The sequence below is a fragment of the Melopsittacus undulatus genome, chromosome 2 (genome assembly GCF_012275295.1).
Source record: "Melopsittacus undulatus isolate bMelUnd1 chromosome 2, bMelUnd1.mat.Z, whole genome shotgun sequence".
Lineage (NCBI taxonomy): Eukaryota > Metazoa > Chordata > Aves > Psittaciformes > Psittaculidae > Melopsittacus > Melopsittacus undulatus.
The window spans coordinates 60678811-60904282 of NC_047528.1; the positions used below are offsets into that span (position 1 = coordinate 60678811).

General features: G+C 41.3%; 1 protein-coding gene across 1 annotated transcript; it reads right to left on the minus strand.

Moving 5' to 3' along the window:
- Nucleotides 1-50859: 50859 nt before the first annotated feature.
- On the minus strand, nt 50860-182794 carry RASA3 (RAS p21 protein activator 3). The gene is made up of 24 exons (XM_034074338.1): nt 182558-182794; nt 141917-142034; nt 129961-130064; nt 120228-120322; nt 107449-107525; nt 84690-84770; nt 81810-81882; nt 77430-77509; nt 73302-73406; nt 72641-72797; nt 71660-71808; nt 69654-69768; nt 68704-68778; nt 68093-68216; nt 66888-66994; nt 66172-66249; nt 65172-65249; nt 64579-64652; nt 60695-60801; nt 59673-59755; nt 56027-56238; nt 55182-55285; nt 52983-53166; nt 50860-52713 (listed from the first exon to the last, which is right to left on the minus strand). The coding sequence occupies exons 1-24, from the start codon at nt 182610-182612 to the stop codon at nt 52638-52640; spliced, it is 2511 nt and encodes an 836-aa protein (XP_033930229.1). The 5' UTR covers nt 182613-182794; the 3' UTR covers nt 50860-52637.
- Nucleotides 182795-225472: the final 42678 nt, after the last annotated feature.

Sequence of the window (225472 nt, forward strand, 5' to 3'; positions counted from 1 at the left end):
GGTCAGGCTGAGAGAGCTGGGGTTTTTCATCCTGGAGACGAGAAGGCTCCGGGGAGACCTTAGAGCAGCCTTCCAGTACCTAAAGGGGACCTACAAGAAATCTGGAGAGGGACTTTTTACAAGGGCATGTAGTGACAGCACAAGGAGGAATGGATTTAAACTGACAGAGGGGAGATTTAGATTAGACATTAGGAAGAAATTCTTTGTTATGAGACTGGTGAAACACCGGCACAGGCTGCCCAGAGAAGTTATGGCTGCCCTATCCCTGGAAAGCCCCCCAGGATGGGGCTTTGAGCAACCTGATCTAGTGGAAAGGTGTCTCTCCTCGTGGCGGGGAGGTGAAACTAGATGATCATTAAGGTCCCTTCCAGCCCAAACCACTCAGTGATGGTCCACACATCCCGATACATATATTTTTCACAACTAAATTTTCAGTTTATTCTAGTATTTTAGGGTAAAATCCTCTAGAAATATATAGATGCAGTTTACACTAATATGTTGCAAGTCATCCTTTACCATTCCCTGTCCATGTGGACACGCAGGACACGTCCAATGTGGAAATCCTGTTAGCTGTTACCCAGCGCTGTATGATCAGAGCTGCATGTAGGCTGCCCATTTCTACTGTCCCTGTTATCTGTGGTGGGTGTGACAGGTAACTCCAGTAACACCAACTCTATACATTTGTCAAGAAAGCTTTAATGGCATAAGAAAGTTGATGTGACCTCTCATCAAGTCAGTTTAGCTCACTAAGCCAACAGAAGAGTATTTATTTTTCCCAGAAGTCTTCTGAAATGCTCAATCGCCAGTTTAGGATTTGGCTGTTCATACAGGTTTTGTATTATTTTCCAACTGTCCTCATGGTATTCAGTTTCTCCTTAAAATTTCTGAAGATGTTGAACAGCAGAAATTTTTGTGGGTTCTGGGAACAGCTTTATTGTGTGATCTAGTGATGAGTTTACTTTCTTTTAGACATTTGTTTTATTCACAGAATCACAGAATCCCAAGGGTTGGAAGGGACCTCAAAATATCTAGTCCAACCCCTTTCATTCTCCATGAATACACTTTGAGAGCCTATGGTGAAAGACCAAGTCAGAAGCTTTCTGAAATCCAGGTATGTCATATTATCAGAACCATCTTATCTATATTAAAAAACCAGGAAAAAGATTACTTCTTGAAACTCTAATGGGCTTGCAAAACATGGCACCCTGCTTGATACGTAATGCTGATTCTTCTCCAGTATGTATTCAGTTTACTAATTCTATTCTTTATTATAGTTTCCAGTAAGTTGCCTGGCATAGACATCAAACACTGATTTGAGTGAACCCAGAAATCCTTTTAACAGTCACATTTTCCACCTTCCCTTCTTCTGGCACTGCATGTAGCATTTAAGGCAGATTTAAGTGATGAGTTGCATAAAGCAAGTTTCATTTCCTTCAGAATTCATGGCTTTATACCATCTGATCTTAGCTATTACAGTGAGGTCTTACAGAACATAACAAAAGAAAAGACAGGAAAAATAATTCAGGAAACATTAAAACAACGTTATATGAACTACTTGTACTCTCAGCATGTCCCACTCTAGGCTCCCTTTTGACTTTAAAATAATCCAGGTACAGAGATTTCCACATGTAAATCTGAACCTATAGGATTAGATCCCATTGGTTTATAGACACGAATTAGAAATATGCACCAAATTTAGCAAATTTTGGAAGAAGTGATAAAAAATACCAAAGGTAGCCTTTCAGTGTAAAGCAGTGCATAGTATGTAGCTGAGCTGCGGAAGTGTAGTGGAAGAAGATGTAACTGAGCAAAGTTCATTTAGGTTCCTGCAACTAATAACATTTGTAGGTACAAAACTGTAGAATGAAACTAAGATGTACAAAAAAAAGTAAATAGGCCTCACAACTTCATAGTTGAAGGTACTGAGTAACGGAGAAGAGGAAGGGATTCCAAATTGTGCCTTTCCTTCCTTCCATCCACCATTCGTTTGGCAAGGGGCAGTACTGGGGGGTTGTTCTTGCTGACTTTTGAAGGACCAGCTTTTCCATGTACTTGTTTGATGGCAAGGAAAAATTGATTAGACTTATGTCCTACAGTTTGTCCCACAGTGCCGAAAGTATCTCAGTTTTTAGGGACAAGTGGCTGTTTCACATACTCATTCCATGACTATCTCTTGTCATTTTTCCTTCAAAAGTGCTTCAAAGACTCCTTTTTTTTCTTTTATTTACAAGGAGGGAGGAGTAAAAGGATGTGAGATTACATCAGGATGTTTAAAATATTAAATGATTGTGGAGGGCAGCATGCTTAACCAGCAAATCCCAGTGAGAGTGAGCAAGCTAATTCTACGATCCTTGACCTGAATGCACCAGAGGCTGGGCGCATGCCAAATATGTGCAGCGCAATAAGATCTGGAACTTGCTGCTTAGTTGTGTGAAGTACAATTCACAGCCTGATGCCAGAAGATAAACTGGAGGCTTCAAGGACAGGAAGCTGGGAAGAGTTGTAGTCCCCTCTGTGCCTGTCTTGGTTCCAGGTCAATGAGATTTCAATGGCTTTCACACCAGCAAAAACAAATTGTTCATCTGAGGAGTGGCACTCCCTCTGAAGCAAGTGAGACAATGTACAAACTCCTGGTCAGAACATGCCAATGTCCTGCTTGTCTGAGAGACTTGTTCCACAGGTGACCTCTTGGACTAATTGGAACTGAGCAACAGCACCAGAACTCCTGCTCCAGCCTACACAACATCTGGGCTCCCTGTTCATTAAACACCATTGCAGGTCAAAGAAGGGATGAAGTGGGGATGGGGGACCAGAAGGTCTGTTTTCTGTGCAATCTGAGTCACCACGATGCAGGTAACACCGAGGACCTGGGAGGTATGAAGCCTAACAGGGCTGTTGTCTTCAACATTACAAGAAGAGGTTGCAGAGAGGAAGAAGAAACTGGAAGAGGTCTTTACATAGCTGACTCTGCCTTCTACTTCCTATTCCCTTTGGAATGAATGGCTTTCAAAAGAATAGCTTTGCTTCCTCCATTTTGGAAAAGACATCCGGATCTCTGTGATCCAAACATGAGACTGTGGAGCTAACCGCTTTGTCAGAGAAGCCCTGTTCCTTTGCTATGCACAGTTAAGAATATTACATTTAAGGCGTAATAGTTTTCTTGCGTGAGGATAAAGCACCCATCACTAAATGCTTCTATCTCCTTATGTTGCTATTTGGCATTAAAACTCTGTAGAGGTTGATTTTAAATCAAACATCATGATTTTTACCCACATGTGAACAGGCAGAGTAGGGAACTCACAAACTGGAAGCGTTGTGAGCAGACAGATTATAAATAACTCTAGGACATCACTGACAGGTAATTTACATCGAAAAAGCAGCACCCCAAATATCTTACTGTATCCACACATACACACATGCAAAATCCTTACTAAAACAGTGTATTTTTTAAAAAGAGATGAGGATTTGCATTTCTGCTTCATGCAAAGATGAAAGAGCTCCTGTAGCAGTGTGTGGAGCTTCCCCACATGGGCCTAAGTTAATGAGAAAAGGTACAGGTTCCCAGGCTAAAAAAAATAAGATTTCTTCTTGTCATCAGCAGGAATTGAACCCAGAGTGCAAGACAGGAACCTTTCATGGTACCAGTGCAAACCCTCCTGCTTGGGAAACCCATGTGGCGGATCAGGGTGGATCTTCTCCTGGAATGCCACTGACACAGATGAGCTCGGGCTTTTTGCACAGCCAGCACTTTCTCTTTTTAAATACGATTGATATTGAAGCACATTGGCTTCACTTAATGTCTGGTTGTAAAATGAATCAAAATAAATCAAAATTATGAAGTGCTTGTGTTAATGAAAAGAGAATGCTGAAAGGATAGAAAGAAAATAGGCCATAAGTCTTCAAAGAAGATTTCAAGGCACTCAGCATAATGATGATGGTCATGCGGTTCTGTTGAAGGATGTTACTAATGTATGCATGAAACCTCATTCAGAGATACAGATTGATGTAGAATAAGAATGGTGATGAAAAAGAATCTGTCAGAAAGATGGAAAACTGTCACTAAAAACAACTAGGAGCCATGCTTTAATTCAGGCTATTTTCAGATTCCTAGATAAACAGGAAAAATTACTCTCCCCTCCACTCTTCCAAATATAAATCCTTCCTGGAGCCACACAAACATGTGTCTGTGTTTAGATCAGGTCAATGCTTTTGTTGGAGGATGTGATATTTCATCAAGAGGTCTCCAATAATGCTAATGGCATAAGTTTCCTCTTATCCAGTATGTTTTGTTTGAACATTTTCTAATAAAAACAAACACAGAAAAGGTCTCATTATACAGCTTAACTCTTTTTAACAATTAACATATATTGACTCAAACAGAAAAGAGTTAACCTTGAAAATATGGTTAATTTTGATGGAGAAAGAAATGGATGAGAAGAATAAGCAAATGTCGATTAGAGAGAGAAAAAAAGACTTAGATAAAGAAACAGAACTGGATACATGGAGAGAGATGTAGAAGAAAAGTACTCCCTAACTAGTAGGATCCAAACCCCACTTTCTGACACAGATACATTATGCTGGAGGAAGAAAAAGAGAAAGGCTCCTTGTCCTGCAGGTGCTAGCCATTGCCATGTCCATACGCTGGATGGAATGACCATAGGAATTACCTTTGCAAGAACCATTTTTTCCTCAGCACTGTTAGTTTGCCTACCGAATGCTTCTCTGCAGCCAATAAAATCTTGAGTTGAAGCAAGTATGCACCAACGTGTAAGCATCTGTTCCTTCTCTCTTCTCTGCTGCCCTCATCCCCCTGGAAGTGTGCTGAATTAAAATATGGAATATCTTGTGATGAAGAAACTATGTCGACCTGTCCAATTGCTGGGAAAGAGTCAAGAGAAAAGGTGGCATCAACATACTGAGCCCATTTCTGACTTACACAAAGGGGCTTTGAGCAACCTGGTCTTTAGATTGGGTATAAAGTGGAAGTTGTTACTGTTAGGGTGGTGAGGCACTGGAATGGGTTGCCCAAGGATGTTGTGAATGCTCTATCCCTTGCGGTGTTCAAGGCCAGGTTGGATAAAGCCTTGGATGACATGGTTTAGTGTGAGGTGTCCCTGCCCATGGCGGGGGGTTGGAACTGAATGATCTTTAAGGTTCCTTCCAACCCAAACCATTCTATTACTCTATGATTTTACGACAAGAGTTCAACAAGACTGAATCCCAAACCAGGCTCTTGGGATATGAATGAACTTTGGAGTGAGGTAAGGTATTTCATAAATGTTGCTAGTGGATGTGATTTGTGTTGTATTAAGCCAGCTAATATACTATGCATGAGGTCATCGTGGTTTCTATTCCTATGCATTCCACATGTGCTTGTTTTCTAGGGTACTTTTAGGTACTTGAATAAGGCTAAAATAAATTTAAATATATTGAAGGGTGGGATGAGGAGTAAAAGAACATCGCAGCAAAACAGTAATAACAAATATAAGCCCATACAGTTGAGCTTACAAAGCTGCACAAGGGATAACATAAACACCAAGTTGGCAGGTGAGCTTGCTGAGAAATTACATTAGTGTGAGCTGTGTGTTGGAGGCAGGAGGGAATGTACTGATACCCATTACGGGCTTTGAAATGGGCTTCTTAGTGGAAGAACACGATGTATTCTTTATTGTGTTCATTAACTCAAAGCAATAAACATGTAACTTAAAAATTGCATATAAATAGACAAATGTTGGCTTGTTGGAAGTCAGTGGCTAAACTCTCAGCTATATAACACAATATAATGGGATGGTGAGAGTGGAAACCATAGTTTTCATGAGATACAGCTCTTGCAGATGCTCTGAGCTCTTAGGGGGAGCTCACACTGCAGCAGCCTCTGTGCATCAGGCCGCGTGTGGAGGAAGGGAGAAGAGCAGTCATTGCAGAGCAGCTCCCAAACCCTGGCCCCTGGGGCAACTGCTGGTGGTTGGAAAGAGTTGCCTGGTAACAAGGACCTGCCTTCTTCTCATTTCCAGCTGTTAAATTGCATTGAAAGGAGCTGAATAATACCAGAATAGAAACCTAGATTATTGTCAGGTTTAATATAACAGAACAAGAGCCATTTAGTGACATCTCTAAATGGTTCATCAGGATAACATAGTTCCTTACTGGCAAAGCAAGCAAAATGTTTTTGACCTTTTGCCACAAGGACCATTTCTCCTGTGGATGTGTTTGATTTTAAGCAGCTGGAAAAGCTGGTAAACATGCTGATCAGTGCTGCAACGCTTTGGTTTTGTCACCCACCTTTTTCTTATTAGCAGCAGGAAACACTGCACTCCTTGCTGAAGCCAACTGAATCCATTCTTTTATTGTCCCTAATTAAACAAAAAGGAGTAATATAAGTAAGAATTTCACAACTGTGAAGAGCCTTAAACGGAAGTCAGTCATTATTCCATAATATGTGCACACGCACCCCTGGCCTCCTGTTTGTGTGTATAAAGGAATATATAGACTCAGTGGCTGAAAATGTGTTTGCTAAATGTGTTGAGGGTGACATTTTGCCCTCTGGACTACATCTTTATTATTTTGTATTCTGTATTGCAGCAGAGTTCTAGCAGGTCCATGTTAGAAAATGAAAACAGGGGTTTCTGTAATCCTTTATCGATTAGCTCCTTGTTCTGACAAGGTTTGTCAGTGCAATGCTATAACCTCCATCAAGCATGAAGGATGGAGAAAAGGTAATAGTACAGGGGATTGTACCAGAGCAGGACAAGAAACAGACATAACTAAGACCATGAAAAGTCATTTTTGGAAAGTGCACACAAAGATACATGTTAAAACATAAAAGTTTAGATTTTCTTTTTGAATGGAAAATAGAAATATGTGATGTGCTGGTTTCTCCATCCAAACTGGAATATGCGTATTTGTATTTTGTTAACAATAATATTAAAAGCAAAAGTTCTGAGTTGGATTCTAAAACAGGTGTTCTCTTCTGGTTTTGCTCCTTGCACGGGGGTAAAGGGAGAAAAAGGGAAATTCTAGCTGTCCAGTTTGGAAGGGAATGAGAAGCAAATGAGGGCTGTTAAGACCTTTGTGGGAGACAAAGAAAAATGGAAATGGTGGTCAGGCCAAGCAGATGGTTATCGCACTGTAAGCCTGCCATCATTTAGGGAAGGAGTTTCCAGATGTCATGGTGTTGAACAGCCTGTGATTGACTGCCATGAAATTTCCATCTCCCAAAGCTGGAGGAAAGAGGAAAGCCTGCAAAAACCCAAAGCAGCAAACTAAAAGGCGTTGTGAAGAACAGGGGATGGCTCACATGTCCTGGGAACAAAAGGTAGTATTGATGTGGTCTTGGGTGTGGGAGGCAGCCCAACAAAGGGCTGCTCATGGAGCCTGTGTCTGCTCTTTCAGGGGATGCTGGCAACAGAAAGAAAACAAGATCTGGTTTGGTTTAAATTCAGAAAAGTCAGTTTAGTGTGCTGGATTTGTCTGGGATAGAGTTAATTTTCATCGTAACAGCTAGTATGGAGCTATGCTTTGGATTTGTGCCGGAAACTGCTGGTTACTGCTGAGCAGTGCTTACACAGAGTCAAGGCCTTCTCTGCTTCTCACCCCACCACCGAGCGGGCTGGGGATGGCACAAGAGGTCAGGAGGTGACACAGCCGGGACAGCTGACCCCAGCTGACCAGAGGGATATTCCAGATCATGTGGTGTCATGCTCAGCATCTATAGCTGGGGGGGGGGAAGAAGAAGGAAAGGGGGGGATGTTTGGAGTGATGGTGTTCGCAAGTCACTGTTATGTGTGATGGAGACCTGCTGTCTGCTGAACCTGCCTGTCAACAGGAAGTGGTGAATGAATTCCTTGTTTTGCTTTTCTCATGTGCATGACTTTTGCTTTACCTATTAAGCTGTCTCTATCCCAACACACGAGTTTTCTCATTTTCGCTCTTCCAATTCTCTCTCTCTCCCATTCCACCATGGAAGAGTGAGAGGCTGTGTGGGACTGAGCTGCCAGCTGGGGTTAAACCATGACATTCAGTAACATGTTATATTAACCCGGAAAATTAGGGAAAGAGAGGGATGTCCTAGGTGAAGCATCGCTGCCCTTTTCAGTTATAGATTGCTTTAAAAGGTATGGCAGTGTGAGAGTACATTGCTAGTGAAAGCTGGTTTTGAGCCTGTTTTGGGCTATGTTCATCCAATACCAAAATTTTCTAACACTGGTACTTAAAATGGGCAAAAAGTACATTGTCAAGAAAACACATTTCCTGCATGTGCAAGGTCGTCTTCAGGCAAATGTATCACTGCTCTCTTCCCTGTAAGAAATCTTTGTGCTTTAGGAAAACAGTGATATTGAGAAAAGAAAAAACAGGAGGCAGACACCAAAATAAGGAGTCTGCACCTCCACCCATAGATGCATACAGCTATGCACAATTATATATCTCCATATCCATAAATATTTTGCCACAGAGTCATAGAACAGTTGGAGTTGGAAGTGACCCCTGCAATGAAATAGGGTATCTCCAACTAGATAGGTCCTTCAGAACCACATTGCACCTGACCTTGAATGTTGCCAAAGATGGGCCATGTCCCAACATTCTACAAACATGAATCAGTTAATCTTCTCTGAGACAGGAAGGTATTATTCCTGTTTACAGACTAGAAAGCTGAAGCCTCAAGGTGAGGAAGTTCAAAAGTAAAACCCGGGAAGAGGTGGAATTTGCTTTATTTAAGGCTGAGGTGGGTTTTTTATGTGCAAGATTTACAATACCATCTTTTCTTCCTAGCGTTTGACTTGATTTCAACATTTCTATGGCAAAGAGAGAAAAATAATGGGGTAGAATAGTGTCCAAGTAAAAGGGGAGAATCATTGTTTGCTTTTAAGCTGAGAAAGAGAATTCCCCGCCCCCCCATCTTAGCTTGTATCAGAGCAATAATTTAAAAATGAAGGTCAGATTCTTCACAAAGCAGTGTATTTTTGCTTTCTGACTGCCAGCTGGGTCTGCAAGCTGTACCACAGGAAGAGGTGAATAAGCATTCGAGAAAACCTCTGAATGAATTGCACTCAGATCACAATAATTAAGTCCCTTCTTTGATCTTAAGGGCTGCAACCAGAAAAACAGTGTTCTGGAAGACCCAGTTCAGCACCACTACATTTTGGTATCAGCAGATCAGGGTGCCACATAAATCACAGCAGCAACACCCCTTTAAAAGTAATAAAGAGGGCAAAGATGGTCTGGAGGGGCAGTAACTCCTTTTGGAGTGGTGCAAGGGGCAGATTTAACCATCCCACCTCAGGACATGGGCTGGGGCATTCTTCAGCCTGTGCTGCTGACCCCTTGCCCCTATAAGCACTTCCTATAAGCTACCCTAGGAAGCAGTAGAGGTGATGGAGGAGGGAACTGTGATACTGTGGCATACAGAGAGGACGCTCAGCAGGAAATAGGGTATCTCCCATATTAGCCTCTTCCAGTATTTTATCCAGTGACTGTATTTTGTATGCAGGACCCAGCCTAATACTGCATACTGGGCTCTGCTGCAGATTCTTGGCTAGATTTACTCATAAATGACTTGCATGGACTCCAAAGGAAACCCGGTCACCCTGTGGTTGCCCTTTGTCTATAATCACTTTGCTTTCATCTATGTTTTGGCACCAGCTGCACCAGGAAGAGGCACATAATTATTGTTTGCTTCGAAGTTATTCAACCAGAAATTCAAATTTTAAGTCCCCAAAATTACACATTGGTTATAACTAAGAAAAAAAAATAAATCACATATGCTTTTGAGCAGCCAGGGCTAAGCAGAGTACTCCTGAGAAATTCAAACCTGTCACAAGAAAAACACCTCAATATCTGAAAAGGAAAAAAACAACTTAAAGAACTTCAGTTGGGTTTTTTTTTGCCTGGAAAATTGAGTTCTGCACTTTTCTCACTAAATTTTTCCTGTTCTTGTTTTTGTTGTGTGCATTGTTTATACATTGTGATCTACAAATATTTTATTGCATAAATGTTTCTATTGAGGGAGGGAGGAAAGGGTGGGAAAAAACCCAACTAATAAATCCAGCCTATTTGAGTCTTTTGGTCTGTACGTATACTCCAGAGAAGATCCTCATGGTGTGGCTTTCTATATGCCATATGTATTTGCTGCCCAGAAATGTAGCTCATCTTCCATACTACCATCAACTGTGTCAAAACTAGAGATCTTTGATATGTCCATTGCTTGTGCAGACACTAGTTCTCAGGGTAGGTGCAGTAAATGCACTGGCAATGCACATTTTTTGGGTGAAGCCTGCTAAGTCCTACATGCACTATCTTGAAAGTGAGGGACTCACTGTCTGTGGGCTGTACGATGGAGCTACACACCATCAGCAGAGAAGCTCCCCTCACTGTGCAGTGTGGTGGGGTTATAGCAAGCCCAGCCAGAGCTTTTCAAGGTGCTTGGTGGGAGATGAAGGGGAATACACTGTACTGCTGCTACCCTGTGTCTCCCACAGGCAGTGCCACACTCCAGCCTTTAGGCAGAAAAGGGCTCATGAGCTCAAAGCTTTGAGTTAGATGCAAAAAGTAAAGTTATGAGGCTGTGGCAACGTCATTGGAGTGACTTCTGCATGCTGGTTAACCCGTTAACACATGTGAGTTCATGTGTGGTCCCATGTGCATATGTCCTGCATAGCTATACATATTCATTGCACATGGTGAAAATAACTGCCCTCTGTGGTGCTTAGGGTTTCTTGGTTCAAGGTTCTTGGCTGTGTTGTATGCAGGGCACTGAGCAGGGAGTGATAAAACCTGGCCCCAGAACCACTGCAAGCAGAAGCACCCACTTACCCAGGGGAGCAGAGGCATCCATCCTCAGCAGTCCTCTCCTTCCCTCTCTCCCTGTGTGCTGAGGTATCTCCCGAGTGACCCCTACAGCCTGATACTCACCAATGGGAGCCACAGAGAAGCTGCCACACAAGCCGTTCCCATGGAAGGATCCTTCACTCCAATCCTCTCTCCTCATCCCTTGCCAAGCCAAGGGATCAATGCCCCTGTCCCACTCCCTGAGAGGGGTATGGAAGCTCCTCTGACCCCTGCCAGTTGCAAGGGGGATGCTCAGCTCCTCCTTCTGTGCGTGGGAATGCTGTCTCCAACCCAAAAGGGCACCCTCCAGGCATGCTCCCTTTTTCCTCCCCTCTGCTCAACTTTATACATTGTTATAGCATTGTACAGCTTCCAATAGGGGCAGATAAGCAGATTGCACAGGCTCACTTTTTTTTTTCCTGGAAAGGTAGAAAGCAAATGCAAATGAAATTTATTGTGGATTTTCATATGTGCAGTTTGGTGCTTATCAGCCCAATTGTACACAAGGGAAAAAAATAGCAGGATTGTTCTCTTTGCCCTACATGGAGTTTACCAAGACAAGCTATGAAACCGTGTTAGAGTCATATGTAACTGGGGCCTTTGCATTTCCAGAAGTAAATTGAGCTTTCTGGCCAAATTAAAGAAAGTGGAGAATTGCCAAAGAAAACATTTTTGTCCAGCTTAGCTTATCTGATGTTACCAGCATCTAGTGATACTTTATTGTAGCAAGTTATTTCCTTTTAAACATGGAAGCAGGAGAAAGTATGGATAAACAATGCATGCAACCAAACCCCAAGCATTTAACCATTTTAGCTTACCATGGTGGGAAGCAGGGGCGGAGGGGGAAAGAGATAAAATTAGGCATTCCTCAAAGAGCCCAACTACTGCTTTCTCTGCTGGAATTGCCTCAATGAGAGAAGAAAGCCTGAAGCACAGAGCAAGTGGCTGTTCTAGAGCCCAGGTCTGTTGCAAAGGATAGGCACCATGTGGGGCTGGGATGGTGACTGGAGAAGGCAAACCTCATACCTCATGGCTTGAAAAATGCACAGGAGGAAGCAAACATCTCATCTAACTTTATATGTGTCTGGAGCAGATGTTTGTGTCTGATCCACTCATCCCAGGCTTTCCCGAGGGCAAGCAGAGGTACGTAGATGCCTTTAGGGGCATGGTTCATCTGAGCTATTTCAGGTGTCTGCTTTGTGTTTAAATGATTCACACCCTGAATACATACTCATCAGTTTAAAAAAGATTACTCCATAGTGAATGTCTGCATCATAAACATTGATATTTCACCAAAAGAGCCCATAGGTCAGCACAAGACTTCCTCTTGGCACTTGCTATCAGCCATCATCTTTGGCCACTGGAAGCTTCATGGCTCTGGTAGCCCCAGTGGCAGAGGGAGGAACTGGAAACCAGAAATCTTCCTTCCTGCGAATGAGATACTAACCCTTCAAAGCAAACATGTAAACCTGCATTGTGGCAAACAGGAGTGGCAGGAACGATCTCCATAGATAATGCAGTTTCACAGTTACTTATCCCTCCATCCTTGAATCCTACAGTTGAAGTATTTAGAAAATTCCAGTGCATTCCAGGCCAGGAGCCTCTGAGCAAAACAGCACCTACAGAAAAATGTAGAAGATAAATTATATGGTACAGTATTACTCACTGCTCCTATAAAACAGTGTTTAGCCCAACAGTTCTGCTGCAGAGCTGTTTTTTAGGAGCTAAGTGCCCTTAACACTTGAGGACACTGGGAGGTGACAAGCACTCCAGCATGAGGAGGGAGGGCAGATGCTGATCTTGGTGGGGAGCCCACCAAGGATGCCATGGACAGTCTAATTTGATTTACAATTGCTTGAAAGTCTTGTTGGTTAATCATGATTTAGTGTGGTGCGTGCACGGTGAATTATGTGGGGTTAGGAAAGGAAAGCTTTGGCTGAATGTCTGGAACAAGGTCTGGGTTATGAAATCTGTGTGGTGGAGCAATGATGGCTCAGCCAGCCTTCAGGGCTGGCTTAGGTAAGGCTGTGTCAGCACCCTGCTACTCATCCCATTGCCTGGAGAGTGACCCTAAATGCCATTTCCTCACTGATAATCCCTATTCCAGTGGGCCTTCTTTGAATGTAAAAACGTACTTTAACATGTTAAGTTCCAACTCCTGCATATACTTTTTCAGTTGAGTCGGGCAGGGTGAAGCACAGCCTTTTCTGATAGCATATATTGATTCATAAGCTAGGCGCTCATTGCCACAGCAGCAAAAAAATGTGCTTGCTAACTCTTATGCACGTCAAATAGGTGCTAATGGCACCTATTCTGCAGAAGGCTCCAAGGAACGTAAAGGCTGAACAGAGTGCTGTAGAATCATCGCATTCCCTGCCAGCAATCCTTGGACATCATCCAAAATTACCTGTGGCTTCTTGGGTGTAGTAGAGTTGGAATTAAGAACTAGCAAGAGAAGCATGTGTAAACATCTATGTATATGTAGAGATCGAAAAGCAACATAGAGAAGACTGTATTTTGGTAGCCTACAAGTGTAAGGGAACATTACCTTGACATGCTTGTATAGTAGGCTGATGCCAAGGACAAGGGGTAATGGGTTAAAACTTAAAACAGGTGAAGTTTAGATTGGATATAAGGAAGAAATTCTTTACTGTGAGGGTGGTGAGGCACTGGAATGAGTTGCCCAGGGAAGTTGTGAATGCTCCATCCCTGGTGGTGTTCAAGTCCAGGTTGGACAGAGCCTTGGGTGACATGGTTTAGTGTGAGATGTCCCTGCCCATGGCAGGGGGGTTGGAACTAGGTGATCTTAAGGTCCTTTCCAATCCTAACTATTCTATGATTATAAAGAATATATGTATTTAAGCAGTTATATGTTTTGTAGTAGACACTTAAGAGCTACAGTTTAAATTCATGATGCTGAAAGTCTTGATTCAGAATGAGATCAATCACCACTGAATCTCTGGCAGGAGCTGGTGCTTTGCATTTCCTTACATTGTCACACAGTGGATTGAGCTATATCTTATCAGGCTTCCTGAACTAGGCCTAGTCCAGAAAAGCTCTCAAGTGTGTGTTATGTCAGGCATGCAAAAAGGCCTTTGTATGTCTGTGATTTGAGCTGGGCTACTTTATGCTCTTCCTTGGTATAGAGCTGTACATCCAGATTCATGAGTAGGAGTCAGATCCTAATCAAGATTAAGGACATCATTACCTTTGTGTCATTAAATCTCTGTCAAGTCCTGGGTATTTTCTTCTAGACAATGCTCAAAATTGGAAGAAAAGAAACCAAACAAATCATAAATCTAGATGCAATCTCATGAGATTTGAGTCTACAACAAATACTCTTCTTTCATCAAGAAATGGAGGGTAGGGTGACATCTGCAGAAGTTACCTATAATCCTAAATTTCTTAAAATTCATTCAAAAATAAACCCAGCAACATAAAAGTCTAGTCCAAGAAATCTCTGGTTCTCTTTTGGGGCATTTCTTTAAGTAATTTATAGAAGTTAAGTTAGAATAAGTTCCTTCAGTATAGAAGATTCCAAATCTCATAGGAATTTGTGAGTAGGCTCTGACTGGACTCATTCTGTATAGAGCAACGTAGGATAAACAGTACATAGATATCCAACTGCATAATACTTTTCCTAGTGTGCTTGCTGGCATGTCCATTTAACATCTAAAACTGAGTCTAGTAAACACCAATACTTTTGTGGGTGTGAGCAGACAGAGAAATAAAACTAAATTAAACAAGCCAACACAGGTTGCACTGTACAGGAGGAGCTATTTGTCATTTCTGTGGGGAGACAGTAGCTGCATTCACACTGGAACAGCTCATCCCCACCTACCATGCTCCACCTGTCAGATACAGTGTCCTGAGTGGCAGAATATCAGTTCAGAGCTCATAGGGAGCTAGGAGAGGCGCATGGGGAATCTTCTGCTTTAAGTGTATTTTGACATTGGCACAGTCAACATCAATAGGTTGTTTTATGGTTCCAGTGGTAATATCTGCAGGAGATCCCAAGACCAGGGCACCTGGGCTTGGTCAGGCAGCAATGCTGTGCCCAGCAGCTTGACTGCTCTCCTCCATTGGCCTAACAGTGACACAGGCAGCCACACCAGAACCCCCAAATTGGGGTAGTCTGCTTTTGTTTCTTTGTGGGAAATGTACAGTGAACTGCGATTGGAATCAAAGGATTTACACTGAGGAAAATATAAATGCCCAAGGGATGCTGACTGGTTTGGAAGATTTCAAGTTTGTTTACATCCACTCCTTTTTCCTTTTGCCTCATTATCTGGGACTTTGGATGTAGCACGGAAACATCTTAAAATGGAAAAGTTAGGACACTCATGGAAGGTTACACACTGAAGGAGGTTCCAGCACCAAATGAAGATTTTCTTACAACTAGCAACAGTAGCGTGCTCAGGGTTGCTTCATGTGTGGGCTCCAGACTTACGCAGCCTATCTTGCTCCAAAGACCTTATAGCTCCCTGCAATTACAAATGGCACTGACTGAACTTTTCAGCAGCCCTGTTTATATTTACACATTCTTGTCTGGTTAAAAATATTTTTCTTGTTTGTTTTTGTGGATCCTTTGTGTGACTGCAGCATATTTGAAAAAAAGAAAAAGCTGAAACGTCAGCTGTATCAAGAGGGGACAACAGTGACTGTCTGGGATTACTCTATGGACTTTCTTTCCTCCAAAAGAAGAATCATAAACTTATATCCGCTTTTATATACACAGGAACTTCTGAAGACTTCCAGGAATTCTGTACTGTTTGTTTGTAATGTTTTTATTTCTTGTTTTAGCATTTATTTTCTTTCCAAAACCACCAATGTGACAGAAATGTGTACTTCTCCCATTATAAAAATGTGTTCTCCCATAATTAAAATAGTCTTAAAGATGTTTGAATGACTGCGTCCTGCTAAATCTATGTTAATCAGTGACACCAGCAAAATTGGGATAACTTCTTCAGATACTGGGGTTTCCTCTCTCTGACTGTCCTTCCATTGTTATTCCACCAAAGTCAATAGAAATAATCTGGCTCAGAGCAAACTTACTGAGACTTTTCTGACATCTCTACAATGCCAGTGAAGAAACATTTTTCATCCCTTTGCTGAAAAATGCATATATTACCACAAATCTTTTTGCTTCTGCCTTTTTTACAAGGAATACTGTTTCCATCCTTGCTTACTTCTTTCTTGAAATTTATTTTACTATGTTCTCTTCCCTCTTCCCCTTATCCATATGCAATACACATAAAGCACTTTTCTTTCTCCTTCTGCCTCTATTTTACTTTCTCTGCTCTCAAAATGGGTCTCTGGTGACTCAGAAGAAGTCTGTCATCCGTTGTACAGAAGACATGCACAGCCCAGCATACTCTTTCCCATTTTTCATAGCAGCTTGACAGTATTGAGTCATGCCATTCTATAAGCCACTGAAAGTTGCAAACCTGTGAAACTTCACATTCTTACTGAATTACTTTTTTGAACTATTACGCTCATTTATCAAGATGTTTCTGAACTCCAGTCCTAGTCACCAAAGTGCTTGCTACCCTTCCCAGTATAATGATCTACAAAATGAGAAACATTCAGTACTGAACATACTCTTTATTTCATTATTGAAGTTATTAATGAAAATATTGAACAGTAAAGGACTTAAGCCCTTGTACATTTCACACATCCCTCTATTCTGATCACAGATCACTCATAACAACTTTACGAATAGAGTTTTCCAAACAGTTTTTTATTTCCCTTGCTTTACTGTACATATGTAATGTGCATGAAGATACTATGTGAGCTGGTTGTAAGACCTTGCAAAATTGAAGAGATATTGCACCTCCCTATTTACAAATAGTATGGTCTCAATGCACTTTCCAGTAGTCAGGTGTACAATGATTTACAATGGGGATGAAGAAGCAGAACAAGTGCCGATGCCAATAGGCATCCCTTCATCTGTACCTCCTCACAGCACACTGTGTATAAACATTTAGTATTTACCAAAATACCTAAATTCCTAGTGGCTAGATGTTATTTGATTATATTTGGCTTTCAAATTGCAACCTGTGGTAGGAAGATTTAGAGGGTACATCATGAGGGAAGAATTTCAGTGTCCTTCAGTATCTGCATCCCTCTGCTCCAGTAAAATCAGTGCAAAATTCTTGCTGACTTTGGTGAAAGCAAAGTTGATGTGGATGTGAGTGATGCAGGTTGACAAGAAACTCAACATGAGCTGGCTTTAGTGTGTGCTTGCAGCCCAGAAAGCCAACTGTATCTTGGGCTGCATCAAAAGGAGCGTGACCAGCAGGTTGAAGGAGGTGATCCTGCCCCTCTACTCTGCTCTCATGAGACCCCAACTGCATTGCTGCTTTCAGCTCTGGGGCCCAAAACACAAGAGGCACGTGGACCTATATGAGTGAGTCAAGAGGCCACAAAGATGATCAGGGACTGGAGCACCTCTCCTATGAAGACAGGCTGAGAGAGTTGTGCTTGTTCAGCCTGAAGAAGAGAAGGCTCTGGGAGACATTATGACAGCCTTCCAGTACCTAAAGAAATCTGGAGAGGGACTTTTAACAAGAGTGTGTAGTGATAGGCTAAAGGTGTATGGTTTTAAACTGAAAGAGGGTAGATTTAGATTAGACATTAGGAAGAAATTCTCCAGTATGAGGAAGTAAAGACACTGGAATGGGTTGCCCAGAGAAGCTGTGGATGTCCCATCGCTGGAAGTATTCAAGACCACATGGATGGGGATTTGAGTGAGCCGGTTTAATGGAAGGTGTCCCTGCAGGGGGTTGGAACTGGATGATCTTTAAGGCCCCTTCCAACCCAAATCATGATGTGATTCTATGATTCTGTGTCTCAGTGTGTTCGAAAGCTGTTTTGTATTTGTTCCGCTCACTTAATTGGCTTAACAATATATACATTAAATAAGAACCTATTGGACAGCTTTTTCATCTCATGCTGGTCGGCTGGTCTGCTGGTAGATGTGAATTCCTGCACCCTCCTCACAAGCGGTTGCAGCAGATGTGGGAAACGCTGAGATGCCTGAAGGCAACCCCTGCCCCAGACCCAGCCCACCCCATCCATTCTGCCCACTGGCTGCTCCCACTGGGGCTCCTAGGGTTGCAGGGCTGATCCTGGAAGGAGCACTGGAAGATACAGAGGTTTCTCTTCCCAAGTCAAGGTTAGCTTGAGCTTAGAAAGGTTTAAAAATGCAAAGAGTGTGTGTGCTTGTCCTTAAACCACCCTTCCCAACCACAACTTCGTGATTTACTGTCCCCTCCAAACCAGGCTTGTCATGGCTAAGGTCTCAGCAGGAAATACCCAGGGGCACTGCGGCAAGTCAGAGGCAGTGTACTATGTATTTTGTACCCCTGAGAAAGGATGTAGCCTGCTCATGTGCATCGAAGCTGGCAGAATTACAGTGTTTCCACAGGTCACTTCAAGCCTATTTCTGATTTTCATGGCACTAATGGTGGTGCTGAAACTCCCTTTGGTAGCAAGTGAGCATAGCCCATTCATTTGACTTAACGAAAGTAAAATAAACATAACATTTTCCTTCTGAAAATAAATGGAAACAATATCTTTTCAAAATGAACCTAAAATAGATATTTAAGTAATGAAAAAGACTTTTCCTTTTTGTTATTTCAAACCATAATAATTTGTATTCATTTTGGCTCCTTCAACAGCAGCTAGTGGTGATGAAGTAACTGAGGAAGAACATAAAACACTGAATCAGAGCTTAGTAAGACATGAAATATCATGACCTATATATTCCTATTAGCTGACTTGCCACACTTGCATGGTTCCAAGTTGAGAAGAATGTGTGTTTCTTTAGGAACACGTAGCTGGGTGGTTGGAAGAAAAGCATATAGGGGATAACGAAAAAAAAGCATACGAATGAACATGGAAAGACCAGGTTGTGTGTTACTGCTGTTGTACGTTTTCCTCAAAATCCATCTGTTTATCATCAATTCACATGTCTATGCAAGTATATTAAGAGATACTCAGTGATGTGGTAGTTACTAGAATCACTGCAAAAACAACGAACCTGAGGAGAAGGACAGTTTTTCAGCATTTTATTTACTACATAGGACAAGCAATAAAACACGCTTGCAAAATGTTGAAACTTCACAGTAACACTGAGCAAGCACTCAGTGAGAAAAGCCCAGTTTTGCAGCAGGTTTCAATTATATCTGCAGTGGATTTCAAGGCAGTTACATCAGCCCCTGTATGCTGGGCAAATCAAGAGGCTGATTAGTGCAGATAAATTGTGCAAATAGGCAGCCTGTGGCTTTTCTCTCAGTTATTTCACCTCTATTTTCTTCTGCTACCACACAGCTTTCTGTTTTCAAAATAGCCCTATAATGAACTGTAGGAAAGATTTTGCCTGTTCAGAGATCAGGCTGATGGTGAAATGGCCTTTTCTGAGAACCCAGGAGTCTATGAACATGTTGGCTGTATACTTGGGTTGTCTATTCAGATTTACTTTGAATTCTTACTTTATGCAGGTAAGAATTCCTTATTCCATTATCCAGCACTAAAAACAAACAAACAAACAAACAAAAAAAGAACCCTGGAGCAATACATTTTCCTAGTCTGACCATTAAGAAGCAGACTGTGATGTTTTAAATACATTTTAAATGGGAGGAGGGGGACAATTCCCAAAAGATTTAATGATTTGTTATTTGGTGATGTTTTAAAAGTGAAGTGAGTGTTGAAAAAACCAGGCTAACTATGGCCTCCATATGCTTTTTTAAAAAAGCCAGTACAGAGTCCTGCCAGGCCTTTAGGAATACCATTTCTACATCAACAAGCCAAACACCATAATCAGTTGCTTGTCTAGACATAGTTCTCCCACCTCCTTTCCAGCCTTCATCTCCATGGCCATTCCTGAAATACCTTGGCAGCAGCATCCTGCACATCCTTTCAGACAAGTGAGGAATCCCTCTGTAATGGTTCAAACATCCCAGTGATTTATTTCTTTCTGCCATTTGAATCACGGAAAAGGTTTCCTCAGAGGCAAGAGGAAAGTGAGGAAGAAGCATAGGACCAAAATGATGTGCTGCTGGCAGGAAAACATGAATGCAGCGCAGAAGATGTTTTACATAGATCAAGGGGGCTGGTGTGCCTGTGGCTGTGGTGACACTTGTGAAGAAAGTGAGCTTGCCAAGCTGTCCAAAGAGGAAATCATTGTTGCTTCCATCAGTGCTCCCACATGCAGTAACAGGGCCTCATGTGGGTGCAGAAATCACAAACTGCCTGCTAGAAGGTACAAGCAGCCACAGGAGGACTCTGTCTGTACCCCCTTCCCCTGGCCTTTCTCCTTTACTCTCAGCAAACTTGGAGGTGAGAAGACTGCTGGAGCTGCAGTCCAGTGATGAGGCTGAGATGGAGGCAGGTGGGGTGCCTGCTCCTGACCATAGGAATGTCTGGCTATGGCCATAGGCCATATGGGCTCTGGGGTTCACAGTAGCAGATCCCAGATGTAGGGAAGGGGTGGGTGGGAGGAAGGCTGGTTCCCCAATGAGTCCCAGAGCTGGTGGACAGCATGGTCTCTGCACAGGCATTGGCAGGGGAGGGGGCTGGTGGAGGTATAGGGCTCTCAGTGGTGAAGGAGGCTGTGGAAAGACATTTGCTGGAAGCTGGAGTGGAGGGCTGGCATTACTGCAGAAGAGGGATAGGGATCCCTAAACCCACAAGCCATCAAAGGGGAGCACATTAGAAAGGCTTCAATTGAGGCTGAGGACTGCAAAGACATGGTGAAAAGCAGGACAAACTCCTATCCTGTCATTGCATGGTTGGCCAATGGCTTAAGAAGAAATTCAGTGCAATTTCCTTCCCAAAAGAAGACGTTGTTTTGAAGTAGGCCCGTACATTTCACAGATGTGCCAATATACTGGCTAACACAGCTCCTACTCCAGAAGAAGAATATATTATTTCTCCTTGATAGGAGGTCAAATAAAAAAAAAGAATGGACTGAAACCACATTCCAGTATATTTGTTATTTCCAAGCTCCTAGTTGAGAAAAACAGAGTTGCACAACGTTTTTTAGCGGTTTCATCCATGATTGTTCTCTGAGGGATCAAACATTACAAGAGACACTCATGTGGACAGACTAGGCAAATATCTCCTTAGAAATTCCAGCAGAATGAAGAACAAGATTTTCTGGATATCACTCAGTACAAAACACTGTCCAAATTCTAATTGAACAAAAAGGCACATCCACAAATGAAACACGTGGACAGCTTTCAGGCTTCAATGGCGAGTCTTGTTTAGCTCCTCTGCTGTCAGATGGGAAGATTTCCTATTCTTAGAAATGCTATGAGCACCAATACCTCTTTCCCCACACACCCCCACCTCCAGTACCACCCCAGCAGGATCTGGTGTTTTCAGCTTCTTACTCCTGAAGTCTTCAGAGTGAGATGTTAAGGGAATAACATCTATTCTGCTCAAGAGAAAAGGGCTGGGGGTCAGAACTCTGGGCATCTGATTGCCTGAACAGTCCACATTTAGGGGTTTTGGACTCTTCTGCACAGCTCTTTGCGGCAGGAGCGTGACCTCGAAGAGCCTTAAGCAGCACAAATGCGACATGAGCCTTTCAGTGTTGCTTGGACTTGGTCCATGGCCCTTGCTAGTTTAGCTGTGAAGAACTATCCTCCAAGTCCTGCTTCTCTGGAAGAGTTGAGCATTCACAGTCTCCACAGCAATCGTTTTTGTGGCATATTCATGGCAGAAACCCCTTAAATTCAAGATTGTTGAATGCTTTCATCTGGCTTAAAGAAATCAGTGAGCTCTGTCATGTGCTCTGGGGATGTTGTGCTGATTGACATATTTTTTCTTTTTCCTGCAGTTTGGCACCCTGTTGAAATAAAGTATTCGAGTTTTGGAAATCCAAGATAGTTCACTGCTCTATATTGTAATATTGGCAAGACAGTGCTTTGCCTGTGATGTCTGTGCACCATGCATGTGTCTGAAGGAATGGATGGCTGATTTCATGATTGTTTGCTGCACAAGACGCAGGAAGAGAGGCGCATGCTGGGGTATGTCAGCAGAAACCACCTTCAGTCCTAGCGACAATGCTGCAATGGCAGAGGAATTTGTAAACTGAGGTTGTTTCATGACTCCAGAAAAGTGGGACCTGCAACGCATATTTTGGCTGAAACTAGCACCATAAAATTTGACATTGTGGGACTATCCTCCACATAAAGTTAGAGCAATAATTACAGATTAGGAAGACCAGTCAGGCTCTCCTTCTGCCTGTCTTCCAGGCTAACACAGGATATTGTTCTGCTTTCAAGTTTCTTCAGCTGTGGGATTGCTGGGACAGCATCCCACCACCTGAAGGACTATGTGAGGAGTTTCACCCAACCCCTCTGGCTCTAAACGTCAGACTCCATTTCAGAGGTGCAGTTGTATCTCATTATCAGACAGGAAACATAAAAAGCCATTGCTTTTCTTCATGAGGATTTCTAGTGTCTAAACAGCACCAGCTCCTCCCACAGATAGTGACTCTTCATAGCCACCCCCTCAGTCAGCCCAGTCTAACCATGAAATGCCTCCATTGGACCTGTTGTTGCAGAATCAGTTCATAAAGGAGGAGGGAAGCTATACCCCGATACTCAGACAAGCATGTTAGAGGGACACCAGTGCCTGGCTTGTGTTTCTGATACTGCAGCACGTCAAAATCTTGTATCTGAGTCACTTGTTTCTGCTCCATGTCTAGATGCCCCAAGGCTTTGCTGCCTTCCAAGACCTCATTGTTCTCCACAATTCCTTAAGAGAGGAAGTGGTGAGAGAGGTGCTGATCAATTCTCCTTGGTGACAGGTTCCAAGCTGTGTCAGAGGAGGTTCAGACTGAACATTAGAAAGCATTTCTTTACTGAGAGTGGCCAAAAACCTGAACAGACTTCCTAGGGAGGCGGTTGATGTCCCGAGCCTGTCACTGTTTAAGACAATGCCCTTAATGTTGTACTTTAACTTGGTCAGCCCTGAAGTGGCCAGGCAGTTGGACTAGATGATTGTCATAGGTCCCTTCCAAATAAAATTATTCTATTCTACTCTGATTTTTTTCGGGGCTCATGACTCTGGGGTTTTGCCTTGTGTTAACTTTCAGGTGATAAGGCTGAATGCAGTGGTTGATCTCACAATCTGATCCTATTCCACAAATTTCATGGCAGTTAAAGGGGAGATCGTCTCTTTCAGTCTGCATCTGTCTTGGTGGTGCATCTGCAGCACAGAGTGTGACATTTACACTCTTTATCACTTTGTGAAGGAAATAAATAGGTGGCCTCTCAACAGTCACTATTCTGCAGCTCAGACTGGAACACAATCACTGTGCAGGGACCGCACGATTTAAGTGGAAGTAGACATGGTTTGAATTCTCTTGTTGCACTTTCTGCTTGTGGTTTCAGATGTATACATAGCCCTGTACCAAAGAGTGCTAAAGAGAAATCTGCCTGAGTAAACCTGCAGCAGCCCAACTCTGCACGTATCCAACAGTTTGGCTCTTAATGGTGAGACACACTTACAAATGAAGTAGAACTGCTCAATCAGTAGACAGTCATTGTGCAGCTAGCAAACACACTCCTGCATGCTTGAGGAAATCCAGCAGAGTACAGTAAGTGAAGGAGTCAAACAAGGGGAAGAAAAAGCTGAAACACTATAATTAAAGCAGCCAAAGAAAACAGAGTTCTGGAACAGCAGTTATTTAAAGACAAAAGCTCTTATACACACACAAGTTATAGTACATATTAGCCTGGTTTCCAAATGCAATGTGACCTGTGCAGCCATAGTACCTGTCTCCATCTTTAACCTCCTTTCAAATTTTGGCACACACTCCCCGCTGCCAATTTTGGGTAATCAAGATTGCAGATATCACAGGCTTATGAAATCAGCAGCTATGGAGGGGAGAAGCGTTCAAATAATAGCTATGGTGAAAAGGAACCAGAGAGAGCTCCATCCTTACCAGCCCCATACTGTAGCAGCCAGGATGTGCATGGTCTCAGGCAGCACAGCTGGCAGGGTGACCCAAGAGGGCACAGGTGGCATAGGAAGGAACTGGGAAGAGGTTGGGAGTCTTGGGAAAGACATAGTATTATTCCTTTGGCTGTTTTAATTTTGGATTTGTAGTTCTCTTTGCTCTTCTTGGGCTTTGTGTTTTTCTTTCTTGGAAATAATGCCATGTGAATTCAATTGCATATGGGATAGGTAATAACAGATAAATATAGATAATACAGCCATAAAAATAAAACCAAATCGAAGAAAAGCAAGTGCAGAGACTGGGTTTAGTGCAGTGGGATTCTAAAGTCACCAAACAAGGTAAAAAAAAGAAACCCAACACAGTAGGCCAGTTTCTGTTTGCTCTCCTTCTCCCAGAACCAGCTTGGGCTCTTTCTGGGACATTTTTCCTCCCATATTACTTTCCAGGTGGCTAAATTTCTCAGTAACTCCTCAAATTCAAAACCAAACTGTGGCTACAGGAGCACGTCTGTCTCAGCAATCACAGAATTGCACATTCTTACTTTCCCTTCCACCACCACCAACCAGTTCTAAATCACAAAATTTAGCTCACTGCTTGAATATTTGCACAGCTCAGCCTATGCAAGCCTGGGGCTTTGTGACATGAGGGCACCAGCTGCAAAAAAACACCCAAACCACAATGCCTTGAAGCATCATTATCCTGCATTGCGGGCAGTCATGTGCATTCCGCAGACTGAGAGTAAAAATGTTATCAAACCAGGACATCACCCCTATGCCACAGGTGACAGGGAAGTTGGTAGCCTCACAAGAGCCTCACAAGCAGCCTCCAGAGATGTGGAGGCAGGACCTACACCTCTCCTGGGTAGCAGGATTCTACTGTTGCCACAAGCTCTCCTGAACTTACCTACATTAAAACCTAACATAAAAATTATCCTTAAATGACAGCTTTTACAAGGTGGTGTTTGCAGGAAACATCCACAAAAATGTTAGAGAAGCAATGCATAAAGGAAGAATTAGGTTTGCTCTTCCTCCCATGTGGCAGCTTCCAGCTATGCACAGTTTAACCTGCAATGGTTCAGCTCCACTCTGCTTTCTCCTGAGGTTCCTAGCGCTTATCTTTTAGCAACCCATTAAAAAGCATGTTCAGCTTTACCTCAGGCTACCTCACTGAGTCATCTCAAGCATCTTTATTCCCTCAGGCACAGACCATCACAGCAGATGCAGTGTGCAGGAACTAACATCTCATGTTCTGGAGACATCAGGTTGGCTGTCTGGTCCCCACATTTCTGCCCCTGCTAATGCCACTGATATTTCTGCTTGTGTAGTACCACTGGTGGGGGGAAAGCCTACAATAGTTGTGCACCTGTACTTACAGCAGCTGGGCTCCCACTATCCATTTCTCTGTGTCACACAGTTTGTCTCATCCTAACAAGTAGAAGGAAGTTATTTCTCTCCAGGACACACACTGATTCCTAATTCAGTTTGCCTCAATAAAGGGAAAAGACTGAAAAAGACAATATTATGTATTTTGTTTCAGGGCAACTTCATCTTTGCAAGCTTCTCCTGGGAGAGGGCAGGTCTGTCTGGGAAGCACACCACATCCCTGAAGAGCAGCAGAGGAGGTGGGGGCTCATCCTGAGCCATTGCAGCTTCAGTAGCTGGCTCTTACTGTAGATGTAGATGTGGCCTCATTTACTGGAACAAGGACTGACACTGTAAATGTTTACTATGCAATAAAGCCTAAGGAGCCATTTTCTCAGCATTGTCACCTTTTCAAGGTGATCAGTAGGCAAAAGACACTGCCGCCCAGCCATTCCTATGTCAGATGCCTCTCAGATAATGCAAAAGTCAGTGATTTCTGCTTCTTTGCAGTGAAAAGAATGATTATTGTTTCTGACTCAGCTCAGAAGATTTTGTCATGTCTGATTCTGCTTAAGGCTCCAACCGTCCACGCCAAGTTATGGTATCACACTGCAAGAACAGCTAAGCAGCCCCAGATGGCCTGGTTGGTTTGTGTTAACCTCCTAGGTTTTTAGCAGCACTGTCATATACCCTGTTAGTCTTGGACAGTGTAGAGGCTGCTTGTCTGAGCCAGGTTTGTCAACAGTCTAGGTGGATTCTCCAGGGCTCTGTTCTGCGATCTGGTGCGCTTTGGCTTGGCACATGCTTAAAGTACACTTTGGGTTTGAATAAATCATATCACCATGCACTACCATAAAGGAATGTGGATGATACTTCTGTGGTTATCCACAACATCTTTGTGGAGATTTTGGGAAGAGAAACAAATAGCAACCTTCCAGATATTTTGAAATGCTACCTCCTACTGAGAGGGAGAAAAAGTTTAAAGAGAAATAAAACTGTCAGGAGTTGTTTGGACTAATAACCACTGGTAAAAGAATAAGCTAGCTTCTAAAAATATTGTTCAGCTGAAACCTTTTTTTACTGATCCATGCAGTAATGAACACACTATAAATACAGGTTAAATATTCAGTGACTTGAATATTCAGCTGTTGAATATTCAATAATAAATAGAATAAAATACAGTTTCGTCACACATATATTGGCCTGCACAAACAGAAAGACACGGCAAAGCTGGTGCTGAGTGCTGTGGAGATGCACCCATCACCATCCATCATCTTTTAAGGTGGCTCATTCTCCTGGTATCAACTCCAGGTGTGGTCTCAGTCAGCATACTCTACCTGCAAAGGCTAAACTAACAGGATCTGCAGATTCTTCTAAGTGTGGTGCAGTATAACAAATTTGCCTAATTCATTGAAGTGTTAGGCTTGGAATTTGCTATTCAAGCCTTCCTTCATAGGGATGCAACAGATATTTGGATGGGATGCTGGTGAGGGACTATTCATTAGGGACTGTAGTGATAGGACAAGGGGTAATGGGTTGAAACTTAAACAGGAGAGGTTTAGATTGGATATAAGGAAGAAGTTCTTTACTGTTAGGGTGGTGAGGTACTGGAATGGGTTGCCCAGGGAGGTAGTGAATGCTCCATCCCTGGCAATGTTCAAGACCAGGTTGGATGAAGCCTTGGGTGACATGGTTTAGTGTGAGGTGTCCCTGCTCATGGCAGGGGGGGTTAGAACTAGATGATTTTAAGGTCCTTTCCAACCCTAACTATTCTATGACTCTATGATTCTATAACTTGTTCAAATGAAAAACCTGGTATCCATCATGTGCAAGTGCTGTGTTGTATTAAGCTGAAATAGGAAGACACTGTTCCTTTAGCTCAGTTTGGGTCATTATGACTGTATCCTGCCATTGATCTATATCTGGGTCTCCAAGCTATGCCCATTAAGAGCCCTGAAAAAGTATCAATGGCAGGATATAGCGCTTTGTTCTTTCACATTACAATCACAAGGAATTCGAGTAGGGTCTGGCTCCCAGGTCTCTGGGCTGGCCTGCAGGGGTTAGCTTTATGAGAATGGCATGCATCCCTCCATGAGAAAAAATTTTGGGAAAACAGGCCATCATCCGATAGCTTCCAAGCTCTGACATTGCCAAGTAGCAACTACTTTGTTGTCGTATGAGCATATCAGCCATTGCAGAGCTTTAGTGGTGGTTTGTATTTAATGACACTATGTTCTTGGGTCCTTCTGGCAACACTTCTTGACCTACCTCCATTTATTATGTTTTGATTCTTCATCAAACAGGCATTTCACTGTTTCATTCCCACAGATGCTCTTGCACACTGCATTAGCCCTGTCATGCATGCTTGGCCTCGAGAGCTGAAGAGAGAAGGGAGGGGAGAGCTAAGAGCATGTCCCTCTTTGAGCGTCCGAAGCTGCCTCGCTGCTAAGGGCTCTCCAGGGTCCTTAAATCCACGATATCCTTGCCACAGACCCCATAACCTTGCATCTTCCATGGTTATGCACTTTGCAAAGGAGAGTTATGGACTGCTCCACCCCTGGCTGTGCTCAAGGCCAGTTTGGGCAGGGGCTTGAGCAGCCTGGTCTAGCGGAAGATGTCCCTGCTCACGCCAGGGGGCTTAGAACTAGATGGTCTTTAAGGTCCGTTCCAACCCAAACCATTCTATGACTCTACAACACACTCCTGGCCGTCCCACGGGAAGCCCTTTCTCTCTAGTGTCAGGTCCAGTGTCTTCCAAAGCCAGGACAGAGTAAGGCTAGAAACATTTCAAACCCCAAACATGTGAAAGACATTTGCTACAGCTAGATGACATAGTATCAGCTCAATAAAGCAAGATTTGATCTGCTGTCATAAATATCTCTGTAGAAACAAATCTTGCCAATAATGATCCAGAGAAAGGTAGCAGCCTTGCAGTCAGTGCTCAGAACTGGTTCCACCCACTTCCATTCACAACCCATCTGAAGTTTTGCATTTAATGCCAACCAGAAACCCATCAAAGCTCTTAAAGTACTTGAGTAGGAATACTGTTCTGGAATTTAAACCAAGTAACTCAGACCAATTCTTTTGTCTAAATTTTCCTTGCAGAAATTTATTTCCATCCAGAGCACTCTTGTGAAAATTACTCAGGCATTGTATCTCTTCTCAAAAAAACCCCAAACATCTCCTCTATAATTTTGCAGTCTTTGAGGGTAATTTAATATCGAATACTATTAATAGAGCAGGTTAAAAAAAATGCCCATTTTAAAACTAGCTCTTGCCACTAATGGAAGGAATTTAAATGAAGTCTTTTATTCATACAGAACACATGCAGGAACCCAAGACCCTATGCTTCTGCATATTATCTTATTAAAAGCTTCACAATATCCTTCTGAGCTTTTCCAGAAGTCAGTTTTACAATGAGATACTTGTTACTGAAAGGAGGGTGATTTGGTGACAATTTTATGAACAAATATTTTCTAATTACAGAAAATTTGCAAGTTATTTCTGAAACGTCTTTTTTCTTTATATGTAAAACATTAACAGATGTGAAGAACAATGCAGAAAAGAAGCATCCAGAGAAAATGATCTTTAAGCATAACATTGTGTGATGCTCCAATTGAATTATAGAAGACTATTATTGTAGTGCTCTGTGAATTTCTCACATGGACTTCTATTCCAGAGGATATGTGACTGACCAGCTTACCAACTCTCAGTTAGCCAATGCTAAGGTCCTGCTCATGTCCAACTGTTAATGTAGCTGTTTTTAAACATTTTGTGGTTCAAACCAACATTAAAAGGAAAAGATCTTGTAACCTACTAGAAATAAAGTCTGTTTCACTGTCAGTCACCACACTTGCATATTACTTCACTGTCAGGCTGACAGCAGTATCGTGCTGTCCATAACATGTAGGAAGCTGTTTCAAAGCTGTTTGCTTTGCTAAGTGCAAGGTCCAAAATCACTGGAAAGGGCAACAAGAGTGACACACCTGGAGCTCAGGTGCATTGATCAGTTGCCCTGTCTCTTGACTCTTGCACATCATCTCTGCCAGCCCTAGATCTATGGTTATTGTACGTATAGTACATATATGTACTATATGTACACATATGTATATATGTGCATACATATATATACATATATGTATATTTCCTTTTGCTCTTTCTTTCCATCAGTTTGGAAGGAAGAACATCCTGTTCCCAAGAGCTGAAGAAAGTGAGTCCTGAGAAACACAGGCACAGGGATGCAGGTGGGCTGGGAGCTTTGCATCTGTAAGACTCAGAGAGAGAGCCTTTGGCACATCCTTCCCCTCCCACCCCTTTCAAGCCTTTTCCTTTTGGCTCATTGAAGAAACCTCTGAGGAGAATGGCAGCACTTTGAAACTCAAGCACAAAGAAGCACTTCAAGGGTTTGGGAAAGGACACGAGCGTGGTCAGTAGGACACCATCACACTGAGCTTCTTTCCCCTGCAAACCTTCTCAAGTAAGTGAAGACGCAATATGATGTCTTCTGCTGGCTCCAGCCATCCCTGCGTAGGAGCAGAGCTCTGAATTCAGTTTACACAAGGGAGATTTCTTTTTCTTTTACTTGGATAGTGGTTAAACACAGTATTTGGGGTTTATGTTTCTGTCCTGCCTGAAGCAACGCCTCCTCTCCATGTCCCACACTGCTGCTGCTGTATGCCAGAAAGGAAAAACACAGGCTTTTGGTTTGGACTACTCATTGGTCTGGAGGCATTTCATGCCTCAATGTAGCTGATGCTGGGACTCAAAGCTCTCCTCTGTTGTGTATGCTATTAACCAGCCAGCAATTTTAAGTGTATTTTTATTGCTGCTAATTACCCCTCAGGGAGACTGTAAAACAACCTTTTATAGGAATCTCTGGGATGCCTGTGCCTGGAGGGAAAAATATGAGGGTGATTAGCCATGTCTGCTAAGCAGAGCATCACAGTGATTGCTTCCATGTCCCTGTGCCCAGCTTGTGCCAGGCTGCTTGGGGGGTGTTTATAGCTTGTCTTCTCACAGCTATTCCAAACACTGATACTTGCCTGGAAGGGAAAAGAGTCATAATTCATTAAATACCTTCCTGTTTCAGAAATCGGCACTTCATCCAACGTTTTGCCAGTGCAGACATCTTGGTTTAAAGTGGCTATGCTGCAATGGCTCGGTCTAAGGCAGCCGAGGATGGTGGCGGGGTGCCGTGGGGACAGGCTGTCCATACAGCACTGAGGCTACAGACAAGTTTACTCCTACTGCCCATCTCCACCATGTTACTCATGGCATCCATGGGAGTGGGGTGCCAGGGAAAAAAACCCTGTGGGTATTTGGGCACTGCAGAGTTACTGTCCTGACTTGGGCTGCCCTGCAAGGGCCGCCTCAAGCAAGCCTAAGTCTACGTGCAGCCAAAAGACATCCCCCAGCCTGCTGCTGTACCTCTGGCTATGTAGGGTTTTCCCCTTTCTTTAATGCCTGCACTAATGCTTCTAACACAACAGCTGGCATGTGGCAGAAGATGAGTGAAAGAAGGGTGTTCAAATGGCTGGGGACTAGACAGTGCATTAAGGTGGCTCCTTTGGTCATCATATAGATTCTATACACAGAGAGAAAGAGATTATAGCTCAAGTGCATCATGAAGCTGCACCACGGTGTCTTTGAGCTACACACCTGGCCCTAGATCTGCAGAGTAGGTGCTGTCATGCTGCCTGTCCCTTGGGGTTTCTGTGACACTACACTGAAGTGCAGCAAAGAGCCAGCACTGAGTACTACTGCAGCAAAGAGAGAGTTTGTTTGTGTTCAAGAAGAGAAGAAAGAAGGAGAAAGGATAGGAATTACATAAAAAAAAAGAAAAAGATGTAAATAAAGACACTATCACAATTCCTTGTAAGGTACTGAGGAAAGGAACCTGGTTCCAACAGCTGTGCAAATCCATGGAGAGCATGGCAGGGCTGCCCAGCATTGCTGAAAAGAAGCTGGTGGGCATTACAGTGCTGGGGAATATGCCACGATGCCATCCCTGTCCCTCTGGGTAGGTTGCCCGCCTTCTGACTGCCCTCGCAAAAGGAGATGCAACCACAGATTTTTCCCTCCATGCTTCCCCTTGGACTCTGCACAGACAATGAAGACACAAATTGCTGGTCCCTGCCTCCACCCATGGAAAGCTGGACCTGCTTCTGGCCCCGGCCCAGAAGAGTCATGCTGGGCTGGTGGTGTGAATAGCACCTCATTTTGTGGATTTGAACATTGCAGGGCAAATTTAGGATAAAACATTTTTTTTAAGCTTCAAGTGACATGCTGCTGCTGAATTTGAGTCACTCTGGAGCTGTTTTAGAACTCTCTTAGAATGTTTTATCTTATTTTTCAACAGTAGTACATGTAGCTGAGCCAGATTAAAGGTTGTGGCCCAAACAGTGTTGAGCTTGGGGCAGGGGGGGTGTCAATACAAGATGACATCACAATTTTCCAGTTTGGCTCATCCTCTTGTAGGAGACTTTTGGAAACCGTCTTATACTCGAATGCTCTTCGTGCTCGAGGTTTTCCTTCCACAACTTCACTTCTTTTGCAGCTCATCAAAGTCCAGCTTGAATACTTGCTTGACTGCGATGAGCTTGATTTTTAAAGCAGCAAGACTCCAAAGGCCGAAGAACTGGTAGAACCCTGCCAGACTGAACTGTGAAGTGAAGCAGAAAGCAGCAATTTCGATTTGAAGTACTATATACAAAATCCTTCCTAACCCGGGGGAGCTTGAACACAACCATCTTTCTCTTTGAAGGAGCAAAAAATTGCAGCATGAAACCCTTCCTGGAAAGAGTTGAGTGCTTGATCTGATGTGATCATTTGAAGAGACTTTGTCCATAATCACAGAAACTGAAAATCAGAATACATTTGCTGAGCCTGAGCCTTATTTCTGTCAAGAAACATCTTTTGCTAGGTCTGGATGCCTGCTCCTTCTCCACCTGTGTCCTGCTTGGTGCTGCAAGCACTGAGCCACCAGGAAAGAGGTATCCTGCATTTGGTGTCATCCATACCAATTAGGGACTGATACCCACCTGCTTCTTATGTTACTCACTCCTTTTGATGCCTGGTACTTCTTGAGATTGGGGGAAAGCAACTTCTGAGGTCCCAAGTGGTGAGCAGCAGTGTTTCCAAGTCACAAAGCTGAACTACTAGCATCCCTAAAGTGCTCTTGGACATGCAGGTGAGCATCAAGGCCCCCCATGAGTCCTGGCATTACTGCCAGCTAGAAGTGTGTGGGGCTATTGGGTTGGTGGCATGCCTCCACTGAAGCCAGATACCAGGAGCCAGGGCAGCAGCGCAAGAGGCAGACAAAATGAGTGCAAACCGAAGGTCTTGCTGAGGTTGGAAGGACACATGCACACACATATCCCTGCTGCCCACACCACACCAAAAGGCACTGGACCTTCAGCGGTGCAGGGGCTCCAAGGGATTTGTGGGGCAGAGAGAGAAAGAGCTGTCAGTTGAGGAAAACACAGCATGATGCCCTTGGCATAGTCACTTCAACCCATGTTCCTCCATGCCCTTCTCCCAGACTAATACCTTATAAATAACCCACTCAGAGGGTTATCTTTCTCTTGAAAGCCTTCCAGGCCTTAGCTTCGTGACAAGATCTCCCAACACACAAAGGTAACGTTGGGTGCAAAGCTGCTGAAGGCGTCACCTTCTTCTGTTTGTGTGCATTTTTCTGGACTTTGTAAAGAGCAATGACAGAAGTGTTAAAAGAGATTCCTTTCAGTGGTTGCCAGGAGGCAACTGCAGACAAGCCTCGCTCATGACAAATCTCAGCTTACTGATTTATTGCTCGAGTGGCACGCACCTTCACATTTCAAAGGCCAGGGAAGTTTTGTCAGCAGTGCCAAAATATGAGCAAGTAACACAAAAACTAAATATCCACAAGCAGAGGCACTGTATGGGAGATTCACAGTCTCAGGAGCTGCTCTGGTTTTGGGTCCTGCCCAGCATGGGCCACAATCCCAGAGTACCCTGTGGGATAACCTCATTCAGATAAAATGATAGATTGCTACACAGCCTTTCCAAGGAGGCTACACACTTGCTAGGAGCCTTTTTCAAAGTGAAATCCCCCGGAATTGTCTCACTGAGGGTTTTGGATCGGGCTTTTCAATGTCAGAGGTTAAAGGAGCATGGATGAGATAATTTTCAGGAAGAGCACAGTAAAGGAGTAGATGCCTGCAGCTCATTTTTCTATTGCATTTCTCTGGATAGGAATTGGAAGTCCTGGACATGAGCCCTCCCAGATCATTACGCTTCATTTCTGGAAAATGGTGAGGACAAGAAAAAAGCCAGACTCCAAAGTCTGGTCACAAACTGGTCAGGTACCTTCCCCTTGAGTGGAATCTTTCCCATGTGGTTCCCACCTTGATACCAGCCATTGGGATGAGCCAGTTTATACAAATCTCTGCTTTCCATCCTAAGACAACGTCCAGGCTGGTAGTGTCATATCCAGTAAGACTTGAGCTGCAATTTGTGATCATTCTTCCCATCCTCAGAGCTAAAAACATGGCTGGAATCCTGATTTTATGGTAATGAATGGTAAGATGTCCCTGTACACAAGGGATCTCAGCTTGTTACAAGTCTACCAGTGCAATAATACACAATATAGAAAATACGATTGCTGTCAGTCCAGCACAAACTAATAAATTCTTTATAGACATGGTAAATTCAATCCCAGAGCAATGCAATAATTTAGATAATAACTCACAACAGCCAGCAAAATCAGACAAAATTCCCATTGACTTCAGCGAGGGCAGGATCAGTCCCAGAGGACATTCCGGTTTGCTTTGGCCAAGAGCTGACAGTATTTAACCTCACGTTTTCCAGTGAACACAGCCGTGCAAGCTATCTCTTACCTCATTGTGCCTCAGTGCTCTGAGGCTGCTGTAAGAAAACATCTGCGGAAGAAAGCACAGGAGGAAAAGATGGGACCCTGTGGGCCTGATTTAGGTCCTGAGCTCACCCATGTGTTTCAGGTGCCAGCTAAAGCTGTTCCCCAGCAGTAAGTGTCAGTGTGGCCTGTACGGTTAAAGGTGGTTTTGCAGGTGTGCTCACACACAGCACCTGCCAGCCATGAATCATGTGTGTGTGAAGGGTCTTGGCCCTAGCCTGCAGCTGTGGTGATGGTTGGGCATCACCTTGTCCTGGGCATGGACAGTTCCCAGTTCCTAAAGAATCTCTTCTGTGATGAAAGCCCAAGCTGTTTACTGCAGGTGTAGTTTTCTGGTTGCTTTAAACTGATCTAAGTGAGGGCTGGTGCTGACGGGAGCCATCTCATACTTCTCTTTGCCTCTGGGCTGGTTCCTGCCCTCCCCTGTGCTGCGGGAACTACTCGTCTCATTGTGGGTGTGGTAGACTTTGCCTGACTTCAACATTCAGCCTCACAAGCCCCAGGTCCAGGAGAGGAAAACGTGTTATGGGGGGGGACAGACCTTTCAGTGGCATTGCAAAAGGACAGCCTGTTCATGAGCAATCCTCCTCTTCATCAGTGTCACAAGGAAAGGTGAAATCCCGATTTTTGCGGCAGACGGGATGCCTGGAGCAGCACAATGCAAGGATAAACAGAGAGAAAATATAACGGCTGTCATTTAAAGGTAGGGTGATAAGCTTTATGAGTGAGGTGGATGCAATCCCTGTGTACCACAGCAATTTAATCACATACACCTTCGGCAGACATGCAGACTTGCTTGAGCTGATCACAAAACCGTACCCTACAAGAGGATGAACAGCTATAATCTTACCAAAGGTGCTAAAATAGCTGGCTAGAGAGGGTGTCAGCTCTCCCACACTGTCCTTTGATCTGTGTTCTCACAAGCTGTCCCAGGTGAAGGACTGGGATGCTGAAGACCTGCGTATTACCTACCACACTGAGAGGTGTACCCAGCATCTCAGGCCGAAACCTGACCTGCTGCAGAGCTGAGATGGATCTCTTGCATGTAGCCCAGCTCCTGGGGATGCACAGGGGTCGGGATTACTGGCAGCAGCCTGACACCGTCCCCAAGTATAACAGGCTTAGTTAAACCAGAGTCCCAGACACAAGAAGGACAAAAGGTTTTGGCAGACAGGGGCATCTTCAGAAAACATAAGCTACAAAAAACAATTGAGGGATCAAATCTCCGCAGATGCACCCTCCTGACCACACGTTCAGCACAGCTGACTGAAACCATGAGCAGGCTGGTTCTGCAGGCTTGGCTCCATGCCTGTACCCAGCATCTCCACACCGGCACAGCAGCCAGCAGGTCCTGAGGATGCTGCAGCCCCTCTGCACCAAGCCCAGCAGTGCTGGTATAACAAATCAGGGGACAATGAGAAACAAAAGCAATAGCTGAGGGTTTAAACAGGGGAGCAGTCAGGCTCCAGAGAGGCCACCAGATCTTTTTCCTTTCTTTTGGGGCTGTACAGAGGCAGCAGCTGAGAGACATTTTTGTGGGCTCCTGATTCAGGGTCAAGGCAGACAGCTACAGGAGACAGGATGATGAGGATATTTAGCTCCCCAGGCACTCACGGGGTGAAACTCTGGCCATAGCAAAGCCAGTGGGAATTCTGCCATTGCCTTCCACTGAGCCATGATTTCACCCCGTAGGTATTAGTTTTCTCTCCCCTCCCAAGACCAGTGTAGATATCAGAAAACCACAGTTATCAGGGTGCTACAAATAAATATTCCATGCCACAAACCTGGTTTCTTTGTCAAGAGGGATAAAAGGAACCTAAGAATGCAGGCCAGAGAGCAGCAGGGATGCAACACGACAAAGCGCGATTAATACAACGTGGAAGAGACAAAAGAAAAAGGAGATTCTGTCCTTAGTAAGAAATTATATTGTGCTCTGCAAAAACAATCAGCTGACACATAGGGCTTACAGTACGCTATGAACTTTGTTTTCCTACGGTTATAAACTCTGTCTTTCACCAGTACAAGGCACAGAGCCTTCGACTGCCTTTCTGCCCCAGAAGCATACAAATCTGATGAGATGATTTAGGACCAGCATGACAGACAAAGGCCTTTCCTGGTAAAAGTTCATTTTCTTGCTGAACTAAGTCTAAACTCAAGCCAACTGCTCCTTTTATCACCACAGCATTACAAAAAGAGTGAGATGGTGGTGTGGGGCGTGGGACTGGGGAGTTGGAGGTGCTCCACTTACTTCTGGTTTTTCTCCAGCCTAGGCCAGATGACACACCAGGTTCAGTTTTCATGCAGGGAGGAGGTGAACAGTTATATTGACTAAAACCTCTTATTCCTCTTTCTTACATCCATGTGGTATCACTTCACCTAGTTACTAAGAGTGACCAAGTGATGGTGCCATGTCCATGGCACACAGAGTCATGAAGGCTCTTTCCATGGATGACCCTCATAGGCTACTTCCTTGGGATTTACCTGAGAATTGACTGTTTTAAGGCAGGCTAGTTAGGAATGTCTGGTGCTGAGGAAGTGCTTTATAGTTAGCATGGCTGCTCCCTGAAAGCATCTCATCATAACCTGGACCGCTGCCTGTTTCTGTTGAACATGACAAGGAGAAAAGCTGCTATAGTGGGTATAAGTGAAGCTAAACAGGAAAACAAAACTGATGGTGACATCAAAAACATGGATTTGGAAGGGTGGTTTTTGTAAGACACTTGCCTTGGTGTAGCCCAGAGGAAATCAGGTGTGTTGCATATGTATTTTAAAAAGGGTTCAGACTTGAAGCCTGCCATGTGGCCCAAAAGCCACGCTGATGGAGGGGACACAGTGCTCTGTGGCTGCCAGCCCACAGATACGGAGAGAATTTTGCTCAGTATTGCATCTGGGGAAAGAAAAGCAATTCTTTTCCACAGAAGACAGCTTGGTCCTGATAAAATCTGCTGCATATTGATGACCTGTATCAGTACAAAGATACATACACATTTACACACTGCAGTCAAATGTGGCCTTCTTACTTTCAGTGTTTCTTTCATATTTGATGTGCATATGAAGATATACGGTTAGGCTGAGGGCTCCTGCCCTACCAGCCTTCAGGACCTTGCACAGGCAAAAGCCCAGCACTGAGCCCATAGCAGAGCTGCAGCCTCTGCACTGATGCTGAAGAAGCCAGCTGAGCCAGTCAATGGATTGTGGGCAATGTGGAGTCCCGGCCACTAATCCAGAGGGGAGTTTCTCTACATAGAAACTATTAGGATCTTTGAACTGGTTTGAATCTGCGTTTTCCACCCAGGTATTATCTGCTGGGAACAAGGTGATCTCATGGAAAGCCTCAGTGAGCCTTGCTTCTCTCCCTCAGCAGAACAGGGAGTTTTAAAAGGAAGAAAAACAGTCTCAGCTTTGATTGAGTGGCTTAAACATCACTGGCCACCAGCAATGAAGAGGGCAGCTGCCTGCTTCTAATGTAGGGAAACAGTTGTCCCAGTTGCTTTCACAAAGCGGCTGAAGTTGAGCAACCAGCTCTGCCAAGGGGATGTCCAAAGCTGCCATGAAGACCCTCCAGAAGAGGAGACAAGAATAAGACCAGAAGCATTTCTAGACTCAGACCTCCTCAAGTCTGGGAGGAAATCCCACACCAGGAACCAGGGGACTGAGTAGAAAGAGCAGAGCCAGATGTGCCCAGATGTGTATTAGACAACAGCAGCACTTACAGCAGTGAGGATCCTGGCACAGGGAGGAGGGAGAGAGGTTTGCATGGAGCGTTTTTTCCCCTTGGACCTTCAGATTTTGTGAGTTTTGCCTGTGACTGGTTCATAAATTCCTTTGCATGATCTGCATCCCCTTAACCATCACAGTATTTAGTATACTGAGTGGAGCAATAGGTTTCAAACTATCGTAGTTTGGAAGTATGCCAATGAAAACCACCCAGAGAAGTAGTCTGAAACTTCAGAGAGATCAGTAGGCTGAGGAACAGGCAGCCTACAAGAGGGTTTCTCATGTACAAACTGACAAAAAGTCCCTGTCAATGGCTCCTCCTCTCCTCAGGAGAGGGAAGCTGAAGGAATTACAGAACCAGGAGAAACCTTGTACTGTGTCTCTGGGAAAGCCATACTGGAGGTAGCATGAAGACAAAGCTAACGTTGAACCCATCCTCTCAGAAGACTGAAACTTTCCACACCACATGCCAGCCGACAGCTCCCACATGAGCAATACCATCGGGCTTCCCGGTGACTTAGACTTGTCAGTTTAAATTTATACTTAAACTGAATGTGTTTTCAAAGGAAAACATGCCAAAAAAAAGTACTTTGGCCGGGCTCCTCATCCCAGTGGCTGCAGGGATGCACAGAGCCAGCGCCTCTCCTGCCAGGATTCTTGGAAACCCTGTGTCCCCAAGGCCAGGAAGCAAGCAGCGCTGGGACATTGTGTAAACCTTCCTGTAAGTCACCAAACACTTCTTCGAGGTCCCAAAACAGGGAAGGGGGGAGCCTTCCTCAGCTGAATAAGCTTTCATTCATGTTCAGCTGAGAGACAACCCTTCCTCAGCCTTCACAGATCCTCCCTTCCACTGATGCTGCTCCAGCAGCCCCCAGGGCTGTCTGCTGCATTTGGGTTACACCACGAAGCTCTTATCAAACAGAAGCCCTTGTTTACCAACTGCCAAAAGCAACAGATTTCAGTTTCAGTTCGATGCCTTGTCCCCAGCCCTGTTTCCATTCATAACACCTCCTGCCTCATGCCTCTGCTGGGAGCGATGCTCAGGAAGGCAGAGTGATGTTAGTGCCAGTGACAGGTCTGAACAACCATGTACTTTTAACTCAAGGCAGAAGACTGATCAATAGAAAACTCAGAGTCCATCGGACAAGGAGAGTTCTCCACGGATGGTGGCAGTGCCAACAAGCACTGTGGCTCCTCATCTAGCTCCTCCTGCGTCCTGGTAGACAAACCGTTAGGGCAAACAGTTTCAAATAGATTCTTATAGATATCCCTCTCTGGTTATCAGTAGGTTTGCACCCTAGGTCATTTCAGCTAGCCATATGTGTGCGCCACATCTCCACAGAGAGCAGCAGGAAGACACCAGTTGCAGAAGACTGGTGGCAGCACATCCTTCCCCCAAAGGGTGTCTATTTTTCTCTCATGGGTCTCTGTCACTGGGACCCCAAAATCTTGCACCTTACCAGGTACGATATGGTGTGTATGGGGCTCGTTTTGCAATATGCTGCTCTGCTCTTCTACAGAGCCACTGGGGTTGCTTCTGGCAAGCAGAGCTAACTTCTTGTGCATGAAATGGACAACTATTACCCTGTCTGCTGCCCTCCAGAGAAACGTTCCTGACGGGGTCTCACAATGGCTAATTTGATGAAGGGCAGATGACTGCTGCTTCCTGAGCAGCTGCAGCCAGCCTCAGTTGGTGGGGAACCACATCAGGCTCCCCTCTGTACAGCTCCCTGGCTGCCACAGGCTTTTCATCTCTTTCTTTGCAGCAGCAGCAGCAGTCCGTTCACAAAAGCATTGAACAGGGGGATATAGTCCCACCTTCCGTGTCTGGCTGCACAAGCACATGGCTGGGGCTGCATTGTGGGACCTTGGGTTACTTCTGAGCCTTTGCACAGAAAGGAGACAGCAAAACTAAAGCATATCTTTGGGTCAAAGAGGTGCCACCCCAGGGCGGGTGTGATACAGAGTGAAAGAAGCCAGCGTGGCTTAAATCTGCCGAACATGAGGCAGGGAAAAGGCAGTGGCCTCATGATGGGTCCCCAAAACTCTTTCATTTAGCAGCATAGAAACACTCTGCAGTGGGGCTGGGAAGAAGCTGGTGAATGGGAATCAGAAGTTTCCAGACCAGATCAGTTTTCCAAATCATGAGTCTTTTATAGTATGTTTTGATGCTTGATCTTTCTCCAGGTAGCACTGAAGGGAAAAAAAGACAGGTGGCATCCAATGGGGGAAAGAACAAAAATAATCAGGCCTCCACCAGCCACTGACTGAGAGGTCTTGAGCGGTTTCTTTATGGCTTGCTCTTTAACTCCATTTTCCCTGAGATAAGGCACTGTGTTTGCAAGGGCAATTGCAGCGGCAGGCAGCTGGGTACATTGGATGTACTTGGAATATTTGTCTAGCAGTAAGACTCCTGTACCAGGAGTCTCTCCTACCAGCGGCAGGAGAAATCCTGTCTGGCTCTTGCAGGAGAAATAAAGAATTAAAGAAACAGGAGGACAAAGCAGTTTTTTGTCTGGCCATGAGGTAGCACCGCTGAGCTATTCACAACAAAACTACAGCCAGCCTACCTCCAGTTTACAAGCAGTGCTGGAGGCACAAGCCGCACATCAGTTTACAGTGGCCAGCTCAAGACATTAGGTTAACCGTTGTGCTAATTCAGTTTTGGTAACGAGCGTGGCCATGCCTCTCTCGGCCATTTCCCCCCGCCCCCATGATCTTTCCTATTTCTTACATGAGAATCAGCATTTTGCTGACTGTGCTCATATCACATCCCTTACCAGGGTGTCTCTGGGCGCCTGGTGAGTGCTGGTGAATGCTGGTTCTACCAGGCTCTGAGCAAAGCAGTGCTGTCTGCAGCCAGGCTCACCACACAGCTCCCCAAGGCACAGAGGATGGGCAGAGAAAGCTGGACAGGCTCAGAGGGTGACAAAGTGGAAAGCAGGGGCTCTAAAACAAGAAAGACTTTACAGGCTTGAGTGAGGAAATGCATTTGAGATCCTAGTTTCAGGCTGTAGCAAGAGGGTTAATGTGGGGTTTTGTTTCACTAAGCCCATGAAGAAATAAATACAGAGAAGAACTGGCAAATATGTTCTTGGACAATCAGGTTTGCTTATATTAGCCACCTCTCAAAGAGGTTGAAGAACTGGAGAAGAGTGCAGGTTGCTGCCAGATGGAGGCATTGTCTGGAAAACATCAGACCAGGGCATACAGGATGTCCGCTTTCCTCCAAGGCAGCTCCCTGCATGCTTTTGTATGTGGTTGCCAAGCAAACCAGTTGGTCAGAATGGGTGAAGAAATCCAGCTTGCAGAGACACCCTGCTGGCTGCCTGCAAGCCCATTGCTGTAAATAATGTATTTCCTCCAGTAAAAATGATCTCAGAGAAAAGAATACAAGAAGAAAGGCTGTCTGATGAATAGCTGTTTCCATCTGTAGCTGCAAGGTTGGTGAGACCTATTCAAAGGATATTAAAGTGGAATTTTAGTAGTGACTAAAGTATAATTAAAGTAGTGACATTACCTTTGGCATTTCAAGGAGGATGCATGAACATCAGGTGAAGTTCTTCAGCCCTGGGAGATATTTACTATTGGAGAAGTAAGCGATGCTCTCCAAAGCTTCTGGGAGACAGGCTGTGCTGATGAGATTTACTTCCCTGTGCAGCAGTGCTTATGCAGCAGCAAAAGCATTACCCAATATTTGCTGATGATTTGCCTGATATACAATTGTTTTTTTGCAGTGGCTGGTTTGCTTGCAGCAAGAGACAGTGTTGTGCTTTTGAGGAATACAGCAGGACTTGCATGGGAAGCTGGTGGCAACGGGATGCTGGTAACTTGGAAGAAAACATGTCAGTCCCATTGGTAGAGGCAGGGCAGAGAGGGGAAAATATTACTAGAGAACCATGGGGGAAATGGGATTTTATGCAGCCTACTGACTATTCAGCAAGCATAGGATGAAAAATGACCTTTAATTCCAACAAACACCTTAGGGCTGCTGACATGAAGGCAAGCCCTATTGAAAGGAAACCCATGGTGGAATTAGAACATTTGTTGGATGCCACAGCCTGAGCTGGAGCAGCTGCATTTCAGACAGCCCTACCTGACTTAGTGGCAGCACTCAGGGATCAGCTCTGCTCAGGCTTTTCAGCCCACTGGCTTCCTGTCTGCATGGAGGTTTCCTGGGAGGCTTTGGAGGAAAGCAGCTTTCTCCTTTCTTTTGTGATTCTTACACTCGACAGACATGGCATTTTCAGCCCCCCTCACTGAAGGGCAGACAAACCCCTCACACTCTAGTTCCTTCTAATCCTCTTCAGTGAAAAACAGCACACAAAGTCCCCACATATCGCAGTGAAAACAGTCCTCTAATTAAAATACAACAACAGCTCCATTTGGTGCTGTCATAGGTATCAAGCGCAGACAGCGGTGGCACTGAACAAGCACTGCTGAACACACACATGTGATAAGGGTACATACATATCCCCCCCATGCCATTCTGCTGCATCTGTCTCTACTGAATTTAGGCTAACAGTGGCAGCGATGGAGCTTGTGGCTGGTTATGCACCTTCTAAATCAGAGCTTCACAGACACAAGCTCACATTGCCCAGAGGGTTTGTAGGACCAGTGGCTCTCAATAGGAAATGGAGCAGGCAACAGAGAAGTTTAGGAACTGCTGTCCTGTGCAGCCTTCAGGGATGGTGTGAGATGGGATCCTTCATACCCAGTGATATGTACACTCACTCCCCTTGTGCTCCCCAAAACCTTGAGGCAGGGGAGTGGTTTAGGGGACAGGAGGAGACAGGATGCTGGAGGGATTACTTGGGCAAAGCGTAATCCACCAAGCCTGCACAAGTGAATCCAAGTCTCATTTTGTTTGCTGATAGTTCAAAATGCAGAGGGTAAAGCTTTTAAAACCCATTTGACAAGAGAAAGTGTATATGACCACTGGGCTGATGTAGGTGACTTTTACACTCACTGTACCAAAAATGTCTCTCATAGACACCTTCCAGATCCCTGCTCCTGAGTGAGGGGGAAGAAATCCCCTGTAGGTGAGTCCTAGAACACTGGACAGCCTAGGTATCATAGGGTGGTCTAAGGTGTATCTTAGAAATAAGCACTACAGATCCCAGCCTCCCCCTGCACCAACAGCAGCATCATCTAATGGATGTTAGTCCTCTGTGTAAGGCAACCTGCACATATGAACAAACCAGGCTGAAGCTCTGCTTTTCTGCCTTAATTAGCATCTGCTCCTCAGCTGGTCCTTGCCAACTCTCATAGCCAAGGATGAGATGCTCCAGCATGTGGAGACAGACACCTCAGCCAGCCAGTGCATGAAACATCAGTCTGTGCCAATGCAGCTGAAAGCAGGCTGTGCCACAAGCATGCTGCTCCTGCCAGTCCATCTCCAGCCAGCCCTGTCCCTGTGTCCGCCCAGGGGAACGGCACAAAGTGCTGACATTCAGTGGGGTTGCAGAGAAGGGACTGGCTCAGAAGTGCCCTACTCCCAGGTCCCATTGCTGGCTTGAAACTCAGGGAAGCATTTCTCAAGAAATAAAGAGGTCTCTGCAGATCAAGCATTATGCATCCTACATGAAAAAAACCAGTGCAAACAAAACTAAATCAGCTGATCTGCACAAAGCCACACAGAGCTGGTGATCTATGCTGCCTCTTCCAGGATGTGCCTTGGAAAGGTGTTTCACAGCCATGTGTTAGGGCCTCACCAGCACCCAGCAGGGCACACCTCTCTTTTGCAGACTCTCTGGGCTCACACAATGGTGGCTATAAGTTTGTGGGAAGAAGGATCTCATCCCACAAGGAGAGGAGCCAGTAGCTGCCCCCAGTGGCACTGGAGGATGGTGACAGCAGAAATAAATGGGAGAGGTCAGGTTTGGGTTAAGGTGTGCCAGGGAAGAGGTCTGAATATGTGGTGCCAGGGAGCGAAAATGAAAGGAGGCTGGTGGAGAAAGTTTCTCCCGTGCCCAGATCCCTCTCCAGCCAGGTCTGAGCAGTTCCTGAGATGTGGTTGCCTGTTTAACACTGTTCTTTCTGCTTCTCCTGCCCCATCCAGCCTGGGCAGCAGCCCAGCTCCTCAGGGGCCTGGATACCAGTGAAGAGGTGGAGAAGGTTTGCCAGCAGCTCTCTGCCAAGGACTCTGCACCTCTGTTAACCCCATCTGACTCCTGCAAATGAAGTAGTAGTGCACAAAGAACACTTACTCCATGTTAAGGAAGTGCTTGAGAGTTGTTGTTGGTCAGACAGCTGAGGGGCACTAAAGGAGTCTTCACCTGACTCTGTTTCACAGGACTGATCAAATATAGTAGTATTCTTGTTTAGCTAGTGCTCACAGAAACAATAGGAGGATATCCCTGCTCCCAAATTCAAGAATGCCAGCATCCTTCATGGTTTTTAGAAATCCTCTTGTTTTTTCAGACCTATTTTCAGAACAAAAATTCTTTGGGCCATCTAAAATGTGGATGTGACAGTTACTGTATTAATGCTGTAAAGCCCTGTGCCTGGGTCCATCGTGTGGCACCGGCTGGTCAGCAAAGCAGGGAGCCAGCGAGGGAGCCCACAGAAAAGTGCTTACAAACTGCTTCTCCTGGTTGGGATTCCTGCAAAACAGGGCTTTGAGCAGGACAGTGGGGTTGTGGGACGGATCCTGCATGAGAGCACCCCCATCTAGTGGCCTGAGCCGTGCCTGTGACACCAAAGGCAGGAGGGAAAACCCTGAGGAGAACCAGGGCCAGCAAGAGAATCACTGCTGCGCAATGAGACTCAGGAGAGTGACTATGCACACCATAGCAGCTAGGCTTCTCTCCCATCACTCTGGGTGGGAGTCATCCCACTAGCTTTAGATGTCTTCCCTGTAAGCGACCATGCTGGGCTCCTTGCTGTCAGCAGAAGGGAACTGGAAATTGTTATGGTTTGATTAATTTCATCCTAAGGTAGACATCTGTGAGTCACATTCTAGAGGGGCCTCTCTCTTCCCACCAACTATTAGAGGTTGAGTGATTAACTAAATATCAGCATGTACGTGCTGGACATCTACATTTGGAGAGACAGATCCCATCTTCTTTGTCTAATAGCTGTTATTGAATTAATTTGGAATGCAGATCTTGTTTCCCATGGGTGTCAACAAGCCATCAGAAATTGTCTGGTTAAGTAACACTCTAACATTGCTGTCAGAGCTGTGTATGAACATTAATAAATATGTATAATAATAACATATTAAAAAATATCAGAACATCATTCCCTACCCCCTACAAAAGAAAACCCACTTCCGATTAAATCAGTTTCAAAGCCTAATCTCTGTTTTTGCACTCTCAGCCCCTGGTACATATAGAGATGAGGGAGATTTTAGGGACAAAGATGGTGACATAGTTGCCTATGACATAGAAAAGCTTCTCTGTGCACCCCATTAACTCCAAGCAGTGCCGAGGTTATTGCATTTGCAAGGGAAGAAAAAATAGACACTCCACTGAGAGCTCACCAGCTTCCTTCCTCCTCCACTGCAATGTTGTTATCACTGCCTAAGACACCTCCTTGACTGAGTGAAGGCACTGCTGCTGCCTCACAGACACAGCAGTCAAAAGAACTGTCTGATCTGAGAGGGAGGTGGGATGAGGTGGACCCCAGAGGCCCCTTCCACGGTGAGTCTTTTGGCTCTCTAGTGATGGCAACCAGTATGAGGGCAGTGGGGAACAAAAGGCCTGAGACATGGGAAGGGGCAGCAGGATGGGCCTGACACCTGGAACAAGAGGAAGGCACTTGGAAGCAGGGGCTGTCCTCATGTCTTCTCCCCATGCACCAGTTGGGGAGAAGAGACTGGGACAGTTTTAGAAGAGCAGGGACAACCTGGTACATTTAGAGGAAGGCAGACAGGCAGGACTGGCAGAAGCAGCTTTGCCAGGCAGACAGCACCATTTCCTGCAGAGCTTGGAGGGACTCCCAGCATCCCCATCCTGCTGCACCCACCTGCAGGGAGCAGGGGGAGAAGGCCCCCACTCTCCTCCTTGCCAGCAGCCACTGCAGGTGGTCCATGCACAGGTGGCTGTGGTGGTTCTCAGGGTTTTCACCCAGGTGTTGCTTTGAGGAACACAACAGAAACCAACAGCTCTCCATCACAGCAGGAAATAGGCAGGAAAAACCAGAAAACGAATTACTGAACAGTTTGGTTAAAGGAACATTGTTCAGTTTCAGCTTTGAGAGCCTGCTGGGCAAAATCAACTCTGATTCTTCTGCTTGAGCCTGCCCAAGGCCTCTTGGCTTTTGCATTACAGTGACTGTGTCATGTTGCACCCCAAGAGCCAAAAGGGTTCTCAAGGACCAGGGCACTTGACCCGTTCCAGCCCAGGAAGATAGGTCCTGCCTTCCTTCAGCTCCATGAGGATTTCCACGCCTTCCTCCTCTGGAGGATACTGGTTGATACCAACTACTGCCCAGGCCTGCCAGTTTCTTCATCCCCTCCATTCTGCACTCACAACTTCTAAATAAAGCAAGAACATTGGCCATCTCTTTCTGATACCAAAATAACCTGGGCATCAGCCACACTCTATTGAGAATCAGTGCCAAGTCCCCTCAGAGGAGTCTCCAAACTGCTCTCTGGCTTTTCACTTACTGTTCCCCCTTTGGGGTTCCCGGCACCTTTGGTAGAAATTATGCCAAAGGGACTTCTCTGGGGTGAAAAAGGATGATATTTTACAGGAAAAAAAGGTTCAGACCCAGCTCTCCAGTGGAAAACCTGCCTTTGAGTCCATGGAATTCTTCATCAGGGGAATTCAAGACAGCAAAGGTCTGGTGGGGAGGGTGCTGAAGCAATTATAACAGATCCAGCTCATTGGTAAACCCTAAGCAAACATGGTACTGTGCTAGCAGGAAGAGACGAGTCTCAGAGGTGAATTCCCCTTTGGTTTTTCCTAGTTCTCATGCTAAAAAAAACATCAGGACACTTGGCAGCTGCCAAAAAAAGATGCAAAAGTTGAAGATGAGGATGGGGGTCACCTAAACAACAGTGCATTTTGCAAGGGAGGAGATGTATACACAGGCAATACTGGCTTCAGAAAAAGGTTGTATTATGTCTGGTGCCACGCATTGGTGATTCTAACAGGGAGCATGAGGTGGGATGGCTGTGGAAGCAAAGGGATTTGGAGCATAGCTGGGAGATGCAATAAATTACCCTGGTAGCAAAGCCATCAATGCTTGTCCTTGCTCATCAGGTGTTCTGATGAAAGTGTTTGTGAGACTGCCGTAAACCTGCCAGATAGATGGTCCCGGTTCTTCCAACATCTCCACCTCTTTTAACAAATCACAGTAATTCCACTGATTCAATTGCACCAGTGCTACTAATAGGATGCTGAACCACAGCCAGGGTTGGAGGAGCAGTAATGTCTTTAAGGGGGCTCTGCCACAGGAGGAATCATACCATGGGGTTGTCCTCAGAACACCATGGCTCAGCAGGAGGCGAAGCATTTGCATCTCCAGACATCACAGATGAGCCTGTCTATTTTTAAGGTTGCTTTTCTCAGCTGTGAGCCTCTCCTGTCATTGCCATCCCAGGCGTAGGATATCATGGTTGCCAGAGGGTGGCTTCTGGAAAGGATGAGAAGTGGGAATTATAGCTGAGCTAGAACACATTAAAACTTGCTAAAGAAAACAAATCAAGGTGCCTTAGGGTGTCCTTTGTGCAGTTTCTCTTTTCACAAAGAATTTCCTTTTTTCTTCCCCTGTGATTCATAAAATTCAGTTCCTTTATTGCTGTCAGCAGGTTTCTCTACACAAACATGACTACAGTTTTAGCTTCCCTCCCTCCAAAAAATGACTACATTTACCCAAAATGTCTTTCTTAATCAAATACATTTATTTATTCATACCTCTGGTACCTGATGGCAACCCTGTGCACCACTGTCTCCTCTATCAAGACTTACTTGTTTTCACATTAGAGTCCATATCCAAGCAGCTGTGCACTCAAGTAAATAAAGACGTATTTTCTTTTGACAGCTTTTGGGCAAAACAGTGCAACTGCAACTGAGGTTAAAGATGTTGAGTGAATTTAGTAGAATTAGTCAGACACCATACAGGCCCCACACTTGTGGGGAGAACTTTCCTTCAACTTTAATCCTAACTGTACCCATCTGGGGTATGATTTTGCCAAGATACCGCATAGCAACGGTTTCAAACTAGTAAATAACCCATTTCCCTCTTTATCATTGAAACATTCTTTACATTTAGCCCACTTAGGCTGCTGGTGAGCCTTTTCTTTAATCAACACACCCACATTAACTTTGGAAGCAATTTTGCTAACACTAGGCAACTTTGTGGTGAACAGTAATAGCTCTGCACAAACATGATATACTTAAGGATTTGAACTTTTTGGCGTAAATCAGAGTAGCTCAGATGGAGCAGAAGATGAAAGATGGGAATTGAAATAGAAAGGCATGCATGATTTGTTCAGAAGTCAGGAGGGCTGGTTTCTATCCTCAGGATGAATCTCCTAGGATCCTGTTGTATTTTAAGTTATTTTAGGAACTTAGAACAATTATTTGCTCCATGATGGCTCCTTCCAGTCTTTTCTTACACAACCCAGATCCAGAAGCTTGCACACATAGGAACATAGCATTTCTGTCCTAAAACCTTGTCTTTTCCTTGGTACCCACTTGAGCTTAGAAAAAAAAATTATTTACTCTTTAATGACAGTACATCAAGGCCAGGGAGAAATGACCTCTCCAGTCAGCCTGTTAGCTGTTTGTTGCTCTTTGGCTGTACTGAGTAGAGGTGGCTTGTGAGGAGATGCTGTTCTTTATCTCCAAGTACCATGCAGCATCAGTCCCAGCCTTAGGACTGCTCTATGCCATAGTCCTCCTGCAGCGTCCGTCTCCTGGATGTAATGATGGAGGCTGACAGGGTTCACACATTCATTCTCCTGCTATTCATCCAGGCCAGCTTTTCACACAACCCTATGTAAGCATGCTTTACAGGATTACAAGCTGAAATTACCTCCTTGGAACAGCATGGAGTACCACAGAGAAGGGATGGAGACAGGAAGCACATCAACTTTCAAGGGCTTCAAACAGCTGTCACGCAGCCAGCTGCCTTAGCACCAAAATCAGCTTCTTATGTAGACAGAAGTGCTCACTGGTTCCTCACAGCTTCTCACATAGCAGTCACTGTCTCCTATGAGCCCCTTAAGGATGTTGGTAGGTCCTGGGTGTTACTTGCATTAACTGCCTGCCATACCCATGGCATATCATGCTTTTTCTTCCATTTGGCCGTTTTTACATGCAAACATTTCCAGACAAGAGCCACGTTTTTCAACCCTCTCATCCATACACAGACCTCATTAAAATTTTACTGGGTGAAGAACCAAGTGCTACCTACTGGTGCCAACAGAGCTTTGAGATATCACTGGCACATGCAAGGCTTGTCACTCCTGCTGCCAACTGATTGCAACCCAGCGCAGCTTTAGACACAACATCCACAGCATGTGGAGGCCCTAATAGCAACTTGTCAGCACTGCAGCAGCTGCTTTCCATCTCTACTGCATCCACCTATAACATATACAAATGACAAGATTTCATCTGTCAACTAAACCCCCTTCCACTGCCTTAAAAAGCCGTTAAAGAGGAATCTCACCCCCTTGGGTGTGCAGTTTCACAGCCGAATCTCCCACTCTGAACTCTACTTCTGAAATGCACAAAGACATTTGCCTGGCCAGAGACACCACCTCCTTCAAGCTGGAATGGACACAGACCGGGGTCACTTTGGTACTGCTGCCAGGTCACCCCTGCCTTAGTGCACTGTTTCAGCAAGGGATGAAACAGACATGAGGATCATCTTTGGCATCAGGAGTCCCAGGAAAGAACAGCCCAGTTTCTAAATTTCGTCAAAAGGTTTGTTTTTTTTTTGCCTTCCAGGCTGGGACAGAGGAGAAAAGGAAAGAAAACCAACCTGACATGCTTACTTATGGCTGTGCCTTTTTATTTTTAATGTAATTTTCTTCATTCCAGGTATGACATGCTGTCCCAAGTGTCCCTACCAAGTCATCTGTGTTGTGGGCTGGATTTGCTGAGTATATCTGAATATAACATCATAAACATATGCTGCAGGCAGACAGGCAGAAGCTAAGTAAGTAGTGGAAGCCCAGTTTTAACTCAGCCCCCTCACCAACCCTGTTAATTAAGCTATGCCATAATAAAAGCAGCTTTCAGAGATCTCCTTCTGACTTAAGCTAAGGCACATTAGGAAGGAAACAAAATGATTGTATACACTGGATGAGACTGAGTGGAAAACAGCCAGACCTGGGAATGGTGTTACAGTACTTCTGCATTTAAGTCTGCTAATTTCTTACAAACCCTGTGTCAACTAAAGCCTTGTTTTTGAAACAAGGTTTACAGTTCCTCAGCGAAAACTCAACTCACATTATTGTGGTCAAGTTCACCTTCACTATGACACTGCTGATGTCTCCCACTGTCAGTCTGATTTCCTTTCCTGGCTGTGGTCTACCTGCTAAACCACTGCTGCCAACCAGCTAGAGTGTGCCTGCAGAAGCTCTTCTCCAGAAGCTTCTCAGAAATGCACGCCTGCGTTCTGGTCACAGAGACACCCGATACAGCAGTGTGGGTTACCTTGAACACAAGCTAGTCTAACATCCACTGAATGAGCCTGTCAACAGCTTTCTATCTTGGAAGGGCTGTTGCATAGCCTTCTTGCAAACACTCCCTGAGAGAACCAGGGGGTGCAGCTTGTCACACAGTGCTCCAGAGCCAAAGCTTTATCCACATGAGCATCCAGAGAGGACTGGTAAGCTATAGAAGACCAACAGAGCTCAGCATGCTCCAGGTTTTGCCACCAAATAGGTCGCATTAAAAAGGGTGATGATTCCATAGGTTCATGAGCTCATATACACGCATAGTGCTGTCCTCTCAACTCTTTCCTCTTGTCCTTTCAACACGGTATCACCCCTACCTCGCAGCAGCAACAGCTGCTCACAAGGATCTCCATCTCTGTCCAGCTCTGAACAGTGGATGATGTGCCAACACCAGTGGCCACTGTGAATCTAAACAGACTCCAAATGTGCACAGTTTTCAGAAATAAAACATTTCTTTAATTGGCAAGTAGAACACACATTACAGGTCATTAGTATTTTATAAACAATATTAAGTTACAAATACATGTTAAAAATTGCAGTTCATGGCAGCTAAAAGCTTGGAGTCCAAAATGCATCTCTGCAATGCTTCATTACTTCCCTTTCCCAGTCTGCTGGGTGAAGATGAATAAAAGATCATTATCATCTACTTAGGAGGTGGTCTACTATATACTCAAACAAAAAGAAAACCTCATTCCTAAGAGCATCACTAACAGAGGCATTCAAAGTACTTTAGCCATCTTAAATCATGTCAGATGCAATGAGGACACAGTTGAGAATTATTCTGTAACACTTTAAGCAAAGACACAGATATCTTCACATTAAACTGGTAGTTCAATGCTTTCTGTTCCAATTCAGCTTAAAACCAACACTAGCTTCTTTCCTACAGAAGCTTAAAGTCCATCATGCAAGGCTTCTGTGCCATCAAAGCTAGATGTTTGCAAATCAGACCCTTATACAGAGGAAAGTTATGGTGTACAACTAAACAGAATACATAAATATGTATCTTACATTTAGCAGATCTTTATTCCCCTCCTTAATGACTTTTGTTGGTATTAGTGAGATACGCAGCTCATCCCGTTTTCACTACAGTCAGAATATTAACAAGTTACCATAACATGTGTTAATATACTAAATACCCTTTAATAAGTCTCTTTTAAAAAGTACTTAAAAACATTTTTGGAAAAGTAGAAACCTATTTTCCAGAAAAGCAAGTGGTACTAGGATAGCATGGACTCCAGTGCTTAAACATTCTCTCAGAAAAACCCATCTTGAAGGCTTTCGTGCTGGGACTCAGTGTGTCTCAGCTGCCAGTCTCGTATTCTATTTATTTGTCCTTCTCGCTGTGGTGGCAAAAGGTCATCAAATCAGCTTACCTTGCCTTTCAGTTGTCTGACTTTCAAAGATTCCCATTCACCGGACTGCATAAGAGAGACATGTAGCTTTGACGTAAGTTCATTTCTTTCTTACTCATTATTCATGAGAGTCAGTTTTATTATACTGCTGAGATTGCATCTTCAAAACCGAAGTCTGCTGAATGTATCTGGAGAAATGACTTTGTATCTCAAAAATATCAAGAGTACCATTCAGATCTGAATTTCTATTAAAAATTGTGCACATTTAGCAAAATTATGCTGCTATAAAAGAAAAAGGCCTACTCCTTGACCTGCTCAGAATACAAGCTACAACGCAAGAGATTACAACAGAGGGTTTTTTTCTCTGCTTCTTTTCTAAATGCAGGCATTAAAAGTGTTACTAAGCTTTTCCTAAGAGAGCACACACAGGTGTGGCATAATATACATTAACCAGGAACAAAAAACAGTAACAAACAACCATTCTAGAAAATGCTGCATATTAGCAGCATGCTTGGTTTCCGAAACATAAGGAATTGCTTGGAAGTTGTCCAGATGAAGTCCACACACCTTGATCATTGAACTGATCACTAGATTCCAAGAAACCAAAGCAAATTTAAAAATACACATGACAACAACTGCCTAGAAGGCAGAGTTTTATCATCTGTCAATAACCAGATGAATAAAGTGCATAGCAACTATTATAACAGTTTCTTGAAAAGAGAATACGTTTAGCAAGTCTCAAAGTTTGTAAGCTTGACACTTATCCATACATTTTGCTACATGTGTGGCTTCCCTTTTGTTCTGCTGTTTAGCTTTACTGATCAACCTTTCAGCACTGTCCTGTGATTTCCTTTGCACTTCATATGGAATGTGCCGAGATCTCTGACTGCTGCCTGATGTATGTCTGGAAGCTCTTGTCACCAATGGGATGTTCTCTAAAAAATTAGAAAGAAAGGAAAAAATATTATATATATATATATATATAAAATTCTCTGTCAGGACAACAGAATGTCAGAACAGAACATTTTAAAATTCCTTATAGACCTTTCAAATATTGTGATAGCAATCCTAAGTCACAATCCTACTTTCTATGTGTTTGATGGGTTTTTTTTTGGCCATGAATATGGTGAAGGCCAGAACACGGGCAAGGAAAATATCATTTTCCCAGGACCGTTCTGCTGTTTGTACAACCCATTATACTTACTGGCTTCCGTATTTTGTCTTCTTAAATTTATCTCTCTTATATTGAGCATGCTCCTGCTCTAAAGTTCCAACACCTTCAATAATCAGCTTTAGTGTTTTATACGTCTCTTTAGGGTCATCAATGATGAATGTAGAATATTCTTCCTCTTCAGGTCCATCATACACAGATTTGCTGCCACAGGCCTCTGGAAAACCCAGAAATTACGGGAACAGGTATCAAATAGACAAGAGAAAAAAAAAACGAGACAAGAAGACTGAAAATACTCAGTCTAGGGCTCATACATTTCCTTGGTTTGCTTTTGCATGACAAGCATAGAACTGTGTCTGACAGCAACAGCAGAAGGAGCAGTTTGCTGTCCTTTGCTGGGCTGCTGGTAGGCACAAAGTCTGTCCCATGCCCATTCCCTCCTCCTTGTCTCATAAGGCAAGGGCAGTAAAGACATGCCTTGGTCCTTTGCTGAACAGGTAATGCTTTCATCTCAATTACCACTAGCAGAACCCCATGCACACACTTTGGGAACTCTGCCACAGGCCTAACTCTGCCACTGTGTTGCTGGTTTGGCCTGCAACAAGGTCAAATAATCACTTGTCAGGACAGGTTGCATCCCTGAGCAGCACATACAGCACTGTGCAACAGACTGAATTCAAAACAATCACAGGCTGAAGCAGTCACACAAGATGTTTTGCCACATCACCTCTATAAAAGATTAGAATCATAGAATAGTTAGGATTGGAAAGGACCCCGAGATCATCTAGTTCCAACCCCCCTGTTATGGGCAGGGACGCCTCATACTAAAGCATGCCACACAAGGCTTTGTCCAACCTGGCCTTGAACGCTGCCAGGGATGAAGCATTCACAGCCTCCCTAGGCAACCCATTCCAGTACCTCACCACCCTAAGAGTAAAGAATTTCTTCCTTATATCCAGTCTAAACCTCCCCTGTTTAAGTTTTAACCCGTTACCCCTTGTCCTGTCATAAAATAAGCATAATCAAAGTATGTCATGACTACTGCCTGGCTGCCTGCTTCAGGATAATATCCTAAAAGGCACAACTCATACTACCTTTTTATCCTACCAGGGAGCCTTCCTGGCTATGAGATGTGGACACTGATTACACGTGAACATTTGCAACACATTCATTATGTGATCTACTTCTGCATTGTAGCTGACAGTATTAGAAGAGGAGAGAGAATACTTTGCCTCTATTTTTCCCTAGCTTTCCAGCTTTACTACTGGCTCAGCCTCAGCTTTCAAGTTACCTTCTCTTGCTGCACTGTCTGTGTCAGACCTGTGTCCTTTTCCCGGACATTGAAACTCGATGCTGGCTCTGGCAGTGAGGATTCGGAACAGGGGAAAGCCAGGCATTTGTTCAGACAGCTCGGAAGTGGTGGGGATGTGAAGTTTGCAGCTGCATGGCAGCCAGGAATGGATTAAAGCGCTTTCCAACCCGTGTGTTTGACACCACTGGCTTATCTCATATTATAAAATAAAGTCCTATCTAAAGATCAGTGCCACAGTGAAGGCTTCCCTGCCGCTCCCTGTGCTAAATTGGTATTTCAAGTCTGGCAGCATGTACACCGGATACTTTTCTTGGCATGTCTACTAGTACTAACTTCCTCTGCTGCCTCTTCTTTCTTTTAGACTTTACATCAAATCTCTGCTCCCCTCAGCTCCCGAGAGTTTCCCAGCCAAAACTTTTCCACATTTCACAGACATCCATGGATCATCTTTTGCTGGTAATTACAAAAGAGTCTTCTTGAAGAAACTATGTGTATTCAGATCTTGGGATTTGAATCAGGCAATGTGCACATGACTTATGGTAACACAAAACCATACTTCACGGAAAATTAAACTTTACTGGTGCTTCTTTTCAGGATCAGCAAACTTCTGGTTTAATGCACACTTCAATTTGTTAATTCAGGGAATCCAAGAAATGCTCTGTGTCTGCACTATTTTAGGATGCTGTGGTTAAAACCTTATTTTAAACAACTATTATGCAAAGAACTTTGTACAGACTATGGGACTGAACACTGCACCAAAAATAGTTCACACAACTGCTTCAAGACAGCAGAAGGGAAAACAAGTCAAATAATGGCCACTGTGTTCTAGGATGTGATTCAGAAGGTTGGGCTAGCTAGAACAGCCAATTTTATATTTGCCTTGATAAGTGTATTGGAGATGCAATGATTTTCATCCTCACCTTGCATTTTCTCCAATTTTGGCATGTACAAGTTGAAAAGAGAGTAGATGCGCTCAGTTTCTCTATCTCCATCTATATCCAGTTGTATATTTGCTGGCAGGCCTCTGTACAACATCAGGAAGAGAGGCAGAAGTTAAACGCTTTATTATGGTATGAAAAGCACTCAACAAGAATAAACATTAAAGTGAGTACTCATGAAAGGCAATAGATTGTGTGTAATAAAGCTCAAAACTTCCAATTTTTCCCAAAAGAAAAGGCAGAGAAGTTCAAACTTCATTATGCCTAGATTTACTAGCATGCTTTCACTCTGATTTAAAGAGACTGTACCAGTATCCAGACATTTTGGTGAATTAGTCTGCTATAACCAGATGGAGGAGCCAAAGCACTGAACTCCCAAATGTCCAGGTCTTACATTCTGAGACTAACCATAGACTTCTTGCTTCCATCATTTGAGATGAAAATTGTTTCCCGCAAACCAGACAGTACCTCTTCACTTAGTAGAGGGCATGAGTGGTCCCCTTAGAAAAAGATCAGTTTAAAATTAAAAGTAGACGGTTGTCTCTTCCAATAATTTACAAACAAGATCTTAAAGAGATTTCTGACATTTTTAATGATAGATGATCAGAACCGAAGTATTTCATTCTACAGTCAACTCCTATCAATGCCCTGAACTCTAAAAAATCCAACATTTGACCAAGATAAGCAGATGCTGACAGAATAAACATTGCCTTTGAAAACAGCACACTTGGGAGATCTTCTTGGTAACTGCATACCTGCAAGTCATGCTGCAGAGACACACACACCCCTGGCAGTACCTAAACCAACAGTATGTTGCCAGTTCTTACCCTGTGCAGGGTGTGCAGCCAGGAGTATTGTCTGCAGTAGCTTTACAGCAAAGCCAGTGGCCATTCAGATAGGCAGAGGGATGGTACACTGTGAGTCTCTTCTTGTTGCATTGGCTCACTTTGGTGAGGATATCAATCCAGTCCTTGGCCTCTACACAATTATTTGCTTGGATATATAGGACTCTTCTTTCAGGCTGGATCACCTGGAACATCTGCAAATAAGGAAATAAGCCACAGAATAAACCAGCAGAATTTGATGGTGAACCTAAAGCTGGCTCAGACTGATGATTTATTAAAGGCAAAAAACAGCATGCTAAAAGAATGCATCAATAAATACATTTCAACACAAAATCGACCAGCAAATGTGCCCTCAAAACAAGACCTTTCACCTTGTACTAGGAATAAGATACTGTTCCTGTAGGAGATGATTTATAAACAGCTAATATCAACTTGCTGGTTGGGCCTCAACAAGATTTGTTGTCAGCCCCAGGGATGCAATTTCAGTAATACTACAGCTCCAACTTTTGGAAGGCTGACAGAGGAACTCAAAGCAGGGCTGAAAGGAAATGCTAGTCAGCAGAGGGCAGAAAAAAGGAAAACGAAAGTCTGGATCCTGCCTTAAGAGACAGCGCTGCTTTAATACTGCCATATCTCTAGGGTTTTAACACCTATTTCAGCATGATTCTTTCCTTTCAATAACTTCCATGCTTCTGCACCAATTACAGCTGCAATTAGCAAATCACAGCAACACAGTTTCTCTTTAATTGCTGTTGGGTTGTTCGAATAGTTACACATTAATTCTGTATGATGGGATGGGCACTAGAAAACTGAACTAAAACTAACCTGCCTATTCAGAACAGCTTGAGACCTAAAATGGCACAATCACATTTATTTTCCTCCTGTTGAAGACACAAGTTTCTGATGTACAGTCTTACTGCTTCATTAAACTGATCATGCACTGAAGATAACTAAGTTCAAGTTACTGATCTTAACTGCAAATTTTGAAAAAGCAAGTGCCAAACATCGTTATTTCATTAACTTTCTGCAAACACTTGATTTTAATGAGTTTTCTTCTCCCCCAGGTATTCTTAAATCCCCTCTACTCTTAATTCAGTTATTCAAGACACTGACATTACAGTGCCTATACTGTGCAGAGTATTATTTTCCAAATGGCAGGTTTCCCTGTGTTACTTTAAAAACAGGGGCACAAACCCCCCTTCCCCAGCCCTCCCCACAAAAAAAAAAAAAGAAAAAGAAAAATCCCACCAAAATTGAAATTCACTTTTGTGTATTACAAAGACCTGAAACATCGGCCTGAATTCAGCTGGTCAGGAGAATGTTGCAGACTGACACCAGCAGCAATCTCTTCTTCCCTCGTGACTCCTTTAGGTGCACATCATTCAGAGTAGCTTGTAAATATACTTGCTAATTTGCAAACGGTTTAATTATAACATCTCTTCTAACAGGAAAAGGAAAGCTGCAACAGTCATTCCCCTGGATTTAGTACCTCCATGAATGTCAGACAATAATTAGTAAGGCACAACACACAACAGAGGAGTAGGACCTGCTAGTGTAATCAGCCCAGAACTGCCAAAATACACACCAAAGACAGTAATTTTAATAAAGCTTTTTAGGACATAACTGTCAATTTGAGTCTGGATAATAGGGAAGGAAGGAATGAGGAAGACTGGATCATGCGGCTCAATCCTTCATTAATACAGCTAGAGGAAAAAGAATTTTAATGTCCTGCTGGGGTCAATGGAGCCTTCTGCATTACAACAAAGGAACACATTTAAGGAGTATGGCTTTGTGTAAGGGGATACCAACCTAAGTGAACTAACATATGGCAACTGTTAGTGAGAAGCCCACAACTAAGCCAAGAATTTCAAGTGGTTGCAAGACCTCTACAGTAACAAACCTACCAGCTGCTTCTTAAACAGTAGAGAAGACCTGAACAGTACTTAAAGCCACACCACCTTCCCCCTCAAAGAATGCTTAAGGAAGATGAAGGCTACTGGCCATACTGCCAGACAGGCAGATTTATAAGGAGTAAGATACACTTGGTGCAATTCAGAGCACAGATACATAGGGAGCATGTATAGAAAATGTGAATCTTTAATCACACTTAGCACTTACGATGGAATATCCATCGCAAATACATCTGCCATGGTGTTTTAAGAATTCTCTTCTTGCTGCAGTAGTCTATCTATATATGGCAAGATATATGGGAATATATTAGCATGGGAAGGTGATAATGGTATTTTCTACTGTTTATGGAAAGACTCTGAATCTTACTTTCCAGAATGGATGCAGTCACTCTCGTTTCCCAGGTAATAGTGAATTTAAGCAAGCAAAATAGCACACCATTTCTGATTTTAACAACAATGGGACGCTAAAGGAATAATAAATCTTCACAATAAAGGGATATTTTGGATGCATTCTAGCCCAGCAGACTCAGCATAAGTTAAAGACTGCTGTCACTGAGGAGTTGATCAGAATTACAGCTCAGCTCCTCCCCACACAGTATATTTTATCTTAACGGTGTGGCTACTTTTAGTTCAATCAAGTTATGTTGCAGAGTACAGTTGGCAGCATTCATTGTATGTTACAGCTGCCTTCTGATAGCTTGAAAACTATTTTTCAGCTTACTTACTTTTGCTTATGTAATTAACAAGGGTTATAAACACAAGAGCCAGCTACAGTACAAGGAAGATGTGCTCTAAGAAGCAAGTGAACTAAAATTTGTTCCATCTTTAAACAGAGAGATATGTGCTACCAAAATAATACCTGAGACAGGGAAAATAGTCAAGCACTTTGTTACAGGCACTTAGTGCTGTTTGAGGAACCTAATATCTAGGGCAGGTTTGATCACTGCCCTGCATGGCGTCCACAAACAGTGAAGATATCAGGAAAGACTTGAAGGCAGAAAAGGTAAACTCACAACCATTTATGTATGTAAATAAGTCTGTACTAGATGCATGTTTAGAATTGGAAAACACTGAGTTGTTTTTCTGTTTATTTTTAAATAAAACTTTTTAAAGTCTGTACTCAGCTTTACAGGCAGAAAAGTACAAAAAAGACTCCCAACATCACCTAAACTGGTCATGTCCAAGAACTGTTCTTACACAATGAATGGCATGTATCACATACAGCTGGCAGTAGTGTTCCATGCAAGAGAAGTACAGCTTTATTTTATTCCCTAATGTGGCAATCAAAATGCTAAACCATACTAGCACAGCACAGATGTTGCTTTGGCACATGACCTAACCCAAATACATAAGCACTGGAAAGATGTGATCCGTCACAATTATAAGCAGCCAGTTCCTTTCCAACAGAGAGGTCTGACAGAAAGGGCAGGGACTTGATCATCTTACCTGTGTCTGACATTATGGAGCCCAGACAGCTGATCAGCAGTGGTCAGTACTGAGTGTGCTGCAGATCATGAAATCCAAGGACTGCTGACTGGGCTGTTAAGAATCTGAATGGGTTGTACTTTTGGAAACTCCTGCTACTATATACAGAACAAGCAGCTGTGGTTGTACATCTTTTGATAGAAATCCAATCCAGGTTACAAAGGGAAAAAGGCAATTTAGCTGGTGGGTCTAGACCAGCCTAACAAGTACATTAATGAAGATGACCTACTTACATTTTTCATTTTAAAGGATTCCTCCTCCAGTCTTTCCACTGCAAGAATGTTTTCAATTGGAATGCTACACAGAGGGTGATCACCTGCAGAACAGACACACAGAGATACTGAGCAACTGGTTCACAACTCAGCTTCACCCTCTGCCCTTATTTTAAGGGCTGATTCAGTTCCTTTGTAGATCATTTTGACTCCACAAGAAAAAAACCTCTTTCATTCAGCAGGGGTTTACTAGCATGGTCCTTAAGCATTATCTTAAGTTCATTTCTGTTTCCAGCTGCATTACGTTATGCTAGCAAATCTCTTAGAAACTCACTACTGCAGGAGGACACAGTGCATTTCCTGAGAGGGTGACAATGAAAGAAATCATTCCTGTCAGCTCAACAGAACTAGCTTGGTGGTGGCGATGCAAGATCTCAAAGTTGAGTGTGAAACAATAACTGGCATGATCCGAACATGTTTCCTTATCTTTCTCATTCCCTATGTGTTTATATAATAGAAGGAAGTGGTATTCGTTGTGTACTACTGAACAGACAATTTGTGAAAAGCACAATCCTTAATATTAGGCAACATTAAGTGAACACATTTTTGCAAGTTCAAAGCTTACAGGCAAATCTCTTCCTACTGCAGCCAGCTGTGCCAGGGCTAAAAAAACAAGCAGAGATGCATCTGAGAATGTTCAACACTCAAACTCCAGCATAACGTATGTGTATCCTGAGTTTTGTTTCCTTGGACAATCTGCTAGGTAACCATGAAACCTCTTCAATATGATGATGTTGCTAACTGATATCAGACAAATATTGTGACATTTTCTGCTAATTTATAGGCTACTGTGCTATCCAAGAATCATTTTAACAGTCAGTATAGCATACTAAAAAAGGGCAAGAACATACAGGCTTATAGACTTGCCTGCACTATGCCTTCTACTGTTACAGATCTAGATCTCAGTCTTCTGTTCTTACACAATCCTTATGAGTAATCTGTGCTTTAATGCATCAAAAAAAAGACTGGCAAACCTTTGTTACCTTTGCTTTTCTGGTACGTAAACTCATGGTTTGTGAGGCGAAACCATCTTTTCTTGAAGTTTTTCATGCCGAATCGTTTTCTACCTTGTGCTCTCTTGATCATGAACCTAGTAAACAGGACAACAGTTGTTAACAATACACTGGATTTTATATATACATGCATACAAATATATGCATACATATATTTACTTATATAGATTTAGACCTATATGCATATATACATACACATACACAATGACACTTGCAAAGCTTTAGGAGGGCGCACACAGTGTTTTCTAATTATTGAGGCTTTGTATAGACCCGTAAAGGAAAGTCCAACTGGGACAGGTTTAGCACACCTGTTAGTTAAGCCTATCCTTTTCCCAGATTTAGGTAACAGGCAAGATCTGTAGCTTGACTTGCAGGCTACATAGGGGCTCTACTTAGTTGAACTGCAGTTTGTATGCTTTCCTCAGCTAAATCCAGTTAAATTATTTCCTACTACAGCAAAAAAGGACAGAACATGGTTAGTACTGCTCTGCTAAGCTTGACCTGTTAATTCTACAAGCTTTTCTAATTTTATTTTTTTAAAGCTGTGAGAAAGCCTAAAAGATTGAGAGTAAATTTAATAATTAAAAGGTAGGTGGTCAAGCCTCTGGAGCACAGGGACTGTATCCTTACATGCTTTAGTCACTCTGAAGCTCTAGAAAGAAACCCAGGATGTTCCACACCTCCATTTGCAATTGCACATTGATGCTACAGTTGGAAACACATTTTCAGTAACATACAAAACCATCTGATGGCTGAAAGTTTTATGCCCTAGCCCTCCTTTTTTTTGCAGAGGAGGGGCATTCATTTAGTGAATTGCCAGTTTTAATTAATTTCAAACTTGAATTAGCTTACAAGAAACTGTGAGATATCCACCACCTTCCTAACGACTAAATCAGTCCAAAAGCTTCAAAGTGACTTTGGAAAGCCTAGTGATATCATACTGCTTAGCATCATTCCTGGTTAAAAACAAAATGTGTATGCATATGCAATAAAGAGTTGGTAACAGCTACTCTACACACTACATTAACTATTGTGCCAAATACAGAATTGTATAATGGAGTAAAAACTACTTACTACAGAGTAGTTTTTATCAAGTAGGAAGACAATATACAGCACAAAGAGCACACGGAGAGAACAGCAAACAATTTGGTTGAAGATTTTCAATAGCAGATCTAAAATGCTTGGAAGAGCTAATACTATTTCTCACTTCTGGTATCTCCAGTCAAAAACTGCATTGTATCCAACTGAACCGAGGTCTGTCTAAAGCTCAAAGATAAACCCAAGTTCCTTTAGACTTTAACTGTTTTGTAACCAGCTGGGCTGATGTCTGCTGCCCATTTCGAGTTGTCTGGACAAAAGCTGACAAGGATCATATAGAGCAACAGATTCTTTTTTTAAGTCAGCTATAGTTACACACCTCTCATTCTTAAAATGGTCAGACAGTTACTGTCTCAGTCCCTATTCTTGGATTATCCAAGAAATATTTAATAAAACCATGTGATTCAGGTCACCACCATGCCCACTGGTGGTAGGCTTCATATTTTAAGGTTAAGGCAAATTTCAAGAGAAAAGCAGATATCCTTGGGCTGAACAACATGCTCTTTAAGTTAGTTTCTCTTCCTTCCCATGCCAACACTTAAAAGGTGACTTAAAACTGCAAACTCGTACACAGCTGCTTCTTTGAAACAAAAACTCCATAATGCAGAGCTAGAAGCACATTCCTAATTAATTTCTTCATAGCTGACATAGCCAAGAGGAGAACATGCTTCTATTTCCCACAGATAGATGACAAGCATTCTAAGCCAAAGAAGTTATAAGTCAATTCTTTGTTTCTAACATTCACAGAACATGTGATAAATCACAGCAAACAGTTAGAAGCACAATGGGGAAAAAAGTCTAAGGTTAAGCCCATTTCAGTGGGTGGGTGCTTAGAGATCCTGCTTCTGCTCATGTTTATGGCAGACTTGAATTTGGATCTGCCTTAGTCTTGTTTGGAAGCATCAACACACCCCTTTCACCTACAAGAATGGCAGGACTAGTTCTCTTTTTAATCTCCTTTCTTTTGGAAAGAACCAGGCAGTGAGGTGTTAAGCAGCAATGGCATGATGAACGCCAGCAAACCCAAGTGCCAGTGACTAATCTTTGATATTGTACGTTCACTCAAAAGTACATACACTATAGCCTTCCATCTAGATATTCTAACAGAAGCAAGATAGATTAAAAAAACAAAAGCAAACAAAAGCATTGCAAATCCAACCAGAAACCCCACTAACCAGCCAATAAGTGTGGAAAAGAATCAGATCAAAGGCTGTGAAAATTCCCACTCACTCCCCATGATATAACATGACAATAATGCAAAATGTCAGGAAAAATAGACAGCTGAAGGCCACTCCTTAACCCTGAGAATAATTTACATGAATGCTACTTAGAAGTGCCTAGTTTTCTCATTTCTTTTGTATGGCCACTTCTTAATCATTTCCATTAAGTTCATCAGGATCTACACACTGAATATTAAGCAAATCTCAGTGCTTCTTGAAGCCTCTGCCTACAGATAAAAGTATTTTATTTTCATCAGGTTTTTGTTTTAACAAAGGGGGGGGGGGGAAACGAAACAAAACCAGTGTTGTTCAACGTCAAGAAATACAACAAAATGTTCTCTGCTGGGCTGATACAAGCATTTCAGGATTGTTAAAGAGAGTACTTCCTCCCCAGAGTTAAGTGAGACAAGTCTATAGCTGCGAAGGAAGGACATGCTGTCAGCCAGTAGCTACAGCAAAGCACCAACTGCTCCTACCATCTTACCTGCATGAACTATTACCATCAACTTTCTTTACTGTTAGTTTTAGAGTCCTTACAACAGCAGCCACAGGCCGAGCAAGGAAAGACAGAAAAAGAATCAGACAGGAGCAAAAGAAAGACAGGCAGAAAAAAAAATAGAACGTTTTAGAGTTAGAGGGAAAATGTCACAAACTATACATTTATTTTCAAAAACAAAAGAATGATAAATGTACAGAATTAAAATAGACAAACTTGCTTCTAGGGACAGATGAAGTGAACTGCAGAGATTAACTGGAAGAGGTAGTCATGTCTTCACCAAAAACCTAGTTTTTGCATTACTTAGGGCTACCATGAAAGCTTACTTTCAAGCAGCAGTTCAGCTTACTGAGCTCTGACAGGACGAATTTAGACTTTTTATTTTCTTCCTCCCAGCTCAAAGAAGCCGTTTTCACTGTGCACTTAGATGATCTTAAGAACACAGTTTCTGTAACACAGCACAGGTCAGCCACTGGTATCTAGAACTAATATGGCACATGGAACATGCTTCCAAAAAAAAAAAAAAAAAACAAAAGGTACTAAAAGGAGAAACTGTTCCAAATGCATCACAATTTTTCCTCGTAATCACCATGATAATGATTAGCATATGGATCTTATAGGGCAGCAAAAGCATATTCTGCTTGAAGGATTAGCCCTCACTAAGGTGTTCATTATCTGCCTTCATAGTGGAATTTTACAGCTTTTGTTCACTTGAGCTCTGGAAAAAAAGAAAAATCAACTTGATTTTAGCAAAATGCTGATTTAAGTTTATTTTGCCTTTGCTGTGCTAATTAAGTTCTACAGGCTTCTTTTTCCCCTGCTTATTTCAAAGCATACTTAATTTAAGATGTTTAAATCAAATGAAAAAGATGTTAAAATCAGCTACAGCAGCCACAGAGAGTAGAAATAGGAACACATGAATCTTCCTGCATTCTTCTCTGAACGCATAGATGGAATAGGAGTGGTGGAAAAAAAAGATAGCTGCCTTAGAATAGTAGCAAGCACACAAGTAGAGGGTTTTGTTGCAGACACATGCTTACCCTTCTTTAAGCAATATAGGTTGCTCTATGCTCTTGTGATCTCTTCTTCCCGAAGATGAAATTAAATCTAGAAACTAAAAGGTGAACAAAAAGCAGATATAAAAATGACAGGACTGCACTACCCAAATTAAAATCTACAGCACACAGCTACAAGAAAATATTGTAAAAGTAGTTAAACAGAAGGTAACAGCAGAAGCTTGAGGAATTTGGGAGGTTTCCTTGGTTGTAAACTAAAAATAGCACAAATGTGCTTAAGCAGAATGACTGTAGATGACAAACTCTTCTTGTGCTTCTCCTTTGTTATACATTTCTTTCAATTCCTTTTGTACTAGGCAATTTCATCACAGAAGCACACACGTCTCAAGCTCTAAGCAGCAGCTTGCTAATTCAACATAATTATTAAGTAGAAACAGATCCAGAGATTCTACTACTGACATTCACATAATTTAATATAAGTTTCTTGAATATTAATCAGTCTGCTTCTTCCAGCACATGGTTCCTGGTTTACAAACAGTTTGCATTACATTATAGGACTCTGAGCATCAGCTTCAACACACAGCAGGATTTTCAGAACACCCACATGCATTACTTACATTTTTTACTGCATCTGCATATTTCTGCTCATTAAAATAGTCATAAAAAGTAGCCATGTAGGATTCCTTGAAATTGGCCTGAAATATAAAGCCAAAACCATGCATATCATAATAGAGTTTATACAGAAAATATTATTGTTAACAGCAGTAGACCATGAGACAAGCCACTTTAGATAAGAGTTTCTTTTCTGGCCAGAGGTAAAATAAGCAAATGGCTACTTTCATGTATTTTTATTTTGAAAAGATAGCAGAATGCATTTCAAATGTGCAGTAACTACAGTTAACAATGCATTCCTCAAAAGCTTAGAACTTCTGATTCAGCTTTTAATGTTGGTCCTAAAAGAAGCTGGCAAAGTGTGAGAGAAAGAATTATATTGTCTCAAAGGATTCATAAGTAAGATACAAATTTATCTACAGCTGTCTGTGTAAATTCTAACAAGACCACCAGCAACCCCAAATTACCACCAGATGCAGCAGTGTGGTGCCTTAGATATATAAGGTTTATTTCAAACAGATACCCAGAGCATGGGCATCTAGATCTAATCTCACCATTGACTCTCAGAAAACTAAACTGGTACAAAAAGAGAAGCATAGCCCTTCCCCTTACTGGTGAGTTCTTCTCAGTTGAGCTTTACAATGCTGAAACAATCTGTAAAGCCCTGTCGAGCTGCTATCATGTATATCTGCAGCAAGTAGAGAACTTCACGGGTTCTCCTGATCACTGCCTTTCTTCCAGAAGGAAGGAATGAAAAGCCCTGGAACAGACTTCTGGGTTGGTCACACAATTTTACTTTACTGAAATCTAGTTCAGATTAAGAAAGATTTAGTTTTCCTGTGAGCATGAGAGGCTTATAATCAAAGCAAACATAAACCAGTTTTGTATAAGCCTAGTGCAACTCAAGCATTTTAAAGGCTTAATTACAGTAAGTGATAAAAGATTAAAAAAAAAAAGGAAATCACTTTCCTAAATTAAGCCTTTAAATGAAAACGACATACTTACAGATTTAGATTTTGATAGGCTGCCAAGTGTTTGAATGGTTTTAGAGATAAGAGTCAAAGTTCGAGAAGTCTGAGGATCCTAGGAAAGGGAATAATATTATACAGCTTAGCTATTTAAAACATGAAATTGAGAAAGGTAAACTACATTTCTTCTTTCTTACTTAATTTTAAGAAAAGTAACATAAAATTAGAAAAGATGCAATAAAATATCAGAGAAATAAAGTTGCTTTCTTAAAAGGCTTTGGACTCTTAAACCCTCACACTTCATAGCTACCCCACTGCTCTTCAGAGAACCAAAGACTATCACTTGCAATACAAAAACACAGATTTCTATCTTGAAGACAGTCCAGGTCTTCCCTACCCCAGTAAGAACCAGAAATCTTGAATGAGTTGCTTAAGATCCAAAACATTTTCAACATTGCTGACAACCCAGCATTAATGTAATGTGGCAAAAATGAAGCAGTGACAATCTTTTTCACAGCAGATTAGACCGTCTTTGTTTGTCTTTAAATTTCACTGTTCTTCCCATACTCCCAACTTCTTCACATACTCAGTCATTCAACATATGCTTCATATCCAAGACAGACACAGCAGATCTTTAAACTAACAAAGGTACTTCTCCTAAAGGCTATTAAAAGAACTGAAGTAAGAATCTTCATAGACAGACTATGGTGACAGAACCATATACATAGCTAAAAAAAATGATATGGTACTTACTGGATGGTGTGGTGTAAGCTGAAAGAGGTTTGGAGAAAGAATGGCAGGAGCAAAGAATCTCAGGAAAATAAAGCTGCTGACAGCTGTGTACCTTACATCTAGGTCACCTATTAAAAAAAGACCTCTACTCAGCATTTCAATAATCCTTCCTTAAAAAACTTCAGAAATTATCAGAATCCCTTCAGAAAGCTAACTCAAGCATGTGCTGGAAGTGTCTGTATTTGGAATTACAGGATGAACTGATGGAGGATTTGGAGCCAGAGATCTGCCAGCATAAACCAAGGAATTGTTAATGACAGGCTTTTAAAAAAAAACAAGTTCATGACACAGGCTATGAGAACACCATTCACTTTTCCACTGCACAGGGAATTTCACATAAACATCCACTATTCCATCAATACAACTGAAGTATGATGAATAATTTACATACTTTATGAAAGGCTCAGCACTGAGGCCAGCTCTAGGTAATCTAGTTAGAGCCCTGAGCACAAGTGCTGTAGAGATTCTTAATATATCTATCCCAGTTGGTACTTAAGAAAATACATTTAATATAAAATAAGCAGTACACAGCACAGTCAATGGCTTTCTGCTTGAGCTTCTCTAGTATGAAGTGTTTGTTTAAAAGCTGAACTTGAATTATTCTCTCTTAAAACTTCCTTATTGTAATCTGCCTCACTTCATGAAAATGCACAGGTTGGTCATTAGGCTCAATTCCAGTTCTATATTGTTCTCTCATTCTTGCAGAGCCAAAATAACTAGGAGAGAGCAGAAAGAATTCTCTATTGACAGCCAGAAAACATTTGCAGCACATGGCAATGAGCTTGCAATAGGTCAAATAATTTACAGATTGGCATATGAACAGAAAATAATTCAGCTGCATGGAGCCTGCAGAATGAGCCATGACAACAACCTGAACATTTGAAGACTGAGCATACTTTGCAAATATTGAAACATACATACCATCATAACGCTCTTTTTAAATGCTGTTTTCCTTGGAAAGATATTTAAAGAAAACTCATACAAAGCCATATTCTTTGCTGTTTTTTAACTTGATTATTCCTTCCACATTAATACATACTCCAATGGTATTTTTGATAAGCTGCTGCTCAATTATTAAATCCACCATGGATAGTGCACACTGCTAGACTACACCTACATTGAAAAGCTATCAGTGATGCAAAATAAAACAATATATAGAAACTTACCTTGAAACCGTTTGGCAGCTGATTCTCTCAGTGAAAAGAAAATATCGCACATCACTGTAGGGCAGCTTACACCAGATTTTGTAATTACAGTAAAAATGCGATCAACATATTGCCTCAGATTTTCCTGAAAAAAAAGCAATGATTATGACAATATTAGTATCACTTTCTGATATGGAAAGCTGTGTTATTCCTGGGTTTATTCATAAGGGCATCGCTAAAAGATTCCCACTTCAAAACAACCTCACACTCAATGATACTGTCTTTGTTAAGTGCACATATTCAAGTACAAGAGTAAAAATATTATTCCATATCAAGTGACATGGCTGTATGGCATATTGCTCCTTCTCATAGCACCATTTTCTAAGTCACCAGTGGAACCACAGGCTAAGTTATCTCCAAGGGCAGGGAAGAAGTGATTAACATTCTACAGATATTGTATTTATAGCATAATGTAAAGCTGTTGCAAAAATAATTACAGCAGTCTGCGGTGTTGAGAAAGCCTTCAGTATATTCTAATGAATGACAAATTATTTGCAATATCAAACATCTGAGGAACTCTGTTAAACTTGGTAGTGTAAACAGAGATTATATCTTCAAAATCTAACGCATACCCTGTTATTTTCCAGGTTTTCACCATCCTTTAATTTCACAGGATCAATTTCACAAGGTTTATGGACCTGACAGATCTAGAAAAAAATAATACAGTGAACATTCAACATATTAGTTTATCTTCAAATAGAAAAAGTTTTGTAAAAAGCATAATCTGTGAGGGTTTTTTGAGGTAAAAGGCCAAAGGCAATTTCATAAATTTTTGTAGATGTATTTTTGTTGTCTTGACAAAGCACTGAAGGTAAATTATAAGCGATATTAATTTTTTTCCCCCAAAAGTAGCATTAATTTGTTCTACCCTTTCCTTCAACTAAAGTGTAGCATTTTTCTGTAGACTCTCTCATGAAAGGCTGTTCAATAAAAGCCACATTTTCGCAAAACAGGCAATTTTGAATGTGTATCTATATTCTTTAACAACTTGACATTTTCTGATGAAACATTAAAACAACAGCTGAAGAAACTGTCAAATCATTTAAAGGAAGTCTGTGGTCTGAAAGTGCTGTCCAATTACAGCACTAAAATACTCACACCCACAGTTCTGGACTGGATAGATAATAAACCATGGTTACAATACATGCACCACATACACAGTTATCTAGGAATAATTTTATTCCTTTATACCCACTGGCTGAGACGTATTATAGCTTCCCAGCAGCTTTCTGCTGTAGATACTCTTTATTCATCTAAGCTGTTACTTTAATATTTTCTCAGAAATGATAAATGTTAGATTTTATGGAATAGAGTAATTAAATAAATGAAAGCTTTTCCTTTAATACAACCCAACTGCTTCTGAATTGGGTGACTCAGCTGTGGCTAAACACACAGGATTTTAACATATCTTAAGCATTATTTCCACAAAGTCACCTAAACCAGAAAGGAATAAAAAGCATCTGCTCCCTGAGGACCTTTTACAATGACATTTTATCAAATAAACAGTCTAAACCACTCTTACCTCATCTATAATCGGCTTTAGTGTAACTTGCAGATAATGCATCCCTGCCAGTTTCATTGTCTCATCAATGCACTTAGAAGTTAATGAGTTTCCTCTGAAAATGGTGTTTGGATCTCTGGAAGAGAACAATTTTCTGTAATTTAGTCTCTTTGTAATAAACTGCTAATATATGGAATTGAAAAGTGGTGAAAAGTGGCAGAAATCTGGGTTTGAATGCACAACCAAATATTCCGTTTGACACCAGCCTGCCGTCAAAGTCATGTAGCATTTACTGCACTTCCAGGTTAAAACAGAAAAGCAGTACTCATGGTTAAGTCCAGAGGGACTATAGATTTCCTTCTTTCTATCAGTGCTGTGTGCTCAGTATGCCATTCAAACACACAGCAACACAAAGGCTCAGATCAAAGGGGTTTATAGTATAAATGAGGGAAAACACGCTTAATTTCATGTGCTACAGAACAGCATTAATTTGAGTAAGGGAAGGAGGCAGTGATTTTAGTCCCCACAACACTGGACATTACACATGACCTACTACTTTCCCCTACAAAAAAAATGCTTGTAAACTGGAAAGGGAGAAGAAAACACTGGCTCCAATGACATGGCCATCTCTTCTAAGTGACTTACAGCACTGTTCTGTGATAACACTATTAAAACAATGCAGATCCCAATTCTGCTGAGAGCTAAGCCTGCCATGCAGACTGTTTTTTCTGAAAAGCCGCTCACACAGAAATCATCCTGTACCATCTGCACTATCGTGTATTTACTTTTTTATTTTAGAATTACTTATGTTTTCAAAATACAAGCAATTTCATATTAATTTTGTACCTGCAGTTCCTTGTATAGCAATTTACATTATGCAGCACCAACAATCTCATCTACAACCTGTAAGATCAAGTCCTGTGCCTACTGACAGCAGATCAAACTTGGATATGAAGTTATCTGCTTGTTCTTGTAAACAGTTGTGCCCATTTATAATCAGTGAATAACAGGATGAATGACTTTGCTGGATTCATCATTTTGTTTCATAAAAATGTAAGCTCATTGCCTGTTATAAATGCCAGAAAGCTCTGAAACCGAACACCATCTTTGCTGTTTTATCACAGCAACATGACTGACTAGGGAGCAGCAGATTTCCTCATACTGCAGCAATCAAGCTATTTCAGGCAACCTGCAGCACAGAAAAAATACACCTACCTAAGGAAGGAAAACACTTTATCCCTCAGACACTCTGGAAAAAAAGTCAGCCCACACAAAGATTTTATTTTGCGCTGAGGAAGCTGTTACTTTAGCATTAACATCTGTCATTCCCTTTGACTCTCTATTGTCTCTTCTATCATCAGCCAGGAACACAACTACATAGGCACAAAGTTGTAGCAAGAAATGTTCTTTAGGACCTGGCTGATCCTAAAGAATGTAGATTTTACACTACTGAACTGTCAGTCCAAGACTAAGCCAGACAACGTACTTACAAGTGACCAGAAAAAAAAACTTGTTTTCTGCTGTCTATTGCCAGATCCAATCCCATCTTTGTTCCTCAGCCTTCCAATTGGAAAGATTAGACACACACAGCTTGCCTTAAATATTCATGATTAGGAAGAAACTTGTCTTTTTTTTTCACAAATTCATCACTTTTACTCAGCACTAGATGATTTATTAGCACACTATGAAACTGAAATTATTTCATATGAACAGCTGAAGGTAATGTAATATTTCACAGCTATCATCAAATATAATTACAACTGAGAAGAGTGAAAACCCCTGCTCTCAGACCTTACAATAATCTTGCAAGTAGATTTTGCAAAACACAAAGGAATTCCTCCTAAAAATCAAACATACCAGATCTTCAGAGCAATGAAATAATTTATAAAGAGTTCTGCCACTCAGCTGGGAGAAACAGGAACAACTTTAACATTTTCTTTTGAAATTACATATAATTCTAGAGTGGAGGATTCTAAGACTAGCCAACATAAAGTACGTATGATAGCAACTTGGGTTTTGGTACTTACTGAGTTCTCTTCACTTCAGCATTTGCAATGGCACTTATGAAAGGCACAATTCTGCCATAGTGTAAGAAAAGCCTGACCAGAGGTATGGCTGCTTCCTGTTTCTCTCTGCAAACTTCACCCAAAATGTGTGCAGCTGATGCTGAAACAGGCTGAACAATGGAAAGAAAAACTTGAGAGATCTTTCCAAAACAAGCGTCCTTTCTTTCTTCTCCCATTGGCTCCTTAATGCAAAACCCAACACAACAATTGCAACAGCCAGTTACCCAAACATGCCCATACATAACATGGGTGTGCATCACATTCCAGTTTTTGTTGGCTGTAAATTCTGATTGCAAGACAGCAGCAATTTAAAAACTGCTACAGTACTGTCTCTTTTTCTCCCCCCTCCATTTTTAATAGTTGTCTTTTCACTGAACGTCACTGTTGCCTGGGAAGCAAGTGAAGAGGAAGAACTTTAATCCTTCTCAATTTCAAGCCTCAGTAAGTATAGAACCCACTTCTTGTACTGAAAATATGAAAGCACTGTTACAGGTGCTTAAAAGTATATATAATGTCACATATGGTACAACCCTCTGAGATTTCAGGATTATTTTTTTGTTTGTTCGGTTTGGTTTGCTTTTTTTAATTATACAAGTAAATTGTTCCTCTCCAGTACAGGAAAACCAATTGATCAAACTGAAATTTACTTTGTATTTTCACATGTAAAATTAGAAAGCCACGGAGACTATGCTGCTGCTAAAACCACTGGTGTTCCTGGGTGTGCCTTTACCCACCATACTTCATGCAGATAAAGATCTCTGCAGGGACTGAAAACAAGCACCAAGGATATGCAGAGCTTAACAAGGCCCTCAGGTCTTAAAAGGAAGAAGCTGAAGTCTCTGGTAATTACACAGCTATGGTGCCAGCGAGACAGTAACAAACATTTAGAGACCTCTGTGAGGATGATCTGCAGGTAAACAAGCAGCAGTGCAAGCAAATTACCTCAACATCTGCAGATTTTAGCAGGATGTCTCTAAGTGGACTGTAATAGTCTGAGGAAAAAACATGGTCCTCAGTGTAAACCACATTTAACCTTAAGGAACCGAGGTCATCAGGTTTCAGTGACTTGTTACCATTATCTCTAGGCTGCAGGAAATACCTGATGTACAAAAAAATAAGACAGAAAGTTTGTTGTGAAACACAAGATAATCTCGGGTTGTACATGAACATATATAAAATGTATAGATACATACAATGTTTGCATATGTATCAAATTCTTGAAGAGTTCTGAATCAGACCTTTTTAATTTGCCAGTTTGCTTTGCACCAAGTGCAAGATGGGAAGTTCTGATCATAAAGTTTTATGCAGATATGATTAACCCTCCCCCCCCCCCCAAAACTATGGCACTGCTGATGAGCTGCAGTAAATAATATCACAAAGCCAACATATTAGAACTCCCACATGCAATACAGACGCAGACCAGAATCTCTAATCACACCATCAAAACTTCGTGTTCTTACATTTGCTAAGATTACTTTGGCTTGCTTACAAAAAAAGATACAAATTAAATCCACTTAAACTTTACCACCTAGCAGTAATTACTTTTAGTCTTCATAGCAGACATATGTTTCTACTTATTCTCCAAAATAAAAACGTCAAATACCATGCTTCATAAGAACTAGACTGTCGGAGAAATTTCAGAGGAAGTCTCAGTTCTCCTAGAAACTCATCGCCAAACTTCAAGTTACTGGCATTCCAGAGATCAACTCTGTAATAAAAACAAATTATTTTTAAAGATTCATAATAAGTTAAAAAAAAATAATAAAACAAATCATCCCTAACTTGTTTCAAATTGTCTTTTTTTTTCCCCCTCAAGCCTATGAGTCTCAAAACTACAATAGTTTCTAAATAGTAAAGAGACAACCTTACCTTACTTAGATTGCTGGAGCCTTGCAATTCGCTTCCACGAAACATCAGTATAAAAAAATCATCTAGACTCTGTCCCTTACCTGTATTGCTTCCACTATCCATACTGATAGAGATTCAGAGGGCTGTTTTCCTATCCCAGATAATGAAGAAATATGGGTAAAATGGACACCGGCATAAAAAAAAGGTGCAGAGATATTTAAGGACTCCATACTGTTAGTCCTGGTCTAATCTGGGATTACTAACAGCTAAACATCATCCTTACAGAGTGTTAGGCTAAATGCTTATACAGTCCTTCCCAGTGCTCTAGCTCCTGGGAAGATTCAAATTTGTTGCACCTAAACCAGTTCTGTACAGATGTTCAGGACAGTTTTACCACTCCATATAATCTGTTTATTGACTGAAGCCTACACAGTTTCTAGCACTCAGTCTTTCATGTTTGGGAAGCTCTGTGTATGTGTCTCTAGATAATACTTTCTTCCCTTTTACATGGTCTTCAACATTAGGTTGTAAAACAACTGCACTGAACTTCAAAGTAAAAGTACCGGTATCTAACATGGTACTCATAGATAAATATTACAATACCCACCTTGAAGCATAGGTTTCAAATGCCAGGGTAGCTCTTCATGTACATAATTTAAGGCTTCTTTCGAGAGGCACTTTTATTTTAAAGAAAGCTCAGGTGAGAATTTTGCAGCTAAGTGACAGTCTGAATGTGCCTTAGACTTGGGGAGGGGAGAAGTATTTCAGAAAAAAAATACAGGTTTTCAAATAATAAAACATTTTTAGAAGAGCAACTTCAATCTGCATTAGGTGCAAAGTCATCCAATCATAGCCATATTCACACAACCTTCCCATTCTCAAGCAAGTCACAGTAGGCTCCCCAATGAATGGGTGTTGATAGCCAGCTAAAGGTTTGTCCTATCTTATGCAAGTGCAGAGGACAGCATGTTAAATCCTCTGAGCCTTGTACCTCTCAACAGTGTTTCATGCATCAAGTTTCATAGAGTAGACATACCATCAGCTCACATTGCATGCCTGCTGGGTAAAGTTCTTCAGACTCTGATATTTTGACAGTATTTCTGCAGGGCAAGAATTCCCCCAAAGGAAAAAAAAAAGCTTTTTTGAAAATTCAACCTTTTCTCCCCCTTTTCTTCATATCTGGATGGTATGTTGCTAACTAATTCAGCAGGTTCAGGAGGAAAGGAATCTTTCGGGAAGTTTATTTACACAGAGTCTAATTTACACTTTACCAAGTATTTACAGGCTACTAGTTTCTAGTTTATCCAAATTATTTCAAGATGCCCACTAGAAATAACACTTTTAAACATATGTGACCAAAAGGGGTTCCCCCACAGCAACATAAGTTACAAAAAAAAAAAAAAGCAGTGCAAAGGATTATAGGAGATCAACTAACAACTCAGGGTAGATCTTACCCAGTAGGCAAAGCAGGCATCCAATTCTGAAATGACTGTTTTGTGCATTCAGGAGTACAAAGCATAGCAGCATTTTAAAAATCATAATACAAAGACCTCCAATTCTAAAAGATTATTGTTTCCCGAGCTTTTAAAAGGCAAAATTACGGCAAGTGTTATTTTGAAACTGGTCAGACATCAGTCACAGAAAGAAAGAAACAGCAGGGAGGGGGAGGAGAAACAATGAATTCACCAGAACATCTGGTCCCTAAGTGTTGATATGCCCTGCAACTTCCTACACCCACTCAAAATGAGAAACTTTCATAGTTTTAGAGAGAAACCATGAGAGATTAAGCCTCCTCTTTACCCTGTAGAATGGTATTTTTCTCAGGAGAGAAAAAGAAAACAAACCCCCAAACCCATAAATCGTACAATCTGCCCAGAAGGCATGGGGGCAATCTAACTGACTAAACAGACTGGAGGAAGTGAGCGGGGGTGGAAGGGGAACCTGAGATGGAAACAAAAACACAGTGTCCTTTAGGGGACAAAACCTCTGAGCAAAGAGTTTGCCCAACCAAGACTAATACTTTATCTGTTTTTGTCTATTGTTTAAGCGCTTAATCTTTTCCCAACTATTTTGAAAAGCTCCTCACAAACTATTCATCCTTACCACACTGCGATGTGTTGGTTTTAAGGAATGAAAGATTCTTCTGAAGCTGAGTACCACATACATTATCATTGCAGACAGTAATTTCTCCAGAAAATGATACTTAGTAAGTAAAACAACTGTATGATTCCATTTAGTTCAGTAGTGAAAAAAATAAGAATCAACTGAAACATTTAAGCAACGTGCAACCACTGTCTACCAGTGTCTAGGGTCCCCTCCCAGAGGGGGGACAAAATTACCAAAGGATTCCAGCTTTCATTTAAAGCCAATGTGTGGCTAAGCATCATGGTTACAAAGACCAGACTGGGACTCCCAAGACATTGTTCAGTTGCCTATTCCATCACACACATCCCATGGGATATGGGCCATGTTAATTTGTATCTGCCTACACCATGCAAAGCTTTGGAGAACTTTAGCCTGGTGCTAGGACTGGGTCATCTGCTGTGCTGCAAGACTGACAACACTGAAGCAGCATGGCACTAAACCTGGGCCTTTGCTTTCTTTGCTTTGAATTACCTGCCCTTAAGCCAGGTACGTTTGCACTGCCTGACATGGATGCTCTCTGAGAAACAAACTACAGTTCTTGTCTCATATACAAATAGTTTCCCTTTCCTGTCTCACAGAACCATGGCAATTAAATTCGTTAATGGTCTTGTAACACTGCAATACTACACTAACAGGCTACATGAACCAGCAGCTGACCATCAAATTGGAACAGCCCTCACCCATTCATTCACGAACACAGATGTGTCTTGCTTGCTGGGGGAGTAAGTACTGTTCCCCCATCCTGGTCTCCCCATCCTTCCTTACAGCCAGCTTTGCTTCAAAAGGTACTAGGGAATGTTTTGGAAAATATGCCCTCACTGCCTCTCCAGTGGGAATACCTGGGGAGGAAGGGGGTGCCACCATTCTCCCTCAACCTTTTTTCTTCCAAATCCTAGAGTAAAGAAGAGGGGAATTTCTTACCACCTTATGAAGATACAGCAGTTTTCAGCTACAGTGCACCCACATCACCAGATGGCCTAAGTCTCTAATTTTCAGTGTTTGTGATGATATGATGCATGTGATACCTTTAGGTTTTGCACCTCCTATTGTTTTCTCTCCACTCTTCCTATTTTCCTGTCCTTACAGACACTGTTGACAGACCTCAGCAGATTTTAAAATGGTACCAAGTGGGTGGCAAGGGGTGAGGTGGGGTTGTTTTGTTTTTTGAAATCAGAGTTGCTTCTTTCCCAAGCAATGGATTTCACATTTATCATAGCCAGCCTTGCAAGAAAGGGTTAAAGTCTGGCAGGCAAAAGAGAAGAGAAACTGCCTTTGCCCCAGAGAAACTCCAAGTTCAAGAGTTTCCTTTCAGGGAAGAAGGACCTTATATGGGTTGCTAAAATTAAGTGATGAAAGAAAAAACACTCCCTAACGGGGAGGAACACATAGCTTCTGGGCTCTCTTGGGAAACTGATGGAGGGAAGGAAGGAGGAGAGAAGAGGGAAGGAAGGGGAGCCCAGACAGAAAAGGCTGAGCTTAATGACAACCACAGATTAGTATACCCACAGCATATATAGAATATGAAGGAAAATAATAAGGATCTCTCCCACAACAGAACCATCACACATATTCAGATACAATCTACAAGATGGTGTAGATAAACAAACATACACAATGACAAAGACTCATCTTGATTTATCAGCAGCAAAACCATGCCTGCCACTTTGAAAACCAAGTCTACTACAAAGTTACACAACTTTAGAAGACAAATTTATTAGAATAAAATGTTTTATATTACCTAATCTCCATTTTGTCAACTTCATCAACATCTTCAATATCAAAATGGGATTTCTTGTTGTAGCTACTGGGTCTTGTAACCTAATAGAAAGGAGGAAACTTTAACAACTTGATCTGATACAAATGCATTCTGATGTTACATGTACCAAGCTTTGGAAGATCACAGCCTTTTACTATCAGCAGTGACTTCAGTCTTAATTTTGAAAACATTCAGGCACTTGAATAAACATGGTGACTAAACACATTCCTGACTATACAAAAGTGATGGTTACACAATCATATCCAGAAGTAAACAGATACTCCATACTGTCTTTACAGAGAAAGGATGTCTTTAACATTACTACAGTATTTTGAGTTCACATTGACAAAAGAAAAAAACATGGAAAGGAGTACCACTTTTATAATCCATCTAGGGAAATAAAAGACGAATTAATAACTGGATTTTAAATACAGCTGTACAACTGATGTTTCAGTGTCTCAGATGGCCTGAAACACTCTGAAGCTAGGGTGGGACAGGCTGACACAAAACCATCCTTAAAAACATTTTATCCAGCTATAATTGGGAAGCTCTGCCTGTCCTGATATCCTGGAAGTCAATTTATCACACCCATACCAAAAAATACCAAGCAGATCAACTGTCCAAGAGATGCTTGCATGTGTTATGAATCAAGAGTATGGAACCAGGTGCACACTTCAGCAACCATATTTGCGAGAGCAAAGCATGGTCAGAAAATAATGAGAAGATAGCCATTAAGTGTAGAGCATTAGCAAAGAAGGTTTTTTATGAGCATTTCTTAACATTTGTTTTCTAGCAGGATTATAAAAAGACTTCGATGGTTGTATTTTTGTACAGTGTGTCAGAAACTTGAGAAAAAGGCTACCCCACCCAGCTGAAACCACAGCAGGAACTGATCAAATGCAAGTGTGTACGATGTGTGGGTTCAGCTCCTGGTTGCATACAGAAGCTGAAATTTAGGGTAGGTTTAAATATACTTGTAAATTGATATTTCCCACTCACAAAAACTGTCTTTTATTGTAAACTTGACCTCTTGGTTTTCTACTGCACATCAGATGCAGATGATAAGAACAAGGGAGGCAAAAATACAGCTGCAAAGTGGGGAGGAACCAGAAGAGACTGTAAAGCACAGGACACTCAATAGAGCTTTTCCTCTGTGTGTATGTATGTGTGAGGGAGGCACCATTTTCAAAGCAATACATAAAAACTAAAAGATGCTTGCAGCAGTGGAGACCAAATGCTCTAGACTAACTGAACCAAGTGAACCTGGAAGCCCAAGAGCACGGGGGATTTAAATGTAGCCTACAATTTCAGCAGCTTAGAACAAATCTTTTCACCCTTGCAACTGCTGTCACTGTGGCTTCAGGAAATTATCTTACATACCTGCAAATGATATTTTTGTTACTATTGTGAAACTAATGCTGTAATTTTTAATAAGGAAGCAAATTTTAAGCCTTTTATTATCTCTAACACATGAGTTGTTAAAAAATGTTATAGCATAGGTGTAACTTACAGCACATCCCTTTAAGGAAACATATTTCTGACAAGTTTTTGTGGACTCTGCATGTACGAGGTTTCTCTGTTCACCTGCATGACTGCTTAGCATGCATATTAATAGAGTTCAAGAGTGATATTGCTATAAAGATAGCTGTATGAAGTTCATCCATTCCAAGGGTGGAACTGGAGATGAGGGACCTCCCAGTTCACAGTGCTGATCTAAGCTGCCATGTACCATTTTACAAAGAAGCGGGCACAACTCTGCTGTGCTGGTGGTCTCTTTCTTTAGGCAAAACTGGCAAGCTGTTCAACCCAGTCATTCTTTTTCCAGCACATGCAGCTTTGCAAACAGGTCGCCAGCACTACCTTCTTTGGTTTCCGTAAGAGGACCATTTTCTTGTAGCTGCATATAGAACTCCGAGCCTCGACACCACACTGCAGCTGGAGTGGTGGTGAAAATGGCTTCTGGCCATCAGGTGCAAGTTTCGCTCACAGCACCTCTTAAATAAGCCCTTAGATTTCCCAACTCAACTATAAGCTATTTTCCTTTTAGAAAATCAAATTTGATTATAGAAAGGAAAGCAGCCATTCAACGCCTTTTACAAATCATCTTCTTTTTTAGAGGCATGGCCGATCACTGTGTTAGTAGACTGCAAGAAAGGTGATGAAATTGGAAGCAGTGAGTGACACTGCTGTTAACAATATGAATCTGTGCAGTTCCATCAGCATGCACCAGCCACAGGTCTGCCCATGTCTCATTAATGAATGTATTTACCAGCCACAGCAGTTGTACTGAACCTTGTTCCTCTGAGATACTTAGTGTGATATATACTAACTGCTTTCAAAATGACATAAATCTATTATGGCTTTCTCTGCATTAAGGGTATGTTTATGTTTCAGAGTTCTGGCTGATTCAGACATTTCCCAAGCTCTGCTCTTACCCGCACAGAAAACATTTTGCTCTGAGTTAGCAGAACAACTGGGGCATGGGCTTGAGTTCAGGTTTTGCTTCTGCTGATACTTGCACGCAACCCAGCTCTCAGCATAAAGGCAAGATAAGCAAGCCTCCAGCCCCCTCCACAACTCCAGCTGGAAGATGTTTTCTGTTTCTCTCCTTCCTCTCCCAATATGGCACCACCTGCCAAGTTCAGTGTTTAAATATCAAACGTTCTCAGCTTCCGCAGTGCACAGAAGGCTGAAGAATCAGACAGGTGAAGTTTTGTGCTTCACAGTCTGAATTCCTGGCTTACATTCTCATTAAAAAGCTCTCACTGACAGATGCCCTGAGAACTGCCTATGTTAAACATAAGGAAGCCCAGTTTAGTTTAATTACATATAGCATCATTCTTGTGTAACTGGCAAAGGCCAGATGAGGAACTTAAATCCTGGACAGCCTCATGCGGTACCATGGGATCTCTCCCCTGTCAGCCATGCCCATGCAGCACCTACGGAACCTCACCAAGTCAGCAAGCACGCACAGAGATTCACTAACTAGCTAAAGTTAAGTCTGCAGGGAAGTTACATCCTAGGAATGTGTTGGGTTAGCAAAGGAAAGATTACCTTAGATAGCTATCCTGGCCAAGCCTCAGGACTTCCACCCCTTTGGGCAGTGAGAAAGTGCTCCTGCCATGGAAGAACTAGCTATCTGTTCCGCAAATCCAAATACAAAAACAGTGCTCATCAACAAGACCATGTTTCTGCTGGTATGACAGACTTTAAATTAGTTGGTACAATTATCAGCTTCTAAGCAAAGATGGCCCTTTTTGTTTGTTTTTTGGGTTTTGTTTTTTTTTTTTTTTTTAAGAGGGGAAGACAGCAACAAACCCCTCAGTGGCCCTGCCAAGAATGATACGTGCACTTCAGGTCTGCACAGTGCAACAGCACTTTCATGGCTCCTCTCTCCTCAGCTCTCCTTCCTGATGTGGCTGTCTGTGCCCCTGAACTGATTTGAAAAACCACATCCCAAGGTGCCACCCTCCTATGTCAGCAACAATTTCTAACACAAATGTGTCCTGCATGATGCAAGCTGTATGGCCAGAAAAAGCTTTTCAATGGTATGCCACCTGCACTGCACTACTCTGGCTTTTCATCAATTTTGTTATGCTAGATATGTTCTTGTGGTGTCTATTGAAATGGAACACTTAAACATAGACCAGGACTAAGATGTCCCAGGGAAAAAGAAAAGATTCACATACTCTAGAAGACAGAATTAAAAGTTTCCAGAGGTATAAAAATTATAAACACATGCTCATATACGTATGGACACACCACAATTACAGCTACTCTTGCCAGAAGGAACCGAAATAAGCACTTTCATGAAAGTTATACTTCGTTTTAACTGGACTTGTTGAAAATGCTCTGTATCAAATCAAGCTGTAGAGGTTTCACCCACTTGGAGGAAAGGCGCTGGTATTGCAGCAGACTGGTAGACAGCCAGAACATCCAGTTTAAGTGTATTTTTCCTCTACAGTTTTCAGTATCCCTAGGACATAACCTTCCTCCCAGTGACTGGGAATCACAGGGTGGAGCAGCTATAAAAACAAAGGCTAAAAAGATTGTTGTTGTTTTATTTTTAAATCCCATTTTTAACTGTTCTTTTTCAAAACTCTTCTTGGGTGAGTTGCCATGGAGCATAAAGCCTGCTGCTCAGAAGCGTACCTTGAAGGTTTTCCTGCATAGTATCTGAGCTGAAGCAATATACTGCTCCCTCAGCAGATGGCAAGTCTAATCCTGGGTACTTCTTTCCCCTGCACCATGCTTTGAAACAGTCTTCAAAGAAGACAGCTGGCACAACATGGAGCAGGATACTGTGCCAACTATCTACAGTATAGTATTTCAGCTTATCACCCATTCCTTTGAAATACCAACCTCAAAATAAAACACTTCATCAAAATGTGGATTGTTGGTCTTCTTTTTAACTTTAGTCTTTTTGGCTTCTGATCTGAATTAAGGAAAGAAAATAAAAAAAAGGGTAAGAAACAACATCAGCAGACATGTGATCCTACAACAGGGCAACTGAGGAACAAATAGTCATTCACTTGATTTATCTGGTAAAGCTAGAATGCCACATGGCTCCAGCACAGCAAGGAATACACACTCGCACACATTTAATAGAGAGATTCACTGCATGCTTGTTTCTCTGAAGTGGCAGTAATCGCAGTTTGTTATCATCTCTTAAACACAAGTTCTTGATTCCGTCACTCACTTTGTCCAGCAGAATCTTATATCTGTACAAAGCAACTCGCAAGAATGAGGCCCTGAGGAGCAACATTTGGGGGACAGTCTCAGTCTTGATGTGACTCAAAAATTCCTCATATCTAACAGCACAGGAGACAGGAAGACCAACAAATAGCTATTTCTGTGGTTTATGTTTTATAATCCTGGCCTGAGGAATCAATGAATGCTTCTCAGCGGCGTGAAATAATCAAAACCACTCAGAACCATTTCCTCAGTAAGAGTATTTTTATTGTTGTATTACCAGCGTTTTCCCTGCAGCCCCAAGAGCACTTAATGTTCTGCTGTTATTATTATGAGTAGTGCTGAGCTCTGTAGGATTAAGTCTCTCAATTTCTACTGATCTGTAGGAACAAGACCTGGCAGACCTCTTTCAAAGCACTCCCTGGGCAATAGGCCTGACCAAGTTCAGCACTGCCCATTCATCCTCTGTGGGCAGCGCCAACCACCTGCGCCCACCTTTTAGAATACGGACATCAAACTGCTTGGGATTGGGCTAGAGCCAGTCAATGCATTTCTCACAGGCCAGCCAACAGCTGTTTGATGATTTCCAAATGTTTTGATCCTATGCTTGATATGTTCTCATTACCTACAAGTGAAAAGCTCTGTGTTGTCCTTGTGTCACCAATCCTCCCCTACAGTTCTGCAGGCATAGATAAAACAGACACAGATAGAGAGGCACATCAGCCATGTGGAAAACTGACCTTCTAATCATTTCATTCCAGAATCTATCCCTCATTTCTCATTCAGCAAAGCTGCTTAAGATAGGCTATAACTGTTTATAGTAACTGGACAATTCCATGTATTCTTTTACAGAGGTCAAGTAAAGTTGGGTTTAATTCCCAGCGCTGCCACAGGCTTCCTGTGTGACTTGAACAGGCCCATCCACCAGCATACAATATTTTCCCATCTATAACAGAGGCTTAGAAACAGTTTTGGTCAGGAAGTCTGATAGCTCTCTAAATACAAATCACACAATAAACAGCTGCACATTTGGTGAAATTTTTATGCTTGGTATCGCATAAATGTAGCAGAATAAAGCAGCTTTACTACTCTAAAAGGAGAGGCATTGAAAAATTCAGAGAGGAGAATGATGTACAGATTAAGAATATCCCACTATTCCTAGGAGGAGCTGAGAGATCAGAGAGACTAATCTCCTCCAGGACGTAGGGCAGATTGCCTATCCCGTATCATCAGTCACACTTGCCAATCAACCTCTTCACTGATAAGCCCATCTGGGAAAGGACTGGGAAGCAGGATGTAGAACAGGAGGCGATTAAAGCAAGCACAATTATTGGGCAATTACAAAGCAGTCAATGGGAATAAGCTGCATGCTGCTTGCTGGAGATAGGAGGCAAGCCTTCTCCCCCACCAAAAACCAAATAGTAATAGGATGAGGCTGTGCTGCTTATTCTGAAGGGAAATACATTATCAGTTGTCATACACAGAAAGACCCATGGGCAGAGGGAAGCAGACAAAGGTAATTTCGGACATTCAAAGATACAAAGGTTAGTCAAAAATATCTCCTTATAGTATCAGTAATAGCCACCCAGTACTATCTGAAACAAGTTAGAGGGTTAAAACATAAAAGCATACAACTCAGATGCACAGCTCATTAATGGAGATAATGAACAACACACCTAGACAAAGATGAAGAATACAGATTGACTGCTCTATATTCTGGTCATACTGGTCAAAGACCCCTCTGCATGCAAAGTAAGAATTTGTCAAGAATGCATCTTATTTACAGTATTTTCAATAAAACTATTTCAGTAAAACATTTCAAATAACCCATGCTACCAAATCTGATTCTCTGAGGACACAGCAGAGCTGTTTTGTTTCTAATACGGCACAGACATGAAAGATGACTCTAAATAACCAGAAATAAAACACTGACACTTGACAACATGGAAAATTTTTATAACAGAACACGAAAATTTAATCCCAAATTTAAACTGAAGATTAGTATGCATAATGTCATTACTAAAAGCTCATTCCAATTTTATTCATGCTATTATATCCGCCTGTATAAAATTATGGGACTAAGACACCTAGGGCCTTCAAAATACACGCTAATTTGCCACACCTACAAAATTAAAAGACTCCAAATATTCACACACAAACGTGCATACTCTGCATGATGTTGATGTATTCAGCTTTCTCTTCTGCCCCTGCCCAAAATAGGAAATAAATTTGCTCAAAAACTGGTCTCCAACTGTGAGGTGAGAAGATGCACAAATTAAGCCTAAGCACAAATTACATACTCCAGGATATTCAAATTATTCAGAGATAATTCAGACCTTTACATAAATCAAACCTGAAACAAGTCTCAAATTGCTTACTCTAGTATAATTCAGTAGTTCATACATGCACACACCAACACTTAACATATTCCAGTAGTGTCTAAGTACTCCCATCTGTCCGTCCGACAATGCAGATTTCCAATAGACAAAGGAATCAGGAACCTGATTGCTTTCCTTATAAAATGGAAGCTCTTGCATGTGCAATACTTGCCTGGAGGGTCCTGCTAAGGTAACGGTGGCATACGGATCACATTGCCCATTCACAATGGGCAACCCTTGGCACTCTAAAACTCTAGAAAAGAAGAAAAAGCAGACAAACAAATTAATGAAACAGGAGGAGGCTGGAGTGAAAATGAAAGCAACACATTCTCATCCTATTCCTTTTTTTAACACTTTATACTAGGGAATTGAAATGTCACTATGCACAAGCCTTTGATTTATACCTAAACTTCAAAACACATTTTGGCCTGAAATACTAACTTTAACAAGGTCAAAAATACTGTTAAACTACAGAGAACCCTTAAATTGAAAGATTCTTATTATACAATTACAACTTAAGGTTCATGAAGTAAGAGTCTGCTGTCAAGATGGGAGCTGTCAGCACTGTAGAACTCTGACAACTTATTCACCAAAAGGAAAAAAAAAAAAAAAAGCAACCGGAATTTACTTCTGTAACAAAAGACTAAAAACCCCACACAGATGGATCCCAGCAGTAGTCAAGTAATTTCTCAGAATGATCTTCATGAAGGCCTCAGTGCTCTTGGTAAAATTTGGCATGGGCGTATTTGTAAAGGTGAGTTAACTACGGATCAGGAAACAGTATGACACAGCCAACTTTCTTCATGAAACTTCTAAGTAGCAAAACTAAAGAAACACATTCAGCAGCTCTGTACTGAAGAAGTTTAAGAGACACTGGAGGGACAAAATGGAACAAACTGGGCTTTGCTTCAAGCCATGGTGAGAAATCTGCACCCTGGCACTCTCATTTTAACATCTCTTTGGGGTAAGAAAAAAAAAACAAACTATCACAACCTCAAAATGAAAAATATTTCATGTTTCACAAGTTAAAACCTAATGAGGAATGAAGCACCAATTCGAAACAAAGGCAGACAAGCCAGATGCCAGAAGCAGAGGACTCACCTTCTGCTTCCAACAGGTAAACCTCTTGATGTATTTATACAATTACAACTGGAAAAATTTGGTGAAAACGATCTCTGAAGCTGTTTGGGCAAATGAGTAATACTATACTCGCAGTGCAAAATTTCTGGTGAACTTCAGGTTGCTACAAGATCAGCAAAAAAAGTAATACCCATTTCACTGCTTTCAGTGACACCAGCTTTGATGCACAAAAAACCCAGTAAAAAAATCAACAGATTAAGATTCAGTAACAGATAGTGCTCCACACAAGTTATTTGGTAATATATGATATGGACTTCAAATGCAGTTTAAGTAGAGGCCTATTTCTTACTCTCATAAAGGGAGGGAAAAAAAATGACATTCTGCACCAATACAGGAATCAGTTTTGTACTGGTGGAGGTATTATCTAGATAGTGTGATCTTCAATCTTTGTGTACTTCTAGGACTGTGTGAACCTAGGTATGAGTCATGTTTTAATAAAAGCAGTCCTTTCAAGAATATGCAGACAATAGAAAGTCATCCCAGAAATCATGTTCTACACTTGAAGACATGCAGAGTTTATAAACCACTACACAATCAAATCACAGATGAATTTGAATGATGGAAAAAAAGCATGATGGAATGATGGAAAGAATGACAGAAAGCATGAAGTTATCCACACACAAAAACCACGCATACCCTAATTATACACACATAAAATGATAGGATCTATTCTAATATTGTCACAAACTTTAATGTTTTCAGTGGATAGTCCTCTGTCATTAACACATCGACTGTCAGCAAAGACAAAGTTTCATTAGCTGACCAGAGAGAACACAGCAACGTAAATTGTTGGGTGCTCAATTTGTATGTGCTCTTCCAAACACATGGAGAAGAGTAACATGATGACATCTAACCTCTCATGGTTCTCTCAGGTTTGTTCGCTCCTTCTTGGAAACAGAAGTTATCCATCCATGAACAGCTTACAAAGTCATGGATGGTCTGAAGAACATTTCCTCACAAAATAAGAATTAAGTGGCACATAATGAAATCACCAGAGAGCAGGTTTAAAATAAACAAAAGAAAGTACTTCTTTCACACAGTGCCTAATGAAGTTGCAAAACTACTGCCATGGGACCTTGTGGAGGCCAAAAGAATATGTGGATTCAAACTAGGACTACATGAGCTCATGGAGGGTGGGTTTGTATACAGCTATTAAAGCTTAATGGTCCAGAAGCCTCCTCCAGCTAAGGCAAACCCAAACTGCTGATTGAGAAGGGTATAACACTGTAGCAATCATACCATATTTGAAGTATTACTCATCATCAAATAACAGAAACAGTACTAAGCTAGACCAGAGGGGGCATTTAACACAGTAGGGTATTTTCGATGTTCTCCAGGGAAAAAGCAAACCAAAAGAAAACAAAAAATACACAGCTGTTCTCATGCAGCCATGATGACTTAAGAGTAAGACCTTTCTTTTGTGCAGTTGGAATAAGAAAAGCAAAAGCAACCTTGAACGAAACAAAATGTGGGAAAACAGGAAACAGACACCGACGTAAACTGTATCCCAGGCCTTCCAGGTAGTTTAAAAGTGGAGATTAAGGATGTTGGAGAAAGCAGGCAAAAGACCTACAATTTTGAGGAAGGAAGGTTATGTCTGGAGAAGGGCTCATTTTGGTTCTTACATTTTACTGAGCATTGTAGGGAGAGACAATAAAATTCATCAAGGCACAGGTCTGTTTGATTCATGTTAGTATACATTCATTAGCTTGCAGGAAACTGTAATCCTAGAGCTGCTCTTGTTCAGTCATGGGAAAGTTGCTAGCTAAATTAACACTCCTCCTCTTCCAAACTGGTACCAAAATACTGGCTTTAATTGGCAAGCAGAAAAAGAGCTAGAACAATATGACAGCTACTCAGAGATGATAAAATGATCCCTCAGTTCTGCCACATGGTATCACATTATTAAGACTGACAATTCATATATGGATTAGATAAAAATACAAACAAAAATATATGTATAATGAAGGTATAATCTTTGGGGGCAGAGATACGCTGGGAAGCAATGAATAAAGCCAGTAAAAATGACATGCCTTTGCTCTAATCTTCTGCAGAACTAATTTAACATACATGTACTAGGATAATGAAAAAAAAAAAAAGCCAAGGCAATCAAGATTATTCAAGAATTAGGAGTCAGCTCATCAAGCCCCACAGGAAAAATCTCTGGTGGCTGCTACAATCTTTTCTGCCCAACTGGTAGTTTCTGATCATTAGCTGTCTCAAGCACAGCTGTGGCAGGGTGAGCCATCCCTTGAAGCTAGCCTGGCTGGGCTGGGCTAAGGTTAGCGCTGGGTCAGATGGGAAAACTCTCAAAGCAGCTGCCTCACCATATTTTGTCTGTGGTTTATAAAATTAACAGGTTTCAAGGAACAAGACATTTCAGTTTTCAATGTGATTCATGACCAAACCTTCACCAGAGTAAATAAGCTATGGAAAATTCCCAGAGGGCAAAAGAAAACCTCAAACCCAAACACACCATAAGCATGCCCTCTTGTCTTGAAATTACATGATTACAGAAATTGAGAGGGAGGCAGGGAGAGGTTTTGAAAAAGATATTTCAGCAAAGACTAAGCAACTCACATCTGACAGCACAGGCATTCCCTCTGCCTCATGGCTGCCAACCAAGAGCTGTAGGCTGTAGTCTCTGAGACAGCCCCTACACAATCACACTCTAAGCCAGGCATGATGATCCAGGCCTGTGGGTGTTCCACACACCTGCCTTGGAACAGCAAAAACTACTTAAAAATTATAGGCTTTCTGATTAGTCTGGGATGCATATGTGTCATCAGCATCCTTGTGGGCCAGAATGGACAACCAGTGCAAAAACAGACAGAGTCAAGAAATTAGAATGGCCACAGCTATTCTTAAAACATGTATCTGTATTTACAGTTCTTCCAGACTAAATCACTTCCAGTGTACCTAGTCAGGCTCAGTTCTTCCCCCAGTTTCAACCCTAGGTAGGGAACAGCACACCATTTCCCTTCTCTTTTGTCAAATCAGACCATTTTCTCATTGTGACTCCTCCACAGAAAAAAACAAACAAAACACCTTTTTTCCTAATCAATCTTGCTTTTTATCACTGTACATAATCCATGTATTTTAATTGCTTTCACATACATATTGGGTTCCTGGGATCAATCATAATGCTTGGCAAGTCTAACAATGTATCTTATTAACCCACTGCTTCCAGTCTCCACCTGTTCCCCTCTCATTTCTTTATCTAGAGGCTTTGTCCCATCTCATATGTGTGGGTTTTGGCTATGCTTGGGTTCTTCTCTGTGTCATTTCAAAGACAACAGACTTCCTCCTCCTTGCTTGCTCTACTGATCTAATTATTACTTGAACACTCAGTATTTTGTGCGGTAAACCTGACCAGACAGGGAAGTTAAGAGTGACTTAAAAGCAAACTTTCTGGTGGATTTGTCAGAACTGTCATCAAAACAGTATGTCTTTGGCTCATGCTAAGTACTTGTTTGGTAAGGTCATCTTACCTACAAGGGTGCTGGAGAGGAACTCTTCATTAGGGACTGTAGTGATAGAATGAGGGGTAACGGGTTAAAAATTAAACAGGGGAAGTTTAGATTGGATATAAGGAAGAAATTCTTTACTGTGAGGGTGGTGAGCACTTGAATGGGTTGCCCAGGGAAGTTGTGAATGCTCCATCCCTGGCAGTGTTCAAGACCAGGTTGGATGAAGCCTTGGGTGATATGGTTTAGTGTGAGGTGTGCAGGGGGGTTGGAACTAGATGATCTTAAAGTCTTTTCCAACCATAACTATTCTATGATTCTGTGATCCTATCTTACAACATAGGCACTATACCCAGGTACCTTGCCTTCCAGGGGTAATGGAGCACTTCTGAATAGTCTCACTTTGTGAATGGGCTTCTCAGTGCACATAAAATTGGCTATTAATCTTCAGATTCATAACAGAGTACTCCAGCCTCTAGTCTGACAGTAAAGTGGTGTTTCTTCTTTTCTTCCCACATTCAGTTCATTCTTGAATGCTCTCTTCTTTTAGTGCAGCCCTGAATCATGAGCTGAGCTCCTTACTCATTCCCAGTGGTTTATGAGGAACTTTGAGGTAACGCTGCATGATAGACTCCCATGTGCACCTTGGCTAACTTCACATCTGTGCTGGCACATGGTAGCTCCTTTCAAATCAGTGAGCTGACTTCTGTTTTCCACTGCAAGCAAGAACTGTTTCCAGGCCTCCCTCTTATTCCCTCGTATTCTCTGCGTGTGACCAGGGCCTTGCTAAACCAACCATATTCTTGTACTTTAGAGGGGTTTTTCCTGGATGTACCTGCACCTACCACTACTAAATACAAACATGCTGTGCCTACCTCAGAAATTCCCTGAATCATAAACTTCTGTAGGCCTGGACAGTGTGTCACCATGTGACTGCTCTCATAATTCTTTATCTCCTACTGGACATACTCAGTTACATCTGAATTGCTGTTAGTGCACCTTCAAACAAACCTTGGACTTCCTCTCCACTTTCACAAAGTAATATAACAGATCTTCATTCAGGATTTAACATAAACATACAACCCTCTTTTGTCAACAAGCTGATTAAGCGGCCTGTTTCTTCTTGAATAAGGCAAAAAATTTCATGATTTATTCAGTCCTGGTTTTAAATTACACTGTCTCCATCACCAAAAATACTAATATAATTATGTCCCAACCACCTCAAAATTTCTTTAACCAATCCATACTCTGACTCTGCCTTGCCCCTGTCCGCAGGGAATAATTAGGCTAGCAATACAGCATCCATGTATTGAGTCAAGCTCTTGTCCTCTGGATGAACATTTGAAGCCGAACAATTATTGTCACTAACAGTAACTGAATTCTAGTAAAAGAAGATTTCCAAAGTACCTATTCCTTGACTTTTTGAAATGATCTTCTTGTACCAAAGAAAAATTTCCAACTATCCTTCTCACCTGGATGCTTTTTGTACTGGGAACAGACCAGTTTCCTCTAAAAGTGATGTGCCTTCACCTTATGTCTCATTCAGACACAAAATGTTACAGTTCTGTGTAGTGCCTAGTGACCACTGTTGACACTGGTAGAATGAACCTCCAGGAAAACCATTCTCCTTTAGGAACCCTGACAATATCCTATGCTCTCTGGAGGATACCCTGTCCTTTGTTTAAGGGTGGGTTTGGGGTTTTGTTTGGTTTTTTCTTACCCTCTGACAGGATTAACAGTCAATTGGAGCTACTCTTCCCTCCTTCACATGATCAATTCATAAACTCTGTGACACTAAATGAAATTCTGCCCCATTCAAACAAATGGCAAAACATCACCTGGGACCAGCATTTCACTCGATGTGCACTCCCTTAAAATAAAGGCTGTACAGCATTTGATGCATTGGCTCCGAATTGCGTCTACAAAAGGCACATTATATACTCAAAGCTACCTGCATTTCGGTGTCTGAAATCTGGACAGAGCTTATGCAGATCAGAAGAACAGGCTGTGCAAGCAACTACTTTCATTTTTTTCCCTTAAAATACCATCCAAAGCCTCCATACCAGAATCACAAGAGAAATACTGAAATTCAGAGATTAGAGCTGCAACCTCACATAAGTACTGCCTTTTCTTCCCCATTTCCAGCTGAGTTCAGAACAGTTTCAAGCCAGCAACACATTTAAACATGATCTTAAACTCATGCTATCCTGAACACAGGTTCTCTCCTGAACTGACCTATAGTTTTTGCAGCCTCATGCAGCACCCAGATTAGCTTTTAGCCTTAACTAAACAGCTCTGTATACTCAACATTTCTGTCCCGCACACACAATTCTTATTAACACAAGGTTGTTAATGGTGGTTTGCTTCAGACAGAGCAGAGGAAGAGGAACTGACTGTTGATGTTTGGGTTTGAGCAACAATTTCCTTCCCAGGTATTTACTGAATATATTTTATAGCAAAACAGGAACAAATATTCATACAAAGCCAACCAACAATATATAGAAAGCAAATGAAAGCTAACAAGCACAACCCCTACTTACCCAATCTTAACAAAAAAATATTACAGATATTACAGTAAAGCTACAGAATGCAAAGAATTGTCTTATTAAAATAAGGAAAAAAACAACTGTCAGTACATACGCATCCCACTTCAAATAAACTGCAAAGTTTTATCATGTAGGTAGACATCTAAACATTTCTTACTAGTTTAAAAATCATACAGACTTTTTTCTGCTATTAATATGGAAGCTGTCCTCCATGTACAGTTCAAAACATCCAATTTGCTTCCCAATATCAGCTCTAGAAAGACTTTTAAACCCACACATTTAGAGAGAACCATCTGTACTCTGTACTAAATAGAGAACAGACTAAGAAGTGGGTGTTAGCCACCCTGTTCTCCCAGAACAAGGAGTTAATCCATTAGCAGTTAAACCAGTTTATGAGTCAATTACAGAAGGGTTGTAAGCTTCCTAAAAGCCACTTCAGAGCAGTTTTTAGTTAGGTTAATACAAAAAATGGTTAAATTATCTTCTGTGACAGTGCCCTGAGACCTTGAAGAAAGACACAAGCTTGCTGAAATTTTGAACAGCATTGATTTAATGACTATTACTGGAATTAACATCATCATTTCCTCCTGCCCTGGTCTTGGACTTGCAACCCCAGTTATTAACAGGGAGTGACAGCTGAATGATGGGAAGATGAAGAGAAAAGGTAAGTAAGTAGAAAGTGTTACTTCTAGCATATGCTGATTTTCAGAAGAGACAAAAGAACCACATAAAAGTTGCAGCAAAGCAAGAAGTATGTGAAAATTAAGCAAAGCAACACAAAAGAAGAGGTACAATCAGGAAAGGATAAATCTGCCCAATTACAGTACTATATTGATTCTTGTAGGGAAAGTGAAGAAATTGGAATTTGATGTAGTAGGGCAGGAAGCCAAGGAATTGGTCAACATATCATGGCAGTTACAGAAGCATGTGTATTAAAGCAGCATGGTGAGGAACGCAAGAGGAGTGAAGCACAAGGCAACAATTCCAACATGCAGCAAACGATTAGAGCCTAGAGAGCAGCTTTAGTTGATCCGACCGTGGCCTACAGCAATACTAAATTGATGCAATAGATAGCATCTGTACAGGCAGACAAACGAAGAAAGAAGACCGAAGACCAAAAAGCATGATAGCTGGACACAGAAAAGCTGTTATAGCTACATAATGAAGACAGCCAGTGACACAATAATCTCCCGTGTTGTTTTTCTTTGCTTGGAAACATAGATCAGTCTTAAGAAGGCACACAGTGTGCTATATGTGCTATATGTGTATATGGTATATACAGGGTTTATGGAAAGCAAACTGCAACAATCTCAGACATGAGGCCTTTCTAAGTTTAACATGCTCCAGGGAAGGAGCTGCCTGTACACAGCACAACCCAGCCTACATGTCATTGCACATATGCATGAGCACATAAGCAAACAAAATCAGCTGCGTGAGCGTGTCCTTACTTTTCCCCTCTGCCAGCCAACAGGGGCCAAAGAGATGGACTGAAAACCATGTGACAAAAAGGAACGTAAAATGAAGAAATCAGTTTTGGAATGACTAAAATTCATCCCAAAGACAGGGTGTGATACTTGGCAGGGTAAAAGTTACCGAGAATACAGCCACAGAAAAAGCTTTTGAGCCTACTTGCAGGGGTTCGATTATGAAGTAAATGAAAAGAGAGGAAGAAGAGACTAAAACCAGAAGTTTTAAAGCAATTATGACACAAATAAATAGGGCGCTTGGAGGACTGCGGGGGGATATTAAACTATAAGAAACAAAGCAGCAAAACAGAAGTAGCATCCTCTTAACTTACCTAGAGGTTTCCTACCTAGCTGGTGAATAGGGATTTCCTCCGACGTGCTGAGTATTGCCAAGCCAAGCATCTGTCCCAGGCTGGCCACAGATGGTAGTATTTTAAATAAAAATTCAGACATGCCAGTAAACAAACTGAAAAGACAGACATCTGTGACAACCAGGAGAGCAGGAGGTACAGCAGGTTGGAGGAAAACAGCTGAATTTCATGCCACAACACACTGGAACCACAGGGAACCATAACCCAGACCTCTTGGGCCAAGCGAATGCACTAGCTAGAAGTCTGGATCAAATCTCAACAACTTTTGGGTGACAGGGAGTGCACACAGGAAGGGAAGGCAAGAGAGTGAGACAGCTTAAAGAGAGCTGTGGCACTGACACAGTGAAAACACAGCCAGTTTCTTCATCCCTACCCAGTCCAAGTATAACAACTATATCTACTAAATAGATCCTTGAGGACTCTTTCAAATAGATTCTCACATCACATATTTAACTAGATGTATTACAGTAGCAAATACACCATCCTAAATGAAGAATTAAAAAAAAATTGGTCACAGTTTAAAAAGAAGTAATTATTTGTGGACCTAGAAAACAACCAAAGATACCTTCAACACTGTATGGAGGCTATAACCTTCTGTGCTGGGCATGCTTTGGCACACCTGAGGTAGGTGAAAGTTTTAATGCTTTAAAAACACAACTTGAAACAACTCAGAACAACTTTTGATTACATTATGTGAACAATCAGATTATCTGGGATCTCGATTAACAATACTTATTATTAAAGGGCAGTGAACTTTCCTACTCATGCAATAATTTCATTAAGGAATTCAAATTAAGCTGATTCATCACTCCTACTAAAACCTGATGGCAGTTAAGTTGCCAGCTGAGTCCCAAAGTAATGCTGATGCACTAAATCCATTTTGATAGGAGAACTGGGCTAAGGTTATACAAATTGTGTCACAGTTAACACAAAAATGCTCTCCATCTAGAATTCAAGAAATAATATTAATAGCTTGATGTTGTCTAGATTTATGCAACTAAAAAGTTGTTAAAGTATCTCACTGGGAATACTGACAATGCAAACATCAAGCAGGGGCAGCAAAAAAATTAACTAAAATTGCACATAAAATCACAGGTATTTAACAGCAAAAACAAGGCATTACATCCTCAAAAACTATGTTTTATTAAAATCAGAAATACTCAATCCAAATCAACATTCAGATACACCAAGTTTGTGAAAAGCAGGAAGAACTGTGGAGACTTCTTTGGTTATCTGAACAGCACCACACAGATCAGGCTTGTTAAGTTTCATTTACCTGCAGTTTTTACACTAATGCAGATAGAGCTATTCATACCAAGAAGCACAAACATCATACGCATCAAAAAGCATGACTGTACACTGCCTAGTTTAAATTGTTCCTCTGTTCCTACAAGGCCACCTACCTCATTGTGACACTTCATTATGCCAAAATCACTGAAGTGGGTAGTGAAACATCTCACATGTAAGGCAACACACATGCAGCTTTTCAGAGCTAGTGTAACACTTTCACCAATCAATTACTACCCTTTCCTTCTTCTCAGTGCTGGGTGTCCTCTTAGGCCTGTTGGTGCCCTTAGCTCCTACTATAGCTTCTCCCCTACAAGTTTCAGCAGGGAAAGGAATCATCTCTCCTACACATATGCTATAGTGTTCTGTGCCTAGAGGATCACACTGTGAATATATTACAGAAATTGCAGGAAGAATGTTTTGGGGCCATTCTGTGGAAACACCAAAGAAAGTGGGTTCTGCAGACAAAACCTTCCCTTACCAGTGAAACCTTCTTAATAAAGCATCATCCTCTCCAACATCACAACTGTAAAGCACCAGGCTCCTAAGACTCTCCACAATTTTTAAGACACTGATAAAGTACCCACCTGGAACGATCCTGCCTGATGCTTTCTCCTCCAAAACCATACAGATATACTGTCTTATAGGTAGCATTTGGGAAAATCAAAAAATTAAACTATTTAGACTTTTTTCCTGAGTGATGGCCTACTACTGAGTTATCACAGAGCAAAACGCAGGGGCTGCTTGGGGAGGAAGGCAAAGGCTTTTAATGGAAGACAAAACACCTTGACCAGTTGGATGGGATAAAGGACTAGGTGAGATTTCCTGCACAGTGAGAGCACATCAGAATGGTAAACCTGGTACCCTGCCAGAGAAAAGCATTACACATATAGTGAACAGCTTCTGCTGGCATACTATCCCCTTTCACTTTCTACCCTGAAACGTTAGTCATGTCCTAGGTTCAGCTAAAATCTATGATATCCCACCCAAAGAAAGCTCTGCTTCACCAAGTGTTGGTTTTATTGTTGTTCGCACAGAACTAAGACATCTGGTGATAAAAAACAATGTCAAGTAAATGTTCCTTAAAATTTTTTAGGGTCTTGCCACTTTAGATCTTCTTAGGGAAAAACAAGACGCAAAATTCAGACATGGTCAGGTAGGCATTCTGGTATAACCAGCTGTAATTAATAGCCCACATCAGCTTTGTAATTCCACTTATTGCACAAACAGTTCATACTTGCATTAAGTTTCTCCCTGTATTTTGGGACCAAAAGGGATTTTTGGGATCACAGTCTGGGCTCTCTCATACTCACACTGTGCAACAAGTTCATGATGTCTACTGCATCTCCAGAGCACCTTCTTGAAAGAAATCAAGGCTTAATTCAAAGGACTGTCAATGATTAAAACATCCTTACAATGTTCTGCAGGAAACTCTTCACAGATTATGAGCTGGGTGGTGAAGGTGGTATGCAGTGTTTTACTGCTTGTTTCCTCACTAGATTAGCCTTTTGCTTGCAACCACTGGGTATGACTGTGCTTAAGAAGAAATAACCAGAAGGACTCTCATCTGAACACTGTGCACACTGTGGTTTCATCCACTCTGAAGCTTTTCTTGCATGAATCAAACACTTGCTCACTGTGAGACACATTTACCAGATCCGGTTCTTCCTGCAGCTATTCTGTGACCCCTTGTGAGTTCAACAACATCCTTTTTAGCCTGGTCTCCTAAAGATATGGGCTTATGAGAAAATGCTTTCTGTCTACATTTGGCCAGTCTCCCACTGTTGATGTTTTTAGTAATTTCCACAAAATCTGAAAAAGTTGGAGAGCCCCCAAAAGATACTCCAGTTCCATGAATTTTGTGAAATCCAATGGCTGTGTAGAGAATAGAGCACCACTGGATGTCCTCAGGGAGGAAAGGGGGAGTTCAGCAATTCTCTGTAGCCTTTGACTCAACAGTACACGAACAAAGTTGGCCGTTGCACCACGCCACCTCTTTCCAACATGATGTTTAGGCTAGTAAAGCAGTAAATGGGACAACATGGCGCTGACTGGCCAACAACTAAAAGAGTAACAGCATTTGCAGCCAGTATATCTGTAGCTGTATAGAGTCTAGCAGAATTGTTGCTTCTGTTTGAAGCTTATACAAAATTATTACAAAACCATCAGCTTGGAAGCAAGTCAACTGTAAAATTAGTTGAAATTAATTGCAGACATACTGCCTCCAAAAGCACAGCCTCCTTGCCAATTTCCGAGCTTGTTAGAATGGTATCATGCATTTTCTTTCAAAATATTTCCCTTTTCTCTTTGTATTTGAAAGAACAAAATGATTAAAGGAGGAACTAGCAAACTACCTTGTACAGCAGGAAGCAAGAGTGACACAGTGAAAATTACTGATTATAAAGTGCTATTACACATGTATATTACAAGACTTTTACTCTTTCCCACTCACAACTGCTTTGTTTGTTACAAATACATAATTAGCAACACAGATGAAACATTTCACAATCAGCTCTTACTAGAAATGCCAGAAAATGGCATCCAAGTCAAAGGTTTAGACCAAGGCGGGGGCACAGGGGGGAAGTACAGTAGATCTCAGGTTATTTTAGCTCTGTGGACTGCGAAAAGAATTTGGTCAAAGTACATAGCCAGTTGTGCTCCCAGTTCAACAAATGTACCCAGAAACATGAACATGACTTCTAGCTCACCCAGATGGTGGAACAGCGAAAGAGGTACTTTCTCACTATTGCCCCATACACTGTCAGACTTCTTGCAAAATTTTCCTCTTGACAAATAGATCTGTGAACAATTGAGTTAATGAAGGGTGTTTCCTATGCATTGTATATCATGCTACTCTCTTAAATTCGCAAAAACACCCCCAACTTCAATACCTGTGGCCCTATGACTTCCCCTTTACCCTGCAGCTTCCCCTATTCCTAAAATACCTTGAAGTCCCCAGTTCCTTGTTCTGCTAACTAAATACTACCTTGGCAAGTGTTGCTCTTGGAGCAATAGAAAAAACTTGCAGAGTTTCAATAGTCATTCAGAATGTAACAACATATAAATTTACCTTTGTATTATGCTAAATACTGTGTACTTCAAAGAGCCTTTTGATACAGGTCATACTGCAAGACAGTCAACTGATTTTTCCTAGGGCCCTACCTCAAGCATAATTGAACTTCCGTAGCTCATCACCATTAAAGGACATTTGGGGTAATGTCAGCATATCCAAGGTGCTAACAATTCATAGGTCTCAAAATCCATGCATCTCTTACAAATATGGGTAAGACAGGAATTCTAATGCCCCTCAATCACCCTAACACTGTGACCTCAAATACACTGAGATGTTAAGTCATTAATCAAAATGATTTTTGCTTGAATAATTTCCCCCCATTTATAAACTCAGACTATGTTTACCCTGTGTAAAACAGGAAGTATTGTGCACTATTTGAACAGTAAGTAGCACTTACTGTTGGAACAGACAGAAGAGCTACTTTCCAGTCTTGAATTACAAACTCAGTTTTTTATGTATCCCAGACAGCCATGTGATGACAATTCAATCTCAAAGGTGAGCACTAAAACATGTCCTGCTGGAGGTGGATTACTGCCAAAGGGTGTAATTGAAGAATTTGCTCTTGATTAGGATTACAGATGATACTTGTTTGTGATTTGAGTAAACAAAGAATTTTACAAACAAAGAAGCACTGAAGAAACACTGAATACAAAACCAAAGAAGGGTGAAGCTTTCCCACTTTATTTAGTAGGAAACATGGCAGCAGGAGATTGCATTTATAGATATGGTGGTTTTGGTGGAGAGTGAGCAAGTTAAATTTGAGTTAGGCTACAAAACAGTCAACAGAAGTTTTGGTGAGAGTGGAAATGCAAAGGGGAGAGAACTACTTAAATGGCAGGCAGTGTAACCTCAATGCTATAAGAACTGAGAGGAAGGAAAAATATGGATGTACTATATGCTAAAGCCTTGGACAGAAATACATATCCATTCCTTCTCTTTTCCCCTTCCTACTCCCCGAAACCTGCAGTATCGCAACAGTACATGGTAAAAATAGCAGATACTATGTGATTTAATATCTGAGTAATTTTCCCCCCACCTGTTTGTTATGAAACATACACAAGATTAAGAACATGACCAAGATGCAATCCTGCAGGGAAAGGCGCAGCTTGATGCACGGTATGCTTTCTAGAGAAAGGAGACCATGATGCATTTTAATGGATGCATGAGTTTATTGAAGGTGAAGCTTCGAAACCACTTTGTGCCCTCGTTAGCATTCCCTACCAGCAGCAAAGAGAAGTCAAACTGTTTCAGAATGCTGTGAGGTAACCTGATTGATGCTTACATTAAATGGGCCTGCTCATGGTCAGCAATACTGCTGGGTTTTTTCCTGATTCAGCTCATGTTTCAGGCAGGAAAATAAGCTTCATCTGACCCTGAAGCAAGTTCAAAGCTGACTGTATGCTGCATGTCTCTGCAACAGAGCAGAAACTTCTTTACAGCAACACATAAGAGTATGTTCTCTAAGTCTGGAAGCAGAAAACCCAAGAGGCAGGGTGGCTCAGGGACCCATGAAAGCAAGCAAAGAATGCTGAGAGCTGTAGCATCACAGGAAGAGCACCCACTGCCAGCTCTGGCCTCAGGCTACTTCCAGACTCAGCAGCAGTGGCAGCCTTGCACCAGGCCAACATAGAATCATAGAATCATAGAATAGTTAGGGTTGGAAAGGACCTTAAGATCATCTGGGACACCTCACATTAAACCATATCACCCAAGGCTTCATCCAACACTGCCAGGGATGGAGCATTCACAGCCTCCCTGGGCAACCCATTCCAGTACCTCACCTTTAGCTGCTACATACCTATAAAATCCCTTCCTATTATCTTTAACATCCCTTGCCAAGTTTAGCTCCAATTGGGCCTTAGCTTTCCTAACTTGGTCCCTAACTACCCTGACAACATCCCTGTATTCATCTCAGGCCACCTGTCCTTGCTTCCACCTTTTATAAGCCTCTTTTTTCCTGTGAATTTTTCTCAGCAGCTCCTTATCCATCCAAGGAGGTCTCCTGGCCCTCCTGCTGCACTTCCTTCTGGTTGGGATGCAACACTCCTGAGCTTGTAGCAGGTGAGCCTTGAATATTAACCAAGAGTCTTGGGCCCCCCTGCCCTCTAGGGCTATATCCCACAGAACCTTGCTAAGCAGGTTCCTGAAGAGGCCAAAGTCTGCTCTCTTGAAGTCCACGGCAGTGAGCTACCACAGACAGCCTGAGACTGAGCACCACTGCCTCACACAGTAACAAACCAGTGTCATCGGCACACTGCCTCCATGAACACCTCCTGGCTCCTAGTGCCTCTTTTACAGAACACGCTCCTCTAATTTGGAAAAGGAAAGTGCAGTATGGCACACCACACTCAAATGAGGAGCAAATCCTGCTCAATATCACTATTAAGTTAAGCATAGTCCACCCAACAGCACCACGACCAATTAAAGAAAACTGGAATACTATGAGAGATCATAGAAATTACATCAAGCAAATGGGTCCCAGTGTCTCCTGCATTAAAATGGAATTCAGGGAAAAAAAACCCAAAAAGAAAAAAAAAATCCACAAAACCAAAACCTCACAAACAGCCCAGAAATACATTATTTACACCCTTCCTGTGCTCCTGCTTTCCACTCTGACCAGCATCAGAGGTAGAGCCATGACAGAAAGCCAACAAAACTTGGTCTTCAGCACCACAGATACAACATAACCATGCATTTCCAAGTTCTCTCTTTAATTCAACCCTTTAGACAGTTTCTTTACCTATTCCTGGAATCTGGTGAACATAGTTATTTACAGGAAAGTAAACTAGCTCCAATATAAATGAGAAAAGCAGGAAACAAGTCAGTAAAGGAAAATTCTCAGAGGACTCCAATATGATGCCTGTGTGTTTTAATTTTACACAAAAGCATTTAAATATATTCCATAACTGAACGACAAGCTGCATTCCTGCAGTTTCTCAAGGTGTCTCCAAATGCAATCACAGGTGACAACACCAAACCTTCACCAGACAAGATGGGATCATAGAATGGTTTGGGTTGGAAGGGACCTTCAAATTCATCTAGTTCCAACCCCATGGCATGGTCAGGGACACTTTCCTGTAGACCAGGTTGCTCAAAGCCCTGTCCAGCCTGGCCTTGAACACTGTCAGGGATGGGGCAGCCACAGCTTCTCTGGGCAACCACAGCTTCTCTGGGCAACCTGTGCCAGAGCCTCACCATGCTCACTGTAAAGAACTTCTTCCTAATATCTTATCTAAATCTACCCTGTTTCCGTGTAAAGTCATTCCCCCCTGGCCTGTCCCTACATGCCCTTGTAAAAAGTTCCTCTCCAGATTTCCTGTAAGCCCACTTTAGGTACTAGAAGGCTGCTCGAAGGTCTCCTTGGAGCCTTCTCTTCTCCAGTTTTCCTTGTAGGTTAGGATGCAGACTGCTGATCCACAAGCAGGAACAGCCATTTTCTCAGCCCTTCTGACTAGACTTGATTGATGTGGCTCTGCCCTTCAGGAGCTGTGTGCAGCAAAGCACAGTTGCTGACCCTCTGAAACTGTCAAAATGAAGCACCATTTACCTTAACCCTAGAAACATCACATTGCATGAGGGAATTTTGAACAGTTACAGGAAGTCCAATTGATTTAGAGCAATGGTTGCCAACCTGCCAGCAATGTGCTGCCCAGGCCACTTTCCAGCAAAGCTCATGGACAAGGAAATTCAAATCTCTAATGTGAGGAACTGGAGAGGAAGATCAGATGCTGCTCAGTGCATGCTCTGTGTTCTGTTCTCATGGGAGAGAAGGCTGGGGAACCATCAGTGAGTCCCAGCACTCCTACCCCTAGGCAGAGCCCTTCCACTTTAACCACACTTGACAAATGACACCTTCCTCCTTACCTCCTTCTTCCTCTTCAGAAGGGCTTTTAAAGCTCTTAAATGCCCACAGCTCAGCCACTGTTGTTTTAATGACCCCTGAAGTGTTTATCTTAGGGATGTCCTATCTACTTATTGTTTCCTTTCCTGCTTGCTCCTGCAAACAGTCCATTTAACTGTATTCCACATGGTCAGATCACATCATGTAGAGCTCTTAAGAGGGTTGCACAGCATTTAAGTTTAATTCATAAATTAATGCAGAGTGGCTACATGTTCCACACCAGAGCTACAAATGCTTCATTTATCAAATAAAATTTCAGCATTGCTAATATATTTGTAGACTCATGAACTGCTTACTGGAAAACTGTGTTATTACATATGAAAGACAGCAGTGGCTTCTAAGCTACGTATGTTGTTATTCAGCTTTATAGTTTACGGGGTGGGGGGAAGATAATAAAAGGAATAGGGGGAGGGGCAAGCTCTCCAAAAGCAGATGTTCCCAAGCTTTTTAAAGCTAAGAGACAAGACATAAGACAACACTTGAAGGAGCAGCTGGGGACACTGAATAAGTACAGACCTTTAAATGTGACTAATTACATACACATGCTGGAATTCTCAAAGGAAGATCAGGGAGCCAGGCTCCCAGCTCACGCTGACTTTCAACAGGAGTTCAGTGGCCTGTTTCTTCAGGCATGCTAGAAGTCAGATGTCATCTTGCTAAATACAGAACACTGCTTCTAAATGCTGCCTCTGGTGGCTTAACCACAGCGAAGCCTACGGATTTCTACAAAGCTATCTGCAGGAGCCCTCCTCTTTTTTTAACTGAATACACATGCATGTATCTGCTGATCCTAGCCTATGCTGCCCTGCGATATGAGCGAAAGTTGTGTCTGGACCAGCCCAGAAGCCTTAAAAGTCTCTAGGGAGCCACCTTTCTGTGCTGAACACAGATGTGTTGCACAGAATCTGCTCTAATGATTGTGGGGAAAGGTTTACAAAAGGCCTAGATCTCCTTTCTGAGTACTTCTGTTGTAAATGAAGGATATCTGTATACAGAAAGCGGTGCCTCAGAAAAGATTTAGGGAGAACCACATGAGACTGTTTTTCAAATATATTCAAGGAATGCAAGTACACACACTCCGTTCATGACTTAGTTCTAACAATTCAACATGGTCCATGCTGCTCATTTTCCTTCCTCTGCATTACAGAAAAAGAACAGTGCAGTTTCTAGGATGCACAGGGTTAAGACCTGATTCAGCTTACAATCTATGAGCTGAAGAAAACAAAAATACGGGAGCTATGTGTCAGCACAAAGGGGTAGGTATGGACATAACCAGCTGGAAGCATGGGAAAGCCTTGACCACTTTTTTTCCATGCCCTTAGTACCTTAATGTTCATAAAATCATGGCCAGATTTCTGTCAGGTGACAAACCACTTGACAAACAAGACTGGGCCTTCACTTTACAGCCAGTGGAAGGTGATGGCAGGTGTTGGTAGCCACAAACAGCAGCTGACCATGCACAGGGCCAGGAAGGCTGTGTCTGTAAAGAGCACAGAGGATGACAACATGCGATACTTTGTGAGTGAAAGACAGAGAGGGAGGAAAACTGAACCTACTGTCTTTTTCCTAGTGCTCAAGATGACTCACTACATGGCACAACAGTAGTTAGTACAAATGCAGTTATATAAATGTATCAGGCCACAAAGTCCATACATGTTGTCTTTTATGAGCCAAGCACATGGTCAAAGGTCTGTGATCAGCAGGCTGTAGGTCTGCTCTCTTTGTATGATGTGAACATACACATCAAAAGCCTGCATGCTCAGACCTGTAACAGGGACGTGAGAGACTTACAGAGACTAAGCTAACAACTGTGTCCAAGCCAGTCACTGGGACTGTCAGATTTCATATCAGTTACACAGAGGGAGCCCACAAGTAACAAAGTGTTCCCAGAAGGAGCACACCAAAGTGTGAGCTGTGGTCCTGGTAAGGATGACAGCAGGAGCTGCTTGGGGACACAAGATGAGTGGTGCCTGCATCTGTACTCTCAATGTAACTTTTAAACCCACTGGTGCTTCTCCTTATAATATCTTTTGCAGAGATTTGGTCCAGGAGATTGTGCTGTAGCAGCTGGCAGAGACTAGGGCCTCTGAAGGGCTCTGATGAAGCACAACAGCTAAGTAGTTTAGGGCTAAATGAAAGTATTGAATGCTTCCTGAGGAGAAGCTACTAGGTAATAGCTTTTAAACTGATTATTTTTGCTTCCTCTGTGGAGGCTACGGAAGTTCACACATCTTTTGCATTTTAAAGTAATCTGCTACTTAATGCTCAAGAGCTCAGCACTTCACAATTTCAATTTGCCCTACCATTCAGATAAATTTTCCCCTCCACCTGTGCAGCTGACTATTCAGGGTGTGCTCCATGGGACTTCATGCTGGCTCAGCAAGGGCTCAGCTGCTTTCGAGGCTTTCTGGAATGCGGAGGTGGCAGGAATGTGAGCACCCTTGCTGGTGAAGACCTATGGGTAAGCTCTTAAGAAAAATATTTCTTTCCTAGATATGTAAAAAAATTTCCTACTTAGGCCTAATCTTCACTCAGCCTGCATCTGTATCTTTGAAAACAAGCACTACTCTGGGGCTTAAAAAAGCATGTCTCCAAAGTATTTTTAAAGAGCTGCCCGCTGGAAGCAGCTTTTGCTCTCCCTGCAAACCTGAATTCTTCAACTAGCTCTATCTATGAGGCTACTTGCAGGGTAGTGTTTATCTTTGCCACTAAGAGCTCCATTATTTTTTTTCTTAACTTGAAAAAAGGAATTCAAGGAAGTTCACAAGACAAGTATTGGATTCATCAGAACAGTCTGGTTTGAAGATGAAGAGATTCTAGGTTCTTGCTCATGGTTTTATAGCCTCATCTTACTTGCTCACTGCAACAAATTCATGAGCTATCCACAAGAAAGTCAGTTATCACAAAACTCGGTTGGAAGCTGCACTTCTCTAATACACCCAGTCCCTGGCTTTTCACTCATGAACTACATATAACAGAAGTTCTGTCTCCCTTACCTTTGCTACCCTAACTATTCTATGATTCTATGAAATCCTGGCTACACAGACATGCAACTGAGCATTGCTTAATTATCGCACTCTTTTCTTACATACCTAAGCACTAGAACCAAACTATGAACAAACCTGAATAAGATTTCAGATAGTGGAAAAATATTAAGAGCTGAAGTTTGCTGTATATCTTCCTAAAGCAAACAGTGTGGCATGAAGAAAATGTTGGACTTCATTCGAAAGTGCTTTTATCACACACCACCCCCCCAAATGTAATCATTCCCTTTTCTTTTTCTTCATCATTCCTCTTTTCTTTCTCACTTGTAAGATACATTGCCACAAAAACCTGCACCAACATAACTACATACTCTAGAAATATTTTTATTTCCCAATTCTTTAATCTAAACTGCTAAGCTCTGTTCTCTCACTCAAATAACCAATAGCTGTGGAAGTTAGCTAGAGCCAGAGTGTCCATGTCAGCTACAGAAAAGAAGATAACATTGGGAGAAGATGGCTTCAGCAGACAAAAGCTTCCTTGGCCTGTGATTTTCAAGTTCTGTTTCTAAGAGCCAAGGCTAGATTTAAATCAAGATAAATACTGAACATTATGATTCAGTGGTTAAAACCTCGAGGCTTTTCTAGGCATCTCAGCAAATACATTATACTTACTGAACAATATCTTGCAAATCAAGGTTACAGAATGCTTCGCAAGCTGATCTATTTTCTCTACATTGTAGAAGGTGAATGAAATAGTCTTCAAATCAAGGCCTTATTGCTTTTCATGAAGCAAGGAGCTGCATATGTTACATGTTAGAAAGAACCTTTTCAGACACTTATTTCTAGCATTTCAGGAATCCCAACGAAAAAATCCTTTGGTACTATAATGTTACCAGGTCTCATTTAACTCAGGCAAAACTTTAAAAGAAAGCTGGCTGTGGCATGGCATGCTCTCTCAGAACAAAACAAGATGAGGTAAACACTTCTGAAGGTCCTTCAGCATAACACCTAACTATTCAAAACAGACTATGGTGAGAATTGAAGGATGTTCCAGTTCATCTATGTTTGCAGAGTCCCAGAAATCACAGGGTCTTAACTCACAAATACGGTTCAAAGGACATGGACAGAGGCCTTTGTGGCTGTATCACACTACTAACGAGTGCACTACATGCTTCCAGAATAAATCTGGTAGTCAGGACAGCTGTGCTCCTTCTCTATCACTAAGCACAATACTCTCCAGGCCTGCTCTGAGGACAGTCCAAGTTTAGTAAGAAGCTGTCCTCTGTGTTCCCTCTCACACAGCGGAGATACAAGCACGGTAGAAAGACAAGAAACTGCCTTTTCCCACACTGTATTTCCCCCTCAACTGCAAGGTCCTAGGACCTATAGCAATACAAATAACACTTCAACCAAAGAAGCCAGCCAACTCAGTAGATGCAGGTTTGAACCCTGGTTTTACAGAATGTGTGTGATCATCATCACCTGGTCACATTCAAATTGCACAATGAAAAATGACACAAAGAAAGTCTTCACACAGCAATTAAAGTAAGTCTGGGCCCTCCAGGTGGTGAACAGCTATACTGACATAGCAATCCCTATTCTGAGAAAGGTACAGCTGTGTTCCAGTGGCATTGTGCCCTGGTTAATAAGCTCACTGGAGCTCAAATTCTACACAGCAACTTGCACCAAACTACCCCTGTTATTCACTCTGCCTCATCACAGCAGACTGAGAAGAGAAAGATTTCAAATGTATCTACTCACAGAGCTCTGGCAGGGGCCAGATGACTAGAGGGTATACACACAGGCATACAATTCAAGATCACATACCTCAGCACATCCTCATATCAACAGTACCTAGAAGGATGTAGATTAATCACATGGCTCCCCTGCATTTGTTAACAAGTCCTAGATACAAGGACTACCATGACAGCTTATGAACAAAACCATAGCAAAGGCAGTCACAAAATTATGTCAAATACTGGTCTGAAAACAGGACTGGTCAGAACTTCCCTAGCAGAGTACTTTTCTCTATTGACACAACTGCCAAATAGGTAGAAGTATGTGATGCCAACACTCCAATTTCAACGGCTCTTGTGGCAGACAGAGAATACAAAGCAGATTCCTGACAGAAGCCAACCAGTTCTGCTACTGTCCTTGCAGTAGCCACCTGAAAAGCTGTGGTGTAGTCAGAGAGCAATGGCCTTTCAGACTCCTCAGAGGAAGGCAAAATCTTAACTCCCATCTGATTCCTGCAGCTTCTAGGTGTCTGTTTGAGTGAGATTGGACGACTGATTCTGAGACTGCTTTAATAACTGATGGCAGACTCCTATGTGATAAGTCAGCTCTGTAACACTCTCACCACATGAGTTGTGCCACAAATCTGCTTAGCTGGTAAAGTCCTTAAAGCAAATCAGAAAGGCATTAATAATACCCTCTGATAACTCTTTAGTATCTATGCCATGACTGGGTAAAGTGATTTATTAAAATTTAAGGAATAAAAGTATATAGATTATGTGGGGAGAAGAGAAAATTTAAAAAAATCTCACAACTTATAAATTCCTGAGGATACCTCTGATTAAGAACATCGAATATTCAAGCAATGTTTTGATTCCTCCAACCATTTTTAAATGAAGCTCTGCACACTATCTGAAATCAGTGTGTTTCTCGTAACTCTGCAGTTACATTTCAAATCCTACCGTGTTGCAAGCTTATGGCAGACGACACCAGTGTCTGTTATGACTTCACTCAGTCTCAGCTCAAGGTGAACTTTCCCCTGAAACACACCAAAAAACCATATGAGAAGTTAGGTTTATGCATAGCCAGCCACATCATTCCAACTTCAAACAAAGCAAGATGGTTAACGCAAGTAATTCCAGGAGTTTAACAATTAATAGCTGTATAGCTATCACTGCCACAGAATTCAGATTAGTAGCCACATCACTAAAATTTCAGTGCATAATTCCCACCATTATTTGATCTCCATGATTTACAAATTGATATGGGGGGTCTGTAGTCTGACACACAAACATTTGGTTGGAGCTTTGTCTATATTTAACAGTTTAAATATTAAGCAAGGATCTGCAACATAATCATTGAAAAGATACCACACCAGTGTGTTGTAAATGAACACTTACATGTTTTAAACATGAGAAAACCAAAAATTCTGAAATAATACAAACTATGTATCAGTAAAATGATATTGGACAACTGAAAAAAGAAAAAAAAAATCCAACCATGTTGCTAGCATTCATAGCATCTATTATTGCACAGTCTGCAACTCCTTACCATCACATTAACTTTCTTATGACTTGGGCTAAGAGGTTGTGCTCAAATATGCTAAGAAAATAAAGGCAATCATAAGTATTAACTCTTATTAACTCTATTACATTTCAAAACATGAACATCCATTCCACTGACAAAAACTCAGCACCACTCTTAGCTGTATGTAAGGTAATTTCAAAGTATGTTTTGTTATTGACCTATTCTGACTTGCCGGCACTGCCCAGTCATCTTCTGCAAATTGTTGTGGCCAAAACTCCGACACTTACTTTCATAACTACCTCCCCTCCACCCTTTTTACTAAAGGATACTAAAATCCACCCTGCTAGTTAGTCAGAGCTCTAATGTGGGTGTCATCTTTGACTCAGGTCTACCTCAACTCAGAGAAAAAATGTGCTGCCACCCCTTTCACAAGATCTTCCAGATTTAACCTTTCCTCTTTTTTGCACATGAATAAAACTCTTGCCAGAGACTTCCCTGTCTCTTCTGACTAGTTACTGACTCCTGCTCTATGAAGATGTCTGTCCTGCACAACAGGGGAGAGTGAAGATCAACCCTGGCCTCAAGTTGCTAAGATCTATTTCCTCTACAGCATACTTGTCTGGACAAAAGCTGGTGAAACCCGTGCAAAGCAGATCAGGGAGTGCAGTAACAAGTAAGTGGCATGGACACACAAAAGTTCAGTTCAAGGTCATTGCCTGGTCCTCTTACTTTCAGCAGTATAAACAAACTCTGAAGTTAGTGCTTGAACACTCATCCTAAAGAAACCTATGAGAGCTTCTGTTTGTTACTGCTAAAGTCATTCTCTCCCGTTCCTTGTCTCCCTTTGTCTTGATACCATTCTTCCTGTACTATCTTGAATGTGTGCTTCGTGCTTTCCTGCACTTCACCCCTTCACTCCTCAAAACCTCCATTCACTTACTTACACCTTTAGTATTCTGACTCAGTAGCTGTTTTTCCTGTTCAAGGGCTGGAACACAGGCCTTTCAAGCACATGTGGCAGATGATGCTGGTGCTCATCATCACAGAAAACAAGACAGACAATCTCTCTCTAAACTGCGTAAGAGCCCATGGTACAGAGGCATCACAACAGCTACCTGGCATTTTGAACAGGGAACGACCCAAATGTGTGTGGGAGTTTAAAAAGATGTTTCCTGCCAAGTGTCTTTTGCACCCTTTCAAATTAAACAATAAAAACAAGGTGGAACTCAAAGATGTTGCATTTGTCTGTCAGACTACTGATTCATGTCTGTTTCAGCAAAGACATGTATCCTCCTTTGCCCTGTCAGTGCACACAAACATCAGCATCTGTCATTTTCTTCCAAACTGAAGCCAGTCCTCATGAATTAAGTGCAGGATTTATCTGTACAAATGCACAGAGCCACTTCTAGACCCACCTCTTCAACACTCAGTTCCACAGCAGTGCCTATGTACTCATTCATAACAAGGGCTAAGCCCACAGCCAGCTAAGAACTCTGGTTAAGCAGGATGGTTTTCTGGCTTTAGTTTTACTATGTTTTCCTTTCGTCTTCATAACTCTCTCTCCCACTGGTCACATATTTTACCACAGGAGCTAAACCACTAGCCTCTGGAAAACAAATTTATATTACGAGCCTGTAAAAAAACACTGCTGCTGTATTTGTTGGTATCCTGCATATCACCTTTACTAGAGGAATCAAAACAAACACAAGTTTTGAAGAAATTACAAGAGAGGAACAGAGACTTGTAAATTCTAGAGGAAATATCCTGCTGTAGAAAAATAACAAGAAGGTAAGATAATGTTTTTAAAGAACTATTTCTGCTGGTTTTAAAGGCAAGACTAACCTCTCTCAGGAAATAAGAATGCTTCCACGCACTTAGGCGAGCCTGAGTGCAAACTTACTTACAGTGCCCATTTGCTCAATCTCACACAGACTGAGTAAGATGAAAGCTCCCTATTTTTGAAATTAAGCTGCAAAAAAAACCTTTTGAAGTCAGCAGTGCTCCACACGTTCTCCTGGCTACATTAAGCACAAAAACACAATGCTGCCTGTTTTGGACTGACTCTCATTTTTCTCTTGTGAAGCCTTTGAAAACAGCTGCTCAAAAAGCATATCAAAGCTTCAGACAGCAAAACAGAGGTCATGGGATCGCTGGGATCAGCAGCCCTATGACTGTTCCCAAAGCACCTCCTTACTTCCAGTTAAAAACTCAAATGCATAAATACATTAAAGTAAGGCTAGAGCAACATACTTGTAGGCTTAATTCACAGGAAATGTAACTCCTACATAAACAGAATACTTCTTCCCAAATCGATTATACTGTTAGGCAAAACATGCAGATTCTCTGAATAAATTTACTCCCAAGCAAGGGCATTAATTAGGTTTACAAAATACCAGATAATACAGGGAAGAGAGAAAACTGTAAATAAATCTGTATCATAAAATCAACAGTTAACCTAAACAATATAGGTCAACCTATACTGGATTAATGTACCCCAGAAACAGGGAGTTACCAACATTGTATTTTGTTTATAAGAAATTCCTATTTTTATTATTAAAAGAACTAATGTGATAATAGCAAGAGCCTTCAGTTGTACCAGGTGCACTCAGCTACACATTTACAAGCAGGAAAGATCTGATAATGCAGCAGGATAAACAAATATTTTGCTCCTGTTTTACAGCTGAAACACCATGGCTTGGTACCCGTTAGACAGAATCCCTTCTGCAGAGCCAGGGACTGAGTTTAGGATCAGTCCCAGGCAATAAAGCCATAAAGCTTTTTTTAAATGGAGCACAGTGTAAAACCTCAGAGAAGCAGCTGGACGTTTGACAATTCTGAAGTAGAATGCATTAATTATTAAAAACATTTTCATTAAAAAATATTCCAGGATGTTCCTAGAAGCAGCCATGCTCATTCACATACCCTTCACATTTGGAAGGGTAGGGCTTTTTCAAGGAACAAGCTGAAGGAGTGCCAACTCAACTGCCGAACGCTTCCTTTTTCATAAACGCTGACTGATATGGATGGGTGGGTTCATAGGTCGTACGTCCTTCCTAATCACATCTAACATCACATAATGGGGCCAGCCAGCTTCCATTTTTCAGTTCTTGATGAAAGAAGCCATCAGTAGAATGACTTTTTTTTTGTAGGGAAGTACCATTCACAAGGAAATCAGTAACAAAACAAAACTTTTAAAGGGCCTTACTGTGTTAAAAACCAAAACCAACCCCAAATTGATATTACGCTTGTTTATCCCCTTTACTAAAAAATAATAAGATCAAGTCCCAGTCTTGTTAACATTCTTTAACAGGTATCTGAGAGAACTACACGCACAGTTATCTGAAAAACAAACTGATCGCAAGCTTGCAAAGAGAAGAAAAAGCAGACTCAAAAGTCCCATTTTTACAGATACAGGAAAAGCCTGTCTCCAACCACCTCATTTCTCCTCGGAACACAGCTGTGAGTCACTGTGGACTGAAACACCAGAAAGCAGTTGTAAAGCAAGTAAAAGTATACAAATGCTACCTGCCTGTATCATGTTTCCAGCAGTTGCAAATTTGTGGCTTAATTTAAACACAGTATATTGAAGAAGAAAAGAAAACACAACCACAGATTATCCTAAAGCTATTCTTATGACAAAGTTCTGCCATCCTGGCATGAAGCACATTTAGCATCTTGCACAAGTGTGGGCCTCAGAGGCCATGTTTGCAGAGTTACCAGGACACCCTGGGAGCCATTTCTGCACACATTTTGGCCTGGAGTCTGACACACGCCACATGATCCAGTGACTGTAGATTCAGATGCAACATCTGATCTAACTCAAAACAGATGTGAACTGGTTTTTCAGGGAGAGATTTATGAAGAACAACGACAAATACTAGGAATGGCTGCGTCTCTATCTGAGGGTCTAGTAAATGCACAAAAGACTGACAGTCTGGCTAAGTTCAAAAGATTGGAGCCAAATCTACCCAAATCTCAAATTGTATCTTTAAGGAAGTGTCAACCACATCTCCATCCTTTTTGTTACTGTGAAAGTTCTTAGAAATCTTTCACTTTTAAAAAACATAAAAAAGAACAAGTATTTACTGTTCACTTGCTTGAATATTAAATATTAAGTCAATTATCTTCATATGCAGGGCACACACAGCACTGTAATTCTTTCTTCTACAAAAGACCAATGGAAGCAAAAATGCCTAAAAAAGGTATTTGTCTCCTATTAAACCTTCTGGACAAGAAGGTTTTTTTATCATTCTACTTCTCACTTGTCTACCCAAGTTTGCTAGGGAATTTCCCCTCCAAAGTGGGTGTGCACCTGCATGGCAGTTTTCCAAACATTTATCCCACATGGGTATCCTTATCCCAGCAGCTCAGCTCAACTCTCCCCATTACTCAGGAGTGTGGAAAGACGGATTGGGACCCACCTTCAGCTTTTTGCTCATCCTGCTGTTGCTACAGAGTGATTGCAGGCAGTCTCACCCCAGCTCCTGGAGATGGAGGAGGGAAGAGATGCAACAGGGATGGGTAAGGCTAAGCAGGTGACATGAGCCACAGCCCATGACTAATGCCAGCATCTTATTGTTTTGGAATCTTAAGTTTAGGATCATAATACCCCTGGTATGTCAGTTTACTTTGCTGCAAATTGTCTGGAGGAAGGAGCATTGGAAGAACTCAGTGCTGCACAGACCACTCCAAACCATGGGATAAAGTGTGCTATTGCTTTCTCTGTATTTCCGAATTTTATTTCGGAATACAGAAAATGTTATTAGAGAGATCCAGTCTACTTTGAAACCTTCTTAGGCAGCTGAGATGTCACTTTCTGGCACTGATAAAACTTAAAAGTAAACAATAAAACTGACCCAAACTCTAAGGGCGCACTAAATGCTGTCCATGAGGGAATCAGAGAGGAAAGACCAATAATGCAGCTACTGCTTTAGGTAAATCCAGCCCTGCAGCATTATCAGCAGCCTCACTTGAGGTCACAGCCTAACAGCAGGTTTGAGAGCAGGAGGAAGAGTTTGTTTGTTGTCTGCATTTGCTGCTGTAACAGCTGCTCCTCCCTTTAGCAGAGGGCAGCAGGCGGCTGGGAAAGGTCTAAATCATGCTCCAGATCACAGCCTGCTTGCTGGCCCACAGCACGGAACACAAGAATCTGGAACTAAATCCAATCTATCGCTGAGGAAAGCTCTAATGAACACTTCATGGATTCACAAATGCTAGGCAAAGCAGAACTGATGTCTGCTTGGTCTCCGTCTGTGCAAGCGTGTCAGAATTGCTCAGTAACTGGCAAACATCTTCAAATGGCACAATGTTAACCTTCCTGTTTCTCTAAGGGAAGAATACCTCCATATGGTCAAATTCCTTGCAATTACTCATCTTTTCCTCTCAAACTACTTTGATGCAATTTAATATGTAGATACTCTGAAGGAAAACCACCTGGCTTTCATTTCCCCTGACAAATTGTGTTCTACAGATACAGAATCCAGGTATGTTATTTTGAAATAATGTAAATTTATTATTCAGCAGTAGCTGCTCCTTGCCACATGCCATGTTACACACAAGCTTTTGAGAAGTAACAGACCAAAACCAGATTGACTTAGACCTTTAGGCTGACAAGTCTGAATACTGCACTCTTATACTCACATAGGGAGGAAGTCCTGCCACAAAGCAGGAGCTGGTGAATAACTGGCCTTTTTGTTTATCACCAACATTATTTATTGTTGCTGGCGCATGATTCAGTTGTCTGAAATCATTTTTCCAGTAGGCATATAGCCTTGAGAATCTTTCCACCCCATCAAAAAGGAGATTTTATCTCTTCAAAACAACTAGAAGAGAGAAACCTGAAAGCCACAGTTCATAAAATAGAGGACAACACCCATTTATTTCCTGTGTGTGGTAGAAAGTTGATACCAAACCTGGAAGCAGCTGCTTCTTTTTACAATTTGCATATACTCATGCTTACCTGCACAAAGATAGCTAATGTGTTGGAGAGGGGGCATGCAATGCTCTTAACTGTTCAATAGACTAGATAATTCTGTTAATCACTGGAGTGAAACAGTCCTACACAGTTGCTCCTAAACACAATTTGCTCAACCTACTTTATCTTCAAAGCTATATTATTAAGTAACAATTACAATCAGAGCCAGCCCAGTTCAACACTGGAATTTGCTCTACACATACAAACCCCACTGATTTATACAGAACAGGAAGCAAGCAGGCAGGTATCAGAGACAGCAGCAACTTCCATGACATTCTGATGATAGGGTAAAAGAAAATAATAGATAACACTTCCAGCTTCCTCTGTAGATCTGGGATAAAAAATTTCTGTCACACAGGACTGAATGGAGAAGAGCTAATTCAAAAGCTTGTGGTAAAACCTTGGCTCTGCTGAAGTCATGGCAAAACTCCCACCCTGGCAAGGTCAGGACTTCATTCATGAAGCCTGACGCTTGGGATACAGATTCGCATTCAATGGGAAGGTCCTGACAAAAGAGGAGAGGTTTATTTTGAGTACTGCAGAGTGGCCTGGACAGCCACTAGTGCCTTCTATCTAATAAACAGGCAGCATTTCAGAACAAGTGATTTCCAGTACAACAACAGATTTTTAGGTGTACTCTCCAAACATACCCATAAGCAATGTTTTCCACTAATGATGTATATAGTCCACCCCTGCCACTCATATCAGTCCATACTCAAGAACAGGCACATTAATCAACAATAGTCAAAGGCCTGTGTGGGCAAAATGGTAATGTGGTGGAAAGAGGAAGAAGGACTTTTGGTGTCTGAATAAAAATACTTCTTAACATCAGTAAATCTTTCGCACAAAGCTTTGAGTACAGAAGGTTAAAATGCAAGACAATTTGCTTCCTCAGTGTTGGTTATCTGCCCTTTACATGCCTTTTTTTTTTTGTCCTAAAATTGATAGCCAAATAGATATGTTTCAGACACATCAAAGTTCTAATGAGGAGGAAGAGGAAATGAGCAATTTTCAAGTTTTTATGTCAGTTTTTTTATGTTCCTAACAATGAGTTTTACATAAGACCTTGAGCATGACTGGCTTTGGAAAAGCACTCTCATTTAATACTGAGAACTCAGCTGCAGCAGAACATGACCATTTCACATTTGTCAGTGCTGTGGAGGAAGTAACTCAAGGCACACTTGAAAAGGAGAACTTTTAAAGCAAGAGCCTGCACAGGAAAATATGTCAGAATGATCTAACTCTCCTTGCAGCTCTCCCTTGCTTTGGCATACACAGACTACATACTTTAGAGTGTGCTAGAGTATTTTGATATTAATCAGAGTATCTCTGGATCTTTAACCACTTCATTGATTAACTACACATACACAAAGGGCATTTGGGTTGCAAAGCTCAGACTTCATAGAACAGACTTGAGCTATGCAGGCCTGAAGCTACTGTGAATAAAAAAAAATTAGGGGAAACTACTCAAAAACAGTAAAGGGCTTTTAAAGATCACATGTGCACTTGGGCTTAAATTCCACTGAGAACACACGGACCACTGAGAACATCTGTCATCTACAGCCCCAGGCAAAAAAGTGAATCAGTTACTGTTGAGTAAACTTGTGCATGTGAAGGAAAGGCAAACATTCACGGATCAAGAGAGATGTACACACAGCAGCATGGCAATTTTCACTTCCAGTCCTCCAACAGCATGTGAATGAGAATATAGCAGGTCCTGAAAGACAAATGGCTAGTAGAAGAGAGACATACCCCATAAGAAGTGTGCAACATCATGCTTTTACTGACTTCAAGCAGCTTACACAGGTATGACTTCTGTTGCTAGTTCCTCCCCTTCTCCAGCTGAAGCTGCCTGATTGTTCATAGTCTTATTTCAACACAAAAGTTAAATGGTGCAATTCCTCTTTTACTTCCTGCTGAAATGTTTGGGGGCACTTGTACTGGATATTTAGCTCTGGATGTGATAATGTCCCACTAAGGAATAGGCAGCTCCATTAGAAGATGCAAACTTAAAATTCCTTTATCTGAATCTGCACAAACCCACACGGCTACACCTTCATATTTTAAGAACAAGTTTTCCAGTCTGAAAAGTTGAGCCATGAATTATGCATTTAACAACTGCTGTCAAGTTTAATTCTGCACTCTGTATAACAAATATTCCTGATAACATTTAACATGTTTTAATATATTTTAAAATTAAATATTCAGAAATAACTGTGTCAAACAAATTTTGCTGGAGTTTCATAATTTGCTCTCCAGAGAGCACCTCAAACTTCATGATTCTTAACACAACTGTTGTTTCATCACCCAGGCTATACCTAAACAGCATTACCTAAACACCTGAACAGACACAAGTATAGCAAACTAGGCATTATGTTATTTTCAAACTAGGGAGAGCAAAACAAACCAGTAAGATGTGGGGGGTATTGATGTACCAACAGAACAAATGCCTGTCAACCTCAAGGGGCAATTACAGCCCATTGCTGAACGACACAGTACTGTGTGCTGCTGATGGATACCAATATGCACTCACTCGAAGTGAAATTCAGGTGTGCCTCATTATGCTGTTATTCTCTCAATAAGCTCATTTGCTAGACCAAATGATGAACCAAAGCCACAAAGGTCATGTAGGTGAGAAATGCCCAATCTGAATGTGTGGGCTGAGCAGCTGCGCAGCACCTATACTGCTTCATGTGGGACTGTGCACCACACTGAAGAGCATCAGTGGTGGGGAGAATACCCACCTCTTAGCAGCTCTCAGAAAGAAGACATTGTCTAGGCTTTCTTCAAGATAAGCAATGGTACACCTTTCTGTCAAGCAATGAATGGATGTGGCATTAAAGTATCTGACAATACTGCTTGTATCTATGAAGGCTGACATAGTCTTGCTGTCAACAACATCCTTGTCTATAATGAAGCTGATCAAATCATAATCTCACTTTGCACTCCTGACAATACAAAACTTTATAAGACATTAAGAATTAGCAACATTGGAAAAGCATAAAATTGAATGCAAGGCCTCAAGCTAAACACCCTGACAACTACATCTGATGCAGTTAAACAACATTGCCACTTAAATTTTGATGGCTTTGTTTTTTTTAATATAGGCTTATTTTCTACAGCATCAGAATACTTACAAGCTATAGTTTCAGAATAAAATTAGAGAAAACAGCATAAAAACATTAAGAAATCCACTCATATTCCATTAACATTGGAATTCTATTTGTTTGGTTTAACATTTTGTACTCACAAAATAAGAGGAATCTCCACATCACATACTATTCCCTCTCCGTGTATGAAGAGGGAAATCAGTAGTGCCATCTGAAAACCATTTCTGGAACTCACACAAGTGAGGTCACAACTATGTCAAGAACAAAATTGTGAATTTTACTCATTACATACCAGACAGCTCAAAATACCAGTTCTTAAATCACAAATCTTATTACCCATAATTTCAAGTCATTGCTTCTGTTCTGAAAAATGAGGCCAAATGTGTTCCAGAACTGAGCATCTGAGAACCACAGCACCCAAAATCACTAATATTTCAACAATCCATTAATTTTACAGTTTTCCAGTTTCTGACTGTGATGATTGGTTTTATTGAAAACTAGATCATTTCAGGCTTTGCACACAGTAAAGACCTATACAGGCTTATCACTGTCACCCAGTTTCTTTTGTATCATGACCTAATGAATTAGAAAGAATTAGAAATCTGGTCTCTCTGATAGTGTTTATTTAATTTCTCACACTGATTTTTTGCAACCTCAAGCAAGTCACTTTTTTCCCCTGACACTTATCCTCACTGTATTCAATGTTTGGACTGACAGTGATTTACCTCAGTATGGTGCTGTGATGCATAACTAAATAGCCATGAAGCGCTCTACAACGTGGAAAAGAGTATTAAGGCCACTGACCTACAAAACCAGAAGTAAGGTGCTGGAGTTCCCTGGCACATGGCTCAATGTTTAATCCACTAGATTATGTGACTAATGGGGACAACTGATAGAATGATAAAACTGATAGCTGGCACATGAAAGTTGCTTTTTGACTACTAGTGTTTGTATGATTTGCTGCAAAAGTTCACTAAAGTTCTTACATTATTTTCCTTAAAATTGGAGAAAAAATTACTAATATTGTGCAAACAATTATCATTAGCACACTTTTTTTTTCTTCTTTTAAAAGAAAAAGTGTTTAGAAAAAGAGACAACTGAGGTACCATGAATGTAAAGAGAAACAAACACAAAAATACTCCCTCATTTGGCTATCTTCACTTGCATAAGAATTCTCACAAAATATCTACAAGTCTTCTCCTGCTATCAAGGAAAACAAAGCTCTCTTGCAGACTCCTTAACATAAAGACTGTGAAACATCTAAGTAAATGGATAAAATCAGTGTTGTTCATATTTACACTACTTGTAATAAATGCTTATCACAGAGCCCAGAAACAGCTTTTAACAGTTGGGCTCTTGTAAAGATACAAACAGCGGAAGTGATAAACTGTACAAACAATTGCAGACAGAGAACATGCTTTCCAGCAAATACTGTGCTCCTCATCCCTCCAAAAGCTAGAGCTACCTTTAAATCTTTCTGCTATGAGTTCACAGATAGAGATTATCAGTGCTGTCCTAGAAAGCACCCTGGTCTAAAAAGCTTCTACAAGCTCACTTCGTGTAAAGACTGTAACAAAATAAGCAATGCAGAAGCTTATCCAAACACTGGCCTCCTTTTTACTGATAAATTACAAAAGGAAAGTTTTCATATCCTGCAGGAAGTAAACACTAAATCTATTGTTTTCAAATCACTATCATAAGATACTTTGGAGTAAGAAGAATGGGAGACCAGGGTAAAACAGAATAGACTTCAAACTTAAAAGGCTGTTAAAAGCCTTTCCATCAACACTGTCATTGAAATATGGCATTAAAGAAGATCAATATTTTACAAGAGAATGTGACAGACTGAACAAGCTGTCATGAGGTTTTAGAATCACAGAATAGTTAGGGTTGGAAAGGACCTTAAGATCATCTAGTTCCAACCCCCCTGCCATGGGCAGGGACACCTCACACTAAACCATATCACCCAAGGCTTTGTCCAACCTGGCCTTGAACACTGACAGGGATGGAGCATTCACTACCTCCCTGGGCAACCCATTCCAGTGGCTCACCACCCTTACAGTAAAGAATTTCTTCCTTATATCCAATCTAAACCTCCCCTGTTTAAGTTTTAACCCATTTTTTTCCCTGCATCACATGCACAACAGTGTATTATTAGTCTTTCCAAATAAACAGAAAACATAACCTTAAATGTATTTTCACATATAGCATGCTTCACTACAGACCATCACACTACATGCTTGAATGAGTATGCATTTTAAGTGTCATGTTCTGACATGGTATGGGCAGACTTGCGCGTAGACTGAAAACCCAAGACATAATGTCCAACCCTACCATACAGAAGTATCCAAGCAGCATTTCCCCTTGCACTTACTGGGGACTATTGCACAGGTCAGACATTCATGTTTGTGGCCTTTTAAGCAAATACTGTGGTTCCAAAATGACCTGTAATAATGACTTACAAGAAGTAAAAAAAGTAACTGATTTATATTGACTTGATATCCTGCTACACTGCTTTGCTCTTGTTTCACAATACCTAATATTGTAATAGAAAACAGAGCCTGCTTCAAAAGAGGGTAAGTACAAAAAGAGAAGTCTCACCGTGTACCAAAATCCATAAAGTACCAAACCTAAATGAAGCTGAAGTGATACAATTATCAGCATTCCCATGGTTTGGAGCAGGGCCTAGAAATCTGGCGAGGAGTGGGTTTTTTCATCTGAGATGTACTTGTTGCCATTCCTGTGACAACCTGCCTATGTAATTATTTAGAACAGTACCTGCAGGTGTTATTTTCAAGCTGGGTCCACTGCCTGAGGAATTAACAGTTATTTATAGGATGCTGAGGTTACTTAATACTTGAGATAACCATACCCCTCCTTGTATCAGTGACCCTGATAGTTCACATAGTTTTTATTATGTCTGTAAGCAGAATCCTGGCCCCTTCGATTGTAATTCACACTTGTAATTCACCTTACATGTACACAGGTTGTAAATATCACTGAAACCTAAACCATACTAATAAGAAGTGCTTCCTTTTTGTAGGGAAGCAACACGTCTGTCCTAGAGCCATGGAACCCACAAAGCTGCCACGGCCCTGTTATAAATACTCCTTTGCCAAGATAATCTCACCTGTACTTCTGAATCAGCATCAACATGCTGGAGTTGAAACCAGGTGTCTCTGTTATGATACTTCTGCAGATCTTCTTTCTGTATAGCTACCTTTCCTGGAAATAAAACAAACCAGAAGCACAGTTTAAGACATGCTATATAGCTCCCCCAAAGTAAATTTCCATCAAAAACAGCTTTAAAAACAATGATTTAAGGACTGTCCTAGTCAAGAAAGGCTTCAGGGCAAGGAAGCCTTTCTTTACATGATACATAATTCTTTCTGATGAGCAGCTTTTTCCACTTCATATTGTGAAAGACTTTAAAATTACTAATATTGTACTCTAAGAGACTTGAAGCAGCAGGCTCTGTGGAAAAGCCTTTAAGTATGCTTATAGTAAAAATATCATTAAAATTTCTTTTGACATGACAAACTTGTGGGAGAAAAGGCTCAAAAATTGCTGGAAAGACATTTTTGAGGCAGACGTCTATAAAATTCCCCAAAGAAAGTTCCATACATAGGGTTACTGCTAACAATACTATAGGATGAGGCTTTTCTCTATGAAGTTTTATAGAAGGGCAGCAACTAGAGATGTCATTTCACAGCAGATTGCCAGATCTGCATTTTGAGGCCCTGTTGACCTGTTTCCCCCTCTCAAACCTTGCAGAGTTTGCATTTTGCAACCCCAACTCACACAAGCTCTTGAGGAGGGGGGAAAACAAACCAAAAAATGCACAGTAGAGCTTCAAAACCCCCCAATATTTTTAACCCCTTCTAACCCCTACCAAATTGGCTGGTTTGGTAGTTATGACAACAGCAGCCAGTTCCATGCTGTGAACTACATGCATGCCAAGGGATAATACGTATGTGAAGCTGGAACTTTTATCTTGCCCAGTCTTTCATTTTCATTATGTAAAGCACTCTCTGAGGGGTAATGAAACACTTTCCAAGTGTCTGTCTTTGTATATACATAGCAGAGCATGGCATGTCTGAGAAGCACGTGGAAGCAGCTCAGAGAGCAGCTTTGGGCTGGGTGGTTCCCCAGGCACTGAGCAAAGCAGCATATTCAAAATGAAAGAATCCAGGACAGTCAGAGATGTTCACGAGGCTCAAGAAAGCCAGCAATGTCATTTGGTAGCAAACTTCCTCTGCTTGAGTGAGGTGCTCACAGTTTGCAACCACTGCTTTGCTGCAGAAACACAGTTTCTTTAACCAGATCTTGCTAGATAAAATACACCAATGGACAGTCTTAGTGGGAGATTTCCAAGGCTTCCCAAATCCATGCATTTTGGACAGAGGTCACTAATACATTACCCCAAAGCTTATGAAAGTCACAGCAGTTAGTTATTATACCTCATCATTCCCACACATTTTGACCTTTTCTTTTAGGTGCTCACCAAGCCCTCCTGTTTGCTGGGGCACTCTGCATACCCTGCTGCATTCTTCTGTCACTCTTGGGCTGGTTCTGATGACAGTTTCCAGATTTCCAGTCCCAGTTTCTAAACTACTCTGCCATTCTTCCACAACTGCCCTGCGTAGTACCCATTAAGAGTTTCTGCTCCAGCTTCCACAGAGCTGCTGACCCATTACACCTAAATCTTGCTCATTCTGCCATCAGCACTCTCCTCCCACTGCCTGTCCTTTATAGAGATTATGAGATCCATCTCTTGGCAAACATTACACTAGAGATTAATGAGGCAGATTCATTACCAGGCTCTTTATCGGATATGCAGAGCAAGTGACCTGAAACTTCTTAATAACTAAATTACACAAATCTCCTAAATAATATGGCAAAAAGAGTAAGGCATCTGAACTGTGTTGGAACAACGTTCAAGTTATGCTGCTGAGAATCTATGACATGATGCTCTGTGTATTTTCAAAGCTTCTACTTTTATTCTTCAACCACAGCAGTTTGTAGGCAACCTAGTTTCTCTAAAACATTTGAGAGAGGAATCTGAACGCATGACCTTCCAGTAACTGCTTTGGACCTCACTTGAAATTGTTTACTTTCACTGCTCGCTACCCTCACTGTACCCTTTAATCTCCTGCAGAAATCCTCCACCCAACTGCAGTGCAGCATACGCTTCCCAAACACTGTCACCCATAATCAGCCTCATTCACAGTCACCTCCCATGCAGGGAATATCCTTGCGTAAACCTCAAGGACGATTTCACCAACATCTGCACCTGTGCATAGCATAAGTGGTGTGTTATCACTGTCCTCTCTTTCATCAAGGAGTTCCACTGCTCTCTGCATCAAGGATGGCAAAATAACCCAGGTGGATTTGACCGCACAGTCGGCACGCAATTGCAGCACAAAGTGTTTTGACGCAATGGTACATACCTTCAGCTTTAAGAGGGTTAATAACATGATGGTACAACTGTTTTGATTAGGAAACTGTTTGAATAGCACTGTTTGCTCTGTACACAAGCAAGTCTTATTAATGAGTGAAACTTACTGACCTGTCTGGCTAGAATCCAAGGTTTTTCACTGTATACCAAATGATCCACAAAGGAGAAACATTTACTATGGGGGGAAGGGTGCGTTTGAACAAAAGGGCCTATACTTTGGTTAGTCTAAACATATACAAAGGTATATTACTGATAGGGCAGATTATTTGGTCTGCCCTATTAAACAAACTCTGCATACAGGAACAGCCTGCACAATTTCTGTTTATAATTCTACACCTGCACTAGCTATGTCCACTGCTCACCCAACCCACACTCCTCCTTCTCACCAGGCCCGTGTATCGCAGTGCAGGTGCTAAGCCCAAACAGGTCCTGCCCTCATCTATGCAGTCACTGCTCTGCCACTAACTGACCTATGTCTGACCTAGCTCAAACAACTTCTAGCCTCATGAGAAGCAGGTTAAACCTAGACCAATAATCAAAAGCCGTTGGCACCTGTCATTTGACCTGACACTACACAATAAGGGCCTATAATTCTCCTTGTTGATAAACCTGATACAAGAGGTCAGAAAGGTTTACCACCTTTACTCACTTACAGGATGTTTTCCTCTTTGTGGTTCTTCAACATGCTCCCAAACTCGAGCCCATTGTCCCTGCTCTTTCTCAAGACTTGGGCAGCAGCCAGGCAGTGGAGAGAGACTCTAAAACTTGCACCTGAGGCACCCAGCCACTCCTGCAGGTTTCCTCAGAGCCGCCCTAGGCTGCAGAGTTCAGGTCTGTGTAAGCTTTCAGCCACTATGGGAGCAGGCAGAAGACAGCAGGGCATGCTGAACAGTGTATGGTGTAATTTCAAAACTTAAGTTACATTTTTAAAAGTTGGAGTCCCAGCAACGATTACATGAAAGCATTCTTCTCATTGGAAAGAATTTCTTTCTGAAGTCTGACATTCACCAGGACCTCAGGTTGGGGCAGGGTAGGGAAACCTTACACACTCCTGCATGTTGTTCACCCATATGGCAGCCATTTCCCTATGTCCCTCCAGTTCAGACTGAACAGATGCTCACTGGCATATTTAAATCCTAAGCCCTGTGTTCAAAACAAAAATGTGACATGCCACACTTGATCCCTTTCTTCTGTGAATCTCTCTTTAGGGAATAAAAAAAATAAAAATCTATCAACAACCTAGTAGTAAAGTCATGGATGAATGAAATTACTACCTAGGGCCTGGATGGTTGTCAGGGTGCAAATTCCACTTACGATCCCTGGTGCAAACTGATTTAAGAGCCTCCTACTTTCCCCACCCATGCACCCCTGTCCTTGCAGGAGCCTGTACTGGAACTGTTGAGGAAATGGATCCAAACTAAAAAACACAGAACAATGAAAAACAATCATTCTGGGGGAGGAGAAGGGAAGAAGCAGTAAGTTTCAGGGGCCATGTGTGGGTGTTGTTGGCGTTTCAACACACAGGTAATTTCAAATGACCTATTTTATGGTTTCTGCACATCAACAAAGAACATAGCAGAAGGTGAATAATTTGGGCACAGAGGAAGAAATATACAACAGAGATGGGTAGAGATTTCTGGCTTATCTGCTTGGGAAGTGCTTGTGGGGGCACTGCACCCTCAGTGCCCATTCCCCACTGGAGTTTCAGAAGCTCTTCTCTGCTAAGTCAGTGCAGTGTGTTAGCTTGTCCCTACACATGCCTGGGCTTGTTAATTCAGGGTCTAACACTTCCATACAAAGACTAACAGAGTTCATAATTTCGCTGAAACACTCTCCATTCAGTCACGACCACCTTCTCTCTGGATTACCTGTTGGTGACAAAAGGATTATACACTAGTTTGAGGATTACATCTCACCTTTTAATACTGATTTGCCAGTTTGTAGGATGTTTACCTCACAGCTGAGATACGTATTTGCCAAAAACCGTCAGAACAGCAATAGGAAAGGAGTTTGTAATTTTAAAAAGGCACAAGGCTCTACCTGAACAATGATCCAACAGTTATTTTACAGTGTTTCAGGAGCTCCTGTATCTTCTCTGTAGGCTATCTTTACCTTGGAATACTGGCACAGTGAAAACCACAGAATTTTGCATACTGCTGCCAAGTGAGCTGGAGCAATATAATGTAGTATGGTTAACATAACATCCTTCAGTAACACTGACTGCAGCATAGTTAATTTATATAGCAAAGAGTTAGGTCTGAGTCACATGTTAAAGGGTCCCAAATGCCTAATTAATTCAAGCATCTCAGCTCTGAGCTGACTACTTTGCTTCCTATGTGCTACAGTATCTGGCAGTAAGAGGACCAGGAAGCTAGTTCAGAAGTTGCTTCATGCTGGTATATTAAGTGCAAAGACACACTATATCAGTGAATTTATTAAAAATAACTGATATGAAAGTGCACAAGAAGAGTCACTTTCAATAGCTGGAAAGACTAAAGACAAAACAGAATTTATTTTAATCAACATTTTAGGCTTTGAAAGCCTTGCAAACTTTAATTACCCTGCAATCTCCAACCAAGAAGCACTGCAGCTAATCCAGACTACCTGAAATTTTATAATTATCTGTATGAAAGGTTATTAGTCATCAAATAAAAGTACAGAAACTTTGCAAGACAAGAAGGGCCAGATGCCTGCCTTGTTTGTGAGCACAAATTCACTCTGTTTGTTTCAATCTTTTTCCATGTTATGGGAGAACTATCTGCCTACTTAAGGATTAGAAAGGTAAGGATGAGAATTAGGGGTAACATGAGGTTTCAGAGCTTTGGAAGCAGCAAAATGGCTCCCTCCCGGCTCCTGTGCAGTGCACCATGAAGCACAAGCACTACTACACCATCTGCTACCATGGGTAAGAAGTGGTGGAGATAATGGCAGAATACTACACATCCTACATAGAGTACTAAGGTGTATTACACTCGACCCCAGTTTTGTTTGTTTTTTTAATAACTAGTCCAAATATAATATCACTTATGAAACCCATTTTTTCCCTTTGTGGTATTTATCTTGGATAATAAGGCAGAGAAACGTAGGCTGTGGATAGGACATAGCTTCTGTCCTTAAAAGCAGCAAGCTGCAGCATTGCATAGACTATATCAGGGTAGTTTTGATGTCCACAAACCTGAAGAGCTCACCCAGCTTACAGAGCAATTTCTACTCCCCCTGTTTAAAAATAAAGAAAAATCAATCTGAAACACACCACCTACCCAACCACACCCTCTGGTACCAATTCTCTGCCAGCTGCTCTCTGGACCCTTAAAATGTCCATACATTTGAGAAAGATGGGATAGGCACCTATGGTTGGCTGGTTGCAGTGGCAAAGCAGTCCTAAAAGGTAGATTTGCAGTCACAGTTGCCTGCCTTACAGGAGGCACCAAGGCCCTGAGCATGCTGCCTGCACTAAGCAACAGTCTCCTTCATTCTCTCCATCACCAGCCCACCGAGGTACTTATTCCCCAGCGCATTATGGGGGGCCAAGATTTGATACAGTGGATTTACTTTTTCCCCTCAGAGCCTCAACAGGGGGTGCATGTTCAGGTTTCTGCTTAGCACAGTGTTAGCATGTCAGTTACATGTATCTGTTACCCAAACACTAACCCAAAAACCAACCTGATTAGTGAATTAAGTAGAGGATAAATAATTGTGTACATGTTTCCTGAAGGCATCTGATATTAACTATTCCACCAGCGCAGTGTTACACGATTTGGTGTAGTACATTTTCTGCTTTTTTAACTGATCTGTAGGTTCAAGGTCGCAGCCTGGCAGCCTGAACTGTTCATTAGGCTCCTAGGAGAACACCAGCTCAGGGCGTTATCATGGAGATGGTTTTCTTCAGTAAATCTAGCTCAAGTATTAAAGCCTTCTGTCCCTCTGTATTAGCACAGCTTGCCTCATTCAACATTTCTGAAAAACTAAAAACTAAGTATCAAAAAATCATCATTAAAGAGCATGTATTTATATTTGCCGTACTTAGCAGCACCACTATCCTAATATTCCTTCTACTACATACATACCCCTCATTACAACTGGAGGGGTACCAACTGACAGTTGTTCAAGTTAACAATGTTTTTAACATTGTATCAACTAGATGGAAACAGCTATCCTAGTTATTATACAGATCGGTGTTCCATCGAATTAGCCTACTACTCCTATTTGATCATTTGGAAACAAACCAACAGATCTATTTTTTCCCACTAAAAGCAGTTCAACACACTACATAAATCAGTACATAAACTCTAGCCAGTAAGAGTCAAGACACACAATACCAGTTAGACAACTTTAGACTAGTTTACTTCCTCAGTAACTGTGTATTTGCTACATTTTATCTAGAAAAAAAAGACAAATCACATTCCAGATCCACTGAGCTCTGCTTTGTCTTCGTATTTGCTTTTCAACTGGCATCCAAGATTCTTCCAAGACACATTGTTCAAGCTAACAGAATCCTAGGTGACTTAGCAAATTATAATGAGGAAAATGCAAACATAATAAACGAACATGCAAACTCAAAGATATCTTTATCTGCACAATCCTCCCATCCTGTATGCCAAAACACTACAGTGTGTTCCAAAACGTATCTGCCGCACATGTGTCCAGTTTCTGTGTTTGGTTCTCCTCGGAAGTTTCTGTCAGAGGTTTCAGGGGGTTCTTGTTGTTTTTTTTTCTCGCCCCCACTCCTTCCGCTTTTGGTAGCTTGAGCATTCTCATCTGTCACACACAGAACTGCAGTTCCGATGTTAAAGAATTTACCATCGCAAACTTGTGCTTCAGATTAAATAAAAACATGCCTGTTCTGAGCTCCAGTCACCCTGGAAATCAATATTAAAACACCAAGAGAAAGTTCTGACAAGTAGTGACTAAAAAGGAACTCTGCTAGTCCAACCAAAAACCAGCCATTTGTCAAATTCTCACCATACTGACACACATGCACTGTTCTCTATCTCAAAACCCGCACAAACCCAGCCAAACAAACAACGCCAACAGATGTGTTAAGTATACCAGATCACACAGGAAACATGGGCAAATTCACAAGCTCAGTAACATCTGAACTTAAAATTAGTCTCCCTGGATGGAAGACACAACCCCCTACACCCTTCTCTGAGAAAGTTTGTTGCTGGACAAACATGGGTAAACACATTTTCTTCAGCAGAAATGTCTCATGATGACATAATATAACAAGATATCTCTGTAATGCAAACAAAGGGCCTCTATTTGCAGAATTCAGCAGTTCAGTGGAAAATTGCTTATTCTAGCACTACTCTGACCAAACTCACTTAGTAGGGGCCTCTTCCAAACCTCCCTTACTCAAGCCCCTGCAAGAAAAGGTCTCTTAAGACTGAGCTGAATATACACATACAGCAGCTATTCCTTTTAAATATTAGACTTTGTTCCAATGAAAGAGTTTCCTTTCTCAAAAAAACCTCCACGGTTCAGCTTTGCTGCTGCTGACTCCTGTCAATAGGAACTACTGAAAATAACCACATGCAGTTGCTCCACAGCACTGTTCTCTTTCCAGAACATTTTCCTATTACAAGCAGAACTTACAGAGGTAGTATCAAAGTGACAGTAATGCTGGATTTTTTTTTCTTCTCTCCATTGCTATTTATCATACTTCCAATTCTTTGAAATGCTTTTCAAAATATGCCTGTGAAAAGGAGGGAGGGGAAGAGAGTGGAAGAGGGGAAAACTCAGCCTACAACAGCTAATATGTACTGTAAAATCTCAGCGTAGACAGGTGACACTGGAATTTTGACTTTCAGTGCTACATCAGTGTAGTAGCACACCAATCTGCCTACCTATGGATTCCATAATGCATAAAAAAAATTAAACATATCAACATTGCCTTTTCTTGAAAAGGTAATGAAAATGAGAAACCTGATCAATCATTTCAGCATCCAAAAGTCTCTTTATATCTTTTCTCCAAGTCCTTCTTTTCACAAACTGCTCCCAGTACCTTTAAGATGAGATACTCCAGCAGCCCCTGAAGAATTCCCCTCCAATGTCAGAGCTTGATTATTAAAACAGGAACTTTGGACACATGGAGAAAAGGAAACAATTTGCACTTCTCTATCCGCAATTTCATGGATCTGGCTTGTGTTAAGTGTTTCGAGACCCTTGTTCAAAGAGAGGTAGTAAAGCTCTGAGCAAGAAAAATCCCAGTCCATGGCCTGTTCGTAGGTCACTGCGGCTGCAGAAAAGTGGTGTCACACAGGACATCAGGTGAGACATTAAATTATGAGAAACTCATCAGAAAGGCAGTATTACTTTCACGTTACCAGGGGAAACTATAGAGATTAGAGAGACCAAAAAGCTTTCCAAAAGCTCACTCAAAAATCAGAAACTGATGCCCTCCTCCCCAGGATGCCAGATCTTGTACACACATGAGCTCAGTTAGGGGAGTGATGACCCAGTTTTCTAGCTTTAAGTAAAACATAAAATAATTCATGAATAATTAAAGAAAAAGCTAGTGACTGCATAACAAATGTAAAGATGCATACAAAGAGATCTGCACCACCACCCCATGCACTTTAACATAGTGCATTTTACAGTATTATACAAACTCTTGCTCAGCATCAGACAACTTCCTCACTAGAAGCTCTGTCAAAACATACACACCTCACTGACAGCTATATTCATGTTCTACTGTAATTAGTAAAATGGTAGTCATACATTACTTGCTTCAAAAGAGATGAAAAGCTGAAAAAAATCCAACAGTTAAAATTACTTAAAGTGGAAACTGTTCCGCTCAATAACAACTAGGCTTTTACAAGACTTTTATCCCTGAAGAGATAAATGGAGTGTCATGCAATTTGCTGCAGGTGAAATGCATTGCAAATAACATGTGGAAAAGCAGAGGTCTTGCCCACATCAAGACTCTGGAAGTCTTACAGAGCTATTCTGTAGGCAACAGCTTGCTCTGATATGCTCTATAAAATCCTGTCATCATTGTATTATGGGCACCTATGACCAGTAGGTATTATTCTGCATGTCATTAAGGTAGTCATAGGGTAGCCATACAGCCAAGGGTAAGACTAAAGGCCATGCATTTAGGGAAAAGAACGAATCCAGTAACAAGTGATGCTGCCAGCATTTAAACAAGACTTTATTGCCTATTTCAGTTAAACTGCAATATGCATTTACTGTCACAACAGACAGCATTTACCTGACAGACTTTTTTAATATGTAATACTGCAGGCATTTTTGTCACTTGACAAAAAAGGACAATCCTGAACAGTATGTGCAACTGTCACTGTCAGTCCTACCCAGCTCCCAACTCATAAGACTACATATGATCAAACAGTTAAAATCCAAGAGAAGCAAGCTGTAAAGAAAATAAGAATTTATGAGCACATACCTATGATGGAATCCCTTCGAAAAACATCTCTGTCAAAAATATAAAATGACAGATGGCGAAAGGTCCGAGGAATTTCACAGTAAAAGTCTTCTCCATAGAAGGGGCTGGGTAAACAAAAAACAACATACACATAAACACACACACAGAAAAAAAAGAAATTAGTGTTGGTATCCTGGAGGAGCCAGTGTGCTCATACTTCACGCCCAGAGTATCACTCTGGACTCTGATGGTCTTTCCCACCCATGAATGTGTGCCTTCAAGCAGACTGACTCTTACCTATCCTAAACACTCAGATAACAAGATTTCTTCATGTGCAAAAAACTCAATAGATACTTCTTTATATTTGAAAAATAGATGTCCCAAAATAAAGAAGACAGAGACCAAATAAGACTGTATCTTATTTGTTAAGATAAAGTGCCCTGAAAGGTGGCAAGAGGCCCCTGCTGTCACACTATGCTTACAATAGACCATTATGACAAAGATCACTAAAGCATACCCATGAACTGGATGAGCAAAATACAGCATGGTTCACGGCATATATAGTTAAATATTTATTTTAAAGGATCTGGTTTATTTAAAATAAAATGCCTACAGCCATTGCCTCTTTCCCCATCCCCTGCAATGTTTCTTATTGAAACTCAGATTCAGTCAACTGATGGTAACTAAGCCTTGGAGCTGGCATGATGCTTGCTACCTGATAGTGCTGCATATCTGTCTATTTTTGCATTCTGGAATTGTATAGAATAAGTTCCTTTACAGTAAGACCAGATTTAAAAAAAATAAATACTATCTCAGCATGAAAAGCTCTTTAGAGACTTCAGGGGCTTTCTTTGGATCTTACCAATTTAAATGGAGAAAAAGAAAATCTCAGACACCTAATAGCAACCCTTTCAGTTTCTCTCTATCTAATTATATGGGAAAGGATTTACCCCTAAGAACTATAAGCATGTATCAACATTATTTATTCATTGGCAGGTCTACCATTTTACACACACTTTTCAATACTAGTCACTCATGCCTCAGTAGATCTAAATGAGTGGATGTAGTCTGAGTCATATGAACAAATACAGCAAGCACTGCAGATATAGACTTAAAAATAAATCTAATTCCAACAGGCCAAAAGCCAGCAGGGTTTTCTTTCTTCCTTTTTAAACACAGAACTCCTTATTGTCTTGGCTAAGCACAAAAATGGGAGACAGAAGTGTGCTGTAGCTTTAACCATTATTAAAGGCTTTTTATGTCAGAAAATTAGATATCAATAAATATTAATATTTTTTTACATTATATTTTTTTCAGCATTTTGTCAGGAGACATCATTGTCTTGGCTTCTTGCAGAATATTTTACATCACCATACACTTTTGCTTGTATTTCTGCCTACAGTAAAAATACACTCCCCCAGAACTGCCACATTCCCTCAAGAGCTAGCTGACAAGTCTCACTCAAAATACACAGGCAATGCAAATTAGCTAAGCACTCTGTGTTTGAAGGGAATATGCCACATTAATTTTACAGAGTCTAGAGACATTATCCAGTATTCAGTAAGAATACTATTTAAGTCACTAGTCCAACAGCCATATACAAGAATACATATTGGATAAACAACAAAGCCCAAGGTATACCCACAGATTAAACTTCCACCACTGGAAACATTTTCCCATTTCTTGAAATAAATGCATCCAGCTCTGAGCTATGGCAACCACCATGAGCCCCACTCAATCATTCTGACTGTGAAGGCAGAGGAGAAAATCTAACAGCTGGAAATTGGAGCTGGTTTGACTGTCCCAGCTGCCATCAACAGCACTCTCAGTTGTGTCTTCTTTTATTTGGAATCAGGAATTCAGCAGCCACCACTTCAGGTACAAAATACAAGAGTTCTGTGGTACAAGCAGCTTCTACTGAGCTGGGAACTATATGACTGTCCCAGCAGCCACATTTCTGCTGTCAGCCCTGAGGGCCTCATTCTGCACACATCACTCGGTGCAAGTTTTCACGCACAAGCTTAACCCGAGGGGGCTGCACAAATGCATAAACACAACCCAAATATCTAGCACATTACACATGCAAAACACTTGCATCATTCCGAGGCCTAATACTCTGCTCAGCCATAAAATTGTCCTTTCTGGTGGAACAATGTGACAGATGAATTTACTCACTATCATGAAACGATACTTAATGAACTGTAGATGATACACCCAATCCTCTGTCAAGAATTTAAGGGAAGCTTCGGTATACTGGAAGTCTGAAGGCAATGTAAATACAAGTGAGACTTGCACTGAACATACTTGAATTCAGCTTAGCCGATTCTGGAGAAAAGAGCAGAGAAGAGACAACAACTGGGGCCTTTGGCAAGTGCCCTATTAATGTCTGTTACTGGTGGAGAGGTCAGAGGTACAAGATAATTAAAACCACACCACAGCAAAACAAACCTGAGATTCAGAAAAGCAGAGTGGACAAGAAGCATCATCTGGTCCAACACATGGTACCAGAAAGAGATTGATTAACAGAAGAAATTATGTGGTGGGCAACTTAGCCATGTAGGGACCACATCTGGGAATTACTTTCTGCACAAGGCTTGTCAGCCTGAGCAACGCCCGCTGGCAGGCACTCTTCACAGGACGCATTATTTGCGGCCACTGTCACCACAAGTTTTGTTCTGCTCTTGGCTTTCCCTCTCCAAGATCTTGTACCCTTTGCAGATTCACAACCTCTCATCACTCAGGTAACACCCCTGAGGTGCACTGCACTCTTAATTAATAGAAGAGAGCAGATTCCAACACAAGTGCACTCACTCTACACTGGATAATTAGCCAGCAAAGCTCTAACTGTAAAGATACAGATGGAGATAACCCTGATATTCCCTCACCCCAATTTTGTGTTGCTTTGTAGAAACAGTATCTTCTTTCTGAAAGAATCAAAAGTTACCACACAAAAGCTTCCAGCTTCCACTTCAATGTGTGCTTTTTCTCCATGTATCTCTTGAGAACAGTACTCGCTTTGTCTCCCACCCAGACCTGAAGAGCAAGAGGTCGCAGCAGTCAAACCCCATGATTTATTTCCCAAGCTAACTTCTCTTGAGCATGAGCCCCAGGGCTGCAGAACAGTTTTTCCAAAAGAACAGCTAAATTCCTCCCTCAGTGCCCCCTCTCTCCCAAAAGCCAGAATTAGTTTGATTTGGCTTCAGTGAGTACTTTTATTTTGACATAGCAATTAATAAAAAGCAGCAGCATCTGCCTACATAGCCCTCAGGAGTCTGACAAGATCCTCCAAAACAAATACTAGAACTAGACCAGCCAAAAACTCGGGAATCTTTCAGAACCAAGTGAGTTCAGATGCAACTTCCACATTTTGAGTTCAGCTTTCCTTGTGGATTCCAAGAAAATCTAATCATTCAAAGAGAAGGAAAAATAACGAGTCTCCCCCTCCCCAACCTTGCAACCTGCACAATGGAAAGGCATGGACAAGACCGGTGTTGTCATTATTTCAGTTTCTTTTGGACTTAAAACAAATTACAGGACATAACTGCGGAGTGCAATAACTTGCAAGGGCAGAGACAGTGGGTCTCCACTGTAAATGCAATTCAGCTCCTTCCAAGCTCAATATAAAGGCATTTTCAAACCCAGCTTCTTCAGTAGACTACTAAGTTTAGAACAGTTTTACTAACTTTTTAGTTTTGCTAACACACACCAATGAGCAGGCATCAACTACTCTTAGTTATTAAATAGTGCTTGCTCTAAGTCACTGTCTCTTGTTCTCCCAACAGGATTAGGAACTGCAAAGAAAGAACTGCATCAATTTTAAAAACCTTGCTCTAAGCTTTCAGACACAGAAGGGTCTGACTCTGTAGCCTTCTACTCTAGGTACTGTCACTTCACACCCTTTTCTTATCTCTTTTCCAGTAGATACCTATCACCTTACTATGCTCTGAATGAGGGAAGCTCTACCTCAGCAGCAGAGGTAATCTTTTTCTCAGGAAGCATGGGGCTCTTACTGCATAGCTTTTATCCAGCCCCTGCCACCAACACATACACTGACTGACCCCTCCTCAGGACACTTCCCTTAGGATGCTCCCACAGCTCTTGCCACAGAAGAGACATGCACCCCCGCTCTCCCCCCCCCAAAAGTCAGGTAAAAGCATAAAGAATGGTGCAATGGATTTGAATCTTCAGGCATACACTCAAAAAAAAATCTTGCTTGCTCTGAATGCTCACGGGAGCAGGAATACCAAGGAATGAAACCCAGAAAGTTCCCTCTAGGTACTGTTTCACTCTCGGCTATCCAGCTTACAGCCCTTCCCATTTCAAGGTATCTATTTTTGAACCTCCTCTAATGTGTGTTTTGGCAATGGGTATTTTCAGGAGGAGACAGGGAAGGAGAAACAAATTACTGTGTAGATCAAGCGGAATGAAAGCAAATAAGGAAGAGAATCCTCATTTCAAACTTAATGAATGGGAACTTCTATAAATGGTTCAAAATTTGTTCACTTTTACATGTTATACAAAACTCAAGAGACATGCTTGCATTTTAAATTCCATACCTTCACATATCTAATGAAATCATCACAAATAATATTAACAGAGAGGAAGAGACTTCATAAAACAAGTCCCAGTGTAGAAACATTGCTTTAGTTTCAGGCTGTGTTACAAAAGCTCGCGCCTGTTTCTCAATACTTAGGATTTGCTAAAGCAGTTTTGTCTTTGTTTTGGCACCAGTACTTCAGTGGATGAAGTGCAAGAGTTGCATGATGAATAATAATGAAACCCCTCAAACCAGAATTCTTTGTGTACAGCTTTTTCTTTTTTTAAACTGCTTTTGTGATTGAAAGTAAGGACTATTAACATGCCACAGACAACTCCACATCCTCTGACTATTTTAAAATGTTTAGAAATACTGGATTCATCCTGCTGCATGAACTTAAAGACCAGAGTTCACATCATCATGTGAGCGGGAAGCAAAATCAGTCTGTACAAAGGAGTACACTTGCTTGTTTCTACTACTAAGTTTTTCCTACTACTCAGCTAATACGTTTTATACTGTGCCTTGCAGTGTATGTAAAGGGAGTGGGGCAGAGAAGAGAAGGTTTATTCAAAGCAGATACAGCAAGCCAAATGGAAATCTGAATGCACTTCAGTCTCCTACTAGACAGAGAGCTACAAGACAACAGGCAAGTAAAGCTGGCAGATGTCATGGTAGCTTCCTTACACAATTTATTAAAAATACCTAGTATCATATTTGAAGCACAGACCTGGCAGAGGACACGCAGCAGGAAGTATACGGCCAGAAGGCAACATCTCAATCCAAACATACCAATTATGGCCACTGTTAAGCCTCCCAGACATCCACCGAGACAAAGGCAGATTTTTCCTTGTGTCCCTGTGCAGAAACACTCAGACAGACAGTGCTGTGTTATAGCCACAACCACCCCTACTACACAGCGAAAAAAATAAAGCAGTGTGCATTTTCTCAACCCCATGCTCAGAGGGGAGAGACAGACACTCGAGCTATAGTTATCATCCTCACTTGACAGTTGCTGGTATGGCTCAATGAGGCTTACAGGGATTATGATAACTTGGAGCAGCAGCCATTTGGCCCCTAGTCGCTTCCCAAAATATTCTGTAAGACGACACACACAAACAACGAAAGTCACATTACAGCTGCATTTACTTTTATTTTTGTTCTCTAATCAGTCAATGCAGCCTATACTACCATCAATTGTTTCTCATATGGGTGGCTCTTCATGTGGATGAGCACTCTCATTCATAAACCCTGCCTTAGGTCTCAAGGCTTACTGCATTCTCCACCTTCTACTAAGTTTTGCTTCCCTTCCTTGTGCCCTTCCCCAGATGTATTACTTCCCTACACAACCATACAGTTCTTGCCTCCAATAACGTCCCTGACCAGGCTGAAGTTGTATTCATACCTATCTTATCCCTGGTTCTTAAAGGCTTGTTTTTTTTCTGAATGAAAGGCTACTGACATTAGGAATTCAAGCCACAGTTAGATGCAGTGGAGTGCAGAAGATGGCAGGCCCTAAGGCAGACAACACTGAGGAGTAAGCTGGGAGCAAGCAGGAAAGAAGCTGCAAACCATGCTACAGCATCCATCTCAAGGCCTCTTTACTTAAGGCATCCAGGCTCAGGAAAGTTGTTATTTCAAGGAAGGAAGCTAGCAATAAGAATATGTAAGCAGCTAATGGAACTAGCTCAGATACAGCAGCTAATTTTGGCAATGGCCCAACTAAGGGAAACAACTCTGCGTTTAAATTTTGAGAAGTAGCCTGCATCCAAGATGTTATCAGACCATAAGAGAAATTTAGCTATACAGTCATGAGCTCCAAACACAGGAAAATAGGGGTTTAAGCAAGTCTATAATTAAAAAACAACATTAAATATGGCAGTGGAATTACTTAGAAAAAGTTCTGAGAGCTACTGATTGAGTATGTTACCTGATCCAGAGCAAAAACACAGCAACCTCTTGTTAAAAACAACACAGTCTTAACTATGATTTTACAGCACATTTCACCATACACTCAACAAGCACACTGCAGACTTGTAGTTCTCACTGTTACCTTCACTGGAGACTAGCATAAAGAAGACTGGGGGTGGGGAAAGTGCCTCTGGCTTCATTTGCTGTTTCATTCAGGCTTTGATCACTATGTTTAGCATGTGAAAAATTCCTCAGTGAAATAGTGGAGAACTAAATAATCACAGACTCAAGACGCTTGGCTCACCTCTCTAAAGCACACAGTGTCAGCCATTTGATTCTTAGCGTACAACAGTTTTTGCCTTTATTCATATCCTTGAAACAAATTTAGAGATGTCACATTCCTTCCATTCTTCACCTATGATTTGAGAAGCTGCCTTGATTTCCTGTTGCAGCTGACACTGCCCTTTAAGTCAATGGAAACATTTGATGCAACCAGCGAAGGCAAAGTCAGTCTTAATGCCAATGAGCGGAGAAAGTTTATCCTCAGGGAAGATTTGTAGCTAGGACCAAGTCCTGGCTGGTGAATCCTGAAGTTCAACAGAGCCACATTCAAGGTCCTGCACTTGGGTTGGAGCAATCTCAAACAATAAAGACTCAACAGAGATTGGACTGCGAGCAGACATGAGGAGAAAGACTTAGGAGAGTGCTGGTTGATGAGAAGCTCAACATGAGCCAGCAATATGTGCTTGTAGCCCAGAAAGACAACCATGTGCTGGACTGCATGACCAGGAGCATGGCCAGCAGGTCAAAGGAGGTGATCCTGTGCCTCTACTCTGCTCTAGACCCCACCTGGAGTACTGCATCCAGCTCTCAGGCCCCCAACATAAGAAGGACGTGGACCTGTTGGAGTGAGTGCAGAGGAGGCCAGGAAGATGATCAGAGGCTGGAGCACCTCTCCTATGGAGATCAGCTGAGATAGATGGGTTTGTTCAGCCTGGAGAAGAGAAGGCTCAGGGGAGATCTCAGAACAGCTTCCAGTACCTAAAGCAGCCTGTGAGGAATCTTGAGAAGGAATTTATACAAGGGCGTGTAGTGACAGGACAAGGGGGAATGGTTTTAAACTGAAGGAGGGTAGATTAAATTAGGCATTAGGAAGTTCTTTACTGTGAGGGCAGCGAGGCACTGGTTGCCCAGAGAAGCCGTGGCTGCCCCATCCCTGGCAGTGTTCAAGGCCAGGTTGGATGGGGTTTTGACCTGGCCTAGTGGAAGGTGTCCCTGCCTGTGGCAAGGAGTTTGGAACTACATCTTCAAGGTCCCCAAACCATTTGGTGTTTCTAAGTTTGAAATTACTCATGGGGAGGCCAAGTAGTTGGTTCAGCAGAGAAAATTAATTGGCAAAATTCTTGTCAAGCTTTCTACTGGCAGCTAGGAATTCAAGAAAAGTTATAGATCTCTGCATTTAAAAGAACAGTAAATTCTCACATGTTCCTTAGGATGTAAAATAAAGGAGTCCCTTCATGTACCTCTCTGCTAGGTTATATGGAGTGGATCCAATTCTACCCAGTGCCTTTGCAGATGATGATAATATAAATATTGCACAACAAACACAAAACAGAGGAGCATGTTAAATCCTGGCTCTAACTGATCTCTCCCTCATATCTTATGACTTGCATGTGACCTTCTTAGAATTTACTAAACATCTGTGCCAAGGAGTTTATGAAAACAGTGCCGCTTGAGGAGTTCAAGATTCTCTTCCTGGGAACCTGGAGGACTTGCTCTGACCAATGCAGGCATTCCCTATGCTTGTTCAAAGATCCCCAGAGAATTCGGAAGACCCCAGCTGCCCCATATAAACAGTACTTTCACACTACTCTGTGGTTTCATAGAAAGGCCAGCCCATGTCGTAACCCTTGACTTGTTTCAATCAGACACTACCAAGTTAGCCTCACAACAGCCCTCAAAACCTTCTAGCACAAGGCAGCAGTGCCACCATCCAGTTTAACAGAAGCCAATGGAGGTAGGATGTCACGAATTATTGAAGTCCTGATTGTAATTTATGAGTCCCACCTGACTGCTGAACAGAGAAGTTAAGTTTGCCATGCTGGCTGCTCTCAGTTTTTGAGATGCAAACTTAGATACAGAGCATCAGGCTCACAGAGATTCTCTTCAGAGCACTGGTAAGGGCACTGGACTGCGCAATAGGATGTGCTGGTTCAGTTCTTGGAGTTCTGAATGATTCATGCTTTGTTGATTTGTTCTCAGCTGTCACCTCATGCCTCTACCACAGCCCAATAAAACAAAAATCTGTTGCAGAAGTTTAGGACAGAGCTCAGGGAGGCTACTTCTTACACTGTCCCAGTACAAAACACAGGAGATCATGAGTCAGAGTCTGAAGGCTCTGCCACAGATATCCCAATCAAGTCAGAAATGCAAGTTCCTCTGGGAAGGAGAGATAACTCCTTTATTCTCATTTAGCAGTTCTGTTTAAACTTTACATCAGGAGAAGGCTTGCCTGGAAAAGTATACAATTCTGCAGTGTTTGGTAGAAGCTTAATGAAGCTCAACTGAGCAAAAATGGGAGAGGGGGAAGGGAAGGGAAGCAAGCACTCCTTGAATTCCCAAATATACAAGATGATGTTTTCAGCATGACTGTAATTGTAAGCCTTTTCATGCAGATGAAAAAGTCATTTATGCAGATATGTTAGAAAAGATAGGCTTCCCCAGGAAAATCTGAATGAGAGTCAGTAGTGCTACGGCTGAATATGGAACATCTTTCAACTCAGACATTCACACAAAGCATCTTATTTTTCATAGACTAGATGACAGTCATTTTTTGAGCTTACTGGAAGATGGGGAGTTACCAGTTCAAGTGAAAATACAGGCATTTCTTAAAGCTTACTTTAGAGCAAACCAGCCCTGTGTCAGCTGTGAAGTGATCAGAAACAGAAAATAGGCTTGAACAACAGAGCGGAGCCAGTGCTCTCCCCTTCAAACTCTAGTCAAAGGCTGTGTCACCCACTTGAGTGCCAGCCACACAGATGTTCAGACAGGATTCGATTATTTTAGTCATGTATTGGCCCAGTTTCACACCCCTCCTCCCATCTGAAGTCACCTAATGCAGCAGTGATACCCCACAAAAAGGGACCCAACATGTGCTTTGCTATTACATTGAGAAGTGACTGGCAAAGAAGCACCATACATGAAAGCAGGTATTTCTCTGCTGCATACACATTACATGGGCCTTACGGCACATAAGCACCGCCTGCCCAATAATTCAGACAATAGGTTTAATCAATCTACGAACAAGCATTAAAGAATGTAACAGCATGATTGGCTCCTCAGCTGTATGTTCATCTCAGTCTCACAAAAAACAACAGGCAACTGCATTACAGTCTGAAATCATTTGAAAAATATCTTCCTCTGGAAGTCTATGCACTTGTTTTAATAGATGTAAACACAGTCATAAAAGATTAAGTAGCTGTGTGCGTGTGCCTCACTAAATAAGAGCAATTCTTAGTCACAGATTGGGATGACATCCCAGTTTTACCATTCATGCATTTGGGAATTTTGTCTGCCTTTCTTCTATGGAACGGGAAAACAAGGGCAGAAGAAAAACCTATACAGATAAATGCAAAACTCATTTGATATCATTGTCTGTAAGTGGATATTCAGGGGCTGTGAAGAAGCAAGTTTTTCAAAATAGTACTTTGCAAATAGAAGATTACAGAGGGAGAAGGCAAACTACCACTGGAGTTTCTTTGACAACAGAAAGATTCTTCTTCACAATAAATTTCAACCTAAAGTTCCTTCCCCACTGCAATTTAAGTTTATTATCACTTGCAATATCTGTACTGGACATACAGAGTAATTCTCTCCCTCTGAAGTTTGCTTTCTTTCTGGGGGGAGGGAAGGGTGTGGTGGTGGTGTTTCTCCTTTTTGATTGTTTGGGGTTGGTTTTCTTTAGTATATTTACACAGTTACATCTACTTTCATCTCTCTTTTCTGGGATAAAAAATTCCAAGATTGTAACCTTTCCCCAGTGGTTGTTTTCCAGACCTCTGATCATTGTGTTGCTCTCCTCTGAATTCACCTGAATTTAACAAAAAGAACTTAGTTCTGCAAGAAAACAGAAACCTTCCAGTTCTGCACAGTCTCAGTGTGCTTCTTCTGTTTTATAATGGTATCCAAAGACAGTGGAATCTTTCTGACTAAAGGAATTAAGACTTGTTGCTTATTCCTACTACTAAGAGTTTATTTTCTCCATAGAAAAATACATGGATTCATACAATAAAATTACGCTAACTATTCTCATACATCCCCATTCCCCAGCTTCCATTTCCCTCCAAAACACTAATGATCATCCAGAAAAAAAACTGTGCAACTTCTAGTTGTGAGCAAGAGGGCTACAGCTATTTGACCCAGGAATGAATTGACATGAGTTACAAAGTTACTTATAGGGAAACAGCTGGTTCAGGGACAACTTGCTTAGGGACACTGCATGTCAGTTATTGTAAAATATACAGTATACTACAAGCAGGAAAGCATTAGCATCACCATTCAAAAGCACTATATGTTCAGCCAATTTAAATGCCTCAAGAAACAGAAGCCTCCATTATGGACCCCAATATACCACATCAGATGAGAAATGAAGATGCAGACTACAAAAAAATTGGTAAGAGAACAATTAAAGTAACTTAAGGGAATAAACCCCACTTCAAGCTACTGAGACTCACATATTTGAATGCATTAGGTACTTCTGAGGGGTTGGGAGTCAGGTCTAGAGCTACTTCCCAAAGTAAATTACTTGCAGTAACAAGACAAAAAACAAATTCCTAACTGTATTACTCAACTGTCTTTCCCCATTTTATATCTTAAGATAAAAGCTAGAAACTTGATTGTTCCTTGCTGCTATTTTCCCCTCAATTCTAAAAAAAGCCTAGCTTGCCAGAGTATACATATATGCCCAGCCTTGTTCCCTTTATTTTTTGATGTTTGGGGATTTCCAGGAGAAAGCATTTTAAGTTTTGCTGCATGCTTCTCGTTCATTCTACATTTGGCTTCTACAATCTCAAAGGAACTTTCAAAGATAATCAGACAGGCATCTCATGTTCAAACCTCTCCTTTCAGTTGCAGTCTCATGATGGAGGGGGGGAAACGAATTCCTAACGTCATCCTTTAAGGTAGCTAAATCAATGCAAAATACTAAGCATAGACATGAAATGGAGTTCAGTGCTCCCTTCTAAGTTGAGATCTGAAAAGCTTAGGGAAGTTCAAAATAAATGTTGCAGAAAGAAAGGAGCATTGGCCATACCTTCTTAGGAAAATGGTTAATATGGCTCGCCTTGGAGAAGACTTTTTCCCATATATACAGACAGGAATCATGACATGAATAGTTCTACCACTGGTGTTCCTAAAACTGGAAAAAGGACCATACTCATCCTCCCTTCTCCCCTTAAGAAAGTATCTTTGGAACATTAAGCAAACATAGCAGAGAATAAGAGTTAACAGAACATGTATACAAATATTCATTACCATAATGACTTCTCCACTATTTTGGTCCTGAAAACCTCCTCCTGGTCCAGGTTTACTGTACAATAGCAATCCCTCATCTTGTTTGGCCCCGGATATGTAGGAAGATTTTTGGCTTCACCTAAAGACATGAAAGGAAAAAAAACAGGATTACATATTAAAATGTTATCCATAAATTAGTCATCTGTGAACTAATACAGTGTCAGTAACACGGCTAAATTGCGCTGTCTTTTTCCTCCCAAAAGTGAAGTCTCTATTATAAACTTCACAGCAGTACTCTCCAAGGCAGCAGCTCCTGACCATCACCACATTGAGTGCTCAGCAGTACCCAGCAACAACTCAACAGTTCATTGTGTTGGATTTATTCACATGTATTTGAGTGCACACTGCTTCCTTTTAAATTTGTGTTTATGTTTTGATCAGTCCTCCTGAAAGATACCAGAAACACCATACAACATCCTGTAAGATATGAGGAACACAATACAATGTGGTGGTAATGAAGCTTTCCAGTACAGCCCACTGATTTTATGCTAAAGGCATCACCAGAACACAGCAAATCAGAACTGACCCCAGCTCCATCACTCTCCATGGATGTGGAGATGGAAAACAGTCACTTTAGCTACAGCCAACAGCCTCACATCACACACTGGACTTCAAAAGCACTGTGATGAGGCAATTAGCATTTGAGAAGCTGCATAAGATACTTGCACTAAGGTATCATGCAAGCCATGAATATTGCTCATAATAAACATTTGTTTCAAAACTGTGAGAAACATGTATGTACCCTAGACTTACAGAAGAAAAGGAAGAAAAAGACAGGATTGAGGAACTAAGGGCAACCAAGAGACTATAAAACACAAGAGCACAAGCATGAAACAAGAATAAGCCCACAGCTTTTCCCTCTACCTATCCATTAATACCCAAAGTTGAACACTAAATTTCCTTGGCAGACTGATAAAATCAAAACTCACAGACAGGAAACTCGGTAATGTTCCTCATGGCTTTGCTAAAGCACATAAGCACTGTGTGGATGAGGGACTTAACTCTAAAGACAAAACTCAGAACTCTAAAAGAATGACTAAGTGCAAGTCTACAGTGCACGTGCTCTTATTTACCTCAACTCTTCCAGTACCCAGAGATTATTAGCACATACCATGGGAACTAGATCATTCTCTCCTGGTAAAAATACAAGGAATAAAACTAAAACTAAAAATGCATAGACCAAGAGAACACAAGTTTGTTTGCCAACGGAGAAGAGAACTCTAAATGACAGTAACAAATATAACTTTTTATCAGATGTCTGCAGCTCAGCTTAAGTGCATTGTACTAGACACATGCTTTCCCAGTCTCCAGCTCCCAAATAGCTCCATCCTATTAACAGAATCATCTTGCTTCTTTCAACCCTGTCTTCAGTAAAGACACACTTTTTCCTTTCTACAGATTTGCTCAACAGAACTCTGATGTGTGTGCATGTAAGTACTGAAGAACTACAGCAAGGAAAGATTAAGCCAACCTGCATCCTCAGCTTTAAAGGAAAAACATAAAGTGACACAGGACTGCATGGCTTCCTGCCTGTGATCTCTTTCTGGCACACTGTTTGCACACTTTTGCTAACTGACACATGACATGACCTTGGAAATGCCACACGTCCACAGTTCTTCACAAATGGCCCATATATATATGGGTGATCATACATGTATGTTTTCTAAAGCTGATCACAGAACATATAAGGAGGCATTGAGAAAGGACATGAAAACATGTTTTCAGACAGTAACACCTTATTTCAGAGTGTTTCTAAATAAAGTTTGCTCTCAGCTCAGCTGACGCAACTGGATAGCATTCTTCCCACTTCCTTCAGAGTTGTGAGACATTGTATATAAAAAAGAAGCTGTTTCTGCTGTAACTGGGAGGTGTGACTGGAACATCTGTTGGCATGCCCAATGTGGCTTTAAACCTAGCTGAAGCCTTAGCAATAGTTAACTGCAACAACCAAATATATACTGAGGATTACTGACAGCTTGCTTGGGCTGCATTGAGTTCTATTCTGCCATAGTAAACCTTACTTTCACTCTTGTTACTCTAAGTTCAACCTAGTTGCAAATCAAATGTAGCCTCACGTAGACTGGCCTCACACAGATTGAGGTTGCAGAGTTTGTATCCTCTCTCCAAGTCCCAAGCATCCAAATTTCTCTTACCTATTTTCACATTAAAATCACGTGAAGCCAGCCTCTTTTTTGCATAACCGGGTAAAGGTCCCCAGAGACAGAGAGCATGCATGTCAACAGGAAGAGTTTTAACAGCAGAACGATAAGGAAGTCTTCCTCTGGGGCTGGCACACCATTCTCACGGTTCTTCCAAGGGAACGGGACAGAACTTTTCAAGCTCAAAATTAAACCAAAAATTTACACAGTTTCCCTTTTTCTGCACAATTCCACTTCCTACTTCAACAAGCACACACAGACATGAACCCAATTCTGGATTCTGTGATCTTGATTTCCCATTTTCTGATGTGCACAATATTCAGTTAAGTGCTAAAGTTGATACTTAGTCATGTCAGAGCACATTGTAAAAACTGTATTTTGAAAACTCAGTTCTCTTTGTTAAACAGACTTGCAGCAGGAAAGCCCACAGTATTAAAACTTAAGTGCAGGGAACAGGAAGATACCATTTAGGATTGCAAGAAAATGACTGCCTGCAGCCCATACAGCAAATTAAGGCTCACCATCATAATACTGGAAAGTGAGGCACACAGGGAAGATAGAGGGAGAAGGCATATTACAGTAATATCTTTCTTCAAACTGGAAAAAGGCCCTGCAAAACCACTGAGACTAGAACAAGGGATTAACTGACCAACCCAACATATTAATCATGCTACTGACTCAAGTAGGAGCTTATGAAAAATAAAAACCATGGGTTTTCTTCCCAATGCAGGCAGCAGCCAATGGCTGTTTAGATTCCTCCAGCACTGAGTGGTTGAGGAAGAAAAATTTGTCAAGCTTTCAAGCATAGCTAAAGACTCTGCTCTCTAGCCAGACATTTTATGTCAACAAATGCGCTCTGTTAGAGTTTCAGTTGCTCTTTAGATTCCTTCAAGACAAAAACGTTCCCTCTGTGGCACCGTTTTGCCATCTACAATGAACTTGAACAATTTGCTCAGGATTTTTTTTGTTCTGCTACTACTGAAATGAAAAAAGAAGGCCCAAAATACTTGATAGAGTCATGCACCATTTCCATATTCTCAAGAACCAGAGCTATGAGATCATTTAATTTGGGTGAGATTTTATCATTTAGTCTAGCTGTATAAAAGAGGCATCTTCATCAATTGTATTTTCAAGAGACAGCTTTGCACTTCCCACCCCCATCCCCTTCATATTTGAAAAGTGCCTGCCTGCTAGAGAATTTGGGAAGGGTTTGCAGGAAAAAGGTCAACACACTCACCTTCAGTTTTCCATTTCACTGCTAAGAAGAAACAGAGATATCTAGGACCTTGACAAATTCAAATACACAAGCACTTTGTGCAAAAGGCTTCCATTGGGAGCCATAGCGGCAGAATAATCAGTTCAAGTTGGCAATAGCTTTCCTTTTTGTCCCTGCACTTCTAATATACATGGGTGTGAACTTAACGGTGTTAAGTCACTCAACTTAGTACTGAGTACTTAAACCTAGAAAAGCTGATTTCAGCTATAGAAAAGTTATCATTAGCTATTTTGGGCAAGTCTTAAAAAATGGACCATACAATTCTGAACACCTCACTGGCTTGCTTTCTTCTCCCCGCAAATACTAGGTTACTACAGTTTAAAAATGGACTACCATGGCAAACAGATAGCTTAAGCTAGCCACAGCAAATGCAACAGGCTGGATAAAGAGGCAGGAAAAACTTAGAACCATTTTCATCTTCCTTGTTCTTTCCAGTGTTACACATTCCTGCCTTGCTAAGATACTGGCAACAAAAGGGAAGCAGGAAAAAAGGGCTCGCTGGCATATATGGCAGAGAAGTGCACTGCTTAGATGCTTGAGAGCGTAAGTGGTGAAAACAAGAAAAACTTTGAAGATGTTTCTAAGAATAAACAAATATGGACATGTATACATTTCCTTAAGGTTTTGCCACTTTAATATTCTGAAGCGTCTAGTGCTTTTAACTGAATTTAGATACTTGGCATCGCTTTACCTTTGCTTTTGACATGCTCCCCCAGATACAGCTTTCTGAAAAGCAGAGAATGCGTAACAGCCAGGCATTATTTCTACCTTTTGGAAAAGGATTTGTTGCTCCTGTGCTTCCAAGTATTGGGTCACTACCACACATCTGCAGATATGAGTGCATGAAGGCTTTGTAATGTATGAATAAATTCAGCTTGCTGTCTTCTAGCAGCAGCGTATTTGATTTTATCAAGATTTCATGGGAGAATAATTTCCCAAACTATTCCAGAATACAAACAAGCGAACAAAAAAATACCTCTAAAAAATAAACCAAATAAAAGCAGCTGAGCTCTCAATGCCACAGCATTTGACTTCAGGAAGTATGCTGAGAAACATTTGAGTACAGAAACAAAATACCTAAAATCTGAAAAGGGCAACATATCCAAACCAACAACAATCCACATTGTTTCTACCATATTCAGGAAAACACGGTCCAGAGAAGCTTACAGGCAAGCATGTCAAGAATAGAGCAGCAATGTCTGTCAAGAATGAAAAGCTTCTGTTCTCCCTTGACCTCTCGATAACAGTTAGAGATGCCGGAATCAGAAAAAAAAAAGAAGAAAAGAATTCTCTCAAGCACTCCTTTCAAGTTTTCTTTCTTCTGAAAACATTATTCCCTCAACATCCATAGGTCAAGCAAAAACAGGGAAAGGAAAATGTTCGTAGAGACCTCCAACTCTCTATCACAATTTATGCTTAAAAAGCTCCTCATACACAAAACTGAGCATGTATGTAAAATATGAAGATGCCAGCAAGGTTATAATCAACAGAAATATAATAACACTCAATGTTGATTAAAACATGCAGAAATACCTAGAAGCATATTAACTTCAGTGCCTATGCATGAATTCAAACTGAACTGAAACAGCTGCATTAACATTGAATGTTTAGAAAGCAGTTAATTTTCTTGCAAGGTGTGCTTTCTGGAGGTGAGGCGGGGTTAAGGGAGGGGTATGACTGCAATACCTCAAGGGGGATATGCAGAGAAAATAACCCCTTTTACTATTAAAAGGGCCATCAGGTCATTGCTAGAAAACCCCTGTTCACATCAGAAAACAGTTTTGTTACTACACAGCCAGTGTGAGAATTATGTGAAATTAACATAATGTTTGAAAACAGAGGATGTGGATATACCTTACTTTTGTATATGACTCCTATCTGTAGATACACTGTGTGTACTTCTCAGAAGAAGAAAGCTTCAACTCATTTTTGCCTTTCCAAATATGAAAAAGCTATAAAAATGAAAGGTTCCAAGAACCAGCGTACGCAATGTGAAACCATGGGGTTATGTAAGTAGTGTAATATTCTCATGTACTTTTGTAGTAACCTAAGAACAAGTAACAACTTTTAGGCAATATATGCCAAGTGTCAAAAACGTTCTCTCTCTTCCACCTATGTATATATGTCACACAGCCTGAAAATAAGAAAAACACATGGAATCTGTAAACATCTGAACAAAGAAAATTGATGCATAAAAAAAAACAACTCTTAAAACAGATGGGACTAGAAACACTATTTGCCCAACAATCTCCTTTGCTTTAACCATAGGTATTTATGTGTGCATACACACATGCACAATTTGCTCTCATGGAGAGACAGATTGCATTAGATTTCTAAACCAGGTCAAAAACAGCCATCTGTGAACAGATTTTGCTGATCTGGAAAATGAGATTTTTAGATGACCTGTTCTTAATCTAAGTCCTTGCCTGCCAGCCTCTTTCCACGTGAAACGATCATCACATTGGAAGACTCAGGAAAAACACTTCCTCAACAAAACAATACTGACCACCTGGGCCATAGCAACAACCCCAGAACAACCTGACACCCACAGCTAGTGCTGCCTCAGCAAGCAACTAGAAGTGAAACAAAACACACTATGTTAACTACAACTTTTTAGACATAAGCATCACATGGGTGCCCTTGGCTTAGGGGCAGCATCAAACCCACATCCCCTGGCATTAAACTGAGGACCACCACCAGCTGATACCTCTGTGCCAAAAACCACTTATATCTACTTAGACCTAGTTCTCTTAGTGAAGTTTTACTCCCTTTACAGCCTAGTGACAGGAATACTTGGCATCCACCACAGTCCCTTCTGAACAATTCACTTCATTAGTGCTCATGGCATACTACCACACTACTTCCCTTTTCCCTCACATGATTAAACTTCTTCTATATCAGTTAGAAACCTTCATATAGATCTTCCTGTGATCTCAAACCTGTTCCGAGACAGCAAGTGACAGGCCCTTCTATCAGCTGTAACAACAGCTAAACTTAATCAGCATGGTGCACAGCCTAGGACTTATCACTCAGAATGTCTAGTAGTCAAATTCTTTCTTTCCTATACATGTGTTCTCAGACATCCCAGTTCTCCTTTTGCAGCCCTGAAGATCTAATAAACTGTCCAAATATCTTGCCTGTATTGTTCTGGGCCTAACAGAAGCGGAGTAGCTGAGGATGTTTCCACTCAAGAGCAATGAGAAACTGCAGGCTGACAGCCTTACTTTTCTTTTAAGAGGCAATGAACACTGAGGAGGCTCAAAAGATACCATCATGATCTCAAGTACTTAAGTGCTACCAGCACACTGGCTGTTAATCAAATCCCAGGGCTGACAGGAAAGAGGTCTCTCCAGCAAGTTCCATGGGAGTTGCCTGTAAAATTAAGATTTTAGTTTGTACAAGAGGAAAAGCATAATTCTCCACAAGTCATTAATGTAGCTGGTTGCATGCTGCTTGCCAATGTCATGGTCTAACAGCAGGAACTGGGTTTCTCTGAAGATTCCCTTAGGATGGTAACTTAATCCCACAAAATAAAAAAAAAATGTACAGTCCAGCTGCTTTTTAACAAGACTGAAGCTATTTTGTGTAAAAGGATACTTTGAAGAGATCATTTTCAAGCAGGATACTGCCAGGAAAAAGGTGTTCTCAAGGCACTTTCATTCAAAATCAGCTTTCCTGTGGCACTCTGGGGTTAGCATTCCAAGTTTCTTTGATGTGACTCTCTGGTATTTATGCAGAAGAACTGGTGAATTAACCAAACTGTCTCTGGCTGTGTTGATACAATGTTAGACTCAGCTCTCCATTTACTATTTTTCAATTCAGTTTGTACTCTGAAGATGACACTTGCATCAAGGCACACCTCATGTTTGATAGAGGTCTTTGAGGTTTTCCCTACTAGTTTCAGCAATGAAGGGACTGGCTACAGGCTGTTCTGTACCTCTGAATTGTGACCTCTGTTTAGACTGGTGTCTTGTGGAGGTTATTTGCAGGTTTTCAGTTTTTGGTTTTTATTTTGGGGGGGGGTGGTCTCATCTTCAGTTGTTGTTGGTTTTAGAAAAATAAAATCAGCTTCCAAAAGTTATGAAAGACCTCCTCTCAGCAAAGTTTAAGCCAGTGAACATCTGTTGTGGGAGGCCATAAGGGAGAGGATTCAGGCTGCAGGAGGGCCAGAGGAGCCGAGAGGAAGTAACTTTAAACAGGCTATTCCACCATGGGCAAACAGCGAGCAGTTCCAGCTATTTTTAGAAGAACAGTATTAGACAGGAAATACAAGCAAATGATTTACAACATCAAACAAAATGTGACCAAAATCCAACCACTCCCTTTTGAGAGTTTTTGTGCTTTAGGATAATTTAAGGTAGTTTCTCTTTCTTTTTAAGGTAGTTAAGCTCCTTATAGGAGCTTAATCATTGATAAAGAACAAAATGCTCTTGAAAACATCAGCATAAGCAAAAAGCGGTCAGTGTGAATATAGTTCTCTTTTTACCTGCCTTTATTTCTATTATTCACACACAAAAACAAAACCCAGGTTAAAACTAAACAAAACAAAAAAAAGGCAATTTTCTATCTACGTACATCCAATTTCTTTTTTAGTGTATATCACAAAGCTATAGCTGTAGGAAAAAAAAAACAAACCAAACAACCCATCAGTAATGAAAAAGCCATGATGTCTTCTTCCTTCCACAGCATTTATCACCCACCACAAGTGACATGAAGAACTTTTCAATAATCTGAAAAATACAAATCTGCCAAAGGCTGTGTTTTGCTTAGATTACAAGCTAGTAACAAAAGGAGTGATTGCTGAAGAGATGAAGCTTTACCGGCAATGTCAAAACCCAGTGACTGTTTCCTCTAATGATTCTGCTGTCCGCTACTGCTCTTGCTTTAGAATCGCTTATTTAGAAATATCTTCACTAACCAGAGTTCACAGGATCAAGTTTAGATCAAGTTCATGTTGGCCCTGTGGCCCTGCAGTGTTCAAAACTGAACTCAACCCCAGCTATTGAGAAACAGGGTGACTCAGAATGCAGCAGTTCATGGCAGTCTTGAAACCATCTCAGATTTAGGAATTAACTGAGCAGTGTCTTCCTCCATATCTAGAACACCCTTCCTATTACAAAATTAATCATCATAAGGGAGAGAGGTTTTGAAATCTGCCCATCTTGCTTTGTTTTAACCTTTCTTCAAAACCAGTGAAAATAGGTGCTTTCCTACAAGGTGATCAAATCCATTCTTCCATATAAAGATCCAAACTTAGAGTCTCCTCCAAACTTGCAGTAAGTAATTAGCAGCTTCCCTTAGAGCCAGTAACAGGCAAGACTATAACTACTTCAAACTTCACATGGACTTGATGTTTTATGAGTCCACATATTCTTCATATGTTCCTTCATACCCAAAGAGGATCGTATACACTAAGGAACACTGCCATAGCAAATCCTTTATTTTAAGAAAAGAATGATCATAACCAGGTCTCAGACATGTACTTACAGTTTCAGAATCAAAACAATTTAAGGAAAATTGTTAAGTTTCTTCGGTGGCTGACAAATGCTATGTTGTGAACACACCTCTGTTTGGAACAGAAGGCTCAGATTAGGACATTACTGAAATCTCCCACAATATTTGTTCTGCTTTAGCTACTGAGTCTTCATTTACACAGCACTTTTTCCAGCAGAGTGAAACAAAAATAAATCCCACTTGGTCATTCTGAAGATTGTTGCCTTGTATGATCTAAAGATGACTCTTCCATGCTGGTGGACTTCTAAAGTATTTTAAATTATCTCAAAGAGAGATTTATCTCCCTGTTGAGTAGCCCGTATTGCACAGATGTATGCTGATAATGAACAAGATTTTACATAGATGCTCCTAATTTTTTGTTGCTAGTTGCAGTCTAATTAAGTAAAAAACCAGCATCTCTCCTCATGACATTTTAAGAGGCTTTGAAGTATCTGAGCTTGACTAACAAAGTGCTTACTTGACAGTTTGCAGTGCTGTGCAATTAAAACTCTGCAGATGAGAAAGGACACACTGCAACTGATCTACAGATCTACTGATTTGAAGAAAAGAAAGATGACAGCATGCCTGTACTCTGAAGCCCAGACTACCTTAACTACTGCACCACACAGCTTCCTCACAAACAGCTAGTTTCAGAACATCCACACACAGACAGAACTGGACCCGGATCCTAAACATTCAAGATCCTGAATATTCAATTTGCCCATGTCAGTCAGTTTACTAAAAGAATTATCTCTTTTTTTTAAACATAGCAGCATAGGATTGCTGACTCAATGCCAAAATAAAGTTTTCTATTACAAAAAACAGTTGAAGACAAACTGCCCTAGGTATAGGGAGGAAAGGACAGTGTCAACTACCAGTGTCTGCTGTGTTCTCTCATCGCTGACTTCTGAATGCTCCGACATGCTGAGCTGTCACTCTAAGAACCCACCAGCACAGTTCCACAGACCCATAGGTCTAATGGGGCTCAGCAGAGACATAGAATCATAGAATAGTTAAGGTTGGAAAGGACCTTAAGATCATCTAGTTCCAACCCCCCCTGCCATGGGCAAGGACACCTCACACTAAACCAAGGCTTCATCCAACCTGGCCTTGAACACTGCCAGGGATGGAGCATTCACAACTTCCCTGGGCAACCCATTCCAGTACCTCACCACCCTAACAGTAAAGAACTTCTTCCTCATATCCAACCTAAACTTCCCCTGTTTAAGTTTCAACCCATTACTCCTTGTCCTATCACTACAGTCCCTAATGAATAGTCCCTCCCCAGCATTCCTGTAGGCCCCCTTCAGATACTGGAAGGCTGCTATGAGGTCTCCATGCAGCCTTCTCTTCTCCAGGCTGAACAGACCCAACTTTCTCAGCCTGTCTTCATACAGGAGGTGCTCCAGTCCCCTGATCATCCTCATGGCCCTCCTCTGGACTTGTTCCAACAGTTCCATGTCCTGTTTATGTTGAGGACACCAGAACTGCACACAATACTCCAGGTGAGGTCTCATGAGAGCAGAGTAGAGGGGCAGGATCACCTCCTTTGACCTGCTGCTGGTCATGCTCCTTTTGATGCAGCCCAGGATACGGTTGGCTTTCTGGGCTGTGAGTGCACACTGAAGCTGGCTTATGTTCATTTTCTCATTGACCAACACCTCCAAGTCCTTCTCCTCAGGGCTGCCGTGAATTTCCTTTTTGTCCAACCTGTAGCTGTGCCTGCTACAAATTCTTCTGCCTGGATGGCATTAATATAAAGTATACTGACATTAATTCAGGCAATAATTTATCTCCAAAGTACAGGCAATACTGTGTAATTTTATCTGCTCAGTTTCTTCATTTTTACAAAGAAACTACAGACAAGTTTTTCCCACTCAAATATTAAGTATATTTCAAGTAATATATCTTTTTTTAGGGTATACTTTGGTATGTCTTCATGAAAGTACCTTTTCTTAGTAAAGTGAAAGCAGCTAAAAGGTCTCTCTAAGAACAAAATATGTGTTATCTCACCTTATAAGACCAATGCATAAAACATTCAGCTAACCTCTCAATATTTTCAGATTCAAATTTACCATTCTTACCATTATATAGACTATATTTATTTATTTAGACAATCAGTTTAAACATATTCATTCCCTCCTTCTGATCTGGGCTTGTTCAACACCCTTTATTGTTACAGTGGTCCTTTAACAGAGTCAACAGCAGTCAGACTCCTCGACTAGCAAGCTGAGCTATATTGGACAAGCTAAGTTTCCATCCTCTCAAGGGAGTTTTGCTGAGACCAAAGGCAACCAAAGACTTCTTCACAAGGATAAAGAGGAGATGATAATGTTAGAAGAATACACCAACGGCTAGAAACAGTGTTTAGCAAGAAAAGCTTTAAGAACATCTAAAATACTTTCAGACCTGTTGACACAGAATAACAAAGGAAAAGTTAGCTAGTATATGTCACAGGAAAAATAAAGAAGTACTGAAGAAGTGAAGAAAATTTTGGATCCAAATAGGCCACTTCATTCTGGAGCAAGAGGAAAAATCAAAAATTAAAATGTTAAAATTGTTTCTTTCAGTTTCATACAAACTGAAAATTATTATTACTCTTTGTTTATGAGTTACAGTGTAATAGCAATCATAGTGTTTCCCCTTTCCCAGCAGTGCCCATTCTTCACAATACTAAAGTCTGTGCAAGTCTAATACACATCTTAAACTTAAGTCTTTGAGAGTTTCCCAGTTGCAAACTGACAGTGTATCAGGTTATTTTTAAATATGAGCTGTCAAGTTCTTTGAGCAAATCTAGGGCTCCATGTGGGACTGACTGACCAGTGCTGAGCAAAACAAACTGTAAAACACAAACAAGAAATCCTCCATCCAAGTTCCCAGTTGCATGCACAGTGGTGGCCAGGGGAAGAATCTTTAAAGTAAATGATGTTCACATGTAGGAAGGAATACCTAACCCATTCACTTCTTCTTGCTTGGCCTGAAGTCACAGGGTCAGGTCCCCATCACACTGCATAAGAAGCCAATTCACTTCAGCTGAAGCTTTAACCCAACGTACTCATCTCTGTACCAAAGAAGTAACTGCCAAAACACAGGGTCTGCTGCCTTCTTCAGGAGGCCAATGCAGCAGAAGCTGACAAACCCCAAAGAAACACAGGTCTGTTTCTTCAGTGGTCATTCTTATAGAAATGGGAGCAAGATTCAAAAACAAATTTAGATTGTAGGTGATCACCCAGAGGCTGAGCATTCTTCAAAACTGCCAATGACTTTTGGAAGCTGGGCATTCATTCCCTGTGAGCTGCTCATCCACACCCGCAGAGTTCATCCAAAGTTGAATTTTTAATATGTCTCTTTAGACACTACATGCATCTGTCTCATGCAGAATGAAAGGAAAGCTAACGATCTGAACTAATACTTTTAACAGTTTTGAGTGCCTGGTATCTGTAAGGATCGGCTTAAAACTGAAGGCAGAACAAGACCACCACAAGAAGCTTCACGAAGAAAACCTTCACTATTTGAACTTTCTACAAGTAATCTCATTTTCTATCTCACTGCTCTGCACCTTCACCTACTTCATGAATATTTTCCCACCAAAATGTTGTTAACTTTCAAGATGGAAAATAATGCTGTTCAAAAAAGCCAGAATGAAAGTTTAATGTGGAATATTAACACATCTTTCCTTCTACTCAAACGTTCATCTATGAACCATGACATAGTTTATAACAGTTCATTCCAGCAACGTACAATCCTCCACCCTATCATAAGCCTGACTCACTTTCAATGCACAAACCAGACATTGCTCCCAGGGATATTCATAGAAGTCAACATTTTGAATGATTTAGGTACCTGCATTTGCATCTACTGCTCACATAGACTCCTGCATAAGAGGCTTTGAGGAACAAAGATAATTGGTTTTCTAAGTCATAATTTGAATCAGTTCCCCTTGCTGTCCATTGACTAGATAGAGCCTACCCTGCTAACATCAGTGTCCAGGTTAAGTGTTTATAACCACACAGCACATACTTTTTCTACTGGTAATCTAGACACCTCACATTTTCTGTAAGTCTGGACTTTCAGACTGCTATTTTTCACAATGAACAAGACCCCTAAAGTCTTCTAATACTAAGATAAAGAACTTCAAGAGCTTTCATAATAACATGTTGCACAAGAGGGACTGGAAACTCTGCCACTGTCCAAATGTTGTCTGAAACCTCCGTCAGATATCAACTCCACTAAACATTTCCAGGTAGAGATAATTCTGCAAGGAGAGTTTCTGCCACTAATACCTCAGGTCTGATTCAAGCATCATGATAAGAGACCATCTGTGTTAATAACTTCTGTTAATATCACTGGTTTTTTAAACTTGTTTCACAAAGTTCAAGCTATTGCCAAAATTGTAATGTAGGTTTTGTTTTTAGCAGCACAAGGAAAAAAGCCCAAGTTTAATCAAGATGTACTTCAGCACACTGAACTAATTTAAATTCACCTGCTAGTACCCAGAGTTCTGAATTTAATATGCTCATTTCAGTTGGACTCCAATAATATATCAGTTACCATGACTATAAAACATTTTTCAGTATAATGATGCTACTGAACTCAAAACAGCAAGTGGAGGGGGTTGGGAAGCATGTAACTGGTAAGCAAGGCTTCAACCTGCAGTGCCATTTATTTTTTAAACAAGATTCAAACAGTGACTAATGTGATCGCCCTGAGAGGGGGAACATCACATGGATCTTGGCCTGAGGAACAAACCTAACCAAGAAGGAATGACTCATTGTGCAGGCAATGTGATGAGAACCAAATGCTAGATTATCCAACTCCTTAACTACAGGAAGAGAAAAAAGAACCCAAAACATCTTCTGCTTCTCAGCACTGAGCATAGATAACACAGGCACAACAGGGATTGGGGGTTGGAACTAGACGATCTTAATGTCCTTTCCAACCCTAACCATTCTATGATAACACTGCAAAAAAAGAAGCAAGAAGCTGAGCACAGTCATTTATTTATAAGCAGTGGTCAAATCCACAGAGTTCAGAAGTTAGTGTAGCTGTGGCCACCTAAAACACATCACTGGTATAAGCAGCTGAGATTTTGAAGAGGCATCTAAGCCAAAACGCAATATTCTCTTGTAATTTATATAAATGCTCCTATGATTAAAATCTGTGTTTACATGGAAATGTATAACTCTCCATGAAATGTCCATAATCCAGCTGTTATGCTTTTATGCGAAGTATAAAGCTGGGTATTAAAAATGAAAGTGACTTACTTTCCTTTTCTAAACTATGCAAAGTGTTAATATAATGAAACTCCATCAATGTCAGTTTTCTTTTATTCTTCCAGTTTCAGTTTAGAATTTAGTCATATCAGCTGCAGAAAAAAGGGTGAGCAAGGCATACTGCCTGTAAAGCATTCTGGAAATGCTTAGTAGTTTGCATACTTACTACTAGTGACAAAGCAGAATTCATTTACCTATGCAGAAGAGGGACAACTGGCAACTGCTCTGGAATACATTCGCAAAGTGTTATTTTTTAAAGCACATTCAGTTCCACAAACCTGTCTAACCAAGCACAAACCTGCTATGACTCGCTTTCAGTAGCTGATGTCTAACTCTAGTGAAAGCTGTACCAACACAGAAGACATTCTCTTTCTTGAAATGCTTAAGCCTACACAAACATTCACATATGAAAAGGGAGGATCAAGCTTTAAAAAAGGAAGAGCAGGTTGAAAGATATTTGACAGGATGGAAGCACAAAGGCACAGCATTCCCAAACAATGCAATACAAAATATATAAAAATATTATTTTAGTCTTTAAAGTCTGACACTGAAAACTTTCCAAACCAAATCAAGGTCTGACTTCACAGTCTCAACCCTGAATGACCATGGTTTGCTTTAACGACACAAAGGCGGAGCCAGCATTGCAACCAAGCTTATTCCTCAGCCCAATGACCAGTTAAGTACAACACAGCCACGTAAATTTAAACTTACAGCTTCAAATCCACAATTACATGCTGCAATTATTTAGTCATCAAAAGCCCAAAATACACAAAACCTGGGTCAAGCCTGTCCTCATCAGTTTATAGAGCACATCAAGCAGGCAAAGAGTGATAACTTACCCACACATATGTCAACTTACATTTTTGGGCTCAATTTTGCAGAGTCCAACAGAAATTATATAATACACATCATGTTTTTTCTTGCAGATATACTATGTACTAGTTTAATCACAAATTTAAACATAAAAAGCAAGAAGTCCTTTCTTATTTCTTCAGAGGATCAAGTGAAGCTATGATATCACATGCAGCCAGTGTCAGTAAGTATCTATAGGCCAAGCTATACCTGTGCATGTCCTCTTGTCTTTAACTAATCTCCTGAAACTCCTGTGCAAATTCATGGCTTACGAAAGAACAGCAGACTGGAATCAGAGAGCACTTCTGCTAATCATGTAAAATGAAGCTGATTTCTGGATTGTATCACACACCTTCAGACTGTAAGAAAGTTCCTCAGTGACATTTACAATAAGCAGCTGCAAAACCTAAGGCATGTAAATAGACATGCCTATCCAAAGACTATTTATTGGATCAAAAGATGCCCATTTTTACCTTTTAGGGTAGAACACAAGTTACACAAGTCCACGTGCATGATGTAGTCATTATCTTTAATACTGGAGGGATGGGAATGAATACACCAGACATCTGACTACCAAAAAAAAAAAAGACCAATGCTTCTTTAAAAAGGTCACCCAAGAACAGAAAGCCATTCAGCTTTGGTTAACTCCTTACTCATCCCAAAAATGGTCTATTTTTTTCTACAAAGCCCTACCACGCAACAGAGCTATTCTGTGCAAGAAGCTTGTAATCCCATGCAAGAAGCTAGCTCTTTTGGTTGAAGATCTGGATTCCATCCCAGTTCTGTTGCAGACTCCATCTGTGACTGTGCATAATAAGCCAGGCAGCTAACTTTCACAGTTGCCCTACCTCCTTTCTCTAGTACTTCGCATTCAAAATGCAACTTCAGATCCCTCAGATGAATCACAGAATCAACCAGGTTAGAAAGACCTTTAAGATCATCAAGTCCAACCTTTAAATGAAAAGACCACATTGGAATATTGCATTACAGTATTTCCTAATACATGAGACGTTTCAGAAACTGCATTTGAAGGCTAGCTACAAAGAGACCAGCAACACCAACCCATCCTGACCAACATACCTTGCACCAAAAGACTCTCTTGTACAGCAAGATCAACATCCTCATGGTGTTGGGAGCCTCTTAACTACTTATTTAACAGCACAAGCTGGGGGGATGAAACACAAAGCAGGATTTACCAACACAAAGTAGGAGAAAACAAAGCACCTGGTCTTTCAACCTTTTAACAGAAAGCTAAGTCAGACAAACAACTCCTAGTAAACCATGACAGGAAATATCTTATTGTTAGCAGGGTATACTGCCAGTAGTACTGTAATGTACATAAAGAGAGAAAAAATGGCTCCCAGAGGCTTTATTGTGGAAAGAACACCAATTTGGGCATGAAAAAGGTACTGTAATAGCTGCAAAACAATCTGGCAAAAATGCTGCATAACAGAAATTACTTTGATAGGAAAGACACTCTTCGTGGGAAGCAGCTTCAGGTACACTGCACCAAAAGTGAGGAGCAGAGGAAGCCAGAAGACAGGCACACTGAACAGAAGTGCAGAGTAACAGAGACACAAGCCCTAGAAGAGCTCCCAACTGAGGTGTAAATTCACCTCTCCATAATCTGGCACCATTACATCCCAAATAACCATGCCATAGCCACTACCCTGCTGCCAGCTATTGATTCATAAGACCTGAAGAAAGACACTGCCTTCCCAAAAGATGAACCATTTGTGAATATGAATGTTAAAAATAGTCAGCACAGTGAAGCATCTGTTCTGACTTTTGCATATCTTTTGAAATATTTGCCTAGTGGGGGCTTCTGCAACACAAAGTTTGTTTCTTATCTCCAGCTCTTAGTCTGAAATCAAAGTACTCCCATTGCAAATTCAGAAGTGAAGCAGTGGATACACCTGCGAGTGGGAAAACAAATGAAGTTTGCTATTCAACCAAAGAAATTGCCCACAAAGATAAGCTAAAATATCACTTTTTAAGAGAAATAGCTATTTAAGTGACAACATTCTGGGTGACTGTTACTTGGTTATTTCCCCAAGAGTTTTCGCAGTCATTAATCAGAGCTTCTCTCCTTTGAAAGTCAGATCTAAAACAGGTTTCTGCTGTAGTATGTTCTTAGCACATTTAGCACATTTAGGCTATTCTTCCAGAGAGACAGCAAACACTAATAGCATAAAATTGGTAGGAAAGCTCAAAGGAAAGTATTATAATTAATTTTTAATATTAAATGAATTGCAAGTTAGTGTCTCATACTTTCTGGAATTTCAACACACTCACTGTCCTCCGAAAGACAAAAAAAGTTAAGAGGCAGTTTTTAAGCACACATTTCTCTTGTTGCAAGAGATGGGGCAGCATGAGAGCAAACAGCACAGAACTTGTGCAACTGCATGGTGTTAGACAAGTATTTCAAAGATGTTTATGGGATGCATGTTCTTGGAAAATTTGAGGCTCCAGCCTCAAAAGTATGTGGACTACAGGGTCGCTTTCCAAGGCTACTCTTACTATTGTTGTTCTAGAATGCCATCATCTAAAGACTTGTTCAAAAGAATCAAAGCCTCTGACAAAAAGAAGCCACACTACTTACTGAAAAATCCAATTCAATCAGTCATCATTCTTTCTTCAACTCTGCACTCCCTGACTACCACTGCCAGTTAGTCTCATCCACTCATTTTACCACTGAGGCCTCTTACTTCAAGTAACTTTCATCCAGCAAAGTTTGAGACATAACAAGATATCTCACTATCATTTAGACAGAAGGCAGTGAAGAAAGCCAGCCTACATACAACTGCAATGCCTGAGCTCAAGTAAACTAATTTTAACTTTTTTCAAGGCATTCTTTGACAGTCAACTTGTCTGCTTTCATTTATCCTTCCCTTTAATTCAGCTGAATCACCTTAATCACCACTGTAATTGAAGCTTATATTGTACATAATTTCCTTCATGAGGTCCTGCACTCCATACTAAAGTGAAGTCTAAAACACAATCAAGAACCCAACTAGACACATGAAGTGCATCCATGCCCTGCTCACTGTCAATAACATTTATTCTCCAGATGAGAGTTAAGTATTTTCTCCAAAATTATATTCCTGTGAGTTTCCCAGTGTACATGTTGCATCTAATTCTGTACAACTGCATGCTGTCAACTGAAGAGGTTGTGTCACTGGCTCTCCATCTCCAATGCTTTCCCTGAGGTCAACTCCACTTGAGCAGCAGAACCGAAGTTTGGCATGGTGAGGCCATGAGTTAGTGTCTACATTAGATCACCAGGTTCAGTCAATTGCCCAGCTGCCTGCCAGCCACTGCACAGGGAGAACAGAAGCAGCAGAGAGCAGGCTCTCTGCAAGACATTAAAGTTAGGGCAACTGAAGTGTGCCCATTAACACAGACATCCCCAGCTATGTTCAAACCCAGCTATGGAGGAGACATACCAGAATCATTGCATTACCAAACAAGCTCATTACAGTTCCTACCAAAAACACACATTTCCCTTCCTATATGGCACATTTATTCACTCTGATCCACACACAAGCTGAAGGTAGGCAGACTTTATTAAAAATACTGTCTTGAGATTACTCACAACAGCTGCTTCCTCTTCAAGTGAGAGGAAAACAGATGGCACCATAACAAGAGCTAGATAATTTTTAAAAATTAACTCTAAAACATGACACTTGTACAGGATGTCTTCCACTCGTGCATCTCCAAATGGGATACTCAAAAAAAAAAGAAATCCATGCCAAATGTTATTTTGCTAGTAGAACATAGCATAATTAAGATATTGAAAACAAGGGTAGAACAAAGAATACATCAAATTGCACAGAAAAACTGCAGGTTGCATAAAACACTACATCACAGAGCTGTTTGTTGCTGTAGGTTCCCTACAAAAACATACAGACCACAGTTTATCTCCTCTTAATCACTTATAAAGCCTGGCAGCAAAAAGATAGTGCAATTACAGGTGCGGTAATGTATTCTTTTTAATATTCATTAGCAACTTCAATCAAGATTCACAGGGGTGGAAAACAGCAAGAGACATATTTAAAGTCATACTAATTATCCCTGTGAACATAATGAGGGGATGTTATTTGTGTTGGTCTGGCATCAACTGCAGCCTATCTATTGCATGTCATGCACATTCCATGCACTTAAGAGTAGAATTTAAGAAACTATAAATACATCACTGCAGCATTTTAAACATAGGTTTAAACATGGGAGACCATGTATTCTTGAGCTATCGCATGTTCAAACAACTTCAAAAGTTTCCAAGAATTCCTACCAAAACAGCAGTATTTTTGGACAGCCAGCAATGAATACTCAGTGGGTTGATCCCTCTACAGGACCAATTTAGAGCAGAAGGAAAATGGCTGGACAGGAATGAAAGCTATGCTTCTGACCACCTACTTTAAGGAAACATGAAGTTTAGGGTAAGTGAAGAGTTCATCTTTTTTTCTAATATGCTTAGAGCTGAAATGTGGTATGCAGCAGACCACTGAGCTACCAGCCTAGGTTTCAGGATCTACTAATGTCTAACAGACTCATATTTACAGTAGTGAAAACAATGTTATATCTTACCACTTTTCTGGGCAGACTCCTCCTGGAGGTGACTACTCTGCTCCATATACACTGAAGAACTTACAACATGTATCTTTTTTTACAGGCAGAACAATGTATTTATTTTAAAAACTAATAAAGTCTCTGCCAATTCATACTCCACTGAAGATCCGCAGAGAAATACTCCCGCTTCTGTTCTCCTGTTTAATTAACACGCCAGGTACAAGCCTCCACCACCTAAATAACTAGAAATTAAATAACCAGAGCAGTTAGACATCAGCTTTACAGCAACAGCAAAACTAGTCCAAAAGAGAATTTACATTCTACATCTGTGTGTCTATTCCCAAAACCACCACCCAAGAAAACCCTAATCAAAACCCAAACTACACACATAAGTTGTGTCAGATGACTAGCACATTTAGAAACAGAGATGGTCCTAAACTCAGCTCTGGATAAACTCAACCATATCATTGACAGCATAACACAAGCTACGGTCCCCTGTGATTCTTCCACCTGTAATGTTTAATTGTAGTAATTTGTAGCCAACCTGCCTCAAAATTACAGAGCTTGTGGTCAGTAAAGTATATATACACACCAAAATACTGTTCTCCGTGATAATATATAACAAACGTTTAGCGTATCATAACAAAATATACTACACATAATATTGTCATTACCTGTATAATATTCATTGCCATAATTATGCAATTAGAATACATTATATATATTTTATATTGTACAACCATATGTTACATGGAGTTATATGAAAACCCTACACAACTTTCAAATAACTTCTAAATTTGAAGCTCTGCTCAGCTGACATTTTAAAAACTTTGATTTCATTTCTGACAGTGCTTGTTCTGCTGGGTTTTGATACAGCTTTATCCAACCAACAGAATAGACAGATTTTCTTCCACAAGCATAGAATCATAGAATCATAGAATAGTTAGGATTGGAAAGGACCTCAAGATCATCTAGTTCCAACCCCCCTGCCATGGGCAGGGACACCTCACACTAAACCATATCACCCAAGCCTTCATCCAACCTGGCCTTGAACACTGCCAGGGATGGAGCATTCACAGCTTCCCTGGGCAACCCATTCCAGTACCTCACCACCCTAACAGTAAAGAACTTCCTCCTCATATCAAGTCTAAACCTCTGCTGTTTAAGTTTCAACCCATTACTCCTTGTCCTATCACTACAGTCCCTAATGAATAGTCCCTCCCCAGCATCCCTGTAGGCCCCCTTCAGATACTGGAAGGCTGCTATGAGGTCTCCATGCAGCCTTCTCTTCTCCAGGCTGAACAGACCCAACTTTCTCAGCCTGTCTTCATATAGGAGGTGCTCCAGTCCCCTGAGCATCCTCATGGTCCTCCTCTGGACTTGTTCTAACAGTTCCATGCCCTGTTTATGTTGAGGGCACCAGAACTGCACACAATACTCCAAGTGAGGTCTCACGAGAGCAGAGTAGAGGGGCAGGATCACCTCCTTTGACCTGCTGGTCACGCTCCTTTTGATGCAGCCCAGGATACGGTTGGCTTTCTGGGCTGTGAGTGCACACTGAAGCTGGCTTATGTTCATTTTCTCATTGACCAACACCCCCAAGTCCTTCTCCGCAGGACTACCATGAATTTCCTTTTTGCCCAACCTGTAGCTGTGCCTGGGATTGCTCTGACCCAGGTGTAGGACCTTGCACTTGGCATGGTTAAATTTCATGAGGTTGGCATCAGCCCACCTCACAAGTGTGTCAAGGTCCCTCTGAATGGCATTCCTTCCCTCCAGCATATCAACTGAACCACACAGCTTGGTGTCATCGGCAAACTTGCTGAGGGTATAATCAAGTATCACACAACACTGATCTTTAACTAGATCGTAAGTACATCTTAAGTGTTTGGAATAGTGACATCATTTGGAGTATTGAGAACCCAAACAGTGAAGAGAACAATTACAAAAAAAAAAAAATTTATTTCCATGCCATTTGGTCTTTCTGACCCCCATTCTAAGGATAGAGGAAGATTAGACTGTGCAACTTGACCTCCATGTTATCCAGTGTATTTCTGATCTCAAGCAGGACAGTGAAGTCTCAGACATGCTCATGTACTCTCTAGCTGTGACTCTATGAATCAACTTCCTCTATTTATGGAAAGTAGGTATTAAATTAACTCTTGCCTTGGCATTTATCATCTACAAGCTTCATTCTCAAATTCATGGGATATCCTCTCTCCAGCACAGTCTACCATTCCAATCAAGTTGTGTAACTCTGGCTGGCATGGCTAACCAAAGTTGACAGATGTCCATATTGTGGAGGAAAAATAACCCACAAATCTTTATTCTCTTGAGAACCATAAAATTCAAGTAAGTGGTTTTGAAACTGCCATTCTTCATTAGCAGACCCACACCCAAACTTGTTTAAAAGGTACCTCTTCCATTAGTTTGCTCCCTTTTATAAAGGCAAAGTAGATGTAAAGACATATATCTGAAATTTGTCTTGCAGATTAGAAGCTGTATTCCTAATCTTAAACACAGACCCTGCCTTGTTTTCATCAGCAGTGAGAGATAATAAATGCTGTCAGTCAAGCTTACATTCAAAAGGGAAGAGATGAGGTACATGTACAGCTGATAACTGCAAAGTAACCAGCTAAAATAAATCTGCCAAGGAATCCAATTACATCACTGAGCTTTAACCAGTTACCATGTAGTCGCAGGAACAAGGATACCCATTTAACAAGCTTCCTTCCTCACCCTGACAGATCCCCATTAAAAATGCTTTATGACAACTACTTATATCTGCTGGTTATCTAAAATAAAGTTCTCTCACTTGTTATCATTAAGAGGTGCAAACTACCAACAGCTCACACCCAGCGGAAGATGTCTACTGAATAGATAGTACAGCTCTGTGGTCTTCCCAGCAGGGAGGAAAAAGCCACTTAACCAGATAAGCTGTCCTTTCAACTTCTTTGCACTTCCACCTCCCTGCTGTACCCTTCAGTTCAAAGGAGTACTCTAACCTAGACAGTGACAGAACCAACAACACTCACATAAAACACCAGGACTAATGGTAAAGCAATGCTATAAAGGAACGCTCCATAACTATTCTACACTTCTTGTGAGCTCACTCTGCTTCCTGGTTTAGGAAGATCCTCTCCTACTTTCTTTATATGACAGTTGTGAAGAATTTTCCTCCCCCACCACTCTGCAACTGCTGTTTCCTTACATCTTTGCTTAACGAGATTGCATGTCATCTCCCTACTCTTGCACAAGCAAGATAACTTTAAACATACTGGAATGCTTGCTGTCCTGCAACAAGGCATTACTAATCTCAAACAGTACAAGCTTCATGATGCTTCAAGGGCTGGAGCACCTCTGCTATGAAGACAGCTGAGAGCAGGGGCTGTTCAGCCTGGAGAAGGCTCTGGAGAAACCTTGTAACAGCCTTTCAATACCTAAAAGGGGCCTAACAAGGAATATGGAGAGGGACTTTTTGCGGGACATGTGACAGGACAAGGGAAAATGGCTTTAAACTGGAAGAGGGCAGACTTCCATTAGGCATTAGGAAGAAATTCTTCACCATAAGAGTGGTGAGGCACTGGCACAGGTTGCCCAGAGACCTTGTGGCTGCCCCAACCCTGACAGTGTTCAAGGCCAGGTTGGAGGGGGCTTTATGAGCAGCCTGGTCTAGTGGAAGGTGCCCCTGCCCATGGCAGGGGGGTTGGAACTAGATGAGCTTTAAGGTCCCTTCCAACACAAAACATTCTGTGATTCTAAGATTCATGGGCATCTTAAGTGAAAATAAAAATCTCTGAACAATTTGATTATGTAGAAAAAGCCTCTGACACATTTAAGAGTATTCTCTAGTATTTTCTAAAGTGAATCCTCCATGAAACACGTTTCAGACTACAGTTCAAAATATTTTGAATGAGTTATCCTTCATCTTTCTGAAAAAAGATTTAACACTGATAACTTTTTCTAGCTCTTTCAATCAGAGAGAATTAAAGAGGAAGACTGAGGCACCACATGTCTTATCTACAAAACACCAGTCATTACTCTCCCTTCTGTGGAAAAGCACATTGGAAGTATTGCTGTTACAAGACACATCATCATCTTTCAAAGCTGCAGGAAACTCGATCGCAAACCAAACCCTTTCATCTCGAGTCCAGGTCTGCAGGGAGAGCCACTGGTTGAGCTCATCAGCTAATTTTTACACAACCCTCCACTGCAAAAGCTCCTTCAGTACAGCTCCCACAGAAATAGCACAGAGAAGTCTAAAAAAAAAAATGCTTCTGGGGAAGGGTGAAAGAGACAGGAAACAAAGGAACTTTACACTAATAGTTCTCTTCTTCTATTCAATACAATAGTGCTGACATGAGGTAAGGGCAAGCTTGCCACAGCCCGGAGAGAAGTAAGAACGTGCACAAGAAACTTCACAAAAATCAGCCATGGTTTTCAAACCACAGAAAGAAGGAAGAACAATAAATCACTAAAAACTGTCACAGAATGAGAGCAAGATATTAGCCAAAATACACGGATGAATACAGAGACAAAACACAGCTGCAGAAGGTTAAAGAGGCTTCAAGAGAATCTACTTTCCTTCTATCCCCAGTCCAATTAGCAATAACTGTTCCATAGTGCAGCAATAGCTACCTAATACCTAGTGTCTCCCACACACTTGTCCTTATCCACAAGGAGCTGTGGAAACACTCACCTTCCAATGTTAGTCATAGTGAACGACAGGGGTTGGCTCCCCTAGTACACAAGATGCATTTTATTGCCACAGTTAGTGTTACAAAACATGCAGCCCTATTTTCTGTTACTGCATGTGTGCTTCCTCTTTTCACCCTTTAGGATTCCCACCATGGTTACCCCAGGATCAGGAACTGCAGAAGATTTTATGAGATAAAGGCTAGTCCAGACAAGATCTTGCCAGAACACCAGTGGTGCAGGACCATGAGCTCAGCCTCTTCCCCACCCCTCATGGGCTTGAATGCCTTGCCTCAAGCCCAACTGGGACATGGTGCTGCTGTGTAAGCTTGGACCAGGCTGCTGGGAAGAGAGCTGGGGGGAAAAGCACCGGAGCAAGCCTCACTGAGCACCTTTCTCCACCTCAGAGCTGTATTCCAGCTCAAACACTTGCCCTTGGTCCTTTACTAGAGCTATGTAGCAGGTTTATCTGTGCCTGGCTGTTTACCTTATAGAGCTTGACCCTGAACCTCTGACTTAATCTCCTGATGTTACCTTAGACATACCCATCATAACAGACCTGTCTGGTGATCATCAGGCTCTTGGTTGACCCTGGTTAACATAATGGACCTGCTTTACTCTTGTTTGGCTACCACAGGATTCCCAACATCATTGGCAAGACCACCAATGATGCCTACTTTGCTGTCACACTCAGCTTCCAGCTTGCCTCTCTTTAACAACTAATGCACTTTGGGCTCCCTGACAAGTGGGACAGGATGGACTCACAGCTTAACAGAGCCACTCTACATTTATCTTTTGTTTATTCAGTTCTGCTCTAAACACCACCAACCCACACATACCAGCAGGGCACTGGGACTTCTCTTACTAAGGTCTCAAGGACCACTAGAGTATTTAAGTAATTATTGCTATACAAAACAGGGCTACAGAAAGCTAAGCAAAAGGTTATATCTGAAATGTAAGTGACAAGCAGCTCTTCAGAAAAGTAAGCAGCTAGAATACAAGATGGGATTTATTATTAAGGTTATAGCTGACTTTTCTACATTGTTTAGTCTTGAAGCAACTAGAATAGAAGCTACTTGAACAAAATAATGCTCTACACCAGGCCTGGGACCTTTATGCAGTCACATAATGCTAAAACTTAAATTACTGCCAGCTTGCAGAAAGTAAAAAACTGGTGTCAAACCCTGCAGAAGAACAGGAAGAGTTTGGACAAGTTCTGCTGGGGAGCAGCAGGAGAAGGAGGGGTACACAGTGGGAAGAAAAGGGAAATCAACAGTTTAGTGCTAGTTTCTTAATAGCATCTTCCTCCTTAGTTTCTATGCTCTAGACCCAAAGAGTCACCTAAACTTTTTTCTGCTAAACTCCTTCTGCTCCCCTCGAGTGTTTCAGCTAAAACAACAAACATTGAGTCAGGAAAAATCAGCTTGTCCTGCAGATGTCCAGCTTATGTATGAAGCATCCCTTACCTTTAGAATGGGAACTCAAACAATTAAAACAAAGTCCCCTAAATCCCCAGAAAATAGAAATCAGCATCTTTTCTGATCCTTGTGAGAGCTCTGGTATCACATTTCATTTCCCTAGGACTGGATATGCCAGGCAGAACCTTCACTGCAAGAGCAATACTGTGTCAAGGAGGACGCGGAAGGTATTTGACTCAAAGCGCAGATTGACAAGAACAGAATCTTGAAAGGAAGGAAACAAGACTTGGCTGGGCAGAGAAACAGAACACTGCTTGTCCTCCCCTGTCCCTTCCCCTAGCAGGGCTCTCACCACCCTGGGCACTGCTTATGTAAAGCAACCTATTCCATCTCTATATACAGCTGGGAGAGTTGCCTGTGAAGCACCTGCCCTGTATGTCTCAGCAGGGGGAAGGCACATTGTGAATGAAGTAAGCAGGAAGAAAGATGACTGCCACAGTGGAATGACAGATCTGAATAACACACTGGGCACTGAGATCCTTGCCACTTCTACAAAACTGCCTTCCAGAAAAATATAGAATTAGACAAAACTGGCACCGTGGCTGGTAGACACCATTTTCTACCCACTTCAGAGAGTCAGCTCTGCCTTGGAAAAGGACAGAAGATAAAGCATTTCATCATAGGGTAAGGAAGACAGTGAAAGCCCATCGACAGCAGGTTTTGAACATATGTGCAGGAAGCCACATATTCCACTACAGGAACAGAATAACTGCTTGTTACACAAGTACCACCCATCCCATGGAAAGAAAGCAGCACAGTGCTTTCCTTTTATAGGCAAGTATATATTCCGGTAGCAAGAGGAATTTTATGTCCACAAAGGGATCAGACCAATGGACAACCCTCAGGATGGTAACTCTCCATTTCAAGGATTTGATTCTGAAAGCTCACTGGTGCTTAGTTGACACGGGTAGACAACACAAGTCACCTAGATAGATTCATATTCCCCTGGCAGGAACGTGAATGCAGATGTACGTCTGATACTATAACGTCACAGTGAGGTAAGTATGCACGCTGTCTTACAGGCAGAAGAGCAGCTATGCATTGCAGGGAAATCAGGCTGTCTTTCACATAATTAGTATGAAAGCTCATTTATCAGTAAGGTTAATTAGGCAAGTAATGAACTGAAAAGAAAAATACACCTGAGGAGACTGTAAAATGAACTAAGTGGGCCAGGTCAAACTTACTGTCTTGAAGGCCTGGGGCTGGACTATCCAATGTGAATTATTACAAGAGTACAAACCAATAGCAACAAGATACAGTCTACAGCTAAGCTGTAACTGCCAATATGATTCTGAAGCCTGGGCATAATTAAAGACCTTTCTGAGGCACCACTAATACCACAGGAGATTACAGCAGCATCCTCTTGAGTTAGTTTTAATTTACAAAACTTCTACCTCCTTCCCTTTCTAGCCCAAAAGCTCTGAATCACAGCCCTACAACAGAATATACATTATTGCCCATCAAAAGCTGAGTAAATGCTCCACTTCCCAAAGAAATACTCAAGCATGCTCTTGAAAATAAGCTATTATTGTCCAAGAATTGTACTTCAATGTCTGTTAAAAAAGAGAAAAAAAAAAGAGGAAAAAAAAGAGAAAAAAAAAAGAGAAAAAAAAGAGAAAAAAAAAAGAGAAAAAAAAAGAGAAAAAAAAAGAGAAAAAAAAAGAGAAAAAAAAAGATAAAAAAAAAGAGAAAAAAAAAAGAAAAAAAGAGAAAAAAAAAGAGAAAAAAAAGAGAAAAAAAAGAGAAAAAAAAGAGAAAAAAAAGAGAAAAAAAAGATAAAAAAAAGAGAAAAAAAAGAGAAAAAAAGAGGAAAAAAAAGAGAAAAAAAGAGAAAAAAAAGAGAAAAAAAAAGAGAAAAAAAAGGAGCAAAAAAACCATCAACCAACAACATTTAAAATCTTGATTAAAATAAAGCCAACCCACTGGCTCAAAAATGACATTTTGAAGCTTTATACTGTTGTCACCTTCATCCTGTGCTGGCCTATTTTAGTGTTTATCTCATGGTTCTCCAAAGAAAGCTATCACTCAGCAAACAAGGCAAAAAAAAAACCTAGCAGGCACTGGCTGGGCCATCACTCATCTTTCCCAACACCCTGCTCCCCCTGGGGCTGTGAAGGCTCCCCACAGCAGCACAGCTGCTTCAGGTGTATCATAGAGGAGAGAAAAAACAAGCAAATTGGCAGGGGCTACACAAAAAGACTGGCTCTCCTCTTAATGGATATCTGCAACAGGCGAGCTGCACACACCCCACTTGTAGTTTTCTAGACATGTTCACCATAAGACACTCTTCTCTCCCTGCTATACCCAGCTTCACTCATTATACAAATTCTAACTTTGCAGGGAAATAGTCAGACACCAAAAAAATGAAACATGCATCCATGTCCAAAACAATGACAAAAAAATACCCATAGAATCACAGTTGGTTTGGATTGGAAGGGACCTTGAAGACCATCCAGTTTCTCCCCCCTGCCATGGAGAGGGACACTCCACTAGACCAGGTTGCTCCTGGCAAGGCTCCATACAACCCAGCCTTGAACACTGCCAGGGGTAGGGGAGCTACAACTTCTCTGGGCAACCTGTGCCAAGTGAAGTAAGTGCACAACACCTATACTAGATCCATATGCTCCATTGTGCATTGCTTCTGTCCAAGCCCAACCTGCTCCAAAACAAATATCCCCAGCTCGATCTCCCACAGCCTGACACACTAGAAGATATGTACACTGCAAAATACATTAGCATTCTCATGAGACAGAAGACTACCAAATGCTTTACCTAATATACAACAAAGGCACTGATATATCACCACCACCGTCACCTCCTCCAAAAGCACGAATTCACACCTTTAAAGCATAGCTACAAGGTCCTGCCTTGTGACTTACTCTACACTCTGAAGGGAGTAGGTGGAAGCTTCTGTCCCTATCTCACATGTTGAAGTTCTGGAGAACAAGGGATCAAACCTAGCCCCATTCCCAGTATGTTCTGAAGACAAGTCACCTCACAAGTAGTGGGCTTTTCAGATGACGTTCCTAAGCACCTAGTTAACCCCACACAGTACAGTAGTTTTGGTATACCTGCAGCCCGACATTAACTCACAGACAAGTAAGCTCTTACTTGGTTCTAAGCCCTTCTTTGACAAGATAGTAATGCATGATCCCATTTCATTTCGACCCTCTGCATGGTCTGTTAAGCACTATATTAGCTTCTACCCAGTTACCGATGCAGTGTGCATGGTATTACTAAAGCAGGGACCCCTCCTTACAAGCATTTGGTACCTCTGGTTACTGCTAAAATCAAACAGCCACCATACAGAAAAAGCACATGGAATTTGACATAGTACAACTATACCAGAGTAAGATTTCAAAGACTCAGAGAAAAGTATGTTTTCAGTTCCTGAGATTCCCTTTGCACAAGAAAGTAATGCCCATATTCAAGAGCATGAAGTACAATTTAGCTGAAGGACTACATTACAAATTCCCATTACCAAGGCATCAACATACCAAAAATTTGCAGGTGTTATGAGGAAATTCTAATAATGACAACATTTCCTGCTAGACTATTACAGAGAATGGTTACATTTAATTCTGGAGCTGATTTTAAAAGTAATTCAGTCGATTTTACTTTCAAACCCACAACTTTTGGGCACACTGTCACAGAAGCAGGTGTCAAAACAAGCTAATTATCAGCCTGTTAGAGCTTCACTTTTGCTGCAGCTATTTTGCTCTATTGCAAGATCCTAAATTCCCCCAGGCACTTCTTATTCCTTGTCAAAAACTTCTGCCTTACCACTCAAAAACAGACAGTCAGGAGCATTGGTCTGAATAAGAATTAGCTCTTTTTTTTTTTTTTTCTCTCAGGCAATTTTGCTTAGTAGGCCGAAAAAATAAAAAGCCAGAGGGGAATAGGGAGAGAATAAGTATACCACCCACTCTGTCCTGAAATCTAGCTCCTTCCAACCCCAACATACAACACCAGTGTCCCCAAGTCCACTGCAAGCATCACCCCAGCGATTAGAGAGGCTGGATCTTTATTCTGAGAGGGAAGAGGCATAAGCAGTTCCCCTAGCTTTAGTCATGGGTGGATTTATGACCACCAACCATGACTTCCTTCCTCCACCATCATCTCTGAAGCACTGATAACCTAAGCCTATTCTGAAGCAACTACCTGGAGCTCCTGTCTTAGAGTACCATACACTGTTAGTGGCAAATCAAGCAGAATCATCCAAGGGCTGCTGGCTGACAGCATGCAGAAAAATTAACTACCTGGAACAATCCACAAACACAGGGTAAGAATAATGTTCACAGAAATAAGAGTGGTGTTCATCACCTTCTACCTTACATTTGGGGCAAGAGATGCTAACAGAGCACAAATGTGCTTCTTCAGGTACCATAACAGCTTGACATCTGAGTATTACACATCAGCCAAGGTCCCAAACATCAAATATCTACTCTACAAAATGTGACTTATCTTATACTGCAGCCACATGATCTGCTGAAAGACAGAATTCATGCAACTGCTAATTTGCAACAAGTGATGCAAAAATTTCAGGAGTTTCACAGTTCTGCCATTATTTTTGCATACCTTACAGAAACAAATACCACTATCCCTGATTTCCTTTTAATACACTGAATAAATATAATGTGCAATTACCCATATGTACAATCCCTTTAATGTAATCAATTATACAGTTTCTGTTAGGAACATCTGAAAAAAGTAAAAAGATACGCAACTGGAATCAGCAGATCTGAAAGTCTGACCTGTAGAGCAGTGACAGGTCCCACAGCACCATTCCCTGCTTCTCTCTGCTGAACTGCATTCAGAGGCAGATAAAACTAAGTATTTCCCTAATACTAAGTTCTCCATGAGAGCAAACACTGCTTTTTCAGAGATATTCTGCAATTCAAAAATTGCTAGTGTATTTATAAACAGAAGAAACAATGCTTGTGATGCAAAGCCTCATCTCAATAGCAGGTGCTTTGTGAAGAAGCTTTTCAACATGTATTGTACCACTACAGATCTTTCATGACTACAGAGAGCATGTAGAGGGCAAAGTTACAATCTCAGAAACAACACTCATAGTTGGCAAATGACAACAACTGAAGAGCCAGACACTGGACAATGAAGAACTTCCATTCTTTCTGGAAAGCTCGGGCCAACCATCCAGATATATAAGTATTCATAAAAGCACAATTTCTTCAGAAGTTTTGTTCTTAGGAAAAAAAAAAAAACAAAACAACAAAACCCACAGCCTTGCAATAAGTAAGAGCAATTCTGTTAGACCCCAGGAACCCCTCTCTTTTTTAGTGACTATTAGGGATCTGCAACAATGCAGTCCCAACCAGTATATCTAACTTAAATACTGCTGGTTTGGAGGGGATATAGATTGTTTTTGGTTTAGACACACAGCTCTCACATCGTGTCATACTGTCAGAGCTCAGTTTTCCAAGGTTGTGTTCACGTGTTCTGTAGCAGCAACCAGCTTTCCAAACCAGAATCTAAAAGCAACTGTAGGATGTCACACCCTGTGTCTCCTGCAAAATAGATCTAATTTTCCATTACAAACTGGTGATTGTTCCTGGGCAGGAGGAGGAGGGAGGAGAGAGGGAGGCTAAGAAAGGGAGCTTTTGTACTATCTACCAGATTTTTCTTCTCTTTCTACCACCCTCCTTCCTACAATTCTACAAGCTGAATGACTGCCAGAAAAAATCAACAAAACTATTTCTCATTGAAATACCAAAACAGAACATCTGAGAAGTTGCATGATACAGTTCAATTACGCTGTTAAGCACAAGGAACATATAACCACCTTTAAGAACTCACTAAATGCTTTAAAACATGCATCTTAGAAGAAAATACCAAGAGAAAGAGCTTTCAGAATGCCACACTGTAGTACTGAATGGAACAGGAAATGAGGAACAAAGAAAGGAATTTCATAGATTCCAGATGTACTCTAACACCAGCTGGGAAATACAAGCAAGAATCAACTAAAGCCTTGTAAAAGCCTACCACTAACTGTTTTCTTCTAGAGTTCTTGAACAAAAAGTAAGTAGCTGTAAACAATTTGTAAACAGAAATATTTTTAGAAGAAATTGAAAACAGAGTAAAAATAAACTTCTTTCATTCTCTCCTTTTTTTTAAGGAGTTTACAACCCAGCCATCAGTGCATCTGCTTTTTTGGAATTAAGAACTCTGTATAAGCAGCCATAACAGAAGCACAACTGTAAATAAACTATTTCAAGTTGTCAGTTTTTCAATACTTGGAACATTAAAGCAGAATGAAACTTGAAAGCAAGAAAAATCAAAACCAGTAAAGCTGATTCATACTACATGCCTTCTGTGTAACTGGAATTGAATGGGAACTTACAAGCTGTAAATTGCTAAAAGACAATTTATCAGTCACTCAAAAACTTCATTCCTACAGCTATAAATTATAAAATTAACCACTCTAGGTTAAAAACCCTGGAAACGGAACTCCTTCTCAAGTTCAAATACCCTTCTGCTCTCCGTGATACCCAGTGTCTCCAATGTTTTACATTCCTTTTCTGAAACACAACACAGGCCTTTCAACACAAACTTATCTTAAATGGATTTTGAAATCTGTTGAAATTTGTTATAAGTACAGTGACAAACACACAAGCGTATTTCCTCCTAAGGTCACTGTAAAACATGAAAAGAAAGCTTAAGTATGCATCTTAGGGAACGCAGACCTGCATTAATTGAAAATTTCCCCTCTTCCCATTATTGCAGAAATTGATACTTTTCCCAGCTTCAAGGCTTTTCAGGAATTTATTGTAGTGGCGGAGTTGAGATGCTTCATCTAATGTTCATCTACCTACTACCAGCTCACAAAACTAAAGCACATTTATATTTATGCAAATTAAACATTGCATCAAACACTGCCTGTTCAAATCTATCAGCCATTTGTAAGTGTAACATTCTCCCTCTTACTGTCACATCACACTAATCCATTTGAGTTAACAGCCATGCAGTTGCAAAACCCAGCAGGTACGGAACAGTAAAATTCCATTGTTGGGGTACTGGGCTAATGAAAGGATCTTCACTTTGCCTCAGTGTTCCCTGAGAGGTGATAAAAGGCAAACACATGAGTCTCTAGTCAGGTAGAAAAAAGGTAAGATTTCTGAGGTCTGGAATGAAAACTGAAGAGCAGAACTCTTCGAAGTTGGGCAAATCAACAAGGCTGTAAGTATTCAACATTTCTGTGCTTTCCTCAGGTCTCAGAAATACCAATATACCACATTTCATCTCTTACACACAGAAAAGGGGAAAAGAAAACCCCAAACCCCTCAACCTTTCCACTGAATATTTAAATAGTTTCACAACTCCAAGCATCTCCCAAGCTTCTCCTTGACTCAACCACAGAGTAGATAAGCCTCTGGTACTAGGAGGTTTAAAAACACAACATTAAGACATACTAGTACATGTATATAAGTAGTACATCATATATAAGTAGCATATCATATATAAGTAGTATACAGTATATACTAGTACATCAATATAAGCCTTTGGTGACTTGTTACCCAGACACATTAATATTCCACTGGCACACACAAACATTTATTTTTCTTCTACATGTTTGACTGAACATTTGTTGGTCTGAAATCATGAGTAATATAGAAGTCTGATATTTACATCTTCTACAGTATTCAGCAAAGACTACAACCCTCTGTCTTTACTGTAGGTTTTCTGCTCTTACAAAGGGAAACCATAACATGTATTCTCCAAACAAAACAGTCTGCAGAGTTGTCACAATGTGAGAGGTATTAAGTACTCTTTGACAACACCAGCTGGATTTTGCCTCATCCTTTCCTCCATCTCTTCCAAGAGAAAAACTACCACATGAGCTGCTCAAAGACTTAATTCAGAAGTGTAATTATTGGCTTCAATAGAATTATTCGCAGTTTATACTCCTGTAATGAAGATCAGTCAGCCCTTCATCAATCAGAGACTAAGAAAGGATAGAAGAATACCTGAAGGTCTGTTTGCAGTCTATATTGTTTATCTGTTCTAAGAATTTTAACCTGCTATAACACTATTAAAGGTATTTTAGAAGGGTTTTTTTTAACTATTTTCTAATCTTGCTGTAGATAGCACCCTTCAGTGGGAGCACCAGTGCAATAAATGGCTTCATACCTAACAATGTTTGACAGTGTATCTGCATAAGTAGAAATCTTGCTGTGATACAAAGAAGGGGGAATGAGGGGATTCTCTTTAAGCATGAACAACATTAGGTGCCTCAGCTTTAGAAGAATGTGCTAATATTAATCATTTAATACCAACTAAAACACCTACACTTTCAGAAGCAGCTAAGGCTCCTGAACTGAGTGTGAGATGGAAGTATCTCTCAGGCAGAAGGAAGATCAGAGATACAGATAACTCAGTCTGTCATTATCCTCCTTGCGGTCTCACTTGAGTTTAACATTTGTTCTCCAGAGCAGCTGGCCAAGCTGGTGATATCGGAAGCTAAAAAATACAGCATCATCAAGAAAACATGTACTATGGAAGGGGAGCAGACTGAAGAGTATAGAAAGATTCAATCAGTCTCGTGACGCTGCCAGGATACAGACATGAAAGCAGGGGATGCACCTGCTGTCTCCTCCATCTGATTTCCCACACTCACGCCCAGTCAAGCTCCCAACACTTGTCCAGAGACAGCTCTGACATTCACTTGATTCAGCTCACTCAAAGAGAAGAAAACTAACCCTGACAAGAAAAATAAGTTGCATTCTTTGGGCCTGCTTTGCAAATTGAACTGGATTTTTTTTGTTAGCAGAAAAGCATCAGTCTACAGCAGGTGTGTGGGGTGGAGGATGCAAAAGAGCATTTCATAGCTGAGAGCAAGATGAGTAGGAAAGTGAAGCAAGACCTGCCTTTTCAGCAGCAACAGACTACTAATTTGAGTTAACATATCACACAGCACCTTGGACTTCACCTGCAAGAACAGAATCACAAAGCCATGTGTGAAACACAGAGAACAGCACCAGGCAGAGCAGAGACATAAGAACACAGGAGATGCTAATATTCCAATCTACTTAACCCACTGATTTCAGAAACAGAAGACTGAAAACTGTTTTCTACCAATAATAAGTAAAAAAATAGTATATTAAAACCAAAAAACAAACAAACAAACAAAACCTCACACAAAACAACCCACCAACCAGTCTGAAGAGTAATTCAACAGAAACTAATTTTCTGGGAAACTCCAGAACTAAGTTACCCAGCACTTACATAATGTCCTCATATAAGAGCATTTGGTACTTTGACCAGCACATAATCACCTCAATGAGAAGACAAGAAAACACTATTCATTTTCATGAGAAAGATTAGAGAACACTTTTTTCAAATGTACTAATTCCAAAAGAGGACAAAAAACTCTACAGAGTTTGCTTCCTGACATCAGAGGCTCTGAGCAGATCTGTTTAATGGCTTCACTCTTCTGAATTTACCTCTACACAACCTAAAAGCCAAGTCACATTGGCTTCCACTCTCATATATGAATAATTTTTTACATTAAGTTATGGCTAATTTGATGGCAGGCTGGCAGCTCCAAACACAAACATCTTCTAGTTCTTCAAACTAAGTTCACTGAAGCACTCTTCCACTGCTACCTTCATTTCCTTCTCTCACATGCATTAACTATGCTTTGGTCTCCATTTTTTTCCTCAGCTACAGCTATTCCTGATGCTCCATGAACAGTCACAGTACTCCTTCTCTAGAAAGAGTCCCACATCTTTTCCATTCAGCAAACTGAACACAAGTCAGTCAGAACACAACCACCACCAAATTTAGCGCAATATGAAATACTGAACTAGTGGTGAAAGATCTGTATAATCCATTCTGCACCCTCCACAGCCTGTCAGACTCTAGCTTCAAATGGCATTGCAGTCAATCCATAACAACGTAAGTAGCAACTTTATTTTACCTACACATCAGTTTAAGCTGTACTTGCCAAATTTTTAAGGTATAGAAATGATTTTGAGAAGACTTGAATATATTCAGGGTGAGATGCAAATAATTTCTCTTTCTTTCTTTACTTGTTGGTCCACTAACTTTGAAGCACTAGAAAAATCAGTTATCTTTATAAGAAATATTTCACATTTCCTAAATATTAATTTTCTGGTTTGTATGTACAGGCAGCCAGGAAAATATTTTTAAAATATCTATTCAATGACCTTATGCCCTACTTAAGTAGGGATAAATCCTTTTACACTACTATGCAGGGAGCATATTTAGTTGTGCTTACTTTTACAAGTTACCACATAAGATGAGGCACTAAATATCAACAGACAGCACTAAAAAGGAACATCTTCTCAAGGCAAAATGGATTTCCCTGATCAACCTTAGGATTATTAGATTTAGAAGAGGCCTTAAGTTTGTCAGAGATAAGGTAGTTCCTTCCTAATTTTACAGAAATGCAGAGAGGCATCTCTCAAACATTGATTCCATGTCAAGTTTAATGGCAGAAGGGCAGTAAATACCTTCTCTTGTCAATCAACCTGCGTAAACACTAGTATACTAGCACTTAAGCAAATACTCTGCCTGATTTCACCCAAGACTCTCAGTTTACAAAAAGAAGTCCAATTGCTTTCGCAATGTCCTAAACTAAATAGCTCTGTATGAATCAGTAAAGACGGCACAGAAAATGAGGAGTCAGAAAGACAGTACAGGCTACAAAAGACCAACAGTCCTCCATCTAGTCAACTGGGTCATCACAGTGTAAAACAGGGCTTTGAATTCTAAGAGAATGGTGGGTTTCATTTGAGCAGGGTGAGCTGCAAGTGGAGCACCAGCTCACATCAGGTAGTACCCAACCTTCATCACAAAAATTTCACAGCTTCATGCTTCTGATCACACTTAGCACCGAAGAGAGATTATGCTGCTGCAAGACCCCCATTTCAGACTCTGATCTCAGCACCTGTAACCAGAAAAGGTCAATACCTGGCCCTTTCTGAAGATGATAAAAGTTTCAGAAATTTATTAGTGTCTTGAATTGCAACAAGCTCTCACAGTGGACCATTATGATTTCCAAAGTCAACAGAACAATGAGCAAAGGGTCCTCCTTGTTATATTATGGCCCCACTAGCCTCTTGACATGCAGCATCCTCCTGTTCCAATTATTATTTCAAAACTGTGAGACAGTTTAACCTGTATAGCAAGCACTGCTACATCTAGAAAAAAATACGATTACAGAGCTAAATAAAAGAGTACTAAAATTCAGGGACCTGGAAAGCTTGTTACTTTACAGTGAGAATTCACAGATGAGCTGTTTCTCCGTATTTTTCAAGTGTAAATAATTTCACAAAGTAAAATCTGGCAGAAAGTTCTCTACTAGCTACTATACAGCCTTCCACAGCAGAAGTGCTGAATATGAGCTTTTCTTTTCTCAGCTGAAACCTTAATAGTTGATGCCATTTAAGGAGAAAAGAAGTAACAATTAAGTATATTTATTAAACATTATTAACAGTACAACACAAGTCATATTGTCAAGCAGAAGGTCTCTTTGTAGTTTTTCCAGCCAATCATCAGCCATAGAGCCTTATGTTGTTTCCTTTCAGGTTTTGAAACACTGAGTCATGGAAATATCAGCAGTGCACACTTCCTCAAAGTGGCAATCTTATAGGAAGTGTTTGTTTAGTCTTACATGACACATTGTTTTGTTTATGTACAAGGGATTCCGGTAAAAATAATTTTCAGTTAAGGAAAAAAGACAAGAGTATAACAGTTGCAGTTATGGGAAGCCAAAATAAACCGATTTCAAACAGACATTTCAACAGTGCATTCATTAGCACAGATACTACTTTTTTTTTCTTTTTATTGTATGTTCCTTCCTTGCAACAGACATGAACGGAAGTAGCTAGGCATTGAGTTCTTTCAATTCAACAAACCACAAAAGAAACCAGAAACTGGACAAGAGGTAGCACAATAACAATTCCTCTTAGCACTACTACCCACAATGGCAGAGTTCATACCATTGCTCCACAACTTCAGGATCTCAAAGAGACACCTTCTGGAAATGGCACATCATTGGTATTGCAGCTGTATGAGGGAAACAGGTTCCTAAAAAGCTCAAGGGTTATATTTTCAGCATATGAAAGAGATGGCTCAAGCCAAATCCAAACATGACTAGAACAACACTATTCTGAATGTGGAAGCATTTAGGTCTGCAATATAATTACCCATCTAGCTAGATGTGGCTCTATGCAGCCCATCAGTTCCCAACTGAAGAACTTATACCAGCAGTAGAAAATGCTTTCATTTACCTGAAGCTTCTTGGAAATACAGGACAAGACCCAACCATGCAATACTTCACATTAAGGCATTCAAACATCTCTAGGTTATACATGTTTTGCACAGCTTGAAATCTCCAAACTGCATCAGCCTCTCTACTAAGAAAGGCACACCACCATCGGTGTCCCACACTGATCTCACAGTGTGTTTGCACCGATTCTTCAGAGCATCAGTCCTACATTTTGTCAGACTTACACTGAGGCACACTTGTATAGCAGTGCCCCCATTCATGATTTGCCAGCAAAGGTACTACAGAGAAGAAGACATCTTGCCAGATCAGTCACAGAATATCTGAAAGTCAGAGATCTGTCAGAGCTTGGCCATGAAGCAAGTTCCTAAAGAACAGGACTGATCACTTCTCAAACACGAAAAATACAAGCAAATCAAGATGGGAAATAACCTATCCCTTTGTCCTCAAATAACTTATCACTTAACTCATGAAAAGATTCAGTGTCCTGCCACTAGAAAACAGAGAAACCTACAAGATACTAGCAAATGGGAACTGCTAACAGACAAGTTTACTCTTGAATATAACCAGAGGGACACTACATTTTTTTTTGTCAACATTCACTACCTCCTTTCAAATTCACTCTCAGGATTTTTTGCAGGGAGCCTACAAGATTCAACATACAATTTCTTCAAGATTAGGATTGCTTTACAGGGCTTGTTAGATTATAAATACTCCCTCAATCCATCAGAGCAATCCTGCCACTTCTAATTGTCTGATCAACTTCATGAAAGACAGTCAGCTGCAGAAAGGTATTTAACTTTCAAAAGCAAATCTCAGAGACTCATGTTCCTGCCACGAAAGCTGATGGCTCTGCCTTGAGATACTTTCTAGTGAACAGCAGGAAAGCACTCGCTTTTGTGCGTACTTGTTACCGCCCTCTGCCGAGGTACAGCAGAAAACCTGGGCACTGCAGTACTCCAGAAGGCATCATTCTTGCAGTTCATTGAGTAAAGACCTTCTGCTTGGAAGGCAGAAATGAAGCACCGGTGTACCAGTGAGGCACGCAGCTTTTCCTACCTACTATCCACGCTAAAAGGCAGCGGGAATGCTGGCTGCAGTACTGCATGTTAATCAAATGCTTAGTTCTGATGAGGGCTCCGATAACTGAAGCCAGCAGCAGGATTAACTTCAATCCATGATTTAATGGGATTAATCTCAAATCTTTTGCCGCCATTAATATCTTTGATCTCTTCTACCACTCAAAGAAATTCCCACACTCCAGTGACATCAGTCATTTGGGTATAATAACATCACTGTTTGTTGTAAACAATACCCAAGAGTCATTATCCTCCATCATGTGAGATGTGTTCTTACTCTGAAAATCGCCAGATAGGAACAACCTTCAATACCATCACCTGCATGCTGTCTGAATCACTCCTTTGTGGAAAGAATTCTATTTTTTCCCCTCTCCTCTTTGAAAAGAGACAAAAAACAAGTCTGGCAACACTTTATAGTCTTACTATATCTATTTTCTGCATGTATAAAAGAATACAGAATCAACATACAATTTTTAGTTTCTGTTATGAAATTTTACTTTTTAAAATCTACTATCACTAAACCACCTGCTAGAACTTAAGGAAACGATCTTAGTAATGGTCTCATTGAAATGCTAATGCCACTACCCAAATAATGAGATTTCCTAGCAAACTTAGCTCTCAGTTTTATCTAACATGACAACTGGTGGTTGCAAATCTGTTTTCATGTGCACGGACATGTAAGAGAAGAGTTAATAGGAAGCTACCAGCCCAACAACTCCCTCGGTACCCATCACTGCGAGTCCAGCGCTAAACTTCTGCACTTCCCCTTCAGCTCCCGGCCACCATGCCTCATCGAAGGGAGGCAAACCGCTCCCTCCGCTTTCTCTCCGTTTGCCTCTGTTACGGAAACGCAGGATTTTCCCTCCCAGCCGGCACGCTCTGAGCTCTACCAGGGAGAGTTTAATCTGCAAGGCGACATCTGTCGCTTACTTTCTAATGATGTGGTTTGGAACTCAATCAACAGCAACGCGAGTCGGAGGAAGCCGTGAAGCAGCAGCCTCAGCCCGTCCCGTTTGCTGAGGGAAGAGGCTGAAGCACACGCTGCTTCCCACAGCCGTTTTTTGGCCGGTTCCGCACCACCTCTGCCAGTGACATAAAGTACTGAGACTCGGTGACCGCCTCCAAACTTTTACCGCGTTGCTTAGCGACTAAAAGGAAAAAAATTATTTAAAAAATCTCGAAATCCGCCTAACACCCTGCGCCGCCCGGACCCCGCCGGCGCTGCCGGCCTGTCACCGCAGCACCCGGCCGCCTCACAGGCTCCAGCCCCGCACGGCCGATCCCGCGGGCACCGCCCGCCCCCGCCACCCCCAACCGCTGTCCCGGCGGGACGCGCAGCTCAGGGGAGCGCAACAGAGCGTCCGGCCGCGGTGCCTCACGGCAGCGGCGCTGCTCAGCGCGGCCCGCTCCAGAGGGGCTCCTTGCCGCTGCCAGGAGCCCACACCCCGCGCCCTCACCTATTTTAATCCTGACGCTTTGGAAGACCCGCAGCCCCTCTTCCTCCACCGCCATGGTGGTGGTGGTGGTGCCGCCGCCGCGCCTGGCGATCGGCAGCGCTCGAACCCCGCCGCCGCGGAGATGCACAGGCTGGACCGGGGAGGAGGAGACAGAGGAACTGCTCCGCCGCGATGGGAAGGCGAAAGAGCTGGCGAGCGCAGGGCTCGGAACGCGCAGCGACCCGGCTGCCGCGACCGAGCAGCCGAGCGAAGCGGTGCACAGCGCCCGACTCTCCCCCCTTCACGCTGGCAGCTCCCGCCCTCGCCCCGCTGCCACCCCCTCATTGGCCAGCGGGGCAGCCGGCCGCGGCGCTCATTGGTCCTCTGCCCGCCAGGGGTGGTGGGAGGGGGAGCGGGGTGCCAGGGAGATGAGGCGGGGGGGGGGAAGGGAGGGTGCTGCGGTGCTTTGCAACAGCTGGAGCGCACGCCGCGTCTCGGGCCCCCCCCCCCCCCGTCAGCCGGCGCGGGACGGCCGCTCCCACCGCCGTCCTCTGCCCTGTCCCGTCACCGTTAGGGCAAGGCGGCTCCGGCCCGTACGGCAGCGGCAGCCCCCGGCCCCGCCGGGACGGCTGCAGGGCAGCGGCGGGAGGTGGGCGGACCAGCTGTAGGGCACTGTCCGTGCACAGCGCCCACCGACGGGGAGCAGCCGCGGGGCCCGGCCTTGCGGCCTGCGCGTCTTGGCGAAAGGGAGAGAGGGATGTTCAAGTCTTCTTTCCCACAGAGCCATAACGAAAGGGCACTTGCGATGCCCCAGGATGAAACCCATTCATTAGTGGGAAAAAGAAGTCCCGTGGTAAATAAGCAAACCTGTCTGGGCGCTGGGAGCAGGCCAGTCTGTCTCCTGGCTCCATTAGATCAGCGGCAAAGCTCGCTCTACCTGATGGCATGGGAAGAGCAGCGAATTCAGATTTCAGTCTTGCATGATTATACGTTAAACAGCAAGAAATAGGACCTGTGTCAGCATTCAACGCCAAGCTTTGGGTCTTGTAAAGTCAGTAATTGAAATACTCCTTCCCTGGAGGTCTGGCAAAAGCAGAACACAAAGTGCAATAGGAGCCTACAGATTACTTCATAAAGCAAAAAATCAAATTACCTGTCGTGCAGACAGTCACAACCCCCCGAGGTGGCTTGGACCATGCCTATGCAGAACAGCCCAGACACATCACAGTCCAGCATGGCCAAGAAGCACAACAAAACATCCCTTCTCAAGCCTGCAGCTGAAAATAAAATAAAAAAAAAAAAAGTGAAAAAAACCCCTTAGAATCCAACGCTTTCCTGCTTCAGCTATAATTTCTGAAGTAAGAGGCACACCAAGAACAAGCTATACATATATTAAAAAGCATGTATTAAAGGACAGCAAGAAATCACAAGGCAAATACTAAGTCACATGCAGCATGAAGTCTGTAGGCAAAAAGTTGTCCAGGCTAGCTAAAGGAATATAGCTGGCAGTCCATCATTGCTTGAATCATGGCAGATACAACACAAAATGAATTCCCTTTTTTTAAGAAAAAAAGGGAGACATTGAAATATACAAGAGCAAATGAAAACTTGGGAAGGAGATACTTGGGAAGTCAGGAAAGCCTGGGGCATCCGGGTTTTCTAACACAGGTATGGGCCTAAATCTGAAGGAAACTGGCAAGTTTGCAGCCATAAAAAGAAACAGTGAGCTATATTAAGGAGCTGCATTACTGTGTTCTTGTCTACATAGCCAAGTGACGTATGTAATTTGATAAAAGTACTTCTATAGCACAAGACTCTGAAGGGATTTTGTAAAGCATAGGCTTCCATTTACCAACATCCATGCCATAACTCCATCCTCCTCGCTACAATATGCCCATTGTCCTCTGTAGCCTCATTGCCTTATCCCTGTTCCACCTACCGTGTGTCATCCCTTCTCCATAATGCTCCCAGCTCACTGCAATACTTCAGCCCCTCTGCCCACTGGTCGTTTGCATCCCCTGTGATACCTTCAGTGCTCCCTGTCCCTGTTTTGAAACTCTGTGCATGCTCACAGATAAAAAAGGAATATAAAATGGCTGTTGCTTGTGCTCCTTTGCCACACAACACACCTTGAACATACTTGCACAAAATAAATGCAGGCCCACTGAGTCACGTCACTGAAGAAGAATGGCAAACAACTGTTACACACAATGCAGTACACAGGCAGAAGCAACAGCTGTAAGCAAGTGGATAAAGTTTACCTATAAGCAAAGGACAATAGGTACTATTGTTGGGATCCCTATAAGTTGACCCCAAGTGAGCTCACAAATCTGTTTTAAAACATGTTATGTTTGTACCTGTGATTCAGTAGCCAAAGAAACTTCTACACACTGATGCTGGGAACTGATAAATCTTCCACAACAGCAACAGGGAGAAACCTGCTTCCATGCTCTATAGACATCTCAGATAAAATATTGTACTTCTGTCTGTTTCCTATGTTTGCCTCTGGTAAGTAAAGACTTCAGTTGACCTCATTTCCCCCTCTGAAGCTTTTCTCATCTGCAGAAGGTTGACCCCAACATACTAATTAAAAAACAAAATCAATATCACTTCGCTTCCCAGCATTTGCAGCTGTAAGAGTTACTCTCAGCAGATGCACAGACTGGGCTTCCCAATCTGCAGTTGTGTTCTTTTAACACAGCCATGGCACTTCTATTTCCTTTATGCCCATGAAACAAAACAAGGTATCTACCTATAACCCAGTTGTTGTATGTTCACAAAATGAGACTACGCATGAATTCCCCATCCCTTTCTGTGCACCCAAGTCTGCAATCAGAGCCCACCACTCTTAAATTTAGTTTTATTCGAACTAGCACAGATTCATGCTGTTATCTAAGGTGACGGTCACCCCTACGTCCTAACCTCAGCTATCACTATACTCAGGTATAACCTCTCCCTGTGCTAGCATGGCTGCTCATGAGGGTGTGTGGTGTACACCATTTGTTGGTTGGGAAAAAAAAATACACTGTCTGGATTTCTACTTGTATATTATGAAAAACAAGAGACCCATGAGCTGTGATGCTTTAAAATCCTTTGCCCAGGATCGTAAGCAACCAGAGAAGAAAGAATCCCAGTCCAAAGGTGTGACTGGGGCACACTGGCATGCTGGGCAGCTTTAGGAGTACATGCTTATACACTTCCAGACTGTTTTTCAGGATGTCCTAGCTTTACCAAGAGCATGGATATGTCTAGGAAGGCTGTGGCAAAATTCAACCCTAAACCCAGCCTTTCCTTTAAAATGTACTTAAGCATCACCAGCTTCTGTACTTAAGCATAAAAGAAACTACCAAGATACCTACAGAACTGAGATTAGCAACAATCAGAACAGATCAATGTTAAGAACAAGACCCCAAAACAGAAAAAAAAACCAACCAAACAAACCCAAACCTAGAAATTAAAAAGAAAAAACAAACAAACCAAACCAAAACCAAGAACGGTTATAGCAAGGAAAAAAAAAAAGAAAGAAAGAAAGGAAAAAAAAAACCAGCTGGCACCTTCTTACACTCTTCGCCATGGAATATATCAGTCTTCCTCACATGAAAATCTGCAAAGAGTTACTTGCAGCTCACTGTGCTTCCCAGCTACTCTGCTGGTTTCCCACCAGCCCTGCTCTGCTGAAGCTCTTTGACAGTGCTTTCATGTATCAATGTGCCAGTTTATTTTCTGTTTTGTTGTTTTGTTGACATAAGGCTAATAGCTTTTTGCTTCCTCTCTAATAAACATCTGTCTCCAAATCAACATGCCATGCAATCCAACAATGTAAATGAGAGCAATGTTGCAAAACTCACAAAAATATGTATTTTAAAGATGTTAAATGCATTATAAGAAACAGCCGCAGAACTGTGCATTGCTTTTTCAATATCTCTATTGTTGAAACTAAACCTCAGTAGCAGTGTATTGCATGTGTGTGTGTGTACTATAGATAACATGTGCAGGCAACATGAGGGTTGCAGCTGCTAGCAGTCTGATCAAAAAATATGGGCAAAGTAAAATGCTGCTTTTTAAGATGTGGATGAGTCTGTTAGTGACAATATCTTTTCCAACTTTCTTCATCCAAGCCATATGGGTTTATATTATCAGCTCTTCAGAGGATTCTTGGGTCTAAATTAGACTACAAAGAAGGTCATTTTCTGTGACTCATTTGTGCCAAGCAAGGAAATAATTTCCTCTCTTGATCTACATGATAGCTTTCTCTCGGGAGGAAACAGAATATAAGAAGCTTTCTAATCTCCTTTTGCATTATGCAAGAAACTAACAAAATATGAACCTACTATCCCCTGGGTAGCATGAAGCTGCCACCTATATTTATGTGAAGGAACAACATAGTTAAGACAAATCTAAGGAAATATCACTGTGACACAAAGCATGACTATGATCTGATGACTGGGCAAGATACTGTGATTGAATTTGAGGAAGACATAGATAATTTCAACTAATAATATTTATACAAGGCTTAAAGGCAGCTACTATCCATATAGAGATGCTACATGATATCATTACTCTGACCATGGTGACCCAATAAACATTTTTCCCTGGGAAAGTGAGTGGAGAAGCAAAGACGTCTTCAGCAGGGCCTCTGAATCTTATGCCTTGACTAAGTGGTAAATTCAGGCCATGCAGTGATACCATTCACAGTAAGATAGGAAAAGGAGGAGTGGGGGAGTGGCTGCCCTGAAGTCCTAGAACCACAACTGGCCAGGAAAAGGCTGCAGTTCTTTCCCCAGCTTCCATGCATAGTGAGGTATGGCAGAAATAATCAGTGTAAGTATGAAATTGAAGAATGAGTCTGTGATTACCTTGTGTCTCCGAAGGCTAAGAGCTTGCATCTGATGTAGCTACAGAGGAATGAACAAACTAATGAAATTGCTTGTATGATGAGTCTGTCAGGAAAACACTTTGGCCATTACATTACACGAGAGAAGGAAAAAAAGAGAATGATGACAAGAAGAAGGTTTTAATTAGCAAAATGTCAGCAACAGTGACAAGAAAGCACAGATTTCACAAAAATTTAATTGAAGTTTAATTGAAGAAGAAACATGGGAAAGAGTGGACACTACTGAGATGGCTGTTGCTGAACTCCATGTGTACGTACCAGTATAATATACGTGTACAGTACACTCACATACTGGATAAAAATAGATCTGTGCATTAGAAACAGGAAAACTGGGGATTGCTCTGCAGTTACTACACTGAAAGCAAGCAAAGATCTCCACTGTGACCCCAGAATAGAGGCAGAAAAGTGTATCTACTTTCTTACTGCTTGCCTTTTCAGAACATCTTACATTTTTGCTGGTTGTCGCTGGAACTCTGGGCCAGGAAGAGGCCAGAATGGGGAAAAGAAAAATGGCTTTAATTACAGGAAAAAGCGGCCAGTGAGAACTGGTTGTTACAATAGCTGAGACAATACAATTAATTTTCTTGTTGTATGGTTTTTTAATCTTTATTAAAAGTAAAAAAATAAAAAAGAACACTTTGCTGTCTTAATTCTTGTCCATCACTTCTAAAAATTTGCCCACCTAGCATCCTCCTAAATTATGTAACTTTGTTAAAATCCAAGTCATTTCAGCAGCAAGCACAGAACATTCAGGATTCCGATGAAGTTTACCAACATGAAATACCTTCAGGCTAAACTCGCAGAAGCCTTGTGTTCTAGGTCATATCTGCTTTACTTGAGCCTATAACCTTTGCTTTCCTATTAAGGAACAAATCCCTTTATCCTCCCATAAAAGATTATAATGTAATAAAACTGCATTAAGATCTTACATGGAAAAAAAGAAAAACAAACCCAAAGCAAAGCAAGTGATTATGTACAAGAATGAAATGTGGTGAATTTTACTGCAGTTAAGTAAGTATTCATCCATCCTCATCTCTCCCACATCAGGCTTCTGTGGAACTGCTGTAACTAAGTGAAAACATCAAATAATCTTGAGAACGAAAAATGGAGCAGCAGTGAGACTTTTTACTTTTTTTTAAATATTGGGTACTGCTGTTTACAATAAATACGTGGTTATGCAAGCAGGCGTATAAACACCCGTATTTCATAAGTAATTGCATATTGGCAGCCATAATCATCTTCATAGCTTCTTTGCTTTTATGTCACCAGCTCATCTGCAGTCTTCTCTGTTCCTTATGAGAACTAATTTGACAACACAGGGTTCCATCCTTGCTCTCCAGCTCCAAGGCAAAGCCACAATCCCCCTCAGTTTAGCAGCACCAATAGTATCTCTTCTGGTAAGACTGCAAGGGAGAGCTCTTACCCCATTTTCTCCTTCATATCCCCCCTAGATGGGGGTGTACAGTCCCCCAGGGGAAAGCCACTAGGATTACGCTACTAACATTTACCCAAAACCACCCATAAAACAAACACTTTTCTGCCTCTGAGATATGTCCCAGATTTCTGCTATAAGCAAGATGTATATGACAGATGCTATAAAGTTTACATTGACTTTGGGAAGCTTTGGGAATAATTCATCCACAGCCAGTGCTGTGAGCGACACAGCTATCCCACACACAGCTATAAACCCTGACGAGACTTTTCCATGTTGTCACGCGTTTACTATGGGTCAGATCCTGTGGTCTTCCATTTGCTCAAAAATCCCATTGAAGCCAGTGCTAGCGGGTCAGCTTGCAAATGCCACCCTCTCTCTGCGTGGTGAATAGCTCCCATTGAACCACTGGCATTACTCATGTGTTTGAGTAACGACTAATGAGAGCAAAAGGAGCTAAATCTGGTCCTTACTAGGGACTGCTAATCTGAAATAAACCCTCCCTCTGTCAGTAGTACCACATAGGCAGAGCTACTCTGCCAGTGAGATGCTACCTAGAAAAGGCAATGTGCACAATTTGGCACGATAATTTTAGCATATAATTCTTTAAAGCATGTGGGTTTTTTTTGATTATCCAGGCATGACTGCATGAAGGAGCTCCCTCCCATCACAGTACATGAGCAAAGATAATCTTACACCATGAAACACAATTAGCCAGATGGTTATTTTGAGGTTTTTGGAATAGAAGCAATTTCTCTGATCTGAGAGATAAAAAATAAAAAAAAAATAAAAAAATCAAAGCTGAATTAAAAAAAAAAATCATACCACACTTGATTCCCAAGTATTTAATTACATATTATCATGGGTAACTACTAATCGGCTCCAATTATGCAATCTTATTTTATTGCTGTTGGAAACACATTTATAGCTACTATATAATGTGTATATTTAAGTCAATATCTGAATAAACAGTCTGGAAAACACATCATTTGTCCCCAGATTTGGTGAGTAGTGTGATTATCATCTGCCACCTGCTGGAAATAGCTGTGATATCTCAACTAAGTTCCACAGATGGAAGGTCTGGTCACTCATCGAACAAGCAGAAATGTCAAAAAAGCAAAATATGCTTCTTGTACACAGGAACTTATTCCTCTTGCACCCGATGCACTAGGAAAGTTTAACTTCCACATGGGGGTGTTTCCATGAGGTTTTGAGAGCCCACTGGAAATGGCACAATTGCAGGTTCCCTCATGCCATCCTCATAAAGGAGCTCTTCTTCTACACAGTATAGCCTAGCACTGTATTTGAGCCTCATTTGAAGAGCCTGACCATTCTGGCTTCATGGTGGCTCATAAAACCCTCAAGGAGAACAAAACTTGCCTGTCCAAAACATCTGCTCTCACTCAAAAAGAAGGGAGAGGGTTTGGATGAGGTATTCCTCAGAGCGCCAGAACCTTGTAATTTGCTGCCTCTGTGCCAGCAAACCAAAGTAAGTAATCCAAGTAAGCCAGAGGGTAAACCCAAAGGTAGCAGTGTAAGACTCACCTTCCTCTCTTGCTTGTGTAGAACAGGATGAATAGTAGCAGGATGCACAGGTAAGACTAGCAGTACTTGTCAGTGTGATGGCTTCTTGTGTCTGACTGACCCATAACAGGACTGATTATACTGATGTAATTTTGCAGTTGGCAGGTATCCCCAAGCCAGTGGGGAGAGACAGACAGATACAACTAGATTAGTGTTTCAGATCTTTTTTAACCCCAAAATCATACCCATGCCCTTAAGCAGATGACTTCTGTGTGCCCAACAGGTTTAGAACAGCAGAGGATTTATGTTTAGATAGTGCTTGCATTCAGAAAAAGAGTGCCTCTCTCTCAGTAACTTTTAAAGGAGGAGAGTCAAAAATGAAAATGGGATACAAATGGTTTTTTAAGGTTATCCAGTTCTGTGGGATGGAGTAGAGAAAGAAAGATAAAAGGAAAATACACCTCCAAAGACCTAATAAAACTGTAACTAATTCCTCATTTTCTGCACTAACTTGTTTTAGCCATTATAAAGCAATCAGATATTTATAGCAGTAAGAATTAATATAAGCCCTGAAAGCAGTGGCACAAATCTAAAACACTAAGCGGCACATTAGCAAGAATTAATACTGGCACCTGCTATCACACATGCCTCCTACACAGTGAAAGGGCCAGGCCTGCCTGAGGTGTGCACACAGAGGCACGTGTGTCCTACTGCAGTGTACAGCATTCACATGAGCAATATCACAGTCCATTCCCATAACACATGTGCACCACCATGCACCCACCTACAAACACACAAAACAATGCTTCTCTTGGCATCTGCCAAAAACCTTTACTGCTTCACTGTGCTTTTTCAGTTTTCAGGAGGTTGCTATGCTCCAGGCCCCTCCAAGTTTTCTCCTCTGTGCTGCTCTTAGGAGGCTTACCACCTCTCTTCCAGTAATGTGGGCCTTGTCTGCACTGGCAAATTGCCCTCATTCCAGCCACAAATTTAGCTATGCCTCATGCTGACAAGTAGGCAGAGGTTTGCTCTCGTAAAGCCAGACAAGGGAAAGACTCACGAAGTAGAATGCTGCCAGACAAAGACTCAGCAACACCCCCAGCCTGCACACAGCAGACAGCTTATCATCTTCGGTGCAGCCATTGATGCAGTGATCACTGTCCAGAACACATAGCTGAATGCAGAGCCTCACCTTGGAACGGATGGGCCTCCTGGGCTGATTCACGCAGCCCTCTGTGCCAGGACATGCTGGCCTCTGGCTACAGACAGGCTTTTCAGCAGCTTCAGGACCTTCTGGGGTTACCTTGAAAGGGCTCCCCTCCTCAGGCAAAGGTGGAGAACAGGGCCCTGGCCTCTTCTCTGTGTACACACTCCCTAGCATCCACACTGTAAGACCATCCTTCCTCAAAAAGCTAAGGACTAGTGCACGAGCAAACAGACCTCAATGCAGAGGCTCAGTCAATCATCCAAGAGTCCTCTCCCTCTGTACCCTCTTCCCACATTAAAACCACTGAGGAAAATCAGTTATCAGCACTAATCTACTTGGCTTTTTGCTGTAGATCAAGGAAATCCTGGATCTTACCAAACATTGTCCAAAAGATTTTAAATTGTGTAGGTAGATAGATGTATAGATAAATAAAACTCTTTATAATTATGGCAATGTTTTCCCTTCCTCTTCCTCTCTTCCCACCCCCTTTCCCTTCCCTCAATTTTTCAGACAATAAGTGGGAAACAACCTTTTTTTTTTCCCCAGCCAAAAATTAATTCCCACTCAAAGATTCCAAAAAGGGTCAAGTCTAAAGGAAGCATCTGGTAAATCTGCTTTTGTATTGCAGTGGGAGCCATAGCCTTCACGTCCCCTTCGCTTTGCACACTCAGCGCAGCAAGCACTCATGCCACACTGGGAAAAGTTTGCTCCACTGCACACGTATGCACAGAGCCAGAGCCTGCCTGAATGCAGGCAGCCCTTAGATGGAAGCAGCTAGGTATGCTGCATGCACAGGGCAAGCCAGTCCCACTCACCCCAGCAGGTTTTCCAGTTGCTTTTTTTATCCCCTGGACTACAGATGGACTCTTCAGCTACTCAGTGGGGTGGTTTGCTGGTGAGTTACATGATAAGGGTGTGTGCTTGCAGGGTCAAAGTCACAGCATTGGATCCTATCATGTAACATACTGAACTGACCAAAAGAAATTGGCTTCTCACAACATCTCCAATTGCCCATGCAGGGACAAGCAGTGAACGATGGGAGACTGGGACTGGTCCTCAAACACACCCACAAGCGACTCCAGTCCTGCAGTTCAGCCTGTGCATATGCTCAAAGTCAGTCAGAGAAAAACACTTCATAAAATAAAGGAAGAAATTGCCATAACTTTAAAATAACCAGGAAAGTTGTCAACAAAATAGAGGACTTACTTTCCTTGTCACACATACAGAGAACCCTTAAAGCTTTAGGGCATGTACACCCAGCCTCTTATATATATCTTCTTGCCACATATATACAAAGTTCTCAGCAAAAGCAAACCATGGAAAAGGTACTTGTGGTCACTGTGAGCAACAGTACCTCCAAAGACATTGATCTATATTAGGTGTGCGGTGGGAGAAGAAGCATATTCTTTGACTTACTCCATAATGGGACTGTAAGCACAAGCAGCTGCTGTAGCTGGCAGCTCCTGAGCCATCCCAAGCTCTTCTGGCAGACAGTAGGAGAGGAAAGGGCAGCAACTCACTAACCTTGCAACATAGTTCAAGGGGGAAGTAACCCAAGATTCAAATTCCTATCGGTGATACCACCCACAGAGCATTCAGCCTTATATATTATATGTACAGGTTTTCTTAAAAATTGGACCAAAAGCAAAAAGAGACTAAAAAATATACCCAGAAATCTACATGAGCCATAGCATAGGGTGCTAAGATCTCAGAAAAGAAGCTCAGCACACTCCAAAATTGCCATATTAGAAAAGTAGCTTGGTATTTATTATTAATGACCTTGTTTTTATGCTGCAGAAAACACAATTCTCTTTGCTTTATGTGAAAACTGAATGTAGACATGTATACATTGGAAAGTGGATGTACAGTGGAAAATGCATTTTTTCCAAAATCATCTCATGTTCACTATCTACTTATTTCTCATTTCTTTATCAGCAGGTAATACCTTTTGCTATCAAGAAATTATATGCAAGTCTTTCTGCACATAACATGGAAATTCCCATGGCTGTGACTTCATAAAATTGTATACAGAATAGAAGTTTCATAAATATCTGCTTTATCTTGCAGAGGTAATAGGTCCAGTCCTCTAACTTGTTAAGGGTACTTCACAAGACTGCTCTGACTAAGCAGTGAAATGCCACTCTAAAGAACACCTGTTGTAGCTGTAAACTTAGGCTGTGAAATTAGGAGAGGTAGGACCTGCTGTTCCTGTCTTCCAGGACCATCTTCTATCAGAAAGCACCTGCTGGACCTTAGGTAGCTCAACACAAAGACAGCCAATTTTGAAACTGTTGAGTTCTGCTTTCCTTACCACAAAACAAAACAAAAAACCACAGAAACAACAAAAACCCACCCAAAACCCATCTGAGAATGAATGCATATCTGGTCCACAGTTTCTAAGGGCAGAGAGAGAACAGGCAACCACAGAGGAAGTTTAAAGCCACTTCCTTTCTGTCACAAACTTTAATTGAGAAGCAGTTTGGTCATGTTTCCATCAATGTAAGAGGCTACGCTTTCCTTATATTTTCAGGACTTCATCAAAATCAGTTAAATCATAATGAAAACAGTGCCCTTTGGATCTGTCCATAACAGATCATTACACATGTAGCATTTAAAAGACTGAGGCCAAGATGCTGCCAAGCAAATGAGGGACAAGCATTTCTATTTGTTCAGGAGCAAAATATAATTGTATTATGTGCCTAGTCAGATTTTACGTATATTTGAAGAAATGCATTTCGGCTCTTTTTTATGTTTACTGACATTTCCCACATCTTCCTGTTACATTAACAGGAAATAGTAAGAACCCAAGCAGCTGAAGAGACACTTTTCAATTGCTTCCATCATTTGTCTGGAAATCAGAGTACTTGCCTTACAGTTCAAAGTTAGAACGTATCAAGGTTTTAAATTTATCTGCTTTTGTTGTTTAAGTAAGTGCCATTTCACAGCAATTAGAATAAAAATCACAACCCCTATATCCAATTGCACATTGCTACTGAAATGCAAAAGTCAACCAAGATAAAGATTCAAGAGTGCAGTGGCTCTGATTCTGTGTTGGGTAGATGTGACAGTGTGTTGCTGTTCTCCTACACCCACAGGAGATGCTGTGTAAGAACAACCTGCACGAACAGCCTTGTGGAATATCCCCTGGTATATCCTCGTACAGACCCTTTTTGGCTAGTGAATTTTGGTACTGTCAGCCAAAGGTTCCCTCCTTACTTCCCAGTGCTTCTATGCAGCATGTATTACCCTACCTATTTTAAAAGACCCATGACAGCTGCAAGCTGTAATTCAAGTCTTCTCCTTGGAAACTGCAGACCTTACCATGAAAATGCATGAGCCAAAAGCAGTGCTCTTCAACAGACTGCCAGACCCAGCTTCAGGGTGCTCCACACCATGGGGACAGAAACATCAAATGAACTGTACCACCTAAAGCCCAACTTTGGAGGAGGCCAAGCCACACTTAAATGAGCACAAGCTCCTTTTCCATTTTTGGGCGGGCCTGAGAAAACATGTTTGCCCATGCATCTCCTGTCCAATTATTGCCTACAGAGAAAGCAAGCCAAGGTGGCCCTGAGTGAGAACCGGTGGTCAGCTTTGTGAATAGTTGGCTTTTGAAAATCTGTCTGACCTTTCTGTAATTGTTAGCAATCAGATGGCATGCAAAGAAAGGTGAAAAGGCTGTTAAAAACCACAACTGTTTCACTATGAACACATTTGCTGTGGCTTTTGAAAAGTGCATATTTATCGATGGAATAAAAAAAACCTGTTTGAAACAAGTTACTGCACTGCAAAAGATGACACATCTCACTGTGGTTTGCTCAGAGCATTACTGAGGCATACTGTTTAATTCAAGGCTTGGCAAATATAGTCCATTATACAGTTTTTTGTGTATTTATGGTAGTGTGTAAAGCATTGCTCATAGAATGGTTTGGGTTGGAAGGGACCTTAAAGATCATCCAGTTTCAACCCCCCTGCCATGATCAGGAACACCTTCCACTAGACCAGATTGCTCCAAGCCCCATCCAGCCTGGCCTTGAACACTGCCAGGGATGGGGCAGCCACAGCTTCTCTGGGCAACCTGTGCCTCACCACTCTCATAGTAAAGAATTTCCTCCTTATATCTAATCTGACTAATAACTTATACCACTGTCTTTCCTAGTGAAGTATAATTGGTAATTTATTTTATATATGAATAAAATACTTTTTGGAATGCTGTGCTATAACATTCAGTTCCTGTTTGCTACTCGTTAAATGTATTGTTTGAAATGCTACCACCAGCTATTCATTCTTTTTCTGAGCAGCGATGCCATGACAACCCCCACGTGACCAGCTGCAAACATACCACAAGTCTCCAGGGCTTTGCTATAGGAAAGGCTCAGACTGGTATTACTCATACTTTTTTTTCCTCTTTTTCTTTCCACCCCTAAAAGCCCATATTCAGAGGTGCTTTATTTTGTGCAAGATGCACCATGTGTCAACAAATATCTTCAGCTAAAATGGGACAAAGCGAAGTATGAAGAACACAAGAAAAGGGTAGGTACAGCTGTTTGATAAAGAGCGGAGGCCTTTATGAAAGAATAACCTTACCCCGAAATACCTACAGCAGCTCTTTACTCATTCTTAATACTGTTGTAAAAGCTGCTGATCAGCAGCTGGGTACAAGAGACATGTTTTAAGAATAATCAGCAAATACAGGAATAGCTTTTGTGTCCATTAGAGTTGCCATAATGTTGTTCACCAAATTTAGAAGTAAAATGGATTCAGTTAGTCACTGGCTCCAAATCAGTAATAATGCAGTACTGCTCCCTCTTGAAAATAGTGAATACCATCAGCGGTGATTCAACTGTATTGCTACCTTAGGAAGATTGTATCACAATATAATTAGCTTAAATACGAAGAAATAGTTCTTCATTATTTCCAGACCAGGTCTGTTTCATTAACTGTATAAAAATATCTTCCTTCCTTCCTTCCTTCCATTGTTCCTTTAATTTGACTTGCAGGTGGAAAACAGTTAAAGATGAAGTAGAGAATTGAATCTGACATATTTTTCTAACCAAATTGACAATATTGAAATAAATAAATAAATAAATTTCCTTCTGTCTGAATTAATCTTGAGAGGGTTACTGGTGTATATAGGCACGGATATTTAAACAGTGGCTCTTTTAAAGCAGGGAAATTATATTAGTGTAGCTGAAATACTCTGGGCATCCACTGTGCATACAGAACTCCCCTTTGTTCAGCAAACAGAGCACTTCATATACACTTGAAGGCATTCAGAAGCCAAGAACAGAGGTTAGATATCAAGATATATAGTGGAGAAATGTATTTATAGAGAACAAAATATTTCCCACAACTCAGCTGCTCTCAGATTAAACATGAGCATGAATTTCTGAGTGTGAACAAAGAGAAAGAGTAACTATCATGCTGGGCAAAGGACGGCTTAGGAGGTACAGCATTTTGCTCACACCCAGATCAAGCAGTGACTAACAAGGTTTCCAATGGCCAAAGAGCGGCCTTTTCAAGTGTCCCTGTGTTGACATGCTGGCGTGCTCCTAAATTCCCACACTAGTTGCCCAGAAATTCCAGCATGCCTTCACTGGCATGAACTCAGGCTTGCTGTGGTGAATGCCAGCAACCAGAGGAGCAGTGCCCCTGGGCTGGGGCACCTGAAGGCAGCAGGCTGTCCTCAACACAGTCCCCTGCAGCACAGGCTTTTGCTCTGCCAAGAGAGACAGTGATTGCACTGAGAAAATATAAGGGCTTCTGCTTGGTGAGGTGCAGGCTTTCTATTGACGGAGCTCACATGAAAATAAACCAGAGCAAGAGTGAAAGGGGGAAAATAATGAGGAAGGAAGAAAAAAGGTAACATTAAAAAAGTAATAACACAAGGTACACTTCTTGGAGAGGACCATTATAAAGATGGCAAAGTTTAGGGATATATTATGATTTTCTCCACGATGCAAAGTACAAAAGCTGCCAGCATGTTTTTATGTACACAAGAGCAAATGCTTCCAGTCTGAATAATTTTGTCATTTTCTTAATGGAAGAAAGGAACAGGGGGAAAAAACAGATTTATATATCCTCTCTGCAACATTCTGCATAGAATGAAATATAAAAAAGCTTGATAATCACCATGGCTCTGGAAAGTGCCACCACAGAGATTAGGGTGGGTTAAAAAATACCAGGTTTTACATTTTACAATTGTGCATGTAAGGACAAGACAGAAATTAATTATAACACTTTCCAGAAAATGAAATTATATTGATATAAATTCCATAGAAGAAATCCTGTTTCAAAACCCAACCTTTGTTTTTTCACTTTTGATACAGTTTGCATACCTATAAACTTATATCAGAGTTTGCATAAATATCACATTCTTCCCACTGCTGGTTTCTACTGACTGATGCACTAACAACTCTCTCTTACAAATTGCATCTCTCCTTAAAGTTAGTTTTAAAATAACTTAATAGCACAATAATTTTAAGCACCTGAAGAAGCAGAAGAGGTAGCAGCAAGAGGAAGCCAAAATTGCTAAAATTGTCAGAGATTTACCAAGTTTAGTTCTGTTACTCAGGAAAAATCAGCTACTTACCATGGGGGGTTCTAGAAAGGATTAAGATGAGCACTTTTGTCTCTCCCTGAAATCAGCTGGCCTGAGAGCAGTTATCCCCTCCTGGGATCCCACCTCCTCAAAAATAACTGCCACCAAAAAAGCAGCTGAGTGTTTTCACAAGTCAAACAGTTCAAGTGAATTTCAGAAAAAGCTAGAAACTGCTCAGCATTGTCCCAGACAATGGTGTAAATTATCATAGAATGGTTGGGGTTGGAAAGGACCTTAAGATCATCCAGTTCCAACACCCCTGCCATGGGCAGGGGCACCTCAGGCTGAACCATGTCACCCAAAACTCTGTCCAACCTGGCCTTGAACACTGCCAGGGATGGAGCATTCACAGCTTCCCTGGGCAACCCATTCCAGTGCCTCACCACCCTTACAGTAAAGAACTTCCTCCTTATATCCAATCTAAACTTCCCCTGTTTAAGTTTTAACCTGTTACTCCTTATCCCATCACCACAGTCCCTAGTGAAGAGTACCTCTCCAGAATCCTTGCAGGCTCCCTTCAGTTACTGGAAGGCTGCTATGAGGTCTCCATGCAGCCTTCTCTTCTCCAAGCTGAACACCCCAACTCGTAGACTTATAGAATAGTTTGGGTTGGAAGGGACCTTCAAAGATCATCTCTCTCAGCCTATCTTCACATAGGAGGTGCTCCAGCCCCCTGATCATCCTCGTGGCCCTCCTCTGGACTTGCTCCAACAGCTCCATGTTCTTTTTAGGTTGAGGACACCAGAACTGTACATGATGCTCCAGGTAAGGTCTCACAAGAGCAGACGGGCAGGGATGTAAAAAGCAAGGAACTTATTATAAAAGCAAGAAACCTGTCCTGGTAGTATCTATGACAGGTCTACCATCAGGAATTCAAGCCTGGTCCTTATATCTGTTACAGAAAGATGTGGAAAACTCCTGCTGCACTCAAGCAGTGCTTTGGTCAGATTCTTCTGTGAGGGGCTTGTGTTGGTGCTATATCTGCTGCACTTGGCAGCCTCTTGATTTTTAAGTTGCAAGTATATCTTCTTTATCCCTGAAAAATTGTTCTAAATAACCTGAGTCTTCTGCCTCAGATGGAACAGGTCAAGTCTGAGGTATGACAGAGGGAGAATGTTTATCACATCTATTTTGGGGAGGAAAAAATGATTATGGTATCATTGTTTTAACTGATCCACTCTCACTCCCTTCAAGCTCCACGATTAGAGAGAGTGGTCTCCCCTTTAAATCCTGTCTCACTCCAGTCTCCATTACCAGCTTTTCTTCCATGGGATATATTCAGTGCAAGACATCTCACAGATTATTCTTCTTCCTCATATATTACATGGCTATTTAGGTCAAAGTGGGGATAAATATTGTTGTGCCACTAACACAGAATAATTAGATTGACAATTTGCTTTTGATGATCATTCTAAAGTGCTAATAAGAAGAGGCCTGGGAATGCTTTCAACACAAGAAGTCATTTTCCAGCATTCTTCTCTTTTTCTGGCAGCACCCTAAATGCGCATCCCTTTGGAAAATCTGTCAGCTTAGGAGTACCTAAGGCTTTCTTACACTAGTCTTTTTATTCCTGCTGGATGCCTAACAAAAACTTGCTGACTTACCTTAAACAGTCTTTCCTATATCATAACTTCAACATGGCTGTAAATGGACTGTATGTGTTTTTACATTTCTCAACAATAAGAGTACTTTGAATCTCAAGCAGACTTTAGAACAATTGCCTTTAACATTTTCATTTTCCACTACTCTTCTTCTGGGCAAGTCTGGCTTTGCTGATACAATGAATCATATGTTTAATAATGCTACTGCTGGCTAACAAAACAGATCACAAGAATTTAAAGATTTCCCGTAATGATATGCAAGGGTTTTTCCAATAAAAAGAGGATAAACATTTCATTTCTGTTGCAGATCCAGACAGCAAAACCATTAATGGACACAAGCGCGCCTGCAATATACAGCCAACATCATCTGAAGTGAAAGAAAGATGAAGGTACAGTATTGTTTTTTTCACTGAGCACTAGCATGCTTACCTTCACATCTCTCAAAGAAAACAAAGAGGTGACCAGATGGTCACAATTTCAAGGCCTTTTTTTTTCCCCTTGGTGCACTGATTGTTGCAACAGGACTATCAGGATCCACGAATAACAGACTCCCAGCAGCATTAAATAACTTATTTTATCTTTATGCTTATTGATGAAATCAGATTGCTTCAGATTAACAAGTGCTAAGGTGTTCAAATAGTCTCCTAAAGGGTCCTTCCACACAACCATGAAAAAACATCAAAAATAATAAGAATAGCACAATCATTAAGATACACACAGAGCAATGAACTGAATAATAGGATGTTAACATATTCAAAGCACAAGAAATAACAATAGGTAGCCTTGACTGGCAGTTATCCTTCAAAATCTTACTGCTCCCAAGAGGCAAATTTTATTAGAAGATGAGAGTGGAAAATAAATTGTTACCTGATTAACTCTGCTCACCAAAAGGAAACAACAACAACAATTAAAAAAACCCAAACATGAGCACAGTAGAAAATATGTGCAGCTCAGCCCTGTCAAAGGCTTAATCTCCAAAGCAGTACCCCTCAGGCAATGGGAGTGTAGCCCATGTAAGGACTCAGAATTAATTTCCTTAAAATTGTTTATCATCTCACTGTGCCACATAATAATCCCCAGGCACCTTAAAATCACTTCATTAGCAAAACAATTCATTTCTCCTCTGTGCATAAAATCATATGCTATATTAGGATGTGGATTCAATTGCTCTTGTTAATTTTTTCCTATTCCTGCAAAAATAACATTGACAAAGTTCCTCTGGAAATGAAACATTGCATAACCCCCCCTACACACAGACATTAACAAAAAAAAACACCAACAGGAGCCCACTACTCTCAGACACATTTGTTTGAACTAGAGGAAAAGTGAGACTGTGATCCTAGTCCTAGTTGCTCATCCTCCTCCTTCCCATACTGCTACAGAGGGAAAGAGGGAAAGAGAAAGAAATAAAGAGATGAAGAAAGAAGAGAGGAAGAAAGGAAGAGAAAAAAGGAAGGAAAGAATGAGGGAAAGAAGAAAAGAGAGAAGGAAAGAGGAAAGGAAGGAGAGAGAAAGTCTGATGTTGCAATCTTCTACTAACTAGTTCTTCCTTACAACCATCCTCCTTGAGGTTATTCAAAGCCTGGTGGGATTACTTAACACACCAGTTTTAGGTACCTTTGTACTATACTGTGACCAGCATCTGACCTGCTTTGGTTATAAACCCAAGGTAACGAGGCAGATGCACTGGATTCTCTACAAAAACCTGTTACTCTAACATTAACCACTCCAAACTACCAGAGCAGGTTGAGCAGGATTTCCTGTTCATTTTATACAGGACTTGCAATGTCTTTGGAGTGACTAGAATCAAATATGGAGGGGAAAGGCAGAGAAAGGAGAAGAGTGAATTAGCATGCTTAAAACAAGACTATTTCTTCAGTGATTCTGTTCTGAGAGGCTTCTGAGAATAAGATGTTGAAGTCAGCTATGAAAAATGTGCTTTCCCTGCTTTCCTCCATCCAGCCTCTCTCTGGTTACCTCCAGCTCAGCCCTGCTGGAGAAGGCATTCTTGGGACTCAGATAACCTGAAAAATAAGATTTTCCCTCCACCTGTTCCCCATTCCTGTCCAATCCCCCAAAACCACTTTTATAATGGATTTGTGTTGTTTGAAAAACAATATGGTAACCTTTTTTACAAATCAGACAATGCCCACAGGATATCCAAAGGGATTCCCCTTCCTCCAATGGACTCCTCCAGTTTTCATCCCCCTTTTGACGCAGTTAACTTCAGAAACTGAGATTATTAATATCTTACATTTTAAAATCAAACTTAAAGAGGCTTAAAATCATGCTAATGAACAGAACTGGCTTATACTGCCTCTTACACCTCTCTCCACTTGTTCATTACACCCAGTTGTTGCTTCTCTTCTAACACTAGCTTGCAACCGCTCCAGAACAAAAATGGCCTGCAACTGGACCCAATCCAAACCTCACTGAAGTCAATGGAAAAATTACCATTTGATCCAGAGCCCACCAAAGATAATGGAAAGAGCCCAACTGAATTCAGAGTAGTCTGGATAAGTCCCATCATGTGTTTGTACACTGTCTATCACAATCCTAGATTTTGACAAGAGTCTTTGAGGGCTGATAGAGACACAAGTGATAATGATGATCCTGGAAAATACATCAACAAATATTTATAGAAGTTCTGCTTACACTGATGAAGTGCATTTTCTAATCATGCAGGCTGCTGTGGTTGCAGGAGGGTCTTCAAATGCAGGAGAGGGTCAAATGTGCAGCATTGCAAAGGCCTTTCTCTCCCTATGTCAGCAATAAAATGGTGACACAAAGGGTTCTCTCAACACTAGCACAGAGCTTTACCTGACCTGTGTCTGTTACATCCAGTGTAGAGAAGGGGACAGCAATTTTGAATACCCTGTTAGGTATTCATGGTACATCACTGCTGTTTGTTATGCCCTTGTAAAGAAAAAAAAGCATTTCTTTATCCCTTCTGTATGCAAAGTTGGAAGAAGACTGACTTTCTGTCACCGAAAGAGACAAGCGTTTGCTGCTGGAGATGTCCTGCATCATGAGAACAAAGGGACAAATTGATAAGAAAAATGACTAAAGGCAGCAGCAGCAGCAGCACTATTTCTATGTAGTTATCAAATTACCTTCCCACTGACAAACATAGCTAAGGATAAACTGCTCTGTGAGGACATGCATTTTAAAAGGCAGGCTAAGGTATAATCAGCACTTCAGAAAGCCATTTGTTTGCCCTGTCACATGAAATCCAACGCTGGGTTATTTTCCTCCTACCCTCTGTTGAAGAGAAGATGGCTTTAAATTAGTTTTTAAGTTTAATAACTGTGAGAATGAAAAAAAAAGTAAAGAGAGGGAGAACATTGCCCTACTTTAAGGAAATAAATGAAGCAAACCTATTATGTCTCAGTAAAGCTGTTGTTCCTGCTAAGTGAGTCATTGCTGCTGATTTTGCCAGCTGTTCCTACAGACACTACCAGAAAGAGGGAGATGCAAAGCTTAGAGATGAAATAAAAACAGAGCAAAAAATAGAATTAAAATGGAAAAGAAAAGTGGAGCAGAAAGCAGGCAGAAGTGAAGATAAAATGTACTGCTTAAAGGAGACCAAGCAAAATAGGCCTTGAGGATTTATCACTGTAGAGAATTACCTTACATATTTTTGACTCAGGAGGAAATTCACACCCTGAATAGGGCACAGCAAATCAGTCAACCACAGGGACAGGCTTTTGAAGAGAATGGTTTGTATAACTGTGGTGGCAGTTGTTATCTCCTGTGATTCATTTACAGACAGACTACTTCATGACAGACAGACTGCTCATCCAGCCCTAAAGTGCCTCAAGGCAGAAAAATGCAACTTAGGAGCAAGTGACCTAGGTAGAACTCACTACACATCACTGTCCCAAATATCCTGACATTCTTCCTTGGGAAGACAGAAATTATCTGAAACAGAGTTGATCATACCCACATCACACAAAACCACATCACAGAACTTATGGTTTGTCATTAGTGAATAATACCCAGATCAGTGTAGGCATCAACAAACATCAGTTAACTCCACTGCTCAAGGTGTGATTCCAAAAGATATGGAAGGAGCAGTGCATCCACCTCCCTTTCATTCCCTCTCTACTTCCCTGATTCAAGTGGCAAAATCTTGTTGTTTTCTTTGGATCAACTCTGGTTTTCATCAAACCTTTCCATTAGCTAATTAAACTCGAGATAGCAGCAGAAAACTAACCCAACAAAAACAAAATAACCTGGATGCTTTTTCTGCCACTTTCTGCAAAGTGATGAATTCCAGGGCTGGTGCAAGGGCGTAGAAGACCACACAGCTGGGAACAGTGGGGAGATGAGCAGGGGAAGGAAAAGAACAAGCCCTTCCTTTTTTTGATGGCAGGAGAGTGCTACAAGATCTGCTCAGTTGCCTGGGAATTTACAGTCTAAGAAATCACAGGAAGTTTTCAAGATGTTTGAGGCAATACATTATCTTCATGCTTCCTAACTCGGCACATCAGGTTTGTACACAAAATAAACATATAAATCAAAGTAACTGAAATTGACTGTTAAGCATCTCAGACAATGGCCATGACCTCACCTCAGTACTGCACTGCAGCAATTCCAAGATTGGAGGGTTAGCATTAATCCAAGATAAAAGTAGTGGTTTTCCTCCTACAAAATGTACTCAACCTCCCTATAAGCAGGGCTGCATTTGGAAAATACCGAACAAAGACAGAACCACAGAATCATAGAATAGTTAGGGTTGGAAAGGACATTATGATCATCTAGTTTCAACCCCCCTGCCATGGGCAGGGACACCTCACACTAAACCATGGCACCCAAGGCTCTGTTCAACCTGGCCTTGAACACTGCCAGGGATGGAGCATTCACAACTTCCCTGGGCAACCCATTCCAGTGCCTCACCACCCTCACAGTAAAGAACTTCCTCCTTATATCCAACCTAAACTTCCCCTGTTTAAGTTTGAACCTATTACCCCTTGTCCTATCACTACAGTCCCTAATGAATAGTCCCTCCCCAGCATCCCTGTAGGCCCCCTTCAGATACTGGAAGGCTGCTATGAGGTCTCCACGCAGCCTTCTCTTCTCCAGGCTGAACAGACCCAACTTTCTCAGCCTCTCTTCATACAAGAGGTGCTACAGTTTGCTGATCATCCTCATGGCCCTCCTCTGGACTTGTTCCATCAGTTTCATGTCCTTTTTATGTTGAGGACACCAGAACTGCACACAATACTCCAAGTGAGGTCTCACGAGAGCAGAGTAGAGGGGCAGGATCACCTCCTTTGACCTGCTGGTCATGCTCCTTTTGATGCAGCCCAGGATACGGTTGGCTTTCTGGGCTGTGAGTGCACACTGAAGCTGGCTCATGTTCATTTTCTCATCAACCAACAACCCCAAGCTCTTCTCCACAGAGCTGCTCTGAATCTCTTCTCTGCCCAACCTGTAGCTGTGCCTGGGATTGCCCTGACCAAGGTGTAGAACCCTGCACTCGGCTTGGTTAAACTCCATAAGGCTGGCATGAGCCCACCTCTAAAGTGTGTCAAGGTCCCTCTGCATGGCAGAGACTGCTCTCTTAAGAAAGACAAAAGGATTGGGCTGCAAGGCCCAGTTAATGATGATCATGGAGGAGCAAGTCTCCATAGAAGAGATATAAAACCTTACGCAAATTTTCCCCCGACACAAGACTGATAGACATTTCACATTCTACGTTAATGGTGGGGGAACATGAACAAGCTTGGAGAAGTTTGATTCTGCTTATGTGGTATCCCCTTTTAGTTGAAATGGAGAAAAATGAAGGCTGGAGCTGCAGAGAGTGAACCAGGAGAACCGTGCCATTCTGGGTAGAATTACAAAGTCCCACCCTCAGTATCGAGTTCAGCGATGGCACGAGGATTGGCAACAAGCTGAAAAACACATGGCCAATATTGCAAGATATCCTCATGGGCGGTATAAATCACAGAGTCGAAAGGTAGCCCTGAGCTTCTGTTCTTTCCTTCCCGGGTATTTCTGGATCAGAACTGCTCACAGAGCACATTTCTCTGTGCTTTTGCACTTGAGATTAACTGCACGTGTCAGCCAGCTGCACAATTAACAGTCGTTCATTTATACAGCCACTCTTACCAAATGAATCCCAGAGCACTCTTTAGCCTTCATTAGGTGATTTGTAAGTGCTGTCGTTTGTACAATCAGACTATCCACCACGGAGAGATGGTGCTCCAAGAAATAAATCTAAAAATAAGCTTTAAAGAAGAAGCAATGCTTAACAGTTCCCTGAGAGAAAAAACCAAACACTGCAGCAACATTTAAGGTGATCAAATGGGCACATGCATGGAGGGCTGTAAAACCTACACTGGCCATTTTGTGCCATTCTTGTTGTTGTTAATAACAGAGGTAAAGAAAACAACAACAAAATGGCTACATGAGGTGCCAGCAACATTTCCCGTGTGTCTTGATTTGGGAGGACTGTCCTCTGTCATGTGAGTCCTGAGTCTATATATATGGATGTGGTTCATATTCACTATAGATATATTCACTATATTCACTACCTTACCTATTACCTCTAGCCTAAGGCCACTGAAATAAATCTTTTTTAAGCCTGTAGTTTATGAACATATGTAAAAAGATTTTGAAGGGTGTAGCTCACCCAAATCTGTCCAAGTTTTTGGAGGATGCATAAGTGGTATTTCTTTTATCCTAGGACTATCCTTGTTCCAAGTCTCTGGTCCCAGTTCTAATTCCAGAACTATGGCAAAGAAAACACATCCTTCAACTTTTCCCGTATCAACTGTTAAGTCTGTGCTCTGTGATTGATAGATACTAGAACATCTGTAAGAAGTAGTCACTAGGAAATACCTTTTCCCAGTCCCCATTTCAGAAAGGGTTAAGCCATTTTGAAGGATCTTTAAAAGACAAATAAGTAAATCTGGTGTGGGTACTTGCCACAGATTTCTTCAGGTGAATGGAGGAAATCCAGTAAAGTTACAGCTAAAATTAGGATCAGGGGAAGTATTTGGCGAAATCATAGAATCATAGAATAGTTAGGGTTGGGAAGGACCTTAAAATTGTCTAGTTCCAACACCCATGCAATAACTTGTGCTACTGGGTGATCCCTCTCTGCTTTTACAGTTCACCTGACACCAGTTCATGGTCGATCTTTAATAAAGGACAGGTCATGCTTCTTCTCATCAAGCATTCTTCTCCTTTCCCTCTGTTGCAATTTAAAGCTTTTTACTGGTCACCGATATGCTATAACAGCAGGAGAAAGTGAGAATCTCTTTATATAAATGCAAGTTTTACATGTTGTTATATCAGCTGAAGAAACAATTTATCTGAACCAGCCTACCCGCTGGCTTGACCAATGGAAATTGCTCTGACTCTGTTGGCTCAGGCAGTTCTAATGAATGAAAGAAAGGGAAAATTCTCTTCCTTTGTTCTGGAAGGGGATGGCAGTAGTATCACCAGCAAACACTTGTCACCTTTCTTTTCTAACTGAGCTTTGGTGCCAAGGGCATAATCCTGAAAATGAATCATAGAAGGTTAGCAAATCAAGGCAGTGACAGGTTCTTTATTTTACGTGAATCTATGCTGATTTCTCTTTTCTGCAGGAAGAACAATTTAAAACCCAAAGACCTGAACAAGACAGAAAAAGAGAAAAGCAACTAAAACAAGAAGAAGTGAAAAGTAAGATGAAGGTAAAAGAAAGACAATGTCCACCATGGAAAGGGAAGAAACATCTAGAACAAGACAAGAGTTCCAGAAATAGCACTATTCCAGTAGTCTCTTGTGAAAGTAGCAAAAGGCTCTCACTGCCTCTGGATAATGACAGCATTTGGAAATTTCACTGTCCTCAGCCCTCTGCATTGCCTTTATTCTGAAAGTCACTCCTTTCCTGGCATGGTGGACCAGCAGAACAGGGGTTTGAGAGCCCATTTTGTGATTGCGACCCTGTGATCAGCATACTTTGATTTCTGTAGCTTAAGTTAAAATACTGCTGTTCCTATGCGGATTACAACTTCCAGCTTCAGGAAAGATGGGAATTTGTGAGGGTGGCAATCTTTTTGGTAACTTTTTCAATTACACATCTAAAAATTGTAAGCAGAAGTTCAGAATGAGCTGGGGTGCCTGGGAGAATCAGGTGGAAGGATTCACATAGTTCAGGGTATTAGAGGTTTATATATTCTGTAAGAGTGTAGATATTAAAGACACTGTGTCTTCAGTATAGTGAAAAAAACTTGAAGCAAAATGGCATAAAAGCCATTTCCTTTGTAATTACCAGCAAAACTGCTTTGAGTTTATAACAGCTAGCAAAGAAGGAGCCTAACTGGGAAAAGGACTGTAAGCGAGCAACTGTAGCATAACTAATTGATCTAATTAAGATTTGGGCTTTATCCCATGTGACAATTTTCATCTCAGTATCCAAAGTCTCTCCAGTGAGGGCCCAGTTGGCTGACAGTAAATACTTCAGAGTGAAGGGTTTGGAAAGTCTTCAGAAGCTCTCTGAAGCCCCTGAGCCACTTGCTGCAGACAAGGGGGAGTTCCTGGTGGACGAACATCCTCCCACCACAGCAACACTTCTTCTTTACTAGTGACTTTCTGCAGCTCTTGTGTCAGTCACAGTAATAGCATTCACAGAGTGAAAACACTGAAAATACATAACATTTGTTTCTATCTTCCTTTTTAATGGGATTTAGCAGCTTTAAGCAAGGCAAAACAGCACCACATGTTCCATCGGCTCAGCATGGTATAATCTACCACTCTTTTAGACCGTCATTGATCTACAGCTCAGGGGACAGACACTTCTGTTCTGAAACACATATTCTCCATTTCTTATTTTTAATTACACTTATTCAAAAGAAAGTATGCATTAAAATCACAAACTGATCTTAGGATAGCCAAGAGGGGTAGCAACAGTCCTCTCAGAAGAAATATCAATCAAAACCAAGCATCAAACCAGTATCAGGTCATGCTTTACCTAAAACAGAATTTCCTCTGTAATCATTTTGGAGGCTGCCAGCTTTCCAAGCTGACACCCCAGCAATAGCTATTTACTTCCTGGCACTTAGAAATACTTTCTAAGACATTTTCTCCTTTCTCATTTACAATATGGTTTAGTGAATAATGTTTGAAGTGTTGATGATGAAAACAGATTTCCTGAAGCACAGTAACTCTAAAATACAAGAACGGGTCTTTACAGTACTGAACTGAGAACAGAAATAACAGCTACCATAACCTCCAGCCCTCCAGTACTTCAGGAACTGTGCATATAACTGTGAACTCCTTGATTCAGAAAATTCACAGCTTCCCAGACAACATCCCCAAACCCACCATGCTAGAAAGGAAGGATTCCCATCTGCCTAAAGGAATAGTGGGACTGGCAATATCCATCCTAGAGAGCACTGAGTATGCCCAGACCCAGCATAGAGGGGGTGACACCTATGCAGTGGTCAGCCACAGGGCTCCATGGCTGCATGGAGGTTATCTGAAGCCACCAGCAGTGATGGGACAGTGCCAGGACAGTCAAACTCAGCCTTGGTGTGCACACCTGTTACAGCAATCACACTGAGCAAGCGTACATCAACTGTTTGCTTCAGCAGTAGCTTATTTCTAAAAGAAAGATTATGCACCCTTTAAACAAGAATGAAAAAGAGAGCAATTTAATGAATCAAAACTTCTCTTACTATCAGAAGGAAGATGCCACCTTGGCTTTAATAGCAATTCTATTTCTTAATTAAAATGTCCCATGCCATTACAGCTCAAGACAAAAACCCCTGAAGGGGGGATTCTAGACTGGACCATTGGGGCACTCTGTAAGGGGCCAGCTGTCCTTAACAAGTTACATCGCTTAACCAAACAAGATTTTTGTTTCCTTTTCTTCTTTAAACGCTTCAGATTGGGATGATGATAACCTAAAATGTTTGAGCAAATGCTTCTTGCTTTATAATTAAATAGAAACGTTATTCCAAATCCCTGGCTCCAAAGTTAAAATACTTTGCTACCGAAACACTGGTGATTACAAGCTAAATACTCGAAATAAGAGAGAACTAAAGTATAAAAAAGTGCTATGAGTTACAGGAAATGTAACTGAGGGTCAAATTCTGCTTCCATGTTCACTATTGTAAGCCTAGGCTAGCAGCCTTAGCTTACTGCATTTGCTGTGGATATAACCACTATACATTAAGAAATGATGCCAAACCCAAAGAACTTTTGGCTGCTCCTCCCTGGCAGTGTTCAAGGCCAGGTTGGATGGGGCTTTGAGCAACCTGGTCTAGTGGAAGGTGCCCCTGCTCGTGGCAGGGGGTTGGAACTGGATGAGCTTTAAGGTCCCTTCCAACTCAAACCAGCCTGTGATTCTATGAAAAGAAAACCCATGATGGGGTTTTAAAGATGGCTGTGCTGTGCTAAACTACCAGCTCACTGCCATGGGTTACTCTCCCATTTCTTCGCCCTCCTTGTGCCCCTTTTCCATTCTGTTTGTCTCTATAAATTCTGAGCAAGGTCAGCTCCAGGACAGAAGTCACAAAGGAAAACTTTTTTCTTTTCCAGGAAGGAGAATAGTTTTCCAGTGGTTTAATGAGTTGAGTCAGTTCATTGAAGATGAACTTAAGATGAAGGCCATAGCTAATGCAAGAAAGTAGTAAAGCCACATGTTCCTCCAGTAAAGTGGAAAAATGGTTACTCACTGCCTGGCAGTATTTAACACCAAAACAGCTCTCCTAAGGGTCAGTAGAAACACATGGAGCAGAGCAAAATGTCACAACTCAATAATCCATGTTGGTTACCATGGAAAAATTATGAATATAGACACAATCAGGGTTTGTTCAAGTTAGGAGTGACTAATGTGGCATTCAGCACCACCCCCCTTTCAACTGGACAAACACCAAGTATGAGTGTATTCATCTTATTACTTCTTTATATTTACCACAATAAAAGGAATATTACTTAAATATTCCTGATTTTTACACTTTTTTTTTAGCAGGTAGCTTTTATAATTTCAGGAGAAAATTATTCACCTGCATTTCCAGGCCCTGAGTTTTAGCACGGATAAGTTGAAACTATATTGCCTGCAGTTAAAAAAAGTGCCTCACAAAAACATTGCACTTGTATTATTGCATTAAAAGTCGTGAAACTGAAACCTGAATTGTGATTTTTTTACTTGCTTTGTAGTTACAGGACATGAAGGTTTCATGTTGTCAAGTTTTCCTTTGCTCTTAAGAAGTTAAGAAACCTTCTTTTGAAGGGTTTTCACTTGACTGCCCAGCAGGAACTTGAATTAAAAGAACCCAAAACAGTGAGATGCCACAAAAGCAGTAATAAAACTTAACTGTGAAGATCTGTTCCTTCCCAACACTCATGTTTGACACTTCTTGCTACCCTCACTGATGTCAGTTTAATTGCTTTATGTTTTAAATGTGTTTCTAAAAATAAATGGGGAGGTTTATTTAAGAAGGGATGTAGTATGTGTATTAACACTCTTAACGTGGATGTGTTTGAAAACAAAGCACAAAAGAAGTGCAAAGAAAGCAGAAGCACCATGCAACAACAACTGGAGATTACCAGGGCAGAGTACAGCATGGTGGTTTCTTTAGATCTGTGGTTTACCCTATTGATTTGTAACGTTGGTATTAAAATGGTTTTATCCCTCCATACATTCTGTGAAGGATGGAAATGCTACCTCCACCACAGATACAAGGGTCTCTGGCATAAAGGCTACTGTCACATTAGTCAGATGGTCATATTTGCACTTGACTCCAAACTCACCGTTCAGACCAGTAGATAAGCCAGATAGATCAGTATGCAAAGCAGGTCATGTACAAGAAAGATCTGAACTCTGCTCTTAAATATAATAGAAATTCAACTGTTCCCAGCCACTTCTGCAAATTCAAGCACATTTACTTCAGTCTGTGCATAGATGACCACAGAGTTCGAGGTTCAGGTTCACAAGTCAGTGAGAGGCTGGTGCTCAAAATATCATGTGTGGCTGTAACTTCCTTGCCAACAAGAGGTCCAGTTATTCTTTTGCTTTTCTACAGATGAAAAGCCAGCGTCTGAGCAAACATATGAACCACCATGTGTGAAAGCATTAGAGTTTGTTGGGTTACAGGAAGGCACTCGTAATTTGTCATCCTGAAGTACTGTTACAGCTCTATAAGCAAACTTCTACTGGGACTTTGCAAACAGTATTTATAAAACCATACACATGGGAAGATACAGGACATCAGGAGAAAGAATATCCCCAGGGTGGGAAAGAAGGATCCTACAGGAAGGAAGATGGAGGTGTGGTGATTGCTGTGCTCCTGTGTCAGAAGGGCAGCTAATGAAAAACTTCCATGCTGCTGTTGTTCCAGCCCTCATGCATCATTTCTAGCTGCAGCAGCCAAAGAAAAGTTAAATGAGGAAGGAAAGCTGGAATGGAACATCCTGGTCACCTTCACATCCGGCATCATCCTCTGCTTCCTTATTAGCCAAATATAACCCAGATTTATTGCACTGTGGTATTTTCTTTTGAATCAGCAGATTCTTTATCTTTTTTTTTTTTTTTTTTAGTTAAAGCAAATCTTGCCAAAGCTGTAGGAAAATACACAAGGGTAATGATTACTGCCATTATGTATTTATGTAGAAGTGATACATTACCACCTCCTAGCAATTCACCTGTCTGAAAAACAAAAAAATAACAAAAATGAGATAGTATTACCAAAATCACAGAGAAGTAATAACTTTCTTCTATCTATATATTTAAATAATGCTGAAATCTTTCTTCAGCCTACAGGAGCTTGAGATTTACATACATTGTTAAAGGAATAGAAGAAAAAACTGACTCGGTAAAAGCAGAGATGCAGCTTGTGAGGGTGAATCATGGCTACCTTTCTACTGCATTTCCTGTAACATTTTTGAGGCAGTCAAGAATCTGATAAAAGGAATCCAGAAACAGACAAGAAATATTTTTTGCTCTTTCCTATCTATTTCTTTGATGCCCATGACCAACAGAAAATTAATTTTACATTCTGCATCAACCAGCAAATTTTGAGTCTCATTTCAATTTTAAAACTTGTCATTTTCTTCATGAATTAAATATGGCACCTAGTAATACAATCACTACAGAAAGGCTGGAATTTTCGTTCCAATAATACATTGATTAAACTCTGCCCTCAAGAGCTTCAGTTTTCAGTATGACAAAGGTTGCTTTGATTATCTCGCATCTGCATTATCTGTGTATCAGGGTTTAAGTACAGTGCTGTGATTTGGAAGGCATGTGGAATCGTGCCTGCCATATGTAATCTATACACATTCGCCCAAATTAAAGCCCATTGAGCTGGATTCCCTGGTGTGTCCCTGGAGCTCAGCTGGCATAGCTGCAGTGAAAATTGGTCCCATTATCAGGAGACAGACAATCATTTCTTGCCTCTGCCTTTCCCACCCCCCAGTGGATCTGCTTGCTGTATTGTTTGTGCGGTGCCAGCGCTTTGTTGCGGGGACTGCAGCCTTTGAATTGCTCCTGCCACTTTGCTAACGCCATCAGAAACAGAAGTATTTGCTGAACAGCATGTTGTTGATAATTAGTTTAATTTGGTCTCCCTGTCTCTGCCAGGCTTCTATGCAACAGAAGCATGCAAAGCAAACCTGGATGAGCTCTTTTAACAGTCAACATAGCACAAGCTTCATTTCACTTCTAGACTCCTCAGCTTGAAGCTTATCATGAATTAGAATATATCCTAACAGGTTACAGTGTAAGAAAGTGTGGTCTTACCCAGGCATAGCTCACATCTTCCAGAGGACAACATACTTTGGATTTTTGGCCAGCTGCTACATAGCAAAAGGGGTGCAGCTGTAGCTTGGATGCACTTACTTACATCTGTGAAAAGACCCTACAAAAGACAAGCAAAGAGGGTATAAATCCTCAGGAAATACTGGTTACCCACTCATATGAGTCCCTGCAGCTTTTTTCTACTTTGTGTCTTTTGCAGCAGTTTCACCTCCTTTTTGCTAAACATGTTTGTGCAGCCTCGAATGCAAGCTTCTTTTGTGTGAAGTTAAAATTCACATTATTTCATCTTTGCTGCTATTCTAACCCATGTTAGTTAGCTTTGGTTAACTTACCTGAATTAAAGCTTAGACTTCTTAACTGTGTTTTGTAGTACTACATCCTATTTCATGCTTCATATTAGCAGCCATTAGCTAAAGCATTTCAATATCACAGATCCATCCTAGGCTGAGACAAACAACTGATAAGATTAAGCAACATGAAAAGACACAGAGGTTGGCAGACACAGGATAAGGGTACAGACCACCTAACTGGTTCAAATTCATTGTCGGTGCAGATAAACATGGAGGCAGCTCTCTGTGTATCAGGTTATATTAGAACATCAGCTGAAGTGAGCCTTACCTCAACTGAAAAATCAAGGGATATTTGCAAACCCTTGACAGCATCAGCTAAAAAAGTATAAAATACAGATCACATTACTGATAATCATGAAAACCTGCAAAAGTTTACAAATCTTCAGATATGGGAGGGGGGGAAAGATTCATAATCACTGGGAAAGGTTCATAATCACCTTTGCCGGAAAACATCAGGCAAAACTCCAGCAAACGGGTGCAAATGCATGGAGCTAGTCTGGACTTGAATCAAGATTGATTTCAAATACATTAGAGATCCAACCTGAATGTTTTGCACAACTCGCTTCAGGCTCTGATTTTGTGAGCTGAAGCAAGAGCTCATTTCCTCTATACTGAGAGCAACTGATAACAGCTATAAAATGGTGTTGGCTGCCTGACAGGGCATAATACTTCTATCCTCTGACCTTTCTGAGAACAGGACCAAGGTTGGCATAGAGGCACACTGGCACATTTTTTTCCATTGTATATTATCCTGATGCAACTAATTACTACACTGTAAACACAATTTTATTTTTATGTTTCTCGTTTCTCAAAATGAGAAACATTTTCTGCTACTGAATTTGTAAATGTATACACTTTTTTTAAATCTTCCTTGTAATTCAGTCCTATTATAAGAATAATATTTTGCATGCTATATTACCTCCTCTACCAGAGTTAGACATTAGAGTTCAACATACTTCGTCTGCATGTTCCGTGCTATGAACATTCTCACTATAAGATACATGGCCTACATGCCAAACCCACCTGAAAATTGGGGAGAAAAATATCCCAGATTTGTAAGTTTAAAAGCAGTTGCCCAAATACAATCTCCTGCGTTCAAAGGCACCCAGCATTTTCAGAGGGCAGGTAAACCAAAAGAATCAAGCCTTCTTTTGCTGTCTGTCTAAATATGGTTCTATATCTTAATTAGATAATAAAATTTTAATTAAGATGTTTGCCTCCATTTTAAAAATGTTGTTCATCTGACCACACTTAGAATGGCAAATAGCTCAAGCCACTAAAATAAAAAATTAGGCTAATTGTATTAGGTTAAAGCATGCAAAGGACTTGACTTTACAAGCCCTTCATATACAAAACTCCCACTGCCTACAGGATCAGGCCTTACATGGATATCCAAGACCTTCCTAGTTCTTTCAGTTCTTTTTTTCATGCTGGAAGAGGTAGGTTGCCATCTGGCACAGGCTTGCAGCAGCTGCACAAAATAAACTCAAGCAAACACACTGGCACACGTGTGATTAACAATTAGAGGAGGCAATTAATTCATCTAAACATACCTAGCATATCTTGCATATTAATTAATCTAAACAAAAGCTCGTAGAGAGTCCACACATCTGAGTACATGTCATGTCCCAACTTTTCAGCTTTAGAATTTATTCTTCAACCTGAATGGCCTGGATAAGGCTTTATCCAAATCATTGCTCCCAAGCATATTTTGGGTTAAACTTTTAAGATGAAACTTCTAAACCATGAATGGTTGAGTCAACATATAGATATATGTAGCCAGACATAGAGATAGAGATATGTATCTTACTCAGATACAATTTCACTCAATTATGCAATTAAAGAAATAAACTTATTTCTGGGCACAAGCTGGCTCACGTTCACCTGGCTGTTAACCAGCGCCCTCAGGTCCTTTTCAGCCAAGCAGCTTTCCAGACACTTTTCCCCAAGCCTGGAGCATTGCACGGGATTGTTGTGACCCAAATGTATGATGTGACACTTTGCTTTGTTGAAACTCATACAACTGGCCTTGACCATTGGATCCAGCCTGTCTAGATCCCTCTGTAGAGCCTTCCTATCCTCAAGGAGATTCCCACCCAACTTCATGTTGTCTGCAAACGTACCGAGGGTGCACTCAATCCCCTCATCAGATTATTGATAAAGATATTAAGTGTATATTTATATATGGAGAAAAAGACAGTTTTCTTTTTACACCACAGAAATATGTTCTTTCCAAGCTTCCAGTGAGGAAATTGTATGCCACAGAAGAGAAATTCATAGCGTTCTCAAAGGCCAGCTACTTGTGACTCTCTTGCAGAGAGTGACCATGTTAATTTGACTGTGGCAAACGTGATGTTCTAGGAAGTGGTTTTCAAATCCTCAGTTTCCAGAAGGCCAAAAACCTCAGCTTAATTGAGTCCGTTAAGACTGAATCCCACACACCAGAATGAGCTCATTCAGAAGAGAGCACAGGCTGTTAAGACAAGAAGATAGAGAAGGCTGCCCCCAACTTTACTCCTTTTATCTCTCACCCTGCTGCTTTGGAGATTAAGCTACCACAACTGCACACATGCAGTGACCATTACCTGCAATTCTTGTGCAGAGGAATCCTGTTCTGTATGAACAACAAAATCGTTAGCCCGGGCACATCAGACTCTACTCACCCATGGTAACTGACACATTTTGGACAGGTGGACATGCTTACTCAGAGCAAACGTATGTCCTTGAGCAGTAAGCTTGAACATGCCCAAGGCCTAATACCCATCCACAATCAACATTAAAAGTGCAGTAAGCCTCACAAGTTCCTACTGCACTGCTGAATAAGAGCATAAGCAAGCTGTCAACCACATCTGTGTCCTGGGTGTCCAAGATGCCAAAGAAAACACTGCCAGAGGTGCTATGGGTCAGACAATGAGCACAAGAAAATGGAGCATATCTAAGCAGGTCCTGCCTCCCACACCTTTGGGTCAAACTGTGATGACCCCAGTGCAGGAGAAAGTAACTTGTAATTTGATTCAATGGTCCACATAAAGCTCAGTCAGGTCCCATTTTCTCAGCCTCAGTCCCTTCCTATCAGCTGCTGGCAGGCAAGAGGAGTGGAAACAAAATAGCACGCGGAAACTGGCTCTGCGGCAGCTGGGAGCTTTCCTCCTCCAGGGGAATTCCTTACTGACCATTTGCAAGCACAATTCAATCCTCTGCATCACCTGAAAAATGAAATCTGATAAACTAGAGAAAGCTGGTGATGACAGAACCTGAAAACTTTCTGTAAGCCATTCCTCAGCTGCACACATCCTCCTTCCAGCCACAACCTTTGTGGTCTATAAGGTCTCCAAGCAGGTTTTGATCAAGGTCCAGGTAGATATGAAGATCTGTATGAACCATGAGGTCAGTTGAATGGTGTTCAATCAAGAAGTCAACAGCTCTTGGCTTTGCTAGAACCAATGGGAGGCATAACACATGCCAAAGGTGAGTCAGCTAGCAAAAATCATAACATATGTAACAGTCACCAAGGCCAGATTGCTGTGCTACTAAAAGAGCACATTAATCTAGAGGCTAGAACAATCAAGCCAGTGGTGAAAGAAAAGTACTTCATAAGACTCATGCCAAGCCAACAGAAATGCCACTTACATTCTTACAGCTAGCATACAAATAACTGATCACATTTCATCACGAAGAAACATGTTGCTAGTGCCCGGGGCAAGCACAGAATCTACTAAGGAACCAAATGGGAACAAATAGGATATTAAGCCTGAACTTGACAAGCAACATTCCAGTTCCTGCCATATTTTTGGTGAGATGTGTGTTAGGAAGGCAGATTATTCTATGGAATTTGTTACTTTTCTGTGAAATTTATTGAAGTGTAGCAAGGCACAACCCAGAAGATACAGACAGCATTTACCTCTCTGGCCTTTGAAGGACAGGCAGGCTGGTCTAGATTAATATACTGAGGGATGCAGCTCAGGGTCTCTCTTGACTTTATTGATTTATTTTGGTAGAGGGATGAACAGGTATGTATACACACGTTCATAGCTCCTTGCAAGTATTGGGAGCTAGGATAAACTGAGAAATACCACAGGCACAAATAAAATGAAACAATTTTAAAAGCGTGTTAACACAATGATCATGAGACCTGCTTTGAAAGGATATGCTGTACAAGAACATGGTGCTTATTCAGAGCCCAGGAAAAATCCTGCCTGTGGTACAAGCTCGTTTATTATCAAGATGAGTAGTGAAGCAGGCTGACATTTTCTTCAGCAGCTCATCGGCAGACTCTAATAAAACAACCTAAATCATTCCTGTGGTAAACGCAGCCGGTCACCACAGCTGCAATAATGTTACTTCCCTGTTTCCTAAAAGCAGTGAGCAAGTATCCGCAGGTTCTGTGAGCGCAGTGAATTAAATTGCCATGGGTTTACAGTCTAGCAGCATTTTTAGGACCAAATTCATCACACATACATTCACTCTAGATGGTCCCTGGGCAATTCTTACATCTCTCTCCTATCTATAGTGAGAGCTCAGTGTATTTCTCCCTCTTCCTTATCATGTTTATATCTCCCAAATGTTGTTTACTTCCTGTCTGAAGATAAGTAATTCACAGTGTTACTGCATAAAATTCTGAGCACAGATGAGTTACAGGTCCTATAAACTGTTCATCAAAACCAGGTTTTTGCTCTGCAGACAATTGCGCAGGGGTTGAAGCTGTAATGGCTTCTCACTTCGAGTCTTGAATGCCCGAACCATTACAGTTCTGCCCCACTGATGCCTAAAGCATTCCTTAAAATATCTGCATTGATTAGACATAGCTTTTAAAAACTAATACATCCAAGCTGACAGACAGATGACAAGAACTGTGTGGCCTCACAACCCTGACCAGCAAACAAAATAGAGGCATGATAGCAAAACCTTGCTAAAACTAGTTTGCCACAGTTTCAGCTTCCCTAACAGTCATAGACTGTGCACAATGTGGGGCAAGGCTTCTTTTTTTCCCTGCTTATTTAATTTTCAGTTTGAAGATCTCTAAAATCAGGAAAAAAAAAATCCCAAACAAATCAGTCAACATTTCAGCTCTCAAGGCTGCAAAATGCCAGAACCACCTGAATCTTCCCTTACTGGCATTTATACAACATGCCATTCTTTGATTCTCCCCAGTGCTGAATAGGAACTGAACATTAGGAGCCACTTGCCTGACAAGTGCAGCAAGCACATACTCCTGCATACTGTAAGCAGACCTGTCAAGTCTCATGCATAAAACTCATTCAGCTGACCTCTGAATCACAGTGGTACCAGCAAGTCACCTACTCCAGACCTGTGCTTCTGGAACAGGAGAGAGGGGGTTGCACTGTAAAGCCACAGAGGCTGTGCTTCCCACCAACTCTTTTCCTTCCCTTCCTCCAACGCACAAACAAAAAGGACCTGCGCTAGAATAAACGCTTTCTAGAGTTGCAGCCTTGCCCTGCAGTACCTCGTGATCACTTAATATGATATTGCTGAGGAAAGACATACAACCCAAAGAGGTGTGCCCTCACAGTACAAGCCAGTGCCTGCAGCTTCACACACTGAACAAGTTGAAAATAGCAAAGCCTACAGAAAGCTTTCTGATTTCCCATGCAACTCAAGACAAGGACCTGAGGTTGATGCACCTCTCATTAATCTAAAAAACAAGGGGATATTATTTTCAAACTTAAAATATGTGTGCAGACTTCACTAATTCCTCTTTAAAATAAAATAGCCAAGGAATAGACCTCTGTCTGCTTAGCCATGCTGAACAGGAGCTAAAGGTTACTGGTTCTGCAAAGGGGCATCCTCAGCCTCTGCTGACTAATATGATCCTGTGACACATCAGATACTATGGAACGGTTGCTGTTTGGTTCCATGAATCTAGACTGAGACAGAGCGTTTATCTCTATTTGCTCATCACAAATAGACTTAAAACAACTTGTAAGACCACTCCACGCTGTGCTCCCTTAATTAAATCTTGGTAATCATTTGTTTACCGTACTTCCAGATGAAATAAAAAAGCCAGAGAAATAAACCACGGCCGTGTCTTGGAATGGTCAATGTATCGATGTGAGGGATACAGGTTCAGCTTGCAAATAAACTGCCCCAAGACTCATTATAATCATGTTTAACAGTGACCCCTAGTGTTACTCGGCAGCAGCTTTGCTCTTGCTTGGGTGTTAGGCAAGGAAAACAAACCAGACTAAAATGAACCTGCCTTTATATTTCAGGACCATATCAATGCTCAGCCACTGTCGCAGATGAGCAGAAAGCACCTCAGTCAAAAGAGAGAAGAAGCAACATCTTTTATTTAGGTAAAACACTAATGTGGCAGAGTTTAATAATTTGATGGAATTTCACAAAGTTTAGCAGTATTTGAACAAGGTTCAGTAACTTTGATGGCAAGGTTCACCTTATTTACTGAATGAATTAGACATAAAAATGAAAATAGAATAGAGTTGGAATAATTCACACAGAGACTGAAGGCGCAAAAGTGTAACTCCTATGGAGTCACAAGGTTCAGAGCAGCCCCGTTGCTTTCTAAATTCTTTATGGACCCTAGGCACAGCTGGATCCAGTCTTAGTCTCAGACTTGGTCAATGGCTTATGTCGAACGGAAGAAACAAAGAGTAAGGAGGAACCTTCCATTGAGTTATGAAGTTCAGAGCGGACCTTCTTGCTTTCTAAATTTACAGAGCCTAGGTGCAGTTAAGTCCAATCTTAGTCATAAATTTGTACAACAGATTATGCTTATTGGAATTATCTATGCCAAGTTTATAACAATAATATTGCTAATAATTGTATATTATTTATATAATATTTAGATATACAATATATAATTATAACTATAGTAGAATTACATAATATACAATGATATAATAATTATATATAATTATGTAATTATAAAGTATAATATACTATTATACATTATACATAATATACAATGATATAATAATTATATATAATTATAAAGTATAATATATTATTACATATTATATATATTCTATACTGTTTATATAATTATTTATATAATATTTATAATATTGAGTAGCTACTTAGAGTAGTGATGCTACATTAATATTAATTCAGCATGCTATCAGTCACTTACCAAGTATCTGTCATGAGTAAGGGATATTTCCACCTTGGGTAAAGAAGGATCTCTTAGTCTCAGGTAAGGAGCCTCAAGTCTTGAGAGGCATCCATGCTCGAGAGTTGCCTGATGTGCAGTCCAGCTGCAACTCTGGCAGAGCTCAAACTGGGCCCATCCTGATGGTGGTATTTACAGAGTGAAGTGTAGACAAGATACATGTCTTCATTTTAGCACTGGTATTTTGTTCTGTACTTCAGTTATCTTACACATTTAACTTACAGTTATCTTAGCCACAGAAGGGCTGTGACACCACCTTTTGAAATATTTTTCCAAGGCACCTTCACTCCCTTGTGCATGAGCCAGGGGCTTCCCAGCTTGCAGGTTCACCATAGGTTGTGAGGCCTTAGCCTGAACTACGGCTGGAGGTCAAGTGTATCCAGCACAGCCTCACAAGAGTCCACAGAAATCCATCTGAGAAAGCAACACTATGTTACTGTGCACTGAGCCATTTCTCTTTAGCCTTTAGCATTTCTCAAGTATCCAATGTCTGGCTGAGGACTGGAGGATTATTTCACAGTTTATCAAAAAATAAATAATAAAAAAAAGAAAAAAAATCACAAAAACTCCCACTGGTACCTATTATCGAGCTCCAGATAACAAATTTGTTGACTTTGTATTTTAAAAACATCTCACTAAGGAATTCTCCTTTTTTTTGCAGTTGAGTGTATAGTTACAAACATGATTAATATTTGTTCTTATTATTCATATGTTCTCATTATTTACATAGTGCAATATGTCATGGCAGTCTATCTATCTATCTATTTTGGCAATAGCTAGGGTCTAGCTTTGGGGATTTCAAAGGATATTAAAGGCTGGCTAGCTATTTGTGATGAGAGCTATGTAGGACCACCATAAAGGGAGAGACTGAGACATATCTAGAAACTGGAGCAAGAGAGAAAGGGACAAAAAATGACAAAGTAAAAGAAAAAAGAGAATATGCAGTAATGGCTGGTGTGAAAAAGGAAAGTGTTTTAACTCTGCAGATAACTACTGAAAACCCTTAATCTCCCAGTGTCATTTTCCACTTATACTAAAGATCAATTTCTAAGTTTTCAGTTTTCCAAAATACAAGCAGCATCCCTCCAGCTACTTATTTCACTCATGTAGTATTTACTGGCAGATTTAGCTCATGTTTTGCTAGGCTTCTCTTCCTGAAAAAGAATTGTACATATTATTTGATATAGTCAATTGTAAAGCGGCCTTCAGATTCACTGGGCTTCCTTCCCTATCCATGTGCTGAGGACTGTCAGGTTCTGGTGTCACAACCAATTTCCTTGATAAAAATAGGAACAGCCGCCCCTGAGTCAAAAGCATTTCTGACTGGTGTACAAGGAAGACATGATCTTATTTAACCTCAGTGAGAACCAGTGTCTCTGACCCAACATAGTATTTCACAGAATCACAGGTGGAGACAGGCAGGCACCACTAGCAGTACTTTGGACCAACTGCCTGCTCAAGCAGGGCCACCCAGAGAAAGCTGGTTGCCCAGAGCCATGTCCAGACAGCTGTGGAATACCTCCAAGGATGGAGACTCCACAACCTCCCAGGGCACCCTGTGTCAGTGCTTGGTCACCCACACAGTGAAAAACCCTTTCCTGACATTCAGATGGAGTCCCCTGTGTTTCAGGTTGTGCACGTTGCCTCTGGTCCTGTCACTGGGCACCAGTGATCACAATATTTACTCAGAGATGTGCATAACTATCTGTCACATCAGAGCATTTTTAAATCTGAAAGTTGGCACTAAAACAAAGAAAACAAAACCAATTTGGAACCTCAGGTTATGAGCTCCCACAGTAGCCAGTACTAGCTTAAAATGGGAGTACACAGGCCTCCTCTGAACAAATCAGAGGCTCTACAGTCAGTCACAAGCACGCTCAGTTCTCACGACTACACAACACAAGTGTTTAGGGATGCAAAATGAAGAGGGGATTCACACCATAAGCACAAATCTGTCAAAATGCAAATGTGGTTATGCAAAATACCAAGCACACCTGCAAGAACAGTTGTTGCTGTCTATCGAATATTTAGGTAACATAAGTTTTTGTCTATTTGCCGTTTGTTACTAAAGAGTTCCATTAAATGGTGATGTGCTGCTCTGATGCATGCAATGCATGCTGATGCATGGTTCAGTACACAAAGCTCAGCAAAAGGACTGCAAATGGATTGAAGCAGCTTTAAATTCTGGAAGCTAAATAAGTAAAAGTTCTGGCAATAGATTCAAGGGATTAAGTTCAGCATCTCAGGAGAGGGGATGATTAGTCAAAAATATTGTTCTCATCCTCTGAAATGAAATTCTCATCCATTTCAGCAGAACAACAAAAACATTCAAGAAAGTAGAATCTGTATATACTGTTACCATCATGCCTTTGAAAACCAATTAGCTTCAGAGCAATATCAATGATAGGAGTTAAAAGAGCCTTCAGATGGTAATGATAGTGACAATAATAAACATGGTGAGAGAAAAAAAACACAACAAAAACTCATTCCAAAGATGCTACAAAACTACTTTTCAAGGAAATAAAAAGTTTAAGCCTACATACTTACATTCATTTTAGCTATTTTCTGTTTCACACATGTTGCATCTAACGCAGCCATTGATTCCATTTCTCTATGGAACTGAAGGATACAAGTGCCAAGGTATAATTTCTTGGTTTAAGAAGGCTGCATCTGTCTGGTACAGTGACCTGAGAAAAGTAAAGTTGTTTTCTGTATATGACTGTTTTATACATAGCATAAGAGAATAACCAAAGTCCATATTTCTTTAACAGGAAATGCCAACAAACTGGGTTTCATGTTAGCTAACTGGATAACCCATCATGGATTTGCTTGTCCATTCTGGTGATGAACTGCAGCAGTGAGCACTCCACAGTTAAGGGAGATGAGTAACAAGTTGAACATCTGCTCAAGCTACAGTTCATGCAATACACACCAAGTCTCACAGTCAACACACAGTTTTCACATTACGCACTACTTCACTGTCCCAAAATCCAGCAAGTAAACTCAACCAAGCAGGCACAGTCCTATTATACACAGCACGCAGATTTCAAGTAAACATCAGTATTTTTACTTCAAACAAAATATCAGACTAATTAAAACTATGCCCCAAGCCCCAAGGTCCTTAAAATATTGGAGCATGTGCATGTTGCATCGTTTATGGTTCACAAGCATGTTTTGGTCTGCTTTCTCCCTTCTCCCTGCATTCAACTACATGACCACCTTCTGCTGCCATACCTGTGCTGTGTCAAACAGTAAGAGCTACTGTTATGGCATGCAAAATAAGTTTTTGCTTGCAGATAGCTCTGCTGCAGCCCTGAGCCTGAAAACATACACACCTGAGCCACCCCTCCACGTGTTTCTGTTCTGGGAAGTGGAAGGGTAGAGGGAGAAAACATTTCAAACAGTTCAGGCCACTAAGTCCCACTACCATAAGGACTTTCCAGACTGCTTTGGGAACCTAATGCCCTGTGCACATGTAGACATGCGGGACAGGACTCACCTTCCTAAACATGGGCATCTAGTCTCATTTTAGATACTGCTGTGAACTCATCTGGCCTCCCAGCATCAGACTGGGAGGGCAAAGCTCTTCAGCACATTAGTCCCACGCATGTGTCAGATACTCTACAGCAATTGAGATAATACTCAAATTTAGCTACACCCCTACATGTGGAGAAATTAATTTTGGTCCTAGGGGAGGCTCTAGTAAGACACACACATTTTGTGCTTGCACAGGTGAGATAGGTGCTTAAGCTCTCATTCTAGCCAGTAGAAATCTAATTAACACAACCAATGGTGCTCAGAAAGCCAGTCAACTCCCCCTAATGCAGACACCTCTGTTTGGTCAGCTGAATTATTGTTTTGCTTCACTAACAATAGAAGCTTCCAATCAAATGGCAAAATCCAGACTGATGGCAAAGCAAAGCAAGCCAAGAGCATCTCATCTGCCCCCCCAGTACATGTAGCCTGGAGCACCACCTTTATTATTTTTGGACTATGGCTATATACACACAACAAAAGAAGAGGAATATTACTTCGCATACTGGCCAACATAATGCATTCAAGTGCTTTTCAAAAGAAATCTAAGGGATATAAGATTTAAAAGAAAATCTTAATGAAGCAGAAAATAGCTCTTAGGGCTGTCTTGCTTCTACCCATACTCACACGATTTCTTTTAACTTCCATAAAGAGGAGCATAATTGTAGTCAGTAGCTTTGTAATAGAAGTTGCCTTTTGTGGTGCAAATATTTATTTACTTCTCAGTAATAAAATTTATCCTGATGGCTTTATATTTGATTATGAGCAGCAAGAGGTGAAAGAAAAAATTATTTTCTTCATTTCCTTAAAGCAAGATTTTCTTTGTTGGCTTTGGAGCAAGAAGGATTAAACATCCTTAAGTACAACCTCGGCACCTCCAAAAGCCATAA

Coding starts and splice junctions, on each gene's coding strand:
- RASA3 (XM_034074338.1), bottom strand. CDS start 182,612: ATGGCGGTGGAGGAAGAGGGGCTGCGGGTCTTCCAAAGCGTCAGGATT. Junction 107,526..120,227: donor ATGCTGATTCAGAAGTACAG/GTGAGATTATCT, acceptor GGTGTGTTTCAG/GGGAAAGTTCACCTTGAGCT. Junction 64,653..65,171: donor ATGCAGATGCAGTAAAAAAT/GTAAGTAATGCA, acceptor TTCACCTTTTAG/TTTCTAGATTTAATTTCATC.